This window comes from Lagenorhynchus albirostris, chromosome 9 (assembly GCF_949774975.1).
Source record: "Lagenorhynchus albirostris chromosome 9, mLagAlb1.1, whole genome shotgun sequence".
Classification (NCBI taxonomy): Eukaryota; Metazoa; Chordata; class Mammalia; order Artiodactyla; family Delphinidae; genus Lagenorhynchus; species Lagenorhynchus albirostris.
The window spans coordinates 30,201,953-30,490,310 of record NC_083103.1 but is presented as its reverse complement, the minus strand read 5'-3'; the positions used below and the strand labels follow the sequence as shown (position 1 = coordinate 30,490,310).

General features: G+C 39.9%; 4 protein-coding genes and 1 long non-coding RNA gene across 5 annotated transcripts; 2 read left to right on the top strand and 3 right to left on the bottom strand.

The window, feature by feature from the left end:
* The first annotated feature begins 12,176 nt into the window (after positions 1-12,176).
* Positions 12,177-37,551, top strand: LOC132526475 (xaa-Pro aminopeptidase 3-like). Its single transcript, XM_060160831.1, is given in 8 exon segments — positions 12,177-12,594; positions 12,597-12,807; positions 12,809-12,910; positions 13,265-14,077; positions 25,603-25,750; positions 33,911-34,043; positions 35,966-36,064; positions 37,544-37,551. Coding segments are annotated over 8 exon segments (1,932 nt in total).
* A 53,661-nt stretch (positions 37,552-91,212) lies between these two features.
* CCDC34 (coiled-coil domain containing 34) lies at positions 91,213-139,486 on the bottom strand. The gene is made up of 6 exons (XM_060157744.1): positions 139,032-139,486; positions 134,147-134,282; positions 114,033-114,140; positions 93,687-93,845; positions 92,990-93,131; positions 91,213-91,576 (listed from the first exon to the last, which is right to left on the bottom strand). The coding sequence occupies exons 1-6, from the start codon at positions 139,484-139,486 to the stop codon at positions 91,362-91,364; spliced, it is 1,215 nt and encodes a 404-aa protein (XP_060013727.1). The 3' UTR covers positions 91,213-91,361.
* LOC132525207 (uncharacterized) lies at positions 111,119-114,042 on the top strand. Its single transcript, XR_009542200.1, has 3 exons — positions 111,119-111,281; positions 113,120-113,256; positions 113,727-114,042. It is a non-coding gene; the product is annotated as an uncharacterized LOC132525207 (long non-coding RNA).
* Positions 139,487-142,853: 3,367 nt separating the features above from the next.
* On the bottom strand, positions 142,854-239,440 carry LGR4 (leucine rich repeat containing G protein-coupled receptor 4). Its single transcript, XM_060159494.1, has 18 exons — positions 239,241-239,440; positions 188,385-188,456; positions 170,175-170,246; positions 168,855-168,926; positions 160,489-160,704; positions 159,573-159,644; positions 157,618-157,686; positions 156,642-156,713; positions 156,388-156,459; positions 155,985-156,053; positions 153,937-154,008; positions 152,868-152,933; positions 152,090-152,161; positions 150,337-150,408; positions 149,957-150,082; positions 149,016-149,131; positions 148,677-148,760; positions 142,854-145,917 (listed from the first exon to the last, which is right to left on the bottom strand). Exons 1-18 carry the CDS (start codon positions 239,423-239,425, stop codon positions 144,641-144,643), a joined length of 2,856 nt encoding a protein of 951 aa, XP_060015477.1. The 5' UTR covers positions 239,426-239,440; the 3' UTR covers positions 142,854-144,640.
* A 16,130-nt stretch (positions 239,441-255,570) lies between these two features.
* LIN7C (lin-7 homolog C, crumbs cell polarity complex component) lies at positions 255,571-263,787 on the bottom strand. The gene is made up of 5 exons (XM_060159492.1): positions 263,736-263,787; positions 260,100-260,218; positions 259,769-259,840; positions 257,849-258,058; positions 255,571-257,252 (listed from the first exon to the last, which is right to left on the bottom strand). Exons 1-5 carry the CDS (start codon positions 263,770-263,772, stop codon positions 257,097-257,099), a joined length of 594 nt encoding a protein of 197 aa, XP_060015475.1. The 5' UTR covers positions 263,773-263,787; the 3' UTR covers positions 255,571-257,096.
* Between the last annotated feature and the right edge of the window lie 24,571 nt (positions 263,788-288,358).

The following is a 288,358-nucleotide window of genomic DNA, read 5'->3' as shown; positions in this document are numbered from 1 at the left end:
AGATGTTTCTAGAGAGCTTGATCATTTTCCCTCAAAGAACCTGTTTCCTTTGTTGTCCAGATTTCATCACACCACTGGAGGTCACTGCTTCCAGCTAGGGCAGATCAACCTCTTGCAATCATTAAGCATTTCCTTCTGAGAAATATACCCATGACATAAATGACAATTTCAGCATTATAGGAGTTATCTGTTGTTCACCATACATGAAACAGTTTGCCACCATTAATCACATTCCCTGCGATAATCCAGTGAATAATGAGAGAGGCTGTATGGTTTGAAGGGCTAGACAAAGAATGAAAGGAAGAGATTTTAATTTTGTCTTTGGAAGGGTCCAGCAACAAACATTGATTGATACCGTTCAGTGTACTCAGACATGTACTGGGCAACCTAGATTGTGACAATAGAGGAGAAATACAATAAAAACTTCAATATACCAAAATATAACTAGAAGGCATCTTATCTTATTGGTATTACATACCAAAACCAATAATAACAACTATTACAAGGATTACTGCTACTTTTGTTACTATTTTACTTTATAAAAATCACTGTTTTCTGTGATTTTTACATGCATTTGTTCATTTAATCCTCACAGCAATCCTATAAGAACGGTACTAACATTCCCATTTTACAGATCAGAAAACTTGGGCTTAGAGAGGTTAAATAGCTTTCCAATGTCGCTCAAGAAATTAGAGACAAAGAAAGGGTTCAAATGTGTGTACTAATTTATCCAGCCACCATTTACTGGACGCTTTCTATATGCCAAACTGAATCTCTATTCTATATTATCACCCATTCCATGTTCAACAGTAGCTTCTCAATCATATGCCCAGAGGAGTTCAAAAGAGAATGAATGAATAGATGTTGGGGGAAAAAAAACCTACAGTGAAATGAGTTTCTGCCCTTAGTCAAGAGCTGAGTCTCTGGGACGCAGCACCACAATGCAGCACCCCACCCCACATGCATGAAAGGTTGCATGTGACTTACACTCTTCCTTGGAAGCTCATTGCATCTACCTCCCTGATCTGGGGCTGCTGCCTTCCTAACCCTCCTGGACAGGAGTAGGTCCTGCATGACTTTGAGATGCTGTTGCTCTACTGACATCATCTCTCATCGTCATTTTCATCATCGACTTGGACATGTTAAGTGCTGTTGATGACTAAAGGTCAAGTCTTGGGGATAAAGAATAAGAGAAATGATGCAAACTTGGATCCTATCAAATTCAACTGTCAAATTTAGGCAATAAGAACCTTTTCCAGAAGGCTGAAACTGCAAGTACTTTAAAAATATGGAAAATTTCGTGATATTTTTTAGTCTTTATTATGAAGGCATGAAAGAAGAATGTTATCTTGGTACATTCTGGGGGTGTGGGGGGGAATTTCAGTTTGTTTTGAGTGTACATTTACAGTAAAAGGCACCAGCCCTACGGCCTCAAGGATTTGGATTAAATGAGATTTTCCTGGGCAAGGCACAGATTTGGCCCTTGGAGTCATGTCTGGATGAAAAGCCGGTCTTCTTTACAAGAAACAACTCAAAGAAAATGTAAGGCTGGAAAAAGGCAATCAAAAGAGACAATAAAGTATAGTAGGAATCCAGAGAAGACTTAGACTAGCTGGGTGGCCTGTCCCGAATAAACATCGTTGGGAGTTGGAGAGCTGCCTCGGAGTGGGAAGTGAAGACTGAGATGCGTAATTGAATGAACAAATAGGGGAAGAGTATTAAGTTGCATCTTCCCCACATGGGGTCTTGAGGAGAAGGGATGTACTTCCAAGAAGACGGAGTAAGTGGCTGCCTTTCTAGTTTCATCTGAAGAAGGCTAACAGCCTTTCTTCCTAAGAAAATGCTCTGGCCGCCCTATTACAGTGAGTAGAGTGACCACCAATATCAGGAATTTAAAGACCACTATTGATTTGGAATGAGAAAGAGTTACCACAGGGGAAAGAGAGACTAAGTCATTACCATCCATAAACTCCTTAAACCAAATGATTTCTGATGTGTGTGTGTGTGTGTGTGTGTGTGTGTGTGTGTGTGTGTGTGTATTTTTTAATAGAGGGACGCTTTCTGGTGATTGAGAAACGAATGATGTTTTCCTTCTTTATATTTTTCTGAACCTTATAGATTTTTATAATGATGAATAATCTTTTGGCATTGAGGAAATATGCATAATGAGACAGAGATAGATGCTATGAGGAAAGGGCACTCAGGACAGGTAAGCTTTGGTACAGGTCAGGAGAAGGAAGAGGAGGTCTGCAAATGAAATCAGTGGCTCTGGTAGGGACAGTGTGATGTCATTACTGGAGGCCAGAGAAAAGGTCAAAGGAAAAGGGGAATTAAAAAAAAAACTTTACCTGTTTCACATCTTTTTCCTAAAAATAAGCTGCATAGAAAAACAGTGTCAGAACCATTCAAAAGAAAGAAACCACAGACTTAGAAAACTAGACACAAACATATTTTTAAGCCCTCTGAGTGATAAGATAGAAGGGGTTTGATTCTCCCAGTTGTATGTACAGAACATCTCCTAATCCCTATTTCTGTGAGAAAGCCAGGTTCTTTAATATAAAGCACTGAATTTTATGACAGGAATGTAAGTAAAGCCTTTGTATAAATGTATGTTTTTCATTATAAATGAGAAGGCCACATATTTCAAGATAGAGAAGAAAATTTGCTCATAACATAATTTTGCATTGTGTTCTTGCCATTTACCATATATCACATAGCAGAATCATTCTTCTATGTTGAGACATAGTCTGCAAAACCACCATTTAAATGACCACCTACTATTGTGTATCATAATTTATAACTTTCCTTTCAAATATGTTCAGTGTGTGAAGTAGCCAATGCGTCCAATTGCAAATGTTACCTAGACAGCTATAGACAGATTTTGTTTCTTAGTTGAAGCATTTAACTCTTGGCTTTCTATTTAATGGAAAGGTCTCTAATTTTTTCCATGGGCTCATTAAGTTATTAATGCCTGAAGAAAGGACTCTCCCTAAGGACAGTCAACATACTTTCTGAGCTAGCATATTTATCAAGTGTGTGAATGGCCCAGGAGGTGGGAAGCATAGCCACTATGGTAGATGACAGGTTCTGAATCCAAAAAGAATTTGATAGGCTGAAAGAACAATAAGGTGCATCAAAGAAGATAGCACATTATAGGGTAAGAGTTGAAAGAACTAAGGATTTATTTTTTTTTATGGTAGTGTGTGTGCATCTGTTAATCCCTTATCCTCAATTTATCCCTCCCCACCTTCCCCTTTGGTAACCATAAGTTTGTTTTCTATGTCTGTGAGTCTATTTCTGTTTTGTAAATAAGTTCATTTGTACTTTTTTTTAGATTCCACATATAAGTGATATAATTGTCTTTGTATGACTTACTTCACTTAGTATGATAATCTCTAGGTCCATCCATGTTGCTGCAAATGGCATTATTTCATTCTTTTTTATGGCTGAGTAATATGGCATTGAATATATGTACCACATCTTCTTTATCCATTCATCTTTTGATGAACGCTTAGGTTACTTCCATGTCTTGGCTATTGTGAATAGTGGTGCTGTGAACATTGGGGTGCCTGTATCTTTTTGAATTAGACCTTTTGTCTTTTTCCAGATATATGCCCAGGAGTGGGATTGCTGGATCGTATGGTAACTTCAGATCTTGGGATTTTCTGAAGAGAGAAAAGAAACCTTAGAATGGACAAGGTAATGGTCTTCAAATATGGGGGCAGGAAGGGGCTTCATTATGAAAAGGGAATTCTAAAGAGAACTGTAATCACAGATAACGATGAATATAAGGTTCTAATAAGAAATCACTTCATTTTTTATAAATTTATTTATTTATTTATTTTTGGCTGTGTTGGGTCTTCGTTTCTGTGCGAGGGCTTTCTCTAGTTGTGGCAAGCGGGGGCCTCTCATTTTCCTCTCCCGTTGCGGAGCACAGGCTCCAGACGCGCAGGCTCAGCGGCCATGGCTCACGGACCCAGCCGCTCCGCGACATGTGGGATCTTCCCGGACCGGGGCACGAACCTGTGTCCCCTGCATTGGCAGGCGGACTCTCAACCACTGCGCCACCAGGGAAGCCCGGGGGCCACTCTTCATCGCGGTGCGTGGGCCTCTCACTATCGTGGCCTCTCTTGTTGTGGAGCACAGGCTCCAGACGCTCAGGCTCAGTAGTTGTGGCTCACGGGCCCAGTTGCTCCGCGGCATGTGGGATCTTCCCAGACCAGGGCTCGAACCCGTATCCCCTGCATTGGCAGGCAGACTCTCAACCACTGCGCCACCAGGGAAGCCCTACTTCATTTTTTAAAAAGAAAAGTTACTTCATAGCACATGGAGCTGTTAAACAAAAAGTAATCCACTGTCATTTGTTCATTTATTCCACAAATATTTGTTGAGCACACCTACTACATGCTAGCGCTGTGCTGGGTACTGAGGATACAGCTGTGAGCAAGACAGTCATGGTCCCTGCCCTCAGAGACAGACTGAAGCAAAACAAACAATGAAACTAACAAAAAATTACAAGTTTGTATGTCATAAACAATAAAAGGACAAAGGTGAGTAAGAGGAATGCGCCACAAGCAAACAGTCAGGACAAACCTTTCCATGTAGGTGCCGTTTCGTGGAGGCCTAAGGAATGAGGCGCCAGTTTCATAGTCATGGAAAGAGTGTTCCAGGCAACAGCTCTGGGGCAAAGAAACGAGTTTGTGTGTCTGAAAAAACGAAAGAAGGCATTGGGGCTGGAACACAGCGTGTGAGGGGGATAACAATGAGAGAGAAGTTTGGAGACATAGGTAGAAAGCAGAGCTTTGTGGGGAGAATAAGAAGAGTAGATTTTAATCAGAAGGCAATGAGAAGCTGTTAAGAGGCTTAAACAGGGACCAACCTGACTGAGTTTTGTTTTTAAAAGAGCCCTCTGGCCACGGTGTGGAGAATAGATAGGAGAGAGGCTGCAGCAGAAGCAGGGAGACCAGTAGAGGCCACTGCAGTGGTCCAGGTGAGAGAAGATGGTGGCTCAGGCTGGAAGGGTGGAAATGGAGAGAGAGAGGGGAGTGAGCAAAGCCAGGACAGCATCCTAGGAGGGGACACGCTCCAGGTCCCCAGAAGAGCTCAGTCAGAGCTGGGACGACCACTCCCTAGTGGGCCTAGGAAGGAATTCATATCTCTTAAATCCCCCTTTAATTCTGCCATTCTACAAAAGACAGAGAAGACCATTCTCTAGTAGGAGGGGGAAGGGTAAGCTGTGATAAAGCGAGAGAGAGGCATGGACATATATACATTACCAAACGTAAGGTAGATAGCTAGTGGGAAGCAGCCGCATAGCACAGGGAGATCAGCTCGGTGCTTTGTGACCGCCTGGAGGGGTGGGATAGGGAGGGTGGGAGGGAGGGAGATGCAAGAGGGAAGAGACATGGGAACATATGTATATGTATAACTGATTCACTTTGTTATAAATCAGAAACTAACACACCATTGTAAAGCAATTATACTCTAAAAAAAAAAAAGAAGAAAAGAAAAGATCAAGTCTAGTGCAGGAAAAAAAAAAAAAACAGAGAAGAAATTCAAGAAGAGACGTCGGCATGTGAATAAAGCCCCTTGTGGGTTCAAGACATTGTTCCCATTGATTTACATGCACAGGCCCCATTTTTCTGAAACTTTTAGCCATGAAAGACACTAGGTTGGACCAAATTCCTCCAAAGAGTTAATTACTGGCCTGACCCCAGGAGGGTCAGAATAAAACAGGAGCATGTGGAAGGCATCAAGCTTACAACGTGAACATGAGCAGCTCTAATGGAAGCACTCCATTGCCAGGCACCGTCCCCATCATTCTACAAATTAGGCGGAGCCTCTGGAATCCCAGCTGTGCAGCTGCTGCACAGATGTGTGCTGAGCACTGGGATGAGAGCAGAGAAGGGAGGTTGGAGCATAAAGATTTATCCAAATCAAACTAGGGCTCTTGGTAATTAAGGAAATGACCACCAGTGCTGTCCTGACCGTGTAACCTGGAAGATCTTTTCGAAATGCGATCCTGCCCTCATTCTCATCCCCAAACTTAAACTCAGTTTAACACTGCTTTTGAGATGAAGACCAAAATCCCTAGCACGGTCTTTAAGTAAGAGGAGCATATGTCCTGGTTTGCTCATAATGGTTGGAATTTATGCCTATTCGGGTCATTATCAATAGCCCTTCATCTTACGTTCACAGGTGTTTTGGTCTAGACAAGAAATCCTGGGGTCCCCATACCTATAAGGTCCCATGTGGTCTCTCCACTGCTGGTGTCTCCATCCTCATGTCCTGCCATGCTCTGAGCAGACACCACACTGTACTTCTTTCGGTTCTTCCAATGCTCCATCATCTCTCCTGCTGTAGGAGGTTTACATAAGCTGTCCTCTACCTGGAAAGCGCCTACACTCCCCTCCCCTTCACCAAATCCCTGCCCCTCCTCCTTCAGATCCTTCCTGTCCAGGCACGTTCTCCTTTAGACTATCTTTAGCTCCATGTATGTTCCTCTCCTCCACAGCACTTATCACAGTGGGTCTTATTTTATTTACATTTATTGGGGTGATTCTTTAATTAATGTTCAACTATCTCTCCTATTGCAATCAGGTCAGTGACCATGTCTTTTTGTGCTATTGAAAGTCAAATGCCAAGCAGATTTTGACTGACTGACTGAATCAATGAATAAATAATAAATGAGTTAATGAACAAATTACTGATTACATTCTGGCTACTCTTGCCCAAACAAAACCAAACAAGATAAATAACAAAAAATTGTATGTTAATACACTAGGGTAATGGTAAGAGGTGACATGATTAAGATCTCTGTAATATATCTATTGGTCTGTGAGTGTGTATGTGTGTGTGTGTGTGTGTGTGTGTGTGTGTGTGTGTGTGTGTGTGTGTGTGTTTTCCAAATAAGTATTGACTTCCACACTGGTCATCTCTTAAAGCTGGACCCTTGTCCCAGAGACATAGCTTAAAATTCAGTGAATTTCTAAAACTCCCCTTTGGAACTTGCCTGAAAAGTCTTAGTAATACTCTATTAAATCTCCTCAATAATGGCAAGACTCCAACCTATGGAGGGAAGTTTTGATTTCTGGAAAAGCCAACTGACATCTCGTACCAAGTCTGATGAATGAGCGTGGAGACCAAGCCAGACAGGGGTGTTTAGGTCAAAAATGAGGTAAAACTTAATGGGAACCAAATCTCTCGTGTGTCTCCAAAACTGGCTCTAAAGGTAATTCCAAATACTCTCTGAGCCCTTGCACTTGCAGCAAATGTTGAGAAAGGAGACAAGCCTCCAATGGGACTGTTTTGAAAGATAAGTTTAGTTTGGTTATTCAAAAACATTTGTGGAAAATCAACGTCCACAAACAAATTCCTCAGAATGACAATCCCACCTCCCAACAAGGTGGTGCTTTTGAGTTTGTAAAGGGCTTCCCTCTAATTGATCAAGAGACGTCCCTTTCAACAAGTGCCCACTCTAAGAGATTCTGCTATTTTCATTTTGAAGAGCAAGGCAAATGGGGTTGAGGAGGTGGGGAAATGAAATCCAAGCTCTCCTGGGGTCATGAGTCATGAAGGCTTTAATGAAATCTAACACCTCCCAGCACTAAGCATGACTGGAAAAATAAATACCAACTCCCCGAGACAGCATCACAATGTGTTCCAGCCAAGAGTAGACATCCCTCAGAGCCCACCTGTTTGTGCTTCCTCATCTCAGATCTGCCAGGGCCTGTCCCAGGATTGAGAAACAAAACTCAGCTCTGAAGTTCCATTAGTACCACCAGAATGTTCGCCTAGTGGCTTCTGGGTGGGACAGGAAGGGAAAAAGTATTTTCTGAGCCCCACCTTAACTAGGCAGGAGCCAAGTGCAAGGAGGAGCTTCAGAGCCTAGAGCACTGGATCATGCGATCTGCTTTATGGCCCTTCAAATGCATCAGGAAGAATCGAAAATGAATATGCTGGGAAGTCCTGGGAAGATTGTGTCTTGAGGGCTCTCCATCTTACCGCTCATAACCATCTGGTGTCAAATCTAGTTTCGGCTTCAGAATTTCAGTGCCATAAATTGGTCTAAACGTGTTGTGCCTCCTTGCTAGCACTTATAAATTAGCTTCTGATTCCCAATCTAGAGTATAAAGCATTTCAGCTCTTTGGCGCACTCTCTCATCTATTGTAAGTGTGAATCAGGAGACGCAAAGACCAAAGAAGCCATCTAAGATTCACAGAAATGCGTTCTTCCCTGTGGTGGCAACAGAAGTTCAAGGGAGCCAAAAACATGGCCTCGTCCTAGGTGGAGGCAACCGAGCCAGAAAGACAACCCAACCTGGAGAAGCCAGAAGGTAGACCAAGATGATAAGGCAAAATCTTAGAAGTAGCATTAATCTGGGAATTGCTCAAAACACTCCAGCTAACCAAAACACCCTCAAATATCTACTATCAGTGCCATTGACTGAAGGGAAATCTTTTTTCTGGCATTGGGCCTTGGCAACCAATAGAATCAGGGGTGTTTCTCTCTCCCATTTGTTAGATTCATTTTTACCCTGTCCCTTAGAGAGGTCTGCTTCCTTCTGGAATCTATTATAACTGGTGTGACCACAATTTATGGGAGACACATTTGAACATAAAAGTGGCCACTATTAATAATTTTTTTCTGGGAAGTGGGTGTCAACCTGGGACTGTCCCAAGAAATCAAGGACTTGCCACCCTCCTTGTAACAGATGCATCCTCAGTGGATGACCTCCAAGTTGTTCCATGTTTCCCAGGGAAGGAAAACAAGTAGAATGATACCCCTTTCCGAGCCAAATGAAACCAACCACCATGTGCTCAAGCTGGTGTCTAACATACAACAGGTCGTGAAATCACAAACCACATCACCCATCATGCCTTGACAAACAAGAGAAGACTTGATATTTATCAAGACAGCCAGACGTTTGCCTCCATAAGTAAACATCCTTTGTCCAGAGGCCCAGGGAAAGCCACCACCTCCCCTATGTAGACATCCAAACCCCCATTTCTCCACACCTGCCCCACCCCTAAACCCATCTATTTTCCAAGGAGTGGAACACCTTCTGTGACCATGATGATGGGAAGCATCTGTGGATAAGTGGGTTTAAGGATTTGATGACAGATTTTTCTGATGTTCCTTTAGTTTAAGAAGGTGGTCAGTGCTATAGCAGTGTTTCTCATACTTGACTGTTCATAAGACTCACAGTGTTTTGTGAAAATGCAGATTCTACTGCAGGAAGTCTGAGGCAGGACCTGAGCTACCGCCTTCTAACAGGCTCCCAGGTGATGCTGAGGCAGCTGGCCAATGGCCCACACTGAGTAGAAAAGGTCTGCAGCATTTATTGTAAAGGCTTAACTATATCTTAGATGTCTTTAGTGCTGACGTGAGGGAAAGCATGTCAATGAAATCTGTACCCACAAGGCAACACGGTGGAACGAAAGGGGGAGAACAGAGGAGAAATAGAGGGGGAAAGAAAGAAGGAAGAGAGGGAAGAGGGAAACAGAAGAGAGAAAAAAGAAGAGAATAAAAATATACAAAATTAAATTAGGCTAGAGAAGAAGAAATAACTGAGGGTTAAGTGGGTTGCTTTGGCATAAGTGGGAAGAAGCAGCTCGATCCTCATAGCCTATGGCACCAGCAGGCCACAGCTATAAAAATCTCAGCATCTTTTATTTCCACAATTGTTGGCCAATTACTTACACACCTATAGGATAGTGTCCTCTAGTCCAGTGACTTCCAAACTTTCTGATCACAGCTCCCCTGAGAAATACACTTTACGCTGTGACTCACCACACACACACACACACACACACACACACACACACACACTCTCATTCTACAAATACCTTACAGAATAATACTTACCATTAATATTAGCAAAAGGATATTTCCTATCCAATTCAATGTCATACTCTAACCTATTCATCTTTCAGTTGATCAAACTGCAGTCTGATAGAGGGAGACACTTGCCTAAGGTCATAGGGTTGGTTGTGAGCAAGGTGGAGACTAGGACCCAGGCTCCAACCTCACTTTCCATCTATTTCACAGCCACTGTGCCTTGACTGGGTGCACTTGACAACACAAACTCCAGAAATGGATTTCAAGGCAAGTTAGCAAGCTGAGATTTAGGCTATGTGTTAGGATAAGATCTTTTTATATTAACAGTTTCTCTTTTTATTTTATGCTTCATTATCCCCAGGCCTCACCACCTAAGTAATGGTAATCTCCATAATCATTGTCTTCTAGAAGGGATGAGATAGTGCAGAAAAGTAGAAATCGTCTTTAGGTCTCTTCTTGGCTTTAGTATCTAAAAATTTAAGCCAATAAGAGAAGATTTAGAGTTTAGCCAGAAAGGATAACTGTATTTGAAGAGAGATCTCCCAGCCCCCAGCCACAAGTCATGAAAAAGATATCCCAGGTGAGGGTGAGGTAGAGGGATGAGATACAAGAAAGGGTTAATGATATAGGAAGTGTCAGTGGAAGGGTCTGTCTCATCTTTCCTGTGTAGGGTCTCAAGGAGGCATCCAAACTCTAGACACTTTGGAAGGAGACAGGAATATCCCACGACAGAATGACAACAAGACGTGTGCAGGCAGGAGGACCCCTTCCAGCCTTGCCTGTGGCCCAGAGAAGTGTGCAAAAGGTGGAAAATAGCACTGACCCAAAAGGGCAAGGCAGATAGGAAAAAGAATGTCTCAACGATAGTCAACGTGCGTGGAAAACCAGCCAAAAGGCACCAGATGATGTAGGTCCCAGTGCCTTGGTACTTTGTAAGCTCACTCAGAATTTAAGTACAATGTTGAAGAAAGTGGCAGGTCCCCACATTGGCTGAGATTTTGTTTCTACTCCCTATGCTAAGTGATGGCCCAGAAAAAGTTCAATTAGTGAGCAGAAACTAAGAAAGTCTTATTTCTTGAATGCATGAGTTGATGAACCAAGTCTTTTCTTTTTTTCTATTTCTATGATGGCATGTGGATACAGTTTTTTCAAGAAAGAAACACAATAAACAAGTTACTTCTGAGAAGAGGCTTTGACTTTCACTGAATAAATTTTTATATCATTTGCATTTTCTAAATATGCATAGATCTTAGCTTTGTAGTTTATAAGTTCTTCTGGAGTTAACATAAGCAATAGAAATTATGTATTAAAATTGGAATTTAAAACAAGGATAATATTTATGGAGTATATATAGTCTCAAGAATGCATGAAAAATTCCTAGAAGAATGCATGAGAAACTGTTAGTACCTGTTGAGCCAACAGGTTGGTGGTAGGAAAGAGACACTATTAATGTACGATTTGAATGTGTTTTACATGTTATATATATTTTGTAACATCTTTATAAGAGTATAATTGCTTTACAATGGTGTGTTAGTTTCTGCTCTATAACAAAGTGAATCAGCTATACATATATCCCTATTATATTTATTACTTTTCCAAATTAAAATTATATATACATATATCCCAAAAAATCTAGAAACAATAAATGCTGGAGAGGTTGTGGAGAAAAGGGAACCCTCATACACTGTTAGTGGAAATGTAAATTGATACAGCCACTATGGAGAACAGCATGGAGGTTCCTTGAAAAATGAAAAATAGAACTACCATACGACCCAGCAATCCCACTCCTGGGCATATACCCTGAGAAAACCATAATTATTTATTACTTTTAGTGGAAAAGTAATAAATATAATAGGGATATTATATTTATTTATTATTTATTACTTTTCCAAATTAAAAACAATGTGCTCCAACATTGACTTCTTCTTTTGCTGATCTCCCATCATACCACATCTGCACTACACAGATGGGTACTTGTGGTCTTTCATCACTTCAGAGAGCACAAGCTTCTCCAGTTGGATGGTAACAATGTTGAGGATGAATGTCATCTAAGCCCTCTTGGTAGTTCCCACAGCACCAAGCACAAGGATGAGTATACAGTAAGCATTTAATAGCTACTCACTGATGGACTTTTCATCATGGCTTTTATATATGTATTTGTGAAACTATTTGCTTAATGATTTGCCCCCCTCACTGAACAAATTGGGGAATTAATGACCATTTTGCTTACCATTGGATCCCTGGCACTTACCTCAGGACCTGGTATATGGTAGGTGCTCAATAAATATTTCCTGAGTTTTCCGTGTTTCCTTCCTGAAGCGCAAGCATGGCAGTAATGCCTTGACTACTCTCAGCAACTAAGCTTGTTCCCGCAGTAGCAAGCGTCCGCAGCCTCTCCAGATGCATGTCATGTTCACAGCGAAGGTACTCCCTGCAGCCCATCCGAGAGAGGAGGATTCCAAACTGATACTTAGGCCAGCCCAGGCCCTTTACACACCCACACCTCCTCAGACCAGGGGAGGTGACGCCAGGACTATTCCAGGTGGAATATGCACTTCGTAGACACAAACTAATAGCTCTGATCTACAAGGAAGCACAAGGGCAGAGTGGTACAGACCACACAGTGGTACTGCTGTCCAACCCTACATACTATATGAGCAATGATATCCCCTATACTTTCCACCAAGACAACGATTTCCTGTACCTGTGTGAATTCCAAGAGTCTGATAGCATTCTGGTCCTTCAAAGCCTCCCCGTCATCAGTTACCAGCACACAAGGCCATGCTGTTTGTGCCTCAGAGAGATCGCAGCCAAGAACTTTGGGATGGCCCCCGATCTGGTACCGATGGAGAAACAGCTCTAACTGGAGGGGACGAAGCCTATACGCTGGAAGAATTTCAACATGTTGGACCGAAACTGAAAGCTGAGACACGTACACTGTGGTATGACTGGATGAGGCCGGCTCACACAGCTCCACTGTGACTACATGAAGCAGTTGGCAGAGGTCAAAGCCAGGAGCAAGAACAAGGTTCGGGCTGTGCAGCAGCTGGTACAGCGTCTCAGGCTGATCAAACCTCCTGCAGAGACGTAGAGCATGGACTTGAGGACACGGCGACGGGGAGAGGTAAGCTGGGACGAAGTGAGAGAGCGGCATGGACATATATACACTACCAAATGTAAAATAGATAGCTAGTGGGAAGCAGCCGCATAGCACAGGGAGATCAGCTCGGTGCTTTGTGACCACCTAGAGGGGTGGATAGGGAGGGTGGGAGGGAGGGAGACACAAGAGGGAGGAGATATGGGGACATATGTTTATGTATAGCTGATTCACTTTGTTATACAGCAGAAACTAACACGCCATTGTAAAGCAATTATACTCCAATAAAGATGTTAAATATATATATATATGAATGCCCCCCCCAAAAAATCTCCTGCAGAAATTGAACAAATGCAGATTACTGGGAAGCTGACCTCACAGGCTTTCATAGAGATCATGTTTGCCAGTAAAGCCCCTGTAGAGGAAGGCTTCCTTTATGCTAAGTTTGAATTTGAATGCCGGGCCCGTGGTGCAGACGTCTTAGCCTACCCACCTGTGGTTGCTGGAGGTAATGGGTCAAACACTCTGCACTATGCGAAGAACAATCAACACATCGAGGATGGGGAAATGGTGCTGCTGGATGGAGGTTGTGAGTCTTCTTGCTACGTGAGTGACATCACTCGTACCTGGCCTGTCAATGGCAGGTTCACGGCACCTCAGGCAGAACTCTATGAAGCTGTTGCAGAAGTCCAGAGAGATTTTCTGACTCTCTGCTCCCCTGGAACAAGCTTGGATAACGTCTACAGCATGATGCTAACACTGATAGGACAGAAGCTTAAAGAGTTGGGGATCATGAAGAACATTAAGGAAAATAATGCCTTCAAGGCTGCTCGAAAATACTGCCTGCATCATGTTGGCCATTACCTCGGGATGGAGGTCCACAGCAGCCCAGACATGCCCTGCTCCCTCCCTCTGCAGTCTGGTATGGTAATCACAGTGGAGGCAGGTATTTGTATTCTGGAGGATGACAAAGATGACCCTGAGAAGTTTCATGGTCTTGGTGTATGGATTGAGGATGATGTAGTGGTAACTGAGGACTTACCTCTCTTCCTTTCTGCAGATTGTCCCAAAGAGATGAATGACATCGAACAGATATGCAGTAGGGCCTTGACCTTCATTGCGACCCACACGCATATCAGGTTCAGGAGGGGTGGACGTTGGCCTCTGTGCACGTGTGCTTTCTGGGGGTCTCTGTGTGGACATTTATATACGTGTTCCACTGGGGAGTGCAGCGCTATATGAGTGTATGAAATTGTGTATGTGGTCTTTTTTGTTTTATGTAGCTAGAAATCTGGGAAAATGAATTTTTGGATTGTGTATTACTACAACTTTAGTAACATTAATTCTGTAGAATTAATGACTCAGACAAGTTTAGTTTTAAGATGTAAAGAAAGATCTTGGTTACATATGTCCATGCATTCCACTTAACACATGGATAAATTCTCTCCAGGTCCTTCCCCTTCTGCACTTTTCCTGAGATCCACCTAATATCATAAGATTTTTGGGTAATGCTTATATATTTTGAGCCAATCACCAAGGTCTTTGCCTACACTGAAAACCACGCATCAGTGATTGTGGGTGGCCAGTACGTACCTTCTATGACACCTGCCTACCTATCCAGGAGCCCACATATCTACTGGAGCCATGTGAGCCTTCAGGGCATTGGTGTCCTACAGTCACACCATTCAGCCACAGTCCAGATTCCAGCAACACTAGCTATTGAACAAAACAGTTTTGAGCCTTTCTTAGTATTTGGTTGCCTGGGACCTGGAAGGTGTTTAGATTCTTGATAAGGAAGGAAATGAAAGAAAGAAAAGTATATCTGTGTCTGCTATAGATACAGACCTCCATCCATCTGTTCTCAATCTAAAGATGATTCCTTTCCCAGACATCGATGCTTTCTTTATAGATTCTTAATACATTGACCCTCAGAGCACACCCTTGAAGCTGCTTCCCTGGCCAAGGGCAGATCCTCTACTTACCCTATTAAAGTCAGAGGAATGGCAGCCCGTATTCAGACAGACACCCCGGTTATCATTCTGTGATTTCCTTTAGTGCCGATAAAAACAAAATATGCAACCCACCCAGTACCTGTAAACACCCTGTGATCCTTTCCTTCCTTGGACGTTAGCACTGGAAGGACAATGGTAAAGACTCATGTTTCCCTCAACACAGCACTGGATGCAATTATATAAAACTCACTTTGCAAAGTGAACAGGGCGAGACTACTGCAACTAGGTTATTTGGGAGCTTCTGTCATAAGGGGAAGCCCTAAATTCGAAAATGTTTAAGAAAATATTTGCTTTAGGGAAGAACGGGCTAGGAGATTAACACTCCTTGCAGTGCTAGAGGTTTGCCCGTCTTGTCGGAGAAACCCAAGGTACAGAGTCCGAAGCAGACAGGCAGTGACTTCATCGGGAGACAAAGATGATGTTAGCAACCAAAGTGATACAAATTGTGTCCTGACAGTGCTCACGCACCAATGCTTGGCTTGCTCAGCAGCTGTGGGAATGCATGGCTGCACAGCTGGAGTCATCATCCCTGCGCCTGCCCTCCTCACCCACCTCCAACTTTTCCGTCCTGTGCTTGTTACTTTCTAAGAGGGGACTGAAAAGAAACCCACAACTCTGGCTTCTCACTCCCTCGGCCTCTGTGGCCTCAACAACCTGTTTCTGGAATTGGGTTTCCTTTGTTCACTTACAATCCTGGAATAAGGAATTTCCTTTTCTTCCTATAAATCATTTTCTGTAGTCTTCAACTTTCTAGCTGAAAGCTTAGGTGGCTCTTATGAATAGCAGCCTACTTGGACATGAAACAGACTTCTGGCTGGATTCCTGGCGAGTGCTACAGGTGTTGCAAGTCACACGTAGAATGACCGTTGTGGAATTTTTCTGGTGATTTATAGTCCCTGACCCAGGCATATTGTCCTTTGAGTCCCCGATTAACCACAGCAGCTAACATTTGCATCAGACCATCAGGACCTTCAAGAAATGACACAGTGGGCTTCCCTGGTGGCGCAGTGGTTGAGAGTCCGCCTGCCGATGCAGGGGACACGGGTTCGTGCCCTGGTCAGGGAAGATCCCACATGCCGTGGAGTGGCTGGGCCCTTGAGCCACGGCCGCTGAACCTGCGCGTCCGGAGCCTGTGCTCCGCAATGGGAGAGGCCACCCAGTGAGAGGCCCGCGTACCGGGAAAAAAAAAAAAAAAGAAGAAATGACACAGAGAGCATCTCAGAGCAGTGGTTTAGGGACTGTCTGATCTATTCAGGATTGGTTGAGCAGATAATTGTGCACAGTGCTGGAATCTTGTTCATTCTTAGCCTTACCACAGACATGCTGCACATTTCCCTCCATGTTTCAGTATAATAAATACTTCATATATACACCAAGCTCTTCTAATGAAAACCTTAATTTTTAAAAAAATGCTTCAAATGTTACATTGGAATTTTTCTCCCTGAATTGAAGAGATACAGCTGAAATATTAACAATAATATTAACAATAATCTAAAGGAAAGAAGTATATCTAGATGGCCTCTGCCACATAGTTTTATGGTTTTACTTCAGGAATTGTTATTTTTCTCTATAATTAAACAGGGACTGGGTTTTTTATTTGAAACACAGCAGTAGAAATAGAATAATAACTCTCCTCTTCTCATAGTCATACCCAAGTTAGGAAGGTACTTCTCATGGTGACTTAAAGTTCTCTTTGTGTGTCTTCTTTCAAAATATTGTTATCTTTTTAATTAATTTTTGTAAGATCAGAAAAGGAAAACTCCTACTATAGACATTATATCTTAATTGGGTTTAAGATCCATAAAATAAGTTAAATCCCCAGATAAAGACATTGCAACTCATTAAAATAGAAAAATTGGGCTTTGTTATGTTTTTCAAAACATACATAACCAACATCCTCCTTAGTTTTCTTAATAATAGAAAGATTGCAAATATGATGTATGAGTGCCTCTCCCTGTCCTGTGTCCATGTCACATAAGTACAGCATAGTGGCTGTCCCACCAGTTCCAGCTGTGACCTCAGAGTCCTTTGTAACACAGGTTTCCAGTAACCGCTGTCCATAAAACAGGAGTTGGGATTTGAGTGAGACTCTGTCTACCATCCCTCAACTGGCATATGATCAATGATAAGGTAACTTCTTTGTGTGTGTATGTTAGAAACTAAGTGAGGGCCCAGGATGGTGGCCCAAGAGGTTTCCAAGCAACCTCTTGCTTGGAAGAGGTTTTTACGGTGTGTTTTTTGTTTAGTTTTTTTTTTTTTTTTTTAATTTTAGTTTCCTGAAGTGGGATCTGTATCCCAAAACTTAAGCTGATAGGGTTAAGTTTTAAGCCTGGACAAATATACTTCCAGCTGAATTGTTTACTAATCCTAATATGAGAAGGTGAATACATCATTAAACCCTAATTGTAGGGCAGAATTCCACTGTCCCAAAGCACATGTGTCTTCCTGGCTCCTCTCACCTCTGCCTATGTGTCACTGGGGAACTTGGGGTTAGCATCAGTATTATGCAGATCAGGGGTCCCCACTGAAACCAAGGCCTCTTGGGGTGTGCTTCATGAGAAGCTGAGAGAACTGCAGTCTTTGTGAGCATTTCTTAATGCTTTGTATGACTTTTGTGCAATTATGTAAGTTCAATTTGGACAAAATGCTGTTACTTTTTAAGTCCCTATTGACTGAAAGTAGATATGTCATTCCCCAGCAAGGGAAGGCCATTTGTTACTGTCATTTTAAAAGTAAACTATAAAACAATGTAAAAAAATAAATAAAATAAATATTTCCTGAAGAATAAAATAATAAATGAAGGAAAAAATAGACCATAACACACCAGAGATTCATACCACTTCCCTGAGTGTCTCCAAGTACATTTAACTCTTTCCATTTGGACTGTGTAGACAAGTAATTACCCAGTGAATTTAGTTTCTTGTAAGCACTGAAAACATAACCTCATCTGCCCCTTGAGTCACAGGCCAGGAATTCTGTCACAGGGATGAATGTCCAGGATTTCCCTGAAGACTTAGCCCTGGTGGAAACAGTAAGCTGTTTTTCCAAAACAAATAATTCCCAACAGCAACATTTATTTCATTTATTTTTATTTGAAATTTTACAGAAGGAAGCCAGAGTTACCGGTAGAGGATCATGTTAGATTTTTTCTGTCCAAGATCTTGAGTTGAATAAATCCTCTCCAAAAAGGTTGCCAGATTGGTATGTTTTAGGATAGTTGGGGAAAAATTGTTCTGGCAATTCTGTAAAAAACAAAGAACAAACAATGCTAAAGGGGACTACAATAAATAAAGGGAGTGGTTATGTCTATGTGGTAGTATTCAAGTGATTTTTATTATCTATTAATTATAAAATTAATATATAATATTAGGATAATCATGAAAAACATTTATTTCCTCCTGCCCCTCCTCCTAGTCTTCCCAGTTTGGTGGGCAGGACCATGGGCCACACACTCTCTTTTTTTCTTTTTTTTTAAATTTTTTTTTAACATTTTTATTGGAGTATAATTGCTTTACAATGGTGTGTTAGTTTCTGCTTTATAACAAAGTGAATCAGTTATTCGTATACATATGTCCTCATATCTCTTCCCTCTTGCATATCCCTCCCTCCTACCCTCCCTATCCCACCCCTCTAGGTGGTCACAAAGCACCGAGTTGATCTCCCTGTGCTATGCGGCTGCTTCCCACTAGCTATTTTACATTTGGTAGTGTATATATGTCCATGCCACTCTCTCACTTCATCCCAGCTTACCCTTCCCCCTCCCTGTGTCCTCAAGTCCATTCTCTAGTAGGTCTGTGTCTTTATTCCCGTCTTGCCCCTAGGTCCTTCATGATCATTTTTTTTTTTTTTAGATCCCATATATATGTGTTAGCATACGGTATTTGTTTTTCTCTTTCAGACTTACTTCACTCTGTATGACAGACTCTAGGTCCATCCACCTCACTACAAATAACTCAATTTCGTTTCTTTTCATGGCTGAGTAATATTCCATCATATATATGTGCCACGTCTTCTTTATCCACTCATCTGTCAATGGACACTTAAATTGCTTCCATGTCCTGGTTATTGTAAATAGAGCTGCAATGAACATTTTGGTACATGACTCTTTTTTAATTATGGTTTTCTCAGGGTATATGCCCAGGAGTGGGATTGCTGGGTCGTATGGTAGTTCTATTTTTCATTTTTCAAGGAACCTCCATGCTGTTCTCCATAGTGGCTGTATCAATTTACATTTCCACTAACAGTGTATGAGGGTTCCCTTTTCTCCACAACCTCTCCAGCATTTATTGTTTCTAGATTTTTTGATGATGGCCATTCTGACTGGTGTGAGGTGATATTGCATTGTAGTTTTGATTTGCATTTCTCTAATGATTAATGATGTTGAGCATTCTTTTATGTGTTCGTTGGCAATCTGTATATCTTCTTTGGAGAAATGTCTATTTAGGTCTTCTGCCCATTTTTGGAATGGGTTATTTGTTTTTTTTGATATTGAGCTGCATGGGCTGCTTGTAAATTTTGGAGATTATGCCTTGGTCAGTTGCTTCATTTGCAAATATTTTCTCCCATTCTGAGGGTTGTCTTTTCGTCTTGTTTATGGTTTCCTTTGCTGTGCAAAAGCTTTTAAGTTTCATTAGGTCCCATTTGTTTATTTTTGGTTTTATTTCCGTTTCTCTAGGAGGTGGGTCAAAAAGGATCTTGCTGTGATTTATGTCATAGAGAGTTCTGCCCATGTTTTCCTCTAAGAGTTTGATAGTGTCTGGCCTTACATTTAGGTCTTTAATCCATTTTGAGTTTATTTTTGTGTATGGTGTTAGGGAGTGTTCTAATTTCATTCTTTTACATGTAGCTGTCCAGTTTTCCCAGCACCACTTATTGAACAGGCTGTCTTTTCTCCATTGTATATTCTTGCCTCCTTTATCAAAGATAAGGTGACTGTATGTGCGTGGGTTTATCTCTGGGCTTTCTATCCTGTTCCATTAATCTGTATTTCTGTTTTTGTGCCAGGACCATACTGTCTTGATTACTGTAGCTTTGTAGTATAGTCTGAAGTCCAGGTGCCTGATTCCTCCAGCTCCATTTTTCATTCTCAAGATTGCTTTGGCTATTTGGGGTCTTTTGTGTTTCCATACAAATTGTGAAATTTTTTGCAAGGATTCTTCAATAAACGCAAATCAATCAATGTGATACACCATATTAACAAATTGAAGGAGAAAAACCATATGATCATCTCAATAGATGCAGAGAAAGCTTTTGACAAAATTCAACACCCATTTATGATAAAAACCCTCCAGAAAGTAGGCATACAGGGAACTTACCTCAACATAATAAAGGCCATATATGACAAACCTACAGCAAACATTGTCCTCAGTGGTGAAAAACTGAAACCATTTCCACTAAGATCAGGAACAAGACAAGGTTGCCCACTCTCACCACTCTTATTCAACATAGTTTTGGAAGTTTTAGCCACGGCAATCAGAGAAGAAAAAGAAATAAACAGAATCCAAATCAGAAAAGAAGTAAAGCTGTCACTGTTTGCAGATGACATGATACTATACATAGAGAATCCTAAAGATGCTACCAGAAACTAGTAGAGCTAATCAATGAATTTGGTAATGTAGCAGGATACAAAATTAATGCACAGAAATCTCTTGCATTCCTATACACTAATGATGAAAAATCTGAAAGTGAAATTAAGAAAACACTCCTATTTACCATTGCAACAAAAAGAATAAAATACCTGGGAATAAACCTACCTAAGGAGACAAAAGACCTGTATGCAGAAAATTATAAAACACTGATGAAAGAAATTAAAGATGATAAAAACAGATGGAGAGATATGCCATATTCTTGGATTGGAGGAATCAACATTGTGAAAATGACTCTACTACCCAAAGCAATCTACAGATTCAATGCAATCCCCATCAAACTACCACTGGCATTTTCACAGAACTAGCACACACTCTCTTAAGACCAAAACATTGGATGATCTTAGCTTCTTCACTTTGTCTCATCTTCCACAGCCAATGGAGCACTGCTTACTGATCTTATTGGTATTTGCCTTAATCAGCTTGGGCTGCTATAACAAAGTACTGTAGGCTAGATGTTAAAGCAGACATTTATTTCTCAAAATTCTGGAGGCTGGGAAGGCCAAGATCAAGGTATCAGCAAATTCAGTTTCTGGTGAGAACCTACCTTCCGGCTTGTGCAGCCACCTTCTGGTTGTGTCTTCACATGGCAGAGAGAGAGAAGGAGCTCTACTCTCTCTTCCTCTCCTTTTTTTTATTAATTGAAACATAGTTGATTTACAATGTTGTGTTAATTTCTGCTGTACAGCAAAGTGATTCAGATTATATATGTATATATTTTTTAATATTTTTTTCCATTATGGCTTATCACAGGATATTGAATATAGTTCCCTGTGCTGTACAGTAAGACCTTGTTGTTTCTCTTCTCCTTCTGATGAGAACACCAGTTCCTTCATGGGGACCACACCTTCATGACCTCATCTCAACCTAATTATAGCTCAAAGGCCCCACCTCCTAATACCATCATATTGGAGGTTAGGGCTTCAACATATGAATCTGGGCAGGGGTGGACATTCAGTCCCTAATACTACTTAACAAATCATTCCAAAACTTAGTGCCTCAAAGCAGTTATTATGAATTCTCTTGGTTCTCTGGGTTAACAGGGATCAGTTGAGTAGTCCACATTGGGTGTCTCTCATGCAGTTGTAGTCATGTGTCAACTGGATGTCCAAGATGTCTGGACGTTCACATGTTGACAGCTAATGACAGCTACCAGCTGGGAGCTCAGCTGGGGCTGTCAACCAAAGTGACTATGAGTAGATTTTCCATGTGACTGGAGCTTCTCGACGCATGGCAGCTGGATTCCAAGACAGACTGACCCAAGAGTAAGCATTCCAAAAGGCCCAGGTGACAGTTATATGACCTCTGTATTACCTGTACCTTGGTAATTAGATACAGAATCTTGATGAAATTCAGCTCCTGTCTTTTGGTAAGAATATTTCTTGGGTGGTGCTGTGTACTTCCAGTAGAAAGGATATAATTCCTGGTTGGTTGTCTTTTTATAATAACAGTCATTGATGATCAAATATCTAGATAAAGTAATTCATCAGGAGTTCAAATCTGCACTTTTCAAAGATCATTCTGGCTATAGCATAAGTTATCTTAAAAAAGGAATAAATGTCACAGTTATGTACAGCTTCATGAGAATGGCAATCAAAATCAAGTCATAATTATATGAAGATTTGCTAGGTACTTCATGCTGGTTTGATCATTTTAATAGTCTAAAAATAAGTTCAAAGGGGAGTGGGAAAAAAAGGAATAAATTGTTTTGGCATACTCTTTCACTGATACTGATCAGTTATTTAAATAAAGATCCTCATTTTTTTTTAATTTTCTAATTAAAACATCAGCCCTTAAAGTTTAACAAACAATGTATTCACTCCCACAGCCAGGATGGATAACTGTAGCCTGAAACATTGGGTTTCCTCAAATGCATACTTTTTCCTTCCGTTCTCCTCTTTTTTTCTCCTCTCTTTTCTTTCTCTAATCCCACCTCTCTCCTCCACCCCACCTTGATTTCTCACTTTTTTTCTCAGGCAAGGAAATATCTTGAGCTTTTTTCTTTTTTTTAAAAAAAAAAAGACAGCCAATCACAAATGTAACAAAATTATAAACACTGTGGTAAAAGCTGCTTTCATCCAGGAGTTTCCCGAACTGAGGAGTATGTACTGCACTGTAGTAGCCATGGTCAGATGTTTTCCTGGAAGGTCCAAAGGCATTTCAGCAAGAAACCAAACCCTATCTGCATCCCTTGAGAGGAAGCAGAGCAGAGGAGAGGATAGAACACAGGCTTTGGAGCCCGATAAACCTTGACTGCATGGATTCCCAGCTCCACCACAAAGCGCGTCATCGCTGTTACAGTTCCAAGAGGAGATATGCTTCTCAAGCTTTAATGAGCCTTCCAAACACCTGTGAATTTTGTTAGACTGCAGAATCCGAGGCAGTAGTCTTGGAGTCAGGCCTGAGATTCTGCGTTTCTGACAAGCTCACAAGTGACACCTATACTCCTAGACTGTGCACCACAGGAGCCAGTGTTTCTGCCCTGAAAGAAAGTCGGTCCTGCGTGTTCGCTCTGTGGAACAGGATTCTCCCCACTGGGTCCCGATCACATCAAGTGACATTGTCACGGCCTTTGTGACCCACACTAGTGGGAAGTGTCTCTCACATAACTTTGTAATAAGCGGTAACACTTACCCCTTGACCACAGGGTATGGATGGCAACTTACTGCAAGTAATGCTGTGTGTTAAGAAGACTGGGCACTGCCCTTCACAAAGAGAAGACAGCAGGAGGGTTTGGGAGCCCACCAAGAAGCAATACTCTTGTCTCTGTCCAAGAGAAGCCAAGATTTTACCACAGGGCTGAAGTCTGGGTGGCCCTTTGGGTTTCCAGTCTGCACACAAAAAGACGACATTATGATAATTAGTCTCCACAACATGCTTTCAAGGGAGGCATTATTAGACCCATGTTATAGGTGGAGAAACTACAGACATGGGGAAGTTATTTTTCCCACCCAAGGCCACCCAAAGTGTCAGGGATGAAAATGAGGTCAAGAACCAAAAACCATGGGCAAACTGTCCTCAGCGTAAGCCATGAGACATTTTCTGCAAGGAATGTTTAGGCCCTCGTTAAAAGGTCTATATTAAAAGTGAGGGGTAGAAAAGCACAAAAGAGCTGTAGATAAAATATTTTGTTATTTGTTATAATCTGTTATGATTTTGAACGTATTCATCGCCACAAATGTTTCTCACAATCACCATTTCTCGAATGTCTTTTATTATTATGTCTGTGTGACTTTGGACATGTTATTTAATCTCTCTGTGCCTCCATTTCCTCCCCTGTGAAAAACTGGGATCTCGCCAAGAATGAAATGAGAGCACGCGTGTAAGGAACTTTAGCAGAGTCTGGCTTGTGGTAGGTATCATATAAGTATTAGTTATTCCTACCCAAATAGTGCGACACATCTCCTCAACAATAACACAAGTTTGCCTGTGGTGGGAGCCATGGGATTCACTGTTCTCTGTTCTCCATGATGCTGGAGTGGTAGTGAACTTGGAGTAGGATTTAAAAAGTAATTTTCTGTCTGAATCCCAAAGGACAAGTTTTCTCTATGTGACTCAATTCCCTTCCCAAGTTTCATATTGTGCAGACATACCCCTCTAACTTTCCCAGAATAAATATTTGTCATTATATACATGAGATGCCCAGTTTCTAAGAATGTTTTTGTTATCATGATTTCCTCATATTTTATAACCTTCAAAGTGATTTCACAAACGTCATCTCACTGAAAACTTATAGCAATTCTATGAAGAAGGCAAAATCTTAATGTGTCCATTTTACGGATGGGGAAACTGAGACACTCTGAAGTAAAGTAATTCCCTCCAGGTCATATTGATTAATAGTAATAATACTAGTTACTAATACTAACATTTCTGAAAACTCAATATTAGGTTAAACACATGAAAATGCTGATATTCTACCTCTTTAAAGCTACAAAATAGTAATTTCATATTGTCCTACGTAAATGCTAAGTGTATCTGTCATTAATCCTCATATCAACTCTATAAGGTAAGAACAAATCCCCATCTTATCAACAAGGGGAGTAAAGATTTAGGGATAAAAACATTCGTCCAGGAATTCCCCGGCAGTCCAGTGGTTAAGACTCCACACTGTCAACCCACAGGGCATGGGTTCAATCCCTGGTCTGGGGACTAAGATCCCACATACCCTGCGGTGCAGCCAAAAGATAAATTAAAAAACAAAAAAAGACATTTGCCCAAGGTCAAACAGTGGAGCCAGAATTCAAACCCAGGCCAGTATGACTCAAAGCCCAAACTATTAACAACTCCACCATAAGGCCTAGGAAACGGCACAGTTCGATGACTCTACTGATGCAACATTTTTAGGATTAAAAACATAACATGTTTATACTCACTCTCCATGACAGCCACATAAGGGAGAAAAGATCACCCCCATATTGAAAATGAGAAAGCTGAGATTCAGAAGGTTTTATGGCTTGGTCAAAGTCACATCGCCCTTAAATGTTGGCGTTGGGACACAAACCAGGGCTGTGCAACTTCAAAATTTGAGATCTTCGCCACCTGAGGCCCTTTTAAAATTGCCAGAGTCCAGATGCCTCTGCAGACCAATTGAATCACAACCTCTTGAGGTGGAACACAGGTATGGATAGTTTTTGAAACTCCCCAGGTGACCCCCCTGTGCAGACAAGCTTGGGAACCACTGTACTATGCTCCAACCCTTCCCAGCCCGCCTACTTCCTCTTCTACTCCATGGCACCTACAGGCAGATAAAATCTGGCCCTGAGGGTTCCGCTGTTAGTTTAACCCCACGGCGGTGATCTTAACTGTGTTTTATACAGCGCGATTGCCTATTTCCCAGACACACATTCTGCAGAGAGCTCCCAGCAGCAGCTAAACCAAGCCACAGCAATGGGCCAATCTGAGTATCTTCCCGCTGACAACAGTCAGCTGTCACTGAGGCTAAAATGGACAACGGTTCATCGAGGGAGGCCCTCCACTCTGCTGAGTGTTTAGCTTTGGCCTCAATAGGTACCCTGAATGGAGACAGCTGAGCATCACTGGAGTCTGGCTGGGGAGCAAGGATGAGGCTCTGGCCAGCCCTGCAGAGCGGGGCAGCCCTCCACCTTCTCCATCACTTGCATTCACCATATGCAGGGTCAGGGCCACGCTACTGGATGTAAGTGGCGGACGCATGTATTGCCTCCCACTGGGTCCAGTCACCACCAGTTCAGAATACTTCATCTGTCTGGACTTCGCTTATTGTCAAAAATATGCTTCTTTGATTCCTGCAAGCCAAACCCATGGAAAAATAACAGAAACCAAATGCCAGGGAAATGGTGCCAAGGCAAACACATGTGAGCCCTGAAATAACAGGAGATACTGTGGTCACGTCTGACCTTCTGAACTGTGCTATGGGTTGAAGCAAAAACAGCTCTTGCCGCTGCTTACGGGGTGCGTGGTAATACTAGTTTATTTGTAGTGCGAAAGAACTTGGATTTAGAGAGATTGCCTTTTGAAACTTGGACTCGGCCAAGGGGCCAGAAATAATATCATTTTGAGGAATGACTTTTATTTTTAAAAGAAGACCACTTCACCTCTGTAATCAACATAAGCCCAGAATCTCCTGATTTTTATCTGTCAAATGATTAATATCTAAGACTCCTAGAGCTTCTACAAATGTTTCTCTTCTGATTATAGCAATATTTTGGTGCAGGCTAACGTAGAAGCAGGAATGCAAGTTCACTTGTTGATTTCAGCAGCCTGCAAGAGATAAATGTGGAAGCGCCCAGATGGAAAAGTAAAATGATGACTCAGGGTCAAAAGTGAATACACAGAAGGCTCCTGGATTCCACACTAACCAGTTCGGGCCCCAGTAGTAAGTCCTGCTAGGGGGCTGCCAATACTTACATTCCCAGTAGCTGTAATCTGGGCACACAAAACAAGTTACTGGGAGGAATTTGCTGGACATTAACATTACCAAGAAAAGACCACAAGTTACAGAGTTCACGCAAATAAAGACTGGTTCCCATGGAAGAGATTAAAACAATCGGCAAGGGCTTCCCTGGTGGCGCAGTGGTTGCGAGTCCGCCTGCCGATGCAGTGGACTCGGGTTCATGCCGCGGAGCGGCTGGTCCCGTGAGCCGTGGCCGCTGAGCCTGCGCGTCTGGAGCCTGTGTTCCGCAGCGGGAGGGGCCGCGACGGTGAGAGGCCCGCGTACCGCAAAAAACAAACAAAAAATAATAACAATCGCCAAGCTTGCCTAAGAATGAAATACACATTCTCATATAGTTTTTTGGGTAATATTCTCTTCCTTTAGTTACATCATTTGCTGCATATCCAGAAGATGTGTGTCTTAAAGAGAAAGAAAAATACATGGTAAAACTAGCTTTATTCTAATTATTGTGAGGGGAAATACCCTATAAAACAAGTAATACTACAAATAATTTGCAGTGCTTACTATGTGTTCAGGTACACGGTAAAACTTAACTACTTTTCTTATTAATATATTTAATCCTCACAAACAGTGATTGCCAGAAGTTCTATTTTTATTTTAATGGAGTTATATTTATCAATCTTATCATCTATTCTTTCTCTTGTTTTAGGGATCAAAAAGTCAAAACATTGTTTAAGAATAAAAAAATCCCTTAAATCATAAAAATATTTATCCTGTATTTTCTTCTACAAAGTTCCAATATTCAATTGTCATATTTAGGTTTATAATTTATTGGGATTTTTAAATTTTATTTATTTTTGGCTGCATTGGGTCTTCGTTGCTGCGGCAGGTTTTCTCTAGTTGCAGTGAGTGGAGGCTACTCTTGGTTGCGGTGTGTGGGCTCCTCATTGTGGTGGCTTCTCTTGTTGCAGAGCACAGCCTCTAGGTGCACAGGCTTCAGTAGTTGTGGCACACTGACTCAGTAGTTGTGGCGCACAGGCTTAGTTGCTCCGTGGCATGTGGGATCTTCCCGGACCAGGGCTCGAACCCATGTACCCTGCATTGGCAGGTGGATTCTTAACCACCATGCCACCATGGAAGTCCCCTATCAGGAATTTATTTTGGATGAAGATGTGCGGTAGGAATCAAATATATTTTCTTCCAAATGGATAAACCAATTTTCCTAGTATCACTTATTCCCAGTACCACCATCCTTTCCACATCAGTAATGTCACATTCCTCTTATGTCAAGTTTACATATCTTGTGTGGGTTGGCTTCTGGGCTTCGTTCTGTCTATTCCTGTCATGACACCACACAATCTTAATTACTACAGCTTTATAGTAAGTTTATATCTGGCAGAAGAATTCCAACACCCTCCCCACCCATTTGTCTATTCTTTTTTGATATTGAACTTTGCCCTTTTCTTTCAATTTTAGGAACACTTGATTAAGTTTCAGGAAAAACTCTGTTGAGGTTTTTGCTGTAATTTGCAAGTTAATTTGGGAGAATTGGTATCTTCTTGATACTGTCCTTCCATCAATGAACATGGTATGTTTCTCAATTCTGTTGCCTTTTTTTTTTTCTATTGACAGAGAGTCTTTGTCTTATCCCTGATTTTAAAGAAAAAGATTTTAACATGTCATCCTTAAAAATATTTGCTGTAGGTTTTTAGTAGATGCCCTCATTAATTGAGCAAGTTTCCTTCTATTCCTATTTTACTAATAGTTGGCTGACCATTTTTAATCATGAATAGGTATTGAATTTTATCAAACTCTGTTGAGACAATCACATGTTTTTCTCCTTTCATCTTTTCAATGTCAACTCATCTTTGCATTCCTATGATAAATCCAACTTTATTTTAATATGTCCATTAATATTCTAGTATTTTGCTTACTTAGGCACATGTATTTATAAATGTGGCTGGTTTATAATCTTCCTTTCTTATACTCTCTTAATCTGAGTTGGAAAATGTTCCCTTCCCTTCTATTCTTTGATAAAATTGTCATCAGCATGCAGTTAGCTGTTCCTTGAGTGATTAACCAAACTCACCTGGTCCTACGGAGGGTTAGGGGGTTAACTTTTAACAACTGATTCCGTTTCTCTAGTGGTGAAGTTCATACTCTTGTTTCCGTTTCTTCTTGAGAGAGTGTTGATGTTATATTTTTTTAAGATGGTGATCATTTCTGTCTTTTCAAATTTATGGGCCTAATATCTTCTTTTTATCTTTATGATGTTTGTAGTTATGACTCCTTTTTCATTTCTAATATTGTTTGTGAATGCTGTCTTTCTTTTTTTAAAGTTTTGATAAATTAGTTTTATTTCAAAGCATCAGTTGGAGTGGACACTGTGCTCCACCCAGATTCGCTAGGGTCCTGTCACTTCTCTTCCAGATTCAGAGTGGTTTTACTTCCGATGGCTAGCTTAAAACTCTTTTTCAGAGGACTGTCCTCAGGATACTGGAGCTACTTTGCCCACCTATGCAGAACGACAAAAATGTCTGGGAATTCACATCCACTTCAATTAACCCTTAGCCAATAACTGACAGCTGTGGGGATATGGAACCCCTCCTCCTACAACCAAGAGGAACAGCTCTGAAGTATAATACATACTTCAGAAGCACACTGTGGGATCAGGCTGAAGCTCTTTTCTGTGGGACCTGGCCTAAGATTGTACCTTGCTTAGCTTCTTTTCCCCAACTGGCCTTCACTACCGCCTCATATGCTTCTCTAATTGCATTTCTGTAGTAGATCAAGGACACACTCTTCTTCATCTCCCAGTTTGCTTTGGAGGCACACAATAAGACAGCAGTTTTATTTTTTTCAATTCTCTATATTGTGTTTTGTTTTCTGTGACTTTCATTAATGCATTTCATCTTTACTATTTTCTTTTTTCTGTTATTTTTGGTATAACTTATTTTCTTGAATGGATGGTTAACTCCTTCATTGTTAGTCTTCTTTTTCTAATATTATCATTTAAGGCTATAAATTTTATGCTAAGTACTGCTTTAGCTACCTCCCACAAGTTTTCATACGTTGCATTTTCATTATTTTTTAGGTGTAAATGTTTTCTCATTTTCATGCTTATTTCCTCTTTGTGATAATCATTAGTGCTGGTCACTGACACATCCAGTTCTCCTCTTTTGGTCAGGTCCCCATCCCAAAGTCAGCCATAGCAATAGATATGCTTTGGTCAACATAAGATGAGTGGAAGCGATGTGTGTAATTTGGGGGCAGAAAACTTTAAAAGCCACATACTCTTCCCTCCACCACTGCAACTAGTTGCCAAGTTGCAGAAGCTGCATCAGCTTGGGTCTCAGAGGGAGGAAAACCGGGAATGGAGCTCCCAACTGGCTTACACTAGAAGTGCACCATATATGGGAAATAAACCTCCATTGCTTTAAGATCTTGAGATATTCTAGGTCTGTGCACTATTGCAGCATAATTTACACTAATCTGACTGTTGCATCTACCATAGTCTGTAGAAATGCTTTTCCTTCTCTATTTCTAATCTTCAACTGTATAGAGTAGTTCCAGGTATTGTTTTCAAGTTTATATTTTATTGGAGAATGGTCAGAGAATATATCCTATATATTACTAAGTCTTTAGTATTTGATGAGATTTCCTTTGTGGGCTAGCAAGCAGTTATTGAGTCATACATGTGTAGACTAGATTAAGCTAATTAATTGGGTTTTCAAACCTTCAATCTCTTCACTAATTTTTGACTCTTTCATCTATCAATCGCAAAAGATGTTTTTAAAAACCTACTAAATACAGATTTTCAAATGTTTCTTTATAAGTCAACTGATTTGTGCATTAAATATATTTGAGGCCGTATTATTAAGTACCTACAAGGGGTGAACTGTTTTTGTTTGATTATGAAATGAACTTCTTTATCTCTCATAATGCATTTTGTCTTAAAATCTACTTGTCAGAATGGCTGCTTCTGCCAAGGGCTCTGAAGTTATCCCTACCTGGGATATCATTGGGTTGAGGGCACTTTTTGTAATGATTTCTAAGCTGGGCAGGTGTGGCAGGCTATTCTAGGATCACACACATTGATAAATTCAAGTTCTAACCCCATGTGAGATAGGCCTCTCTTCCTTGTCATCTTGCTGTACTGAGGGTAGATGTTTTTCTAGTCTCCCGTTAGTGATGGTATAACTCTCCAACAGTTCCATCTTTAGGAAGGGGGATAAGTTCTACCTCTTCAGCTCAGGCAGGCCCACCACAGCCCTATCTCCCATCCCTATATGTAGCCGCAGCATCAGTCCATAATCCTTCTCCTTTGGTTTTCACAGCCCCCCCCCCTTTTTTTTTTTTTTGCCCCTGGGGACTTTATTTACTGCAACTAGCACTTTTAAAAGGAGTTTTCCATTAGGAGGATTTTAGGTTATCTAGTACCAGCAGCACTAGATGTTGTCTTAATTATATTTTATAACTGTGTGTCACTAACACTTTTGCCTATCTAAGGTCAGTGGGCTGAAAGCAAGATTTGTGATAGGATGGAGAAAAGAGCATAATGTTCCTGTTCTTTGGAGGATTTTTTATTTTACCAACTCTGAACAAGAGGATGATAATCACCCTCACACCCTAATTTTTTTCTCTTTGTTTTATGTTTTCCTGTCCCTGTATTTTTCCCTGGAGGCAATATCAGGAATAGGAGATTCAGGGAGCTTAGAAGGGTAATCAGTGAAAGAACACCACTGATGATAATAACAGAATTAATAATGAATTGACATTTATTAACATTTAAATAAGCCAGACCTGAGCAAATGCTTTACACATGTTCTCTCATTGAAACCTGGAAACCCTATGAGCAACTGGACCTTAGGATGCTAAGCAATTTGCTCAGGTCCCCACACCTAGGAAGTGGTTGAGATCCTAACCTTAGTCATCCGAAGCTAGAGCCTGCAAAGGCCTGCACTCTCCCTCCAACATTCCAATTTGAATGTTGAAATTGCTATCCTTTACTTAACACCCCTTCATCTTCTTCCCCCAACACAACATCTACTTAGCCTTTTCATCCCTTCTCATGTTAGAATGGCAAAGGAATATTATTCAAATATAGATTTCTGGAGGATAACTCCTGACTGTGCAGCTCAGGTGATGCCTCCCCCAGGAGGTGTCTGTGGTCGCCTGCAGGGTAGTTCAGTGACCCTCCCAGGGTTCCTGTAAGCAGGCTGAACCACAGTTATTTCATTCTATGAGTCTCTCCTACTGGTCTCTGAGCTTCCTGATTGTCAAGACAGTCTCCTGTTCCTTTCTGTATCTCAAGCACGTAGCACAGGTCCTGGCATGTAGGAGACACTTGGTAAACATTTGATGAGTGAATGAATGAATGAATGAATGACTGGAAAGTGTTTTTCATGGAGATCAGGACCTCAGCTAAATATATTTCCAAGGATGTAGATGTCTTTTTATTATTCTTAAAAAATTTCTTCTCCTCATGTCCTGAAAACATGCAACAATTTCTCTAGAGATGCATATTTTTCTGATTTATATGTTAAGTCTGTTTCAAAATCGCTAAGGTATCACAGAACAAGTATGGACGCATCTAGGGTCTATGACCTTACTCAGCGCAGTGTTGTGCTGGGCCTGGGGAGGTCTGCTGCCTCCTGGCTTCAGTCTAACTACGAGTCTTCTGTCCAGTTCTGAGGAACGTTCTGTTTTGCCCTGTGCCCAAGCATTGCTCTCCCCTGTTGTGACAGCATGACAACCAGATGGTGCTTCCTCTGTGGGTGGCCACTCTCGGAAACCCTGGGAGTTTTTGCAGACTGATGCACTTATCCTGAAACCAGCATTTTGGCATCTTTTTATTCTCTTTGTTCCAAAATGCGACTTTCACGTGGATGCCCTTCTTTAACAAATGTAACAAACCCAGGCACAGGGATAAATTCAACTGCCCATGGCTGACCCCGTAGGCAACTTCATTTCCCACTCATTAAAGGTGATGTACCATCTTGCTTTCTCAGAAATAGCATTAGATGTCTCAGTCACCCGACTCCTATTAAACCATGCCAAGCTTCATGTGCCAAAGCTTGACTGGAACTGTTCCTCGTCTGAAAAAAGAAAAACCACATATACTCAGGAACACAGTTCTTTTTAATTGGCCCCAGATGGGATGTGTTAGTATCCCTCCTTTCGTTCCATAATAAATCCTTGTAATTAAATATCAAATACTTATTACTCTTGTGCACGCAGGAGCCAGAAGAAGCTTTTCTCAGCATAGGAAAGTGAGGGGTGAGAGCCGAGAAGATAGAGATGAGCAAAGTGGTAGTTTTTTCGCACTTAGGTGAAGTAGAAAGGCTACAGTCGAGGTGAGCACAGCAGGGCTTGTCTGAGGAAACTCACTGATCTTAGGCTTCTTCTCCATTGGTTGATCAGAAAAAAGGAAGCTGCTTGGTTAAGAGCATGGGCCTCAGTCAGACAGACCTCGGTTTGAACCCTATCTCTGCCATGCTGTAGCTGTGTGATGCTAGGCAAATTGCCTAGCCCCTCTGAACTTCAGTTTGCTCATCAATAGAATGAAAATAATTCTACCTACATCACAAGGTTGTTATGAACATTAAATGAGAAATCTGTTAAACTGTAGGCACAGTGCCTGGAACATAGTAAGTAACTATAATTAGTCATCCCATGCAATAAGAGCTATTGTTATTATTATTTATGGAAAACAGAGCTAGTCCCACATAGTGAGGTGATGGATGATGTGAAGTTGTGCTAGGGAGTCCACAGACCAAACCAATTTCTCATCCATGATCTTATCATGATTCCTGTCCCTCCCCACTAAAAAGCCACCACCTAAGGGCCTTTTGGAGACATGTCTTTGCCTGCATTAAGAAATTATGATACCAAGGCAGGCAGAGAAAGCAAGAGCTATCTTACACATTATCAAGGATTTGTTAAGGGGACCAAAACCCGTTAAACGGCCAGGGTTGCACTGGAGAAAACCAGCTGCTGAGAGACCCAGACAGAGGACAGGTAAGGTTCCATGAGGGAAAAGGGCCAGAAAAAAGTAATCAATGTCCCGAGGCCTAGAACAATACTGCAAAGGGGAAACTTGGGGATCAGGTCACCCATGGAGCATAAAATTAAAAGGGTAGAATGGTGCTGAAAGGGGGGAATGGGAGAGAAGACTGGAGTCCATCTTTGCCAGTTTAAAAACTTTGCTTTAGGTGAGAACTACAGAAAAGATAAATATTTTGGAAATCAGAGCCATTTCTAAGATTCCTGTTGAATGATCTGATTGTGTAAAAATTCATGAGTAATCATGAAGCCTCATCCTGCGTTTCATTTCAGGCTTAAGTCAGGCTGCATTTAAAAAAGAAATGCAGGAAATCTTAAGCCCCTGTAATGAAGTGGGCTAAAGTCCTCATAAGCAGTGACTGCCCTGCTTTACCACAGCCCATCCGATCTCTGGCGGTGCAGCTCTGGACCTCGCCCCAAGTTTACTCCTCAAGTCAGGAGTTGGAGGCTACTCTTATGCAGGAAGAACTACTGAAGGCACAGAGAGCCCCCAAGTCCCAGGCCTTAACAAGTCAGTTGCCCAACAATATGTATTGTGTTCATATTCTATTCAAGACAAAGAAATTATCCACAATGAGTAAAACTGGGCTAGAGGGCAAAAGCCACTGTGAGATGACTTGACCCAATATCAGGAAAGGCATCCTAACGGTCAGCAATGTTCTAAGGATAGACATAAAGTAGCAAGATCCCCATCATCAAATGTGTTTCAAGCAGAGGCTGGCTTGTAGAAATTCAGGGACTCAATGAATTTAAAGTTCCCTTCCAATTTCCCAGCCCTATAAAATAGAAGGTATGGTCTCCAATTATAACAAACTTACAGTTTAACCAAGAAGACAGAAACTGTGGAAATTATAACAGAGCCAAAGCAATACGCAATAAGCCAAACTGAAGGTCTAAAAACTCAGGACAGTAACTCCTAAAAGCAGCTCTCCTGAGAACATTTAAGACACACCTGAAATTCCTTCACACCTGAAGAAAAGTCATCTCTTTGCATAAGCAATAATTAGACTGGGCTTCTGCTAGTGAGGATAAAGATGAAGTACACATATGATTTAGAGCCAGAGAAATTAGTTCACAAACTCTTAGGCAGTGCCCACCAGATTCCTATGTAAATGAAGTACAGAGCATAATGCTTGCCAATAAAAAAAACAATAACCTCAAATAAACAGTTGCTTTACCATCTCATGGGAAAAATCAGATCGCTTCGATTCTGTTTTCTGTGTTTGTGCACACTACGGGTCTATTCTCAATATTTTGCTTTGCAAGAAATTAGAATTCAAAGTCATGGCTTTCCAAACAATTGTTAATTCAGAAGATGGAATCTGTGACCTCACGATTTCCCTTGGGCTTTGAAATCATTACTTATTCATTCTTTATTTCTGACAGTGTCTGAGGAGTAGAAAAAGCATCCTTCAACAGCGTGAAACAGGAGCTAGAGATAAAAATTAACTAGGGCCTTGTTACTCAGCGTGGTCCTCAGACCAGCAGCCTTGGTATCGTCAGCTTCTCCTCCCCTCACCCCAACCTCCAGATCTGCTGAATCAGAATCTGCCTTGTAACACGGTCCAGGTGATTTGTATTGCCCTGAAAATTTGAGAAGCCCTCAACTAGGGAACAGTGATTCTGTTGCCAACCTTCTGACCTTCACCATCTGAAAGCTTGAAGAAGAAAAAACAGCCTCTGGAAAACAAAAAGGGGAGAAAATTACTCCGATTGTAATCATTAATGGAATCACTGATCAAGCCGTTTGCATTGTTTCAGCAAATTTCCTATCACTAACGGGATACCGTCATGCTTAAAGTGGAATGGCAGAGACACTGGCTTGTTCTGACCCAAATCAGCTGATTAGTCTTGGTTAGTGATTAGACTGCAGTGGAAAGGAGAGAAAAGCCTTCCACAAGGGCCTTGACAAGGAAATGCAGCTGTTTCTCATAAAGTACAATGAATGAGCCTATAATAAGGCTTCGCCCTTTATAACCTGCAGTCTCTTGCCTGTCTGTCATCAGAGAGGCAACCCCTTCCCGCGGGGTTACTTCTGAGGTGCCAAGAGTTGCAAGGAGAGCGCAGATGTGCCACCGGGGGGGAGCTTTTTGAGCTTCCAGGTAAGAGAAATAGACAAAACCAAAAAAGGATGTCCTAGACTCCTTCCTCAATTCTAAAAGGCCACTGATTGCAGAAACGCCTTAGGCCTAACAGGAGCTTTTCAGGAGGGATTATCAAGACTTGCCTGTATAAGTCACAGACGTCCCCATTTTTAAAATGTGAAATTGAGGAAGGCAGCATTGTGGGGACACATGTTAGAGTCCAGAGAACTTGGCAGACCAGTGCTTGACAGCTTCATTGCCCGGGTTTGCTGACGGATGTTAGCAGTTCAGTCTCTACATGGGTCCCTGAAAATGTATATGAAAATACAATGTTCACTGTTTTCTGCAGGCATCTATTTTGCTGTGGAACTGAAATACAACCCAAAGAACTGCAAGGGAGAGAAATATCAAGACTCCTTTCTCCGAAGAAATTTGGATGGAAAATCAGGTAAGTCTCAGTTTTGTGCTCCTGCAAAACTTTGCCTTTCCTGACCTGGGGCCTGAGTCTGGTCACCTAATGATCCATTCTTGATGAAGAAAGACCATCCAGCCATGGGTGTGTATGTGTGGTGCTGGGGGGATGGTCAGAAGCAGAGAGAGAAACTGCGGTCCTAAAAGGGGACAAAAATTGTCCCGCAAATACATAGTGAGTCCATGACATTCTGATTCCCTAACATGCAAAGTCAGTGTCTTTCACTCTATCGTACCTCATCCTTCAAATTATCCTAGGTTTTCTGGTGTAACCGTCAAGCCTCTTTAAATGAGTAAGAGTCCTCTCTCTCTAGCCCTAGCCTGAGAAATGCACACCAATTAAAAACAGCAGGGGGGCGGGGGGGCTTCCCTGGTGGCGCAGTGGTTGAGATGCAGGGGACAAGGGTTTGTGCCCCGGTCTGAGAAGATCCCACATGCCGCGGAGCGGCTGGGTCCGTGAGCCATGGCCGCTGAGCCTGCGCGTCCGGAGCCTGTGCTCCGCGACGGGAGAGGCCACAGCAGTGAGAGGCCCGCGTACCGCAAAAAAAAACCAAAACAGCAGGGGGCTTCCCTGGTGGCGCAGTGGTTGGGAGTCCGCCTGCCGATGCAGCGGCCACGGGTTCGTGCCCCGGTCCGGGAAGATCCCACATGCCTCAGAGCGGCTGGGCCCGTGAGCCATGGCCGCTGAGCCTGCGCGTCCGGAGCCTGTGCTCCGCAACGGCAGAGGCCACAACAGTGAGAGGCCCCCGTACTGCAAAAAAAAAAAAAAAAAAAAAAAAAACAACCAAAAAACAGCAGGGAATGCCAGCAGAAAATCCAAAGTCAGAGGTCTTAATGCGCGCCAAAGTTAGACAATGCATTTCCCTATCCTGCTCACCATTGCCACATGTCACGGAATGAGCAATGAATCATCTTTCGCTAAGGGAAGAGCACTTTCTTCCTATGGCCCTCTCGAAAGTTGTTTTCTGCCTTTTTTTTTCCACTTTTAAATTGATTGTGAAAACTCTTATGTTTATGTAGAAACTAAATTTACCAGAGAAAAAGTCAGAAGGAAGAATCCTAAATGTTAAGAGTAGAAAAATCTGTGTCACCAGAAAACGAGGTCATGTTTGCTTTCATAGGCATTTATCTGAATTTTAAAAAAGAAAAGAAAGAAGGAAAAATCTAAGTGGCTATTTATAAAAGGCAAAAGCTTTCTGAAGAATTCCTCATAGAGGCCTCAAGGCTTTCCAGGAGTTACATCACTGGCTCTTCTTTCCCCTGAATCCTAAAGCTCCCTCTAGTGACCAACAATATAACACTGCCTACAGGTGCAGAGAGTAAACATTTTCCAAAGCCTCTTACTCTTAGATATAGTACCTGGAGGTTTCTACAGCATTATTCACATACGTCTGATCATTTGCCACAAAAACTGTAGGAAGTAAGAAGTAAACGTGTTCTTTTCCCCATTTAACAGATAAGTAAACTGAGGCTCAAATGGGGCCGAGAGTTGTGCAAGGTCACATGGCTGGTAATAAGGGGACCTGGCCTCCAATTCCACTTCCCTGGGGTTCTGCACTCCTCACATTCTGGAACAATTGTGTGAACTTAAAATCCATGAATATTCTCATAGAAAGCACTCATGGAAGTATTTTCAAAGGATTTATAGAAGTATTCTTGACTTTCCGGGGTCCCTTTGAGAATCTTAGGAGAGCTATGGGCCCAAACCTACATTTTTCCATACAACATCAGGAGATCTTTGGACCACCCGGAAGGGTATCCCCTGACCCTCTAGGACGCCAAGGATCCCATTAAAAAGCCATCGCCATATCTTGGATATAATCTTGAGATATCAAGAACTCAAGGCATATGAACTTTGAAGTTCTTGTCTCTTTCCCTTCATTATGATGTTTTCCATGCTCATCCAGTTATCTCTTCAGCATTGTTCAGAGTATTTAAAAGTGTTGAAAAAAATTAGTATATATTTGCTAACATTTAAGGAAAAGCCTGTGGATGTTGCCATCAACGCATTCTAGCATTCCCACAGGTGTGCCTGGGATTAGTGGCAAACTGAGATGTTTCTAGGAAAGTAGCAATTTGAAAGCACTTTTTCAAATGTAAGAGCATACCACAGTCTCACCGGCTGGCTCTGGGGAGAGCCTAAAGAAGCAACACAGTAAATACACAAAGAGTTTCTTCTGTGAACACAAACCAGTAGTGCCTCCAAATTTTCACTCTTTTCATCCTGGCATTTCCAGTGGCTTCGCTAGTTCACCTAAGTCTCTTCCAGTTAAGCTCCATAAGGGCGGGGACCATTCTCTTCTCTGAGAATCCGTCATGTTCTCAGCATACAACATGGTCCCCAGTTCTAGTATACCCTCAACAAATAGTTAATGAATATGTGAGTGGTCCTCATTGAGTCACAGCCCCTCTGGGAAACTGCTCATTTCCCTCCCTAATGAATCAGTTTCCTGATTTCCAGGCCTCTGGTTTTCTGGGACACTCACTAGAACACTCCACACAGGCAACCTCAGATTCCAGATACTTGGCTGCTCTTATGAAAAGTTCTGTTCTCTCTTCTGGGACCCACACCCACGGGCTAGATTGGGCTACGAACAAGCCTAAGCAATGATAACAGCTTCCTGCCTTTGCCCTCCTAGAAAGGGTATCACAGTTTTGAAGGGATGTATTAAAATTTGAGTGAAAATGCAGTGCTCTAGTGGCTAGAAGAAAATTCAGCCATCGAGGCTACTAAGAGTTCATCTGAATTAGGAAGGCCTTTTGGATCATCTCATACATACCCCACTCCTCTGAGCTTTTATCATGTAACTTCCCTCAGCTTCTGGTCCACCCTGCCCACCTGGTGAAATGTCACCTCAGAAGTGTCTTCTCCAATGAACTTATGGCTACTGGGGGTTGCGGGGGGAAGGGTGGAGGGAAGGGATAGTTAGGGAGTTTGGGATTGACATGTACACACTGATATATTTAAAAAAGATAACAAACAAGACGTACTGTATAGCACAAGGAACTCTGCTCAGTGTTATGCGGCAGCGTGGATGGGAGGGGAGTCTGGGGGAGAATGGATACATGTATATGTATGGCTGAGTTGCTTTGCTGTGCACCTGAAACTATCACAGCATTGTTAATCGGCTATACTCCAATATAAAATAAAATTTTAAAAATGTAATAAAAAAAAAGGTGTCTTCCCCACCTCTCCTGGTTAGCAACTCTCACCTGTTTCCATAGCAAATTTCCTACCTTTACGACGGTGCTGTGATCATAATTACGTATATCCCCTCCTCTCTCATAGGCATTAAGCCCAACAAGAGGGGCAGGAGTTGCTGAATTCAAGAATGGACTAGGGTTGGGAATTCCCTGGCAGTTCAGTGATTAGGACTCTGCATTTCCACTGTTGGGGGCCCGGGTTTCATCCCTGGTCAGGGAACTAAGATCCCGCAAGCCATGCGATGCAGCAAAAAAAAAAAAAAAAAAAAAAAAAAAAAATGGAGTAGGGGAATAAGGAGGCAAGAGAGAGTCAGAGAAATGGCAACAGAAGGACTCAGCTGGCGTTGCTGGCTTTGAAGATGGAAGGGGCCACGGGCCAAGAAATGCAGGTGACCTCTAGAAGCTGAAAAGGCGAAGAAATAGATCCTCCCCTAGAGTTTTCAGAAAAGGTTTGCCCTGCCAACACCTTGATTTTAGCTCAGTGAGATCCATGTCAGACTTCTGGTGACCTCCAGAATTGTAAAATAATAAGTCTGTGTTTTAAACTGAAAAAAAAACCCAAAAGAATGGACTGTTTTACTCTCCAGTTTGTTTCTTATCTTGATTCTGGCAAATCCTATTTTTTCAGCGGTTACTGGTAACAACCCCATGAAAGCATAGGGGCTTCTCAGTGAAGAATTATGGTCTGAGCCACAGCTAAAAGCTGGGATTTCAGGTGGCTGGGGTCTTAGTACCACTCACCAGTCTTTTTACCCACAGTGCTCTTCTTTTCCCGGGTGCCCTATTAGCTATCTTATTTAAATCAAAGTTTCCCAAATTTTTGAGCACCACCTTCAGGGTTTTTGCCATATCAAAGTTAACACCTAAGCTAATATTTACTGAATCCCTTCCTTCCAATTAACTGAATTTTTAAGCAGCACTTTTGCTTTATAAGTAATATCCATAAAGTATTAGGTTTGTTTTTTATTAATATGCATTAAAACAAAAGCAAAACTATTAAAATTTTTAAAAACCTTTGCATTAAAATAAACTCATAACTACTACAATCTTAAAAATGACTTTGCCTACGTCCCCACAGGCGTACCCAAAATCGCCTTCGAGTATCATCAGTGGCGTAGGTGCTCCACTTTGTGAAATACTTTCCGAAGCCTTCACTACCCTCCCCAGGCCTTCTATCCAGACCTACCGCTTCACTCCCAGGAGGCTCCCCCACCTCCTACATTCTTAAAAAGAGTCCATCAGATCTGAATTCCATCAAGTATCTCCCCATACCTTCCCACTCCATACACACCCCTGAAATCACACCTGCATGCGCTCTCACCCATCCTTCCTGCTTTGCTCCCAGATGAGGAGCTGCCCTTCTTTCTATTTAAGAAATGTCTGCTCACTTGTGTGCTGAAGCCCATCCCGATGCGATGCATTGCCTCAGGATCTTACCCCAACAATTAACTTCTCTTTTGCTATATCTAAATTATTTTAATTTGGAAATATATCATGCATACAAAAGCAATAAGTATATCTGTTCAGATTAAATAGTAATAAAAATACAAGCGTGTGTGTGCCCATCACTCAGGTTAATAGAGCACTATTATTAGTACCTTCAAACATGCTCTGTATCTCTATCATATCTCCTACTCAGGAATAAGCTCTGGCCTTTCTTTATGGTTTTAATGCCTATGCATGCAGACTTAAACAACATATTTAGTTTTGCTTAGTTTTAAGTCTTATGTAATACAATCATACTGACATATTCTGTGACTCACTTCTTGTATTCAATATTATGTTTTGAGATTTACCCATTTTTGTGTGCATAGCGCTAGCTCTTTATTTTTATTTCTGTTGTGTATTTCATTTCATGACTAACCTGCAAGCTTCCTTCATTTTGTTTTATTTCTGTAGAATATTCCATTACATGACTAATCCACAATTTATTTATCATGTTACTGTTGTTGGATATCTGAGCTGTTTTCAGCTTTTTGTTATTATAAGCGATACTATTTAGACATTCTTGCAATTGTGTCCTATTGCATATTAAGGATTTATTTTTAGGGCAGTGGTTTTCAAACCATTTAATACAACTCATACATCTTACATGTAAAATAGATAGCTAGTGGGAAGCAGCCACGTAGCACAGGGAGATCAGCTCAGGGCTTTGTGACCACCTAGAGGGGTGGAATAGGGAGGATGGGAGGGAGACGCAAGAGGGAGGAGATATGGGGATATACGTATATGTATAGCTGATTCACTTTGTTATAAAGCAGAAACTAACACACCATTGTAAAGAAATTATATGCCAACAAAGATGTTAAAAAAAAAAAAAAGAAATACCTTTTATAACACAACCCAAAATGATTAACAGAATGCAAAACCTTACTATTAGCAATCCAAAAAAAATTAAACAATCCATAATCTTACTATCAGCAATGAATTCTGATTATTTCTATTCTGTTCTGTTTAAGTCTATCATATTCTGCAGTGTGTTTGTTTTAAAAAAGACTGGTTCACATCAAATCCTCTGGGATTGAGAGACATAGTTTTTCGAGGCAGAAGCCTGGTGTGTCCCCCTTTGCCTGGCAAAGCAATAAAGCTATGCTCTTCTACTTCACCCCCCCCCCAAAAAATAAATACTCATTCACCCACCAATGTGGTCTGACCTCGATCAAGAAAAATTAAACTGCCTTATGACACATGCCTTGGAGTAACATTGCTGGGTTGCAAAGCACATACATGTTTTAACTTTCCTACATAATGATAAACCACTCTCTCTCAATTTATAGACCAATAGGACATGTAAGTTACAGTGCTCCCTGGCCTTGCTAACTTGGTGACAAATGAACTTTTAAAATGCTTTCTAATTTGTTGACATTCCATGGTAGCTCACTGTGGTTTTAATTTGCATTTCCAAGGTTACTAATGAGCATATTCCCTATACTAATGGACAATTTGTGTTTCCTCTCCCATGAAATGCCTGTTTATATATTTGGCCATTTTTCTATTAGGATACCTACACCTTATATATTGATAAAAGTCCTTTTTATTTTTGAGGTGCTGATCATTTGTTGGAAATGAGTTACAAATATCATCTCCCACTCCATAGCTTGTCTTTTGACTTTCTTTAATGTGTTTTTTGATGAACCGAAGTTATGTAATATAGTTGAATTGATCAATCTTTTCCTCTATGATTTGCATTTTATTGTTTAATGTCTTAAGATCTCCTGTATCAGGAAATTGTATTAAACTACATAGTCTTCTAAAAGTTTTATGCTTTCACAATTTGTCTTTCATCCGCTAAAAGCTGACTTTCAGTATGGTACAAGGTAGGGAACACACTGTATTTTTTTAATCTACATGATCATGCCAGCAGCATGTACTGAATGGTTGATCTTCTCTTCAGTGGTCTGCAATGACTCCATCATGAATCAAGCTTGCATGCGTGATTGGTTTGTTTCTACACTCTCTATTCGGATCCACAGATCTATTTATACAATGTCTTGATCATCATAGCTTTAGTCCTAAATCTGAGTAAAGCAAACCTCGCCACATCTTGTTCTTCCTAAGTTTCTGGTCTATTTGGGGACTTGTTTCTCTTCCACATCATTTTAGAGTCACCTTTTCAAGTTTCTCCTAAAACCTGTTTGGATTTTGATTGGAATTACATTGAATCTATCAATAAATCTGGAGATAACCTGGCATCTTTACTGCACTGAGTTTTTCTATTCAAGATTGTGGTATATCTCTCCCTTCATTTAAGCTGTCTTTAATGGTGTTCAGTAATGTTTTATCATTTCCTCCACGAAAGGGTTTACATTCCTTAGAAATTTATACTTTATGTCGACGTTATAAAAAGGCAACTAACTGATCACTGCTAGTAAGTAGAAATGCATCTGACTTTCCTACATTGATACCGTATTCAACCACTTTGCCTAACTCTCTCATTAAGTAAAATGATTTATCTGTAGAAACTTTTAGAATTATTTAAAATCAGTAATGATCTTTTTTCTTTCTAGTCTTTATCATTTTTATTTCTTTTTCTTATTTTACTCTACTGGCCTAAATATGCAGTGGTTTCAGGTGCTAGCCAACCTCTCTGTTTTCTTCCTAATCTTAAAGGAAATACTTTTAACATTTCATCATAAGATGTATTTGCTTTATGTTTTTGTAGTTGCCTTCATCAAATTAAGTTTATTTTTATAGTAAGAGTTATTTCAGCTGTCATTTCTCATAATTCTTACTTGTAGTTCACTTTTTCCTTGTGTGTTTTTTTTAATGTAAGACACTATTGAAGTATAGTGAGATCCTATAAACTGTACATATTTAAGATGTACAATTTGATAACTTTTGACATATGTACAGTTGACCCTTGAACAACACAGGGGTTTGGGTGCTGACCTTCCACTCAGTTTTCCACTCAGAAAAACACCTATAACTTGCAGTCAACTCTCCGTGTCCACTGTTCCACATCTGCAGATGTAACCAGTTGTGCATCCATGTAGTACTGTAGTATTAACAGTATTTATTGGAAAAAATCCCCCTATAAGTGGACCCATGCAGGTTCAAACCCCGTGTTGTTCCAGGGTCCACTGTACACATCTGTGAAACATCACCACAATCAAGATAGTGGACACATCCATTACCTCCTCAAATTTTCTCTCGGATATTTATGAATCCTCCCTCAAAACTTCCCTGCCAATCCTGACACCCCTGTCTCCAAGCAACCACTGCTTTTTGTCAGTAATGATTAGCTTGCATTTCCTAGAAGTTTACATAAACAAAACGGTACAGCGTGTATCCTTTTTGGTCTGGCTCCTTTAACTCAGTATAATTATGTTGTGATTCATCCATGGTGTATGTCTAGAGTACGTTCTTTTTTTATTACTGAGTAATGTTCCATCGTATGATAGACCACATATATTTATTATACAGTGACGGACATTGAGTTGTTTCCAGGTCTTGGCTACTAAATAACCTTTAGCCTTCTTCTGGGGTGCAATTAAGTTACTTGAGAACTATTTGATTCTGTTGGTCTTGCTCTTAAGCTTTGCTATGTGAGACTACAGAAGCATTCATTCTTGGACTAATTGCATCTCACTACTGAGGCAAAACTCTTCTGAGTACTCTCCCGGATGACTAGGCTTATGAGGCTTGAACTCTGTCTGGTGGAAGCAGGAAATATTACCGGCACTGCATGAGCCTTGGGGATTGTATCCTCTAATCACTGTAGATAGCTTTTTCCCCAGCATCAGATAGTTTCCTCACAGGTATGCACTGATCAGTACTTAGCTGACAACTTTAGGAGGACTCTCTGCACATCTCCAGAGTCCTCTTTCTGTGCAGCTCTCCCCTCTAGTACGCTGTCCTGCGTTGTCCATAATGATGGCTCCAGCATCCATCTTGGAACAAGAGGTGACTTTGAGGTTGGAAGCTATGCAGTAAGAGAATAGAGCAGAAAGATAGGTGCATAGGTCCCTACTGACCCATGGAGCCCTATCAGCCTAAACCATCCATCTCTCGACTCCTTTTATGAGAGAGAAGTAAATCTCTGTGTTCAATCCTCCATTATTCTGGAGGACAGGGGGAGTGTTACAAACAGCATATCTAGGCCTAAGTAATACATCTGCCAACTCTGAAAGCTCAGTTATCCGAAATTCTTTTCTTGCCTTTCACATCAAACAAATTCTGCTGATTTTGACCCAAATCTTCCCTCACCTTTCATTTTATACTACCCAAGTCTAACTTCAAGGCCTCAATGTTTTTTGCTTAGATAAACACAGTGACTATTGAAGTAAGTTTTCTAAAACATAAGCCCATCTTGTCTCTGAACGATTTTAAAACCTACACAAATTCATTATCTATGGAATAAACTCTAAACCCCTTAGCATTTCTTCCTTGGCCCTTCACAGTCAGATACCTACCTTCTTTTCCTTCTCTTCCACTTCAAATTTTACTGCTGACATATATGATGGATTCTTATATATTAAACATACCGAGTGGTTCCATGACTTTATGCCTTTGTTCACATTATACACGTAGGATGCTTTTCCCCTTTTCCTCATCTATTTCTTTTTGTCCTTTATTTCCCAGTTGGTATATAAGCTCATTCAGCCCCTCTTGTTTGATGTCCTGCATCCCTCTTCCACATTTCCTCCTGCCATCTCTGTATCTTGCACATATCTCCGTCACTGTATTTATTATGCAATAATATTTTGTTTACGTTTTTACCTTCCCTCCTATGCAATGAGTTCTGAAGATGGGGAAAATGCCCTACTGACATCTGTATGCCCAGCAAACAGTATAGTGAAATTTCTAGCTCGTAACATTGGTAAAAAACTATGTACTGAAGTAATGAAAGTATTTTATGAAAATTAGAAGAAATTAATAAGCAAAACATAATAATTATGATAACTCTCAAGAAAAGATGTTTTCTCTAAAAACTAAAGAGGTGGGTCATGGTGTTTTAATGAATTTGATACAAACAAAAATCTCCAGTAGGATGAGTATAGTAAAAGCATCTACCTAGAAGTGGCGTTGAACGAATTCGGTCAGCTCTGTTCATAAAGGACTTAGCATCGTGCTTGGAACACAGTAAGCTCCCACTAGCTTGAGCTATCATGATTGTGATTATTATTAACGTGTAATTCTGTCATAGAGCACCAAAAAATATTATGAATGTTAGAGAAATCTTCATAGGGTAGGAAGATATCTAAGACACCTTTATGACTCTGTTGGGAAATTAGTGTCACAGATGTCAAAAATAGGGGCTTTCCTTCCTCCAGAGAGTATACTACATAGCTTCTTGAAGTAGTAGTTATTGCTTGGGAATAGAAAGTAACCATCTATTTGCATGAGACCATTTGGTTGTTGAAATTGAAGCCCTAAAACTAGTTATGTGATCGCCTTTGTTTTTCAATCTGCAAGAGGAGCCAGAACTCTGAATCGACTTTAAGAACTCAAACCATACTTCCAAGAAGTTGAGCTTGGGTGTTTGCTTGCGCTTTATATAAATGTACGTATAAACAAAGCAATGCTTTAGCAGGATATGGGAGGAGTGTGAGAGGGAATTTAAACAGCGGACACATTGTCTAGGTTTTCTCTGGTATGAGAGATTAAAGAAATGATCATAGCTTCACACATACTGCATGTTTGTGCAGTAATTATGCTTTACAATTGGTTCTGGTTTCTCCATTAATGCCAAAGGTTCTTTTTTTGAACGTGATAAACCTTTTTGGCTCCAGCATACCAGTTCCTAACATTCCTTGGCCTTTTTATGCTTAATGATGGAGTTTTAAAAGCTATATTTTGTATAACTCTGGTGTGTGTGTGTGTGTGTGTGTGTGTGTGTGTGTGTGTGTGTGTGTGTTAGAGCCACAGATAGGGCTGAGGAGACAGAAGAGGAAAAGAGAAAATGGGGCTTGGAGGGCTGACTATATTTTAAAAGTCAACTCATACGGCAGTCATTCATAGTCAAAAAAAAAAGATTAAAAAACGTGTGAAAGAGGGACTTCCCTGGCAGTCCAGTGGTTAAGACTCCATGCTCCCAATGCAGGGAGCTTGGGTTCAATCCCTGGTCGGGGAAGAAAGATCCCACATGCTGCACCGTGCAGCCAAAAGAAGAAAAAAAAAAGTGCAAAAGAAAAACAGTCGCAGAACATAATTTTAAGATTCGTACTGACTAAATTTATTTAGGTGACAACAAAACCTGATTACACACAAACATGTGGATACAGGTCTAGGTCTGATTGTCTGTTCTCCATACTTTGCCTAGGTACATCCATTTGATTGGCCCCAATAAGGAAAAAGTAGCAACAATTGTTTTGATGTACCGTATGCAACAGAGTTAAAATAGAATTTGCTCAAAATTAGTTTACTCCTATTTTATTTCACTTTGCTGCTTAGGTTCAGGTTACCCTAAATCGGCCCCATGAACCTGGCATTTTTTAACTCTTGTCCTTCTCCAACATTTATTAGTAAAGGCGTCATGATAAATGGGAAACATTACTGATATTCTCATTTACTGCCAACATTTCCCTTTCTCTAGGTACCAATATCCTAATATTATCAATGCCTATTTTATATCAGGTGTTATGCTAGGTATTTTGAAACCCAGTTCACCTATTAACTAGTAAGTTAGCTTCTCTACACTAATGTTTTCTTGAGCATAAAATTGGAGATAATGAAAGTACCTACATAATGGAGTTGTAAAAATTAACATAAAGTGCTTAGAAAAATGCCTGGTACATGGTAAACACTCAATACATGTTCATCACTATTATTATTTACTATTATTTAAATTAATCGTCAAAACCACCTTTTGAAGCAGAAATTATAATCCCATTTTACAGATAAGGACATTGTGACTCAGAAGCTAACAAATGTGCTCAAAGTTTCTCAGCTAATAAGCCTCAGAGCTGGAATGTGAACCCATTTCTGCATGCTTTTGAAGCCCATGCTCCACATTATGCTACCTTGCCTCCTCAATCTAACTTTTTATTCGTCCCTTGGGTATATGGTCTTAACCCCTCTGTGCCTCCGTTTCCTCATCTGTAAAATGGGGGATATAATGGTACCTACTTCCCACGGTTGTTAAAGTAAGCCCTCGATAAACATTGTTATACCAGTGTTTGTCCTAGTGATGACATTCCTTTCTAAAACCTAGGGCTACCTTGAGACTTTCTACACAAGTTAAGGAAAAACACATAACTGGTTACATAGTAAAGCAGTGGCCAATTTTAACCCCATCTTTCACTCAGTGACATGATCATTACTAAAGGTCCCTTTAATCTGCTTAACATTTTATTCCTAAATTTCTCTTTGAACCTCTCTTGGAAGAACCCTAACATCTTTATGTAAGAATAACAGACTCAAACCACCTGAAATAACAAAAGAAGGGATTTTTTTAAAGGGGATCTGTTTGTTCTGGAATACCATGAAAGAAGTCCACTAATTCAGCAGATTACTAGCTTCAAAGCACTTCATCCTGACCAACTTGGAAGCCCAAACACTCCTCATGGTCCGCATACAAATGTGAATTTAACGACTGGCCTGACAAGTGCATTATAAAAGTTGTATGAAAGAGAAAAGAGTGAAGTGGGTGACCAAGGAAAGTGAGGGTTTCGTTCTGAAAGGAGTCTAGTTTATGATTACTAACTTGTTATTTCAACAGCCATAGTTAACACTTTCTGCTGTCTAGTCTGGCTTAAGTTGTTACTTTGGTTGGATTTTTTTTGTTTTTCCCCTGAAGCATAACGTGGTCTTCCTTTTTCTTAAATGGCTAAAAGTAATTCAAATGACATTCTAAAACCCAGGGGACCGAACAGGGCATTTTTCAAAAAATAGGCTAGTCAGAACTAAAACTTGTAAAAACAAAAACTAAACTCCTATGAGAAATTAAGTATCAAATTTTTCACCAAAGAATTGCTTATCATATGTGGCATCATCAGCTCTTGATTATACATGTTAGTGGTGGGGACCAGTGACCCAGATAATCCAAAAATCCAAAAATCATTTATCTGGTTTTGGAATGTGGTGGTGGTTTTTTTTGGTTTGGTTTTGTTTTTTCTTTTTTCTTTTGGTATTTACATTTGATCTTGGGTATATCTGGAGTTCTTGGGATTAGAAATAGAAAGAAAATAAGGAGGTCACACTGTTTGACTCAGAGAACCAGGAAAAGCCATCCAGATTCTTGACCTTGAACTTGTTCCCAGCTCTGCTTTCAGTTCTACCAGGAGTTAAGACTTCTTTGACAGACTACTGACTTTCTCTTTTTCAGCCTGCGATATTTGTGGCTTATATCTTTCATTAAGTGAAAGAGAAAATAGTGTTTGGAAGTAGAAAAGCCTACTTTCTAGTGCCAAGAGGAGGACCACATGATGCATGAAATAAGAAAAAAACAGGTACTGGATGATCTTAAATGGGTTACTGCACTCTGTACCCTCATTTTCCTTCCTGCACAAGCTAATTCTAATGAGGGTTAAAAGCAATGCTGGGACAAAGCCCTCAGCCTTGTCCTTGGTACATATTTAGTTCTGTATAAATGACAGCTCCGTTTTATTAGCTTCAGGTTGAGGTAGCTTTACTGCTGCCAAATCACATGGTGAATTATCAATCTGTAAGAGAAGAATTAAATACAATCCTACAGGAAAAATATATTGTAAACATCTTTGCAGAATAAATGAAAAACAGCATTGCTCCACTACCCAAGTGAAACATTTAAAAGTGATACATTTAAAAAGTGCAAATGTTAAAAGGTCAAGAGGGAAGAAAACATTGTAATGCAGAGAAAAAACACAGCCAGAAAACTCCTGATTTTTCTAACAAAAAGCCCTCTCTCAGTTGCTTGCAATTATTCCCTTTTATTACCCAAAATATAACAAACTTGTTTCATTTTAATTACTTGCTACCGGCAAGGCAAGCAATGTACTGTGTCACTTTTGTTTGGTGAGCGTTTCATTATACTGCTGGATTACTTATTAATGGTTTGTTTATTTAACTCCCAGGACACAAATGTCTGCATTATCTGAATACAATACCTCTGCCCAAGCCATCCTAGAACTTCTTCACAATAGCAATAAATGATGCAGGGTTTTTAAAATATCCATAAACACTAACTATAAATTGGAGGGTGTCATGCAGTAATTGTTCAACTGCATATTCTGCTTTTGGAAGAGAAATTTGCATTTCATTATCTAATTATGTCCTAGGAGTAATGTAAGTGTTAATCATAGTGGTGTTTTTCCATGATTTTATTCTGTTTCACCTCAGTAATTCTCAGGTTAGTTGGGATTTGTTACACTTCAAGGATTTTCATTCCATACTATTAAAACTATACAACATCTGTAATACTCATTTGTAGACTCATGCCAAAAAAATTCACTTCCCAAATATTAAAATTGAAATGATCATTCATTAATGATGTGATTTCACTGTGTATTGTCCCTGTGTTCAACTTAGGTTGAACTTCCAAATCAACTTGAATTATTCCAAATGAAGGTATTAGCTTCTTCTCAAACAATCCCAGTAGTTCTCAAAATTTGGAGTACATAACACTCCAGGAGGGTTTTTTAAAATGCGGATTCCTGGGCTCATCCATCAGACTGTATTAGTATATAAATTCCGGGGTGGGGATCAAGGGTCTCTGTTTTTAACCAACACCATAGTCAATTCTCATTCAGACGATTTGCAACACACATTTTTAGAATCACCAACTTATACTAATACATTGATTAAATGTGCAAAGGAATTTAGTTGCCATAACTATACCACAAAACTTTTTTGACTTGTCTATTAATCCTAAGGATAAGTATTATACTGAAAAATGAACTTAAACACGTTTAAACTTGTTCAACTTAATAATAGAAGTTAGCTATACTTAAAGGGGCATTTGTGTGTGTGTGTGTAAGTCACTACTTCAAATATTTACTGCACGCTTATTTCATACGCTCTGCACTGAAGCATATAAAAAATAAACAAAACTAGATTCCATTCAGCAGGGCTTTAAAATCTAGTTAGGGAGGCAAGATACAACCATAAAGAAGTTAAGTTACTTAAAGTGAATGATTAAACGGCAAATAAGGGGAAATCAGGGGCACTGATAGGGATTGAAGTGAAAAAAAGGCCTTCCCATGAGTGCAGGGGCAGAGAGAGGGAGGTAACACAGACCTTGAGGTTAAAGAAAAGTCAGAGGGGGACTTCCCTAGCAGTCCAGTGGTTGAGATTCCCCCTTCCAATGCAGGGGGTGCAGGTTCGATCCCCGGTCAGGGAGCTAAGATCCCCCATGCCTCGCAACCAAAAACTCAAAACATAAAACAGAAGCAATATTGTAACAAATTCAATAAAGAATTTAAAAATGGTCCACATCAAAAAAAAAATCTTAAAAAAAAAAGTCAGAGGAGTGACTATACATTGGAGTAATTATACTCTTGCACTGCCAGAAACACATGACATCTCAGCAGTACGTATTTTGCTTCAGAGTTCAGAGATGCCAACCATAATTAAACCCAGATGCGTATATCAAGTCACTGTTTACTGTAAAAGGGGCAAAGCTCTAGCCCCAATTTTAAATTTTCTCCAACTGTCCAATTTTTTAATGTCAAAAATTGAAGAAAATAAAAACAACCCTCATCCATGATCAATATTTATCAGAGAATGAACAAAATTGAGGAAGAAAAGGCCAGGAAGTCTAGTGTAGAGGCACATTTTTAAGAAAAATGAAGAGAGGTTTTTATTCAAGTATCATGCTGGAACAGAGGGCAAAAATGGAGGGGAGACAGATATGCCCACCCCCAGGGCATAGACCAGAAAAGATAAATACAAAAGTCATTGGGGGCAGTGTGAGAAAGCAAATGCGTGAAGCAGGCCAGGGTGGGAGGCAACAGGCAGTGTTAAGACCTGTGACTGAAATGACACTAATGTCCATAGAAAATATCAAAAATATAATATTCAAAAAAACCCTGTACACAAAGGTTCATGGCAGCACTATTCATAATAGCCAAAAGGTTAGAAATAGGCAAATGTCCACAACAACCTATGAATGGATAAACAAAATGTGGTATGCCCATACAATGGAATATTATTCAGCCAGAAAAAGGAAAGAAGCACTGATGCATGCTACAACATTGAGGAACCTTGAAAACTTATGCAACATGAAAGAAGCCAGACATAAAAGGCCATATATCATATGATTCCATTTATAGGAAATATCCAGAATAGGTAAACCCAAGGAGACAGAAGGCAGATTGGCAGATGCTGGGGGCTGAGGGAAGGGGAGAATGGAGAGTGACTGCTTAACTGGAACAGTTTTACTTTGGGGTGATGATGTTTTCTGGAAACAGAGGTGGTGGTTGCACACCATTATGAATTTGGCACATTGCGAATGTATTAAATGCCACTGACTTGTTCACTTTGAAATGGTTCATTCTGTCATGTGAATTTCATCTCAATTTTTAAAGGTTTGTATACAACCATGACAACCAGCTAGGTACTGTGGCCTACCTCACAATAGGCATCTACCTTCCAGTCCTTGCCAAGAGCTGCCGTGCCTCCCCAAGGTCTGCTTGGTGCTGTCACACCTTACTGTTTGAAAGAGAATGGAAACTCAGATTTTTATATAAAAACTCACTATTTTAAATATTGGCAGCTAATTCAAAAAATGTAAACTGTGCCGGCCAATGAAAACATACCCCAGGGCTAAATGCAGTCCATGGACCATCAATTTGTAGATTCTGGCATGCCCACCCCAATTTAAATCAGGATATTTTTAGTAGTGTATAAACTCACTGTATTGTTTCATGATTTAAATTATTAGAGATGGATTAATTTAAAAAACAATTTGGTTTCCTGAATACATATATAAATATACATGGACTTTTTTGAAAGAAGACACTATGACATAAAGGCTGTTTTTTTCCCCATGACACCATGAGATGACAGTTCCCTTTCATGTATTTAATCTGAAATTATGCATTTTTTTCCCTCTGTGGATGATATTCTGTTGGAATTATTCCAAACACAAGTTCTTCTCTGCTCAGCAAAAGCATTATGTTGAATGAAATGCAACCATCCATGTGCACTCTTAAACTAACTTCCTTAGCCTTGATCATTATTCAATTTGATCTTAGTTCTGTTTAAGACCTACAAATAAAGTGGAGTAAAGCCCTTATATTAAATAAATTCCAGATACTTATAACTATGTTTAAATCCTCTCCTACCAAATGACAAGTTGTCATGTTAAAATAGAAGAATAGCAAATCATGCAATATTTATAAGAATAAACCAAAAAACTCAAATCTCTGAATTTATAAGTATGAATTTGGGGGCAGCATATATTTTAACTTTTTATGTTAAAACAATTTCAGGTTGACAAAAGAGTTGAAAACATAGCATTGAGCATTTCCGTATACCCTTCACCCATCTTTTCCTTAAATATAATCATGGTATATTTATCCAACCATTTAAAACATTTATATAGCCATGGTACATTTACCAAAACTAAAATATTAACATTGGTACAATACCATGAACTCAACTATAGATTTTATTCAGATTTCTGTTCCAGGAACCAATCCATGATACTGCATTGCATTTAGTTTTTTCCTTAGTCTCCTCAGTCTGTGATGGTTTCTCTGTCTTTCCTTGTCTTTTATAACTTTGACTGTTTTGAGAAGTGGTCAGGTTTTTGTACCATGTCCCTCCATGAAGGTTTGTCTGACGTTTTATCATGAATAGACTGCAGTTATGGGTTGGGGGGAGAATCCCACAGAGGTGAAGTGCCCTCCCAGTCGCATCATACCAGGGAGTCCATGTTGTCAAACCGTGTTATTACTGGTGATATTAACCTTGATCACTTGGTTAAGGTGCTATCTGTCAGATGTCTTTATATTCTCTTCCTCAAAAGTAAGACACTAAGTCCAGCCCACACTGAATGGGAGAGGAATTAAGCTCCACTTCCTGGAGGGAAGAGTATCAAAACATTTATAACTATGTGAAACCACTACAGTAATGAATAACGGTTTGGGAGGAGATAGTGTGAAACTATGCAAATATCCTGTTCCTCCTTAAAGTTTCATCTGCTGACATTAGAACTCAGCAGTAGATCTTGCCTGCAGCAATTACTACTGTGGTGTTCTAAGGGGGATTTTCTGTTTCCCTCATTCCTTCTACATTTATTAACTGGCATTCTTTTTTCTTTTACTAGCACTTTTTTTTTTAACTGAAGTGTATTTGACACATAAATATTATATGTTATAGGTGTGCAATATAGTGATCACAATTTTTAAAGGTTATACTCCATTTATAGTTATTATAAAAGATTTGCTATATTCCCTGTGTTGTCCCCATGTTTTATCCTTGTAGCTTATTTTATACCTAACAGTTTGTACCTCTTAATCCTCTACCCTTATATTGCTCTCCCAGTTTCCCTCTCCCCACTAGGAACCACTAGTTTGTTCTCTATATCTGTGAGTCTGCTTCTTTTTTGTTATATTCACTAATTTGTTGTATTTTTTAGATTCCACATATAAGTGATATCATACAGTATTTGTCTTTGTCTGACTTATTTCACTTAGCATAATGCTCTCCAAATCTATCCATGGACACTTAGGTTGCTTCCATATCTTGGCAATTATAAATAATGCTGCTGTGAACATTGGGGAGCATATATATTTTCAAATTAGTGTTTTTGTTTTTTTCTGATATATACACAGGAGTGGAATATCTGGGTCATATGGTAGTCCTATTTTTAGTTTTTTGAGAAACCTCCATACTGTTTTCCACAGCGGCTGCACTAATTTACATTCCCACAAACAGTGTATGAGGGTTCCCTTTTCTCCATATCCTCACCAACGTTTGTTAGTTGTATTCTTTTGAGGATGGCTATTCAGACAGGTGTGAGTTGATATCTCATTGTGGTTTTGATTTGCATTTCCCTGATGATGAGTGATGTTGAGCATTTTTTCATCTACATAAATGTTTATTGAGTTCTTCTGCCCATTTTTAAATCAGGTTGTTTGTTTTTGATGTTGAGTTGTATGAGCTGTTTACATGTGTTGGATATTAACCCCTTATTGGTCATAACTTTGCAAATATTTTCTCCCATTTAGTAGGTTGTCTTTTCATTTTGTCGATGGTTTTCTTTGCCGTGCAAAAGCTTTGAAATTTACCTAGGTCCCATTTGTTTATTTTTGCTTTTGTTTCATTTGTTTTAGGAGATGGACCCAAAAAAATATTGCTACAGCTTATGTCAAAGTGTGTTCTTCCTATGTTTTCCTCTAAGAGTTTTATGGTTTCCAGTCTTACACTTAGGTCTTTAATCCATTTGAGTTTATTTTTGTAAGTAGTGTTAAAGAACGTTCTAATTTCATTCTTCTACATGTAGCTGTCCAGTTTTCCCAGCACCACTTATTGAAGAGACTGTGTTTTCTCCATTGTATATTCTTGCCTCCTTTGTCATAGATTAATTTACCGTAAGTGTGTGGATTTATTTCTGAGCTCTCTATTCTGTTCCATTGATCTATGTGTCTGTTTTTGTGCCAGTACCATACCGTTTTGGCTTACTGTAGCTTTGTAGTACAGTCTGAAGTCAGGGAACTTATTCCTCCAGCTCTGTTCTTCTTTCTCAAGACTGGTTTGACTATTTGGGGCCTTTGTGTTTCCATACAAATTTTAAAATTGTTTGTTCTAGTTCTGTGGAAAATGCCATTGTTATTTTGATAGGGATTGCACTGAATCTGTAGATTGCCATGGGTAGTATGGTTATTTTAACAATATTAATTCTTCTAATCCAAGAACATGGTATAGCTTTCCATATGTCTGTGTCATCTTCAATTTCTTCCAGCAGCATCTTATAGTTTTCTGGGCACAGGACTTTTACCTCCTTAGGTAGGCTTGTTCCTAGGTATTTTATTCTTTTTGATGTGATGGTAAATGGGATTATTTCCTTACTTTCTATTTCTGATAGTTTGTTGTTAGTGTATAGAAATACGACAGATTTCTGTATATTAATTTTTTATCCTGCAAACTTTACTGAATTCATTGATGAGCTCTAGTAGTTTTTCTGGTGGCCTCTTTAAGATTTTCTAGGTATAGTATCACGCCACCTACAAAGAATGACAATTTTGCTTCTTCCTTTCCAGTTTGGATTCCTCATTTCTTTCTCTTGTCTGATTGCTGTGACTAGGACTTCCAAAACTATGTTGAATTAAAGTGGCAAGAGTGGGCATCTTTGTCTTGTTCCTGATCTTAGAGGGAATGCTTTCAGCTTTTCACCATTGAGAATGATGTTTGCTGTGAGTTTGTTGTATATGGCCTTTATTATGTTGAGGTGTGTTCCCTCCATGCCCACTTTCTGGAGTTTTTGTCATAAATGGATGTTGAATTTTGTCAAAAGCTTTTTCTGCATCTATTGAGATGATCATATGGTTTTTATTCTTCAATTTGTTAATGTGGTGTGTCACATTGATTGATTTGCAGACATTGAAAAATCCTTGGATCCCTGGGATAAATCCCACTTGATCATGGTGTATGATCCTCCTAATGTATTGTTGGATTTGATTTGCTAATATTTTGTTAAGGATTTCAGCATTTGTGTTTATCAGATATATTGGCCTGTAATTTTCTCCCTCTTTTTTTTTTTGATATCTTTGACTGGTTTTGCTATCAGTGTGATACAGGCCTCATAGAATATTCTCAGAAGTGTTTCTTTCTCTGCAGTTTTTGGAATAGTTTGAGAAGGATAGGTTTTAACTCTTCTCTAAATGTTTTGTAGAATTCACCTGTGAAGCCATCTGGTCCTGGACTTTTGTTTGTTGGGAGTCTTTAAAGTACTGATTCAATTTCATTACTGGTAATTTGTCTGTTCATATTTCCTATTTCTTCCTGGTACAGTCTTAGAATATTGTACCTTTCTAAGAATTTGTCCATTTCTTCTGGGTTATCCAGTTTATTGGCTTATAGTTGTTCATAGTAGTCTCTTGTAATCCTTTGTATTTCTGAGGTGGTTGTAACTTCTCCTTTTTCATTTCTGATTTTATTGATTTGGGCCCTCTCCCATTTTTTCGTGATGATTATGGCTAAAGGTTTATCAATTTTCTTTATCTTTTCAAAGAACTGGCTTTTAGTTTCATTGGTGTCTTCTGTTTTTTTTTTTTTTTTAACCTCTTTCATTTATTTCTGCTCTGATCTTTATGGTTTCTTTCCTTTACTAACTTTGGGTTTTGTTTGTTCTTCTTTCTCTAGTTCCTTCAGGTGTAGGTTTAGGTTGTTTATTTGAGATTTTCTTGTTTCCTGAGCTAAGCTTTTATTGCTATAATCTTCCCTCTTAGAACTGCTTTTGCTGCATCCCATAGGTTTTGGATCATTGTGTTTTTGTTTTCATTTGTCCTTAGGTATTTTTTTTACTTCCCCTTTGATTTCTTCAGTGATCCATTTGTTGTTTAGTAACATATTGTTTAGCCTCCATGTGTTGGTGTCTTCTTGAAGTTATTTTCTTGTAGTTTATATCTCGTCTCATAGCAATTGTGGTTGGAAATGATGCTTGATATGGTTTCAATTTTCTTAAATTTACAGAGGCTTGTTTTATGGCCTAGCATGTGACCTCTCCTGGAGAATGTTCCATGTGTACTGGAAAGGAATGTGTATTCTGCTGCTCTTGTATAGAACGCTCTATTATATATCAATTAAGTCTGTCTGACCTAACGTGTCATTTAAGGCCAGTGTTTCCTTATTGATTTTCTGTCTGGATGATCAGTCCATTGGTGTAAGTGGGGTGTTAAAGTCCCCTACTATTACTGTGTTACTTTCAATTTCTCCTTTATGTCTGTTAATACTTATTTGTAACTGAAATTCTTTTATAAGGAAGATTTGTCCCTCCCCACCCTGCACATTTATTTATTTACTTAGTAATTTAATCTGTTATGTATATGAATCCATGGATATTTATTTCATTCTTTAGATTATAATCCAATGTAATTTTTATTTATTTTGTCATTCACATTGTTCCAGTCTTGGCTATCAGCAGCTCTTTTAGGTTGGCCCCTGTGTCCTTTTGATATGCGCTCATCTCCTCCTCACTTCCTTACTTTCTGATAGTGTATGGTGTTCCAGGCTTATCTTGTATTTTTCCTGCCCCAACCCTTGAATCAAACAGCCATTTCTCCAAGGAATTCTGGCTCCTTTTATTGTTAAATGGCATTTAGAAACCAAGATCTTGGGTGTGTTCATCACTACTAGGTGCCAGTGCTTCTCAGTCCTCTCAAGGAACAGCGCTGGAAATTACATGTATCATACTAACCATTGTAAACACACCTATCTACATTTATATCTGTACCTACCTGTTTGTATAGTAAACCCTAATTCCCACCTTCATTCCACTTATTTGTCACTTCTTTCTCTGATGGTGAAAAATGTGGCACCTGGCTCCCATTATCTACAATATATTTACTTATTGGTCCAACCCTGGCAAGTATGTAAAGTGTCAGAATTGCTAAACTGTACCCCTTGAGAGAAAAAAATTTTACTAGTGTTTTTGTACAGTTCTTTTTGTCTTTATCCTTACAGGATCTAGGCAAAACACTGTTTTCCATAATTATTTAGGTAAACTCCTTTCTTTCCCCTCCCCTTCAGAGAGACTCTGCCCTGTATTTGTAATATAGTTAGATTCATTTGTCACAGTCTGCATTAAATCCTGGATTCCCCTGGCATCCTGAGTTTTTTGTTTTGGGGTTTTTTTTGTTTGTTTGTTTTTTGGTTTTTTGCATGCAGTAAAAGTTATTCTTGTGGTGTATGAGTTTTGAGTTCAAAACTATGAGTTTTGAAAAATTCACAGAATTATATAACCCAACACCATAGTACCATACAGACCAGGCCCATCATCCTAAAAATCCTGTTGTGCTGTGGGGACAGCATTTTGAATTCTTTATTCAGACTCATACATGTTTAAAAATCAAATATGCAATTGACTAAAATAGTCATTTCTAGACTAATATTATTTCACACTATTTTTTTTTTTACTTTTTTTTCAAAGTTCATGTTATACTTTAAGAAATCTCCATTATTTATCAAACTCTAAAATTCTCTCTTGAAGAGATATCAAGTCTCAATTACTAATGACATGTATGGATCAATCAAAGCACATTCTGTAGCCCAAGTCCATTTCCCAATATGCCTGGTCCATTCTCCATACAGTCATAGCAAAAACATTTCCACAGTAAGCCAAAGAAAATCAGAAAAATAAGTACAAAAGTAACTTTATAAATTACAAATACAGTATTTCTTTTTTAATTCTCCAATGCTTTGAATTTGAAGTTTCCATGTTGCTGTTCTTCTTTTGGGCTGAGATTGGCAAAAGTTGACTATAACTTTGCTCCCTTTTCCCATAAAAATTTAACAACCATTTTTCCATTTCTGAAAGTCAGAATATTTTCATTGCTTTCCTAAATTCTTTAATTTGAAAAAGGAATAAATGAGGGTGAGTCATGTAACAGAAGTAGAAGTCAGAAGCCAGACAGGTGGAAATGAGGCTAAGTCATGGTTCCTGGTTAAAATTCTGAAGGAGGCCTCTTCAGAAGCCAAGGCACAGAGAAACAGAGTGGCTAGCAGGCCTAAATTAGTGACTTGGTTAGTCAACAGACAGGGATCCAGAAAACATTCAATTTTTTAGACTGGGCAAATTGAAAGCACCAAGGAATACCTCTACTCAGCCTATTGCTCCTTTTTTTTTTTTTTTTTTTAAATTTTTTTTGCCTTACCACACAGCAGGCGGGATCTTAGTTCCCCAGCCAGGGATCAAACCCGTGCCCCCTGCAGTGGAAGCTGGGAGTCTTAATCACTGGACTGTCAGGGAAGTCCCAGCCTATTGTTCCTTAGAAGGGTAAAATAAAGTAGAAGATTTCTACTACAAATCTTAAACCAGCTAAGATTTGAGCAGGGGGAAGAGCTCTTAATCCTCAAGTATATCACCTGTCCTTGTCACCCAAGCCAGCTTAGGTACCTGACAGTGGAACTATGCATGCTAATCTGGGGGTTCATGTAGAGGCTTGAATGGGGATGGGTGTGGGAGGTGGTAGAGTGAACTAGGAGAAATTGTATGTAAAATTGTATGTGCCTGTGTGCCTATGCACATTTTTCTGAGGACAGAATCAATAGATTTCAACAGATTATCAAAAGTTTCTGAGTTGTATAAAAAGATCAAGAACTACATGGATTTAGGTTCTGGCTGGAGGGGTCAGCGTCTCCATAAATGTGTCCAATCTGATTCCTCCTGGGTTGCTGCTTCCCAGGAGCAGGTGTCCCACCTGGGAGGAACATCACAGGACCACTGCTGTTTGAGCCTCCCTGGAGTACTGGCCCCACGGTCACTCCCTGCTTCTTAAAACACTTCTGGCTCTGATTTTTATAACACTCCTTCTACAAACGTTTTGTCTCCTGAATTGGCACATCTTAATCACCTCATGTTTCCTGAAGGCTTATGTTGTCTAGTGATGTGTTGTCTGTCCTTTGTTTTCTTTCTACACTCTTTCCCTTGGAGGCTTTATCTATCCTTTTCTGTCAAATTCTCCAGCACGTGCTATCATTTTGCATTTCCAAAACATGCTGGGATGTTTCCATTTAGATACATCACACCTTTCTCAAATTCACTAAATGTAAAAATACAAAAAAATCTTTTGTGATTGAATAAAATTACCTTTAAAAGTCTCTCCCAATATTGATATTTTATGATCCTAGCTTCTGGTAATCATAATGCCCTACTCCAAATGACTTGGGTTCAACATCTGAGCGAATGACATCAAAGTATTATAAGAATTTGAAATCTAGAACACGTAGAGAACAGTGAATCGAGACCCCTTAAAACACCTAGTGACAGCACAGCATTGCGAGATTAATGAGACAAGTACACAGGGTCCTTGATGATGAAAGAAGGGTCCCAACCCGGCCAGAATAGGGGGTCAGAGGAGGCTTTGCTGATGTAGAGTTGAGACTTAATGGCTGCTTTCAAAACTTCAAGTTAGTTTAAGGGACAGCATTGCAGGAGAAACTAAAAGGTGAGGCATTCTAGAAAAAGGGGACAGAAATACGCAAAGGCATAAAAGATGGGAATAATATGGTTTACACTGGGAACTTTCAAAAGTTGGGAGTATAAGGAGTAAAAGTAAGAAGGTGAAAGATGAGATTAGGGATATGGGGCCAGATGAAAAGGCGGTCCCGTATTCTGTATTAAGGGTTAAGCCCCTTGGTTAGAGAGCACACATCAGAATGGGGGAAGTGGGCAGAGAGAAAAAGCAGTGGTGGGGAGAAAGTATTTTTCAAATTGCCCAGGCTGAGTCCTTTTCCAATATCCTGACACTCTTCTCGCAGGAGGAACACGTCCAAATAGGTTGACGATCACCACGTATAATGCTCACTGAAGGACATGTGTCATGCTGGTGAACACTGTGGAGGTGGTGGGGGGAAGGGGTGAGAAGCAATGCTGGAGGTGTGGGGACCATGGGAGGGCTGGAAGCAGAGTGGTGACATGGTCAGATTTGCATTTCTGGGAGGTCAACGGTCACTGTGGACAGGATAAACAGGAGGGGATAAGATTAGAAGCACCATGACTAGGTAGGGAGCTGGTGGGTGCAGTCATCCAAGTGAGAAGTGACTGGGGCCATGGGAATAGGGATGGAGAGAAGTCAGATTTGAAAAATATTTAAGACAGTGGTTTCCAAACTTGTCTGCACATTGGAATCACTGGGGGAGCTTCAAAAAGAGCTTGTGATTCCATTGATTTGGGATGTGGCCTGGCCTTTGAAATTTTTAAAAGATCCCCAGATGATTCTAATGTGCAGACACGTGGAGAGAATCACTGATTTAGGGAATAAAATCAGCGGCAATCAGTGACTGATTAGATGGAGTTGAGAATGTGGGAGAGGCATGTGAAGGATGGCTAAGCCCAGGTTTCTAGCCCTGGACACTTGGCAGAGCTGATAGAACAGGACAGAGGCCTGATCCCTACCCTAGCCTTTTAGAATATTGTCAAGTGTGTCTCAATGCAGCAATCTCTGTTCCTTTTCAAATATGTTGTGACACTGATACTTGAGGAAAACCACCGCCGAGGCCACTCTTCCCACATGCTGGCCGCTACTGACTGAGCACGGCGGGGGCTCTACAGCAGATCAGTTACTGCAGATGTGGATTCCTCTGGTGGGCAGCTTGGAGCGAGGGACTCACTAGCCTCGCTGAAATTTTCTTAGAACTGCACTGCAACCTAAGTTTCTTCCTCCCCAACTTCCTTCCTTCCCTCTCTCCTCCACAGGGGTCAGACCTACATCATGGGCTGATGGGCCTCCTGGCCTCCTCTGGCTCCCTCCCTGTTTTCCCTCATAGGCTATTACTCAAATAATCTCTTGCATGACTAATTATGTCTTGGTGTCTGTTTCTCAGAGAATCCAAACTAACATAAGGTTTTAACTTTCTTAAATTTTAATCTTTCTCTTTGATTCTTATGAATTATGAGAAACAACTCTCCATCATTTCGGCCAAAGACAACTTAAATGAGTTTCCAAGGTGCACACTGACAAAGCTTCAAATTTAATTAGGCAAACCAACCTAGCCAGAGAAAAGCCAAAATATGCCAGGATTTTCCCTCATCAAATTCACATGGACATTTCTGCAAAGTCTTAACAAAGAAACCAATTACATTAAAGGCTCTACATCTTGAAAAGACTGACATCGCATAAAGCATTAAGGTATCAAAAGTGCCTCTGTAACTTTCAACGACCAAATGTTTCATAAAACAGTCACAAAAAAATGACACCACAATGCAGAAAACATCACAGTGGCAACCATGAGGAATTCCCCTTAATTATACAACTTGTTGGGAAATTTGTAGCCTCATACAATCTACTGCCAGGAAGTATAATGTTACTTGCATCAATAAATAAATATACAAAATAATACATGAAGCACCTTCCATGGGTCAAACATTGTATGAGGTACTTTACATGGTATACTAATTTTGCAACCATCTTATGGAGAAAAGATTATTAAGTCCATTTTTTAGAAGAATAAACTGAGGCTTAGAGAGGTGGTGATGTGTCTAGTTCCCACAGCCTAGGTAGCAGAGTACATATTCAAACTCAGGTGAATTTCTACTGCTCCCCTGAGGCAGGCTGCCTTCTGGCAAAACTGGGCATAGCCCATCAGAAGGCTTCCTGAAGTCAGATGTTTTTATGTCACACTCTAAGAGGAAGGGGACATTGCCCTCACTATCCTTACTAGGGAATAAGCAGTGACCTAAGTCCACATCCTAAAAATACAAAAATGAACCACACAGAATAATAGAAGCTTAGAGCAGAAAGGAGCCTTCAAGATATCTAACATTGCACAGCTAAAGAATTTGGTGAGAATTTCTTCTAGTTTATTGAGAGACAGACACCTTTTAGATTTACCTATGTGGGTACTTTGCATCTCGGCCTACACCCAGAGAGGAAAGCCCTTGGCCGAGGGAGCAGGAGTTAAAAAGAGGTAGGCGCTGGGTGGTTGTTTTGGTAAATTTATTCAAACTAAGAAAACATTCCGCTCCCACGCTACCCTGTGCAGTGGCCACCAAAGAGAAACAAAGATTGCTCCCATTTCCCTCTGGCCCTCAGATGGTTCCCAGGACCCTGAAGTTGGTGGCAAGGGACCAGCTCCTCCTTTTTGCCAGGTTCCTATGCTAGTTCTATCAGCTTAGAGAATAGGAGTCAGAAAGGCAAGGGAAGTGGCTCTGTGGTTCTGGGAAAGAAAAGGACTGTGTTCCTTCCCAACTTTATTGTCCTGTAAGGTATAGCCTTCTCCCTACTGACAGATAATTGAATATTTTCCCTTCTCCAGTGTTCCTAACCCCTTCCATTTTTAAGAGGAAATTCAAGATACCACTTCCCTTTCTGAAAAATTTTCTCTCTCAGGCAGGCTGCCATTATCAACAGTAGTATGTAAATATTCACTATAAAGCTACTTTGTACATTTTATTTTTTTCTCAAGCCAACATATGAATTTAATTTACAATATTAATGGACACAGTAAATACTTGAATATTATTTACTGTGTTTTCTTTTTTGGATAAAGAAAAAAATTTTAGTTTAAATCATAAAGTATAATTTGTGAGCATAAACTACTCAAAGTTTTGTTATCCACCTGGGCCATGGGTAGCATAAGAAGAAAGTCTGAAAGTCCAGCCTTTGAATTGCTAATGAGATTGCCAGCAATTTATTCTTTAAATAAATAGCCCCATCTGTATTACTTCAGATGCTGAGGCCACAGATGGTCTATTTTTATCATCAAACTTCAAGGTGTACTTTCCCATGGAAGTCTAAAGATTTTCTTTAGAAATGACTACGATTTTAGAAATTTCCCTTGTAACTTCGTAGCAGTGTGTCCATGTATACCAGCAATCTGAAAGTCACGTTGATGTTCAAGAGCTGTCATATTACCTATCCTTGGTCTTGGAAAGAAAGGTGGCACATGGAATCAGCACTGTTCTAAGCCCCTTCTTTACTCTTCAGCCACCAAAATAATTACATGCTAAGCTTTGTTTATTTGGGTCATTTATTTGAGGCTGCAGGTCAAAACTGAGTCTCAGCTTAATCACTTCCTCCTGGAAGCTTTTTCTGACCCCAACAAAGGTTAGCTTCCTCCTAAGGTGGTCTCATAACTTGTGCTTCGGTGTAAGGACTGGTTTAATGGTCATCTCCTCTAGAATGTAAGCTCTAACAAGTTCAAGATTAGGTCAGTGTTGTTGACCACTGCACCCCCAGAATATAGCATAGTGCTAGAAATGCAATAAGTATCAGTGGAATAAGCAAATAGAAGGCTTCCCTCATTCTATACGAAACTTTATACAACATTTGATATTATAGAACCATCAACTCCCCCTTCAAACTTCCCTGTCTCACAGCGAGAGCACCTCTTGCACCCTCTTCCCACCTTCCACATTGCTTTTCCAGTAGCTTCTCTCCCTCTTTATATCCTTATCCATACATTTTTAAATTGAAGTATAGTTGAGGCATAATGTTATTTAAATTACAGGTGTACAGTACAGTGATTCATAATTTTTAAAGGTTATATTCCATTTATAGTTATTATAAAATATATTCCCCATGCTGTACAATTTATCCTTGTAGCTTATTTTATACCTGTTGTACCTCTTGCTCCCCTCCCCCTAAGTTGTCCTTGCCCCCTTCCCTCTTCCTACTGGTAACCACTAATTTGTTCTCTATATCTGAGTCTGCTTCTTTTTTGTTATAGTCACTATTTTGTTGTATATTTTAGATTCCACATATAAGTGATATCATACAGTATGTGTCTTTCTTTGTCTGACTTATTTCACTTAGCATAATGCCCCCTAATTCCATCCATGTTGCTACAAATGGCAAAATTTCATTCATTTTTTATGGTTAAGTACTATTCCATTGTACATATATACCACGACTTTACCCATTCATTGCTTGCTGGGCACTTAGGTTGCTTCCATATCTTGGCAATTGGAAATAATGCTGTTAATGAACATTGAGGTGCATGTATCTCTTCGAATTAGTGGAGTTTTTTAAAAAATATATACCCAGGAGTAGAATTTCTGGCTCATATAGTAGTTCTATTTTTAGTTTTTTGAGAAACCTCCATACTGTCTTCCACAGTGGCTGCACCAATTTACATTCCCACAAACAGTGTACTAGGGTTTCCTTTTCTCCACATCCTTGCCAATGTTTGTTATTTGTGTTCTTTTTGATAATAGCCATTCTGATTGATGAGAGGTGATATTTCATTGTGGTTTTGATCTGCATTTCCCTGATGATGAATGATGTTGAGCATCTTTTCTTGTGCATGATAGCTGTCCACATTTCCTCTTGGGAAAAATGTCTATTCCATTCTTCTGTCCATTTTTTTTTTACACTGAATGCATATTTCATTTTTTAATTTAATTTTTATTTTATATTGGAGTATAGTTGATTTACAATATTGTGTTAGTTTCAGGTGTACAGTAAAGAGATTCAGTTATACATATACATATATTCATTCTTTTTCAGATTCTTTTCCCATATAGGTTATTACAGAATACTGAATAGAGTTCCCTGTGCTATACAGTAGGTCCTTGTTGATTATCTATATTATATACAGTAGTGTGTATATATTAATCCCAAGCTCCTGACTTATCCTTCCCCCTCCCCCAGATTTCACCTTTGGTAACCATAAGTTTGTTTTCATTATCTGTAAGTCTGTTTCTGTTTTGTAAATAAGTTCATTTGTATTATTTTTTTAAATTTTATTCCACATAGGAATGATATCATATGATATATGTGTTTCTCTCTGTGACTTACTTCACTTAGTATGACAATCTCTAGGTCCATCCATGTTGCTGCACATGGCATTATTTTGTTCTTTTTTATGGCTCAGTAATATTCCATTATATATAGGAACCACATCTTATTCCTCTGTTGATGGACATTTACGTTGCTTCCATGTCTTTAGTATTGTAAATAGTGCTGCAATGAACATTGTGGTGCATATATCTTTTCAAATTATGCTTTTCTCCAAGTATATGCCTAGGAGTAGGATTGCTGGGTCATGTGGTATTTCTATTTTTAGTTTTCTAAGGAACCTCCATAATGTTCTCCATAGTGGTTTTACCAATTTACATTCCCACCAACAGTGTAGGAGGGTTCCCTTTTCTCCACACCCTCTCCACCATTTGTTGTTTGTAGACTTTTTCATGAAGACCATTTGCATTTCTCTGATAATTTGTGACATTGAACATCTTTTCATGTGCTTTTTGGACAACTGTATGTCTTCTTTGAAGAAATGTATATTTAGTTCTTCTGCCCATTTTTTGTCTTTTAATTTTTGAATTTTATTTAATTTTTTTTTAGACAGGTTCTTATTAGTCATCAATTTTATACACATCAGTGTATACATGTCAATCCCAATTGCCCAATTCATCACACCACCACCACCACCCCCGCTTTCCCCCTTTGGTTGGTGTCCATACGTTTGTTCTCTACATCTGTGTCTCAATTTCTGCCCTGCAAACTGGTTCATCTGTACCATTTTTCTAGGTTCCACATACGTGCATTAATATGATATTTGTTTTTCTCTTCCTGACTTACTTCACTCTGAATGACAGTCTCTAGATCCATCCATGTCTCAACAAATGACCCAATTTCATTCCGTTTTATGGCTCAGTAATATTCCATTGTATATATGTACCACATCTTCTTTATCCATTCATCTGTCGATGGGCATTTAGGTTGCTTCCATGACCTGGCTATTGTAAACAGTGCTGCAATGAACAATGGGGTGCATGTGTCTTTTTGAATTATGTTTTTTTCTGGGTATATGCCCAGTAGTTGGATTGCTAGATCATATGGTAATTCTATTTTTAGTTTTTTAAGGAACCTCCATACCATTCTCCATAGTGGCTGTATCAATTTACATTCCCACCAACAGTGCAAGAGGGTTCCCTTTTCTCCATAGCCTCTCCAGTATTTGTTGTCTGTAGATTTTCTGATGATGACCATTCTAACTGGTATGAGGTGATACCTCATTGTAGTTTGGATTTGCATTTCTCTAATAATTAGTGATGTTGAGCAGCTTTTCATGTGCTTCCTGGCCATCTGTATGTGTTCTTTGGAGAAATGTCTATTTATGTTTTGTGCCCATTTTTTGATTGCATTGTTTGTTTTTTTAATATTGAGCTGCATGAGCTGTTTATATATTTTGGAGATTGATCCTTTGTCTGTTGATTCGTTTGCAAATATTTTCTCCCATTCTGAGGGTTGTCTTTTCTTCTTGTTTATGGTTTCCTTTGCTGTACAAAACCTTTTAAGTTTCATTAGGTCCCATTTGTTTATTTTTGTTATTTCCATTACTCTAGGAGGTGGATCAAAGATCTTGCTGTGATTTATGTCAAAGAGTGTTCTTCCTATGTTTTCCTCTAAGTTTTATAGTGTCTGCCATTATGATTAGGTCTCTAATCCATTTTGAGTTTATTTTTGTGTATGCTGCTGAGGAGTGTTCTAATTTCATTCTTTTACATGTAGCTGTACAGTTTTCACAGCACCACTTATTGAAGAGACTGTCTTTTCTCCATTGTATATCCTTGCCTCCTTTGTCATAGATTAGTTGACCATAGGTGCATGGGTTTACCTCTGGGCTTTCTATTTTGTTCCATTGATCTGTGTTTCTGAGTTTGTGCCAGTACCATATTGTCTTGATTACTGTAGCTTTGTAGTATAGTCTGAAGTCAGGGAGTCTGATTCCTCCAGCTCCATTTTTTTCCCTCAAGACTGCTTTGACTATTCAGGGTCTTTTGTGTCTCCATAGAAATTTTAGGATTTTTTGTTCGAGTTCCATAAAAAAATGCCATTGGTAATTTGATAGGGATTGTATTGAATCTGTAGATTGCTTTGGGTAGTATAGTCATTTTCACAATATTGATTCTTCCAATGCAAGAACATGGTATATCTCTCCATCTGTTGGTATCATCTTTATTTCTTTCATCAGTGTCTTATAGTTTTCTGCATACAGGTCTTTGGTCTCCCTAGGTAGGCTTATTCCTACGTGTTTTATTCTTTTTGTTGCAATGGTAAGTGGGAGTGTTTCCTTAATTTCTCTTTCAGATTTTTCATCATTAGTGTATAGGAATGCAAGAGATTTCTATGCATTAATTTTGTATCCTACAACTTTACCAAATTCATTGATTAGTTCTAGTATTTTTCTGGTAGCATCTTTAGCATTCTCTATGTATAGTATCATGTCATCTGCAAACAGTGACAGTTTTACTTCTTCTTTTCCAGTTTGTATTCCTTTTATTTCTTTTTCCTCTCTGATTGCTGTGGCTAGGACTTCCAAAACTATGTTGAATAATAGTGGAGAGAGTGGGCATCCTTGTCTTGCTCCTGATCTTATAGGAAATGCTTTCAGTTTTTCACCATTGAGAATGATGTTTGCTGTGGGTTTGTCATATATGGCCTTTATTATGTTGAGGTAGGTTCCCTGTATGCCCACAATCTGGAGAGTTTTTATCATAAATGGGTGTTGAATTTTGTCAAAAGCTTTTTCTGCATCTATTGAGATGATCATATGGTTTTTATTCTTCAGTTTGTTAATATGGTGTATCACATTGATTGATTTGCATATATTGAAGAATGCTTGCATCCCTGAGCTAAATCCCACTTGATCATGGTGTATGATCCTTTTAATGTGTTGTTGGATTCTGTTTGCTAGTATGTTGTTGAGGATTTTTGCATCTATATTCATCAGTGATACTGGTCTATAACTCTTTTTTTGTAGTATCTTTGTCTGGTTTTGGTATCAGGGTGATTGTGGCCTCATGGAACAAGTTTGGGAGTGTTCCATCCTCTGCAATTTTTTGGAAGAGTTTGAGAAGGATGGGGGTTAGCTCTTTCTTAATGTTTCATAGAATTCACCTGTGAAGCCATCTGGTCCTGGACTTTTGTTTGTTGGAGGATTTTTAATCACAGTTTCAATTTCATTACTTGTGATTGGTCTGTTCATATTTTCTATTTCTTCCTGGTTCAGTCTTGGAAGGTTATACCTTTTAAGAATTTGTCCATTTCTTCCAGGTTGTCCATTTTATTGGCATAGAGTTGCTTGTAGAAGTCTCTTAGGATGCTTTGTATTTCCGCAGTGTCTGTTGTAACTTCTCCTTTTTCATTTCTAATTTTATTGATTTGAGTCCTCTCCCTCTTTTTCTTGACAAGTCTGGCTAATGGTTTATCAATTTTGTTTATCTTCTCAAGGAACCAGCTTTTAGTTTTATTGATCTTTGTTATTGTTTTCTTTGTTTCTATTTCATTTATTTCTGTTCTGATCTTTATGATTTCCATCCTTCTGCACACCTTGGGTTTTGTTTCTTCTTCTTTCTCTTGTTCCTTTAGGTGTAAGATTAGATTGTTTGAGATTTTTCCTGTTTCTTGAGGTAGGCTTGTAGAGCTATAAACTTCCTTCTTAGAACTGCTTTTGCTGCAACCCATAGGTTTTGGATCGTTGTGTTTTCATTGTGATTTTTCTCTAGGTATTTTTTTAATTTCCTCTTTGATTTCTTCAGTGATCTCTTGGTTATTTATTAACGTATTGTTTAGCCTCCATTTGTTTGTGTTTTTTACGTTTTTTTCCCCAGTAATTCATTTCTACTCTCATAGTGTTGTGGTCAGAAAAGATGCTTGATATGATTTCAGTTTTCTTAAATTTACTGAGGCTTGATTTGTGACCCAAGATGTGATCTATCCTGGAGAATGTTCCATGTGCACTTGAGAAGAAAGTGTAATCTGCTGTTCTTGGATGGAATGTCCTATAAATATCAACTAAATCTATCTGGTCTATTGTGTCATTTAAAGCTTCTGTTTCCTTATTTATTTTCATTTTTGATGATCTGTCCATTGGTGTAAGTGAGGTGTTAAAGTCCCCCACTATTATTGTGTTACTGTCGATTTCCTCTTTTATAGCTGGTAGCAGTTGCCTTATGTATTGAGCTGCTCCTATGTTGGGTGCATATATATTTATAACTGTTATATCTTCTTCTTGGATTGATCCCTTGATCATTACGTAGTGTCCTTCTTTGTCTCTTGTAACATACTTTATTTTAAAATCTATTTTATCTGATATGAGTATTGCTACTCCAGCTTTCTTTTGATTTCCATTTGCATGGAGTATCTTTTTCCACCCCCTCACTTTCAGTCTGTATGCATCCCTAGGTCTGAAGTGGGTCTCTTTTAGACAGCATATATATGGGTCTTGTTTTTGTATCCATTCAGCAAGCCCATGTCTTTTGGTTGGAGTGTTTAATCCATTCACGTTTAAGGTAATTATCGATAGGTATGTTCCATGACCATTTTCTTATATTGTTTTGGGTTTGTTTTTGTAGGTCCTTTTCTTCTCTTGTGTTTCCCACTTAGAGAAGTTCCTTTAGCATTTGTTGTAGAGCTGGTTTTGTGGTGCTGAATTCTCTTAGCTTTTGCTTGTCTGTAAAGCTTTTGATTTCTCCATCGAATCTGAATGAGATCCTTGCCAGGTAGAGTAATCTTGGTTGTAGGTTCTTCCCTTTCATCACTTTAAGTATATCATGCCACTCCCTTCTGGCTTGGAGAGTTTCTGTTGAGAAATCAGCTGTTAACCTCATGGGAGTTCCCTTGTATGTTATTTGTCATTTTTCCCTTGTTGCTTTCAATAATTTTTCTTTGTCTATAAATCTTGTCAATTTGATTACTGTGTGTCTTGATGTGTTTCTCCTTGGGTTTATCCTGCTTGGGACTCTCTTTGCTTTCTGCAGTTGGGTGGCTATTTCCTTTCCCACGTTAGGGAAGTATTCAACTATAATCTCTTGAAATATTTTCTCATGTCCTTTTTCTACCTCTTCTCCTTCTGGGACCCCTATAATGTGAATGTTGTTGCGTTTAATGTCACAGAGGTCTCTTAGGCTGTCTTCATTTCTTTCCATTGTTTTTTCTTTATTCTGTTCCGCAGCAGTGAGCTCCACCATTCCGTCTCCCAGGTCACTTATCCATTCTTCTGCCTCAGTTATTCTGCTATTGATTCCTTCTAGTGTATTTTTCATTTCAGTTATTGTATTGTTCATCTCTGTTTGTTCTTTAATTCTTTTAGGTCTTTGTTAAACATTTCTTGCATCTTCTCAATCTTTGCCTCCATTATTTTTCCGAAGTCCTGGATCATCTTCACTATAATTATTCTGAATTCTTTTTCTGGAAGGTTACCTGTCTCTGCTTCACTGAGTTGTTTTTCTAGGGTTTTTATCTTGTTCCTTTATCTGGTACATAGCCCTCTGCCTTTTCATCTTGTCTTTCTGTGAATATGGTTTTTGTTCCACAAGCTGCAGGATTGTAGTTCTTCTTGCTTCTGCTGTCTGCCCTCTGGTGGATGCGGATATCTAAATGGCTTGTGCAAGTTTCCTGAGGGGAGGGACTGGTGGTGGGTAGAGCTGATTGTTGCTCTGATGGGCAGGGCTCAGTTAAACATTAATCCGCTTAACTGCTGATGGGTTGGGCTGGGTTCCCTCCCTGTTGGTTGTTTGGCCTGAGGCAACCCAACACTGGAGCTTACCTGGGCTCTTTGGTGGGGCTAATGGCAGACTCTGGGAGGGCTCACGCCAAGGAGTACTTCCCAGAACTTCTGCTGCCAGTGTCCTTGTCCCCATGGTGAGACACAGCCGCCCCCCACCTCTGCAGGAGACCCTCCAACACTAGCAGGTAGGTCTGGTTCAGTCTCCCCTGGGGTCACTGCTCCTTCCCCTGGGTCCTGATGCACACACTACTTTGTGTGTGTCCTCCAAGAGTGGAGTATCTCTTTCCCCCTGTCCTGTCAAAGTCCTGCAATCAAATCCCACTAGCCTTCAAAGTCTGATTCTCTAGGAATTCCTCCTCCCATTGCCTGACCCCCAGGTTGTGAAGCCTGATGTGGTGCTCAGAACCTTCACTCCAGTGGGTGGACTTCTGTGGTATAAGTGTTTTCCAGTCTGTGAGTCACCCACCTAGCAGTTATGGGATTTGATTTTACTGTGATTGTACCCCTCCTACTATCTCATTGTGGTTTCTCCTTTGTCTTTGGATGTGGGGTATCTTTTTTGGTGAGTTCCAGTGTCTTCCTGTCAATGCTGTCCAGCAGCTAGTTGTGATTCTGGTGTTCTCACAAGGGGGAGTGAGAGCACGTCCTTCTACTCTGCCATCTTGGACCCCCACCCTGCCCATTTTTTGATTGGGGTTCTGTTTTTTGGGTTTTTTTTCAAACAGAGCTGCATGACCTGTTTGTATATTTTGGAGATTTATCCCTTTTTGGTCGTTTCATTTGCAAATATGTTCTCCCATTCTGTGGGTTGTCTTTTAGTTTTTTTACGGTTTCCTTTGCTGTGCAAAAGCTTTTATGTTTAATTGGGTCCCATTTGTTTATTTTTTTTTTTATTTCATTACTGTAGAAGGCATATCCTAAAAGATACCACTGCCGATTTATGTCAAATTGTGGTCTGCCTATGTTTTCCTCTGAGATTTATAGTATTTGGTATTACATTTAGGTCTTTAATCCATTTTGAGTTTATTTTTGTGTATGGTGTTAGGGAGTGCTCTAATTTCATTCTTTTACATGTAGCTCTCCAATTTTCCCAGCACCATTTATTGAAGAGATGGCCTTTACTCCATTGTATATCCTTGCCTCCTTTGTCATAGATAAGTTGACCATAGGTGTGTGGGTTTATCTCTGGGCTTTCTATCTTGTTCCATTGATCTATATGTCTGTTTTTGTGCCAGTACCATATTGTCTTGATTACTGTAGCTTTGCAGTATAGTCTGAAGTCAAGGAGCCTGATTCCTCCAGCTCCGTTTTTTTTTTCCCTCAAGACTACTTTGGCTATTCAGGGTCTTTTGTGTCTCCATACAAATTTTAAGATTTTTTGTTCAAGGTCCGTAAAAAATGCCATTGGTAATTTGATAGGGATTGCATTGAATCTGTAGATTGCATTGGGTAGTATAGCCATCTTCTCATGATTGATTTTTCCAATCCAAGAACATGGTATATCTCTCCATCTGTGTTATCTTTGATTTCTTTCATCAGTGTCTTATAGTTTTCAGAGTACAGGTCTTTTACCTCCTTAGGTAGGTTTATTCCTAGATATTTTATTCTTTTTGTTGCAGTGGTGAATGGGACTGTTTCCTTAATTTCTCTTTCTGATGTTTGTTGTTAGTGTATTGGAATGCAAGAGATTTCTGTGCATTAATTTTGTATCCTGCAATTTTACCAACTTCATTGATGAGCTCTAGTAGTTTTCTGGTGGCATGTTTAGGATTCTCTATGTATAGTATCATGTCATCTGCAAATAGTGACAGTTTTACTTCTTCTATTCCAATTTGTATTCCTTTTATTTCTTCTCTGATTGCCATGCAAGGAATTCGAAAACTATGTTAAATAATAGTGGCAAGAGTGGACATCCTTGTCTTGCTCCTGATCTTAGAGGAAATGCTTTCAGTTTTTCACCATTGAGAATGATGTTTGCTGTGGGTTTGTCATATATGGCCTTTATTATGTTGAGGCAGGTTCCCTGTATCCCCTTTTTCTGGAGAGTTTTTATAATAAATTGGTGTTAAATTTTGTCAAAAGCCTTTTCTACATCTATTGAGATGATCTTATGGTTTTTATTCTTCCATTTGTTAATATGGTATATCACATTGATTGTTTTGCGTATATTGAAGATTCCCTGCATCCCTGGGATAAATCCCACTTGATCATGATGTATAATTCTTTTAATGTGTTGTTGGATTCTGTTTGCTAGTTTGTTGTTGAAGATTTTTGCATCTATATTCACCAGTGATATTGCTGTGTAACTTTTTTTTTTGTAGTATCTTTGTCTGGTTTTGGTATCAGGGTGATGGTGGCCTCGTAGAATGAGTTTGGGAGTGTTCTTTCCTCTGAAATTTTTTGGAAGAGTTTGAGAAGGATGGGTGTTAGCTCTTCTCTAAATGTTTGATAGAATTAGCCTGTGAAGCCATCTGGTCCGGGGCTTTTGCTTGTTGGAAGATTGTTCATCACAGTTTCAATTTCCTTACTTGTGATTGGTCTGTGCCTATTTTCTATTCTTCCTAGTCAGTCTTGGAACGTTATACCTTTCTAAGAATTTATCCATTTCTTCCAGGTTGTCCATTTTATTAGCATAGAGTTGCTTGTAGTAGTCTCTTATGATGTTTTGTATTTCTGAGGTGTCCATTGTAACTTCTCCTTTTTCATTTCTAATTTTATTGATTTGAGTCCTCTCCCTCTTTTTCTTGATGAGTCCGGCTAAGGGTTTCTCAATTTTGTTTATCTTCTCAAAGAACCAGCTTTTAGTTTTATTGATCTTTGCTATTGTTTCCTTTTTTTCTATGTCATTTATTTCTGCTCTGATCTTTATGATTTCTTTCCTTCTACTAACTTTGGTTTTTGTTTGTTCTTCTTTCTCTAGTTCCTTTCAGTGTAAGGTTAAATTGTCTATTTGAGTTTTTTCTTGTTTCTTGACGTAGGATTGTATTGCTATAAACTTCCCTCTTAGAACTGCTTTTGCTGCCTCCCATAGGTTTTGGATCATTGTGTTTTCATTGTCATTTGTCTCTAGGTATGTTTTGATTTCCTCAGTGATCTCTTGGTTATTTAGTAACGTATTGTTTAGCCTCCATGTGTTTGTATTTCTTACGTTTTTATCCCTGTAACTGATTTCTAATCTCATAGCATTGTGGTCGGAAAAGATGCTTGATATGATTTCAATTTTCTTAAATTTACTGAAGCTTTATTTGTGACCCAAGATGTGATCTATCCTGGAGAATGTTCCATGTGCACTTGCAAGGAAAGTGTAATTTGCTGTTTTCAGATGGAATGTCCTATAAATATCAATTAAATCTATCTGGTCTGTTGTGTCATTTAAAGCTTCTGTTTCCTTATTAATTTTCTGTCTGGATGATCTGTCCATTGGTGTAAGTGAGGTGTTAAAGTCCCCCACTATTATTGTGTTACTGTCGATTTCCTCTTTTATAGCTGGTAGCAGTTGCCTTATCTATTGAGGTGCTCCTATGTTGGGTGCATATATATTTATAATTGTTATATCTTCTTCTTGAATTGATCCCTTGATCATTATATTCCTTGTCTCTTGTAACATTCTTTATTTTACAATCTATTTTATCTGATATGAGTATTGCTACTCCTGCTTTCTTTTGGTTTCCATTTGCATGAACTATCATTTTCCATCCCCTCACTTTCAAATTGTATGTGCCCCTAGGTCTGAAGTGGGTCTCTTTTAAACAGCATATATATAGGTCCTGGTTTTTTTTTTTTTCTCACTGTTGTGGCCTCTCCCATTGTGGAGCACTGGCTCCAGACATGCAGACATGCAGGCCCAGCGGCCATGGCTCAAGGGCCCAGACGCTCTGTGGCATGCTGGATCTTCCCGGATGGGGGCACAAACCTGTATCCCCTGCATCAGCAGGCGGACTCTCCACCACTGCGCCATCAGGGAAGCCCCCTGGGTCTTGTTTTTGTATCCATTCAGCCAGTGTTTGTCTTTTGGTTGTAGCATTTAATGCATTCACTTTTAAGGTATTTATCGATATGTATGTTCCTATTACTATTTTCGTAATTGTTTTGGGTTTTTTTTTTGTGTGTGTCCTTTTCTTCTCTTATGTTTCCTTTAGCATTTGTTGTAGAGCTGGTTTGGTGGTGCTGAATTCTCTTAGCTTTTGCTTGTCTGTGAACTTTTGATTTCTCTGTCGAATCTGAATGTGATCCTTGGTGGGCAGAGTAATCTTGGTTGTAGGTTCTTCATCACTTTAAATATATCGTGGCACTCCTTTCTGCTGAGAAATCAGCTGTTAACCTTATTGGAGTTCCCTTGTATGTTATTTGTCATTTTTCCCTTGTTGCTTCCAATAATTTTTCTTTGTCTATAAATCTTGTCAATTTGATTACTGTGTCTTGACATGTTTCTCCTTGGGTTTATCCTGCTTCGGACTCTCTGTGCTTTCTGCACTTGGGTGGCCATTTCATTTCCCACGTTAGGGAAGTATTCAACTATAATCTCTTGAAATATTTTGTGTCCTTTTTCTACCTCTTCTTCTGGGACCCCTATAATGTGAATGTTGTTGCGTTTAATGTCATAGAGGTCTCTTAGGTTGTCTTCATTTATTTTCATTCTTTTTTCTTTATTTTGCTCTGCAGCATTGAATTCCACCATTCTGTCTTCCAGGTCACTTATCCATTCTTCTGCCTCAGTTATTTTGCTATTGATTCCTTCTAGTGTATTTTTCATTTCAGTTTTTGTATTTATCATCTCTGTTTGTTTGTTCTTTAATTCTTCTATGTGTTTGTTCTGTATTTCTTCTAGGTCTTTGTTAACATTTCTTGCATCTTCTTGAGTTTGCTTCTGTCCTTTTTCCGAGGTCCTGGATCATCTTCACTATCATTATTCTGAATTATTTTTCAGGAATGTTGCCTACCTCCACTTCATTTAGTTGTTTTTCTGGGGTTTTATCTTGTTCCTTCATTTGGTACATAGTCCTCTGCCTTCTCACTTTGTCTATCTGTGAATGTGGTTTTCGTTCTACAGGATGCAGGATTGTAGTTCTTGCTTCTGCTGTCTGCCCTCTGGTGGATGAGGCTATGTAAGCGGCCTGTGCAAGCATCCTGATGGGGGGGCTGTAGTGTCCTTGTCTCTTGTAACAGTCTTTATTTGAAAGTCTATTTTGTCTGATACGTGTATTACTACTCCATCTTTTTTTTTTTTTTTTGCGGTATGCGGGCCTCTCACTGTTGTGGCCTCTCCTGCTGTGGAGCACAGGCTCTGGACGCACAGGCTTAGCAGCCATGGCTCACAGGCCTAGCCGCTCCGCGGCATGTGGGATCTTCCAAGACTGGGGCACAAACCCACGTCCCCTGTATCGGCAGGCGGACTCTCAACCACTGCGCCACCAGGGAAGCCCTCCATCTTAATTTCCATTCTCATGGAATACATTTTTCCATCCCCTCTCTTTCAGTCTGTGGCTCTAGATCTGAAGTGCGTGTCTTGTAGACAGCATATATACGGGTCTTGTTTTTGTACGCATTCAGCCAGTCTATATCTTTTGGTTGGAGCATTTAATCCATTTACATTTAAGGTAATTATTGATATGTCTATTCTTATTGTCACTTTGTTAATTGTTTTGGCTTTTTTTCTGTTGGTCTTTTCATTCCCTTCTTTTGTTCTATTCTCTTGTGATTTGATGACTATCTTTAGTGTTGTGTTTGGATTGTTTTCTCTTTTTTGTGTGTGTATCTATTGTAGATTTTTGTTTGCAGTTACCATGAGGTATGTGTATTCCATTGAATATATATACCACATCTTTATCTATTCATCGCTTGATATACACTTAGGTTTCCTCCATATCTTGCCACTTGTAAATAACACTGCTATGAACATTGGCGTGCATGTATCTTTTCCAATTAATTTTTTTAATATACATATATACACAGGAGTGTAATTGCTGGTCTCATTGTAGTTCTATTTTAGTGTTTTGAGAAACCTCCATACTGTTTTCCACAGTGGCTGCACCAGTTTACATTCCACAAACAATGTACAAGGGTTCTTTTTTCTCCAATGTTTGTTATTTGCAATTCTTTTTGTTAATAACCATTCTGACAGATGTGAGGTGATATTTCATTTTGGTTTTGATCTACATTTCTCTGATGATGAATGAGGTTAAGCATCTTTTCATGTGCTTTCTGGCCATCTATATGTCTTCTTTGGAGAAATGTCTATTTAGTGCTTCTGCCCATTTTTTAATCGGGTTGCTTGTTTTTTTTGATGTGAAGTTTTTGAGCTGTTTCTATATGTTGGATATTAACCCCTTATTGTTCATATTGTTTGCAAATATTTTCTCCCATTCAGTACATTTTCTTTTCGTCTTGTTGATGGTTTCCTTAGCTGTGTGAAAGCTTTTAGTTTTAATTAGATCTCATTTGTCTATTTTTGTTTTTATTTCCTTCCTTTTAAGTGATAGCATAAAAAAATATTGCTGTGGTTTATGTCAAAGAGTGTTCTATTTTTTAATGGGATTGTTTCCTTTTTCTGATAGTTCATTGTTAGTATAGAGAAATGGAACAGATTTCTGTATATTAATTTTGTATCCTGCAACTTCACTGAATTCATTGATAAGCTCTCGTAATTTTCTGGTGGCCTCTTTAGGATTTTCTGTATATCATGCCATCTATAAACAGTGACAATTTTACTTCTTCTTTTCCAATTTGTATTCCTTTTATTTCTTTTTCTTCTCTGATTGCTGTGGCTATGACTTCCAAAACTATGTTGAATAAAAGTGGCGAGAGTGGGCATCTTTGTCTTGTTCCTCATCTCAGAGGAAATGCTTTCAGCTTTTCTCCATTGAGTATGATGTTAGCAGTGGGTTTGTCATATATGGCCTTTATTACGTTGAGGTATTTTCCCTCTATGCCCACTTTCTGGGGACTTTTTAGTGTAAATGGATGTTGAATTTTATCAAAAGCTTTTTTCTGTATCTATTGAGATGTTCATATGGTTTTTCTTTTTCAATTTGTTAATGTGGTGTATCACTTTGATTTGTGGACACTGAAAAACCCTTGGATCTTTGGAATAAATCCCACATGATCATGGTGTATGATCCTTTTAATATATTGTTGGATTTGGTTTGGTAATATTTTGTTGAGGATTTTAGCATTTATGTTAATCAGTTATATTGGGCTCTAATTTCTCTCTCTCTCTGTCTTTTTTTTTTTGATGTCTTTGTCTGGTTTTGGTATCAGGTTGATGCTAACCTCGGAGAATGAGTCCAGAAGTGTTCCTTCCTCTGAAGTTAATTGCAGAAATTTGAGAAGGATAGGTATTAACTCGTATCTAAATGTTTGGCAGAATTCACCTGTGAAGCCATCTGGTCCTGGGCTTTTGTTGGAAGTTTTTAAAGTACTGATTAATTTCATTACTGGAAATTGGTCTGTTCATATTTTCTATTTCCTCCTAGTACAGTCTTTTGATATTGTACCTCTCTAAGAATTTGTCCATTTCTTCTAGGTTGTCCATTTTATTGGTGTATAGTTTTTCATTGCAGTCTCTTATGATCCTTTGTATTTCTGTGATGTTGGTTGTAACTTCTCCTTTTTCATTTCTAATTTTATTGATTTGGTTCCTCTCCAATTTTTCCTTGGCAAATCTGGCTAAGGGTTTATCAGTTTTGTTTATCTTTCCAAAGAACCAGCTTTTAGTTACATTGCTCTCTTCTGTTTTTTTGTTTTTGTGTCTATTTCATTAATTTCTGCTCTGATCTTTATGATATCTTGCCATCTACTAACTTTGGCTTTTGTTTGTTCTTTCTCTAATTTCTTTAAGTGTAAGATTAGGTTGTTTGAGATTTTTCTTATTTCCTGAAGTAAGCTTGTATTGCTATAAAGTTCCCTCTTAGAACTTCTTTTGCTGCATCCCATGGGTTTTGTATCATTATCTTTTTGTTTTCATTTCCTCTAGGAATGTTTTAATTTCCTCTTTGATTTCTTCAGCGATCCATCTGTTGATTAGTAGCATATGGTTTAGCCTCCACGTGTTTGTGATTTTTGCACTTTTTTTTCTTGTGGTTGATATCTAGTCTCATGGCATTCTGGTAGGAAAAGATGCTTGATATGATTTCAGTTTTCTTAAATTTACCAAGGCTGGTTTTGCGGCCTAGCATGTTATCTATCCTGGAGAATGTTCCATGTGCACTTGAAATGAATGTGAATTTGCTGCTTTGGGATGGAATGCTACCAATTAAGTGCATCTGGTCTAATGTGTTATTTATGGTCCATGTTTATTGATTTTCTGTCTGAATGATTGGTCCCTTGGTGTAAGTAAGGTTTTAAAGTCCCCTACTATTATTGTGTTACTGTCAATTTCTCCTTTTATTTCTGTTAATATCTGCCTTATACATTATGCTGCTCCTACGTTGGGTGCATATCTATGTACATATACACAATTGTTATATATATATCTTATTTCTTGGATTGTGTCCTTAACCATGATGTAGTATCATTCTTTGTCTCTTGTAACAGCCATATTTTAAAGTCTGTTTTTTCAGATATAAGTATTGCTACTCTGGATTTTTTTTTAATTTCAATTTGAATGGAATAGCATTTTCCATCCCCTCACTTTCAGTATCTGTGTGGCAGTAGATCTGATGTGAGTCTCTTGTAGGCAGCATATATACAGGTCGTTTTTTTAATCCATTCAGCCACTCTGTCTTTTGATTAGAGCATTTAGTCCATTTACATTTAAGGTAGTATTTGATACGTCTGTTCTTACTGCCACTTTGTTGTTTTGTTTTTGCTTTTGTAGGTCTTTTTTTCTCTTCTCTTCTTTTGTGATTTGATGACTATCTTTAGTGTTTTGTTTGGGTTCCTTTTTCTTTCTTGTGTGTATATCTATTGTGGATTTTTGATTTGCAGTTACCCTGAGGTTTTTGTATAACAGTATATATATATATACATACACACATATATACATATATAATATATATTATTTAATATATATTAATTATATATTGTTTAATATAAATTATATATTTAATATATATTAATTATACATATGATTGTTGTATGTTGCTAATCTCTTAATTTCAAATACATTTTAAAAACCCTGCATTTGTACTTTCCTCCCCTCACTATTACTGTTTTTGACATTATATTTCACATCTGTTTTGTTATCCCTTAACTGCTTATTGTGTATACAGATGATTTTAGTAGTTTTGTCTTTTAACCACCCTACTACTTTTGTGTGTGGATGATTTACTACCTTTACTGTATGTTTGTCTTTACCGGTGAGATTTTTCATTTCATAACTTTCTTGTTTCCAGTTGTGGCCTTTTGCACCTAGAGAAATTCCTTTAACATGTGTTGTGAAGCTGGTTTGTTGGTGCTTAACTCTTTTAGCTTTTGCTTGTCTGAAAAGCTTTTGATTTCTCCATCAAATCTGAATGAAAGCCTCAATGGATATAATATTATTGTTTGTAGGTTTTTCCCTTCCATCACTTTAAATATACTGTGTCACTCCCTTCTGGTCTGCAGAGTTTCTGCTGAAAACTCAGCTGATAGCCTTATGGGAGTTCCCTTGTATGTTATTTGCTGCTTTTCCCTTGCTGCTTTTAATATTCTCTCTTTATCTGTAATGTCTGTCATTTTGATTACAATGTGTCCTGATGTGTTCCTCTTTGGGTTCATCCTGTATGGGACTCTCTGTACTTCCTGGCCTTAGGTGACTTTTTCCTTTCCCAGGTCAGGGAAGTTTTCAGCTCTTATGTCTTCAAATATTTTCTCAGACCCTTTCTCTCTGTTCTCCTTTTGGGACCCCTATAATGTGAATATTAGTGCGCTTGATGTTGTTGCAGATGTCTCTTGAACTGTCCTCATTTCTTCTCATTCTTTTTTCTGTTCAGTGGCAATGATTTCCACTACTTTGTCTTCCAGCTCACTGATCCGTTCTTCTGCCTCATTTAGTCTACTATTGATTCCTACTAGTGTATTTTTCATTTCAGTTATTGTATTGTTCATCTCTCTTTGCTTGTTCTTTGTATTTTCAAACTCTTTGTTAAAAACTTCTAACTTCTCCTCCCAAGTTCTTTCATCATCTTTATGATCATTACTCTGAACTTTTTCTCTGGTAGAGTGCCTGTCTCCACTTCACTTAGTTCTTCTTGGGTTTTATCTTGTTCCTCTTTTTTTTTTTTTGCCTAGGCTGCACGGTTTTTGGGATCTTAGTTCCCCGACCAGGGATTGAACCCACACCCTCGGTAGTAAAAGCACAGAGTCCAAACCACCAGGGAATTCCCACTGTTCCTTCTTCTTGAACATGCTCCTCTGCTGCTTAATTTTGTCTAAGTTGGTATCTGTACTTTTATGGATGTGGTAGATTAATTACGTTTCTCAACCTTGGAGATGTGGCCTTCTGTAGGAGACGTCCTATGCATCCCAGCAAGCACACTCCCATTTTGTCACCCAAGCTATATGCTCTAAGTGTTTCCCCTAAGAGGACTGCATGTTTCCTTCTATTGTGTCAGGCTATGTGGGCAGTCTGGTAGGCTTGGTTGGTCCCTAGCCTGGTTAGTTTCCAGGTCCTGCCTTGTGCAGATGCTGCTGGCTGCTGGTTAGTGGGGCCTGGCCACAAGGCAGCTACCTGCAGAACCCCAGTGGGCCCCAGGTCTAGGGCTGGCTCTCTGTTGGGCAGAGTCAGGGTCTAGAAGACTCCGAGGGTGTTGCCCCTTAACTGGTGGGTGAAGCCAGATCCTGGAGTTAGTACCAGACTTTTAGCAGGCATAGCCAGGTCCTGGAGTGTGGCTGCAGGGCCCAGGGTTCCCAGAGCTGGTCAGATAACTGGTGGAGGGGGGACTGGTTCCTGACACAGTTGGATATGAGGCCTAGAGTGTCCTGAAACTTGTTTTGACCTGCTGATCAGCAAGACAAGGGCCCAACTCTTCCCAGGATAGGGTCTGGCTTGCTGTGGGTGGGCTGGGTCTGCAGGCTAAGGATTGTGGTTTTCTTAAGTCTTGTGTCTGCCCCATGGTGGGTGAGGCTGGTCTAGAGGCTTGTGCAGGCTTCCTGGAGGCCACTGGCGGTGCCTGCCCATTGGTGGGTGGAGCTGGGTCTTGGCCCTCTGGTGGGCAGAGGTGTGTCTAGGACTGTGTCTAGAGGTGACTGTTGGCTTGGGAGGTCTTTAGGCAGCCTGTCTGCTGATGGGTGAGGCTGTGTCCCTGCCCAGTTAGTTGTTTGGCCTGACGTGTCCCAGCACTGGTGCTTGCAGGCTGTTGGGTGGGGCCAGATCTTGGTGCTAATGAGCTAGAGGGAGGATCCCACAATAGCAGCCACCAGCAGATGTACCCATGTGGTAGAAAGCTCCCAAATATGGCTGGCACCAGTGTTTATGTCCCAAGGGCGAGTTGCAGGGGCCCCCTGCCCCCACCTCTCCAAGAGACTCTCCAAGACCAGTAGGTAGGTCTGGTCCAGGCTCCTATCAAATTACTGCTTTTGCCCTGCGTCCCAGTGTACATGAGATTTTGTGTGCACCCTTTAAGAGTGAAGTCTCTATTTCCCAGTCCTGTGGGACTCCCAAAATAAGCCCTGCTGGGCTTCAAAGCCAAATGCTCTAGGGGCTCATCTTCCTGGTACAGGACCCCCAGGCTGGGGAGCCTGATGTGGTGCTCAGAACTCTCACTCCTGTGGGAAAACCTCTGCAATATAATTATTCTCCAGTTTGTGGGTCACCCACCCAAAGGTATAGGACTTGATATCACAAGTCCATCATTCTTGCCCATCTTGTTGTGGTTCCTTCTTTGTCTTCAGTTTTAGAAAATCTTTTCTGTTAGATTCTGGTCTGTTTCACAGATAGCTGTTCTGCAGACAGTTGTGATTTTGGTGTGCTCATGAGGGGAGATGTGCTCAAGGTCTTTCTACTCCAGTATCTTGGCCCCTCTCTCCCTATCCCTATGTTCTTTATGTCCTTTCTCTATATTCCAGCCTAGTCCATCTTCTCCCTGTCAGCACACGGTAGGCATTTGATAAATATGTGTTGAATGAATGAATGAATATCATGCTTCAAACTTCTCCTGGGAAATGTGATCCATCCCCATAGCTTCAATAATTAAGTCAAACTGATGAGGTCTAAATATCTATCCCGAAACTATATTTCTCACCTGGGCAATAAACTTGCATCTCCACAAGTACCCCATGTCAATATGTTTACAACTAAAGATTTCCAATTAAATACAACAGAATAATCATATACAATTATCTCTTTTCCTTCCCCAATCTCTGCTAAAAGGATGGCAAAGGAATTTCTTTAAGAAAGAAAGGGGGAAAAATGTACAAATCCACAAGGGTAAAGAGGACAGAAGAGAACAGTTAACTAAAGATTTCAACAAATTTCTGGAAGGTGGAAAATGGACAGAGGTGAAAATAACTGAGTTAGGAGAGTAGCGGGGATTAGGACAGTAGGGATGTGGTGTTTTATCTCATCACTAAGAATATTAATAAGTTACAATTTTTTTCTGCTTTTTAAATCGGCTCTGTTTCCTCCAGGTGCCTTTTCCCCCCTTCCGTTTCTCTTTTCCTTTTAAAGGTTTCTAAATGATAAAACAGATACTGGGTGAGGGCAGGGTGTGAAGGGGGGAAACAAAGCTGATTCAGCCTACAGAACCCTGGAAGGGCTCACCATATGGAGACCCCAGGTACCACGGAGAACAGAGCTTATGCACTATCTGAACTGAAACATAGGTAAAGTGACAGTGTTTCATAATGAAATGTGATATACAGAGCCACCTTCTCAGATGCTACTCAGGAAAACTGCAGCTGGTTTATATTCACCAGGAAGATGAGAAGAATGTTCTCTGAGAAATTAAATAGCCTAAGGGGAAGGCTTCCAGGTATTTGGAGGTTCCCTCAACAACAAAATCCACTATCAACAAGCCCTGCTTATGCCAACATAGCTTCCATTCAGCTTTTTAATGCCCCATTATTAAGTATGAACAGACAGAAATTCACATTGTGAACATAAATGTCAGACGGGGATTAACAAACATTTGAGAACTGAAAAAGAGAAAATGAAGGGGGAGAAAAGGCACCCGGAAGAAACAGAGCCAGTTAAGTACGAAGAAAAAAAATGGCAATTGATGTACTTAGAGATGAGAAAAGATATTACAACAAAAAAAGTACAGGATGTTATGAAAAAGGGAATAAACAGAAAAAACAAAGAGTGCTTGGGATTTAAAATAAGATAGCCATAAAAAATTATTCAAAAATTAGAAGATAACATCAAAGAAACCTCACAAAAAGTAGTCCCTCTTACCAGGGAAAAGAAACAAGAAAGGTAAGATTAGAGGGGAAAAAACACTTTAAAAAAATAATTAGAGAATTGATTCAGGAAGACAATAATTGCCTAAACAAATCGCAGAAAAAGACAACAGAGAATTCTGTGGGGAGGAAATTATCAAAGAAGTAATACAAGTAAATATCCCCCTGGAAGCAGGACTGTGAGGTAGCGAGAAGTGAGGCAAAGCTTTTATTACTTTTTTATTTTTACACTGTGTGCATTTACTACCATGACAAACAATTTATAAGAAAACAAACAAAAAAACCCCTCAGTTTCTTACCCCCAAATCTGTCCTTTTCTGTATTCCCTTTCTCTGCTAATGTTATCATCACCAGTCAGCTCTAAAACAAGTTCTACTCTGGACAGATTTTTCACACATCTCTTCTCTATCTCTACTGTCCTCACCTGATCCTGTCACCTCTCCCTGGAATAGTTCCACAATATCATTACTGCTAGCTCTGTTTTTGGCCTCTACCTCCCTGCACTGCCCCCATCCTGCTATTGAAATGCTTTCTTTCGGCTACACGGCATGTGGGATCTTAGTTCCCTGACCAGGGATTGAACCCACACCCCTTACATTGGAAGTGTGGAGACTTAACCACTGGACCACCAGGGAAGTCCCCCCCCTTTTTTTTTTGAAATACTTTTAAAAGTTTTTCTTGCCTGCAATGGACTGCTGACAATGTTCTTCTTTTGCAGTCCCCTACCTCTGGGATACATAAACCTTGAGGCTTAGAGTTGGTAGGTAGGTACTGTCCCTACCTACCTTATTCACCAAGGCCACTCCTAAACCTCCCTACCTTCTTCAAAACTCCAAGTTCTTCTGAAGAATATTTCATCTGACCATACTAGCCAATATTGCTCTTTTTGACTGTTACCTGGCTAATAAGTTACATTGGTTCACTGAAATTCTAGCACCCGGCTCACCAACTTTCTTTCTACCACTACTTCTATCATAATCCTTGACAATTTCAACATCCATATTTTAAAAAAAAAAATCCTTCCAATACTCTGGCCTCTTACTTTTTAAATTTCCTCAACTTCATTGATATACTCCATTTGGGTCACCACTGCTGTGGTCATACTCTGGATCTTGCTGTCACCACCTTCTAACTACAAGCTCCTTCCTCTCCAGTTTCCCTCAAGCATCCCTGACCCAACATTCTCCAATAGCACTGGAAACGCTCATCAACTGAAAATTCTTCCTCACCACCCATCACTCAGCCCTTGTTAAATACCATGTTTTCAGTGCTATGATCACCCCCTTGAAATCATTTTGCTCCTTTCTCTCTCCATCCTACTTGCCCTGCTTGTCCAACCCTAATTAAGCCTTACTCTGCTCCTAAACCCAAGTAGCTAAACTTTCCTCCAGAAATGGAGAAAAACATGACAGAATCCTGCTAATTGGTCCCTTTTTGGACCAAAATCATCAAACGGCAAATAACATTGCCCATCGGTCAGTCCCACTGATTTCCCTGGTAAATTTGTCCTCCACTCTCCAAAATGCTCACTTCTCTGTAACCTTTTCCCCTTCCTACTTGCAACAACACATGCCATCCCTTGGCTGACAGCCTTGCCTCCCTTTCAGGCCTCATTGAAAAACCAGAAGCTATCAGACAAGAACTGCCCGTATCCTCCTCCTACCATCAATGCTATTAACTCAAGCTACACCTGAGCCTATGTACTATGCATTCTCTCCTGAAAAAATGGAAGAAATTTCCTTGCTCCCACATAAGCCATCATTTATTTTTTTTGCTATTTAAGAACTGCACTGCTAAAACCGTCCTTGATCTCTCCTAAATCTTCAAGTACCCTCCTTCACCTAGATCATCAACATCAGCAGGGACACCTGTTTATTATCACCTATTGTAAGCAAAACAAACAGAAAATGTCCTTGACCTATGCCCTCTTCCAGCTCCCACCTCACTTATCTTCTCGTCACTCTAAAACTTCTCCCAAGAGTTGTCTTCAGATATGGTCTCCACTTTGTTACCTCCCATTCTCTCAACTTACTTTGCACTTTCATACTAGTTTTTCATATCATATATATATATATTACACAGGAGGGACATAGAACATGGTTGTTAAGCTTGGACTTTGAACTTAGTTCTTATCCCTATTCTGTGACTCACTTTTTTGTATAAAAGCAGCATAGCTTCTCAGTGCCTCAGTTTCAACTATAAGATGGGGATAATAAAAGTATCTCATAGGGTTGTTGTGAGGCTAAATGAGTTAGCACATATAAAAGCACACAGAATACTGCCAGGCATATAGAAAATATTCAATACGTGTTTGCTATCTTACCATATGCAACAAGGAAGGCTCTTTCCTGCTTTTCCTCGTCTGTCAGGTAGCACTGGACAGACTGCACAATTCCCTGCTTCTAACACTTCTACTCATGGCTTCTGTGACATCATACTCTACTGGGTCTCCTTCTACTTCATGGCTGCTCCTTCTCAGCATCCTTGCTAGCTGCTCAATTTCTAAATATCTGAATACTCAGCCTTCTTTTTACTATCTAAACTCTTCCTAGGTAACCTGATCCAGTCCCGTGCTTTTAAATACCACCTACATACTAATGTTGCTTAAATTCGTATCTCCAATCCTGGCTCTCCCCTGAGCATCAGACAAGTATCTAACTGCCATTTCTACCCGGATATTAAGTTGTACCACAAATCTAACAGACCTAGAACAGAATTCTGAAGGACTCCCCTCTTTCCATTCTCAGCCTATACATCTGCTCCTATCACTTTCTAATTCTGTGATAGTTATCATCATTCACCCAGTGGATCAGGCCTAAAAACTAGAAGTCATATCTGATTTTTCCTCCTTCCCTCAACCAGACACCCAAATGTTAGCAGTCCTGTTTGCCTCACCTCCAAAATACATCCCAAATCCACCTCTATTTCTTATCATGTTGCTGCTGCCACGTTAATACAGACTATCACAACTTCTTTCCTGGACACTGCAAATCCTCCCAATGAGTCTCCCTGCTTTGATTCTTGGTCCCCAGCAAGCCAGTTTCCTCACACAGCCAGAGTAATCTCAAAGTATAAAACAGATCACATCAATTCCCTGCTTAAAAACTTTCAAGGGCTTCCCAATACAATTATGATAAAATCTGAACTACTGAACTCAGGATTATATATGATCTGGCGCTGCCTGACTCTCCAACCTTCACTCCTACTATTTTCCCCATTGCTTTCTCCACTCCAGCCACACCAACCTTTCTTCAAACACATCAGATTCATTTCTGCATTGGGGCCTGTGCACTGGCTGTTTCCTCTGACTGGATATCTCTTTCTGCAGATTTTAGCAAGGCAAGGCTAGCTCAGCAGCATGTTACCACTTCAGAGATGCCCATCCACCTAAAAGAGTGGACCCACTCCTCCACCCAGTCACTATTTATCCCAATAGTGCCCTGTTTTATTTTCTTTATAGCACCTAGAGCCACATAAATTATTTGTTTATATGTTTAGTATCTGTTTCCTATCACTGTCATGTAAGATCCCATGTGGGCAGCAGGGACCCTCTCTTATTCACAGATGAATCTCCAGCATCTAGAATACTCATTCGCACATAGTAGATATTCAGTAAACATTGATTCAACTTGAAGAAAATGAAGACAACAGTATTCACTTTTTGCCCTTAGCACAGGGGTAAATGAAGATCCACTCCAAGTACTGACAAGTTAATTTTGATATATCACCAGTCAAGATTGGTATGTTAAACAAAGTCAGTTATTATGTAAATCAATTATCACTAAAGAAAGAATATTGGTACATCTTATCAGAATTATCATCATACAAAAAAGAAACAAACTTGCATTTTTTGGTACTTCCATGTATTATTTTACATCCCCACAATAAGTTTCTAAATTAGATAAGGTATTGAACATTGAAAAAAATGAGGCACCTTCCAGAAAAGCAGATGTAAAACTAGGTCTATAATACCTGTGTTCTTTCTTTCAGATCATGAATTTGTTGACATTATAGGTTGCCTAGATATTTTAGAGCAGTTCCAATCAAGTAGCAGTAGAGTCAAAAAGATATTTTAAAAACCTCAATAGAAATTTCAAACAGTTAATATAGTTTACAATGCCTAGAATACCAAGTATCTTGACTTTAAGAAAAATTGATTCAGGTTAAAAACACTAATCTCCTAGTAACAGGTGTATTGATTGGTTTGAAGAAGTCTTTGATGAACAAAAATGGAATTTTAGTAATAAATGTTTGGTGGTCAAAATCTTTTAAAAAATGCACCATTGGGGTAGTAAAACAGGGTATCACAGGCCCACAGGATCAAGTCCAAATTCTGTAGTATACAGAACCTTTTTACTCCGACCCCTGCTTCTCTCCCAGCTACTTCTCACCACATGTTCATGATGGTTAAGGTCAGCCTCATAACCATCTAGAAAATTCCTGCTTATCTTTCACCAACTCAAATGTCACCTCCTCTTTGTAACCTTTCTTAATTCCTTCTCAGGCTGAGCTATCTCTTATCTATGTTCTCAGATGAACTCTGAGCATGATTTTAAGTATAATGTATTACAGCATTTATTCTATGTTTTCCTGGCTAGGCTGTAAATGTTTACTGAATTAAAGAAATATATCATTCAAATTCCTAAATCAATAAGCAAAACATCTCTTACAGAGCAAATGTTCAACTAACATTGGTCAAACTAATTAATTACTGATTGAATGAAAAGTTTTATTAGGATTATGGTTACAGCTAAAAGTTGCCTAAATGACTTAACCTGTGTAAAACTGAAGATTTTTTAGATATAACAACTATATCTAAAACGCCCAGGAGCACAAGCCTATATATGCTGTTTTTTACACACAAGTTTATTGCTACCCTGGCAAATTCTACATTCTCTCACATAGGAGAATCTGCTCGTGTAGAATGATCACCTGTTAGGTTTCACTGCATCTAACAGGTTCCAAGAAGGATGGTCAGGCCACAAAATCTCACCAATATTTTGACCCAACAAACTCTGACTCCTCCCAAACTGTTCTCTGCTTAGAAGTGAAAAAATAAAATAAAACCAAATGAAGATGCCTGAATTGAGTCCTCAGTCCTTATGGGGCTCACAGACCCCCAGGAGCAGGAAAAAAAAAAAAAAGAATTTTTCTAGATTTCTGACAATATGAATACTCTTCAAAGATCCCATTGCTGTTTCCTGCAGTTGATCAACACCATTGCAGGTTAATCACTAGAAACTTGACAACTGACTAACCTAGCAGAAACATGAAATACAGTCTAAATAGGAATCACTTTTAAATGAATTTACTGAACTTTATATTGCCCCAACAGATTTTCATTTCTTGATAGCCCACTAAGAAAAGATACAGACTTTTAAAACTTAATAAAAAGCGTTGAGTGCTACTTTAGTAATCCGTTGATATACTATCCTTAACGTGTATTTATTAAGATTTTTGATTTCACTTCAGTAAAATATCACTCAACATTTAACATTAAAAAATAATGCATTGATATTTCTAATTTTAAAATTAACAACGTAACTAATTATAACTATTTGTACGAAGTATAGCAAAGTATAGCAAAATATTAGTGTCTCAAGATTACTACATACCAATCTAAGACTGAGTCCAAAACAGTGTTTTTAAATTTTCCTTTCAAAACCCAAACTTCATTTCTCTGTTACCAAACATGACTTCAGTTAGCGATTTACAAATATTTACACAGGGAAAAATATACCAAAAGCCATCAACAAAGACTGTTTTTGATTACTCTGGGATTCTAACCCATTTAGATTCTTCTAAGAATTATCTTGAGCATGCAGTTTAGAAATGCTTGTTTGAACAACTTAATCTTACATTGTTCATAAACATAAACACACAACATATAGTATGAAAGAACACATGAAAAATTGTTGCTTTTACTGGTATTAGAGGGTAGTTTTAATACAAGCTAAATACAAACACAATTGTTAGATTCAGTCACGTATCCTGCAAAACAATATGCCAAGATCAACCTTGAAGCATTTATAAAAATGAAAATGTATAAAATATCTTCCTCAATTAACTCTAAGGACTCTGTATACAAATGCAAGAATTTGAACTTATCAATAATACATCAAATGTTGAGCAACTAATTGAGCAGTAAAAAAACAATTTCTGATTTTAAAATTAAATAGCTCCAGGTAAAAGCATGTAATTTCCCACATCTACTATCTTTGTATTCTGCACAGAGTTCCAAGGCAAAGACTGCTTCTGGATTTATGCATTACCAGAGAGGATGACCTGTTTGGCTGGCTTATCACAGGCCTTTTAGTCTTCTTTCCTGATAGATCCTTTGCTCCTTTGGGAGGAGGCACAGGAGCTGGTTTCCATGGAATTGGGTTATAAAAGGCTGGCTCTGGATAAGAATTTCCACTGTAAAAACCTAAAATTATGAAAAAATCAGAACAAAACAAGAAGAAAACTTTTTGAGATCAAAGAAACTACATATTTTAAAATTCACAGAAAAATGTTAAAAGGGCAAAAATATTATTGATAAACCAATTTGACTCATTTAAAACTTGAACTCAAATATTTTCAAACACAGTAAGTATTGAAGTAAAAATTAAAAATCTAAGCATTCAAAGAACATTAATGTTCACATCTATATATATAGAAACTCATAAAAGTTCTCCTAAGAAATTAATTTTAGAACCCTTAAAAAGAACAAAATCTTCATTTTAACTCAGTCTGGGAAACCGCTGATTGTGTACATGTTTCCCCTAGTTGGACACTAAAGTTTGCAGAAAAATGTATGTTGCATATGTAGCTAAAGTGAATCAAGATTCTTGTTTAGAACCACTTAAATTCTAAATCACTGTCAATCAGATTTCATAATATCACTGTAATTTTGATAATTAAGAGCAGTAGAGCATTTGCAAAGATATTTATTAGAATAAAACTTATTTAAATGCAAAAAATAAAATAATCCATTATTTCACCAATTAACTTCTAGTCAATATGTATATTCCACCTAAGTTTTAACGTTACTATCCAATCATTTGGTTAAAACCACTGCTTATTACTCTTATTTCAAATAAGAGAACAAAAAAACAGAGCAGACCCTGCTCGGTAGCTGTAATGGATGACCTCTGTGACATGCAGGAGAGGCCTAAATCCTGACAGCAGGAATGTGTCATTCAGACATTGGCAACCCACTTTGACTGCATAGATATGTCAACACACACTTCACCACGATGGTCAAAACAAAGTCTGGAATATGTCCTATTGTGTGAACAAAACAGAATGGGAGTATTTTTAATAATAAATCACTTAAACAAGTGAAGGCAGCTGTCAGCAAGGCATGAGCTTCCAACATGAAGTACAAAGAAAAACATGCATTGCCATTTATAATCAGACCAAGCCTAAAGGCTAACCAGGTCTGTGTCTGGTTCATGTGCTGTCTAGTATTCCACCCTGCAAAAAGAATGTGCCAAAGACACTGGAAGCTCTGCCTCAGAGAGGGTTAGAAAAGGGGAAGAAAATGACCCCTTCAATATATCCTGATTAAGGCTTTAAAATCCAAGGAATGTAAGAAAATTTTACTTGTTTCTTAACCTTAGAAATCATTACTTTGCAGTTTTACCACTATTGCCTTTAAAATGTATCTGGTTTTAGAGAATGACAACAAATTTGTAGTATCTCCACAGGAATACAGTATGTTATAATCTTCCAGAAAATAGTAATTTGAAAGAAAAAAGATTTTTACACATTTCTATTTCTGTCAAAAGGAAACATAATATATAATATTCACTCCTGCAAGCCATATTTATGTAACCCACATAACATAAAAACCAACCTGTGAGTTTTCCATTGGCATAACCATAGCTCTTTGCAGCTGGACGAGGTTTATTTTTTGCATTTTCCAACCATTCCTTAAACTTTTTTTCTGCTATTTCCTTTTTTTCCTGTAATTCAGCCTGCCGTTGTTTTTCTTTTTCCTTAAAATGACAAGACCGAAGAATCTCCAGGGATATTCTGTAACTAAAAATTCTATTCAAATTCTACTGACTCTTTTCCCCAGTAGCTCCCCATCCCAATGGCTTTCTGATCAGAAATACTGAATCATAATTCTATAGAGAGCAAAATTTAACATGATCAGGGATGTGATATGAAGGTGGCTGCCTCTAAACAATGACATTAAACCTAAGAAGAAAAAAGCAATTTGCTGTTTTAAAATAGAATAGTAATTTATAATAATGTAATAAAACTTTCCATAAAAGTGCATTGAATAATATTTAAAAGCATAAACAACAATAAAAAGTTTGAACCTGACTGCAGAAATATCAATAGGCTTATTAATACTTCTCAACCTAAGAAAACCACAAATGCATATTCATTTCTGAAGCTTATAGTATAACAAGTAGGGGTAGCTACATGTATTTATATTATGATAAGATAGTGCCAATTTTCTATTAGAAACTCTTTATACAATATAGCTGGCACATGTAAACACGAAAGTCATGTATTCTAACTGATCACTTTAGTGAAAATACCTTTTCTTTCTTCTTCTTCTCACATTCTTCAGCATTTTTTTTCTTTAACCATTCTTCATATTTTTCTTTTGCTTTTTCTTGTAAATGTTCTTTCTCCAGCTCCTTTGCTGCTTTTTCCTCCTTTTCTTTATTAATTTTTTGTTCCCTTTCTTTTCTTTTCTTAAATAAAAATGAAGGAATTTTAATTGGAGTATCTGTAATCATCCTCATACAAGGGAGAAGTGTTATATGCAGCAATTCTCTAAACATCAGTTATTTCTTAAAATAGGTGGTAAAATAGTCGTTGACACAGTGTGGCTTATGAAAATATATAACATACCTGCACTTACCTGATCAATTTTAGTCTACCAGCTTGAGTATACGTTTCATGATGGCCATAACAAAGGTCTTGCTTGACAAAGTACACTCAGAGACTGGAACAGTGTTAAGTAAATAGTAGGTGTTCTATAAAGATTTGCTGAGTAAATTAGTGGACAGAAATTATGACCTATTAGACTGTCCTGAATCTTAGTGTTTTTTGATGGATGTTTACCCCCACTCTAAAACAGGAGCCACATGTGTACACATTCCCCAGACAATTTGCCAATACAAATGCTTGGATAAATTTTCACCATCAAAGAGTTACAGAGCACAAACTTTGGGCCATTAAGTACTGCTATAAGGGCACATACAGACAAATCTCTGGCTATGTAATTCTTATACGCCTTACACAGACCAAGAATTGGCAAACTATGGCCTGCAGGCCAAATATGGTCCATCAACCACCTGTATTTGTAAACAAAGTTTTACTGAAATGTGGCCACACATTTATTTACATATTTCTTGTCTATGCTGCTTTTGCACCACAACAGCAAAGTTAAATAGTTGCAACAGAGATTGCATGGTCCACAAAGCCTAAAATTTTATCTAGCCCCTTGAAGAAAAAACTTGACACAGACTATAAGTCAATGTTTCTTCCTTTTCTCACTCAAAAGATAATCTACCAACACAGCTAAATTCTAAATAACCAATGACATGGCTAGCTCTCTTTATCAAAGGTTTAGAAAATAATCTGCAAACATGAAGTATATGCAATACAAATGCCATATACATCACCCTTCATCGAGCAAAGAAATATGAGCCAAGAAATTCTTCCCTTAAAAGCATCTTGTAGAATACTTTAATACAAGCAATTCAAGTAAGACCCAAGTAACGAACATCAGTTACATACAACATGTGTCCAGTGCTGTACAGGAAAGGCGGGTCTTAAAAATCAAAGCACGGGAATTCCCTGGTGGTCCAATGGTTAGGACTTCGTGCTTTAACTGCTGAGGGCACAGGTTCAATCCCTCCTCAGGGAACTAAGATCCCACAAGCCTCGAGGAGAGGCCAAAGAATAAAAAAATTAAAGCCCCTGTCATTCCCCAGGTTACTATATTTCCTTATTGTTGGTCTGCCAATAGCTGCAAAAGGAAATCCTTTCTTGCTGAGAACTCAATATCCATTGAAATAATGCTGGAATTTAACTATTGGGTTAAATTCAACAAAGAAGTTAAGTAATCTGCCCAAGGTCACACAGATGGTAAATGACAGATCACTACATATCTCTTATATACATATGAGAGAACGCTGAAAACAATTTTTTGCCAATAAATTCAATTTAAATAAGATGTCAAAATTCCTTAAAAATACATCACTTTCTAAAACCGATTCAAGAAGAAACAGAGTAACTGAATGAACCTCTACTTGTAAAACAATTCAGAATTTAAAACTTTCCCACAAAGAAAACTCTAGCCTCCAGTTGCTTCACTGGTAGAGTCTATCACACGTCTAAGGAAGCAACAGTACCAATTACTACACAAATTGTTTTAAAAAACAGAAAAAGGGAACACTTCCAAGCTCATTTTAGGAGCCCACTATTTCTCTAAAGTCCAAACCAAATATGAAAATTACAAGATAATATTAGGAATAAGTCAAGATAACTGCTCTCATCAGAAACATGAAATACTTAGGGGTACATTTTAAAAACACGTATAATACCCCTGTACACTGCAAACAAAAAAAAAAGAAGAAAAAAACAGATAAATATGGCTTAAATAAATAGAAAAAAAATCATGTTTATAGATTTATAATTTGATATTATTAAGATAGCAATTTTCTCCTGAATGATCTATATATTTAATGCAATCCCAATAGTATCAGGCACTATTCAAGCAAGCATGAAATTGCTGGAAATTGATAAGCTAATTCTAAACGGAAAGGGTGCAGAGCAGCTAAAACAATTCTGAAATAGAAGAAAAACGATGGAAGACTTACACTATTTGATTAGAAGAATTTTAAATTCAAGAATTACTATATAAAGCTATAGTAAGCAGATAGTGTAGTACTGGCATAGGAAATGGGTCAATTGAACAGAATACAGTCCAGAAATAGACCCAGACGTATTTGGTCAATAGATTTGAAATAAAAATGTCAGGGTAACTGAGTAGGGAAAATATTATCTTTCAACATAGTGTTGGAACAACTGTATATCCATATTCCAAAAAAATGAACCTTGACCCTTGTCACATGCCAACATTAAAATTAACTCAAAATGCAAATAGGTAAAAGCTGAAGTTATAAAACTTCTAGAAGAAAACAATGGAGAATATTTTATAACCGTGGCATAGGCAAACGTTTCTTTAATAGAACACAAAACCCACAGACTATAAAAGAAAAAACAGAAATATGGAACTTAACCAAAATTTAAAATTTCTGCTCTTTAAACATATAAAAAAATTAAAAGGAGGAAATATTTATAATACATGTTACAGGACTTAAAGGAATATAAGAAGAATTCTTACAACTTACTATTAAGACACACAAAATGGGAAAAACTTAAACACTAAACTAAACAAACAAAAAACAAGAGATGTAGAAATGGTCAATAGTGCTATGGATTGAATTCTGTCCCACCAAAATTCATATATTGAATCCTCAATGTAACTTTTTTTTCTTTTTTTTAAATTGGAGTATAGGTGGTTTACAATGTTGTGTTTAGTTTCAGGCGTACAGCAAAGTGATTCAGTTATACACAGACACATTCATTACTTTTCAGATTCTTTTCTCATATAGGTTATCACAGAATATTGAATAGAGTTCCCTGTGCTATACAGTAGGTCCTTGTTGTATACAGTAGTGTGCGTATGTTAATCACGAGGCTCCTGATTTATCACCCCCCCCATGTTTCACCTTTGGTAACCATAACTTTGTTTTCAATATGTGTAAGTCTCTTTCTGCTTTGTAAATAAGTTCATTTGTATCATTTTTTAAAAATTTGATACCACATATGAATGACATCATATGATATTTCTCTTCCTCTGACTTACTTCCCTAAGTATGATAATCTCTTGGTCCATCCATGTTGCTGCAAATGGCATTTTGTTCTTTTTTATGGCTGAGTAATATTCCATTGTAAGTATGTACCAACTCTTCTTTATTCCTCTGTCAATGGACACTAGATTGCTTCCATGTCTTGTCTACTGTAAATAGTGCTGCAATGAACACTGGGGTACACCTATCTTTTTGAATTATGGTTTCCTCCAAATATATGCCCAGGAGTGGGATTGCTGAATCATATGGTAGTTCTAGTTTTAGTTTTTTAAGGAACCTCTATAATGTTCTCCATACTGGTTGTACCAATTTACATTCCCACCAACAGTGTAGGAGAGTTCCCTTTTATCCACACCCTCTCCAGCATTTTATGCTTTGTAGACTTTTTGATGATGGCCATTCTGACCGGTGTTAGGTGATACCTCATTGTAGTTTTGATTTGCCTTTCTATGGTAATTGGTTATGTTGAGCATCTGTCCATGTGCTTTTTGGCCATCTGTATGTCTTCTTGGGAGAAATGTTTACTTAGATCTGCCTACGTTTTCAAAAAATTTTATTTTATTTACTTTTTTATACAGTAGGTTCTTATTAGTCATCAATTTTATACACATCAGCATATACATTGCAATCCCAATCGTCCAATTCATCACACCACCATACCCACACCCCCGTGGCTTTCCACCCTTGGTGTCCATAAGTTTATTCTCTACATCTGTGTCTCAACTTCTGCCCTGCAAACCAGTTCATCTATACCATTTTTCTAGGTTCCACATACATGCATTAATATACGATATTTGTTTCTGTCTTTCTGACTTACTTCACTCTGTATGACAGTCTCTAGATCCATCCATGTCTCAACAAATGACCCAATTTCATTCCTTTTATGGCTCAGTAATATTCCATTGCATTTATGTACCACATCTTCTTTATCCATTTGTCTGTTGATGGGCATTTAGGTTGCTTCCATGACCTGGCTATTGTAAATAGTGCTGTAAAGAACACTGGGGTGCATGTGTCTTTTTGAATTATGGTTTTCTCTGGGTATATGCCCAGTAGTGGGATTGCTGGATCATATGGTAATTCTATTTTTAGTTTTTTAAGGACCCTCCATAATGTTCTCTATAGTGGCTGTATCAATTTACATTCCCACCAAAGGTGCAAGAGGGTTTCCTTTTCTCCACACCCTCTCCAGCATTTGTTGTTTGTAGACATTTTGATGATGCCCATTCTAACCACTGTGAGGTGATACCTCATTGTAGTTTTGATTTGAATTTCTCTAATAATTAGTGATGTTGAGCAGCTTTTCATCTGCTTCTTGACCATCTGTATGCCTTCTTTGGAGAAATGTCTATTTAGGTCTTCTGCCCATTTTTGGACTGGGTTGTTTGTTTCTTTAATATTGAGCTGCATGAGCTGTTTATATATTTTGGAGATTGATCCTTTGTCCGTTGATTCGTTTGCAAATATTTTCTCCCATTCTGAGGGTTGTCTTTTCTTCTTGTTTATGGTTTCCTTTGCTGTGCAAAAGCTTTGAAGTTTCATTAGGTCCCATTTGTTTATTTTTGTGTTTATTTCCATTACTCTAGGAGGTGGATCAAAAAAGATCTTGCTGTGATTTATGTCAAAGAGTGTTCTTCCTACATTTTCCTCTAAGTGTTATAGTGTCCAGTCTTACATTTAGGTCACTAATCCATTTTGAGTTTATTTTTGTGTTTGGTGTTAGGGAGTGTTCTAATTTCACTCTTTTACATGTAGCTGTCCAGTTTTCACAGCACCACTTATTGAAGAGACTGTCTTTTCTCCATTGTATATCCTTGCCTCCTTTGTCATAGATTAGTTGACCACAGGTGCATGGGTTTATCTCTGGGCTTTCTATCCTGTTCCATTGATCTATGTTTCTGTTTTTGTGCCAGTACCATATTGTCTTCATTACTGTGCCTTTGTAGTATAGTCTGAAGTCAGGGAGCCTGATTCCTCCAGTTCCGTTTTCTTCCCCTCAAACTGCTTTGGCTATTTGGGGTCTTTTGAGTCTCCATACAAATTTTAAGATTTTTTGTTCTAGTTCCTTAAAAAATGCCATCGCTAATTTGATAGGGATTGCATTGCATCTGTAGATTGCTTTGGGTAGTATAGTCATTTTCACAATATTGATTCTTTCAATCCAAGAACATGGTGTATCTCTCCATCTGTTGGTATCATCTTTGATTTCTTTCATCAGTGTCTTATACTTTTCTGCATACAGGTCTTTGGTCTCCCTAGGTAGGTTTATTCCTAGGTATTTTATTCTTTTTGTTGCAATGGTAAATGGAAGTGTTTCCTTAATTTCTCTTTCAGATTTTTCTGAAAATCATTAGTGTATAGGAATGCAAGAGATTTCTGTGCATTAATTTTGTATCCTGCAACTTTACCAAATTGATTAGCTCTAGTAGTTTTCCGGTGGCATCTTTAGGATTCTCTAAGTATAGTATCATGTCATCTGCAAACAGTGACAGTTTTACTTCTACACTTCCAATTTGTATTCTTTATATTTCATTTTCTTCTCTGATTGCCGTGGCTAGGACTTCCAAAACTATGTTGAATAACAGTGGTGAGAGTGGACATCCTTGTCTTGTTCCTGATCTTAGAGGAAATTCTTTCAATTTTTCACCATTGAGAATGATGTTTGCTGTGGGTTTGTCATATATGGCCTTTATTATTTTGAGGTAGGTTCCCTCTATGCCCACTTTCTGGAGAGTTTTTATCATAAATGGGTGTTGAATTTTGTCAAAAGCTTTTTCTGCATCTATTGAGATGATCATATGGTTTTTATTCTTCAATTTGTTAATATGCTGTATCACATTGATTGATTTGTGTACATTGAAGAATCCCTGCATCCCTGGGATAAATCCCACTTGATCATGATGTATGATCCTTTTAATGTGTTGCTGGATTCTGTTTGCTAGTTTGTTGTTCAAGATTTTTGCATCTATATTCATCAGTGATATTGGTCTGTAACTTTCTTTTTTGTAGTATCTTTGTCTGGTTTTGGCATCAGGGTGATGATGGCCTCATAGAATGAGTTTGGGAGTGTTCTTTCCTCTGAAATTTTTTGGAAGAGTTTGAGAAGGATGGGGGTTAGCTCTTCTCTAAACGTTTCAAAGAATTCACCTGGGAAGCCATCTGGTCCTGGACTTTTGTTTGTTGGAAGATTTTTAATCACCATTTCAATTTCATTACTTGTGACTGGTCTGTTCATATTTTCTGTTACTTCCTGGTTCAGTCTTGGAAGGTTATACCTTTCTAAGAATTTGTCCATTTCTTCCAGGTTGTCCATTTTATTGGCATAGAGTTGCTTGTAGTAGTCTCTTAGGATGCTTTGTTTCTCTGCGGTGTCTGTTGTAACTTCTCCTTTTTCATTTCTAATCTTATTGATTTGAGTCCTCTCCCTCTTTTTCCTGACAAGTCTGGCTAATGGTTTATCAATTTTGTTTATCTTCTCAAAGAACTAGCTTTTAGTTTTATTGATCTTTGCTATTGTTTTCTTTGTTTCTATTTCATTTATTTCTGCTCTGATCTTTATGATATCTTTCATTCTGCTCACTTTGCATTTTGTTTGTTCTTCTTTCTCTAGTTCCTTTAGGTGTAAGGTTATATTGTTTGAGAATTTTCTTGTTTCTTGAGGTAGGCTTGTAGAGCTATAAACTTCCCTCTTAGAACTGCCTTTGCTGCATCCCATAGGTTTTGGATCATCGTGTTTTCATTGTCATTTGTCTCTAGGTATTTTTTAATTTCCTGTTTCATTTCTTCAGTGATCTCTTGGTTATTTAGTAACGCATTGTTTAGCCTCCATGTGTTTGTGTTTTTTACGTGTTTTCCCCCTGTGATTCATTTCTAATCTCATAGTGTTGTGGTCAGAAAAGATGCTTGATATGGTTTCAATTTTCTTAAATTTACTGAGGCTTGATTTGTGACCCAAGATGTGATCTATCCTGGAGAATGTTCCATGCACACTTGAGAAGAAAGTGTAATCTGCTGTTTTTGGATGGAATGTCCTATAAATATCAACTAAATCTATCTGGTCTATTGTGTCATTTAAAGCTTCTGTTTCTTTATTTATTTTCATTTTGGATGATCTGTCCATTGGTGTAAGTGAGTTGTTAAAGTCCCCCACTATTATTGTGTTACTGTCGATTTCCTTTTTTATAGCAGTTAGCAGTTGCCTTATGTATTAAGGTGCTCCTATGTTGTGTGCATATATATTTATAACTGTTATATCTTCTTCTTGGGTTGATCCCTTGATCATTATGTAGTGTCCTTCGTTGTCCCTTGTAAGATTCTTTATTTTAAAGTATATTTTATCTGATATGAGTACTGCTACTCCAGCTTTCTTTTGATTTCCATTTGCATGGAATATCTTTTTCCAACCCCTCACTTTCAGTCTATATGTGTCCCTAGGTCTGAAGTGGGTCTCTTTTAGACAGCATATATATGGGTCTTGGTTTTGTATCCATTTGGAAAGCCTGTGTCTTTTGCTTGGAGCACTTAATCCATTCACGATTAAGGTAATTATCGATAGGTATGTTCCATGACCATTTTCTTATATTGTTTTGGGTTTGTTTTTGTAGGTCCTTTTCTTCTCTTGTGTTTCCCACTTAGAGAAGTTCCTTTAGCATTTGTTGTAGAGCTGGTTTTGTGGTGCTGAATTCTCTTAGCTTTTGCTTGTCTGTAAAGCTTTTGATTTCTCCATCGAATCTGAATGAGATCCTTGCCAGGTAGAGTAATCTTGGTTGTAGGTTCTTCCCTTTCATCACTTTAAGTATATCATGCCACTCCCTTCTGGCTTGGAGAGTTTCTGTTGAGAAATCAGCTGTTAACCTCATGGGAGTTCCCTTGTATGTTATTTGTCGTTTTTCCCTTGCTGCTTTCAATAATTTTTCTTTGTCTTTAATTTTGGCCAATTTGATTAGTATGTGTCTCGGTGTGTTTCTCCTTGGGTTTATCCTGTATGGGACTCACTGTGCTTCCTGGACTTGGGTGGCTATTTCCTTTCCCATGTTAGGGAAGTTTTCAAATATAATCTCCTCAAATATTTCCTCTGGTCCTTTCTCACTTCTTCTGGGACCCCTATTATGCGAATGTTGCTGCGTTTAATGTTGTCCCAGAGGTCTCTTAGGCTGTCTTCATTTCTTTTCATTCTTTTTTTTTTTATTCTGTTCCACAGCAGTGAATTCCACCATTTTGTCTTCTAGGTCACTTATCCGTTCTTCTGCCTCAGTTATTCTGCTATTGATTCCTTCTAGTGTAGTTTTCATTTCCGTTATTGTACTGTTCATCTCTGTTTGTTTGTTCTGTAATTCTTTTAGGTCTTTGTTAAACATTTCTTGCATCTTCTCGATCTTTGCCTCCATTCTTTTTCCGAGGTCCTGGATCATCTTCACTATTATTATTCTGAATTCTTTTTCTGGAAGGTTGCCTATCTCCACTTCATTTAGTTGTTTTTCTGAGGTTTTATCTTGTTCCTTCATCTGGTACATAGCCCTCTGCCTTTTCATCTTGTCTATGTTTCTGTGAATGTGGTTTTTGTTCCACAGGCTGCAGGATTGTAGTTCTTCTTGCTTCTCAACTTAATCTCTTTAAGGCTAAATGCGCATATGCCAACATTAGCAGCCTGAATCTTACAATACCTGCTAGTGTTGAAGGGTCTCCTGCAGAGGCAAGGTGTGGCTGTGGCTCACTGTGGGGACAAGGACACTGGAAGCAGAAGTTCTGGCAAGTACTCCTTGGTGTGAGCCCTCCCAGAGTCTGCCTTCTACCTACTTTTTGATTGGGTTGTTTATTTGATATAGAGCTGCATGAGTTGTTTGTATATTTTGGAGATTAATCCCGTTTCAGTTGCTTCGTTTGCAAATATTTTCTCCCATTCTGTGGGTTGTCTTTTTATTTTGTTTATGGTTTCCTTTGCTGTGTAGACGCTTTTAAGTTTCATTAGGTCCTATTTGCTTATATTTGTTTTTATTTTCCTTAGTCTAGGAGGTGTATCAAAAAATATCTTGCTGCGATTTACATCAAGGAGTATTGTGCCTATGTTTTCCTCTAAGAGTTTTATAGTGTGTAGCCTTACATTTAGGTCTTTGATCCATTTTGAGTTTATTTTTATGTATAGTGTTTATGAAATGTCTAATTTCATTCTTTTACATGTAGCTATCCAGTTTTCTCAGCACCACTTTTTGAAGAGACTGTCTTTTCTCCTTTGTATATTCTTGCCTGCTTTGTCATAGATTAATTGACCATAGGTGGGTGGGTTTATTTCTGGGCTTTCTCTCCTGTTCCATTGATCTGTATATCTGTTTTTGTGCAAGTACCATACTGTTTTGATTACTGTAGCTTTACAGTATAGTCTGAAGTCAGGTAACCTGATTCCTCCAGATCCATTATTCTTTCTCAGAATTGCTTTCGCTATTCAGAGTCTTTTGTGCTTCCATATAAATTTTAAAAATCTTTGTTCTGCTTCTGTGAAAAATGTCATTGGTAATTTGACAGGGACTCCACTGAGTCTGTAGTTGCCTCGCGTAGCATAGTCATTTTGACAATATTGATTCTTCCAATCCAAAACAATACCTTTCCACGTCATCTTTGTGTCACCTTTGATTTCCTTCACCACGTCTTATAGTTTTCAGAATACGGGTCTTTTGTCTCCCCAGGTAGGTTTACTCCTATGTATTTTATCCTTTTTGATGCGATGGTAAATGGGATTGTTTCCTTGATTTCTCTTTCTGATCTTTAGTTGTTAGTGTATAGGAATGCAAGATTTTGGTGTATTAATTTTGCATCCTGTGCATTTACTGAATTCACTGATGAGCTCTAGTAGTTTTCTGGTAGCATCTTTTCTATGTATAATATCATGTTGCTGCAAACAGTGACAGTTTTACTTCTTTTTCAATTTGCATTCCCCTTATTTCTTTTCTTCTCTGATTGCTGTGGCTAGGACTTCCAAAACTATGCTGAATAAAAGTGGTGACAGTGGACATCCTTGTCTTGTTCCTATCTCAGAGAGAATGCTTTCAGCTCTTTACTGTTGAGAATGTTAGCTGTGGACTTGTCATATAAGGCCTTTACTATGTAGAGGTAAGTTCCCTTTATGCCTACTTCTGGAGAATTTTTATTATAAATGGGTGTTGAATTTTGTCAAAAGCTTTTTCTGCATCTATTGACATGATCATATGGTTTTTAGTCTTCAGTTTGTTAACATGGTGTGTAACACTGATTGATTTGTGGATGTTGTAGAATCCTTGCATCCCTGGGATAAATCCCACTTGATCATGGTGTATGGGATTCAGGTTGCCAGTATTTCGTTGAGGATTTTTCCATCTATGTTCATCAGTGATACTGGCCGGTAATTTTCTTTTTTTGTGGTATCTTTGTCTGGTTTTGGTATCAGGGTCATGGTGGCCACATAGAAAGTTTGGGAGTGTTCCTTCCTCTACAATTTTTGGAATAGTTTCAGAAGGATAGGTGTTAACTCTTTTCCACATGTTTGATAGAATTCGCCTGTGAAGCTATCTGGTCCTGCATTTTTGTTAGTTGGAAGCTTTTTAATCAGTTTCAATTTCAGTACTTGTGATAGGTCTATTCATATCTTCTATTTCTTCCTGGTTCAGTCTTGGAAGCTTGTACCTTTCTAAGAATTAGTCTATTTTTCCAGGTTGTCCATTTTATTGGCATATAGTTTTTTGTAGTAGTCTCTTATGGTCCTTTGTATTTCTGTGGTGTCAGTTGTAACTTCTCATTTTCATTTCTAATTTTATTGATTTGAGTCCTCATTTTTCTTGATGAATCTGGCTAATGGTTTATCAATTTTGTTTATCTTCTCAAAGAATCAGCTTTTAGTTTCATTGATCTTTACTACTGTTTTCTTCATCTCTATTTCATTTATTTCTGCTCTGATCTTTATGATTTCTTTCCTTCTACTAACTTTGGGTTTTGTTTGTTCTTCTCTAGTTCCTTTACATGTAAGGTTAGGTTGTTTTTTTGAGATTTTCTTGTTTCCTGAGTTAAGACTGTATTGCTATGAACTTCCCTCATAGAACTGCTTTTGCTGCACCCCATAGGTTTTGGATCATCGTGTTTTCATTGTCATTTGTCTCTAGGTATTTTTTATTTATTTATTTATTTATTTATTTATTTATTTATTTATTTATTTATTGTCTCTAGGTATTTTTTAATTTCCTCTTTGATTTCTTCAGTGATCCATGGTTGTTTTGTAACATATTATTTAGCCTCCATGTGTTTGTGTTTTTTACGGTTTTTATTTCCTGTAATTGATTTCTAATCTCATAGTGTTGTGGTTAGAAAATATTCTTGATATGATTTCAATTTTCTTAAATTTACTGAGGGTTGATTTGTGGCCCAAGATGTGATCTATCCTGGAGAATGTTCCATATGCACTTGAGAACAATCAAAGGAATGTTGTAATAAATACCAATTAAGTCCATAGGGTCTAGTATGTCATTCAAGACCTGTGTTTCCTTGTTGATTTTCTGTCTGGATGATCTGTCCAGTGATGGGACTGGGGTGTTAAAGTCCCCCACTATTATTGTGTTAGTGTCAATTTCTTTTTTTATGGCTGTTAGCATTTGCCTTGTATATTGAGGTGCTCCTATGTTGGGTGCACATATATTTGTAATTGTTATATCTTCTTCGTGGATTGATCCCGTGATCGTTATGTAGTGTCCTTCTTTGTCTCTTGTAACAGTCTTTATTTTAAAGTCTATTTTGTGTGATGTGAGTTTTGATACTCCAGCTTTCTTTTGATTTCCATTTGCATGGGATACCTTTTTCCGTCCCCTCACATTCCCTCTGTATGTGTCCCTAGGGCTAAAGCGGGTCTCTTGTAGACAGCATATATATGGGTCTTGTTTTTGTATACATTCAGCCTGTCTGTGTCTTTTGGTTGGAGCATTTAATCCATTTACATTTAAGGTAATTATCGGTATGTCTGTTCTTACTGCCAATTTGTTAACTAGGATTTGTTTTTGTAGGCCTTTTTTTCTTCCCTTCCTCTTCTCTTGTGATTTTTTCCCCCTTTGCGGTACACGGGCCTCTCACTACCGTGGCCTCTCCCACCGCAGAGCACAGGCTCTGGACGTGCAGGCTCAGCGGCCGTGACCCACGGGCCCAGCCGCTCCCCGGCATGTGGGATCCTCCCGGACGGGGGCACGAACCCGTGTACCCTGCATCGGCAGGCGGACTCCCAACCACTGTGCCACCAGGGAAGCCCTTCTCTTGTGATTTGATGTCTATCTTTTAGCGTTGTGATTGGGTTGCTGCTTCTTTTTCGTGTGTGTATCTATTGTAGAATTTTGGTTTGTGGTTCCCAAAAGGTTTTGACCTAGCAGTCTATATATGTACAAGACTGTTTTAACTTGCTGGTCTCTTAATTTCCAATGCATTATCAATATCCTGCATTTGTACTCTCTTCTCACGACTGCTGGTTTTACTATCATATTTGTGTGTGGAGATTTCCTACCTTTGCTTTATGTTTGTCTTAACTGGTGAGCTTTCCCATTCATAATTTTCTTGATTCTAGTTGTGGTCTTTTCTGCCTAGAGAAATTCCTTTAGCACTTGTTTCAAAGTTGGTTTGGTGGTGCTGAATTCTCTTAGGTTTTGTTTGTCCATAAAGCTTTTGATTTCTCCGTCAAATCTGAATGCCAGTCTGCTGGGTAGAGTATTCTTGGTAGTAGGTTTGTCCCTTTTGTCACTTTAAATATATCATCCACTCCCTTCTGGCCTGCAGATTTTCTGCTGAAAAATCAGCAGATACCTTATGGGGATTCCCTTGTATGTTATTTGTTTCTCTTCCCTGTTGTTTTTAATTGTTTCTATTTAATTTTCATCAGTTTGATTAGTATGTGTCTCATCTTGTTCCTCCTTAGGTTTATCTTGTATGGGACTCTCTGTGCTTCCCAGACTTGAGTGTTTCCTTTCTAATGTTAAGGACGTTTTCAGCTATAATCTCTTCAAATATTTTCTCAGGCTTTTTCTCTCTTCTCCTTCTGGGACCCCTACAGTGCTAATATTGGTGCATTTAATGTTGTCACAGGGGTCTCCAAGACTGTCCTCATTTCTTTTCATTCTTTTTTCTTCATTCTGTTCTGCAGCAGTGATTTCCAACATTCTGTCTTCCAGCTCACTTATTCTTTCTTCTGCCTCAATTCTTCTGCTATTGCTTCCTCCTAGTGTATTTTTCATTCCAGTTATTGTATTGTTCATCTGTTTGTTTATTCTTTAGATCTTCTCTTTGTTAAAAATCATTTGTATCTTCTCAATCTGTGCCTCCATTCTTTTCAGAAATTTTGGATCATCTTTACTATCATTACTCTAAATTCTTTTTCAGGTAGTTTGCCTATCTCCACTTGATTCAGTTGTTCTTGTGGGTTTTTATCTTGTTCTTTTGTCTGGAACATATTTCTCTGCCATCTCATTTTGTCTAGCTTTCTGTGTTTGTGGTCTTCTTTCCACTGGCTGCAGGATCATAGCTCTTGCTTCTGGTGTCTGCCCTCTGGTAGGTGAGTTTGGTCCTGAGGCTTGTGCAGGCTTCCTGGTGGGACTGGTCCCTACCCACTGGTGTGTGGAGCTGGGTCTTGTCCCTCTGGCGGGCAGACCATGTCAAAGGGTGTGTTTAGAGGTGGCTGTAAGCTCAGTACGGCTTTAGGCAGCCTGTCTGCTGATGGGTGGGGCTGTGTTCCTATCTTGCTGGTTGTTTGGCCTAAGGCATTCATGCACTGGAGCCTCTAGGCTGCTGGGTAGGGCCAGGTCTTGATGCCAAAATGGCAACCTCTGGGAGAGCTCAAGCCAATCAATATTCTCTGGGGCCTCTGCCACCAGTGTCCTTGCCCCCCCCCATAGTGATCCAGAGCCAATCTCAACCTCCCCAGGAGACCCTCCAAGACTCATAGGTAGGTCCAGCCCAAGCTCCTATGGAATTACTTCTTTGTGCTGGGTCCCAGTGTACATGAAACCTTGTGTGTGCCCTCCAAGAGTGGAGTCTCTGTTTCCCCCAGTCCTGTGGACCTCCTGCACTCAAGCCCCACTGGTCTTCAAAGCCAAGTGCTCTGGGATTCCTCTTCCTGATGCCAGACCCTCAGCCTGGGGAGGCTGAAGTGGGACTCAGGACTTTCACTCTTGTGGGAGAACCTCTGTGATATAATTATTTTCCAGTCTGTGGGTCGCCCACCTGGCGGGTATGGGATTTGATTATGTTGTGAAAGCGCCCTCCTACCATCTCATTGTGGCTTCTTCTTTGTCTTTGAATGTAAACTATCTTTTTTGGTAGGTTCCAGTCTTCTTTGTTGATAGTTGTTCAGCAGTTTGTTGTGATTATAGTATTTTCATGAGAGGAGGTGAGCTCAAGGCCTTCTACTCCACCATCTTTTCCAGAATCAAGGGGCTGCTTTTAGTTTGGATGCTTGCTGTCTCTTTCCTCAGCATGGGCTGGCTGTTATCCCCTTGATATGGGGTGTGCAGGTGCAGCAGCCCTTGTGCACTCCCCGGACAGTGTGGGCAGCACTTGGCAACTTCTTGTGGATCTCGTAGTGGTGGCCCGTGCCTGCCTATGGAGCCCATGATTGCAGTGGTGACTTGAGCCCACACCCAGAGCTTCTGTAGGCAGTGTCCCGTTGCCTGGGAGCACTTACAGGGAAAGAAGCTCTTATGGTGGTCCTGTCCCTCTCCTCATGTGCCCCTAATAGTGGCACCTTACTTTTCTGGCAGGCACCAGCTTCTCCTGAGTACACCCTCAGTTGCCACAAGCTAGCCTCTGCAGACTGTCTCTGAACAACCAACCCTGGTCCCTTCCCTGGGTCTGACCTCTGAGGCCTGAGCTTCAGCACCCAGTCCCCACCCGCATCAACAGAGGAGCATCTCAGGCTGGAGAACGCAAGGTGGTGGTGCCGACCTTCTGTGCAGGTTACTCTCCATTTTGCCTTCTGCAAACCGGTTGCTGTGCTCTCCTCCTAGGCTCTGAAGCTCCGCCTCCATCCAGGCTGATCCCCCACCAGTGAAGGGACTCCCAGGGTGCGGGAACCTTTTCTCCTTCACAGCTCCCTCCCTGTGGTGCAGGCCCGTCCCCATTCCTTTCTATTTCCTTTTGTCCTACCCAGTTACTTGGAGGTTTTCTTGTCCTTTCAGAAGTTTGAGGTCTTCTGCTGGCGTTCATTAGATATTCTATGTGAATCGTTCCACTTGCAGATGTGTTTTGAATGTTTTTGTGGGAGTAGGTGAGCTCCCTGTCCTATTCCTCCACCATCTTGATTCCCCAGCCTGTAACTGTGTTTTGAGACAGGACTTTAAAGAGGTAATCAAGTTCATAAAGGTGGGGCCCTAATCCAAAAGGACTGGTGTCCTTACAAGAGGAAGAGGAGACATCAGGGATGGGCATGTACACAGAAAAGGCCATGTGAGGGTATGGAGAGAAGGCAGTCATCTGCAATCCAAAGAGAGAGGCTGCAAGAGAAACCAAACCTTCCAGATACCTTCATTTTGGACTGTCAGCCTACAGAACTGTAAGAAAATAAATTTCTGTTGTTTAAGCCACTCAATCTGTGGTATTCAATATTTTGTCACGACAGCCCTAGCAGACAAAGAGAATAAGCTTATGAAAAGATGGTAAATACCATTAGATCTCAGGAAAATGGAAATTAAAACAACGATGATAAACTACTACACACTTAATAGAATGACAACGTTAAAAAGACTGAGAATCTGGCAAGGATGTGGTGCACTTGGAACTCTCAGACAATAGTGGTAGGAATGTAGAAGCATTATAAGCACTTTATAAGAAATTGCTGAACTATTTTTTAAAGTTAAACACACACTTACCATACAACCCAGGAATTCAGTTCCTAGGCATTTACCCAAGAGCAATGAAAACAAGTATCCACAAAAAGACTTGTACGTAAGTGGTCACAGAATTTTATTCATAATATCCCAAAACTGGAAACAACCCAATTATCCATCAACTAGTGAATGGTTAGACAACTTGTGGTATTCCACAGAATAGAATATCACTCAGCAATAAAAAAGAACAATCTTAATACCTGAAATATCGGCAATTTTTAAAAACAGAAGAAGCTTGACACAAAGGAATATATATTGAATGATTCTACCTATAGGAAATACTAGAAAAGGCAAATCTGATCTACAGGAACAGAAAGCAGACTTATCCTTCCTTGGAGCTGGGGTTAGTTGGTGGGAAGCAGGGGCTGAATGCAAGGGAGCACAAGGGAACTATCTGGAGTGAAGGAAATGTTCTCTACCTTGACTGTAATGCCGGTTTCACAGGTACATAAGCTTGTCAAACCTCATCAAACTTAAAATGGGTGTGTTTTATTGTTATGTAAATTATTGCTCAATGAAGTTGATTTTAAAACATCAGACAGACAGGCCCTCTGCAGCATTTAAACTACAGAAGAGAGGATAGAATGCCTTTAGTTAGCAAAACGAGACCAGAGCAGACATTCAGAGAGAAGTACTGAGAGAGAGCAGCCAGCCACTAAGTGGCTTCAGATTTTCTGGCACTGCAGTGCTGTACCACACAGAGAATAACAATAAATCTTTTTTTTTTTTAAGATGGTGCCCTGAGAGAACCTTTGTTTCTTCAAACTAAAGGAAACTAACAAACCAACTGACTACTCAAAGTTTCTGAATTTCTATTTTGGTTTCTTCAACAGTATCTGGCACATAATAAACGTGTTGAATGCATGAATGATGCACTGATGACAGTGTTATCAATCATACACTTTGCTGATTGGAATTAATTTTTTACATTAAAAAAGCAGTTCCATGGTTTAAAAAAACTGTTTAAAAATAAATTTATTTTTAATTCTCAAACAATGAAGGCAAATGTCCTTTTGCAAGATATGTGGTAATACACTGTAAAAAAACAAATCTAAAAAATGAATTCGCATGGCAACACAAATGTCAGAGTACCAGATGAGATAAGCCATTTATTTGAAAAGGATTTAACGATTTATAGCACAATATAAGAAATTAGCTTTGCTAATGGATACATAAATTCTTTTTGTCTGATTTTTTGATAGAACACGGTGAAAATGACTTAGAGAAAATAATGCCACAGATATATCTAAAATGTGAATGAAGCTGGAAGCAGCAGAGGACCACACACCATGAAATGTAAACAGAGGAGAAAAAAGCTAGATGCCAGACAGGAAGAGAAGAACCAGAAGAGCAGTCTTTACAAATAGAGGTAAGTATAACCAAGACTGAAATAAGAAATCTGATAGTTCTTAAGGCACAAAACAACAAAAAAAAAACAAGAGTGATCAATTATTCCTTAGTATGCACAGGAATTCTGCAGAATAAGTAAATTTTTCAAGGTTCATTTTTAAACTCTTCTCAACCTTATGGAATCTTGCTTTCGATAATTAGTGATTTATGTCAGGGCAAGCCACTTCCCTTCAAAAGAAAGAAATAATTTTTCTCAAATAATTGGATTAGATCTACTGCCACTAATTAAAACAGAGAATATATCATCTCTGCATTCTTAGACAAACAACAACTATGTTTGATTAGCATGGTAAAATGAGCTTAATGGAGTCAGAAGATAAGAGAAGCTTTTAGAGGAGAGAGCATACTATTCAGTACATGCAAAACTTTTATTTTCTAGCTATATATTTCAAAAAAGTATCACTCAAAGCTTGGTTGTAGTTACACAGGCTTATTTTGATTTTGGCATTTATTCACAAAGAATTCTTTCTTGTATTATGGGATGTAGCAAACTTAAAAAAAAATAATGTACTTCTGAAGTAAAGAACAAATATATTTATGGTTATAGCATACACACGCCTAGCCAATTTCCTTCTTATAATACTTGGATGAAGAAAGCTATGTCATCTTCAATTTACTGGAATTATTTACTAGGTACTATTATTAATACCACTAGGCATTGCATTCAATAATAGTTAGGACCCAAAAGTTAGAAATAATTTAAAATTTTTGTCTTACAACTTAAACATTTGACTGAATTCATAAAATTGGATATTAATAATAAAAGCAGTACCATTCTAAATGTGTAAAAAAAATCACAACAGAAAACAAAGTGACAAGATATTTTTTACATTTCTAATTTGAGATCTAATACAAGACTGTATTAAAACTGAAAGGAAAATGATACGTTTATTCATTCACTCATTTATTCCAAAAACAAATGCTTACTATATTACAAAGCATTATGTTAGTTAGATCTTGTAATGGATAGAAAATAACTTAAAAAAAACAAAAAAATCAAAAAGCTCCTATCCTTAAGAGTCTTAAAATTACAAGGGGGGCTTCCCTGGTGGTGCAGTGGTTGAGAATCCACCTGCCAATGCAGGGGACATGGGTTTGAGCCCTGGTCCGGGAAGATCCCATATGCCACGGAGCGACTAAGCCCGTGGGCCACAACCACTGAGCCTGCGCTCTAGATTCCGTGAGCCGCAACTACTGAAGCCCGCACGCCTAGAGCCTGTGCTCCACAACAAGAGAAGCCACTGCAATGAGAAGCCTGTGCACCACAACAAAGAGTAGCCCCTGTGAGCCACAACTAAAGAAAAGCCTGCACGCAGCAACGAAGACCCAACGCAGCCAAAAATAAATTTATTAAAAAAAGAAAAAACTTACTTACAAGGGAAGTAAAGACATGTGCATAATACAACTAGCAACAAAGTATATCATATACTGCATTGTATTTTGTATAAAGTGATATAAATTAAACAAGGACTCAGAAGAAAAGAATTTCCAGCATGTGATCAGCAAATGATTCATGTAGGAAATACTTTGAGTTGGATAATGAAAGGTAGGGTGAAAAATGTGATGAGATCCCATACTGAAGAGATACCATATTAAAAAAAAGGAAATGAGACACAGAAGTGTTCTCAAAACTTCTCATGAACATATATTCCTAGGGGCAGGGGAGCACAGTCCAAAGCCCAAGATTTCTTTGAAATCTACTGTGTATTTTAAAAATAATATAAAGTTTATGTTCTACTCTATTAAATATCTATGCTTGCTTTAACATAAAACATTTTTCCTTTCAAAATTTTCCAGCAACACTAATACTCCAAGAAGATGGGCCATGCTTATCCTGAGTGTGCTCCCCAAAGATGCCAGTCAGAAGCTGACAGTATGGAATGAAGGCCAGCACAGTTGGAAGGAGATGTGGCTCGGAGAGCAGAGAGTAGAAGGTATTTAACCAGCCAGGCTAGAACAGTTCAAATGTTATTCAGAGGACAGTGGGGAATCATGAAAGATATATTTTGAACTGAGGGATGACACTTGACTTTTTGGCAAGATTAGTCTGGCAAGGACACAGAGGATGAAGTCATATTTTGGGGCATTTTTAAGCATCAGGTACTGATCTAGCTGCAGGATAACTGAACAAGAGGCAGAAATCCCTGCCCTTATGGGGCTTACATTTCAGTATGGGGAAATAAACAATAAATAAGTTGAAAAATGTGATGAGACCTGACAGGAAGAGATCACAAACAGGAGAGTAGTGACTGTAAAGGAAAGGCGAGGATGATTAGAAACAAAAGAATTCTGATTATGCCTAGGTGATTGAGATGATAGTAGTACTAATATCAGAAATCAAGGAGTCAGAATGATGGTTCTATGAGAGGAGAATGGATAAAAATGGGTTGTTTTATATTTGCAGGTCCAGAGGTCCCTACCAACCTAACAGATGAAAATCCAAGGCTCTGGGAGGTCAGGTCTGGAGATACAAACTTCATGACTACCTGCAGTCAGATACGAGTGGAAGCCACATGAGGGAGAAGGGAGAGAAGCAGAGAGCAAAGGGCAAAAGATCTGATAAATGTCCCTGAGGGGAGAAAAAAAAAAATCGGGTTAGAGAAGAAAGAATCTAAGAGAAAATGAGAAAACATAGGTAATGACAAGGAGTAACAGGAAGAAGACTTTGCAAAGGAGACATCAGTATGTGTGCACACTTTTTTCTCCTTACCTGTTCATTCTTTTTCTGAACCCATTCCTTGTGCTTTTCTTCAGCAATTATCTTTCTCTTTTCACGTTCTTCCACTTCTTTCTTTTTCTCTAGCTGTTCATTTAATTCCTGTGGATTTTATTCAAGCAAAAGGCAACATTTAATAGAAGTACTCAACCTCACATATTTTTTTTAATGTCTGAGGTTAACCAAATTAAACAAGAATATAGTTTCCTTTATAGAAAATATACCATTAGTGACAATAACTAACTTAAGCAACTAGTCTATGATGAAAGGAAGGCATTGGTAAAAAGTGTAAGTCATTTTCTAGAAATGCAAATAATTGCTTGGCAGCAAAACACTAGTTTCTTAGACTAAACTTCAGCTAAATTACCCTCATTGAAATCAACTTTCCCACACATAAATTTTGGCATCACTGTACACTACTGGCAGAAGCTCAAGAAAATTGCAACTTTTTTACAGTTATAAAAAGCTTCTAGATTCTTGATGAAGATAAAGGGTAGGAATTAAATAATCCCTAAATTAAACTTTTAATTCAGAGTTACAGCAAAGAAGAAATGTAGGGAAAAAAAGGATCCAGATTTTTCTTTGCTGATTTTATAGCTGCTGGAGTGTAAAACAAAACCACATTCATATCCTAGATTATTTAACTGCCTTGCTGTCACTCGAATCTACACGTTTGGGCATTTCCTCAGGAGAAAGAATGTGGAAAGTATGGCCAAATAAAACTACAAGCTGAATGCCACCACTCTGTCACTCATCAGTTACATTACTGCATTAGTTGAGAATGCTGTTCAAACTAGACTCCTAGGACTCTACTACCATAATTACTGGTTATTCTTCTCTCTCCTTAGATACCAGAAATTGGATACTTTTATATGTCTTCCACTGGACCTCATCCCCATGCCTCCCTTTCCCAAGGACCTACCTACCTCAGCATGGGTGGCAGTGAGAAAGACAATTTTTCAACTCTCAGACAATTCCAGTGTGTTAAATGAAATGAAGATAAAACTTGACACCAAGAACATATCTTGTATACTTGAGAACAACTGGTCTAAGGATACCTGTCTTCCATGATCTCTCATCCTAGAATTCTGCTGCATCGGAAATAGCTTCCCTCACTCATTCAGAGTCTTCCAACTTTTAAACACTATACTCCCCCCATCCCCCCAAAGTAAAATATCCATTTTGGTTTTAAAAGGACTCTTCATTACCTCTGCAGCTGCTATCCCTTGATTACTCACTTAATACTTTTTTTTTTTTTAATGGAGCACTTACTATAAAGATAGCAAGAACTGAGATGCAGGGATGAAATTCCAGAAGTCTCTGATGTAATCTAATTCCGTATACACAAAATAATGAAGTGCTGCATTGTGAGATACTGTGTAGAATAAGAGCTCAGAAAAGGGAAGGGAAGATGAGAGGAGAAAGAGTATGGTTCAGGGTAGTAAAAAACGAGCACCATGAGAGGAACAGTGAGGAGATGGCTTGACTAGAACAGGGAGGGGAGGTGACTAGAAAGTCAGACTGTGGTACTAACTAGATGGAAAAAAGTCTTTTGAGACAGGCAGAGTAAATTAAACACTATGAAGCAGGAATACATGGCAAAAGATTTAAAACTCTTAATGATGAAAACTGCATTTGAAGGGATCAGAACTATCATGAGGGAGACTGACTAGGAGGTTGCCACTGTACGAGTTGGAAGGGGACAAAAGTCTGGACTACTGTCACGAAACAAGGGGGAATATGTGCATGTGCATGACAGACTAGATATAGACTTGACAACCACATTTTCCAAAATAGTCCTAAATTTGATCGTCAAGAAAGTTATTTAAATATACAACTAAAGATAGGACTGGTTACATTTATGTACCCTTTAAAATTCTTCATATAATTAAACTCAAAAGTCAGAAAAAAAATCAGACATTGTATTCCTATTTTATGGTTCACAAATTTTAGTTAATGCTGACATAAGAGTTAAAGATGAAGGAAGGGTCAAAAGTACCTAGAAAATGCTACCACTGACCCAAACAGTGCTTTAATCTCAGGATGTCTGTTCAAGTGATTTGCAACCTCAGAATATACATCACATTCTGAGAAACAACCCTCCCTTCCAAGGCTGGCTCCCCTCAGAATTTCCCACCTTAAATGCCTCCATCTTTTTGCCACTAAGGCCAGCCTCTTCCAGACACAGCTGGAGTCTTCTCTCACAAGGCCCCTATGTCATCTTCTGGTACACCACTGAATTTCAACAGAATTATATATCTTCCCACAGCGTAAACACTTGATTATAGAAAACCAAAATCCAAAGAGGATCCTAAACATGCATTTTTAATTTCAATAGCTTTTGCTGACTTTCAAAGAAAGTTTTACCACTAAAGGTAACAATTAGAAAAACTCAATATCTGAGTTCCACCAACTCTATATCCTGCCCTATTCCTTCATTAAGGGCTGATGAATGAATCAAAGGCCAAAGCATGATGGTGGAAAAAAAAAAAGCACCTGAATTATTCGCAAATTAGATAATTTTTATAATTTAAAATAGACGATACTAAAATGTTAAAGCAAATGTTAAAAATTAAAATTAGCCAAAGGCCATAGCGAATTTAAGGTAGTCTGCTAAAGAATTTTTTTAAATAATAAAAATTTAAGTAAAATTTACATGCCCTACAAAACCAATATGGTAGCTTTTCACAATACTAATGTTCAATATTTACCACATTTTATCACCTCAACATAGTTACAAATTAAAAAAAAAATTGTAAGCCTAATTTTGATGAGTTAAAATAATTTTTAACTCAATCTTACAGGAATATCTGAAACAAATCTAAATGTTGCTGAAATCAAATTTATGATGGGGGATGATCTTTTTAATGACCCAATTACCTTTAAATTTTCCTTCAAGATTTCAAGGAAGAATATAAGAAAGCCAGGGTAAATTTAAAATTAAATACTAAGTCTGACCCCTTTATTTCTAAAATGCATCTTGGTATTGTAGAAAAAAACACTTATTAAATTGGAAGTCAAAAAAACTAGGATCCAGTCCCAGCTTTGCCACTAACTGAAAAAACCTTGGCAAAGCTACTCTCTGGCTCTCACGTTTTAATAGGGATCTGAGATGAACTGTTCCTTGTGGTTAAAAATCTGTGCTTTTAATGATATGATTTATAAATAAGTTAGAGAATACAGTAAATAAGGACAGAAAATAAGGAAAACATGACTTAGAAAATAAAACAAACGGAAAGGCATGAAAAAAATGTGAATACCGCAAGAGCTCAAAATAAGTTTATACCAAAGTAAGTAGTTTACCCATATGTTATGATATCCCTGGCATAACTGATATGGTTAAGACTCATGCTAAAATATTTTAACTGCTTCAGAGTTGAGTAATGACATAGATATAAGAAATGTCCAACTCCTAAATATGTGAAAAGGTTTAAATCATTCAATTATACGCTGCTACCTGCTTAATCATTGAGGTAGGAACTTTATATTCATTATTTTAATCTGTTCTCAAAATAAATCTTTAGTAGTTACTATCATCTCCTTTAACACGTAACAACAACTAACTTTTACTAAGTGCTTCCTATATATTAGGCCACATCCTGCTGTTCACTTAGTCCCCAAAACACTATGAGGTGAATGTTATTCTCCGCTTTCACTGATAATCCAGGCAGAGAGGTTAAAGATCCAAGGTCTCAGTTTTGAATCCAGGATGTACGACTCAAGAATTTATGCTTTTAACCTCTCTACTATTGCCTCTAACATGTGGCTTATAGATGAAGAGACTGAGGCTCAGAGAAGTTAAGTAACTTTTCCAAGATCACAGATTTAGAACAGCAAGACTAGAATTTGAGCCTAGTTCCATGTTACTCCAAAGCCCAGGGTTCCTTATAATTTAGTGTAATTTAATTAATTTTATGGTAATGATGACTCTAAAAATGACTTGAAGTGACCCTCCTTTTCTTAGTGTAACAAGTGACTTCTAGTGAGGCTAGAGATGAAGCTAAGTACCATAAAGTGAGCTCCACAATACCACTGATTCACTAGATCAGTGTTTTCCAAACTGTGAGTCTAAAACCAATGTCTGGGTTATGACTAGCCTTTAAAAAAAGAAAGAAAAGAAAAAATAGAATAGAATAGAATATTACCAGGTTCTGCACAAAATTAAGATATTTCTGATACATATGTAAGCAGGCATTACATATATGTATGCATTTGTGTGTGACATGAAGCAAAGTAGATTTCTCACTGTGAACAAATATTTTGAAGTTACTAAATAATGGAATTAGTAATGTTAAAACTTGAGGTTGAAGTAAGAGAAGTAAGAGTCTGGGGTCTCAACAACACACTAATTCTGAAAATGTGAAGACTATGACCAAAGAGAGTGGCCAAGACAATGGAGGAGAGAGACCCTGAGCTCACCTCCTCTCACAAGCACAATAAAAAAATCACAACTATCTACAGAATAACAATCAATGAAAAAGACTGGAACCTACCAGAAAAGATCTTCTACCACTAAAGACATAAAGAAGGAACCACAATGACAGGTAGGAGGGACAGACTCACATTACCCCCAAGGGTGGGCAACCCACAAAGTAGAGAATAAATACACTGCAAAGGCTCTCCCACAGGAATGAGAGTTCTGAGCCCCAGGTAAGGCTCCCCAGCCCTGGGGTCCAGCACTGGGAATACGAGTCCCCAGAGCATTTGGCTTTGAAGGTCAGCGGGTCTTAACTGCAGGAGCCCCACAGAATTAGGGGAAAAGAGATTTCAAACTTAAAGGGTGCATACAAAATATTATGCATACTGGGACCCAGGGCAAAAGCAGTAATTTGATAGGAGCCTGGGTCAGACCTACCTACTGGTCTTGGAGAGTCTCCTAGGGATGCATGAGGTGGCTGCGACTCACCCTGGGGACATGGACACTGGTGACAGACACATTTGAGGGCATTCAGCTGTGTGAGCTGATGGAGGCTGCCATCTTGGCTCACTATCACCGAGACCTGGACCCACCCAAAACCCTGTAGGGTGCCAGTGCTGGGATGCCTCCAGCCAAACTAACTGAACAGAGACACAGACTCACCTACCGACAGACAGGCTGCCTAAAGACTTCCTGAACAAACAGCCACCTCCAGACAAGGCCCTAAACACAGCTTTCCCCATCAGAGGGCCAAGACCCAGCTCTACCCACGAGTGGGCAGGCACAGGCCCTTCCCACCAGGAAGCCTGCACAAGCCTCTGGACCACCTCATCCACCAGGGGGCAGACCAGAAGCAAGAAAAATACAATACCACAGGTCGCACACAGAGTCCAGCAACAGCAGGCCAGACAGACCCTACCCTGGGACCGCCTGGGCCCTGGCCCTGCCCACTAGCAGGCTAACGTAACCTTTGGGACACCCTGGACCCCATACCCAACTGTGTCGGGAACCAGCCCCCCAACACCAGATTTAAAACAAGCTCTGGTATCCCTGGGCCCTGAAGCCAGGCTCCAGGACCCAGCTCTGTCTGCCAGTAGTCCTGCACTAACCCCAGGATCTGGCTTCACCTGCCAGTAGGGGGGCAACACTCCAAAGTCTTCAGGATCCTGACTCCAGCCACCAGTGAGCCAGCTCTACCCCCAGGACCCCCTAAGGTTCTGCAAAAGCTGCCTCACGACCAGGCCCCACTGAACAACAGCCAGCAGTATCCACACAACGCAGTGCCTGGCAACCAAATAGACTGGTGGCCAACCAAGCCTACTAGACCATCCACACAGTCAGCCTGCCATAACAGAAGGACCCGTGCAGGCATATAGCTTGGGTGACGAGACAGGAGTGCACTGCTGGAACACATAGGACATCTCCTATAGAAGACTACTTCTGCAAGGTCGAGAAAGGTAACTACCCTGCCACATACATAAAAATACAAATACCAACACAGACAGTAAATGAATATGTTCCAGATGAAGGAACAAGATAAAACCCCAAAAGAACTAAGTGAAGTGGAGATAGGCAATCTACCCAAGAAAGAGTTAAGAGTAATGATCATAAAGATGAGGAAAGAACTTGAGAGGAGAATGGATGCCAGAGCGAGAACTTAGAAGTTTTTAACAAAGAGTTAGAAAATATAAAGAACAGCCAAACAGAGATGAATACGATAACTGAAATGAAAAATACCCTAGAAGGAATCAACAGTAGACTAAATGAGGCAGAAGAACAGATCAGTGAGCTGGAAGACAGAGTAGTAGAAATCACTGCCACTGAAGAAAAAACAGAATGAAAAGAAATGAGGACAGTATAAGAGACATCTGGGACAACATCAAGCATATAAATACTTGCATTGTAGGGGTGACAGAAGGATAAGAGAGAGAGAAAGGGCCAGAGAAAATATTTAAAGACATAATAGCTGAAAACTTCCCTAACCTGGGAAAGGAAAATGTTACCCAAGGCCAGGAAGCACAGTGTCCCATACAGGATGAACCTAAAGAGGAACATACCAAGACACACTGTAACCAAAATGACAAAAATTAAAGATAAAGAGAGAATATTAAAAGCAGCAAGGGAAAAGCAACAAATAACACCAAGGGAACTCCCTTAAGGCTATCCACTGAGTTTTCAGCAGAAATTCTGCAGGCCAGAAGGGAGTGGCATGATATGTTTAAAGTTATGAAAGGGAAAAACCTACAACCAAGAATGCTCTACCCAGCAAGGCTCTCATTCAGATTAAATGGAGAAATCAGAAACTTTTCAGACAAGCAAAAGCTAAAAGAATTCAGCACCACCAAACCAGTGTTACAACAAATGTAAAAGAAACTTCTCTGGGCGAAAAAAAAAGGCCACAACTAGAAAGAAGAAAATTACAAAATGAAAAAGCTCCCTGGTAAAGGCAAACATACAGTAAAGATAGGAAAATATCCACACACAAACATGATCTTAAAACCAGCAATCGTGAGAAGAAATTACAAATGCAAGATATTGGAAATGCATTTGAAATTAAGAGACCAGCAACTTAAACCTTGTGTATACATACAGAATGCTATATCAAAGCCTCATGGGAAGCACTAACAAAAAATCTACAATAGATACACACGCAAAATAGAAAAAGTAACCAAACACACCTGAAAAGATAGTCATCAAATCAGGAGAAGAGAACAAAAGAGAAAGGGAAGAAAAAAACCTACAAAAACAAATCCTAAACAATTAACAAGATGACAAGAAGAATATACATATCGACAATTACATTAAATGTAGATGAACTAAATGCTCCAACCAAAAGATACAGACTGGCTGAACGCATACAAAAACAACACCCATATATGTGCTGTCTACAAGAGACCCACTTCAGATCTAGGGACACATACTAAAAGTGAGGGGATCGAAAAAGGTATTCCATGCAAACGGAAATCAAAAGAAAGCTGTAGTAGCAAAACTCATATCAGACAAAATAGACTTTAAGATAAAGACTGTTACAAGAGACAAGGACACTACATAATGATCAAGGGATCAATCCACGAAGAAGATATAACAATGGTAAATATATATGCACCCAACACAGGAGCACCACAATATATAAGGCAACAGGCATAAAAGGAGAAATCAACAGTAACACAATAGTGGGGGACTTCAAAATCCCACTTACATCACTGAACAGATCATCCAGACAGAAAATCAGTAAGGAAACACAGGCCTTAAATGACACTTTAGACCAGAGAGACTTAATTGATATTTATAGAACATTCCATCGAGAGCAGCAGTCTACATATTCTTCTCAAGTGCACATGGAACATTCTCCAGGACAGATCACATGCTGGGCCACAAAGCAAACCTTGGTAAATTTAAGAAAGCTGAAAACATACCAATCATCTTTTCTGACCACAATGCTATGAGATGAGAAATCAACTGCAAGAAAAAAAGTGTAAAAAACACAAACATGTCGAGGCTAAGCAATATGTTACTAAACATAGATCACTGAAAAAATTAAAGAGGAAATAAAAAAAAAACTTAGAGACAAATGAAAACGAAAACATAATGATCCAAACGCTTTGAGATGTAACAAACGCAGTTCTAAGAGGAAAGTTTAGGTCAATACGAATTTACATCAGGAAACAAGAAAATCTCAAATAAACAACCTAACCTTACACCTAAAGCAACTAGAGAAAGAACAAACAAAACCCAAAGTTAGTAGAAGGAAAGAAATCATAAAGACCAGAGTAGAGATAAATGAAATAGACACAAAGAAAATAGAAAAGATCAATGAAAGTAAAAACTGGTTCTTTGAAAAGATAAACAAAATTGATAAACCATTAGCCAGACTCATCAAGAAAAATAGGGAGGGGCTGAAATTAATAAAATTAGAAATGAAAATGAGAAGTTACAACTGACACTACAGAAATACAAAGGACCATAAGAGACTACTATAAGCAACTATATGTCAATAAATGGACAACCTAGAAGAAATGGACAAACTCTTAGAAAGGTACAATTTTCCAGGACTGAACCAGAAGAAATAGAAAATACGAACACACCAATCACAAGTACTGAAACTGAAACTGTGATTTAAAAATTCCCGAATCTTGAGAGATCAGGAAAATGGCAGAAGAGTACAACGCGGAGATCACCTTCCTCCCCACAGATACACCAGAAATACATCTACACATGCAACAACTCCTACAGAACACCTACTGAACGCTGGCAGAAGACCTCAGACCTCCCAAAAGGCAAGAAACTCCGCACATACCTGGGTAGGGCAAAAGAAAAAAGAATAAACACAGACAAAAGAATAGGGATGGGACCTGTACCAGTGGGAGGGAGCTGTGAAGGAGGAAAAGTTTCCACACACTAGGAAGCCCCTTCACGGGCGTAGACTGCGGGTGGCGGAGGGGGAGGCTTCGGAGCCGCGGAGGAGAGCACAGCAACAGGGGTGCGGGGGGCAAAGCGGAGAGATTCCCACACAGAGGATCATTGCCGAACGGCTCTCACCAGCCCGAGAGGCTTGTCTGCTCACCCGCCAGGGCAGGCGGGGCTGGGAGCTGAGGCTCGGGCTTCGGAGGTCGGATCCCAGGGAGAGGACTGGGGTTGGCGGCGTGAACACAGCCTGCAGGGGGTCAGTGCACCATGGCTAGCCGGGAGGGAGTCCGGGGAAAAGTCTGGACTTGCCGAAGAGGCAAGAGACTTTTTCTTCCCTCTGTTTCCTGGTGCACGAGAAGAGGGGATTAAGAGCGCTGCTTAAAGGAGCTCCAGAGATGGGCGCGAGCCACGGCTAACAGCGTGGACAACAGAGAATGGCATGAGACGCTAAGGCTGCTGCTGCTGCCACCAGGAAGCCTGTGTGTGAGCACAGGTCACTATCCACACCTCCCCTCCAGGGAGCCTGTGCAGCCCGCCACTGCCAGGGTCCCGGGATCCAGGGACAACTTCCCCGGGAAAATGCATGGCGTGCCTCAGGCTGGTGCAACGTCCTGCCGGCCTGTGCCGCCGCAGGCTCACACTGCATCCGCATCCCTCCCTACCCCCGGCCTGAGTGAGCCAGAGTCCCCGAAGCAGCTGCTCCTTTAACCCCGTCCTGTCTGAGTGAAGAACAAATGCCCTCCCGCGACCTACACACAGAGGTGGGGCCAAATCCAAAGCTGAGCCCCAGGAGCTATGAGAACAAAGAAGAGAAAGGGAAATCTCTCCCAGCAGCCTCAGAAGCACCGGATTAAAGCTCCACAATCAACTTGATATACCCTGCATCTTGGAATACATGAATAGACAACGAATCATCCCAAATTGAGGAGGTGAACTTTGAGAGCAAGATTTACTATTTTTTCCCCTTTTCCTCTTTTTGTGTGTATGTGTATGATTCTATGTGAGAGTTTGTCTATATAGCTTTGCTGTCACCATTTGTCCTAGGGTTCTATCCATCCATTTTTCTTTCTCTTAAAAAAATTTTTTTTCTTAATAATATTTATTTTAATAACTTTATTTTATCTTACTTTATTTTATTTTATCCTCTCTCCTCTTTCTTTCTTTCTTTTTTTTCTTTCTTCCCTCCTTCCCTCCCTCCCTTCTTCCTTCCTCCCTTCCTCCCTTCCTTCCTTTCTTTCTACTTTTTCTCCCTTTTATTCTGAGCCGAGTGGATGAAAGGCTCTTGGTGCTGCAGCCAGGAGTCAGTGCTGTGCCTCTGAGGTGGGAGAGCCAACTTCAGGACACTGGTCCACAAGACAACTCCCAGCTCCACATAATATCAAACGGCGAAAATCTCCCAGAGATCTCCATCTCAACACCAGCATCCAGCTTCACTCAACGACCAGCAAGCTACAGTGCTGTACACCCTATGCCAAACTAGCAAGACAGGAACACAACCCCACCCATTAGCAGAGAGGCTGTCTAAAATCATAATAAGTCCACAGACACCCCGAAACACACCACCAGACGTGTACCTGCCCACCAGAAAGACAAGATCCAGCCTCATCCACCAGAACACAGGCACTAGTCCCCTCCACCAGGAAGCCTACATAACCCACTGAACCAACTTTAGCCACTGGGGACAGACATCAAAAACAACGGGAAGTATGAAACTGCAACCTGCAAAAAGGAGACCCCAAACACAGTAAGATAAGCAAAATGAGAAGACAGAAAAACACACAGCAGATGAAGGAGCAAGATTAAAACCCATCAGACCTAACAAATGAAGAGGAAATAGGCAGTATACCTGAAAAAGAATTCAGAATAATGATAGTAAAGATGATCCAAAATCTCGGAAATAGAATAGACAAAATGCAAGAAACAGTTAACAAGGACCTAGAAGAACTAAAGATGAAACAAGCAATGATGAACAACACAATAAATGAAATTAAAAATACTCTAGATGGGATCAATAGTGGAATAACTGAGGTAGAAGAACGGATAAATGACTTGGAAGAAAAAATAGTGGAAATAACTACTACAGAGCAGAATAAAGAAAAAAGAATGAAAAGAACTGAGGACAGTCTCAGAGACCGCTGGGACAACACTAAACGCACCAACATTCGAATTATTGGGGTTCCAGAAGAAGAAGAGAAAAAGAAAGGGACTGAGAAAATATTTGAAGAGATTATAGTTGAGAACTTCCCTAATATGGGAAAGGAAATAGTTAATCAGGTCCAGGAAGCACAGAGAGTCCCATACAGGATAAATCCAAGGAGAAACACACCAAGACACATACTAATCAAACTGTCAAAAATTAAATACAAAGAAAACATATTAAAAGCAGCAAGGGAAAAACAACAAATAACACACAAGGGAATCCCCATAAGGTTAATAGCTGATCTTTCAGCAGAAACTCTGCAAGCCAGAAGGGACTGGCAGGACATATTTAAAGTGACGAAGGAGAAAAATCTACAACGAAGATTACTCTACCCAGCGGGGATCTCATTCAGATTTGATGGAGAAATTAAAACCTTTACAGACAAGCAAAAGCTGAGAGAGTTCAGCACCACCAAACCAGCTTTACAACAAATGCTAAAGGATCTTCTCTAGGCAAGAAACACAAGAGAAGGAAAAGACCTACAATAACAAACCCAAAACAATTAAGAAAATGGGAATAGGAACACACATATTGATAATTACCTTAAATGTAAATGGATTAAATGCTCCCAACAAAAGACACAGACTGGCTGAATGGATACAAAATCAAGACCCATATACATGCTGTCTACAAGAGACCCACTTCAGACCTCGAGACACATACAGACTGAAAGTGAGGGGATGGAAAAAGATATTCCATGCAAATGGAAACCAAAAGAAAGCTGGAGTAGCAATTCTCATATCAGACAAAATAGACTTTAAAATAAAGACTATTAGAAGAGACAAAGAAGGACACTACATAATGATCAAGGGATCGATGCAAGAAGAAGATATAACAATTGTAAATATTTATGCACCCAACACAGGAGCACCTCAATACATAAGGCAAATACTAACAGCCATAAAAGGGGAAATCGACAGTAACACATTCATTCACTTTCACCCCGGACAGATCATCCAAAATGAAAATAAATAAGGAAACACAAGCTTTAAATGATACATTAAACAAGATGGACTTGATATTTATAGGACATTCCATCCAAAAACAACAGAATACACATTTTTCTCAAGTGCTCATGGAACATTCTCCAGGATAGATCATCTCTTGGGTCACAAATTAAGCCTTGGTAAACTTAAGAAAACTGAAATTGTATCAAGTATCTTTTCTGACCACAATGCTATGAGACTCGATATCAATTACAGGAGAAGATCTGTAAAAAATACAAACACATGGAGGCTAAACAATACACTACTTAATAACGAAGTGATCACTGAAGAAATCAAAGAGGAAATCAAAAAATACCTAGAAACAAATGACAATGGAGACACGACGACTCAAAATCTATGGGATGCAGCAAAAGCAGTTCTAAGAGGGAAGTTTATAGCAATACAAGCCTACCTTAAGAAACAGGAAACATCTCGAATAAACAACCTAACCTTGCACCTAAAGCAATTAGAGAAAGAAGAACAAAAAAACCCCAAAGTTAGCAGAAGGAAAGAAATCATAAAAATCAGATCAGAAATAAATGAAAAAGAAATGAAGGAAACGATAGCAAAGATCAATAAAACTAAAAGCTGGTTCTTTGAAAGGATAAACAAAATTGGTAAACCATTAGCCAGACTCATCAAGAAAAAAAGGGAGAAGACTCAAATCAATAGAATTAGAAATGAAAAAGGAGAAGTAACAACTGACACTGCAGAAATACAAAAGATCATGAGAGATTACTACAAGCAACTCTATGCCAATAAAATGGACAACCTGGAAGAAATGGACAAATTCTTAGAAAGGCACAACCTGCCAAGACTGAATCAGGAAGAAATAGAAAATATGAACAGACCAATCACAAGCACTGAAATTGAAACTGTGATTAAAAATCTTCCAACAAGCAAAAGCCCAGGACCAGATGGCTTCACAGGCGAATTCTATCAAACATTTAGAGAAGAGCTATCACCTATCCTTCTCAGACTCTTCCAAAATATAGCAGAGGGAGGAACACTCCCCAACTCATTCTACGAGGCCACCATCACCCTGATACCAAAACCAGACAAGGATGTCACAAAGGAAGAAAACTATAGGCCCATACCACTGATGAACATAGATGCAAAAATCCTCAACAAAATACTAGCAAACAGAATCCAACAGCACATAAAAAGGATCATACACCATGATAAAGTGGGGTTTATTCCAGGAATGCAAGGATTCTTCAATATACGCAAATCAATCAACGTGATACACCATATTAACAAACTGAAGGAGAAAAACCATGTGATCATCTCCATAGATGCAGAAAAGCTTTCGACAATATTCAACACCCATTTATGATAAAAACCCTGCAGAAAGCAGGCATAGAGGGAACTTTCCTCAGCATAATAAAGGCCATATATGACAAACCCACAGCCAACATCGTCCTCAATGGTGAAAAACTGAAAGCATTTCCACTAAGATCGGGAACAAGACAAGGTTGCCCACTCTCACCACTCTTATTCAACATAGTTTTGGAAGTTTTAGTCACAGCAATCAGAGAAGAAAAGGAATCCAAATCTGAAAAGAAGAAGTAAAGCTGTCACTGTTTGCAGATGACATGATACTATACATACAGAATCCTAAACATGCCACCAGAAAACTACTAGAGCTAATCAATGAATTTGGTAAAGTAGCAGGATACAAAATTAATGCACAGAAATCTCTGGCATTCCTATACAATAATGATGAAAAACCTGAAAGTGAAATCAAGAAAACACTCCCATTTACCATTGCAACAAAAAGAATAAAATATCTAGGAATAAACCTACCTAAGGAGACAAAAGACCTGTATGCAGAAAATTATAAGACACTGATGAAAGAAATTAAAGATGATACAAATAGATGGAGAGATATACCATGTTCTTGGATTGGAAGAATCAACATTGTGAAAATGACTCTACTACCCAAAGCAATCTACAGATTCAATGCAATCTCTATCAAATTACCACTGGCATTTTTCACAGAACTAGAACAAAAAATTTCACAATTTGTATGGAAATACAAAAGACCCCGAATAGCCAAAGCAATCTTGAGAATGAAAAACGGAGCTGGAGGAATCAGGCTCCTGGACTTCAGACTATACTACAAAGCCACAGTAATCAAGACAGTATGGTACTGGCACAAAAACAGAAATATAGATTAATGTAACAGGATAGAAAGCCCAGAGATAAACCCACTCACATATGGTCACCTTATCTTTGATAAAGGAGGCAGGAATGTACAGTGGAGAAAGGACAGCCTCTTCAATAAGTGGTGCTGGGAAAACTGGACAGGTACATGTAAAAGTATGAGATTAGATCACTCCCTAATACCATACACAAAAACAAGCTCAAAATGGATTAAAGACTTAAATGTAAGGCCAGACACTATCAAACTCTTAGAGGAAAACATAGGCAGAACACTCTATGACATAAATCACAGCAAGATCTTTTTTGACCCACCTCACAGAGAAATGGAAATAAAAACAAAAATAAACAAATGGGACCTAATGAAACTTCAAAGCTTTTGCACAGCAAAGGAAACCATAAACAAGTCCAACAGACAACCCTCAGAATGGGAGAAAATATTTGCAAATGAAGCAACTGACAAAGGATTAATCTTCAAAATTTATAAGCAGCTCATGCAGCTCAATAACAAAAAAACAAACAACCCAATCCAAAAATGGGCAGAAGACCTAAATAGACATTTCTCCAAAGAAGATATACAGACTGCCAACAAACACATGAAAGAATGCTCAACATCATTAATCATTAGAGAATGCAAATCAAAACTACAATGAGGTATCATCTCACACTGGTCAGAATGACCATCATCAAAAAATCTAGAAAGAATAAATGCTGGAGAGGGTGGGGAGAAAAGGGAACACTCTTGCACTGCTGGTGGGAATGTGAATTGGTACAGCCACTATGGAGAACAGTATGGAAGTTCCTTAAAAAACTACAAATAGAACTACTGTATGACCCAGCAATCCCACTACTGGGCATATACCCTGAGAAAACCATAATTCAAAAAGAGTCATATACCAAAATGTTCATTGCAGCTCTATTTACAATAGCTAGGAGATGGAAAGAACCTAAGTGTCCATCATCGGATGAATGGATAAAGAAGATGTGGCACATATATACAACAGAATATTACTCAGCCATAAAAAGAAAAGAAATTGAGCTATTTGTAATGAGGTGGATGGACCCAGAGTCTGTCATATAGAGTGAAGTAAGTCAGAAAGAGAAAGACAAATACCGTATGCTAACATATATATACGGAATTTAAGAAAAAAAATGTCATGAAGAACCTAGGGCTAAGACAGGAATAAAGACACAGACCTACTAGAGAATGGACTTGAGGATATGGGGAGGGGGAACGGTAAGCTGTGACAAAGCGAAGAGAGTAGCATGGACATATATACACTACCAAACGTAAAATAGATAGCTAGTGGGAAGCAGCTGCATAGCACAGGGAGATCAGCTCGGTGCTTTGTGACCACCTAGAGGGGTGGGATAGGGAGGGTGGGAGGGAGGGATATGCAAGAAGGAAGAGATATGGGAACATATGTATATGTATACCTGATTCACTTTGTTATAAAGCAGAAACTAGCACACCATTGTAAAGCAATTATACTCTAAAAAAGATGTAAAAAAAAAAAACTCTTCAGAAAGTGGGCTTAGAGGGAACCTACCTCAAGAAACTAAAGGCCATATATGATAAACCCACAGGTAACATCATACTCAATGGTGAAAAGCTGAAAGCATTTCTTCTAGGATTTAGGAACAAGACAAGGATGTCCACGTTGCCACTTTTATTCAGCATAGTTCTGGAAGTCCCAGCCACAGCAATCAGAGAAGAAAAAGAAATAAGAGGAATCCAAATTGGAAAAGAAGAAGTAATCCTGTTACTGTTTGCAGATGACATAATACTACACATAGAAAATCCTAATGATGCTACCAGAAAACTACTAGAGCTCATCAATGAATTCAGTAAATTACAGGATACAAAATTAATACACAGAAATCTGCTGCATGTCTATACACTAACAATGAAAGAGCAGAAAGAGAAATTAAGGAAACAATTCCATTTACCATCACATCAAAAAGAATAAAATACCTAGGAATAAACCTACCTAAGGAGCCAAAAGACCTGTACTCAGAAAACTATAAGACCCTGATGAAAGAAACCAAACATGAAACACACATGTGGAAAGATATACCATGTTCCTGGGTTGGAAGAATCAATATTGTCTAAATGACTACACTATCGAAGGCAATCTACAGATTCAATGTAATCCCTACCAAATTACCAATGGTATTTTTCATAGAACTAGAACAAAAGAATCTTAAAATTTGTAAGGAAATATAAAAGACCCCAAAAAGCCAAAAGACCCCAATAGCAGTCCTGAGAAAGAAAAACAGTGCAAGAGGAAATCTGGCTCCCTGACTTCAGGCTATACTAGAAAGCTACAGTAATCAAAACAGTATAGTATTGGTGCAAAAAACCAGAAATATAGTTCAATGGAACAGGATAGAAAGCCCAGAAATAAACCCACGCACCTATGGTCAATTAAGCTTTGACAAAACAAGCAAGAATATACAATGGAGAAAAGACAGTCTCTTCAATAAGTGGTGCCGGGAAAACTGGATAGCTACATGTAAATGAATAATATTAGACCATTCTCTAACACCATACACAAAAATAAACTCAAAAAGGATTAAAACCCGAAATGTAAAGCCAGATACTATAAAACTCTTAGAGGAAAACATAGGCAGAACACTCTTTGACATAAACTGCAGCAATACTTTTTTAGATCTGTCTTTTATAGTAATGGAAATAAAAGCAAAAACAAATAAATGGGATCTAATTAAACTTAAAAGCTTATATACACAGCAAAGGAAACCATAAACAAAATGAAAAGACAACCTACGGAATGGGAGAAAATATTTGCAAATGATACAACGAACAAGGGATTAATTTCCAAAATATACAAAAAGCTCATACAGCTTATTATCAAAAAAAAGAAACAACAGACTCAAAAAGTAGGCAGAAAACGTAAATAGACATTTCTCCAAAGACATACAGATGACCCACAGGCACACGAAAAGATGCTCAACATAGCTAGTTACAGAGAAATGCAAATCAAAACTACAATAAAGTATCATCTCATGCTGGTCAGAATGGCCATCATCAAAAAATCTACAAATAATAAATGCTGGAGAGGGTGAGGAGGAAAGGGAACCCTCCTACACTGTTGGTAGGAATGTAAATTGGTATACCCATTAGGGAGAACAGTATGGAGGTTCCTTAAAAAATTAAAAATTGAGTTACCGTATGATCCAACAATTCCACTCCTGGGTATATATTCAGAACAGATGAAAACTCTAATTTGAAAAGATACATGCATCCCAATGTTCACAGCACCACTATTTCAAATAGCCAAGACATGGAAGCAACCATGAACAACCATGCTCAACATGCTCAACAGATGAATGGATAAAAAAGATGTGGGATATATATATATGTACATACATACACACACACACACACGTGTATACACACATACACACACACAATGGAATATTACTCAGCCATAAAAATGAATGAAATAATGCCATTTGTAGCAACATGGATGGACCTAGAAATTATCACACTAAGTGAAGTCAGACTGAGAAAGACAAATATCATATGATATCACTTATATGTGGAATCTAAAAAAATGATACAAATGAATGTATTTACAAAGCAGAAACAGACTCACAGACATAGAAAACAAACTTATAGTTACCAAAGGGGAAAGATGGGGGAGGGAAAAATTAGGAGTTGGGGATTAACAGATACACACTACTGTATATAAAATACATAAGCAACAAGGATTTACTCTATAGCACAGGTAACTATATTCAATATCTTGTAATAACCTATAATGGAAAAGAATCTGAAAATGTGTATATGTATGTGTGCATATGTATATATAAAACTGAATCAGCTTGCTATACATCTGAAACTAATACAACATTGTAAATCAACCACAATTCAATAAAAGGGAAAGAAAAAGACTGTGACTAGCAATGATATCAATAACAATACCAATAAAAACACCAGCCATCTTTATAATTTGTCTCATTTAATCCTCTAAAACAGGGGTCCCCCAACCCCCAGGCTGTGGACTAGTACTGGTCTGCAGCCTGCTAGGAACTGGGCCGCACAGCAGGAGGTGAGTGGTGGGCAAGTGAGCAAAGCTTCATCCGCCGCTCCCCATCGCTCGCATTACCACCTGAACCATCCCCCCCCCCCAAATCCGTGGAAAAACTGTCTTCCATGAAACTGGTCCCTGGTGCCAAAAAGGCTGGGGACCGCTGCTCTAAAAAACCCTGTGACCAGATAGCATTATTTTATCCTTACTGTAGAGATGAGGAAATGGAAGTGTAAAAGTTTAAATAAGCCTGCCTGACATCAAACCATAAGGTCCTTCTCAAGTCCTGTGCCCTTCTAAGCAGAAACAAATACTACTGTGTACTTTTCCAGGAATAAATTTGTACTTAGAATACAAAGTATACTGCAATAGGGAAATTGCAGAATGTACTGGCTTCTACAATCATTTGAATCATGCCAAGACTGCCTACCTGGCTAGAAGGCCATCACAGAAAGAACAACTAGTTTCAAAACTGAAATGGAAAATTTACTCCAAGAAGATCATGGAGGGCGAAGTTTCAATTCCAAGGATTTTACAGTAACAGGGAGAGTAATAAATTAGAATAAACTTAAATATGCAACAATAGTGAACTGGTTAACTATATTCTATTATATATTCAATACATTCTAAATATATTTTAATAATCTTAGCCATTTTTAAATGATGCTATAAAAATATTTAATGATACAGAAATATTAATAATGCAATAAGCAGAAAAAAGCAGGTTACAAAAGAGTGATCCTATTTATTAAAAACAAGACATATTCCTCCCCACTCAAATCTACCTGGTTTCTGTGTCTGGATAGAGAGAATTCAGTTGGTCTAGATACTGGAGGATGCCAAACTATCCAAATCTATTTGGCTGCTAGGTTCTAAACAGCAAATGATAAGAGTTCAAAGAATGACGGATTCATGTGAAAATGTATCTCAAACTATTTTTTGAGTTTGGACAGAGTTCAGAGAGAATTACGAATACAAAAATGTCCACAAGTGAGGCAGGGAGGCAAAGAGAAACTGAAAAAACCTGAAAGCCCAGAAGATTCCCATCTCCCAGCACAAACTCACTCTGGGGCACATGCTCTGAGTGATATGGGGATAGATTTCCAGCCTCTACTTCAATTTTTATTTCTCTTAAAAATTTTACCAAGTATATGCAGCTGACTTTAGTTAAATGTACATATGGTGACACTATATGAATATACATTTGCACATGTTTTTTTAAAATTTACATAGAAGAAAATGTGGAAGGCTATATGCCATAATATTAACAATAGTTATGGGGAATTCCCTGGTGGCACAGTGGTTGGGAGTCTGCCTGCCAATGCAGGGGACACAGGTTCGAGCCCTGGTCCGGAAAGATCCCACATGCCGTGGAGCAACTAAGCCCGTGTGCCGCAACTACTGAGCCTGCGCTCTAGAGCCTGCGTGCCACAACTACTGAAGCCCGCGCGCCTAGAACCCATGCTCCATCTGCAACAAGAGAAGCCACTGCAATGAGAAGCCCGCGCACCACAACAAAGAGTAGCCCCCGCTTACCACGACTAGAAAAAGCCCAAGTGCAGCAACCAAGACTCATTGCAGCCAAAAATAAATAAATAAATAAATTTTTTAAAAAACCACAAAAACAAACAATAGTTATCTCCAGGGGACAAGATTAGAGATTTTCATTTTCCTAATTATGCTTAGCTGTATCTTCCAGATGTTCTTATAATGAACATGTATTATTTCTCCAGTAAGTTATTAATATCAATATAGCAAACTGATACAAGAAAATGCAAAAAGTCTGTTGTGAGGGATAATAACAATAACATTTTAATTTTGACAGCAGCTCTACTTTGTGAGCTCATGGACTAAATAGAAAGAATACTGTCTAGTTTTACCTCTAGAGCCTTCCGTTGCAGACGGTCACGTTCTACTTTTTCTTTGCCAACAAACCACACTTCCCACGGTGTCAGGCTGCTTTCTGGTAACTGCACCTGTTTCTGTTCTTCTTGGTTATCTTCGGATCCAACCACACTATTGCAAAAGAGAGGATACTACAGCACTTGTACTCAAAACTCTTTGGCTTAGCAGTCAAAGTCACTTAGCTGTACAATGGAAGCAGAATTCCACAACATATTTATAATACTGTGATTTTTATATATAAATATGCTGAATTAATCATATATAAATATACACTTGAAAAACCATGATCAGAAAGTCCAATGTTTGAATTAGTTTACCCTTCAGACTGCCTTTGAATTCTCTCATGTTCTAAAATCATACCCAGTCCATTTGCCTCAATTACAACAATTTTTTTTATTCTTAAAAATCTTATATCTGGACTACTAATTACAACACATGTTTCTAGCAAGATCCTGGAGCAGACTTTTCCCTTTTCCGCCTTTAAATACTTCACAAAGGGAAGAATACATACCTACACAGCAAGGATGGTAAAGCTAATGTGGTAACAATTAAGGTTTTGGTGTGAAGGGCAGACAGAGTTCTTTACACTCTCAACTTTTCTGTAAGTTTGAAATTGTTTTGAAATAAAAAGGTATCAAAAATATATGGTCCTTGTATTCTTTCATGTTTTGGTGGACTCCCTTTTGCCAGTTCTCAGATAGGGTGTCCACAGCTCCCCAGAGTTGGGTTACCTCCTACCATAGTCTCCACCACGAACCTCTGTCAGTCTGTCTCTTCTGGGTATGTGGAAAAGTAAGCACTCACTCAAGCTCAAAAGAAGAGGGGAGGAGAAGTACTGTGAGAACATACATACATAAAGAACACAGGGCCTTGCCCAGATACACAAGCCCCATAAAGCAGGAACAGCTGAACCATGAGCACGCATGGAAAGAAAGCTTGTTCAGGACCCGAGGCAGCTCAAAACACTACATTATTATAGACTCAGCCCCTCTTTGTCTGTAACATTCCTGCTTCAGGCAACCAACTGCCTCATCCACTGCTATGCTCAGCTTTTTCTGCCTTGTAGCTTCCATTTACTTGTTTTTTTCTGCTGTTTCTTCATTCATCCATGTCATTATGGAATTTGTATTCTAGTGGGAAAGGGACACTGTTGATGTGTCATTTATTTCCTATATCTTTCCTTGTCAGTCTTGCAGAGCACCACCTTACCCTCCCGGAGCTTCCACTGTCACTAGGTGCTGATGAGGCCTGGATCGGGCATTCCAGGCTAAACCTTGCCCTTCAGCTCCAAACTTTCATTTTCAACCATCCAATAGACAGCTCCACTTAAATACCAAACTCAACCAGTCTAAAACAAGTCGAATCATCTACCACCCACTCACTACCCTCCCCAACAAGAAGAATCTTACTCCTCCTCTTATAATCCTACCTCGGGGAAGAGTACCAACACCCACCCAGTTAGCCAAGCCAGAAGCCAGATCTTTGACTCCTGCTTCCTGTCCACATTTGGTACCTCTAGGTCCCACACCCATATAATCACCCCATCCTGTCTATTTTACTTCTTTCAGTTTTCTCAAGCCATTCTTCTCTTCTACAACCTCACAACTGCTGTCTGGTCATAACCGGCCTTTCTCCCTCCATTTCAAACTATTCTCCACCGTTGCCAGATTCATCCTTCAAATGCATCCTTCCGACATGTCACTCCCCATCTCAAAATTCTTCAGTGCTCCTCTGCCCATAGGATGAAATCCACACTCCATAGCCTGACACCCATGAATCGGCCCTGCTTATCTTCCAGCCTCTTCTTCCACCAATAGCTGATCTGGACTCTACGTTTCAGTCTTATTGAACTTAGGCACATTGATGAATATGCCACGCCCTTGTGCTCTGCAGCTTTGCTTAAAATTCTGAAATTCTTTTCCTCCACCTCCACACACGGCCAAAGTAAGAGTTTAGATTTGGGAGTAAAACATTTGGGTGAATCTCTACCTGCTGCTTCCTAGCTATGTACATTTTTTAACCTCTTTAAGCCTCCGTTTCTCATCTGTTAAGTGGAGAACATAGTAGTGGCTACCTCACAGGTACTGTGGCATGAATGATCCACACTACAGCACTTACCTCAGTTCCGGGCACTCAGTAAGCATTTGGAACGTGTCAGTTAGTACTACTAGGAGGAGTATAGCTAATTCCTACTCTCCCTTTAAGATTTAGCTCAGGTTTTAACCTTTATTGCCTCATTCTGCAAAAAATCTGGACTAAGTGCCTTAGGCTTTCTGTCACTTGTCCATCTCTGCCAGAAACCATGAATTCCTAAGAGACGGAAAACATGTCTTAACTCATTTTTTATTTCAAGAGTCTAGCTTAGAGCCTAGAATATAGTAGGCTTCTAAGAAATGTTTGTTGAAAGAAGAAATCAGTGAGATCAGTGTTTTCTTTTTAAAATGACACTTTAAATATTACATTTCTTGCCTCATCAGTTTTAACAAATATATTCAAAATGTGTGGCATATATACTACAGCTCTACTCATAATCAAGAGAGGCTTGATAAGCAGCTGTTTATGACCAAGACGTTTATTAAGGCACGGGTTTCCTAATGGGTTTCCAGGATAAAGCTGAACAAACAGCAGGCCCAATGCATATTGTAAAAGACTCCAGGAAAATATTTCTCATTATCTTGTCTGAAGTCACCTGTGAGCTTTATTTACCGCAGTGCTATCCAACACACCTGAAGGTCAGTGCGTCCTCTAAGCACAGCTCTATACACCGAAAATACCTGCAGCTCAACCCCATCATGTGCAGCTGATGCCTGAGTCTATCCCAAGAAAGCCTCACCCTATTAGTTTTGCCACAGTCGGATCCCTGTGGCAGGTGAAGGATGGAAAAAAAAAAAGGCATAAAATTCCACACTCTGGTCCACAAGAGGATGCTCACCGCTACAGCTCAGGCACCTGCCCTCTTCATCCCATCACCCCCAAACTGTCAGGGCACCAACTAAAGGTGAGAGGTAGGGAGGAGGAACAAGGAAATGTTCTAAACACTTCTCTTTCCTGAAAAGAAGTGCTGGGTTTTCTGAAGCATTTGAAAACAATCACCACAATTATCTGTTCTCTAGGAAGTGGGAAATAGGCATTCCTTCAGCATATGTTTATTGAACACCTAATAAGCATCTGACACTTGCCACACACAGGCCTGACAATTCCTGCATTCTCTCCAGACCACATCTTACCTATTGCCTTGATTCAGAGGAGATGAACTGTGATAGGAAGGCAGCTATGGCCCTGGGCTGTTACCAGCTCATTCACGCTTTGGTTAAGGTTTGACATAAATACGACTGGCTCCTCCTGTAATGAGCTCTATTCGGCCAGGGCTTTGGCTCTTGGAAGCTAATGCAAGGTCTCAGTAGCTGAGCTGTAGTTTTCATGGCCATCATTCCTTGGGTTGCTAAACTGTCTACATTGCTTAGTCCTGCTGATTAGGCTTAGAAGGTACTTTATTTTTAAATTATTTTTAAAATCATTTATTTTAAAAATCACTGAGACCAACTCGATCCTGAAGAATCTGTACAAAGGCCCACATGAAAACGGACTCCTGAAACTTTCTTGTTGTTACAACCAGTCTGGACAAGTGGCTTGCTTGGTCACTCTTACTGATCTCCATTCCTACCAAAGTACTAATGTTTACTTCTCATTCTTAAGAGACTCACTGTTGTAACTGTGTATGTGAGTCACTTCATACGGTTCCATATTCCATTTACTCACTCTGTGTATGCATGTCTTATAGCAAAGGGGTTTAACTGGTTGCTTACACATAAAGCATGGGTTCTTTGGTCTGTATGTCTTAGATCTCCTGTATTGTGCCTTGTGCAGCTTGACAATCAGAAACTTGTAAATGCTTCCTTTAGATGACATAATGAGTCTACCTCTGAATGGACCTGCATCACTAAGTCTGTCCCAGGAAAAGATATTCCTGCAGGGATAGGCCCTTTGCTCCTATTTCTTTATGCCCAACAACAGGCACGTAGCATAGGGAAGAGAAAACATGAGCAATATACCTTGGGACTAGGCCCAGCTTTGCTAATAACTAGGTGTATGCCTTTGAATTAGACTTTTTATTTGTATCCTGAGCCAGTTTTGTTATCTGTAAAATGAGTGGCTAGATGTAGGCTTTAATTCCATGAGAGTAAAGACAATGCCTATCTTGTTTATGGGCCCCATATGGCACAAACTGTTTGCCGAATGAACTGCAGAAATAAATAAAGATGGCTTTAATAATCCCTTTGATTCTAACATTCTCTGATTCAATGACTTCTTTTCTACTGTTAAGTGCTCAGAGCAGACCCAACATTGTCTCTGGATGCTGAAGTTGACATTGCTAGCCTCCAAGCTTCAGCTCTTAATCTATGACATAAAAAGTATACTGCTTACTACAACATACTTCACTGACAATCAGACTGTTTTCAAAATAGCTCCAGGTATCACTAAGGTGCAGTCAACTACATTTTGGTGTTAAGGGTTTGGACAAGAGTTCTAGTGGCCCCAGTCTGTTTTCTAAGTTTTCATAAAACTCCTGAAATTGCAGCAAAATTTTATGTTTAAGACTAGGTGCGTTTCTCTGGGGAGCGAGACTGTAGGAATCATCACATTCTCAGGAAAAAGGATTAAGAACGATGATAAATCTGTGGTCATGTGTAAGAACCGGCCCAGACTCTATGCGCCAAAAGCAGCAGCACCTGTGGATGCAGGTGCCCGTGCAGCCTTTGAGAGGGAAGACAAGAGGGTGTTTGGCCGCCAGAAGAAAGTACTTAGAAAGGTCTAAGAAATCTTGAGAGGGGCTGTATCGGCCGGCGGCCTCGGGTTTACCTGGAGCACCCCTGTAACTCCATTCCTCTCAGGCTCTCCACCTTGGCCTCTGAGTCATGAGCATCTTCGTTCACATCTACCTCCTCCTCCCCGTCACCGTCGTCGTCGTCAAACGGAAAGCTCTTGTGGCCGAGGGGAGACAACAGCGACATGGTGGAATAGCCGCAGCTCAGCGGCGGCGACAGCGAGCACACCTCCACCGCCTCTAGCCCCTGACCCCGGGCGCCCGCCATGAGGACGGAGAAGGAGCCCGAGGAGGGCCGAGGCCTGGACCTGCAGTCGGCCAAGAACCGGGAGTCGGGAAGGGGCAAAACAACCCCCCACCGCCCCACAGCCCTCATGGAGCCCGCCAAGTTCAAACCGGCAGGGCTGCGGCGGCGGGGACGTGCTCTCCCAGCAGGCCCCGCGCGCGGCGGCGCGGCCAATCCGGGCGGGCGCTGACTTTGCGTTGCCATGGCGACGCATGGAGGCCGCCTGGGCTTTGTCCAGCCCTGTAGAAGGTGGCTTCCGGCGCCCTGCAGGCTCTTGGCAGCCCTCCCTCCTCCCTGGCCTGGACCTGCGCTGCTTCTTCTGACTTAAACCCGCGCTCCGCTCACGGATAAGGTCCCGCTCCCGGCTGACAGCTTGGAGGGCCCGTCCCTTGTTTGCTGTGGTTCATTCGGTACAGGAAATGTGCTATCACTGAGTAAGGCAGATATTTTGAGGGGGAAAAGCAGGAGCGAAAACTAACCCCGTATCATTACAAGGTCAGGGTTACAAGGATCAGCCGTGATTTCTCTCAGCACACGGCCACACACGGCCGTATTTTAGGGGGTGGGGGGCGAACATTATCCAAGTTTAGAGGTGTATCTGAAAATGCACTTTTGGTACAATCTTTCATTGTTTTTGGTAGCCCTTCGTCTGCCTAGCCTCTTACAGGAACTCGTTTGTTTAGTGCATGTGAACATCGGGGCCTTTCTGAAGGCTCTAGTGTACTACGGTCTGTGCTAAGCACTGGAGATATATAAAATACAAGACTTGCCGTTACAAGCCGTTACAAGCTCCTCATTCTTTTGTGGTGAAGAGTCATACCGTTAAAATATTCTGTTATATGCATTTTGTGAGGAATGAAAACATTTTGTGGGACTTCAGAAGGAGTACTCTCCTCAGGGATTGGGGATGGGGATGAAGGTGGTAAGGAAGAGGTGATAGATACTAAAGCTGGTTCCTTTATTCATGCTGACAGAACTGTGTACACTTCTAAGTAAATGGGCTTTATCCAGCTCATAATGCATATTGCTGTAGAAATATCACACAATGAAAACTGACAATGGCTAAAACAGCACACAGGATTTGTCATTGACCAAAGAGTGATATGAAATCTTCAATGAAATTTAGATCTGCAAAATTTGACACCAAAGAATTACAGTAGAAATAATAGTAACTAAGGGCAATCCAGAAGACAGAAGCTATGGTTAATAAAATATGACATGGTTAAAACTATTTAAATGGAATGTAAGTTTTGTTAAAATTTTCAGTAAAAACAATGAAAATGGAAGAAAACTAGAGCAATTTAAATGAGTGATAGAATTGATGGAGGAATAAAATGGCTTGAGTTTTCATTCTGTATCCCAATTACTTAATATTGGTGTATCTGGTTAAAACCTTTTTAGGAGAGCATCTCTCGAATCAGTAACAACAGCATCACCCTGGGCCGCTTTAGGGCTTCATAAGGGGGTAAACTTGAGAAGCTATTCCCAACAAACATCACCCCACATTACTGAAGCATAGTAGGGAAAAAAAACACCAAGTTTTAGTATGTAAGAGACCTGTATTTGAATCCGTGGTTTTCCTCTTATTTGCTAGTTTTCCCTAAACAAGCTGTTTTGCCTTTCCAAGTTCTGACTCACTCCTCTGTAAAATAGGGAAATAATCTATCTCCCAGTCATATTTTATTCTCAAAGCTTCTAGCACAGGACCAAACAAGAGAAAATGGTAAATGGTAACTTGTATCATTTAAACTCCAAAACTGTTCCACTGTAACCTCTTGCTATGGGATCTAAAATGTTTTAAACAAATTATGCCCTTGATGCCTCAGAATCATCATCATGACCAACTACTGCATTATGCTGTAACAATCCTGGAGCTAAGAGGCTAAGAGCTGCTGGTGCTGGTGCTTGAACATAATCAAGTCCTGTGGTCTCCTTTCTTACAGCGCCTTTTCATTACTGGGACAGAAACCATAATCAAGTTTGGTTGCATTATATAAAATGTATAAATAAGCTCGAAAGAGGGCCTCTCCCCTTAAGTTTCAGGGTATTAACTTAGTAACTTCTCTTCTTACTACTCATTTATTTTCACTTTCACGCTATATTTGAGATAATTCCTATTTTTTGCTGGCTTTGTAAACTTGTGTAAGTGAAGAGTGACCCTTGCTTGAAAATCTCTGTTTCAAAAATAACATCATTATCAGTGAGTCCTATTGCAATATATGACACAATTTAAAAAAATGTATCCCTGGACATATTGAAATATTTTCAGATGAAACAATTAGTTTTAGGTTTGCTTCAAAATAATCCAAGGAGCAGAGGGATTAGAGAAGGTGAGTGAATGGGATGAAGGGGAAACAAGATTTACCATGTGCTGTTGACAGCTGCCAAAGCTGGATGTTGGGTATGGGCAGTAAGGGCCTAGGGCATGGGAGGAGGGGTAATTATAGTATTCTACTTTTGGTTATGGGAATTCCAAACATATACTGAAGTTTAAAACAAACAAAAACAAAAAACATCTCAAATTAAGGGGAACTGGGTGCTGGTTTGGGTTCTAATTTGCTGTATGTGTCAGGTATTCACTTAAATTTCATTAGGCCCTCTATTTTCCCATCTGTAAAATGAAGTCTTGATGACTGTGAATACTGAATTATTTCTAAGCACAACAGACCCTTCTTATCCACAGGGGATATGTCCCAAGACCCTCAGTGGACGCCTGAAACTGTAGATAGTACCAAACCCTATGTATACTATGTTTTTTTCCCCATACAGTTTAATTTATAAATTAGGCATAGTATGAGAATATCTGAATTGCCAGCATCACTATTCTCATGCTTTGGGGCCATTATTAAGTAAAATAAGGGTTCCTTGAACACAAGCACTGAGATAGTCAGAGACAGCTACTAAGTGACTAACAGGCAGGATATACTGCACAAAGGGATGATTCGTTTCAGAGTAGAACAGCGCAAGATTTCATCACACTACTCAGAAGGGTGTGCAATTTAAAACTTATGAATTTTTTATATCTAGAATTTTCCATTTAATATTTTTGGACTGCGGTTGACTACAGGCAACTAAAACTATGGAAAGTGAAACCTCAGATAAGGGAAGAAAGGGAGGACCACTGCATTTGAGCAATTGGCTACAACTGGAATCATGCAGTTTTTAAAATAATTTGCTTTTAAATAAGATCCAATTGATGGTATCCTCTTAAATTTCACAGTTTGTTTTCCGTGAGTATGGTTCAGACTTAAGATAGAATAAAACCTCACTTCTAAATTTCAGCAAAGTGTTCTCTCAACATTTCTTCTAATACTCTTAAAAATATTTTACTTCAATTTGCTTAGTTTAACACTAAGCAAATTCATTAATATATCAGTATAAATTAAGGCAAAATAGATTGCTTTCCAGAAACTTTAATAATTAAACACACTGCATACAATATTGTATTTCCTGCCATATGTATAGCACAGTTTACCACCATATTTTAGATATCTGCTATTCTATTTTTTAAATGAATGCAATGAAAGTACTCAGTAACATGACTTTTGAAAAGAAAAAACTTTTAGCTAGATGTTTTTACCAAGTTATGATTTAATATTTATCAGATGTGTAAATATACAAACATGATAGCAATTTTAAAAACTTGTGAATAGTTGGCCTTACAAAATTACAACACACTGTAAATAAATCCCTCCCACATTTTATACAAACTACATGATTTTGATATACAAAGATTCTGTTTTTATTACACTGACAATATACAACCAAGACTATTTACAATGCAAAAAGTATATAAACCACAATTTAACATTCTGCTACTGGCAGCCACTATAGTTTAGGAGGTAGCTTTAATTAAATGAAATGAACAGAAGCCACATTTCCCAACTTGTGTTCTAAAAATAATTTACATAAGATAAAAATTCATTATATGCACATTATATACAGTTTAATTTTTAAACTGCAATCTAGCTTAATGTCTTTTAGTATCTCCTGAACAACTAATATGGCAGTGGGTTTGCTACTGATTTAGCATATTGTTCAAAAAACGTATTGAACCTTTATAACTTTAAGACTCCACATAGTGAACATGTCAGAAGTCCACAGGTGAGCATCAAGTAAAATTTTTGATTTTTAAAGATATACGCCTAAGCTTTATGCCTTTTATTTTCTCCTTAGTGACATATTTGGCTTGTCAGGCCTAAGCTTTATGCCTTTTTTTTTTCCTTGGTGACATATTTGGCTTGTCTCACAAGAACACCGTTCCTGAGCTGTTGCACAGGCTCTTGTAAATCAAAGTAAGGGGGAAAATGTATGGCAGCTTCCATATAATAGTATAGGTTCAGGAGAATCCAGCTCACTAATAAATGTAAGTGCTTTGTGTCATAATTACTCCCAATTTCTTCCAACTAAATGAAATCACTTGCCACAGTTTACTTTCTGTATAATTTAAACTATAGGTAGATCACAGACCAACAAAACTGGAAAATACTGATAGCTCCAAGGATATTAGGACGTGTTTTATCAATGAGAACATTACACGGAGCTATCGAATCCCTCAGATACTATTAAAGTCCCATGTAAGTAGTTTAGCCAAATCTACTAATTCACACAGCAATGAGCCCTTTACTTTTTCCTAACAGTGTGATCACAAAACACTGAAGAAAAAATTGCTGTGATTGAAACAAAGCAGTGTATAATGACTGAAAACAAATGTGTTCGGTTATTCTTTTAAAATCTAACAGTTGTTAATATTGTTTTAAAAACATCTTCAGGTTTTAGATTTAAATCTCTTAAACAATCTCTATTATGTCAGAGATGGATTAGACAATGCCAGACGATGATGCCTACATGCACTCTCAGAGTCCTATCTGGGAAACAATCCCTTTTTTTGGCCCTGCAGTAAGTTGTCCTGAGATTAATGATGAAACATTAGGTAAAATTAGCAAGACTTTTTCTTCAATTATACAAAATCACCATTTAAAATATTCTTAAAAAAATATTAACAGCTGTTCTTTATCTTGTGCTTAATTCAGAAATAGGTATAAATTTGCTTCTTATGGATCAGAAAAACCTAACGCTATATTGCTATGATATACATAGAATCTTTTTCAAGTTATACATTTGTTTCAAATAGACTACACATTGCTTGGACACTGCATTTTTTCATCCATTGATAGTTTAGGCACTTGTTCTTTGCAAAGGTCTGGTTTAAGAAATAAACTGCCGCCTTTCTCCTTCTTCTAAGTGACACCAGGCAGTGATCACAGAAGTGCTTCCCAGATGAGAGATCAGACTAGGGTTCATTCTATAAACACTGTGATTTGGGTTGATGGGGGAAACAGTCACAAACACACTGATTCAGTCTTTAACTCTTGGGAGATTGTAAGCATAGCGCACCAAAGGGAATCCTCGACTCTGATAGAAGCAGGCTCGTCCACAGGCCTGCACCTGGTCAGAACTGTCCGAGACAAAGGAATCTTCTTCATCTGCGTAGTCAGAATGGGCAGACTGCGTGCCACAGTCGGACCAATAGCCGTCCGGTCTTTGGCAAGAACCCACTGCCAAGGCAGGACAGCTGTGTGATTTTATTAAGTGTTTGCAGGACACTGGCTTGGTCAACAGAAAGGATTCACAGCAGTCACACACAGTCAGGTTACCCTGCAAGTGTGAGTACATGCCGCAGTCATAGTAGAAATCCTGTTCCACACAACCAGCTTGGCTGCTGACGGAAACCGACATGGATCCGTTTTTCTTGGTAATATGTCGCTTCAGTAACTTCCAGTCTTCTTTAAACTTTGGGTTGAAGAAGACATACAGGACTGGATTCAGGCAAGCAGGCAATGGGAAAAATATCAGAGTAACAGACTTCATTATTTCGGGGCTGATAGAGATGGCAGTGATCAATGGCGCAAACGAGAAAAAGGCTACGGGGCAGAAAAAGATGCAGTTGGTGAAGATGAGCCAGGCAACATGCTTAATCATGCTAGAATGTGAGTTCTCTGAAAGGTCTTCTTTTTCCAAGTTGCAGTAGAGTTTAGTGTAAATGATGGCCATTAATAAAAATGCTAGTGAGTTTAACAGCACTAAGGTTACGGTAAATCCCAATGATGGGGTCTCTCCTGTGGGAAATGGCAAGCACAGAGGTGATGCAGAATATTCCCCTCTGTGGAAAAGGGGAAAACAGCCTGCTACTGCCGCACCCAGAAGAGCAAACAGGGCAGCAATCCGGAACTGTCTGAGATGATTGCTTTTCCCATTTTTCATTATATCTTTTGCAGATAAGCTTCTTTCGACGGCTGCTAACATTAATAAAAATATGGCACTCTCTGAGGAGAAAACGGCAAGAAACCCAGCTATTTTGCAGCCACTGCCAATCTCCCACCAAATGCCAAATTCGGCAAATCGGCCCCAGGACACAGCATCCAGGAAAGTTAAGATGCCGGTATAGGCTCCCATGAATAAGTTAGATACAGAAATCAAGCCTATGAACAGTTTGGAGGAAGGCAGTGATGTACAAGATGCAAATGTTGTTAAAATGACAAGCAGGTTGAAAAGCAATGCAACCAAGAAAATGAACCACACAGTAAGACGGATCATCCAGCTTCCCAGTAAATGTTCACAGGGCTTAAAAGCACCTAAAATGAGAGAGAGAAAAGACAACTTATAAAAGACCATATTCCATATGATATGGCTTGAGAGAGAAACTAGAATAATTAATCTACTACAAATTGAACTGATCCCAATTGAAAAGATTACCGTTTCTTTGATATTTTAGTCATTGGACTGGGCTATTTAAAAATTTAATGTTATTTTAATATATATTTATTTCATTTCTTTTATTAACTATTGGGCAAACCATACAATGATATTTAAAAGAAAATTTTCACTTTTTCTTATACCTAAGTTAATATACATAGCACAGTGTCTAGTACCTGAAAGGTACTTCATAAACTGAGGGCTTGCAATCAGATATACTGGAGTTTGAGTTTGGGGTTCATAACTTGCTGCTCTTACTTGAGAGGGCAACTTAAACCTCTAAGAATTTCATTTTCTCACTTGTGGATAATAACACCTATTTCACAGCGTTGTGTAGCTTAAGTAAAATTACATACACAAGGTACTTAAGCGAGCTACTGGGTACATAGTTGTACTTCAGTAAATGTCAGGTCCTTTCCTTCTTCCTTCCTAGTTCCTAATATACTTTATACTAATTGTATATTATATGTATGTGTAATACATATATTTTTTACACATTTCTTATAGCTTTCAAAAGCAATCTGATGAAGCAGGTTAAGATAGGTATAATTATCCCCATTTTTCATCCAGAGAAACTGAGATTTCAAAGTGTTTGGTTGACCTGACAGAGGTCATTCAGACAGTATGAGAGCCAAATCAATGTTACACTAGTTAACACCAATGTTAACTAGTAATGTAAAACTATGTCCAATAAAACCCTACATAACAAACTAGGATTTCAAGAACTAATTTAGTAGCTGAGCTGTATGTTCTAGCAACTGACTGGCATGCTAGTTATGTCCCAAATGACAACTGTTTTATTTAAAAGTTAGAGAAAACAGGGAGATCAGCTCGGTGCTTTGTGTCCACCTAGAGGGGTGGGATAGGGAGGGTGGGAGGGAGACGCAAGAGGGAGGAGATATGGGGATATATGTTTATGTATAGCTGATTCACTTTGTTATACAGCAGAAACTAACACAACATTGTAAAGCAATTATACTCCAATACAGATGTTAAAAAAAAATAATATTTAAAAAATAAAAGTTAGTGAAGAAAAACAGAATTTTGTCTACAGAGCATAAGAAAACTATGTACTGCAACTGCCCAAAAGACACGTTCTAATTTATGTTTCTGGATTGTCCTGAAGTTTGATACATCCCATAAAGCAACTTAATCACTGAGATATTCACAGACCTAACAAACCAGCTCTGCACCATTTATATGGATCTCACTCAAGAAACTGCAAAAAAAAATTTTTTTTTCTAATTAATTTTTTTATTCCCCCGTCAGGGAAGTGTTAAGAGGAACCTTTCACCTTTATCTCTATATCTGAACTCTTCCTTCTGCAAGGAACAAGGAGTAGCTAATCTGACCTGGGAGAACAGGACACCCTTTGGAAAGTGTCTGATTAGTGGGTGGAATTACTTTCCCTCAAAAGCCTGGGAAGCTGGCTCCACCCAGTCTGTCTTTGGAAACCTGCTGCTTCCTCAAGTTTTAAAAGAAGGTTCCTGCTCTCCACTTCCTGCTTCTGTGTCAGCACATGGCTGTCTCTGTGTTACTACAAGTGAGTGGAGTGGAGGAAGCAGACCTGCACTTCACTCCTATTGCCACATGGGGAGATAAGCTCAGACCAACTTTCCTTCTGGTTGACCCCCAAGGTTTAAAATCAGTGTGGAAGAAATGGAATCTCTGCATATTCAGTTTACACTCCTCTTTAATAAAGACGTTCCCTTCCTTATGTACATTCTCCAACACAAGAACCCCAGCAGGGCAAGTGACCCCTTAATTTCTACCAGTCAATACAGAAACTAAATAACTGCATAGACATAAATGATTCTTGTTAATCCCATTCACTCAGCTGATCACTTTAAGATTATTCTCTATACCAGGCACTGTGCTAAGTATTAAAAGAACACATACACAGCCTCTGAGGAAGCTCACAATTCAGTAGTAATCATTAAAGAATCCATAATATTTACGATTCTGAGTTATAAAATTAATGTCCAGATCATCCTGTGATCATATTAAAGAGGAATCTACTTCATAGCACACAATTTAGCCATTATTTAAATTTTTCTTTAACAGTAAAATTCTAAATCCATCTTCTCTGATAGATTAGGCAGAATACAGTCATGACCAATACGTGGTGTCAATTTAATAACTTTCCCAAGTCTACTGAAGTTCAGTGAAATAAAACAGAAAGAAACGTAATGGCAACCTGCTTGTTGCAACTAGACAAAGCCTGTGCACGGCAACGAAGACCCAATGCAGGCAAAATAAACAAACAAATAAATAAATTTTTTAAAAGTAATGGCAAGGTTTCATGAAAAAAAAAAAAGGATAACACTAAAAATCCTTACAGACCAGTAAGAACTGGACCTAGGGTTAAAGTTGCATGAAGAAAGAGCCTCTCCATCCTCAACGTGCACAACTCTCGTCTGGGGAGCTTGTTAAAGATTCTGAGTCACTGGGTCTGGGCCTGAGATTCTGCAAGAGATGGCTAAGCTCCTTGTATACAGACCACACATTGAGTCAGGCCTTATGAAACCATCTAGTCGCACTCCTGTTACAGAAATCACATCTATCCCTGGAAGTTTTAGGTATATTTGCCTAGTGTTTGTTTAAAGCGAGAAACTGCAGTCAAATGTGTTAGGCTTACCTGTCGAGGGTGTACAGTGGATAATGATTTGACTGTGCTCCTCCTTTTCAGCACTGCTGGTGACAACTGCTAGGTCAGTGGGACCTGAATATATAACACAAACTGTTTAATTCAAGGTTCAGGCACTTCAAAAGACCCATCTTTTCCTGCAGTCTTCTCTCTTGTACATGATGTAAGTTCAGCTTGCACCAGGCTTAATAACATATTAAAGATGTCAGGAACACAGTACACAAAAGCCATTTTTCTCCACAGATTTCACATTGATCCTTTGCAAACTGATTACAATAACAGAGACTTTGATTAATGCTGTGTTCTATTTTCAAAAGTTCATGCACTTGCCTTTATCCTTTGCCACACTGTGATCTTGGAGGCTGTTATCTTCTATGCTTGAATGTGCATAAGAGTCACAACCCCAAAATGCACAACACTGATAAGCATATGGTACAGATAAAGACCTGAAAAAAATGGCAAAATCTATACTGAAATACCAACTTCACAGACATGCTTTTGTTCTGTAAAAAGTAAATACTTTAAGCTGGTCATTATCCGCTCTGGACTTAGTTTCCTCATCTGTTAAAAAGCTCTGGTATCAGATGACACCATGAGTTTCTCCATTTATATAAGGTATGCTTTTAAAAACAATTTGAATCAAGACATCTTTAAAATTTAATAGCAATACTGCAATTTAAAGTAAAATCTTATCAGACTCCTTTTATAAATGAATTAACCACACCCAATTTATCATATGAAACTGGTAGTTTCATTTAAAATTAATGTCCCAGGTCATCTGTGACTTTACACCATTAAATGAATTCACTTTGTTCATATAAGTATAATGAAAATATTTATTCTCTTCTCCCATAATAATATTCCCAAACCCTCTCTCTACTATATCTAGTAAGGTCCCCTCTCTAACTCTAATATCTCTGTAAAGTATTATCACATTGTGTCAACTTTCTGTAGGTTCACATGTGCTTTCTGCAATCTTGTTGCAAATGACAAATCCCACTATATACAAAACCATTCTGATGAAGGGCTAGATTATCTCTTTGACAGCAACATGGTCTGCAATTCACGTCCTCAACAACTATGGACTAATGCTCATGTTCTATTTTTTTCCAAGTTTGTGAGGACTGAGGTTGAAAATACTCTTAAATGATAGCCTCCCAGAAAATCTGGGAACCACAGCAAAAAAAAAAAAAAAAAAAAAACCCAGGACACTCTATAATCTGGAGGTTTACCAAAACTTCCACAAAAAAGAAAAATAAGCAAAAACACACCTGAGATTAACAAAGTCTTTTGCTGCTAAGGCTTCTTTCAGCTTGAAGTTGCCCACAAGTTTCAGCTGATTTAGTCCATTTAGGCCTTCCGTTGGAAATGAAGTTAATTCATTGAAACTTATATCTCTAAAATGTGAATAAGACTTCAAATTAACTCCTAAGACACAAATCTGTACATGCATTAACATCACAAGTCTCAGAGTTCTAAGAGGAAGTTTAGGTGTGCGAAAACCATTTCAGAAGCTGCCACTACATCATAGCAGGTTAGCATTTATACAAGGGAACACTAAAAAGAGAAAATGATTTGGGTAGGACAATGCTAAAACACAAGTTTCTGCAGACTATTCACTACTTTCATGATATTGCTGCATGAAACTTACAGGTTAGTTATTGACCCAAGCTTGGCAAAAGCTCTGTCGTGAATTTCATGGATCAGGTTTCTACTCAGATCTCTGCAATTATAAAAATAAAGTGTTACTCTTTTGAAATAAATTCCAAATGCAGACTACACTTTAGAATCTGCTGTAGTCACAATATCCCTGATAAGATAACAAAGATCTTTAATCTTGTTCAACAACATTTTTAATGTTTATGTTAAAGTCCTTCCCTTCACAGCCAAATATTTCTTGGAATGTGTTCCAGGGAGCAGTAATTCTAACTGGCATCTGTTTCAAACAGTTGTGAATTTTCTCCACCTTATCATTCTGATACTAGTTCAGAAATATAAATGATATGCTATAACTTCTGGTACTATTAACTAGGTGAGGAAAAGCACAGCTCCTGACAAAGCTGAAAATAAAAACAGGCTTCAGGTTATTTGCCTTCTCAAAGGTTAGTGATAAGGCCGTGAGGGAAGACAAATAATCAATATGCAAACAAGAGCATTCCAGAAGGGCTTCAGATATCATTCTTTCCCCAAGCAGGAAATAAAAACCATATCAACACCAGAGCCATATACTATATTCAGGAACACACCCTGAGGAATTCTGACATTACAGAATTAATAAAACAGAGACATAATCTGCAACCACACTTACATGGAGACTTAATGGAAATTTAAACATAGGTTAAATTCATTCCATGACACATCTCCTGGATAACAGAAAAATTCGACAGACTTGGTTCCAAATCATGAAAAGGCCAGCTAGCTTTTCATTGTTGTCACTTATCAGCGCTCTAGAAGTGATGGCAGCTGGGAGCCAGTCCCCTTCCCCACTACTGCCCAGACCCACAGGAAGCCTGTTAGCAACAAGGAAAGGTCCAGCAACCCAACTACCAATAAAGTATTTCTCTAGTAGACGCATGTTTAATTTCTTAATGGGGATCTACTGGAAAACATGATTTTAATATATGTAATTTCACTTCACTGTCAAGGTTTCAAATTCTTTTCTGTATAAAAAAAATTGTTCCCTATTTAGTGTATTGCGTCTTCCGCATTGCATGAAGGCCGTGACATGGTTTGTCTTAGTCATCTCTGTATTCCCAAGTGCTTAATAGAGTACCAGGCACAAATATGCACTCAAATACAAATCACTTTTTAAATGAGTGCTTCTACTGCATATTAGCTGTGTTTGCCATGATAGGTACCCCAGTGCAGGGGTCAGCAAACTTTTTCTGTAGAGGGCCAGATAGTAAATATCCTTCACCTCTGGGGGTCACACGGTCTCTACTGCAACTATTTGACTATCCCATAGTATGGTGAAAGCAGCTTTAGGCAATTCTTAAACAAAAAGTCAGGGCTGTGTTCTAATAAAACTTAATTTACAGAAACAGGAGGCACGCTGGATCTGACCCACAGGCTATAGTTTGCCCACTCAGCCCCTAACAAACTGACAAACTTCATTATTATGACTTGAAAACACACAAGGTGCGTTTCTCAAGCTATACACGTTATACTTTTTCACTCACAAATGGGCAATCTCATAACTTAGCAATCTCATAAATTAGCTAAGGTGAAAAAATGCTGAAAGGAAATTATTTATGAAGTACCATGTGGTAAAGTTTGAAAAACAATATTTATGCATAATAAATCCTATATTTAAGTATATCTACTAACATGGGAATTATAATGATACATTAATTTACAGTTTAACAAAAATTTTATTTGTCTCTAATAATCACAGAGGAACTTACAGAATCCTTAGGGATGTCAGGCCTTGAAAAGTATCTTCCTTTATTTGGTGGATCTGATTACGTTGCAAAGAACTAAAAAAAGAATAAGAATTAAAGATAAAAGAAAGAGAAAAAAAGCAAGAAAATATTTTCTATTTTGAAAAATAACATTTCTTAATTAAACTTTTTCTAAGTTTAAACATTCATTCATGAGTAACATTAATTGATCTTGTTGAAAGTAAAAGGAACTGTTGTTTCCTTGTCTAGAAGATGAAAGGGTTAGACTAATTGGTATTTCACCCAAAATTACACTGAGAGTTAAGGTACACTATCTAAATTCCTCACCAACTCCACATAGTAGTGACAGCAGGAAGACAACATAGTGAGAAAGGACCCAAGACGCAACCATACCAAGTACCACAGAAGGAAGGTCAGAGGAAGGAGGAGATAACATGGGAGTATAAGTTCCTCCCTTTCCTGACCTCTCAGTCAACTCCCACCAGAGCTGTCCTGTATAGCTACACTGTAGATATCCACATCTGGACCAGTTTTTTGTTTGGTTGGTTTTTCATATACACCACCCTCCTCCCATACCATCTCATAGAATGCCTGATAGACAGGTGCCCGATAAATGCTGGTCACATGAACACACCTGGTACCATTGGACATTTATTCATAGGAACACCTGATTATGTGAATTTCTAAGATCTTAATATGAAAGGCATTTATTTACAATAGGAAAGGCTCAATGAATTAACAATAGACCATAGAAAAAAGAGTAAGTCAAAGACCAACTTACATTTCTTCCAGAGCATGGCAACCATTAAAGCTGGGAAGGTCTTTTATATTGTTGTAAGATAAGTCCCTTAAAATAACGGAAATTAACAAATTAATTTTATCTTATCAGAATACTACATTATGAGAGCTGTACTCAGAAGCACTGAAAGCAGTGCTAAGATCTGTAATAAAGAGATACGGCTGAACAACAAAAGCAACTTTTTTTTTACCCAAGACACATAAGCTTTCTAGAGCACCTACCTCAGTGACAGAACAGGCTTAAGACTGGCAAACTTCAAGTACATAATGTTGAGTATAGACAATATAAAATATATTTTAAAACATTAAGAATATACAATAAATATGAAAAATACAGTGCAGAAAATATATAAAAATTATGTCCAAATGGTAGAGTTACGAGTTTTTTAATTCATATTTTTATAATATTGTTTATACCATAAATAATTTCTATGTTGTTATTGAATTTAAAAGCTGTAAGAGGAGTGTTATATGTACTCACATTTTAAAAAATATTTATAGTAAATAAAAAATTGGGACTAGTTAACTCTTAATCCCATGCAGTGTTTCCTCAGTGTTATCATTGTGTTTGATACTCCATGACACCATTTAACTACTTGCTTGATCAGTCAGTCATTTATTTTGTTACTATCTCTTGCCACTGAATACTTGTTAACAACTTAGTAACTTAATTGTTTGTTCTTGTGACAACTTTACATCCTTTATTTACTTTTAATTTCCAGGGCAGCTTAGAGATTTTGGAAAGCTCCATGCTTAATTGGTTCCTGATCCAAGAAAGACTGGGGCTCTTACTTGGGTTATGGATGAAAGAGCAGCATACAGACAGCTAACTCCCCTGGGGCAACTAGAATAAGGATGAGGAGTCAGGATAAAAAAAGAAATCAAGGAAGCGGGATACTAAAATTCCTGCTCATTTCCATGAAGGGAACCAATAAGAAATAATTATACCTTAATGTCACCTAATGAAAAGAGTTCATTAAAAATAAAACTCAACATGTGTGAAGTACATAAAACAAAGAAAGGCAGGAGAAGGGAAGAAGAATCCAACTTACAAAGTCCTAAGCATCTTCTGTTCTTGGCACAAATTACTGGATATGCTGCTTATCTTTGTACCGGTCAAGGTTCTATGGAAAAACATGGTCTAAGAAATGATTCAAGTTGAGATGGTAAACAAAATTCTATTCTCATATAGAAACATACATGCTCACATACTTGCATATGGACTAGAGTCTATGTGTCCCACTGCCTAACTACTCCCTAAAGTAAGGCACGTGGGAAGAAGAATGAACCCTTAATACCCATATTATTTTCATAGTAATGCAGAAGGGCTTGTGACACGAGAAGTTAATATTGTCCAGATGATAAGCTTGAGTTCTCATGTGGACCAACAGAAAAAAATGAATCCGTAGTCACAGCCTGACCACAAGTTCTGCAAGTTCTGTCACCCCCTCATACCCAAAACATTTGAAACCAGGATAGCATCCTGCCCCGCAAACCATGTTTCTATCTTTTCTTTCAATCAACGTGACTCAATGTTCTGAAACTTTCTTCCAATCCCTGTATGATCAGGCCACTCAAGATGGCTGTTCTCTTGCTCTCTGTATAGCCCCTGCCTGACCAGGGCCTGCTTTACCTACACCCTACTCACATGACTGACCTTCCTGCATACTTGCCCCAGACCCCAGCTAGTGATAGTTCTTATCAAAGGGTGGTGAGAGGCATGCCCCTCTGCTGGTTTCCCTGGTAACTAATTAGCCAACCTGATGTCAATTCCTATAACTGGCCATCTCCCCTTCCCCCCACCCCGGGAGCGAAGACTGCTGCCATGTCCTGCCTTCCGTGTACCAGCGGGGTGTCGCTCCAGGACCGTGCTTCAGACTTGTAAGCTCCCCCATCCATCAAACCACTGCTGTCTCTGTTGCTGACTCTGGGCTCTTTCTTCGGTCATGAAGCTGGACAAGTGCAGGTCTTATAGACCTGAGGGGTGCAGCCCAGCAATCCCCTCCCTTTCTACCTCCCCATCTGCAGTCAGTCACCAGTTCCTGTTCTTCCGTCTTCTGTAGGTCTCAGCATCTGACCCTCTCCATTTTTTCTGCTACTATGCAGATCAAGGGTGAAATGATGCAGAGAGGGGTAGAGGAATCTCAGGCCACATGGAGGAACTCCAGTGATGGATCGAAGACACAGAACTCTCATGGTTAAATGTGTTCATTTAGCCAAGTGGAGTATTCCCATGGCCCCCTCACCATTCTACCTCTAGTCTCTCTTCTTACCCTCCTCACGCCTCCTCCTCCAACATTTTCAACACCTCCAAACTGCCGTAAGAGTAGACTTTAAACTCCTTAGCTCAATGCTTCCCAACTTTTCTTACATCTTGGCACACACGAATGTTGTAACTTCTGCGGCACACTGTGGTAAGGCTCCTTGTGGCAGAGATCCTAACCACGGTCAGGCCCCACGTGGCTTCTGGAGGGCTGAGGTCATCAAGATCTTAGATGCACCTGCAGCCCATTCACAGGCCGCCCACTGAGAAGCTTTACCATAACCAAATGTTCAGTACTCAAGGTCTGTCACTTTAAAATTACAAGCCCAACAATTTTCCAGATTTCTCCATATCATTCCCCATTTGATTATAAACATGCAATTTTAGCTATATTTGATCATCTGTATGCCATACCTGAGTATATTTTCAGTATTCCCGGTTTTACTAAATCCTGCCTTTCTAAATAAAAGACCAGGTCTGGGAGACCTGACAGTATCCAATTTTGAAACATTTCACCTCTTCCATAAAGCCTTTTCTGATCGTCTACATCGATTGCTCCACTTCTGAACTCCTAAATCACTGCTTCTAATTTGGTACTTACTTACTGCCTTATAGTTTCAGTGACCTTTTCAGAACTTACCTCTCACATACTAGGCTATATACTCTACCTGAGTTGACTGACTCCAAACCCTATCCATCTCTATGCATGATATTCACAAACCAAGATTGTAGAAATCAACATTAACTCATCATCATCACCAAAAAGCACTGGCAACCTACTAGCAGGCCAGCGTGGTGTTATCTTTACACAGCCCTTCTTCAAAAGGCCACACTTACAGACTCTCCAGATGGGCAGTTCCAGTCAGATTGGGAAACCGCTGTACCATGCTTGCACCACGAATGACTCTTTAAGAAATTGGGAGATAAAAAGTAATTTAAAATAAAAATTTTCATAGATAATATTTTCATTTTATTTTTTAAACAGCTTACAATTACAGTACCACTATACCTAAAAAGATTAGTTTCATCTCTTGATTGGACCTGAAAGTGTGATAATTTTGACCAAGTGTTCACATAAATAAGAATCATCATAAATTTTCAAAATTGTCTTTTGGATTTCCACCCAAGAAAAAGAAAATAAAAGATTCTGCTGTCTGGAGCTACAATGATAAATTCTAGTTTTCCATTAAAGCAACTGTGTAAATATTCAGGTTTGTTTTTAAATTTCTATAATACTTACAAGGAATGCAGATCAGATAAATTGTGAAATGCTGAGTTCCCCACAAAAGATAGAGGATTATCATACAAATGTCTGTAAAAATAGCCAAAAAAGCAAAGTTTTCATATGTTCACAAGCACTCCAACACTAAATCTATGTTCACAAAGCTCATATATCTAAAAGCCTGAATTTCCACTCTTTATCCAGATGTTTGGCATTGTACAGACATTGCTTTACATGATTACATATTAAAAGAAAATTTCAAAACTACTTACATAGTTCTTAAGAGTGGATTACCATCAAATGCTCCATCAGGAATAACAGAAATAGAATTACTGTGAAATAACCTACAAAGATAGAAGAAAAATATTTTGAAATGTTTATCCCCTTGTGAAATAAGTTAAAACCTGAATATCTATTACTCTTCAGTAGGATGTAAAATATAACTGATAACAACTACATGAAAATTTCAAAAATGTGGGGAAATTGAATTTTTAATTCCATCTCATCTTTTTCAGGACCATACCTAATTCTTTTTAAACCCACTGCTTAACCTACTACCACTGCCAGGTTCCTTATATACATTTAGCTTGCTTCATCCTCAAAGAACTTTTGACTGCATGCATCACAGGTATTCTAACCCCAAAATCTCTCTCATTGTCACCTGCATTTAGTTTTTAAGAAATGCATCTCAGAATATTTGCTATCAACTCATGACACACGATCTCTGTTATGCCATGTGCATTCGTATCTCTGACCTTGACAAATCCAATATCTAAAATGCTCCCTCATCTCTTTGATTTATCTAAATATTTCCATTCTTTCAAGTCCAGTCAAATTCCTTCTCTTTGGTGATGTTTTTTTCCAATGACCCCAAGCCTCAGTGAGGTCTTTTTCTGGAATGATTTATTTATCCTATTCACTCAGCACTTATTTCCACCTAGAAACTGCTCTCTGTCTGTCGTATATGGTCAGCCTCCCCAGTGGGACTAAGACCACAGCTCCTATAAAGCAGAGACCATACCTTATGGCTTGCTTCACCAGAATCCAGCCCTATACAGTAATCTATGCTCAGAATTGTCCGTGCTAGCCAATATAATCCAATCTGTATGATTGTGTGTGCATGTGTGTGTGTGTGTGTGTACTATGATACATATAATGGAACAAAGATGTTCTAAAATCTCATTGTTGGAACATTAAATGGTGAGTTCTAGGGATATTAAGGCACAGATAGATCAAAGCAATACTCACAGCTCTTTTAGGCTGGGAAGGGCTTTAATTGCCTGAGGAAATTCCCCCAAATTATTATAGTTCAAGTCCCTAGAAAAAAATTGGAAAAATACATAAGAACATTGAAGGATGGTCACAATTTATAAGGTATTTTGGTACAAATTTTTTTTTTTTTTTAAATCACATCCTCTGGATGGTAATCTTTCTTTGACAACCAATCGCCAGTCCATTTAATTAAATGTACACCTTTTCTTAGATTACTGAATAGAAAAAAGAATCTTAATGCTTCTATGATGTTTTAAGTCAACAACTTTAAAAGTGCAAACAACTCTCAGAATCACATATTACGGGTGCATTAAATAAGCCAATCACCTCAATGGCAGTTCTCCATAAAATGGAATTTATTGACTATCATCTGTAAATGACAATAGCCTGAGACTGAGGTTTCTATTTTAGGTTTAGAGTAGCTTCCTGAACTTCTGGTATGAGGGTGGCTGACCTCGGCCCTAACATCAGCAGGATGACCTAAGTATGAATAAGGAGAAGGACCAGGACGGTTTCATACAACCACAGTCCTCAAGTGGGTTACAAATTGTTGAAAAAGTTCCATTAATTAGGAGAGGGAAAAGCCGTAGTGATCTGTACTTCTAAAAGTCTTAATTCTGAGTGTATTTTATTTTATTTATTTACTTTTTGGCCATGCCACAAGGCACGTGGGATCTTAGTTCCCCAACCAGGTATTGAACACTCATCCCTTGCACTGGAAGCGTGGAGTCTTAACCACTGGACAGTCAGGGAAGTCCCTCTGAGTGTATTTAAACTTTAATTTCTTTTAACCTAAAGAGAATGTAAGCATATGATCAGCGATTGATTTCAGAATGAGAGTAAATAAAATCAAAAGGCCAGCACCTTAGAGACCAATGTTGTTTTCCTTTTCTACATAGAAAAAAAATGGTAAATAAAAATTTAACTGGGAAGAAGAGGTTTAATTTTAATATAATTAGAATAATATATTGGAATAATACAAGGTTTAGGATCAGAAGACCCGCCCAGTCTTTTGTTCCACTGGTATTTACATACTTAGAATAGAACTGGGTTCGGCAGTATCTTCTTCAAGAGCTTCAACTTTCAAATATCCACTGATACTTACTATCTTTTAGTGGTTTAAACAGGAAAGTGAATTAATAGAGTACTAAAAGATTTTAAGTCTTCTCATTGACTGACAGTTAACCCAAAAATTCAATTAAACAAAATATTACAAACCCTAAGCATTCCAATCAGATGTTACGCACCCATCTAACTGGGACATTCTCTGAATCATTTACTATACCACGATGGCTAATATTATATGTCTCTGAATAAAGGCAACTAGTACAAACCAAAACAACAAAAATAAAGATCCTACTCTTGATTACACACAGCTGCACTATGTCTTTTGCTCATATCATGGTACAATGGACAGTTTTGAAACAGCCAGAATTCTCTAACACTTTAACAATAGAAACAACAACAAAAGTATCCTAAGCAAAATGGAAACCTTCATCACATTTAGCATATAAAAGCAGAGATGGTATTAAAACCCACTGTTAACAATTAGCAAGGCAACTGAGATGAGGGAGAAAACAAAGAAACAAAACAACTTTTCCAGTATTAATTTTATAAGGTTCAAAGTTCCAAAACTGCCTATCATACGAACAAAACCAAAGTTTTTGAAAAGGTGTACAGCTTGGCAGACTGAGCTGGTTTTACCACGTCCTTTTGTAAGAAATATCAATCTGGTGCGCCATTTTTAACCAGAAACCTAGATTCGTTTTCATGACTGTGTTATCTGAAGGCAAGACTTTAGTCATGTATTAAAGCAAATTAATAATGAGCTGAACTTAAGACCATTACTTTTTTTCCTTTTTCTGCAATGAAATGCAAATTTGCACTGTCAACTTCCCAAGTGTGATCATCCAAAATACGAATAAACTTACAAGGTCTCCAGGTTATCGAGTCCCTCGAAACAGTGTTGACCCAGGCTTTTAATTTTATTGTTATGAAGATGCCTATGGAAAAAAGCACCAAAATGACTTTTGCCTCACCCAGAAGTAACTATTATAATGTTTTACATGTCTAAATTGGTAGAGCTTAAAGGAATGGTGCAGCTAAACACTGCAACACTTGACTAATGGAAAACAAATAGCATTGGGTAGATATCTCTTGATAAATACTGCACAGACTCGGATTCACTGAACATAGGAGGCCAGCGGAAAAGGAACATATCTCTAGTGGAAGAGGAGTGCACACATGGAAGATTCTTAATTATTTACCCATATCCAAACAAAAGTTTTGGTGAGCTTTTAATTATACGAAGCAAAACTTTGATGAGTTCTCCTATGGGGAGGCAGGGGAAATGTCAGCTTACATCAGTGAGAATCAGTAACAGATTTTACAAGAAATGCCACTTTATTATGTCCAAGTTTTTGAAACAACAGAAAATCACATACTCTTTGAATAGACAGTAAAAACATGAAATATCACTGAAACTCATTTTCTATGGGCATCTCCAAAAGGATTTCCGCCTCTTTTAACACTGAATGCATTGCTGGGATACAAGTAAAAGCTGTACCAGTGTTTGCTGAATGACCCACTTTCTTCTCCTGACTACAAATGGCCATTTATTTTTGAGACATTCAACTGTTATCATCGAACGTTAATTTTTATAAAATTATCTTGTTTTGTATTTTTAAAAGTCAGCACATGTAACTTTGTAAAAAAGGCAGATCCCCCAAACACCAGCTCTCCAAGAAAATACTCCGTGAGGTACTTTCATACCAATTTGTCACAAGAACTCTGCTTTTGCCCCCAAATTAACACAAATATATAGTATTAAAAGGGGTGGATACTTACAGAACCACCAGGCTGGACAGGTTAGTAAATGCAAAATCCGGGATGCTGGAGATTTTGTTGAGAGCCAAGGTCAGCGCCTGCAGGGTCGGCAGATTGCTGAGGGGATGCACTGGCACCTCTGTCAAACTGTTGTCATCCAGCCACAGATGCCGTAACTGAGTGAGCCCCTCAAAACTGTCCTCAGGCACTGCGGTGATATGGTTGGCATCTAGACGCCTGACAGAGAAAAACAACCACCTTCAATAATGGATTCTAGTGGAATGAGTCAAGGCAAGTCACACAACTCTCAGGGTTCAAAAAAAAAAAATGGAGTTCTAAAAATGACCAAAGCCACAGCATCCCTTATTTCTTTAATTTCACTAGAAGTTTTCCTAAAATCTAACAATGTTTCCAAGACCAGCATATGGAACTCAGGTGTCTCCCTTCCTTCATAACAAAGGGATGCATACAAATCTGAATCCTTGGCTAAGCACAACTGTATGGCAGAATGATATATTAAAGAAAGAAAGAAACCCTCCGAGCTCAAGCGCGAATTTTACGTTGCAGAATGTACTTATCAAAAATATAGAAAAACAACAAGAAAAAACTAAGCTGACCAAATAATCTATTTTACTTACAGTTTTATAACTAATATTTGATATTAAATTTAATTGCTATTCTGACTTGGTACCAAAGGGGAAAGAGTAAGAACATACTTACAATTTTTTTCTACAGCAACAAACCATTTCAATAGATTCTCAACAATCCTTATTACCACCAGGCAATTTAAAATATAAGTGTCGGGCTTCCCCGGTGGCACAGTGGTTGAGAGTCCGCCTGCCGATGCAGGGGACACGGGTTCATGCCCCAGTCCAGGAAGATCCCACATGCCACGGAGCGGCTGGGCCCGGGAGCCATGGCCACTGAGCCTGCGCATCCGGAGCCTGTGCTCCGCAACAGGAGAGACCACAGCAGTGAGCGGCCCGCGTACCGCAAAAAAAAAAAAAAAAAAAAAAATATATATATATATATATATGTATGTGTGTGTGTCACGTACTGGCAAAGCAACCCTCTCCTCTTCTCTTAGGCCTAAGTACATCTGAAAAATTAACAGATATTAAGAAAAGGGCAAACTGTCCCTAGGAAAAAAATTAAACAGCTCCTCTGATCAACATTATTGTGGCTTTAGAGTTTCTTCGATTTTCCCCAAAATTTTGGAATTAAGGACACCTTACTAATAGGATTACCCATACTTAAAAATTAAATCCCCATCTGAAAATCTGAGAAACCAAGTCCGAAATGTTAGTTTTGACACAACCAGGCGCAATTGTTGGAATAACTGCTTTTCGCCAAAATGACAAGTTAGTATTAATATGGTGAGGAACCGTATGCACCAGGCAAATCACAACTTTCTTCGCAAATACCTTGTTGATATAACTTCACTATTTAAATCCATATCTCACAGGCTTGGATCTCTTGGTGAAAATTAGGGAACACTAGAAAACAGGTGCAAGGTCAAAACGGCAGCCTTTTTTTTTTTTTTTTTTTTTTTTTTTTTTAGCGGTACTTAGGCCTCTCACTGTTGTGGCCTCTCCCATTGCGGAGCACAGGCTCCGGACGCGCAGGCTCAGCGGCCATGGCTCACGGGCCCAGCCGCGGTGGGATCTTCCCGGGCCGGGATGCGAACCCGTGTCCCCTGCATCGGCAGGCGGACTCTCAACCACTGTGCCACCAGGGAAGCCCAGCAGCCCATTTTTTAAAGAAATCAACTTTGGCAGCCTTCAAGTTCAGGAAATTCTGACTTCAGAGTGCTTTTCGTGCCTCCTGTTTCCCTGTGCTGCTCCAGCTTCGGATCCTGCCATAAGTGTCTCTTTTCCCTTCATGCAAGTGCTGAGCCCCCGCTCCCAACTAACTGCCCCAGCCCCAAATGCAGTCTCCTTTCCAGAGGCAGATTGGCCGAGGTCAAAGACCCTTGGTTCCGGTAAGGATCTGATGGAAGCTTTCTGTTTGATAGTCAGGATAACTTGAAGAGCACTAAAAAGTGGAGAGCTTCAGAAACTGAGCAGCTGCCTTAAGAATCCACTTAGAAACAAACAGTTTTAGGTTTGTTTATTCCTTGTACTTTCTAGAACCTACCTAACCCTGAGAAGAGACAGGCATCCTTTATATAACAGACTGGCAAAGGACTGGCTACAGAGCTGCTTAGCAGATTTTCTTTAATGAGTAGATGGCAGTGTGTTCAAGCACACACACACATACACACGCACACGCTTCACAGCCTCAAGGAACTTCTACTTAGGAAGAGAGAGACATTTTGTTGAGGCGGAGGGAGTTAAGGACATTTATTTCACATTCACACATCTGGACATTTTCTATAAATAATGTGGAGCTGAAATATAATCATACAATTAACCATATAATGTAACTAAATCATGCAATTAAATTCTACACGTAGCTAATCTATCAGCAATTCATTCAACTCGTGTAAACTGAGAATCTTGTTAGGTACAAAAGGTAAAAATGGTGAACACGACAGTAATGAGGAGACTGACCCACAATATAACTAACAGACTGAAAAATGACTGCAGAGTGCTTAAAAAGTGCTATGAAGTAAATAAACAGGATACTGAGATCAGGATTAGCAGGGGCTGAGGGGGAGGGTAGCTTCTTACAATGTATTGGTCAGGAAAAGCATCTCTAAGAAGGTGCCATTAAACTGAGATCCAGAGCAGGTGGCAAAGGAAGCTGGGCGAGGAGTGTTTGAGGCAACGGAAACAGTGAGGGCAGAGACTCAGTAGCAGAAACCAACTGGGTGTGGTCCCAGCAACTCCCAGAAGGTCTGAGTGACTAGAACACAGGAGGAAGAGAGTGGAGGGTCCAGGGAGACACAGATGTGGATGCAAATGGGGACCAGATGACACAGAGCCCCATTAGATCAGGTGAGGATTTAGATTGTATTTTAAGCACAAATTGAAATCCCTCCCCAGTTTCTCTGTGTCACAACAGTTTAAAAGTTTAAATTGCTCATGTTATAAGAGTGAGGATAATGTTCATTCACACTGTAGAAAATATTGAGCAGTGCTCCCCACACATACACACACACAACACTCCACTGACATTAAGTCCTCTCTATATGTGTTTCATTAAGATGTACATCCAGTATAAGGTAAATAAGTACTAGGGATGTAATGCACAACATGATAGATATGATTAACACTGCTGAATGTTATATATAAATGCTGTTAAGAGAATAAATCCTGAGCTCTCATCAAAAGGAAAAAAAAAATTTTTTTTTCTATTTCTTTAAGTATCTGTATGAGATGATGTATTTTCACTAAATTTATTGTGGTAATTATTTCATGATGTACATAAGTCAAAAAATTATGCTGTACACCTTAAACTTATACAGTACGATATGTCAATCATTTCAAAACAGGAAGAAAAAAAGATGTGGCAAAAAACTATAATAAGAAAAGTTGTCTAGACTTTATTTATTTACTTATCTATCCATCTATCTTGGTTGTGTTGGGTCTTCGTTGCTGCACACAGGCTTTCTCTAGTTGCAGCGAGCAGGGTCTACTCTGCGTTGTGGTGCACAGGCTTCTCATTGCAGTGGTTTCTCTTGCTGCAGAGCCCGGGCTCTAGGTGCACGGCCTTCAGTAGTTGTGGCACGTGGGCTCAGAAGTTGTGGCTCACGGGCTCTAGAGCACAGGCTCAGTAGTTGTGGCGCACGGGCTCAGCTGCCCTACGGCATGTGGGATCCTCCCGGACCAGGGATCGAACCCATGTCCCCTGTGTTGGCAGGCGGACTTTTAACCACTGTGCCACCAGGGAAGTCCCTTCTAGACCTTTTTTAACATAAATCCAGTATTATATACACCATTTAGGCTCCTGCAGAATTCTGTGCTACACCCCACCAAAGAAAAGGGGTGGTCTTAACTTAGCAAGATAACCAGGTGAGTTCTGAGCTAAGATAGTAATGAAACTACCTTCTATGCAAAATAATAATACAACAAAAAGTGCACAGACACAATTTCCTCTTTTAAAAATTTCCCCAAATTGTAAAGTCAGCCATACGTAAGAGATCAAAAGGAAGAAATCTCGGGAAATGGAACCCTTAAATAAAAAGTTAATGAGAAAAAGGATTTGTGGTGACTCAAATGGTTAATCCTTACACCTCAATCCACATGTGGGTGTTGGTGGCACACCCATAAATGTAATGAGTTTGCACTTACACTGAGATCAATGTTTCACAGAGAAATGGTCTTAGAAGGCATGGCTTTGTACCAATGACCTACACTATTAAAATTCATCCTAACTAACAGACCAAAAAACAAAATCCTGTAACTGATTCTTTCAATAGGGGCAGTAAATGGCATTAGATATCTCACAAAGTGAAGAGATTATGTGGCTTAAGTTATTTTACCATTTCAACTTCGTTTGGCAAGAGATAACTATTACTTTATTTAAGTGCACTTGAGTTGTTAAACAGTTAACAATGTATTAACTAAATTCCCTTACTATTTTCGTCTTTAAAATGTGCTTCTTTTCCCTATTCTCAAAAGCCTGTTTTATATCTTACTGAGACTCACATACTTTTTTCTCTTGACGTAAGTGAAATTACAGTAACAATTTTAAATGCAGCTATTTACTGATGAATGTCTATGTTATCATAAACACTTGTTCTGTGTAATCAAAAGCTCACCCTTTTTCTCTCTACTCCTCACTTACCAATAATGTAGACATTATAGTATTATATTCTGTTACCAGTTTCAAGTTCAAAATACTTAGATTCTGTTACAGTAGAAAACCTAGGAAATTTAGTCTTTGAAATCCTTTAATAGTCAATATAAGTGTGAACAACTATAAAGAAAAAAATTCTAGTGGATCAAATTCTGACATGTCATTTTAATATCCTGCTCAGGTAACGCTTTAGCCATTTTCAAGGCTTCGTGGAAGGTTGTTAGGTTAGCTTTTTATTAATATATACAATTCACTTTCAGATTTTATAGCCATCATCACCCATTTGCATCAAACCACTTCTGATCAATTTCAAGCCCTAATGAACTTTGCTCCTTCTGAGTACTATTTCAAAACCACAAGGAAATCTTTCATGTAATTCAGGTCTGAAGATCAGATTTGCAAACTGACTCAAGTGTTGATAACACTGTTTTACACCAGGACAGAATTTCAATTGTATCCAACTTGACCACTGCACCCACTATGCTAACAAACCCATGAACATTTCCTTCTTAAATAAAACAGGCCTGGCACATAGCTCCTTATATTTCTGATACATATAAAAAAATCCCAGTGCCTTTATTAAAAAAGTAGTTTGACTCCTCTCCTTACCCCTACCTCCCTCCCATCCCAATCTGGGAGATAATTTAAACAATGCACTGTACTCAGTGAGTGATGAGCACAGTACGCTTGTTTAAAACATTATTTTAGAGGAAGATACCTATGATTTTTGTGAAAATACTTTATTTTTTTTTAACTTTTTATTTTATATGGGAGTACAGTTGATTAACACTGTTGTGTTAGTTTCAGGTATACAGCAAAGTGATCCAGTTATACATATACATGTATCTATTCTTTTTCAAATTTTTTTCCCATCTAAATGATCAAAAATACCATGTGTACTTTAGAGTACTTATGGACCACAAGTTAGAAAAAAACCTATTTGTATGTTTTCTTGGTAATTTTTCTAATGTTCAAAGATTTTAGCCTTCTCTTTTTCAGCCTTCCAACAAGACAAAATGATTGAATATTTTGATCATTAAGTCTTGGGAAAGAAGAACAATTCTGTATGAAGGTTTTGAAGGAAAACAAATTCTGAAGAAGCAAAAGAAAAAGAGAACTATTTAAAGTATCTAATGACTTCAGATCCAAGGGAGGTAAGATGGCTCCTTCTGTGTACATCCGTCCAAGGTTAGAAATGGTGCAGAGGCAGCGAAATCACCTTTCTTTAAAGGAACTCATTCCAATCTATTCCCTGAAATAGTCTCTGTGGAATCCCATTCAATTAGTGATGGCAGATAATGAATCCTTATGTTCCATAACTCGGCAGTTGGTGAAATGAGCTACTTAACAAGTATCTACCTTAAAATAAACTTACATTGAAACCAGAACTTAAATGGCCAATACCCCAGATACTCCTTTTTATGATAGTAGATACATTTTAAAGTTTAACCTTTACAGCATATGCTATGCTTTATTAGTACATATTTTCATTTTCATATTACTGCCCATTAACTACCAGATTATCTAATCTAAAATCAAAGGTAATCCATAATTTACAATTTCCAGTGATGTGCTTTTGGTGCAGTTATAAATGGTTTTATATCAGCGAGTGGAAGGGACAAGCCGGTCAGTCACTTTCACCTATGTCTTCTCTAGCTCATGTGCATCTCTACAAATGCTTACCTTTACAGTTATTTCCAAGGGCAATAAAAAAAAATTTATGGGACAGATTAGTACACAAATATGTGATGTGGTTATACCCTAATTTTATAATTAAAATTATAAACACCTAAGTGTGATAACTATTACAGTTTTTCATTCAGTGATTCTCAGAACTTCTGTATCCATGAGGATGATCTGGGGAAATTTTTTAAACTACAGCTTCTTGGACCCTACCTTTAAAGAGAGAGTATCATGACTCCTAGGATGTGGCCTAAGAATCTGCATTCTAACAATATCCCCCTAGTGATTTTGTTGAGGGCGGGCCAAGTGCCATACTTTGAGAAACTAGGCCCTAGTCCCACTGTATTTAGTGTTAGGACATGAACTGAGGCAATGCACATTTGTGTTCATCACTGTAGTAGAATAAGAAACTAATGAAATTGCTTGTTTTAAAGAATACTTTTTTATTACTTTCAGACTTTCATTACTTTCATTACTTTCATTACTTTGCCTAGTTAGGCAAATTGGGTAATCTAATAATCAAAAGAAAGAACAGATAAAACAGTCATCATTATTAATATTAATAAACAAATGTTTATTGAGCACTTACTACATGTCAGATACCATTAAAAGTGCTTTTCATGAATTAAAGTACATGGTAGGTAATAAGCAAACTACTGCACAGAGAATTTTAAATAACGTGCCCCAAACCAGCTAACAGATAACAAGTGGCAGAGTGGGGATGCAAAACCAGACAGGCCTGTTTCAGAATTCTAATTAATCTGAATTTATCTGAACTTCTTTTGAGAGCAATGTAAACATTCTGACAGATAAATATGCAAAGGGCTTCTCTTAATCTTGGCGAAAGATTACAATAACCACATGCTTCAGTTCAGTGCTTCTCAACCTTTTCTAAAACCGAGCCCCTGAAGACAGAGAAGCTGGATCTTCTAACCCAGGGATGGGGAGCCCTGACAACACTAGTCCACAACACGCAGTCTAGTCATGAACAAATATCTGTTTATTTAACATAAAAATGGTTGTTTCTTTAGAATCTTCTGTGGGTTTGCATGGTTCCTGTGATACTACTGCTGCTTACCTGATCCCCCCACTCTAGGGGGAAGTGGGGTGTGCATAGCTAAACCATGGAGGCAATGACCCCCATTCTCCAGGTTCATATACATATTAATACATACATACGTTTATATGGGAAAGAATTCAAACAAGAATAAAGTGAAGTGCTATGCGAAAAAGCTTTTGAAAATAGTGGCTAAACATGGTAAAAACCAAGAGCTGACATCTTTTTTGTAATTTAAGTATACTTGATTTACAATGTTGTGTTAGTTTCTGGTGTACAACAAAGTGATTCAGTTTTACATATGTGTGTGTGTGTGTGTGTGTGTGTGTGTGTTTGTGTGTGTGTATATATATATATATATCATATTCTTTTCCATTATAGTTATTATAGGATACTGAACATTGTTCCCTGTGCTATACAGTAGGACCTTGCTGTTCAAGAGCTAAAATTTTGAACATTCCACATCAAACCAAACTTTCCTCAAAAAAAAACCTGAGAAAAAGACAGCACAGGCGATTAAGTCACCATCCCTGATGACTGCTCAACATCCACAGATGAGGGTCCATAACTAATTTGCTCTGATGATCATTACCACCTGAAACAGCAACCTCTCTGGCTGTTTCTTGAGCGTCATGGCACAAGACTCTGGAACTCCTGTACACACATAACTCTGATTCCAAAGAGGGTGTAATCGCCTGCTACATGCAAGCTTGTAGCTTTCTCCCAGCCTTGGAGACAGAATATTCCAATGGACATTTCAGTAACAGCAGCTAGCCATCCCCATTTTTATCCCAGATGAGAGGATACATGTCTTCTTTCCCTAGGATTCCAGTTCTTTACCTATGTAGTAGCCAGAGTGTTCTCCTAATGATTCAAGAATGCAGCAAACCAAAAAGCTACTTACAAAGACTGCAGAGCACTCAGTCCTCGAATGGCTTCACTGGGTACTGTTTTCAACTGGTTGTTCTGGAGAGTTCTGGAAGGAAATTTTGGGTTAGTGAATAAGAAGCAATTATGACCATTTTTTCTTAGAAGAATTTAGAACAATTTCTTTCCAAAAACATCTTTCCGATAGCAAAAAAAAGGATCAGGAGTCGAGGTGGAAAGCACCCAAGATAAGAGAGTTGCCAGAGAGCAAGAGGCATTTGTCGTAAAGCCAGAAATGAAACCTAGGCCACTGTCCCAAGCCATCTCCTAACACAGACCTGCTGGGTCATCCAGGATTGTTTCATTCTCAGGAATTAAGGCACCCTAATTAATATTCATCACCCAAGGTACCATTAGTGTTAACTGGGAGGCATAACAAGTTAACTGGGAGGTATAGCAAGCAAACCCACTAGAATCCCTAATGCCTTTTCAAATTGAAATAAGGCACAGCCCAGAAACGTGCACATTAGAGAAAGACAATTTTATCAAGAGGACAGCAGACCCTGAGCTCTTTCAGTGGCCATGTCCCCAGTGAATGCAGGGCCAGGGCAGAAATAAAGCTTTAATTATCTAATCGTCTCTGACCTGGAGAATGGAGGTACAGATCAGTAATGAACATGAAGTCTTTACTAGTTTTTGCCTAATGTCCTTCCTGGTCATATTAATAAAATGACTGCCTGACAAGAATCATCACCACAGAATGGAATGGAAAAGGGCCCGTCTAACTCACTGAACCAGAGAGGTCTAGTGACTTACAGATGGTCACCCAGCGAGGCAGTGGCAAGGTGGGGCCGGCAGTCAGTTTACCGGCTCCCCAATCTGCCAGTTCCTGACCACTGCCAGGAATTTATTTCTTGATCTCTCGCAGGCTATGTAAATGATAGGCATCTCAATTCCCTTTAGCTCTAAAATGATTTTATATCTGGAGCTCTTGTAAGCCTTTTTCCCTTTAGGGTCAGTTCATGCAAAGTTCTTATATATAAAAGAAGTAGAAACAAAACCTTACCAGTGAAGCTTAAATATGATTTTGATTCAATGCATTAGCCACACAAAAAGCCTAACATTCAACTGTAATGCACCAGAGGTCAGAGCGCCTGTTATTTCGACTTTAACTTTTGTTATCTAGACCCAAGGTTGCCTAAATCAGCCTCTAGCCTCCCACACTACCCATTGGCCACTCCTTAAATCTTTTAATCCTGAACTAAAAGAAACTGTGCTTAACCTAGCTCCGAGCATGTTGACTACGCAGAAAGAAAATACACAGCCAGCTGTGAAACTCTAAAATTCCATTACTTACAGAACTTTGAGTTCTTTCAACCCCGACAAGGCCTTTGGGTGGATAAAAGAAAGGTCGTTGCCAGCCAGTCGTCTAGGAGAAAAAAAAAAAGTAGCAAGAGAAAAATAGTAATTCAGACTCTTAAAATTCATAACTCACAATGACCCAATCTGCTATTGAAGCTCTACATTAAACATCTCTCTAGTCTATCCGACATTAAACATGGACTTAAACCTCTGCTAAAGCAATCCCAAAGTTCTTCCAATGAGATAAATGCCTCTAGAATTTTTTTTTAACTTCAATACAATAATTTAAACAGGCACATTTTTATTCTGGTGAGGTCAAGCAAGCCAAAACATATTGGACCAAATTAAGTTTGCTATTCATGGTCACTCTCTGCTGCTTGCGGTGTTTTCCAAGTGCCTCATAAATACAGAGCACTGGGCAGCAGGCAGGAGTTTTATACAGATCAGAGCACACCAGTCTGTCAAGGAGGAATGAATGCCTTCGGGAGACAAGGAGAGCCTGTTATCTCTCCATAACCAAGGGCAGCATATTCCGTGCAAAAGAGAGGCAAAAAGTGAAAGTCACTGTAAGCATAACTTCCCAAACAAAGGCATGTGTTTTTTTAAAGATAAATGTTTTCCTAAAGAAATTTCAAAGTGACAAATTTAAGTGCGAGTAAGAGTGGAGTAAGAAAAGGATAAGAAGTCCTTGGGCCCTTTTGTAAGAAAGGAGCACGCAATTCATCCTGAGCCCCACTTTTTCTCCCATTTTCCCAAACACTCAGACATGGGAGGAAAAGTTGGACAGAGGACTTTAGGGAGAAGAAGCAGGAAGCAGGACAGCAACTCGTATGAGTGACTTGTAAACAGGTGAACTGGAGGCAGGTTTTCAAGTACAGTTGACCCTTGAATAACAGCGGGTTTCAGCGGCACGGGTTCACATCCACGCAGATCTTTTCCAATAGTAAATACTACTGTGCCACACAGTCCAAGGTTGGCGGAATCCGTAGATGTGGAAGAACCTTGGATAAGGGGCGGGAGTGGGGGTGATGATAAATTATCAGTGGATTAACCCCCATGTTATTCAAGGGTCAACTGTATTGACTTAAAAATGATAGTTGCGTGCCCCGATGATTAAACATAGGACTGTTCCAGCTTCCTGGTTCCATCAGGGGAACTCTCCCAAGCAATGAGATTCTGTATGCGTGATTTCTTTTTAAATGCTTTCTCCCCATCATGTCTTAGGATCATAGTCATCAAGTCATATTAATTCCTCCTCGAAAGAGTCTAATTTCCATTGTCCTTTCTCTTCTTCCTGTAAGCACCCTGCCCTCCTGAGCCTTATTCAGCAATCTCTTCTTTCTGTAAGCACCCTGCCCTCCTGAGCCTTATTCAGCAATTCATTCATTCACTAAAAAGTTTCATTCACTGATTAACAACATGAGCACCTATTCAGCTCCAGGCAGAGGAACATCCTCTCCTTAGGCTTCAAGTCCCCCCACTTCAATCTGTTCTTCTTAGACACCCTGATTTTAGGGACATAAGGAGGGCTCCTTTACCCTTCCTAAAACTTGAAGTCACAGAGATCTGAAACTCTATTTTTTAGATGCATTATTTTCTCTTGAAGTTTTTGTCCCAGTTAAAATGCAAATAGCCCTGGAAAGGATAATACTTGATCCTTACTAACTAAGCATTAACACAGAAATGTGTACTGAAGATGTGTGTGTGTGTTGCAGGGAATGGGAAAGTGAAAGAGGACTCAGAAACCAAGAGTGAGTGTGTAGAATTATTTCTTCAATTGCAAGGACAACCAGGATTCTCAGGCAACACTACAGGTTTAACACAGGGTTCATACCCCTAAACTAAATTCTCCCTAGAAAGCCCTCTCACCGTGCACGACTTTGTTTCTCACAAGGCACCCTAGCACCTGAGCTCTAAACTGCGTGCCCTTCATGGGCATCCCTCAACCCAGGCTCACAACAGCTTACTCTACACCATCAGCCTCACGGCCTTTCACCTCACGGGATCCACCATATGTAAAATGAGGGACCGCAGAAGATGGTGTTAAGACTTTTCAACACTTCTATTTAAAACTATTCCTCCTCGGCAAATCCTCTGGGCTCTAGACTAGCCAGCTTGACCACTATGTCTTTAAATGCTTCACCTCACAACCTCATCTTCACCCCTTAAATCCCTGACTCCAGTGTGACTTCCCTAGAAAATGTCAGTTCTTACCAACATGCCTTACGTGTGGATTCTTGGAAGGCATAACTAAACAGGCTACCTTCTACTGGCTGTTTCTAGCACATTAGTTTTATAGGCCAAGTACAAAAGCTTCCAAGAACAGAGTGTGCATCTCACAATTCTGTCACCACCTACCAGTGTGTCAACCCATTAGTCAGAAACTGCATTCTCAGCATTTCCTCCTTGAAAACAGATAGCATCCTATAGTCTACCTTAGTGCAGGCTTAGTACAAGCCCTCTCAAGGGGCTTTCTACACCCCAGACTCACTAATTACATTCAACTGATAATGCTCATAGCTGTAATGCAGTGTTTAAAAGGTCACATGTTAGGGCTTCCCTGGTGGCGCGGTGGTTGCGAGTCCGCCTGCCGATGCAGGGGACACGGGTTCATGCCCCGGTCTGGGAAGATCCCACATGCCACGGAGCGGCTGGGCCCGTGAGCCATGGCCGCTGAGCCTGTGCGTCCGGAGCCTGTGCTCCGCAACGGGAGAGGCCACAACAGTGAGAGGCCCGTGTACCGCAAAAAAACAAAACAAAAAAGGTCACATTTTATAAGATCAAATTGGACCATAAGGACTAGAAGGAACAATAGCCTCCTTCCCCCCAGGGCAGCAAGTAGTCACGTGACTCTGTTATCTGAAAGACCAGCCTTAAGAAGCTCAAGTCCACCAAAAAATGAACACTGTAAACAGACCAAGGGTGTCACAGGATTCTTGTGCTTTCCTCTCTTACTTTTGAATGTTCCCCTATCTATGGGCTTTCCTGAGGAGTTCAGTCTATTGTACTAGGGCTCATGAAAAGAGGATTTTACAAGGTGACAAAGGAAGTGGCACAGCACAGAACACCTGATTACCTTTACTTGTCAACAGAAAACAGTGTTGAGCCACATGAGCCAAAACATTTACTCCCTTTTCCCAATGATCTGCCTCTTGATAAGCCTGGGAAAACTAAAGGAGCCTAACTTCCAAAAGCATCCTTTCTTTCTACACTACTTACAGTTCAGAGAAATGACCAAATGGGCTGGGCACGTGACTTATCCTGCACTCCAGGCCTGCTCTCTGGAGAAGCCTACAGGGCTAGGATTCGGGCGGGGGGGGGGGAGCGGTGATAATGCTGAGTGAGGTGGGGCTACACCACTCTGATTACTTCGTTCCTTAGGAGAGTAAACAGATCAGGTGGAGCCTTCAGGAATGCATCTACCCATGTTTACCTAGCTCCTGGGTTAATGAATAATAAACACGGCAGCCCCGTAAAGCCTCTGCAGCTTCAGCAACTGCACCCTCCCAAGCCTCTTTACATTTTGCTGATTTTATGACCCAGTACTTCTTATGGTAGACCCTGGGGATGCTGCATGTCCAAAAACTCAGATCCAGGAGAGAGCAAAGTGAATAAAGAACAGGGTTAGGGACAAAGTCCCAAAATCTCTGGGAGAAAAAACCTACCATGTCATGTGCCCAGAGCAGTTGCAGGCGCTGAGCTAGGTGGTTTACATTCTTTCCTTTTAATCATCTCCTGACAGAGTCCCTGAGAGGTTAGGTGACTTGGCAGAAGTCACACAGCAGGTAAGCGGGGGAGCCAGCATTCCAGTTCTCGCCTGACTGGCTCCAGTGATTATCCGCGTCCTTCGGCAACTCGATGCCTCTGGTGTGTCACCAAGAGGTTGGGAAATAATTCCCAGAAGGTGAAACAAAGGGGACCTGGGCAAGTTAATAGCCTGGTTTGAGGAGCAACAGCTCTCACCCAGCAGACCAGCGCTCACAGCAGGGACTACGGCATTAGGAGCGCCGAACTGCAATTATGGAGGAATTTCCCCACAGCCAAAGATGACCAGCGGGAAACGGGGGAAGATGGGATCCCTGGGTGGCTAAGCGTGGTGGGTGGCATGCCCTAAACTCACTCTGACTCTATTTAGGGTACAGAACAGTCTCCACTGTGCTTTTTTAGCAACTCCCAAAGAAAAAGAGATGGCTGATCCCGAGGAAGAACTTGTCCCCCATGGCCCTCAACTAGCAAAGGGCAGCTCCTCCCCCGTCTAGGCCTGCCATTTGTATGCGCTACACCCAAGTTTTCTCAGCGTCTCACTTCATGAAGGCCTACTGGCTGGCTCCAGAAAACTCTTTTAATGTGGTAAATAATGATATTTATATCTTTTACTATTCTTCCAATGACTGTGAAGCCCTAAAGAAAAAACTCATCAGGGTGAGAACAGAAGAGTGAAAAGTGGTACCATGTTCTGCCTGCTGAAGGTGGGTGGTCCCCCACATCACTGCCTACCCTTCTGCGTCCCGTAGCTCTTCAGTCTCCAAAGCCCACAGGCAACCTCATGCAAAGTCTCCATCCATCCACTCTTTTATTCCTCCTCCTGCCACCTGAGTCTAGACCCTCATTTTCTTCTTCTTGGATTCTTGCCATGAACCTCCACAAGACTCCTGCCTCAAACCACTTCATTATAATACTGTGAGATCTAAATCTTAAAACGCACAACTCTGAGCATTTTCCCAAAGGCTTTTTTTCCCACTGAATTAGCTAGACCTTCAGGATGATCCTCTCTTCCCTTTTCACCTTATTCCCGAATGTTCCTTGTGTCCTACGTTTTAGGACACCCTGCTTTCCCACCTCGGACTCTTTGCTCACTCATGGCACTGCCTTCGTCAGAAATACCTCCACTCCAGTCTCTGCCAGCTGAAACCTTATTCATCATTATTGCAAGCTGGATGCTACCAACAGTGTGGAACTATTAGGATATACCCTTTCTTGGATTCCACAGGTTATCTTAGACGCAGCTCTCTTGTCGGGTGCATCTTATTTTGCCTCTGGTTACTATGAACTTGTTGCAACTCCTTCAACTGTATTACAGGTGCCTTATGGGCAGTGACTAGGTCATATTCATTTTGGATCCTCTTGTGTGGGACCTTAGATGAAACAGACACTCAGTATTTGCTGTAATGCCTCAACTAAACCCCAGTATAAGACTCTGGATTCAAAAAAGGTAACACTGCTATTTAAGGTGTGGGGAAAGCTGACTTCGCTTTTCTGCATGTTTTCTCCTCTTGTTTCATTGCTACTCCCCCACTCCCCTCTGCTCTCCTAACGGGACAGAACTACTTGGGCTTGCTTGATTTGAAAGTGCAATGGCAACAATTTTCTCTCTTAACCTGTTCTGGTAGTATATTTTCTTAAGGAAGTGGGATGGACCTTGAACATGAGAACACCAGTCTCCCGGGTCAACAGTGTTATCTCAACACACGCTTGGTCGTGCACACAATCACACAGAATCAAAACAAGTCTAGCAGGACTTCAAATGGGGACACAGTCTATCTCAAGGCAACTCCTATTTATTCTGCTTGTTAAAACAGTCCCAGAAGCAGAGATGGAGAGGGTAGAGACAGAGAAAGGGTGGAGGAAAGGGAAACTGATCCATTAGCCTCACGCTCCCTTTGGATTTGGAACCATTCCAGGAAACAGGATACAAGTGGCTCAGCGTATAATGTCTTTATGAGTCTGTTTTGTGTGCATTTTTATTCATAAGGACCATGGATTCACATTAGGGGCTCCTTTTAGGGGAAGCTAGAGTTTTCAATTATATCCTCGATTCTTAGTGCATATGCTACATGATATTTTCTATCTGCCATGCCTCCCAGAAGAAGGAAAGCAGGAACAGCGCTGGTTAAATGGACACTGGTCCATGGTCACCTGTGCCAGAGGGTTCATACCTTCGTGAGATGCGCTGAATAGACTGGGATTTCTTCATCTGGGAAGCAATTTAAAGCAACAAGGGAGGCGAGTGTGAAACAGAGAGTATGCCAATTGGTGTTATGTCTCTGAGAAGTGCCTGGATTTAGGTTTCTTCTGGTCTATGACAGAAATGTCCCCGTAGCCCTTTGGCTGGAATTCCAGCCAAGAATCAGTGGGGTAAGGACTATACTGTCCACACTGACTAGACACACGGGCTGGCTGAGGGGAGGGCGGAGGAGGGGTCAGAAGCTTCCAGCAGCTGTCGTGAGGAGTGAGCAGAGGGAGGCAAAGCAACTGCAGCAGGAAGGCCCAGACCCCAGCACGCACTGCACGCCAACAACAGAGAGATGTGCTTGTGGCAATCTCTCTGTCCCCTGGTGGAGTGGACCTGGACCCTAGGTGACAGAGCCACAGCCTCCCAGCCGCTCACATGCCCACCGCCACTTTGCAGAGGTGGTTACCAGGTGGCCTGGCCTTGTGGCAAGTCCTGCCAGAAGAACGGCTGTGAGCACCACCCTTCCCTTCTGGGCCCCGTATATCTACCCCTTGGCCACGGCTTCTCATCTCCCTCACCATTTCTTTCCACACCTATGTGTCCCCACCCCCATTCAACGCCACGCATACGACCTCTCACAGATGGGACCCACACATATCCGGGCCGCCCCTCCTGCGATGCCGTTAAATTCTCTCGAGGGGGTGCACCAGCACGGTGCCACGCTCTGTGCCAAGTTCCACAGATGCAACCACGAGCCCTGACTCTGCCTTCAGAGATGGCGCGTCCAGTTCAAACCTGATCTGGGCCAGGAAGGCCACGCACGGGAAAGCATCCAACAGGAGGTGACACTCTCCTATTAAATATAATCTGACATCAGCAGGACCCAAAATGTTTGCAACAGTTTTAAAAGTAAAATTTAAAAAAACTTATAATGTGTACCTCTAATAAGTCCTTAATTATCTATTTATATCTTCTTTTTTTTTTTTTTTAGATGCTGGGGGTAGGAGTTTATTAATTTAATTTTGGCTGTGTTGGGTCTTCGTTTCTGTGCGAGGGCTTTCTCTAGTTGTGGCAAGCGGGGACCACTCTTCATCGCCATGCGCGGGCCTCTCACTATCGCGGCCTCGCGGCCTCTCTTGTTGCGGAGCACAGGGTCCAGACGCGCAGGCTCAGTAACTGTGGCTCATGGGCCTAGTTGCCTCGCGGCATGTGGGACCTTCCCAGACCAGGGCTCGAACCCATGTCTCCTGCATTGGCAGGCAGATTCTCAACCACTGTGCCACCAGGGAAGCCCCTACTTATTTATATCTTAAGGCCCTACTAGGGGCTCAGAACTCTGCTGGATCCTGTGAAAAATTAAGAATTCAAGAAGTATACTGTTCCCATTTAGGGATATTTGGTATCAGTACATCTTAACAAAAACTAACATTTGGGTAACAGTTTTCATTGTCGTTACCCCACCATGTTGCAGTGGGCCTGCTCCTGTTATTTTTTTTTTAAACAGATGAGGAAAGTGAGCCTCTGTTTCCTCTGTGCCTTGTCTAAGATCCTACAGCATAGCTAAAGAATGTAAATTTTAGAAGTAAAATAAGGTAATCAAAACAAAATAATGGAAACTCTAGAGACAAAACCACGTTGTTTTGTGACTGACTTTCAAAGGACCAAAGGATGTGGCTGTTTTCTTGGTAATACGGAGGGCCAACAACTGACTAGCATCCTTGACAGGTCTCCTTGGACATTCTTCCTACCAAGGTTAAATAAACTTCATCTGCCACAGTGGAGCAGAGAGTCCTGAATCAACTAACAATGTTTTACCCTATTTCTTCACATACCAGGGAAGAGTTTTATACTTTCATATAACTTTCATGGAAGAATATGTAAAAATTAAATATATTTTTTGAACATGCATGTATTAAGAACCCTTATTATTCCCAAGGTTTTTTAATGTAGTCTTCCTTCACAGAGAAGGGGAAAATTATTTCATATATATATCATATTACATAGTTCTGTCTAAATGCACAAAAATGAAAGCAGTAATGCTTAACAAAAAATAAGCTTGTCTGGGCTTCCCTGGTGGCGCAGTGGTTGAGAGTCCGCCTGCCGGTGCAGGGGACGCGGGTTCGTGCCCCGGTCCGGGGGGATCCCACGTGCTGCGGAGCAGCTGGGCCCATGGGCCATGGCCGCTGAGCCTGCACGTCCGGAGCCTGTGCTCCGCAACGGGAGAGGCCACAGCGGTGAGAGGCCCATGTACCACAAAAAATAAAAAAATAAAAAAATAAAAATAAGCTTGTCCTTGCTAAAACTCAGTCTACAGGCCATCTAGAACTAGTCCACATACTAAAAGAGCTTTATTCAATTCAAAGAAACTTAAGTTCCACCGGCACCCGACTGCCCTTTTGTGTCTCTCACTTCCTCTTATAGTAAGTAACCCACAGAAGACTTTAATTTATAGGCAAATCAATAAAAACCCTGGCAATAGTTACATTTCCTGAGCAAAGTTTATCCTGACAACCTAGTCATTTATCTTCTGGCACTAAACACATGTAATATCTAGCTATATGAGGAAATATGTTACAGCTGAAAAAAAAATTACAGCTAACATCAACCAACAAATATTGACCTTCTACTACAAGTCAAACACCATAGGTATGGCAAAGTTAAGTACTGAGTTTTCCCAAGACATTTCTCCTTTCTTTTCTTTTAAATAAGGATAATTCATTAAACATAAGACGTCAATGGAATTTAGTTTTTATATAGGATGATAATAAACTCAAAATAAGAAGAGATCCTTTGTCTTAACCCTTCCCTCAATTTCAAATTAAAAAATGTGGTCACTGTCACCAAAGGTCATGCAGGAGGTGTGTGACAATAAGTGCTGCGCTTAGAGGAAAGTCCATGGAGTTGAATAGACAGGTGCGCACTGATACGCTTAGAGCACAAAATAACAAGATACTCAATCCAGCACTAAATGGTGAGGGGCAGAGAAAGTGCAAGAAGAATTTGGATAAGGACCAGGGAAGGCTTCTTATGGCAGAAAGGGCTCAAAACAGACTGAATAAAAATGGGTAAGATGTGAATTGGATAGAGAGGAACTATGGTACATACTGTTGCTTGCCTACCACATACCCACTCAAGCCTTCCTGGCACAGCCTGGGTTTATTCAAATGTGACTTATCTCCATGAGTAAATTCTGATTGGTCTTAACCAATCATGCTGAGAAAAGAAATTACATACATATACTAAGAGAAAAGTCGGGAAGTATAAACAACAAAATATTAACCGTGGGTATTGCTCAGTGTAAGATAATAGGTGATTATTTTTCCTCCCTTCTCCTTATCTTTCTATGCATCTAGACTTTAAAAATTGAGTATGCATTGATTTTAGGATCATTTCCTTACAAAGGCAAGAGCATCAATGAAACAAATATTTCTAGCAGCTCTAACATAATCTTTGATGTACACATAAATTCCAGTAGGGGAAAATGATGAACAAATTCTGAGTTAAAATTCTACGAAAGCATAAAAAAATTGTGTTAAATAAGCATGACTTGACTAAGAGTGGACAATACATGAAAGAAATGACTTAGCCTATTTCCTTACTGGAAAATTCAATCATGCCAGTAGAATATTAAAGACATTTTCACTTGTAGTCAGTACTACCTTTAGTCAAAGAACAAATAATTAGCTTTGATTAAAATAGGTAAATGAGCCAGCAAACTGTGGTTTCATTAGCCTCGCTACACTTTCTGAATCCCAGGTGAAACACTTTAACAACGAACTGTTGATTCTCCTGTTTGATTTCCCCTAGTTGCTTATGAAACACTAACTTATCAAACCCCAATTCTGAGTATATCACATGTTTCACTGCCTCTACTTCTAAGCTGCTAAGCACTATAGGACAAAGTTACAGAGCCTGTTGGTTCCACTGTAAATTTATATTATCTAGGCTTTAACCTTCCTATTCTTCAGTCATCCTTTGTTCATTTCAGGTTGACCCAAGTAAACAAACATTTCTTACAGCTGTCTACTCACTAGGTTCCAGTGAGCCGTGATAACTATAGTTTCTTTCTCTCAGGCGTGTCTTCCTTCCCCCTTCTGCTTCGTTTGGGGGACTTCTTCTCTACTCCAGGCGGTCCTAGTGAGGATGAGCCCAGGACCCAGGATGGACCATACCAACCCAAATAGAAGAGAGTGACTGGTTCAAGGACAGGCACATGAAGCCAACCTGGCCAATGAAAGTTCTCCTAGGACTTTTCTGCTGAAAGCAGCGAGGAAGACTTTAGATATTCATCTTGGATCTCAATATGCAAAGATGTACGTGGGGGCTGCTGAAGGTTATTTCTCCCACTACAGAATAAAGAACAAAGCCAAAACACAAAAGTAGAGACAACTGAAGCTGAAGCATGAGAAAACTCTCACAACTGTGAAACCTCAAGATCCAGGACCATCTGAAGCCAACTCCACCTCTAGACTTCCTAGATCTACATGAAACAATAAATCCTCTATTATACCTCAGCTGGGTTTTTGTCTCTTACACCCTGTGGACTCCTGTCAGATACAGGACATATTCCAAACTTTACCTTCTCTCCCCAAACCAGAAACTACCTACTAGCAGTCCCCAAATGCCTGCTTCATGATGAACTTCTTTATCCCAAAGTTACTCTCACAACCCTCAGTAGAAATGACTCTTAAGGAAAAAACACAACTTAGGGCTTCCCTGGTGGCGCAGTGGTTGAGAGTCCACCTGCCGATGCAGGGGACGTGGGTTCGTGCCCCGGTCCGGGAAGATCCCACATGCCACGGAGTGGCTGGGCCCGTGAGCCGTGGCCGCTGAGCCTGCGCGTCTGGAGCCTGTGCTCCACAACGGGAGAGGCCACAACAGTGAGGCCCGCGTACCGCAAAAAAAAAAAAAAAAACACAACTTAAATTCAAGGCCTTTTCTCATAATCTGGCTGTGGGCACCTTTCTCTAGCATGTCAATGTTGATCCTTCATTTCTTGTGAAAAACCTCCCCTCCTGCGGCTCCCCGGGCACAGCTCTGCCCTAGTTCTCCTGCTTCTCTGGCACTTGGTCTTCTTCCCACACCCTGATTCAAGTGTTTCCCAACAAGTTGTCTTTGGCCTCCTTCCTTTTCCTTCTACCCTCTCTCCCTTGGCAAGCTCTTTCAACCTAATGTTTCCAGTAATCCCCTCAAAATAAAAGACTCTAAAATCTATACCCATGAAACTCCATTCTATAATCCACACCCATAAATCTCTAGTCTCAACTCCACACCTATATTTCCAGACACCCCTACCCACCTCTCACCTAAATTCAAGATGTATGTTCAAAAACTGCATATGCTGTCTTCTCTTCTGAAAGTTTCTCTTTCTGCGTGGTCTTTCACTTTGTCAAAGCACCACCAGACTCCTGGTAATCTAAAAATGAAGTGTTATCGACGACACCCCCTGTCACCCCAGCTGAGATGTCCTCTTGCTTCTATTCCCATAACATCTTTGGCTGAGTTCCCTCCTCCCTCTCGCTGCCTCTCATCTACCCTAGTTCAGAGTCTCACAAGTCTCAACTGGACTATTGCCATTATCATCTTCATCGGTCTCCTACACTCTCTTAATCCCAAGCATCCTAACCTCTGCTATGAGATTATACTCATGGAAGGTCACATCTGATCAAGTCACTTCCTAGCTCAGAAAACTTCCATAGCCACTCAAAACTTGACACTCCTCCATGAGTCTGCCAAGAAAGGTCCTCCGCCTGGCCCTGAACTCCTTTCAAGGTTTCTTTCCCATAATTTCCTTTCAGGAATTCAGCCCTAAACTCAAACCAAATACCACAGCATTCCTCTCCCTATCCCAGTCTGTCGCCATATCTTTGCTCATCCTCCTTTTTCCACATCTCCTCATGAATAACTCCTACTATCCCTCGAGGCTCTCCAGAAATGCCAGCTCTTTGATGAAGCCTTCCCTAATCTTTTTGCTTGAAGTTATTTCCCTTCTCCTTTGAACTCCCGTAACTCTACAACACCATTCACTCATCTCTCTCGAAGGCAAGAATCCCGGTTTAATTCAATACTGCACATAACGCTTTACCTAACACAAGTTTGGTGAATCAATGGACTGTCTAATAAGTCTTTCCTCATCCTTTCCACGTCTACCAGGCCCATCGCTAATATGCTGTGTGACCTTGGGAAAGTTACTCAACCTCTCTGAGGAAAAACTCAGCCTCCTCATCAGCAAAATGGGAATAAATATAGCTTACAGAGTTTTATGAGTTGAAACAAAACAATGGTTGTTCTAGGAGGGCCTATCTGGTACACAGTAGGGCCAATTAGTACAAGGTCCCTCCATTTCTCTTTTCATCCTTATAATCTAATCTGAGAGCTCTCCACATGACACACAGGGAATGGTATGAATCAGAGTATTGATACTCCTCTGTGAGATGATCATGTACTTTCCAACAGCAAGTGTAGGGATCATCGCTACCAAGGCATCCTATCAGAGCACTAAAAAGTGGGACAAGAGAATGCTTCAAAGAATGTAATATTTTTAACAATCAAATACCACTGGAGCGACTGAGGAACTCTTCTGCCTTTTGGGGGGAAATTATTGCAGTTGATAAAACTTATCTGAGAAGCCTTCATCAAGGGAGTAAATGTTAAGCAAGTCAAACGTTAGTTTGGAAGCAAAGGAAATTCCTTGTAAGTACTTGAAGAGAACAATCGTCAGCTATTTTCTAGAACTCTAAACAACCCAGTAAGACTATTTGAGACTACTTATGCATCTCAGAGATATGAAAGGCGACAGGATATAGTGGACATGGCTCTGAACTAGGTAGGTCTAATTCCAGCTCAGATACATACTCACTGCTGAGCCTTGATATTCTCATCTATAAGATGGTGTGGCTAGACCAGAAAACCTCATTCTAGGAAGACCTCCTTGTTAACAAGTGTTTTGTTCAATGAACTTATTACTATGGGAAATGGTGGGCAGCCAACCACCTTTGATGGTTAGCTGTGGACAAAGAATTGCAGACGATAGTAAATAGATGTCCTCTTAAGCTTCCTTCCAATCCTGTGCCTCTTGAGGCCGTATCATAGCTTAGAAATTAAGAGGAGGGGCTTCCCTGGTGGCGCAGTGGTTGAGAGTCCGCCTGCCGATGCAGGGGACACGGGTTCATGCCCCGGTCCGGGAAGATCCCACATGCCGCGGAGCGGCTGGGCCTGTGAGCCATGGCCGCTGAGCCTGCGCGTCTGGAGCCTGTGCTCCGCAACGGGAGAGGCCACAACAGTGAGAGGCCCGCGTACCACCAAAAAAAAAAAAAAAAAAAAGAATATCAGTGGAACAGCTATCAAATCTGAACAAGAATTACAGACCAGATAATACATATCAATGCTAGTTTTCTGAGTTTGACAAGAGTACTGCAATTATTTAAGCAAAAGTCCTTGTGTTTTGGGAATAAACAATGCACTATTTAGAGACAAAGGAAAATTATGATTACAACTTACTTTCAAAAGGCTCAGAAAAAAATGTACACACATTGAATATTGTGTGCATGTATGTGTGTGTATACAGTTTTATATGTAAGTATTGGCTAAATTAAAGTATTTAAAATTTTTAGTTTTGACCCACTCTGTATCTCCCTGTTCAAATTACTTACTAGTCCTCTTTTGTAAAGTAATGCCTCTACTTAGAATTAATTGTCCTACGCACCAAAAAAACGAGTACTCAGAGACCTAATTTTCACTTTAGCATTGCAAAGAGTTCCAAAGTCAAAGTATATTTTGAAATGGATAGAACTAGCCCAGTCTTATAGTATGTATTAAACAATAACTGTGCAAGTGCCAAAGCTGGCAACGGTTTCCACTGCTGTTGCAACATCTAAGCTCAAAGTAACATCCATGGATTTCTCAGTGGGAGGCTACAGAAAAGTAGTTGGATATTCCTTCTGCTGTTTCTAATTAAATCAATTTCACAACTCCACATTTCAGCCATTCCCTAAATGGCTACCAATGCCCTGACAGGTCCCAAGGAGAGCCAAAAATAGTTGCGGCAGCCTCACATAAGATAACCAATCCTGTGGATGCTAAATTAATATTTCCCAAAAATTCTGCCTTTCCTTTCACGTCGCTAACAGAAACCTATATCGGCCCACTCCAACTCCCATCTCCAGGCAAAACAACCTCTCCCGCAAATACTTCAAGAAAGACTGCAATGTTTAAGGGGATTAGTGAAATTTACATTACTCAGGTCAATGTAGCACTTCATGGTCACAAAGCACTTTTATGTAAATAATCCCCTCTTCCCTTTACAATACTACAGTGAAGAGTCCCATTTTAAAGAGTAGGAAACTGAGGAAACAAGAGACTGTCCCAAGATTTTAGACATTTTATGTATTGAATTTAGGGCCAGACCCTATGTTTTAAGATACCCAGAGAAAGAAGGGGGAAAAAATATCAGTGAATGGCATCTAGTCATTCAGGACAAAGAATCCTCGTCGCCTCCCTATCGCTCACCCTCATACCCAATTCAACTCCTTCAGGATAAAGTCTGGAATCCTTAGCTTAAAAAGTCCCCTGATGGGGGCTTCCCTGGTGGCGCAGTGGTTGAGAGTCCGCCTGCCGATGCAGGGGACACGGGTTTGTGCCCCGGTCCGGGAAGATCCCACATGCCGCGGAGCAGCCGGGCCCGTGAGCCGTGACCGCTGAGCCTGCGCGTCCAGAGCCTGCGCTCCGCAACGGGAGAGGCCACAACAGTGAGAGGCCCGCGTACCACACACACAAAAAAATAGGCCCCTGATGATCTGGCCACATCTCCTAACATTTCTCTACCTTTCAGTATTTCACATTTCTCTGTATTTCAACTGGAATAACTAACAACTTCCTAACACTTCCTAAGTGCCCTAACACTTCTGAAATGTCTACCTCCATGCTTTGCACATGCTATAAGGGTCTTCCTGGAGCGCCCGTACTACTCATCCTCACCTGGCTAATTCCCACGTGTCCTTCAAGACTCAGCTGAAGCTATTCTGGAAAGCTTTTCCCAAATCCTCCAGTCTCAAGTAAACAGGTTCAGGCTTCTGCTGACCCAGCATTCACTTGTTGGACCGTCTTTACCACGTCGCACCAAGTGTTGGTTCCACCTCTTCCTCTGGACCCATGTTATCCAACTGAACTTTCTGCAATGATGGAAAATTTCTATATCCACACGGTCCATCACAATAGCCACTAGGCACAGGTGGTTACTGAGCACATGAAAGATGGCTAATTCAACTAAAGAACTGGGTGTTTTGTTTGTTTGTTTGTTTTTGCGGTACGCGGGCCTCTCACCGCTGTGGCCTCTCCCGTTGCGGAGCACAGGCTCCGGACGCACAGGCTCAGCGGCCATGGCTCACGGGCCCGGCCGCTCCGCGGCATGTGGGATCTTCCCGGACCGGGGCACGAACCTGTGTCCCCTGCATCGGCAGGCGGACTCCCAACCACTGCGCCACCAGGGAAGCCCAAGAACTGGGTTTTTCATTTAATTTTAATTTTTGTAAATCTAGATTTAAATAACCACCTGTGGCTACAGCACAGCTCTAGACAAACTGTCAGCTCCAAGGACAAACACCATACTTACTTGTCTCGGTGTCCCTGACACCGACCACAGGACCTGGCACACAGCCGGATTCAGTGTTTGTCGAAAGAATAAGTGAATGTGTTCGTGTCTATAAACACTTATTAAACTGGGAAGTGATTCCACCCAATATTCCCAGCATTCTGGGTTATCATATAAAATTCGGCCAAACCAGTCACCTCTTGTAAAGCGCACCTTATTAACTATCATGGGGAAAAAAAAAATCCTCAGTAAATCTCTCATTTCTGCTCAGGGCACTTTAGCTTCACAATCACACTTAAATGACTTCCAGATGACTTCTGGACAAAGGGTGACGCTGTTTATGAAATATTACAATACTCATGCAGCATCATTTTGGAATGTCGAACCCAACTGCAGTGTTTTATAAAGAAAAAACATGGGCTTTTTACCCTGATTCTATTAACATAGAAAAGAAATTTCTATGTTATTTCTATTAACATAGAAAAGAAATTTCTATGTTAGAAATTTCTTGAATGCCTTAAGTATTCCCAGCATATTAAAGACTATTTTGAAGAATTCTGTAAAATTAACCATCAACTCTCCTGACTGAATTCATGTTTGAAATCCCATACAGTATTTGGAGAAGCTGTACAGACTTGATTTGATGGGCTTCCTCACTGCCATGAGCAGAATGCAGAGAGAACATGACCTCCTACAAAGGACTAGCAGTCAAATCCAATTTGGTTCCAATTAAAACTCTCGGTTGACGGAATTCATGAGCTTGACATATGCTCGGTCATTTGAGATTTTAAGAAATCCAAGATGCGAACTTCACAAAGCAGAGATTAACCAGGGCGGACTCCGCATCCAGGCACCCACTACCAAATCCCTCCGAGCTCACTGGCTGGCAACAAACTGGTCGGCACACACCGCCCACCCAGAGCAAGGAGGGCTTCTCCGTTTCCCACCCGGTGCGTCTCACATCCCTGGTGGTGATACAACGGCTGAACAACTGCTCATTAATGGCCTTTCGCTGTATAATTACTTCTGTAAAGGGAGACTAATCCTAAAGTCTAAAACTGTATGTGAAATAAAAAGAAATAGGTAAAGCATCCTAGAGCTTGATTGGGTGGGTGGGAAGTGAGGGATTCAAATACATAGTTCACTGCTTTTTCATTGAATTTAAATGTTTAATTAAAACTGAAGAGCTATTTCTTACAAAAGAATTAATGTTCACTCAAGAAAAAAAAAGGCAAAAATAAAGTAAAACATACATTTAAACCTTGTACCAAGGGCAACAGTTGGTATATAGGCTGCAGCTTTGTTTCCCCTTTAGGCACTTTTAAAATAGTGAAATAAATACCAGCCAGCATTTACATAACATTCACTCTGCTTCATGCACTGTCCTAAGTATTTAACATCTATTTAATTCATTCTGTCTTATCTGCACCTTAAAGACAAAGAAACTGAACAGAGGGAGGTTAAGTAACTTGACCCAGTTCACAAGCTTGGAAGTGGCACATAATCTCTGTCCAATTTTTTCTGTGGGAACATTATGTTCAACTAAGCAGTGTGGGAAGAAAAACTTCTCCTTAACTTCACTAAATCCTTAACTGCTGTTTCAATACTCTGTCAGAAGCAGCGAGCACAACCTGCTTGGCTTATATTTGATTCCTGTTCCCCATGTGCGGGGAGGGGCCGAGTTAAGATAGGAGACAGTCACTGACTTGGATCTAATACTCAACAGCTGGCTGCAGGGCACAATCCGTAATATGAATTTAGATTCCTTCAGGGCCATAGCTCTTTGATGTTCTTACCATCAAACTGTCACCTTCTTGCCTCTACATATTACATAACCCACTGGCTTAGCCGTTTTTAAAAGCCTCCATTTAACGTGAGTCAACTCTGCTTTTATTTTTTTAACCTGGATTCTTAAAATCTACCGTTCCCAATTCCTATAAAATCTAAAAATGCTTATTTGGATGATGAACTTCAAATAAGTGTGGAGAGCAAAACAAAATGGAGGTTATAACAGGTGGAAAGAAATTTTCCCCCATGTAAACTGTTAAATTGGAAATTTTAAACTGTTAAATTTCCGATTTCAGAAACTGTTAAATTGGCAGTGAGACGCCACCGCCAAGCTCGGAAACAGCCTTAATGTTAAAGATGTTCTCAGAGACCCGTAAGATGCGCTGTGTCCTCAGCCCAACCCCCAAGACCACCTGCCAATGTCCAAGGAGACAGTTTTCTGCTCGTTCACGTAGAGGTTGTCTGCTGCATCATGACCCTGAAATACTTTGGATTATTCTTTATGGCTCTGTTATCCACACAGCAACTCCTGTGGCAACCATGGTAATTACACTGCAGCCTTGTTATCTTGGGATAACACTGTAATTAACCTGTGTCACTGCAGCATTCATGGTCATAATAATTGCGGCAAAAAAAGTCCTATGGAAGTAGCACTTTTCGTTCTGGCTTTCAAAAATAACTTCAGCAATCATACTTCTTAAAAACTCAAATTTGTTTTGCCCCAAGACATATGATTTCCTCTGTACAAAGGCCACTGAACCAAGCTCTCTGAGTGCCCCCTGAGAAACAGCAGACTATCTCTGTCATAAGAGCTCCCAAAGAGAATAGGAGAAACAAACAAATAAACAAAAAACATTTCTCGAAAGAATACTTACAGCTCCTCTAGAAAAGGGAAGTTCTTAAATGCATCTTCTGGTAACTGAGTAATGTTGTTCATGCTGATATCCCTGGAAAACAAAGTTAAGAAAATTGTTAACTAAGTGATATTAGACTTAAAGCACTTAAGTCAACAGAAAAATAATTAGGTGCTGAAATTTTGTAAAGAAGCAAGAAAAATGAGACAGACATAGGAATAGTCATAATTCAGCTTCAGAATGCAATGCTCAGAAAACAGAAAAGCTAAATCTTTTATTATAAATTACGTCCCATCATTTATAACATACCCAGATGCTGGGTTTTCACCCTTTAAGTATTCTTGGAAAAAAATGTCTCCAAAGACCTACAATGAGTGAGCCGGTGTGGCTTTTCATTGCTCTGGTGTTCAAAGTGCTGTACCTGATAAAAATAAACAAATGAACACCCAGAACTTGATAAAAGAGATCTGCAGGTATGGGTGGCTTCTTAAGCCACTGTCAGGGATAATAAAACAGGTCCTAACTGTACCCCAGTCGTATTTTCTGCAAAACCTATAAAAGTCCTCCAGGTAATAGCTGTAAGTAGATTTCATTTTTAGCCTATGAACAGATGCAGGCTGCAAACAAGTGCATACATGATAGGTATGCGGTCCATTTCCAGTTTTTCCTTAAAGAGACAGCAGCAAGGAGGGTACTCACTCGACGATATCACTTGACAATTAACTAGTTCAAGCAGCTGAAAAAAATTCTTTATTAACCATTTCCTTCTTCCCTGGCAGCTGCCTTTTGAACTGGCTTTCTCCTTCCACACTCTACTTAATCTGGACACTGTAAAAGGCAGCTGAAGGCAGCCTCACCAGGGACAGCCCCCGCAGGCTCTGGGTTGCCTGCCTTACCCAGATGCCTCTGCCTCTTATTTGCTGTTAAATTCTCTGGCTCAGCCCACAGGTCTCTCCTTTCTAGAAACCACCATGAAAATTCACATGTGTGACTTTCCCACAACTGGATTAGACATAATAGTCTAAGGAGGTGGGAGAGACATCAAGCACACAAAAACCAGCCGACAATACCACTGTTCTTTTCACTACTTTGGTCAGGTAAAAATCTCCTTTAAAGGACACCTTGAGTATCAAGGTAGGTGAGTCCCTTCTCCCCATCTTTCCTCTCACGAACATTTCGAAACGGTACTTGCATCTCTTCTTACTAGCCTTTCCCAAGGCAGGTTTGGAAAACTTCTTGGCTTGGGAATAATAAGAATGGCAGTTGCAAAACAGCAGTAGCAGCTAACATGTTGAGAATACTGATCATGGGATAAGACTGCATATCAAATCTCACTTTACGATTGGGGAAACCAAGGCTTACTGGGGCAAAGTAACCTCCCTGAGGCCACCAACGAGTGGTGTAACAGGACATGTGAGCTCCGCAGTCCAAGATCTTAACTCCAAACTCTGAATCTTCTAAAATATCATTTGAATCCTGCTACTTTGCTCCAGTAAGCAGTTAAGACATAAAGCAAACCCTGAGTCCCACCAAGGTTAAAAAGAGGGAGGGATACTGCCTCCAAGACCTTGGCACAATCATCAATGAATCTCAGGAAGAGCGCTTCTGATTGATGATTTAAAAAAAGAACTACAGGGCTTCCCTGGTGGCGCAGTGGTTGAGAGTCCGCCTGCCGATGCAGGGGACGTGGGTTTGTGCCCCGGTCCGGGAAGATCCCACATGCCGCGGAGCGTCTGGGCCCATGAGCCATGGCCGCTGAGCCTGCGCGTCCGGAGCCTGTGCTCCGCAACGGGAGAGGCCACAACAGTGAGAGGCCCGCGTACCGCAAAAAAAATAAAAAAATAAAAGAACTATAAATAGCTTTAGCCATTGAAGAAACAAAGTTCTGAAAATTCTCTGGAGACAAATCCCAAGACCATACGGATTCACATGCATTCCAAAATTGTCTATCATTAAAAACAACTCAAATTCTACTAAAGATAACTTACAAGAAAAACAAAATTAATATACTTTTCAAGGAATTATTATTTTTAAATGTAGGCCCTGATACTAATTTAATCAGCTATCATTATCCCTGGAGAAGGGGGAGGGGGAACCCTTCAGTTTTCATAAACACTGGAGCAATGTGCGAGAGAAATAGCACCCAAATAGGGGTCAGATGGAATATTGTTTCATCCTGAGCCTCAGTTTGCTCATCTGTAAAATGGGGGAGTTGAACTGATTGATTGGGGGTTTTCCTGGCCTGACATTATATACTTCTGTGATTCACTTTTTTTTTTTTTTTGGTAGTTTTCATGGAGGGGCTCATCCTCCCTGATGAAGATATATGAGGTTCAATTGATGGAAAAGGCATGTTTCTGAAAAATTTACCATAACGCAAAATTTAAAGACTACTAGTTTGCCATTATAAAACTACTGAGTCACTCCCACTGGAGCACATTTGCCCTTAACGAATAAATTCACTCTTAAGAATACAACAAAACTTTTACTCACGTTGAAAAGTAAAATAATAATGAGTAAGCAGTGATTCTGTAAAACATCACACAATTTTGGTGTTCTTTAGTCATTCCAATAAAAGGAGAATGGACAACTATAATTTATTACTTTACAAAAGGAGGCACTCCATACTGTTTCCTCTTAAGTTTGGCACACCTGAATTCAGGTGAGTATCACGGCAACAGAAAAACTGACTGACTGCCTCACCAGAAAAGACACATAATTATGAGAATTTATACCACACTCTTCCCTGCATTCCAGTTTTTAAAAATGCGTACATCTATATAACTGTCTCATTTTTCCCCCCTCAGAGTAACAAGACATAACAGGTAGCTTTGCTGTGAGCTATAAATGCAATTAGTGGGACTCCATATTTACAAACTAATAAGTGTTAAACACGTGGTGAGGTTTTGTTTCAAAACTTCAGGTTCAGAAACAACACTTGTTTCCAAATTGATCTGAATTTCACAGACTCAGAGTTCTATCTTTCTAGGTATTTTCCATCATATTTTCTAGGCCTCAGTTACAAAGCATTTGTGAATAAGGAAGAGAAAAAAGTAAATAAATAAAAAAGAAAGGGAGGGGGGACCTGGAAGATGTTATCTCCAGAGAAGCTCTGGAAACATGTAGTTACAGAGTATAAGGTGGGTGGGCACTCATTTAAAATAATGAGGACTAATGGTGATAAACAACCTACAGACAGCCTTAAGAGTATATTCCAGACCTGACATCACCAATACTGGCAAGAGAGCTTGAGGCTGGAAAGGATGCTGGGGGTGATGAGTTAACTGTAACCATTTACAAATGGAAGTCCTAAGCCAATAATTACAAATATATTGGGCTCATCTGCCTATAAATTACTAAAATACATAAGTAAAAAAGTGGTATATATAGAAAATTTTCAGCTAGAAGGTAACACCTCTAGGTCAGTGCCTTGACATTCATTATGAGCAACACAATCTTGCCAGGAATATCTGTAATTAAACCCAGAGATCTACCATCCTGCGTTCCTACAACGAAAATAAGTGTACCATGGAAAACAAAATAATCTTACAAGGTCAGAGCACCACCAACTCATAAACACCTCTGAAGAGTAATTTCAAGAGAACTGACGGCTTTACTTGAAGCCAGCCCAGCATGGATGGAAGGGTGCAGGCTTGGGAGACCAAGGCTTACCTATCTATTCACCAGCACTAGCTCTGTGATCTTGGGCAAGCTGTTCACCTTTTCTGATTCCTAGCTTCTTCATTTGGATAAATGGAGGAAGTAGTAACTAAACCTTGTACAATGCTGTGAAGAGCAGATCAGATTAATCACATAAGAAGCTAAATAAATAACAGGTGTTATCTCATCATCCTCCGTGTTCTGGCTGCTCCTGGAAGCTGTGTGAATCTGGTGGACAGAGAGCCAGCAGGCCAAGAATCTCACCGCCTTTGGTGGCCTTCCTTCCCAGAAAAGAAACCACTTTTACACAAGGGAAACACTAAATGGTGCAGAAGGTCTAGAACCTGGAGTCGTTCCTAACTACAAAACTGGATTCTAAACTCCAGAACTCCAGGAGTCGAAGCTGTTAAAATAGAAGAGCTCTTTGAGATCAAGTACTTTGTTTTAAAAGAAAAAAGTTGAAGCCCAGTTGTTAACGGAGAAGGGAGGGAGGGAGGAAATTACATTCTTATAGGAAATTGTTAGAAGGACAGGAAAGACAAGAGCCATTTTCAGAAAGATCAGGAGGACGTCCAGCAGGGTAAGTGTTGAAGCAGGGCACAGAACCTAGAGCTTTTGCTTAGTAGGGGGGAAATGTATCTTGAATGTATCCTGAATGTATCTTTTCTATACATACTGGTTCCCTAACAGATTTCTTTATAGTTGGGCCTTTCAAGGTACACCAACTGGTACAGGGCACACGCCTGCATATCACACCCAATGCAATATTCCCCAATTTTTACAACAAAGATCAAAAATGCAAAAGCACATCACCCCATGAGGAAAATAAAGGTGAATGCTCCAACACCAGCAGTCATTGATTTCAAAATTAACAGTGAAATGGCACAACTGTTTAATTCAAACTGCTAAATCTCCCCAGTGCTTACACTCTCATCTTTTTTTTCCCTCATAAAATTCATTAATATTAAAGTATCTACAGAGTAGAGAGGAACATCATGTTTCAACAAGGTACCTTGTAAAATGCTCCCAAAGCGAGCCTAACCTGTTTGCTGATGGCCCAGCGTGTACCACCGTGGACTCTGCCACCACATGCTTGCTGGTCTGGGCCTTTTGCCATGGAATTATTTAATTTTAATATACTGTTATTGACCCACTTTATCTAACTTTGAATAAGCCTTCCTATTTGTGTTAGATAAAACTACACTGCTGCTGCCATAATGTTAATAGTAAGTCAAATATTACCCAGCAGTCTGAGAAGTTGATAAATTATGTTTAATAAATTACGAACAGGTTCTAGAGAAAACATCATTCTCTAATATATTCTCCAGAAAGTGGTGGTGATGTCCTTAGACTCAACAGACACATGCTGATAATGATTAAGAACTAATACTATTCCAATGACTTTTCTAGGGTCTTGTCATCCACCAAAAATTTTCAGGCCGCTCTCCAATTAACAGATGTCTACTGTCTGAACAAAAACAAAAAACTAAAACTAAATTTGAAAAATAGCCTGGGTAGAACACATTGGAAGGGAATGTCTCTCTCACGCACAAGTAGTATAGATAACACATACACCACCAAAGTTCTAGACAAAGCTTATATAGAGTTTAATTTCTTTTCTGACAGGATTCCATATCTTTGGGCAAGTGATCTCTTTTGCTCCCTACTTTTATAATAACAAAGCAACCTACGTTCACTGTTTTTAAAGAATTGAAATACAGGGAAAAGCATCCACAATATCAATACCCAGAAATAACCACTGTCCTATTTCATGGGTGTCATTCCAGGTTCTTTTTCTCTGGATGGTATGTATTTTTGCCAACATGAAATGCTATCGTTCTGAACGTATGTATCTCTTGATGCCTAAGATTCTTCATTTGCAAAATGGAAAAAAAATTCTCTGAAAATATATTTTAATGAAAGCATAAGTACTTAATATATCTCAATGCTATTTTGGGCAGGCCATACATCATGGGAGGGGAACTTCACACCTGGAAATCACCGTGCCAAAAGGAAAAGAGGTTAGTTAAGTCTCTTTTCCAGAGACAAGGAGATATACTGTCACCCATTTAACAAATATGTACAAAGCACCCAATTATCCACATGGGTGCAAGGCACTGTGCTAGGATGGTGAAGTTTTTATATCAAAAGATATATTCACAGTTCTCTTTTTTACTCTTTTAATTAAAATCCATCACTCCACTCTATTCTTAACTTATTACTGCTTGAGACATTGTTGCAATATGTAATTAAGTTTAACCTTTCTAAAATGCATTCTTGCATTGTGGAAGCAATAAGAACAGCCACATATGTGTAAAGATACTGCTCTTTAGTTACACTGCAGAAATGGGGCCAAAATGGTGTGGATGCCATTTTAGTCAGCTTTTGCTCTAGAGATATTTTTCTGACCTTAACGTGTTTTTGCACTGCTAGAATCCAACTAGATGGCATGATGGACACCCTTCTGATGCCATGTGAAATATCTCTACTCTTATTTTAGGCAGCAGGATAAATTGGCTCCGTACTATCTGGCATCTTCCCTGGTGTTTCAAGCACAAAGGCTCAGTGCTTCCCAGCGGACAGATCTAACACTTGATTCTCCAAGCCTTGCAATCCTTAAGAGGAGAACCGCTACAACAACCATACTGTCACTTAACAGATAAATGTTAATCACTGCCAAGAAAAGTTACCACCTTGTAAAGTCATTATCTGTTTAAGGTATTTGAATGTTCTAGTATATAGTCTTCAAATCTTAAAAAATAATAAAAATACAGTAAAAAGTTTTGGCTACAGGAGATATAGAGAAGAATGTTTAATTCATTTTATGATCTTCTACTTTCATGGATTAAAACCCCTGTTTTAGAACCTTTTAGCATTCTTCCACTAAAGACTTCCAAAGCTCTATTGACACTGTTATGAAAATGAAAAAATACAAAACAAACTGGAAAAAAACATTCACAAAACACTATGGGATAAAAGATTTGTATCTATAACACAGAAAGGACACTCAAAACTCAGTAAGAAAATAAACCTGATTTTTAAATGGACAAAAATATTTGAATAGGCGCTTCACCCAAGAAGATCACACAAATGGCAAAAAGCACATAAAAAGATGTTCAACATTAGTCATTAGGGAAATGCAAATCAAATCACAAGGAGATAGCACTCAGCTATCACAATGGCTAAAAAAAAAAACCTGACAATAACAAGTGCTAGTGAGGATACAGAAGAACGGGAACTCTCATACACTGCTAGCGGTACAACCATTCTGGAAAACAGTCTGGCAGTTTCTTATAAAATTAAACATATACTTATGACTATGACCCAGCAATGCTAAGTATAAATGGATGGGTTAGGAGAAAGGTCGGCTACAAAGGGAAAGTTTGGCCCACAGGAAATGCTCTGTATATCTTGATTTTGACTGGTGGTTACATGATTGTATACCTTTATCAAAACTCTTAGAACTGTATACTAAAAGTATGTATTTTACTGTACATATCAATAAGTTAAACATCAATTCTTGTGTTGGCCTTTTATAAATAAGTATATATATGATACTACCTCTTCACATTTCTCCCACAGGAAAAAATAATTCATCCTGTGGCTAGAAATCCTCTTTTCCAGGACTTGCCCAAAACCAAATAACGTGATGCACAGCACTGGCTTGGCTTCAGAGTCAGGAAACCTGCAGGTTTTTTGCGTTTTGTTTTGTTGCCTTTTTTGTTGTTTTTTGCTCGTTTTTCCAGCCTCTGCTATCCACTTGCAGGACACTGGGCCAAGCCTCTTCGTTCTCTCTTTACTGAGCACCTATTAGGTTTGCAACTGACTGTATGCTCGGTCCCAGGTAGATAAAGACAAAGAAGACAGAGTGTTTATCCTAAGGGCGCTCTGCAATAACAAAGCAGTAAGTACTGTGATCCGCGTGGCAGAGTGAGGGAAGATGGTCAACCTAACGTGGGACCAGAGAGAGACTTCCAAAGGCAGGGCGGTGGTACCAAGTTGGAAAGGGCAGATATTACTTTATAGAGAGCTGCTATTTCCATCTCTGGTCTCACTCGTTATGTCGGCACTATTTCCCAACAGAGATGCAATTGGCTTTTGTGCAGGACAGTTCTTCGTTATGCAAGACAGTCTTGTCTTGCCTAGCTCACTATTGGGTGCTTGGTATCCCTGGTGCCCTGGTGCACTAGTTAGTGCAACCAAAAACATTCCCCAAACGCTTCCAACCTTCCCGCAGGAAGCTGGCAGCACAGAGAGGGATGTGAAATCTATTCAGTGGGTGACAAACGGCATCTTATAAAAAGAAATATAAGGAATGGTTAATATCAAAGTTAAGCACATCACACAGAAAAAGAATAAATATTGTTTCATGACAATTATTTACATTTCATATATATATATTGGGTCATGATGTAAAACATAGTCATCACTGGATTCATAGGAAAAAAAAAAATTGAAAGCCTCTGAATCAGATAACTTGTTTGTTTGGGTAGAGGGTGCCTTCCAGGCAGTGGGAATATCATGTTAAATGAGATAAAACCAGAGTGGTCAAGGAGATAAAACTACACAGGAATTGGAGTATTCTAAGCACAATGGATATAACTGGCAAGAGAAGCTACCAAGGCAAGCAGAAAGTATGTCCCCAAAGGCCTTTGTGTATGACCTCTAGAAATCATAACTTTATTCTAAAAGCATGGAAAGCTGCCAGAGGAAGTTTAAGCATGTCACGTTTGCTGCAGAAAGATCATTTTAGCAGCCATCTACTGCCATGGGATGAAAGGAAAGGAAGTTATTAGGAAGAACAAATCCCAGCTCCTCCGGAACTCAACCTCCTCTACTGAAAAATATTCTGAACTTGCTAACTTCGAAGGTCCTTCCCAAATCTATCACTATGACTCCTACTTTGGCATTCCTGCTCCTGCATATTTCGTGCATAATTAGTAGAAAATAAGAAACCCTGCGATTCACTTTTTTCCTATACGTGCAGGCACATTTGCTTGTGTTAGCAAGTGTGTGAGTGAGGACTTAAACATACCCCCTTCAGAATTACAAGGGTTCAGCAATTAAGAAAGATGCATGACTTCATTTCCAAAGGTAATATTTTATGCTGTAATCGTTTATGGTCTCAGTGAAGCAATACAGCCTAGGAGACACTGAAGGTTGTGTTCTTCAAGGAGATGTTAACCCAACAAGGTAGAAAAGAGAGAGAGCAAAACACCAATGTGTAAACCTCACACCCCCACGAAAGGCAGGTGACACTTAAATTACACATCCTCAAAAGGGTAACTTAAAAAATAAAGCTAGGGCTTCCCTGGTGGCGCAGTGGTTGAGAGTCCGCCTGCCGATGCAGGGGACACGGGTTTGTGCCCTGGCCTGGGAAGGTCCCACATGCCGTGGAGCGGCTGGGCCCATGAGCCACGGCCGCTGAGCCTGCGCGTCCGGAGCCTGTGCTCCACAATGGGAGAGGCCACAACAGTGAGAGGCCCGCGTACTGCAAAAAATAAAAAAATAAATAAATAAATAAAGCTAGTTAGGCTAATTCAATAGTATTTTCTAATACTGAAAGAAGTTCCACTTGTTTTCGGGGCTTTTTTGTTTTTTGTCTTTTTAAACAGAGCCTGTTTTCAAGTGTGAGATGTGTTCTAAAGAGGAAAATATAAAATACTCTAAATCCGGAGCACTGTTTACTAAATGGCAAAGAACAATGAATACCAAAGACAAAAAGAACATTCCTTTCTATAGTTTGATCGAGGACCCCTAGCATCTGGCATCACATGGAACAGACAAGGGTTAAATGATAATATTCCTTGTTTTCTCGCTACTGAACGGGTGTTCTCAGGCATTCTTTGGGTGTTAACAGCTGTTCTGGTAACCCTAACGATGACAAAACAGTGCTCATTACCAGCCAAGACACACAGACAGAATGCAATTTCAATAGTCCATTTAACATCAACAAGAAGGATTGTAAGGATTGTCGTCTGGGCTGATTGGAAACACTCAGTTACTTCATCCTAGCAGACAAAATGCACTATTCAACAAAGAAATCAATCCCACAGCATTTATTATGGTAAATATTCTAATTAACTAAACGGTTGATGTTTTATTATAGCTACACTTATTAACACCACTGATAGGAAAACATTACTTCATGGTCTTTGCCTTCAAACATGCACACCCACCCACAAAAACTGCTGTTCAGACGCTCATTTTTTTAAACTTCAGCTCACAACCAATTAATGGGCAGTGAAATCATTTTAATGGGTCATAGCCAACTTTTTTTTTCAATTGAAATAAGAAGGAACAGAGAATAAAATAGAAAAATATCAGAATACATCAAATGTAATAAAGGTAAGTATTGTCTCACGAAATTTTGTTCCTGCACTCGTGGGCTTCTGTCTTCCTGATGGCAAAGTCGCAAGTTCATATATATCGTGTAGTTTTAAGTTCATATATATTGTCTGTGTAATATAGCAAGATCCATGAGTTCAAGGACTTGGGTATTCAAGCCAAATCTTTTTATTCCTCCTGCCAAATGGATTCAAAACTCCAGCTGCTTCCCCAGCACCACCAGGTTGGCAGAATGGATTTAGTAACCTTTAAAGTACTTCCTTCAAGCACACCCCAGTACTTTCATATTTTAGTGACATTGGTTTTCTAAAACTGACAGTAGCAATATGAGAGAATGTCACAGTGAGCTACCCTGAACTTTCTTTATTAAAAAGAGAGAGAGAGAGGGAGGGAGGGAGGGAGAGGAAGAGACATACAGGCACACATTTAAAAGACTTTATTACAGTATTACTTTTCAACTGTTTCAACAGAACTGTGGATAAATCAGCTGAGTTAGCTAAATTTCTACTTGGCTACCCTGGGCTCTATCGAGATTTCTAGAAATATATGATAACAGCATGACAAATTTCCACTTACATAAAATGCATAAAATGTTTATAAATAACCTGACAAAACCATCCTTCAATAATGTAGTGATTTGAAGGTTAAAAACAAAAAAGACCCCCCCCACCAAAAAATCTACACTCCAGTAAATCCTTTCTAATGCCCCAAATCCAAAAGAGGCCTCCCAATAAACACTGTTTGCACATCCAATAATCATCCCAGGCAAGAGGAGCTTCAATTTCCAAGACACTGAGGCACTGACCTCATTATGATGAGGCAGTCTATACCCTGAAGACCAGCTGCCAACCGTCAAGGCCTGAACCCAGGGGCAGACTCTGGGGTTTCACCATTCCTGTAATGCAGGCTTTGTGGGGCGATTGCTTCCCTTCAAGCCAGGCGGCATGCAATACACACACACCACACACACCTTCCCCCTTCTCCGCTCTGGTGGCCATTTTTTAAAAGGCTTGTAAAGTGTATTCTATCCATAGATGAATGACTCAAAATTGTAACTGGGATGACAATCATTTCTGTTGACCATTAGACAACAGACATTGATAATGCCAGTTGATAAAAAGTCATTCAAGATATTCCCTTGGGAATGACTTACAACTCATTAAAGTCAATATAGAAGCAGCTAGGCAATCAAATCTGAGTTGATCCTGGATCTTTGGGAGCAAAGATTCTCAAGTCTGGTTTTCTCATACTTCTGGACAGCTCTATTTGTGATAAGTCTTCACGTTCTAAGAAGTTCAGGTCACAAAGCACTTCACTTTCCTTTTAACTTTTGCAATCATTATGGGTCATATGGTCCTTTGTTTTTTACCCTGGACAGAAAACAATAGGCTACCCTGAAATCTGTTTAATAAAAAGAAAGAGAGAGACACACATACACACTAGGAACTCCAAAACACAATACTCTGTAATGACCTATATGGGAAAATGACTATATGGGAAAAGAATCTAAAAAAGAGTAGATACATGTATACATATAGCTGATTCAGTTTGTTGTACACCTGAAACTCACACAACATTGTAAATCAACTATACTCCAATAAAAAATTAAAAAATAAAGGCACAATGGATAGTTAAAAAAAAAAAAAGTTATTGCTTTAGAATGTCCATCCAGGAAAACCTCTCAATTCCTCAGCTGACTTGATGTTTTGTTGAAGCAGTTTTGTTATTAAATTGGAAACCAAGAAGAAATAATGTCTTAGAAAATAAATTCCTATAAGGAGGAGGATCTTTAATCCCCCCAACCTCCAGTGAAACCAGGTACACACTTCCGATCCATTTGTGCATGGGTGCATGCACGCACACACACACGCACGCACACACACACACACACACACACACACACACACACACTCTCCCTCTCTCCCCCCCACCCGCCCCCATAAAGAGCTTAACCACAATTAAAGAATGTTGCAGATTAGGAGGCCAATTCAGATACCAATAAGGAGGATGACAACTCACTCCAGTCTGCCTTGGACAATCCCAGTTTACATCTATTGTCTCAGCATAATTATTATTATTATTATTTTGTGTGTGTGTGTGTGTGTGTGTGTGTGTGGCCTCTCCCATTGCGGAGCACAGGCTCCGGACGCGCAGGCTCAGCGGCCATGGCTCACGGGCCCAGCCGCTCCGCGGCACGTGGGATCCTCCCGGACCGGGGCACGAACCCGCGCCCCCCGCATCGGCAGGCGGACTCTCAACCACTGCGCCACCAGGGAAGCCCTCAACATAATTATTAATAGTCCTCCTTTTCACTTTCAAAGAGGTGGTCATTTGGATGATAAATTAAATCATCATCCCACTAACAGCTATAGATATGACTGAATAGTGTTGAAGGAGTTATGATGGGAAGAAGTGGAAATCTTGGTTTGGATTACCTTGGGGAGGGCTTAAATAAAAGGCTAATTCCTCATCCGTATAATATTATGATGATAATAATAATATGGAAAACATGAGCATCTGTAGTGTTTGTAAATATCACTTTGATCAATTTCCTGCTCCTCCACCTAGACCTTCTGTTCCATTAGGGCAGGGTCTGTGTTTTGCTCACGAATGTACCCCAAGCCTCTAGCTCAATGTGTGGCCACAGTTTAATGAATGACATGCCAGACACTACATTAAATGCTTTAACAGTCATGTAACAAGTACTTACTTAGCATTTCCCAAAAAAGAGAAATGTTTAAAAAGGCTTAATTTCCCAACCATCTAAAGATAGTCAAAGGCCTGGCTGCAGGAGAAAAGAAAGGAGAGGCATATAAAATATCTTCATCTTGACAACTGACACCTGATCTGCGTCTGGGACAGACATCAAGAACACATTGTTTATGGACAGCAAAGGGCATTAATGACAGATTTCCTCCCAAAGTCTACTGCTATAACAGAGTAATAACCTTACATGCAAACACATTTGGGAAAAAGCAAGAAAGAGAGCAAAGCTTTCATTTCAATACAAGTTCCTGGATTTAAAAATAGCTTGGGAGGAATGATGTAAAATTGGATTTCAGTAAAACTAATTTTTCTTCCTCAAAAATTCAAACTACAGCCTTTGTCCTATAAATAGCATCTCAAAGAACCACTGAACTAGAAAGCAGAGTGATTAAAAGTTTCTCCCAGAAGCCTGACCAAGAGCCCTGGGTTTGAACACAGCTCTGCTCGCTCACTGGCTGTATAACCCTGTTATAATCATCCTGTTATAACCCTGTATAACCCTTAATTTCTCTGTGCCTCAGTTTCTTCAAGTGTAAATGGGGATAACACTTCTGACTTCAGAACATCGCTGTGAGGATTAGAGGATGTAACCTCCAGCCAGTGCCCAGCACAGTTACCTAGCCCACAGCAAACACTCAAAGTCAACTATTATTATTTTTATTATTATCATCATCCCCCATCACCATCTAATCTAATCATCTCATTTTAATAATGAGGCAAGAGGCCCAGAGGGGTTAAATATTTAATTAATCAAAGAACCAAGATCAGAATCAAAACGATAAATCCCAGTTCAGGGTTCTTTCTACTACCTTAAACTAGAGCACGTGGCAGTAATATTTTAGCAGTATGCTTTGGGACTGGGGAAAATAACTTCCCCAGAAATAACGTGTTCAATGGTGCTTAGATTCTGAAGTTAATGGGTAAGAGCTGGCTGAGCCCCTCAACCGTAGCTCAGCTAATGAACAAGTACTACAACCAAAACACGGAAAGAAACAAACCAATGCTACCTGTGCTTAACTCAGTAAATGCATGAAAAGTCTCTTTTTACTCATTAAGGATATTGGTCCTTGAAGAAGTCTTATGTTTAAAATGAGGCCAAACCGTAAAATGGAATTCTGGACACCTTTAAAAGGTGTTGATGGGGCTTCCCTGGTGGCGCAGTGGTTAAGAGTCCGCCTGCCGATGCAGGGGACGTGGGTTTGTGCCCCGGTCCGGGAAGATCCCACATGCCGCGGAGCGTCTGGGCCCATGAGCCATGGCCGCTGAGCCTGCGCGTCCGGAGCCTGTGCTCCGCAACGGGAGAGGCCACGACAGTGAGAGGCCCGCGTACAGCAAAAAAAAAAAAAAAGGTGTTGATGTTTTGATGGATTAATATGTTCAGTTTTATGTAAAGAACTCACAGCTTTTTTTGTTGTTCAACATATCTTTATTGGCTTGATGATTAAAACATTCCCTCTGATCTTAGGGGGCGGGAAGAAAGGAGCTGTATGCAAACCAGGTAAAAAGGTAGAAGGCAGGGCCTCTGATGCTAAAGGAACAGCATGTGTGAAGGACAGCAAGTAGGCTGGTCTGGCTGGGATGTGGAGTTCACAGGTCAGGGGCAAACCCAGAAGGATAACATAGGCTCAGATTACAGAGCACACTGAATGTCCGTATAATAAAGAACTCGAGGACAGAAACCAGGAGCTATGGAAAATTCTTTAAGGAACATAAAGAAGGCTGCTTTACAAAGAAATTCTAGTGGATGGGCACGACGTTTACCTTCTCTACACCTTTACGACTACCTTGATTGAAATGACACACTGGCACTCTGCTACTGGCCCACGCTGAATGAGGTCAGAAGCAGCAGCGCCACGAAATGGATTGCTATGGATACTGTAAGAATGAGATGAGGTTATGATTCATGAAGCCACACAGTGTTCCCTTCAGCAGAGCCCTTGGGAAAAACTTCTCTCTGACCTCAGTTCCAAGAAGAGCTGTGTTTCTCCTGCACAGTGTGTCCTTTTTATCTTATAGACAATGTGGAATCACAGAAGTGGATTCTCTCTCCCTCTTCCCATCAGCTACTAAGATTTTCTGAGCCAAAATTGTAACCCCCTCTTTCACAAATGTATATACATTAGATGGGCAGCTTCAGGAATTCCTGTCTTCAGTTGATCTTCTCTGGTCCTAATCTGGGGGTAGGGGATAATCCCAGTCTTCTAGCCAGTTATTTTGTATTTTATCTTAAGCATTTTGGTAAAAGCTATCTTGAATTCTTTTCTGAATAAGGAGGATCAGACCAGTCCTTTTTGAGCACTCTCTATGTGCCTGGCGCTCAGAAGCCAACAAATGCACAAGCCCATTTGGGTGGTTTTATAAAAGGGTGATCCTGGAAGCGAGAAGGTTGAGAGGGAGAGATACAACAGCACAACGGCCAGAGAGGAAAAGGAAGAAAAGAGCCCCCTCAGAGGCAGAACCAGCAGAACGTAGTGATTAGAGGCTGGGGAAAAGGTAAAGTTGAACCTCGAAGATGACACCGTGGTTTTTTGCCCACAGATCTGGGAGGGGGATGCTGCCATCAGTTAGGGACATGACAGGAGGGCAGAGTGTGTTGGCTCTGTCAGGTCATGAGTTGTTACGTGTTGGATGGTAAAAAATGCCAGCCCAGAATTGAGGCACAATGTCAGGGAGGGGTAAAGTCACGGGAGAATGAAAACTCCAGAGTGGGTGGCATCGCCCAGAGAGGACATGCAGAAATAGAAAGAAAATGGCTGAGAAACAAAGGTTTAGAAATAACTCAATTGGAGGAACAGAAAGAGGAAGGGAATGATCAGGAAAGGGAGGGAAGAATCTGAAGGAAAAGCTTCTAAGAGATCAAGTAAATACACTGTCCAATGCCACCACGTAATCAGGAAATAGATTAGCCACAGGATTTGGTAATTAGATCACTTGTCAATAGGCTTATCAGAGCATGAATCTCATAAACACTAACCAGGACTAGAATTTTTTCTTTCTTATTTTGGCTCTGGGAATAGAACAAAGAAAGGGAGAGGATTTCCTGAGGTAACTGGGCAAGATTTAAAAGAGAAAAGGAAAAGAAACACAAGGTTTAAAGAGGATGTGTGTAAACATGTGAGAAAGAGACCGCCTGAGGTGGAACTGACTGGGCTAGGATGCTGATAGATGAGGAAAGGGCACCTACAATGTGACTATTCCCCCTGCTGGGAAGGAAGGGGCGGGAGGGTGGGCTCCCTCAAGAGCAGGTGGGGCTCCTGGCTGACCATACCTCCCAAGGGTGCGGCGGTGCAGACAGAACCCCAGGTGTCTGTGACTACTTGGCGTCCATTCCTTCATTCTCTAAGTCCAGGAGCACTGATTCCAGCCTCACTCTCACACTGAATGTATTCCTTTCACTCCTACAGCACATCACAACTACATTTTTTTTTCCCTAATGTGTTTTCCCAGCTCTTTCTCAGCTACAGTAATTAATTCAAATACACCACCACTTAAGTGCCAATCAAAGCTCCACTGAGATCTAAGAAGAACAATGGTGTGCTTATATGCAGTCTATTAATTTAAATTACCAGCTGAGTCACTACATGCCAACAATTAAGCAATGACACACACACAGATTATACTCTCCATGAATATACTAAACCAGAGATTTCAGAGAATGAGTTGCCTGGATGGCCAAATTTTCCAGATAACTGAGTGAAGGTTTGCCCCTGGGGGCAGCGGGCCGGGCGGGGGTGGGGTGGGGTGGGGCGGGGAAGGGTACCAGCATCCAAATAACTTTTTTTTTAACTTATTTATTTATTTATTATCTCCTTAGAACTCTATTCACTCTCCAACAAGGCCCTACCTGACCTGTGCCTGGGTTCCTCCCCAACCTCATCCCAAACCATTCATTCCCCTACCCCCAGCTCACCCAAGCTCCTTTCTGTTTACCACTCTGAGGTGTTTCCCCAGCTCCCCTCAGGGCAGGTTCACGCTCACCTTCTGGTTTCATCTCAAATGTCAACCCTTAGCCCCATGACAGTGGCTTCCAGTTTACTCCCTCACCATCCAGTTTATTTCCTCTTTCTAGCTCTCATCATTCAAATTATCTTATTTGTTACCTTTTCATTTTTTTAACTAATTAATTTTTGTTTTTAAATTTTTGGCTGCATTGGGTCTTCGTTCTAGCATCATCCGGGAATCTGATAGAGAGGTACAGTCTTGGGTTCTACTCCAGACCTACTAATCAGACACCCTAGGGGTGTTAACAAGCTCTCTGGATGATTTTGATGCACGTGCAAATGTGAGAGCCACTGCAGTACCTTATATTATGCTGCTTCCTTAAGTATTCATGGTCTTCCCCACCAGAAAAGAACATTTACAAGGGCAAAGATCTAGTCTGTCCTGTTCACCACCAATCTTCTAACTCCTAGTCCACGACCTAACACACTGTAGTTACTTTAGGAGACGAGGCATCTCATCCCATAATGAAACTGCGGGCTACTGAACTAAAACTACTCAAATGTTTTGAATGTTTAAACGCCTATCGTTATTCAATACCCCGAAGACACCGCTAAACTCAGGTACCTTTTTCTTCTGCTTTTCTTCTTGACACTTAGGTCACTATATTTCCCCCCATATTTCTTAGCACTCAGGATAGAATGATTATCTCTTTGTAGAGCTGACAAAACCACGGCAAGGTGACCAATCCTTAGAGCACTCCGGCCACACTGTAGAATCACATCTGTCTCAGGAGGTCAAACACAATTGCTGAACACTGCCTTTGCAGTAAGGCTGCCTGGGTTCAAATCCAGACTCCACCACGTATTAGCTGTATGAACTTCAACAAATTGGTCAACTTCTGTGCTTCAGCTTCCTCATCTAAAAAATAATGAATAGGGACTTCCCTGGTGGTGCAGTGGTTAAGAATCCACCTGCCAATGCAGGGGACATGGGTTCGAGCCCTGGTATGGGAAGATCCCACATGCCGCGGAGCAACTAAGCTCGTGCGCCACAACTACTGAGCCTGAGCTCTAGTGCCCTCGAGCCACAACTACTGAGCCCGAGCGCCACAACTACTGAGCCCACGTGCCACAACTACTGAAGCCCGAGTGCCTAGAGCCCGTGCTCCACAGCAAGAGAAGCCACAGCAATGAGAAGCTGCACACTGCAACGAAGACCCAACACAGCCCAAAATAAATAATAAACAAATAAATTTATATAAAAAAATAATGAATAACGGCACCTACCTCAGAAGGTTGCTGGGAGAAGTAAATAAGGTAACACATGTAAATTGCTGAGATCACTCCCGTCACACAGGAAGTACTCCATACACACTGGCTATTAGACATCACACCCTGCTGGTTACTAGCCCTCAGACTTCGGGTAAATTCTTGGCCATGGTAGTTCAGGACCAAAATAGGGGTCTCTATAGCAGAGCACTGCCACTCTCTAGTAGGCAAACAATTAAAAAAAACATTCCACATACCAGGAGCACCGATCCTACTTCAGATGGGCTACTTTTACAGTTCCCTGAATACCTCTCCCACACAGACTCTTCCTCCATACTCTCTCTCCCCAACCCCCATTTTTGACCTTGTGTTCAAAGTGCTCAGAAACAAAACAAGTACAGCCATCCCCTGGTACCCTCCGGGATTGGTTCCAGGACCTGTGGTGGATACCTAAATCCTCGGATGCTCAAGTCCCAGAGTCAGGCCCCTCTGCATCCGCAGATTCAACCAACTGCAATCGTAAACATGGTACATGGTCTGTGGTTGGCTGAATCCATGGATATGGGACCTGTGGATACGGAGGGCCAACTGTATTTGCTTTAAAAATCAGAAATCTTCTGGAAGACAACTGCAATTGACTGCAACTGCACAGAGGTGGTAAAGCAACAGGCGGGGGAGTGCGGGAAACTGGCTGATCTACTCTAGACAAAAGTGTCCCCCGGTGAAGGTCCAAAAGCAAAATTCAAGAAGAAGGGTCCTGCAAAAGCAGCCCATTTCTGCTCTTCGGATGATATAAACAGAGAAAAATGAAGAAAACCAGAAATCATGGAAGAGTAACTGGCATGCATCAAAGTAGTTTCAGGGGCTTCCCTGGTGGCGCAGTGGTTGAGAGTCCGCCTGCCGATGCAGGGGACACGGGTTCGCACCCCGGCCCGGAAAGATCCCACATGCCGCGGAGCGGCTGGGCCCGTGAGCCATGGCCGCTGAGCCTGAGCGTCCGGAGCCTGTGCTCCGCAATGGGAGAGGCCACAACAGTGAGAGGCCCGCGTACGGAAAAAAAAAAAAAAAAAAAAGTAGTTTCAGATACCTACAGAGCTTACAAAGGCAGCAAGTGTCTTAGTCACTGGGAATATCCAAGAGCATCATTCAGTGGAGCACTGACAAGCCAGCATTCTTGCTTAAGAACTTGCAGAGGCTCCCTGTTGCTCATGGTGCCAACTTTAAACTCCCCTCTCCCCGCTCAAGGCTGGGATTCTCTATCAGCTACCACCACCTTCACCTTCTTTTTCTTTCCACGCTTCACCTACACGCACCTGCTCTGACTATGTCTTCCTCCCTCAGACCCCCGCGCCCCATCCCCTCCCCGCCACTGAGGACTAAGCCTTCTCACTTTTGTTCACGTGAGACAGTGTTCCTCAAAACGTGGGGATAGTGTGTAGTCTGTCAGCAAGACACATTGAGACCACAGAGATATTCAAAGTTCACCTTGGAGCAACTTGACAAAGTAATTTTATGCCTTAAGTCAAATAATAAAAACTTTATAGGTTTGTATCTTGCCATTTTACTTTTTTTCATTTTATTTTTCTAAAAATTAATCATTATTATATTTTACAAAAGTATCGAGCCACACTGGATTGGAAATTTAAAAGAACAAAGCTGGCCCATCACCACAGATGCTTTAAGAAACACTGCACTAGGCCCCTCACACTTCTATTCTCTCCTCCCACAACCTAATCTAATTTTTTTCAAGGTTGCCTATGAAATATCCTCCCTGAACAATACCACTCAACGTGAACCTTCTTTTCAAAGTTTGTACCCATCATCATTTCAGCTGCTGGAAATTGTTTAAGGAACTGAACAGAAAGGTAAAACTAACCATTTGCAAATTGCTTGCTCTAAGGAGCCCTGTTTTATTTGCTTTACGCTTCTCTGCACCCACTGCAGAGCAGAGGCAGCACGGTGTAGTGGTTCAACTTCTGGGCCAAAACCAGACTCCAAAATGGAACCCAATGCCCAAGGGCCATCAACAAACGCTGGCCATGTGGCCTAAGACAAGTCCCTTAACTCTTCTCTATTTCCGGTTTCTCTTCTGGGATGTGAGGCTGGCATGGTATGCAAAGCCTTCCCAACTCACAAATTAAATGATGTCTGTTTGTTCTTAGAAAGGCTCTCAGGTTCCTCATGGGCAAATGGGAAAGCATCTGCCTGCCACAGGGCTGGGGAGGTAGGAAAGCATTTTGAAAACTATAGAGGCCTCTGTGAACTTGAGGATTACTATTATTATGCTGCATATACTAGGTGCCCAAGCAGAATGCATGAACTAAATAAGGAGACTTCATGTAGCCTGCCTGCAAAACTGAAGGCTGGGATGGTGGCAGGTCTCGAAACTCTGACTAGGGGGGCCACAGAAAATACAGGCTACCTGGTCTAGAGAAGATGAGCTGAAAAGGAGGAAGAGAAGAGCTCTTGTGGAGATCAGAGAAAATGTAGATGAGCAAAGTAGGTACAGTGAACAGATGCTATAGATGGGAGAGGAAGAAGGAGAGAAACGATTTCCAACTGTCTTATATAGGCTTAGTGTTTACACTTGTGTCCCCTTGTAATATTCATAACAACTCTGGCCTTACATACCCAAAGTAAGATAAAATTTGGAGTAGAAGCCTTCGGTCTTTCCATTATACTGAAACTGCAAGGCAGAATATATCACAAAATATAACATAAAAGGACATTCTTAATGCTTTAGAGATGTTCAGTAAGAGAAGCCGCTGCCTTGTCGCCGGAGATCTTGGGCACTGGCTAGAAGACCATTTGTCAAAGACACAAGAGAGGATGCCTACTATGAATTCAACTCCCAGAATTCTGGTACCTGAAATCAGTAGAGCTTCCAACCCTACCCCCTAAATCCCACACGACGGGGGAGACCAAAGCAGGGTTGCCATTTTTTTTTTTTTTTGACACGTGAGAACATCTATAAAACATCTATTTTAAGGGTGTGGGGGGCATTTAATATCAAAATAAGCCATAAGGACATAATCTTAGAATAAAAGATGGTCTTTTCAGATGACTAAAAGACTTATTTAAAAATCACAACATTACCCCTAGTCTTCATTTTTCACCCTGCAATTCGTCACACAGGCAGGTGGGAACCAACACCGTTATATCAGACGACCTTTCTGACTACTTACAATTTTTAAGTGGTTTTTAAAGGATCAATTTTTAAAGGATCAAATTCTAACAACAGTATTATCTTTTCTAGATAACATTTTTTTGACCAAATACCACTTCCACTAAACAACACTACTTTCAATGACAAAAAGAGCTGGCACCTAGTGCCAGGCGCTGTAACAAATGATCCACATGCCTTATTCTCACAACAATCCATTGCTATTCCCATTTTCCAGAACTGGCAGTGGAACTGCCCAAAAGTAAGAAGCCAGGATTCGAGCTCCCAGACGGCTTGTCTCCAAAACCCTGTCTCCATAATCACTGTACCATAAGCCTTAAAACACATGCACACCAGGAAACTAACACAATATTGTAAATCAATTATACTTCAGTTAAAAAAAAATTTTAAAAACACACACACACAACTGTCAGGCACTACCAAATTATTTTAAGAAATATTCTGAAACCATTTACTTTTCCAGGAAATTTATCCTATAAGAATAGGAGTGTCCTTTGGTTTGGTGGAAAGTGAAGCCACTTATATAATTAAAACATTGACTGTGTAGTTTTTCCACCATAGTTTTCCATCATATAGGTGGAGAGAAAAAAAAAAAAAAGAAGAAGAAAAATCTCAGGAAAATAAATCATGAGAGCAGTAAAGATGTTTCCTAAGAGCCCTACAATTTTCGTAATTATAGTTTACAACAATGGTAGTGAAAATCGCTAGTGGAGTTTTTGCCCTTGTCACAGGTGTTAACTTAATATTGTTTGTTCATAATGTTATCATGCAAATCATATTCCTATAAGTAACTCCAGGCCTACATATCATGTGTTTGCAAATCCTGTATCTGTATGATGGGCCTCCTGCTTGGTTGGGCACTGCAACCAGAAAAATGGGTGGGGTGGGGTGTTGAAAGGAGGTTGACGGGGGTGAAATATGGGTGACACTAAAAAACCTGGCACACATCACGTCTGTTTGGTTTGGTTACTAACTAGTTTTAATTTCAAATAATCCCCCCCAACACTTTATTTTGGTTCTTCTGTTGTTTCCACCCAATATTTAGACAGCAACATGAGCCATAGAAAGTTGGGATGGGTCTAAAATTTGGGGGATGGCAAGGCCGAAACGCTTGGCCCAGAGTGCAAACTGCCACTTACGTGGCTGAGCCAGGACAACCAATGTAAACATGTAAGTTAGTCCAAATATACACACTCTCATTTTTATTTTAAAACTGATTTTGCATCTTAGTAATTTCTTCCTTAAAAATAACCAAAGAACCTTATTGTCTCGGCCAATTTTTTTTAATAAGTTGCTATTTTGAAAAGAAATCATAATTAGCCATACACAATGGATAGACCCACGACACGCTGCTAGTTTCTAGTGTTGAAGAAAGTTTCAAAGTGGTACCTCGTAGCACTCATTCAAACCAATGTATCTCCATAATGTGCACTTTTTACAAAGTGCTTTACAAACAGTGAGTTAAAATTCGAAAAGAGTCGTTATTTTTACTGAATACCACCTGGTCAGATATTTCCTATAAGAATAGGGACTAAATCTGTCCTTCTAATCCTTGTCATGCCAGGCATGGAAAGAAGATGGTTCTATTTCTAAAGTATTTATAGTTTTACCTGAATCTCATTTAAAGGACTAGAGTCGTGTGTGTGTGTGTGTGTGTGTGTGTGTGTGTGTGTGTGTGTTTATGCTAAAACAAGCCACAGAGATGATCTAGTCAAAGCTGCCTCCAACCCCAATCCCATCCCTAGAACTTGTATTGATGAACAAATCTAAGCCCCAACATGGGACATTTTCTTTTTTCAAAGCTACATAACCAAAATCAAGACCAGGACCTTTTCCTATATTTCTCCCAAATTAGTAATTAATGTGCATTACGTACAAATATCAAAATCTAAAAACACACAAGAAGATAGCAAAACAAATGCCAAGTCTAGAAAGAATATCTATTTTCCTTACCTAAGATCTGAAGAATGTACAGCAATGGTTCTCAACCAGGCTTGATTTTTGTCTCCAGTAGACATTTAGCAATGAGTGGAGATAGTTTTAGTTGTCACAAACGGAGAAACGGGGGTTCATCTAGGGAATAGAGGCTAAGGATGCTGTTAAACCTCCAACAATGCATAGGATAGGCTCTGAGATGTTTTTATTTTGTTGTTTTTTTTTTTTGCGGTATGCGGGCCTCTCATTGTTGTGGCCTCTCCCGTTGCGGAGCACAGGCTCCGGACGCGCAGGCTCAGCGGCCATAGCTCACGGGCCCAGCCGCTCCACGGCATGAGGGATCTTCCCGGACCGGGGCACGACGCCGTGTCCCCTGCATCGGCAGGCGGACTCTCAACCACTGCGCCACCAGGGAAGCCCTGAGATGGTTAATTTTATGTGTCCACTTGACTGGGCCACAGGGTGACCAGATATTTGGATAAACATTATTCTGGATGTGTCTGTCGGGGTATTTCTGGATGAGATTAACATCTGAATCAGTAGAGTGAGTAAAGCAGATTGCCCTCCCCAAGGTGGGTGGGCCTCACTGTATCTGTTGAAGGCCTGAATAGGATAAAAAGGTAGAATGAGGGGGAATTCACTCTCCCTGCCTGTCTTCAAGCAGAGACATCAGTCTTCTCCTGCCTCAGACTCAGACTTGGACTGAAACTACACTACTGCTCTCTTGGGTCTCAGGCCTTCAAACCATCAGCTCTCCTGATTGTCAGGCCTCTGGATTCACATTGTCTCCCCTGGGTCTCTAGCTCACCAACTGCAGATCTTGGGACCTCTCAACTTCCATAAACGCATGAGCCAATTCCTTATCATAAATCTCATATATATATCCTACAGAGTTCCATTTCTCAGAAGAACCCAGCCCCACAGCAAAGAATTACCCAGCGTAAAATGTCAATGCTGAGATTGAAAAACCATGATGGACAAGAATACTGACATTGTCTAATGGAGATATTATTTATATATAACAGAAAATTTACCATTTTAACCATTTTTAAGTGTACAGTTCAGTGGCACTAAGTATATTCATACTGTCATGCAGTGTCCATCAACCACCATCAAACCACAGAACTTTTTTCATCTTGCAAAACTGAAACTCTGTACCCATTAAATCATAAATCCCCATTCCTCACTCCCGCCAGACCCTGGCAGCCATCATTCTACATTCTGTCTCTATGAATCTTACTACTCTAAGTACCTCAAATAGAATGGAATCATACAGTATTTATCCTTTTGCGACTGGCTCCTTTCACTTAGTATAATGCCTTTAAAAGTTTATTCATGATGTAGCATGTGTCAGAATTCCCTTCTTTTGCAAGGCTGAATGATATTCCATTGTACCCATATACCACATTTTGCTTATCCATTCGTCGACCAGTAGACACTGGGGTGATTTCTACTTTTTGACTATTGTGAATAATGTAAGTGTATGTGTTCAAATATCTCTTCAAGAGCCTGCTTCAAGTCTTTTGGGTATATAACTAGGAGTGGAATTGCTGGATCATATGGTAATTGAAATTTTGAGGAACTGTCATACTGTTTTCCACAGTGGTTGCACCATTTTACATTCCTTCAGGTGCGCTTTGAATTGACAAGGGTCTCAACATCTGCAGTTTTCGTGTGTCCACCTCTCTCTGCTCTACTTCCCTCCCCATATCCTGGCCCTTTCACGAAGCAGGTAGTGAGCCAATACATTAAAAACTGGAGCACCCTGAAAGAAATCCTAGGGAATGATGTTTTAATATGAATAATCATTCTCTAATGTTCCTTGAGGTACAATTTCTATCATGCATCTTAACCAGTGTGAGGGGGCGTGCAGAGGCATGGAGAACGTGGGAAGGAATACAATTGCATGCCTAGGAGATCCTTCTCCAAACCCATTCTGAAAGCCACCTCTGTCTCCAGTCTGTGAAACCTGATAGCAATAATTCCCACATCATCTTGAGTTTTCTATGTGGCACCTTCTTTGAGAAAAAGGGTCTTCCTGTTTTTGACACCCCTTATTTACAGACACCTTATGGAAAAAGATTTTGGTGTTACACAGTACAGTACTATTAAGGAGTCTTTTGATCCAAGATCAGTCATTTCCATGAGTTAATTCCTGGAGAAATATAGTTTTACATAGTTAAGCACAAGACAAGAGTAGGTCCAAGATGCTCAGGAAGTCTGAATTCCAATTATTTTGTAACTTTGTTCCCACAAAGACCCTTAGGCTTGTCCTGATTTCTGACTAAAATGTATGGTCAACAGGCCTACATGGAACAGTTCGGAAGGATAAGAAAGTGATATCTCACATGTCTAGAGTGCCTGAAAGCAGTGGTTCTCCAAGTGTGCTCTCGGGACCAGCAGCAGTAGCATCACCTGGGGATGTACTAGAAATTCAAATTATTGGGCTCCACCCCAGGTCCGCTGAATCAAAAACTCTGGGGGTGGAGCCCAGCTATCTGAGTTTTACTTACCCTCTTGGCGATTCAAATACACATTGAAGTGGCACATTTGAGAACCACCGCCTAGATCTTACTTTTACATTCCTGATATTATTTGAACTTCACAACAACCTTGTGAGGCAGACAAAGCTGGGATACTGTCACTTTTTAAAAATGGGGAAACTGAGGCCCAGAGCAGTCACCTGACTTACCTCAAGTGATATAGCTAAGGAAATGGAGGGTTAGAACAAATTAGTTTTTTATCAAGTCATGAATTACATTACAGGTAATGTAATTATTGATAGTATCATACATGTGAAGGGCTAGAGAAAAACTGGGGGTCACATAGCCAAGCAGTCTCATTATACAGATGAGGCAACTAGAACCCAGAGCAGGTTTTACATCTGAATAAGACCACACAGCATCACAAGGGAAAGCTCCTTCTCCATCAAGCCGTTCTGAGCAGTGAGCCTCTAACAGTTAACTAGCTCCTCAAATCATGAGTCACTTTTTATTCCCCTGAGGTTCATGTGATAAGTATTTAGTTTGGGACCTACTAGGTATTTCACAGAGAAAAGCAGCACTGATGACCAAATAGACTGTTCTCATCATTAAACAAAAAGTCACCTCTGATAAGACAACAGGATAAGAAGGTTAAGGATATAGGGTGAGAGACACTGAAGGAATTGTCAGTGGACCTTTATCGGACCAGGGAAAGAAACAAATAAATGATGGAGAGAAAGTAAAAGGGTCCAGGGACTTGAGGACATGATGAGGTTGAAAAATCTGAGTAGTGACAGTCATGGAGAAACTGAGCTAAATATTTTCATAATAATAGGTTATGGTCAAGAGGTATTTAGCAGCTTGGGGTGTTGGCAAGGTCCAGGCTGCAGCCATGGCAGGAAATGGCTGCAGTGGAGGTGATCAGGGCTCACCGGTGTGATGAAGAGAAATGAAATGAGAGGCAAGGGTGTTGGAAGACATACCCATCTGGGATAAATAAATGACAGGACTTACAGTAGTGCAGAGCTGGCAGAAATGAGAAGACCATGAGCTTAGCACCTAATTCTTCAGAGGGAGCCAAGAGAGAAGTCAGCCGATGACAGTACTAGGGAGGGATCAGAACTGAAGGTCATGCACCACGGAAGGAGCAGAGGTCGTAATGACCTCCGGGCAGAATTGGGGCCAGGCAGGAACATCAATGCTACTCTCTAAATGGTGTGGGAAGATGGGCAGCACCTAACCAAAAGGCTGCAGGGAAGCAGTGTCCTCAGGAGAGAACCAGCAAAGAGGCTGAGAATGCAGGAAAGTGTTTCAACCTGAGAAGGAGAGTTAGAAAGAACATGGGGCAAAGATTTAAGATGGAAAGGAGGAATGGGGAACCAAGTTAGGGGAGAAGAGATATACAACCCACCTCCAACACCACGTCTTGTGGGAAGTCTACAATCATAGCAAAATTACTCTCCCGTGGGGATGAAAATGCTATCCCAAGACCCCAGTGAGCCCCAAACCGAACTTCAATATAAAAAAGCTTGTCCAGGGGCTTCCCTGGTGGCACAGTGGTTGAGAGTCCGTCTGCCGATGCAGGGGACGCAGGTTCGTGCCCAGGTCCGGGAGGATCCCACATGCCACGGAGCGGCTGGGCCCGTGAGCCATGGGGAGAGGCCACAATAGTGAGAGGCCCGCGTACCGCAAAAAAAAAAAGCTTGTCCAAATAAAACAATCCCATGTAGCTACACAACTAGGTTACCCACCTTGCCATAAAATTGTATTTCATTTTGTGGTACAACTTGGGGGACCTCGCCCTTCCATTTTCATGTACTGAAATGATATCTACAGAGTTCTTTAAAACCACCTATGAGGTAATCATCTTCAAAACAGATCTGCAAAGTGGGAAGTGAGCTAAGTGTTATTACCACTATGTTGCCAATAAAGCCCAGAAGTTAAGTGACTTTCCCTGGGTTACAGAGCAAGACAGAGCCAGGCCTGAGATGACTCTTAAATGAATTATGACAACAGTTCTCAAAGAACAAGTCCATATTCCAGGATGTTCCCAGATGGTCTACAAAGCAGGGAAGAGTCACACTGGTTCTGTCCTAGGCCAAGGATTAAGAGAGCACAGCAGAGGGAAGCCATTTATTCTCATTAAATTATCCCTTACAACTCAACCCTCTGCTACTAGAAAACCTGCTAGGAAAAAAAACAAATTGGGTAAGAAGTTACTGAACTCTTGCCCCCTGGCTTCAGATTTAGGTATGAGGTGACTCCTCAAGCCTAAAAAGGGAAAGGGAATTAGCAGATCAAACATTTATTACTGAACCAAACTTGGGTCTACTGGCCTGCCATGCAGCAAAGCCAATCTACTGACACCAGGTTGTGATGAAGGAAAATACAGCATTTATTGCAGGGTGCCATGCCAGGAGAACAGGCATCTCGGGCTCAAAAGACTTGAACTCCCCATTGGCTTCTGGAGGAGGGTGTTTAAAGGCAACATTTGGGGTGAGGGTTGCAGCTTGTGAACTTTCTTCTGATTGGTTGGTGGTGAGGTCACAGGGTGATGTTTTGGGAATCTTAACCATCAACCTTCTGGTTCCAACCAGTCTGGGGTCTAAGTGCTGGTGGCCAGCACATAGTCACCATCCTCCACCTGAGTGGGGGTCTAGTTTCTGCAGAACAACTCAAAAATACGTGTCAGATTGTTATGTATATCCCCTGAGGAGGAACTAGGACTCTGTTTTATTGCGGAACTATTGTTCAAGCTGTCATTACTTTTCTTGTTTAATCTCTTTTCCTTTGCTTCTGCACTCCCTCACTTCCCTGATTAGTAACTGCTTGAGTTTGCTCTTTAGAACTCAGGGAAGGCCTAGGAGACTAAAGCCTTTTTCTACAAACAAGAAACAGGGGACAAGGAGGGGCTTTTGTATCTAGGAAGGCCCTGCAGGGTCCTGCTCAGTTTCAATCCTCCCTTTTCTTTGATACTCCTCAATTCTTAGGGGAACAAGGCCAGGACAAGAAAGCCCACGAAGTTTTGGACATAGAAGTTAATCATAAACTCAGCAGGGGGACTTAGTTTTAGGGGGACTCAGTTTCACATTTCCTATGGGCCAGGCACTGGGCTAGACACATAACAGGCTCAGTTCATTTAATTCTCACAACTACTCTGAGAGACAGGTATTATTAACTCCAACTAGAGGAATAAACTGAGGCTCAGCAAGGTTAAGAAACTTGCCCAAGTAGACTGGACACGGTGCCTTGTCCACTGCACCAGGATCCTCAACAGATTAAAAATGAAGACCTAAAGTCTTACTGAAGGAAAGCACAGCTGACCCTGTGCCCCAAGCCGCACCTCCTGCCCCATCATCTAAGAGTGTATGTATCAGAGGAGGGTGGATCCTGAGAGCTGATCTCTGTGCCTCTCCCCCAGCTCCACCCCATTATTACATGTTAGTTTAATATCAAGGCTCATGGGAGATTCCTCCCAAGTTACAGTCCTATTACAGAAAGCTTGAGTGGCCGGAAGTCTGAACTAATGAGTAGGTGGTCTCTGAGACTCATTTGTCCCACCTAAGTAGCCTATGTATCAAAATAGCTTGAGATCCAGGCAACACCACTCCATCTTCCACTAATTACTCTGCAACTTTAACAAGGGGGGGGGCAGAGGTGAGAAGTTACTAAAATTAAAATAGGGAAAAGTTGAAGCAGCTTACAAATATACATATTCACAAATATCTTATATAACTTTAATGTTGGAATCTCATACCTAAAAAGCTGTTTAAAAATGAGTATATATATGTATCACACACACACACACACACACACACACACACACACACATAGATGTGATTTTTAAAAAAAGAACGGTGGAACAGCTAGAACATGAAAATCACCCTTTCATGATAAATTCCAGGGCATATTCATAACAGGAGTCAGACAGATTTTGTTTTCCACCACATAGTTCTATAAAAATAAACTGTCATCACAACATCCTTGTGGTAGTAAAAGGCCATATTTGCCTGCAGTTAAATCTAACAGCAGCTGCTCTATGGAAAAAGACGGCCCAATAATTGGCTTCTTTCACCTCTGTTAATCACGAACAAAAGTGTCATTCAGTTTCAAAATGGACAAAATGCTCCAATGGATGGTCAGCTAGCTGAGCCAATGGGGTGGAATAACAATAACCCTGTAGCATTTTCCTTTTTCCTTTTGTTTGGTCTTTCAAAGCCCTTAATTAAGACCTGCACAAAGCACCCCTACAGGCCTTTTTCAATGAGGCATTACACGCCTGTTTTCTTGTATTTAAAGAAAAAAAATAGCAGGGATTTTCTGAGACACATTAAACAGAATACACAATTTCCATTTATTTGCAACTGAAATACTGTTAAAATTTTAGAGCTTAAATATTATCATCAGTAACAAAGCAAGTTCTTTGCATGCAGGCTTGGGGAGTGGAGGCTGAAGGAGGGGTTGTTTAGAAGGGGGTGGGTGGAAAGCAGGATCAGAAGTGCTGTGCAACCATTTCTCCAGAAATACAACTGTTAGCAGACCTCATTTAGAAAGATCTAGACTGGGCTCCTAAACCTTTCATTAGCTTCACATATACACACTGAAAGAAACAGCCAAACTCAAGAGGTATTCTTAAAGCGAACAGCTAGACAAGAGACAAAAAACTGGAATTGAAACTGCTTCTTACAAACTCCTTAAAAATCACAGAGAAAAAGATAAAACATTTTTACAGTTAAGCAATCTCTATAAGAACTTTGTGCAGTTCTATAATTCATGTCTGCCCTTTTTTTTCCCCCCATCTTGGCTTTAAACAAAGCTTCACATATTATAGTGGATAAGAATCAGAATGTCTAGCTTTTTAAAATCTCCATAGCCTAATTAACTTTTCATTATTCAATTTTCTTTTTGCACAACCTAAAAAAGGCTGTTGTGTTCGTTTTTAAACGCTCTGAAATATAATCTTTCCGGGTTGGAGACTGTTCTGAAAATACCTAGTCCTGCCCATAATTTGTTCCTCCCTCCCCCTCTCACAAATATCCTGAGTGACAGCTTAATGTGACAGCTTTCTTGCCACAATTCACTGAAGGGGAGTGGCAGGTAGGGTTCTTGGAGAACAAATACCTAACAAAGCCATCATTCTGGGGAGTTACTTCCAAACTGTCAATCCAATCCATCAAGTAGAATGTGCTCCACTATTCTCTTGTAAATGTGCTTATTTCAAACAGGGCAGAACTCAGGCAGCTGCCCCACAGAAGACTAAATGACCCAGCTCAAATGTCACCTCTGCTGCGAAGCCTTCCAGCTCCCCAAGGCAGAGCAAGTTCCCTTCCTCTCTGCTCCCACAGCCCTTTGTTCATCCCTCCTGATGGCACTCCCACGCTGTATTTTATTTGTGTTTATGTCTGTCTTCTCCACCAAACCAGATCGCCCGTGGACACTTGTGAGCCAGCGTGGTAGAGTGGAGGAGGGCACAAGCTCTGGAGTAATACTGCTGGGTTCAAATCCTGGTTAGAGATTATTAACATACGACCTTGAACATGTTACTTAAGCATTCTGTGCCTCAGTGTTCTGAGCTTAAAATGGGGAAAAGAATACCTTTCTTATACATTTCCTGTGATGATCAAGTGAACTTGCAGATGTGAAGCCCTCCACACAATGCCTGGCACACGAAGGAGCTTGATCAATGTTAAAACAGGAAACATCATCCTTATCTTCCCTCCTCCCCCCATGAAGACAGTAGCATGGCTGGAACAAGAGGCACACACTCGATGTTCGTGGAATAAACTTTTGCTAAGCATATTAATTTACTAATAAAATGTCAATTTCCAAAGGCAATTTTTCCAGGTCTTTCAGTGTATTCAACATTTACGAGTGTGTTACGTGCAAGGCACAAATATAGGCAAGGGAAGAGCTAAAGCGATGCTAAGCGAGACTGGATTCCTGCCCTCGTGGAGCTTATAAGCAATTCTGAGCATGAGGCATCTGGAAATATATGTCTGTAGTATTAATGGCTGAAGTTATGCTGAAGTTATGCCTGATACGAGTTTTCTCAACAGTGCATATATTACATCGTAAAGTATTTCAGAGACTTATGTACAACAACGTGTCTCATTTTGCTAAAGAAACAGCAAGTAAGAGAGTTTAAGGATGTTATATTTCAGATACTTCAGTGAAGTCTGTTCTTACGAATCCTCATGCTAATACTAATATAGCACGTGCACTGGCTCCAGGGCCACAGCTTGTCCTATGACAAGAGTCATTGCTCTCTGGAGCCCTGGAAGAGTCAAAACTACTTAGGAATGAAATTTAAAGATTTGGGTCATGAACAAATGTGTACCAAATTATTGTTTCCATTAAGCTCTTTTCAAAGACTTTACTGTTAAATATAGAATCACTTGTTTAAATGTTGCAATTCTAGGAAGAGCTACTTTAATGAAATCATTGCTAATTAAAAACCATTGTTAAATTAAAATAAATCATGCAGTGTTTTAGTTGTTCTCTAGTTGAAAAGAAGGTTATGGAAACAAAATGATTTTGCTACACATTTGCCCACGATACAGTTTCTTTTGTCATAAAACACTAACTTCATGAGAGTGAATAAATTCGTGAAAGCTACCAATAAATATTTGCCTTTGACAATGTCAGGCAGATTTACTGCATCCCATTCTCCTTAGAGAATAGTAATATCTGAGGAATAGAAATTAACTCCATAAACCAGCCATTGGAGCAAGCCCCCTGCAGGCAGGCAGGGGCACTGCCTCTTCCCTCTTCTGTCACCAGGTTAGACCACCAGCGAACATCTCTCACTCTCTCATGGATATTGCAAATTCAAACAAAACAAAACACCATGATAAATTTTGGTGCTTTTCTTATTTTTCCATAGAGGTATGCAAATGGAGGGGGAAAACTCACCTAGTTGACAATATCTGACGATCAGTTACCTAAACTCTAATAATAAATCAAACTGTCAAGTCTTATTTTCTTCATCTAAGAGCAAGTGGTGTCCAGCATCTTAACACTGCCCAGATATTTACTGTCTGTCTGTCTGTCAATGCCTATTTAAATATAATGAATCCTTAAAGCATCCCTGAGAGTTTAAAATGAATAGTATTGAATTTATTATATTATCAGGATAATTAAAGTTTAGTAAAAATCTATCTTAATCATTGTATGAAATTTTGAAAATATTTATGAGCAAAATTCTGTTACTTGAGATGCTATTTACAGAAATCAAATGGCAAATGTCTATACTATTTTAAACTCTCAAAGTATTTTAGAACACATATTGCAAGAGAGCTTCAATTTTCTGCCATGCTTCCTGACCAATTCTTTAACAATTGTAATGGCTTTATTAGCTATTCAGTAAGTATTCCTTCGATTTACTCCTTATGTTAGCAAAATGAGCTGGTTCTCCTAACAACAGATCATTTAAGGCAAAAATGTCTCGTAAGCATGAAAATTGAAATTGTTTATGGATACAAAAAACACCTCCGTTAAAAACATCTTTAGGGCTTCCCTGGTGGCGCAGTGGTTGAGAGTCCGCCTGCCGATGCAGGGGACGCGGGTTCGTGCCCCGGTGCGGGAAGATCCCACATGCCGCGGAACGGCTGGGCCCGTGAGCCATGGCCCCAGAGCCTACGCGTCCGGAGCCTGTGCTCCGCAACGGGAGAGGCCACAGCAGTGACAGGCCCGCGTACCGCCAAAAAAAACACATGTTTAACTAATGAGATAAATGTTATATTCTATTTTCTAAGAGTGTACCCTGACCCAAAACAGCCTGGCCTACAAGCTACAAGCATTTTTATTGTAGAATAGCCAATGACCCTATGAAGCCACTGTTATTCTAGACCTTTTCTGAGAGAAATGGAGCAGCTAATATTGTTTAAGGAAATGGGAAGGGATAGAATTTTGAAGCTGGGTGACAGGGGCCTGGGGAGGAAAGTTCTGAAACTATGCTGCCCCCACCAAAATGACACTGAGCAGTTTAGGTCTTATAAAGCGTCTATAGGAGGCATGGGCATATTACTCTACTTGAAACAAAGCCCTGGGTAGAATTAATACTTTCAATTTCTCCTGGTGGAATATTTTCAATTCCTCGGAGCAACGAGACACTTTCAATTCCACAAACTTCCACCTGGGAAATGAAACAGAACTTCCTGCAATGTTGTGGCTGTGAAATTTAAAAAAAAAAAACAATACTCTCATGGAAAAGTTTTCTCGCATCTCCATGCCATGCTTTAGGGCTCTAGATGCAACTAAACTTATCTTAAAAACTAAACAAACTGAAACAAAGACATCTCTTTGCCAACCCCTCATAAGCCTCTCAGTTGCATCCCGCAGGTCTGAGCCTCATCTTGACAATGATCCGTTACATAATGATCTCTATACTTTGACTATGACAACATGTGACTGCCTTACAAAAACACTTCTTAAAAGTACTCAAGTAAAAGTACTTGCTTTTAAGAGTCTAATCTTATTTTTGAAGTTGGCATAATTGTTCACTTAAAATAAGGAGATATTAACTTGAAAAGAGAGACTATACAGAGAATTATTTAGTACCATTTAGTCATGAACTTCTCTGCCTACAACTTCAGACAAATGCATCGCACCACTGCTCTGATGAAGAGCATCCACTGGGCACATCACGCAAGAACTGAGGCCTAAGTCACTATGTCAAAGGTATAAATTATGGTCCAAAGACAGCTCCGGGCACTGCTGAGCTTGGAATTGCTTGCTGAGCAGCCATGTTGTTCCAAACAAACTCAATGCTTAAGAGGCTAAAGGGCAGTGGAGGCAATTATTGGAAGGAAATTTCTCACTAGGCCAGAAAGGAATAATTAAGCCTTTGCATGCTAAATCACATCACTGGGGTTAACAATGAAGTAATCAAGTGTAAATGGTGGCAAAGCCTATCTATAGGACTCATGAAAGGAAATTAAGGTTGTGGGTACTCTAAACTATTGTTGCTTAAATACCACAAAAATTAGTCCTGAAAACTTCATTCACTTATCCTCTCTTTATACAAATGTGTGTGCTTTTGGTGGGAGGCAAGAAATTGGTTAATCCAGCAATTAAGGCAAATATACTGAATCATCCGAAGTAAAACACCACTCAGCTACTAATTCACAGGCAGAGATCCAACACAATTCCCCACACTACTTAGACTGGACCAAGTGCTCAGTAATGAAGAAGACGCACATGGGATTTATTCAAATATATGGCTAAAAACATTTAAGTGATAAACCTAATGCACACTTTATATATTACACTTTCTGTGCCACAGGGTGTAGAAGAGAATTCACACACACACACACACACACACACAGCTAGGTGGGATGTGGGGAGACAAATTCGGGGAGGAACATGGAGGACACACACATCATCTCCAACAACTGCTCAGTAGCAGTTAAAACTGGTTTAGGAATTCCCCGGCGGTCCAGTGGTTAGGACTCTGTGCTTCCACTGCAGGGGGCACAGGCTCAATCCCTGGTTAGGGAACTAAGATCCGGCATGCTGTGCAGCGTGGCCAAAAAAAATTAAAAAATAAAAATAAAACTGGTTAAGCTCTAAAGGGAGCAAAATAATGTGGGCCTGACAGTTAAAAGGTCTAGATTCGACTTGGGCTTTGCAACCTCAGGTTATTATCTCACCTCAGAAACAGAGTTTCCTCGTCATATTTCAGGAGTGAGACCAAGAGTAAGATTTCTACTAAGATTTCTCAAGACTCTAAACTGATCTGGTGTAGTAGTTGTTGTTGTTGGAAATAATTTAAGACTCAGCAAAAGTTGCAAAAATGGTGCAGAGTTCCTATGCATCCTTCACCCAGCTTTCCCAATGGCAACATCTGACATGACCAGAATACATTAGCTAAACCAGGAAACTTACTTTCGTACAACATTATTATCTTAAACTACAGACCCTACTCAGATTCCACAACTTTTTATATGCACTCCTTTTTTTTTAAACCACACGTACGAATTCATATGATCACCACTGCAGTCAGGATAAGGAACTGCTCCCTCACCACAAAAAAAACAAAAACATGGGCATATTACTCTACTTGAAACAAAGCCCTGGATAGAATGAATACTTTCAATTCCTCCTGGCAGAGTATTTTCAATTCCTTGCAGAAAATAGACACTTTCAATTCCACAAACTTGGAAAATGAAATAGAACCTCCCATAATGTTGTGTTTGTGAAATAAAAAAATACTCTCAAGGAAAACTCTGCTCTCACCTCTATTCCTCGCTTTAGGGCGCTAGGTGTAACTACAACTTTGTCAAAAACTAAACGAAATAAAACAGACTTTTCTTTGCCATCACTGCCCCATCACTCCCTCCTGCTACCTCTTTAGAGTCTCCCTGTCCTCCTGTCTCTAACCCTAGCAACCACTAACCTGTTCTCCATCACTATAATTTTGTCATGTCTAGAGTGTTTTAATGGAATCACCAGCGTATGTAACCTCTTGAGATTGGCTTTTTCACCCAGCGTAATACCCTTGAGAGTTATCCATGCTGCTGCATGTATCAATAGTTGGTTATCTTACTGCTGTGTAGCAGGCCACTGTACTGATATAGTTTATTATGGCATGTGGGTTTTCAACTTTTTATGTTTTAACTAAATTATAATTATGGGATGGGGAGGAACCTTTAAAACCTTGCTTTGCCATTGCTTAAGATGGGTTCATACTCCAAGAGATACTGATTCTCTTAGTTGATTACCTTAATCACTCCAAGATTCAAGGCTTCCCTGACAACCCTACTTAAATAGTGAGCCCCCTTCATCCTGCTTTATTTTTCTCGACAGTACTTAGTATTACCTGATCTTATATGTTTATTGTATTTATTATTTTACTGTCTACCACCACCTCTACTGCACCCATGCCAGGTAAGTTACATGAGGGCAGGGACGCTGCCAGCTATCATCAGATGGGACTTCCCTGGCTGTACAGTCGTTAAGAATCTGCCTGTCAAAGTAGGGAACAGGGGTTTGATCCGTGGTCCGGGAAGATCCCACATTCCTTGGAGCAACTAAGCCCGTTCACCACAACTACTGAGCCTGCACTCTAGAGCCTGCGAGCCACAACTACTGAGCCCGTGTGCCACAACAACTGAAAGCCCACACCCTAGAGCCCGTGCTCCGCAACAAGAGAAGCTACCGCAATGAGAAGGCTGTGCACCACAACGAAGAGTAGCCCCCGCTTGCCACAACTAGAGAGAAAAGCCCGCACACAGCAACAAAGACCCAACACAGCCTCAAAAATTAATTAATTTAATTATTTTTAAAAAAGATATCATCAGTTATCTGTGTCCCCCCAGCACCAAGAACAGTTCTTAATACTTAATAAATGTGTTGAACAAATTAACTTTTAAAATAATGACTTATTATCTCAATAAGTATTACTTTAGAGTTGAAAGATTACCGAGTCCATGAACCATTATACCAATATTAGTAGCTCTCAGAAAATAGCTTGAACTGATAAAATTATTTGCACAAAACCTTTTTATTCACCTCTACAAATTAACTACCTCCTATTATACAATTTCAGTAAAGTACTGGGTCCTGAAAGACTGGACAATAGACAAGGAAGAAGTATAGGAAATCTTACCATCTGACAAGCATAAGCCATAAGCAACACGAGTCAAAAGTCTCATTAAATATTAAAGGTTTACGTAATCAAAGAAAGGACCATCTACTCTGATAATGTGCTTCCTCCTGCTTTGTTTTGTCAACGTACTCTGGAGGGCTACCAATGGTGCTGGGCAACTCATACAACTAAATGTAACTGGATTTCTTCCATGTTAAATGGAGAATGTGAGCCAGATCAACTGTCTTCTACCAGTTCTTAAAAGAAGTGAACGTTTAAGAAAGGAAAGCAAGTCACAAAAATATTAAGCAAAATTTTGGTTATGATTTATGTAGTTGAAATGCTGAACAAATAATAAATAGATATCAGGTCTCTAAACATGTACCTGTAAATGTATGTATGTATATTTAAATATACATATGTATGTATTTATATATTTATTGGGGACATATGTATGTAAATATAGCCTCTTTGGTGCATGGTCCATACCACACACAAAACTTTTGGTACCACTGCACCAGAGACCTTTAAGATTTAGAAGGGTCCAAATCTACATTCTAAGGAGCTGAGAACACTTCAAGCAGAGCACAGACAGATTTAACCTCTCCAAAACTAATTCCTCATCTATAAAACAAGCAGTTCATGATATCCACCATACACAAGATAGATAAACACCTGAATCTAGGAAGAGCACTAAAGGACACTGTCATACAACCCACTCAACCAAGGAACCCTGGTCTGAAAAAACAAGATCCAACACCCCATCCACAAAACCTCATTTATTACCTGTGTGCCCTCACACCCTGGGGTTTCTCCGTCTCTAAAATGGAGAATAAAAGCATGTGCTTTAGAGGGCTGATGGGAGTATTACATAGATAATGCATGCAAAGGCACTTCACCTAGTACCTGGTACTCAGTGACATTTATGATTTTTAGCATCTATGTTCATAACAAGATGAGGATGATGTTTTATCTGAACGGCAAGACAGACCATGAAGAGGCTCTTCCTGACAAAGAATGCAACTTAAGTGAAATAAAACAGCAAAATGCTTCCAGAAGAAGACAACCTGTAGGGTTACCAGGTAAATGACTCTCCATGAGGGACTGGCACATTCCAAATCAAAACTGTGGTCACAGATTCAGTCATGAACAGCCCTGCTGCTAAAGGAAAGAGCACATAGATTGAAACAGGAACCCATCCAGTCTGTAAAATATTAACAGCTTAATAAACATCAGCTCACCATCCAAAAACACAGTATTCAAGTCAACTGAAGAGTACCAGCTAAATTAATACCAAGTTGACTCCATGAAATGCCTTGGGGGGAAAAAAAGGCTCATGGGTGATTCACTTTTATGCTGACTTCCCTATAAAAACATCTTCAACAAGAGAGGCAGGAAATTCCAGTGAGTGAAAGGGGGCAACTATATGGAAACCATCATACTGCACACTTTGCTTTTTAATTTACTTCAGTGTTTTGGTTTAAAGAAGCACATTCAGAAATTTGCTCCTTAAGAAACAAAAAGTGAGTATGCTAACGGATCTGATCCTCATATACCATCCAACCGAATTCCAGAAAAGAAAAAGCAAGCCAAAAGGCACACAACTGCTATTTACTTTCCTGACACAGAAAAACACTATTAACGTAGAAAATGATGTGAAAGCTTTCAAGGAGATCAAGTCATAGAAACCTTTTAAAAAATTCTGCTAGAAATAAAAGATAACGTAATTTTACCCAGGAAATTGATTTTTGAACGTAAGTTACTCCTAAATCAAGGCACAGTACCCCACTGTATGTACACATATATTGATACATGTGTATGCTTTTTCGGGATGCTTTATTTTCAGTTCTGATTTTTTTCCCTGTAGTAACCTGTCGCTTCTCACCATTTCATTTGTCACTTTAACCTTATCCTCTTCTGAAACTGTCAGCTCTCCATGCTAACTACAGAATGGACAAATACCGGACACCAACTACCACCCACTAACTGGGATGTCATCACAAGTTACCTAACCCTTTCCAATCTTTGTTTGCTTAGCTGTAAAATGGAAACCATGCCATGTGTAACATGCCAAACACACAAGTAGGCCTAGCAATTCCTCACCAAATTTCCATTTTTTTGAATCAGACTTTCCAAACACAAACACACTAACAATTCAAAGCTTTTTCACTGTCAGCAAAATGCTCCACATTGGTATCACTTCTACACGAGTCCTTCAGGCATCATGGTTAACTGCCAGGTATCAAAAAGAAGGCTGGGGCTTCCCTGGTGGCGCAGTAGTTGAGAGTCCGCCTGCCGATGCAGGGAACACGGGTTCGTGTCCCGGTCCGGGAGGATCCCACATGCCGCGGAGCGGCTGGGCCCGTGAGCCATGGCCGCTGAGCCTGCGCTTCCGGAGCCTGTGCTCCGCAACGGGAGAGGCCACAGCAGTGAGCGGCCAGCGTACCGAAAAAAAAAAAAAGAAATATTACATACTGGCCTACACAACAACATGGTAGAATCTCAAAAGCATTATGATAAGTAAAAGAAGCTAGGCACAAGACTACAGTCTGTTACTTTCCATTTATGTGACATTCTGGTAAATGGAAAACAATATAAGAGACCCAAGGTAGAACACAGATCATCAGTTGCCAGGGACCAAGGGTGGGGAGAGAGGATGACTACAAAGGGCACAGGGGGGAGTGATGGAAATGTTCTAGATCTCGACAATGGTGGTGGTTAAACTCCTATACACATTTCAAAACTGTACACTTAAAAGGGTGAATTTTTAAGATTGAGAGGTTTAAGGGAGTTCTCCCTATGAATCAGTAGTTATAAAGGTCGGTTAAGTAGTCAAAGAAGGAAGATGGAGCATTGGAGATTATACGAGTTATTTTAGAAAACACATATGGAGTCACTAACAGAAAGTGAGGGGCTCAAATAGGCTCATTCGTGAACAACTGTATAACCAAAACTTTTTAAAATGTAACCGTACAAATTTAAAGGAAATCTACCTATAATCAAGAACTACAAAAGGAGTTACTCTTATAAGAAAACGTGAGAGGCAGTAATGTCTATTAGCATGTTGTTTTACAGCTAATGTTCAGTAATGATACCAAGAACCATCAGAAATACCTTCTAGATGAGATGCATATACACATTTAAATATTTGGCTATATCTGGGACAAAACAGGAGCTCACCTCCTTTTCAAGCAATCATCTACTCCTGTCAAAACCAGCCCGCATGTCTAAGAAACAACAGAACTAGAAATTCAGGCTAGGGTAACTTAAGGGTTGGAAAGGACCCTGATGAAATGTATGTCATTATTTCCTCCGCCAAAGTCATGAATCTTCTTATCTTTGGTGTCATAGGGTTGTTTTTTTTTTCCTTCTCCTTCTGGAATGCCACCTCAGCCAGGGTGGTGCCAAGGGCAAATTCCTTTAATGCAGAAAAAGACCTGAAGAAAAACAGCAGTTGATTTACCCCTCTGTTCCACGTTCTTGGCCCTCTCCTGCCACACCTGCTGACAAGCCTCCACACTGTGGATTCAGATGCCACAAAGCAAAGCCGTTAATGCTAGCTGAACTGAAACCAAGTCCCCAGTAGAAGCTGGTGCTACGCAACAGAAGCCTTAAAGGTCAGTGTGGCAGGGCTTGGCTAGCATGAGAATGATCAACTGACCTCCTTCTGCAGACTGAAAGGAAGATAAACATAAAGGCAGACAGTCCTAAAGGTACGTTTTATCGGGAATCAAGCATCCTTGTCCCCAACTTGTGTATCCATCAAACACATGCCACATATCAAACTTGGGAGCACAGCCTCGAAACGTCCTGCATACACACACACACACACACACACGCACACACACACACACACACACACACACACAAATTCCCTTTGGTGAAATAACTGATCAAGCAGGAAACCCCACCATGGAAGCAGGTCATACAAACTTAATTCAAATTGATATTAGAAACTGGCTTATCCAAAACACGAGATTTCCTTTCCACAGAATGTAATAGGGCTTTGGAAAACACAGTCTGATTGCTAACAGCAGGGCCTGTGGTTAGCACACAAACTTGCCAACCTACCATGAAGGATGAAGCCTTCTGCTGCATGCCCTCACAACCCCAGACTGTTTGCAAAGGGCAGGAATGAAATATTCCATATGTTTTCTTTGTCAGTGACATGGCTATTGAAAGCAAGGCCATGGTAGTCTCCCTGCTGAGGGACTGGGTCAAGCTATTCATGTGTAACCAGGCAGATGTCAAGATGGTAATGGGAAAAACATCTCAAACATTTTTTTTTTTTTTTTTTAAGAAAGAGACCCAGGGTAGAAAATGCACAACTGTATCTGAAACACTCAACCAATCTAAATAGGTCCTGAGCACTCTTGCATGTTAGCTGCTACTCTGAATTTACAATTCATTTTCAAATCAGAGCTGAATCAAAACCCAGAAAAGTTTTCAAGCGTTCTGAGAAAGATTTAACTGTGCTTACCAAGAATGTCATATAACTTTTGAGAAATATGAAAGATTTTAAAGAAAGGATTTTAGTTCTAAAGTTACTTCAAGGATAATAAGCTTTTCTTTATCCACAAAACACAAGCATTGGTCTCAAATGTAAAGAAAATACACAGGTATCCAATAACCAGTATAATATCATTTTCAAAGTACTTGAAACAAAAAGTTCTCCCATAATCTGCATATTGCTAGAAACAAGGTGATATGAAGAAACAAGAACTCAGCTAAATTGTCAAACCTGAGCTAATCTTATCCATCCCCAACATGGAAAGTGATGAGAAACCGTTGGGCACTCACTGGCATGAGGCTTCTTAAAGAGTTAAGCGTTGTCTCATGAAAATCCTCAGTGTTCCAAAGTCTGGAAGTAGAAAATTATTATCTAAAGATCACACTGACACTGTCTAAGGTCACGTGCCCGTTTGCTGTGAGGAGAAACAATGCGTTCCCCTATTAGAGGAGCGTCCTTCAACTTGACCAGCCATCTCAGGGAAGCAATGCCCAGTCAGAGACCAAGGCAAGAAAGCATGATTTCCTCCAAGCTCTCTTCTCTAGAGAAACTGTAACTCCCCACCACTAGGCTTTCTTGTTAGAAAGGGAGTAGCACCACCTGTAAGAAGGAATCTTGATAAAAACATATGCATTACTCTTTCTCCACCAGGATCTTTATGGTTTTCTGAATGAAAAGTCTACCAGATGAAGAGCCTTTTTTCCATTAGCACAAGGGCTCACTGTGAAATCTCCAACAGGCTATAAACCTGATATACATTCAAAGAACCAGAGAAATAGAGTTTAGAATTTTAAATCTAAGTGACTTAAAGGGATAACACACATAGACAATTGCTTAGTCACTCCCCAAAGAAATGAAAACATAATGTAATGGGTCCTTGCCACCACTCAAACAGGTCATGCTAAAGTTTCCTACATGTGACCCTTAAAGATAAAGTCAAGTGACCTCTTCTTGCAGATGGAAAAGACAATGTCCAAAGGGATTAAGTGATACCTTCAAGCGCACAGATTTAGGACCTCAGGGGTCTTGATTCCTTGGGCCACACTCTCAAAAATAAAACAACTTCTGAAGTCCTGTTCATAAAAATAGGTGCATAAAAAGAAGACTGGAGAGTAGATAGTGACATAAAAAGCTGGATTATGCGACCACGGACTCAAAATGACCTTGGAGAGAACAGAAGGCCAACAAGAAAAAATTTTCTTTCTTACAAAGTTAAGAAAACATTAAGATTTTAAGACAAACCCCACTAATCAAATGAGATGAACTAGCAGTAGCACAGAATGGATGAAAACTGGGATTATGATAAACTGCTAAGTATCAGTTAGTAAATCCATGTGTAATCTTTTAAAACATGATACTAAAATGTTAAATGCATTGAATACTCCTCTCTTAACTCTGATCAAATTGTATGAGAATTCTGTACATGCTTGATGTGAGATAAGGAGATCCTGAAGAGGACCCAAGGGGCAATGATCAGATTCGGAAAATGCAAAAGCTGGATTTAGCGCCTAAAACAGAGAAGCGTGTGAACAGTCTTCAAGAACATTAAGGAACCTAAAGGTTAATCAACAGTATTTGCCTTCTCTCCCCTCACCTCCATAGGAGTTGCTAGACTTCGGGATAGAGTTCTTATGGTGTCAGTAAGGTATTCAAGACAGAGAATAGTGCCGATTCTCTGGAGATTCTCAGGCAAAAAAAGAAGCACCCTGAGATGGCTTCCACACACGGGAAGGGTGACAACGTAGATCGCAGTGGTGGCAACCACAGGTCTCCTCTCTCCTGAGAAAATCTAGTCTGCCAAGCCCTTCTTGTATTATCCATACTAGTCGTATATTTTCTCTAAGGGCCTCTTAGCATGAAGCTTACCCTGTAGGGAAATGGGAAAAAGCAGAAGTTAAACAGCATCATAGCCCAGTCCCCAGAGTTTTAGAGAGAAGACTGCCAACTCGGAAGCATACCTCCTACCCTGCACTTCCCAACAAGAAAACGTGAATAAGAGTGAGATTTCTAACGGCCATCTATCTACCTCCCTAGGAAAACAGCTCTAATCAAGCTCTTCAGGGGAGCCTGGAGGTCACCACTTGCATTCAGTTATGCTGCGGCTTATACTGAGAGCTCCACATGGGCAGTCAGAGCCCGGGCGGAGTGGGCAAGTGGGATCCCAAGCAATCCTAGGTGCATTCCTCAGCCATGCTTCCCACAGAGCCAAGGGAAAGGCGCCATCTCCCTGCCAAAGTTAGGTCACTCTACTCGGGAGGGGAAATTCCCCCAGAGAAAACTTTCAAAATGTACAGGGAACAGGGAAAATCTAACTCATGATTTTTCTGGATACCACGCTCTGAAATCTGATTCAAAGAGCAAAAATATTCTGTTGCCAGTGTGTACTGAGATTTTCATTCTTTTAATGGTCAATTTTATATTTAAAACTTTGTTTAAAAAAAGGGGGGGGCTGCATTCTCCTAGTGTAAAAATAGAGGGGGGAAAAAACTAGCTCAAGGGGCTTACATAACTTTTTACTTATCTTGACTCGGAATACTTAAATACAAATGAAATATGAAGGATAAAGGGTCATTAGATATCCCGTAATATATTAAATATGCTTTCCCCACACATGTTTTCTCACTAGCACAGAAAACAGACCAGCCCGGGATCTAAACGTATACCCAGTTTTGGCCCAGCTGCCTCCCAAAATATCTATGGTTTACATTTCCTTACAAGGATGTTCTTATATTCTTAATGGGCCAACGTGTTGCCACAGAGGCTTGGTTCAGTGCTTTTCCCATAAGATCTTTCATTACAGAAAAGCTAAGAGAACTACCAAAATATGTATTTTTTAAATGTTCATTTCTGAAGCCTACACTCTTAGATGGGCATTCCTGAACCCCAATCACTTGCATCTAAAATAAGAGATGCAAAATGCAAAATGACAATTCTTGCTGTAGACTTACTGCAGGGGCAGAGGGGGACCTGGCTGGCATGCTTTTTTGACTATTAAAATATGTAACAGTATCAAAACGTGCTTTAGAGACTAAAAACAACCACCCATTCAGAGTTTTAACTGCCTGTACATGACACAGAATATTTCTATATTTCTACAAATATATATATATTTGTATATTTCTATACAAAGTTTAATAACAAATATTTGTCTATGGGTGGGTGAATCCAGAGTATACTACTACATAATTACATCTTGCCATTTAAAGGGGGTATTTGAGTAGTAACTTGCTCAAGTCTTTAGAAAGTTGAGATGTTACTAAATGTATATGAACTATAAAATCATTTCTAAACTCAATTTTGTACTCACCCAATTTCAGACAATAGAGCCGATACCCGGCCTACAGTTTGTTCACCAAGTGCTGAGACACAAAAGAAATGTCTAGAAAGGCAGACAAATTAGTCATTGTGTAAGAGTACTGATTTGCTAAATGCCCTAGTTTTTTTTCTTCACTGACAGAATTTAAAACTAAAGCATTTTATTATCCTCAACGAATCTTTCGAAAAACTACACTTCACTGAACAAAATTGGGGACAAAGTTATCCGTGTCCTTGTATATACAGGAAAACAAGCTTTGGGCATTGCCCAAAACTTGAAGGCTTCAGGAGGCAATTAAAGAGCAATCTAGATAATACATTTCTAAAGACAAAACCATGAACTCTCATTTAAAAATAATTAAAAGCAAAGCTGTCTGATCAAGTTACATTAGTTACGTTTCTCAGAGTTTAAGGCACATTGGGCAGGGTTTAACCTGTAACCCAGGTATACTGATAAATATTGTGCTTTTATGGAAACTTCTATCTTTTTTATAGAGAAAAAGTGGGAAACGGTCTTAGAAAAATTTCAATGAGTCACTAAAGGATTCTTACAACTTCACTTGCTTGATAGTCTACACAGATTCAGAGAGATTCAAAGCAATGAGAGCCATTAGTCACCAATATGCATTATTTCCTGACAAGAAAAATGGAAATAAAAGGATAAGCACAACCAAGGAGACCAAAAACCAAAATCCAAACTTGCAGGCTGTCAGTGCTTTCCGCCATTATAAAGATGACTAAAATAAGAATTTGAGAGATAACCTGACAGAGGCCAAGAAAACGCCCAAACTTGCCTGGATCCACCTACTAGTACAGAACTTTGATCTTCCCTAAGAGATTAAGTTGTCAAATGTTACCTTACGATTCACGTAAGAGCCAAGTGCCTGGACATTAAATGCTTGTGATACCATAACTGTCATTAGCATTTAGCTGGACTGAAAATCATAAAATATTAGTGGTTACCACAAGCCTTCAGGAGCCTCGAATGAGAATCACTGGTTTAAATCCTGGGTAGAGCTCAGACCACACCCAGCACATTGTTGCCTTCTGAGGCAGGTTCCCCATGCATACATTCCAGTAGAGGTGGACAACTGGGGAAGTTTCCTGGGTCAGGGAGGGATTTCAGGATTGAGACACCTACACTATACTTAACACAACACAGAGGATGGGACAAACGTATGGGGAAAAAAATCGAATTAAACAGGAAGAAAACTTTTGGCAATAAGACTTGTTTACTTCCTTGTTCTCAGGTGAAGAAGCCAAGGCCCTGAAGGGTTAAGTGTGTCACCACCTCAAGGTCACTCGTGTGATTTATTGACAGATCTGGAAACCAGCTCTCCATATTCCCAGCAGAATGCTCTTTCTTCTCTTGTTTAAAGAGAACCCAGCAGTTCACTAGTTTGTAAAATAAACGACCTGTACCTAAAGATGTTCATATATTGGCCTTGTTTAGAACAAAGTTCCCTGGTATATAACACAAATACTTCTCTAGAAAGACACACCGCAGAAAATAAGCTAACAGTGAAATTTACAGACAGTAACTTACAGACATCAAAATATCAAAACTCGACCATCAAAAAAGGTATAAACATTTAGCCACTGATTACTGACCTGCCAGGGAATACAACTGACACTGGAGGAAATAAGAAAATACTTTCAAATAATACTATTAAAAGAAAGGTGCTTGGAGTCGTGAAAAAAAGTATACCTTAGGGAAGAATCTGAGATGATGCTTCCCAAAGAAGAAAAAGCAACAGATTATTTTTTAAAATCCTTCAAAGCCCCTCAGGTAACCATCAGTTCTATATAGAAAGCTTGCTAACCTGCCCGTGTACAAGATACACACACCGTGAAGGCTGCAGAGATTATGACTAATTATATGGAAGTGAGGACGTTGAGTAACTTTTTGCACAGTATCCAAATTACTGAAACAGAGTGATTTTAGTTTCCAAGTGTGAAGCCATACCAACAGGAAACAAGCGGGGCTATTCTACCCCAGCAAAGCGCCTTAGCTAGTCATGCATTCTGTAACAAGTCTCCATGGCAAATTTCCTAACACACACTTCTAAACACAAAGAACTCCTCCTCCAAGTGAGTGGCAATAAATAGGCTTGTGCAACTTCAACTAGATGGATATTCAGATACTTCTGGGATCTTTTCACGAGAGTAGTCAATCACTATCGTCACCTTGCCATCCTAAAATTGTGTAAGAATTATAAATCATAGAATGTCTGGAAGCTACAAGCAGCCTTACATAGAATCTAGTGAATCCAATGACTTCATTTTCCAAATGAAGAAACTGTCACCAAAAAAACAAACAAAAAAAAAAGGTAGAATGACTCGCCCAAGGCCACACAATTACTCAGGGGCATGGTGAGGGCTCAGACCTACCACCCTCTCCACAAAGCCACAGAAACAGCCTTTATAATCCTAAAACTATGCACCAGACATAACCTAGCATGCGGAAATTTGTAACCCCCGTCTACAAGTCTCAAATTTTGTGACAGTAACACACAAACCAGAGGACACACGTTCACTATCCCCTCCCCACCACCACCATGACTTCACCCCTTTCTCTCTCAATCAAGAATCTTGGAATGCAGGTGATTAAGAGGGACCTTATTGGCTCTAATGGGGAATAAACTTGAACCCTTCTGATTAAAAATACACTTCAGAATTTTAATACTAGTCGGAGTACTTCCTTTAAAACACCTCAGGGTGAAATGTGACAAGCCAGTGCACTGTGACACAGGATCAGGAACTGCCGCTGCAAAATATAAATAAGCACTACAGGTGCAGCAAACTCTGTGAACACGGGAATCCCATCAACAACACTGAGGATTACATCTGACTCTGCCCCCAGACTCAGATAAAGCAGCTTTCAGCAGGAAATAGACACTGTTAGGTTGAACAAGTTTAAACGAGCCTAAAGGAGAAAAAGCAGGTATCCTCTCTCTGGGTTCTCAGATCTGGACAAAAAGCTAAATGCTGAGAATGCGGAGTTTGGCAATCCCGCGTGGGAATGAGGGCTGAATTCCAAGCCCCAATCCTGCCCCTCAGTGTGGCCTTAAGTCCTTATTTATTCACTGAAGCATTAAGCGCTTCCTTTGTACCGGACTCTGGACTCCAAGTTGAGTAAAATAAAATCCCTGCTCTGTCAACGAGGAGTCCCAATGTGGGATGTGTACACACCTGAGTGAGGTGAAGGTAAGACACCATTGAGGAATGACAAGAAAATAACTTCGATTAATAATTAGTCTCATCTTTTTGACTTCTATTTTTGTGATTATCATTTTATGTATAACTAAACAGGCCTTGGTGCCCATGCTCCAGAAATTAGAAATCAGTGGATCAAAGTTTGGGAACCATGGATCTAGTTCCTTGGTGTGTACCTGTGTTCCACCAAATCTGTGATGGGACAGCAAATCAGAAGTACTAGCAAAGAGACCTTGGGTGATTCCAAGGTGTCTTATAAGATCAACTGGAGTGGGCAGATCACAACACCCGCCCCTCTTCAACATCGCTTTTGAGATCACTGGTTTCCCAAAATGCAAATACACTGCCCTTGAAAGGCCCTTTACAAGGGCTCGTCATTATAACATATACTTTTATTTATTTATTTATTTATTTGCGGTACGCGGGCCTGTCACTGCTGTAGCCTCTCCCGTTGCGGAGCACAGGCTCCGGACATGCAGGCTCAGCGGCCATAGCTCACGGGCCCAGCCGCTCCGCGGCATGTGGGATCTTCCCGGACCAGGGCACGAACCCGTGTCCCCTGCATCGGCAGGCGGACTCTCAACCACTGCGCCACCAGGGAAGCCCTATAACATATACTTTTAAGGGTGAAATGAAGAGTGTTCAAGTGAAATAAGGAGTTATCAGGAGGTACAACTACTCTACAGGTCACGAAGGGAAAAAGAAAATATAACACATTTGCCCACCACCACAGCTCAGAAAGTGCTAGGATGATGCTAGTTTAGGCAATCTGATCTGGACTGGTGCCAATTATTTATCTGTTTCCCAAGCCACAAACAGTCACTTATGTAAGGCTCAAGATTGAGAATATAGCATTTCACTACCTTTGGTGAATTCTAAAGAAAGATGCCTGATGCTCTATAGCAAGGAGCGTGCTCTCATAAAAATAAAAATTTATTTGTGGTTTTTAGGTAGTAATGTAAAACAGCCCTCTTCCTTATAGGGCAAGTCTACACATTAAAACTCAAGGAATCTGCTAAACAAGGTCTTTTCAACTGGTCAAAATAGTAAAAGTATGCTTTTCTCTCTTGGACCTGAAAGAGATTTCAGGGAAAGCCACCTCTCCTGAATGAATTCCCTAAAAGTATGAAGAGGTCTTGGGGAAAAAAAACAGCCCCTTCCCCTCTACCCAGTCTTCCTTCCCTTACTTCTCCCTACTCCCACACAAACTTTCCCACCTAGGGTACCTTTGTGGGCAAATTGCTCGTCACTGCAAAGTTAACTTTTTTTTACTGAAAAGTTATATTTCACCATATTGAAGGAAAATGACTTCAAATGTGTAACTAAAACCTGAGACAAGGGGAAAAAAAAAAGAGAAGGGGGCTGGCGGCCAAAGAATGAGACAGGTTCCAAGTGGCCACAAGACTCAAAAAAACCCCACTGGCAGAGGGCAAGTAGAACACCTCCCACCAGCCACCTGGAAACAGCACCGCTCTGGCCTGCACAGAAAGGATCTCTTCACGGGGTCTGTTATTCCTTTCACACTGTCTATTTCTAAGAGGTCCCTCTCAGCAGCTGTAAGGTAAAAGGAAATTCCCTTTACCCAAGGCCTCTCAGAATCCCTTCCTCTCTCAAACAGTTCTTTCACTGCCCTTGATTTAATCTGGCCGCACAGCACAGCAAGGCAGGACAGGAGCATACACCAAACCCTGCACGCAGTTACCCTATTCTTTCTCTACTGGTGCCATCTGCCAACACCACAGCCAACACCTATTTCAGAGTCTTCGTTTCTAAAGCGAATGTCTAAAGCTCTCCGTCCCCGTTTGTGGAGGGGGGTTTTGGAAGTCAGAACCATCTGAGTGACTTTCCCAACCTCAGGCAGCTCAAAAGAAAAGTTCTACTGGTTAAGGAACAGCAGAAAACTGCTCCCTTTTGGGACAGGCAGAGCTTATGCTCTGGAACTTTCATTTTCCTCCAATATCCTGTACTTCAGGTCAGCATTCCTTCTTTAAAAGGCCTTGCTGGGTAAAAGTATTTCACCCAGAGAAACCTGCAATTTCCCCCCCTCCCTTCTCCGTTGTTTTCGCCCGGTTTCCCTGCGAGCTCCAGAACCCCAGGCGTTTGCTGGTGAGTCCGGAGTGGAACTGGACTGAGGTGCCAGGTCGCTCCCACCCCTGCCCCCCGCCCCGGACAGGGCCAAATGGGAAGGCCATTCGCCCCGACTGCGGTACAGGTGTTTTCTTCTCCCCACATGCTGGAACCCAGAAGGCTCCAGGTGCTTCCCCACGAAAATTGCCTCGGTCTCAGACTCAGGCCAAGTTCTAGCCGCCCTCACCCCTGCCGCCTGCAAAACTCTTGCCAGCTGAGCAGGGGCCCGCGGGAGAAGAGAAAGTCGCGTGAAAAGGCTGCCAGGGGCAAGTGTTTCCAGATTCCTCCTTCCTCCTCGGCCCCACATGCACTTGGGAGTTGGGGGAGGGTGATGGTGATCGTGCCCGAAAAGTCTGGGAAAAAGAGCTACACGGGTCTCGGACCCGGACTGGCAAAGCTTGTGAAGCTCGCGGCGCTGGAGCGGGTGCCAAGGAGGTGACGGCGCCCCCCTCCTCGGGACACTGGGGATGGAGTGGGATCTGCCACTGGCTCCGCCCCCCGGAACCCCCTCCGGCGCCCCCTCCGCCCGCACTCACAGCGCTTGGGTGAAGGCGCTGAGCCCCTCGGGCACGGCCGTCAGCCCCTTCCCGGAGCAGTCCACCCGACGGTCGCCGTCGCAGCTGCAGGGCGCCGCGCAGAGAGGCGGCGCCGCGCCGCTGGGCTCGGCCGAGCCGCGCAGCCCCAGGGCGAGGAAGCAGAGCAGCCCCAGCGGGCCCGGCATTGCTGCGGCCGCCTCCAGCGCCGGCCTCTCCCGCGGCGCCGCGCCTTCGGCGCGCCTCTGGCGCCCTCCGACGCCCCCCGCCGCCCTGGGCGGCAGGCCTGCGGGCTGGGCCGGGGGCTCTCCTCTCTCTGCAGTCGCGGGGACTCGGCCCCTTCAACAGTCCGCGGCAGCAGCAGCGCAGGGACGCGGCGCTCCGGAGTTTCGCCCTACCCGCTGCTCCATGGAAGCGCAGAAGCAGCCCCGTTCCTCCAGCGGCTCAGGCCAGCCGGCCGGGCCGGGCGCAGCTGCAGGGGCCGCGCTCTGCCATCGCACCCGCCTCCCGGTCCCCGGCCTCCCGCCGCAGCCGCTCTTCAAGGTTGAGGAGCGCAGCCTTCAGCCATGCCGGCCCCTCGCCACAGTCCCCCGCCCGGCTCTCGCACAAACACCCGGGCTCTTTCTCGCTCTCTCGCAGCCACAGCTCAATCTCCTCCCGTCCTTTTCCCTTCTAGGGTTGCATGCTCGGGTTCCCAAGCCCCCAGCCGCTGGGTTATGCAAATCACTTAGGTACATGCAAAACTAACCCGTCTCCTGGAGCGCCATTGGCCGGGGGAGGTCTCGAGCTCATTACTATGCAAAGAGAGGAGCCGCCATTGGCCGAGAGTGGGACCAGAGGGGCGTGGTAATCGGGCGTGAGTGACAAGGTGGTGGTGATGGTGGTGGTTCGCGGCAAAAATCCCTGCCTTGGCTCGATTTGCGTGGCAGGTTGTGGATCGAAGGTGGAAGCATCCGAAGACTTAGAATCTGGGTTTTCCCTCCCCCACTCGTCGTCTTCTCTCTGCAGAAATTGGATCTCCTAAATTGGATGACCTGAAAAGTAGAACTTGCCTCCAGCATTCAGTTAAGTTTCAAATGACTCTCCACTGTTCCAAATGGCGAGGACTTTGGGAGCTGTGCAAATGGAAGAAAGATTTTGAAGAGGAGAGAAAAGATTTCTCTTAATCTGACATAAATATTTGAGTTTTAGCTATATACTAAATTAAAACTCTGTACCCCCCATCCCCCAAGCGCCTCTCACTTCAACTGACATCTTTATATCTACCTTGATATGCACTTGATAGCTAAGTCTTAGCAATTAGCCATCCACCATACAGAGTTTTGGTGACCGCAACTCAGATCGCTTTCTCATCTACTTTAAAATCCTAGAACACAGGAATCTTGTTAGGGTCAAAGGAGGTGATGTTTCTGAACACTGGGCAATTTCTCCAGACAGCTTTTGCTGTCATTTGAGTTCTAGGTAACTACCCTTGAGAAGCCAGCAGCAACTTTAGTGTTAGGTAATTATCAGCATTCCTTCCTCTTCTGGACTTTTGTGGCTTAATAGACCCCACGTTATTGTTATCATTGTTTGTACCAAATACTGCTTTATGGGCACCTCCTTTCTTGCTTTCCACTGTGCCTTTGGGTTATTTTACTCTATTTTGAAGACATTGCCACGAATACTTTAAATTAAGGCAGGCTGGGTTAAAAATGTCACTGTCATCAAGTTGATTACTCATGTCATGTAAGTAAAATTAAAGAAAATGGAAATAAGTTGATGCAGACCCAAGGAGTTTAAAATGAAAATTTTCCATCATATTTACATTCAGGAGTTTATTTTAAAAATAATGCCCAGTTGGGCACATGACTAACATACAATAAATTTATCCACACGCTTGAGAGTCAAATAAATACAGATATGCCTTGACTTTAAGTTTTAGGAATGACCTATTTGCTCTAATTGTAGGTTCGAAAGAGAAATTAAAGGTAGGTGGACAACCCTACCCTTTATAGATAAGAAATCTGAAGCTTGCAGATGCTGTGCTCTGCCCAAGATCATCACAGAACAGCTCCTGGGCTCCTGGTTCCTTGTATGTTGCCCTTGGAGGCTTCCCTAAATTGGTTTCCATTGTCTAAATCATTTCCATTATTTTCTAGCAACTCTCATGAGCAAGTGAAGAGAAAATTGTTAATTTCATTTCTTTATTTGATTCCTTTAATGTCTCTCTTTCATAACAACACTGGAAGATGACAGAATTTCTCTTGCCAAGGTATCACTATCTTCTGCTGTTTTTTTTATAACAATTATATATTATACTGATTGACTTTAATTTGTCCAAATAATTCATTTCCTTTCTTTTAAAGTAGTGGTTTTTAAACTTTAGTTAGCATAAGAATCACATGCAAAGCTTGATTAAAACTGCAAAGTGTCTTAAAAGCCTTAGAGCCTCGAAATCAGCATTTTGATACATGTCAAGTGAAAGTGAGACAGGTGGTCCTTGAACCACACTTCGAGAACTTTATTCTTTGCTTCCAAGGAATAAGATCTTAGGGCTGGCAACTTAGATGAAAGGAGAGATTTGGATTGTGGAAAAAGGAGAGATGTAGATTTTATTGCAGAATAAATTCCTATTATCCAGGAGATGAAGAAGGTAAGAAAGGAGGATTCAAATTTGCAGCTTGTCCAAGATGACAAAATATCAGGAACAAAGGACTTGGGCAGAGAAAAAAAGAGGTAAGATATGCTAAAGTTTTAGTATTTCTGGTAGTTGCTACATTATATATGTTTTGCTTTAAAGAAAAACTAGCCAATTAGTCTTCACTTCTTGGATAAGATGCCCCAAGAGAGGGAAAAAAACGCTGATTTTTAAGATACTATCCCAGACAACTAGAGAAAAATGATCAGCTCTTACATAACCCTTAAGGACCTAGAAAGATATCTGGATGAACCAAAATTTGATGGCAAACAAGTAATAAACTTAGTAGAGACTCTGCCTCCAGACTGGTTCCTCCTTCTACTTTTTCATGGCCATGGATGAGTAAATGGATAGCATCCACAGGCTGGATAAGAGGAAGCGGAGCCTAGCTACAGTGCCTCTGCATTGCAGGGTACTTTTGGGCAACAAAGGAGGCACACCCTTCGAGTGATGTTCACCTTGGGGCTTTTGTGCAAAGGGCACAGGGCATGTTGACTCAGGGACAAGCTGGATTTTGTCCAACTCACACCCTCACCCAGACATTCTTATAAATATAGAGCCTACACAAGTGTATGAAGAAGCCATACCTGCAAGCTGCTCCATTAAGGAAACAAAACCTGGGAGATCGTGAAGTTTCTTCAGTAGTGCTGTAATAACTGGATTATAAGTCCTCGAATGTACAGCATTTCACCTTTTATAAAGTAACTCCAATTTACAATAGAACAAAAATCTGAGTTCACGGCAATCAGCTTAAGAAATAGAATGTTACAAATGTAGTTGACGTTCCCTTTGTACCTCTCCCCAATCATATTCCTTTCCTTCTTTCTCTCTTTGGGAAGTAAGACCTTTCCTAAACTCCATAATTAATGCCCGTGCATATTTTCATGCTTTTTGTATGGGTGCATCCCTAAACAATATATATTATTGTTTTGCATATATAAAGAATATCAATCTGTATTCTTTTGCAACTTGGTTTCTTCATTCAGCCTGTGAGCTTTATCCATGTTCATGAAATATGTGCTATTATTAATTCATTTTCCTTACTACATAGTATTCTGTTTAAAGAATATACTCAGTATTTATCCATTCTATGAATATGAAACTTATTTGTATTTTTTCTAATAACGCTATCATGAATATTCTTGTACATGTCTCCCTTATATATGCCAAGAGATTCTCTAAAAGGTATTTCCTTTATACACGTGTGTGTGTATGTCTAGGAGTGGAATGGCCAGGTCATAGACTATGTGCACTCACTGCTATTGGATGTCAAATTGCTTTCAAAAGCGACTGTACTTATTTGTGCTTCCTTCAGCAGAAAATAAGAAACCCCATTACCCTACATCCTACCAATACCAATATTGTGAGACTTAAATATTTGTGAATCTGATGCACCTGGAATGAAATCAAAGTGTAGTTGAAATTTGAATTTCCCTGATTACAACTGCATATTCTCATGTATTTACTGGGCATTTAGTGTGCTCTTCTATGCATTACCTATTCATTTCCTCTGCCTGTTTGTTTTCTGTTGGGTTGTTTATATTTGTTTTTCTTGTTTAGGGCCAGATAGTAAAATTTGGAGTTTTGTGGACCACATGGTCTCTGTCATAACTATTCAACTCTGCCATTGTAGCAAGAAATAAATGATACATAAACAAATAGATGTGGCTGTGTTCCAATAAAACTTTTTTGGCAAAAACACATGTTGGACTAGTTCTGGCCCGTGGGCCATATAGTTTCCCACCCATTTTATAGGTGCTAATCCTTTATTGAAATCTAATTATTCTTTGAAAACCATTTGTAGGATTATGTAAAATTCAGAAAGACATGCCTCAAAGGTAACCATCTTTCCTTGCATGTTGACATCAAGCACTTTTAAACTTCTGGTCTCCATGGTGAGCTCATGCTGAAGATTATACTGCAGAATAAGCCCCAAAGAATCTGTTGCAAGCTTAAACACGCCTCTCTTTCTAGAATGAATGGTGTCGAAGTTATCCTGGGCACTTAGGGTTTATCATACCTCCCATCCAAAAGACACCCCAAATATTTGACCTGATGCAATCACACAACCGGTGAATAATAGCTATTGAGTTTATGAAAGCATCCATGCCAAACCCGCCACCTCAAGTTAGAAGCCATATACATATATTAAAAATACGTATGTATCTATATATATACATACATATATATGGGTATTTGTATGTACATATACATACATAAACATTTCAAAACATAATAGGTTCAGGAAATAAAGAAAGAATATCAAGTCTATTCCCTATCCATCAGACATCTGATATGTATCTACTCTAGCAACTGAGTCCTCAAGATAAATGCTCTTGTTTCTGTGCTCTGATGCCTCCACATTTGCATCTGGGGCTTTGGGCTGGAGGAGCTCCCACACTGGGCCCAGAGGCTTGCAGTTAGTGTTTCACTCACTTGTCCTTTCCTTCTGACTCTCAGTGTCTGTACAGTGGTCCTATTTTGCACAGGAGATAGCATCTATTTTTTAGGGATAATTTAACATAACAATGATTATTTTGAAGCACACAAAAAAATAACAATATGAAGTTGTTGAAAAACTAAAAATATCTTTTTAAGCTACACAAGTGGTCAAGTTTGGGCTTCTGGGCCCTCTTTCCTCTGCCATCTGTGTAGAACTGATGGACCTTTGGGATGTGAGGACTGACAGTGAGGCTTCTGGTGTGACTGACTGAAGGCCATTCTTTTTTTTTTTTTTTTTCTCTTTCTCTTTCTTCTTTTTTCTCTTTTCTGAAGGCCATTCTTAAAGCCAGACCTTTTCAAAACATGATCCAAAATTTCTTAGTTTCCTGACCTGGTCAAATATCCTGTGGTCAGATGTCCTTTTCAGTACTTCTGAAGACCCATATTGACCCCAAACTTCAAAACATTAGGACAAATACCAGAAATATTCTCCTACACATAATATTCCTAATACATATTCCTAATCCTTTCTAAATCTGATTTTATTTTCCCAATCTTTCCATTTCAAATCTAACCCAAGAAGAGAATGAGACTCAAAGGAACAATTTCTGAATTACAGAACCGCACATGGATCCCAAGGTCTGAGTGCATAAACTACTGGTGAGAAACAGAATGAGGCAAAAAATTAAATGAGCGTTAAAGTAACCAGGTGTTGTAATAGAAAAGTAAAGGGAGAAAAATCAGAATAGAAAACTGGGAAGATTATCACCTAGTCATGCTGAGAATTTGTTAGGGCCAAAGTATTAACACAGAGTTCAGTCATAGAATTTGGTTCCTTTTCAATCCCTCAGAATTCCAAATAGAACTTTAAACATTTTGGAAAGACCTTAGCATGAGACAATTATTCCAAAGAACTACAGGCAAAGTCTGGGCATCCCATAAAAGACGTGTATAGAAAACCAACACTTGGGGTGGGAGTCTGCAGTGGGGTTGAGGGTAGTTCTGCTGCTGAAGTGTCCTGGAAAGCTCTCTTTGTCTACAAGAATATATGTGGAAAGAAATCTAGAAAAGCAGGCAATAAGAGATTTTAGACTCAAGGAGAAACTGTGGGAGGATGTGGAGAGAATACTTTACATTCTGTAGGTTGTCTTTCTTTTCCTGACCTGGACACCTAATGCTGTCTCAAAAAAGACCTCTTGGGTAAACACCTCTTAGGTGATTCTCTTTCTTTCTGTCTAATGACAGCTGCTATGACTCTTCGAAATAAGAGGAGTGGCAATCAGAATGAAAAATTTAAAAATCCCAAGGTTTTTGAAAATGTCTTTAAAATCATTTCAAACATAAAAAATTCTGAGGCAATGCTCTAAAAATTCAGGCAATCTACCAACGATCTGTAATTTTCAAGATTACCTTGGAGAAGGGCAAAGCAAGGAAAGGTCTGGAGACTGGATCAATGGCACTGGATGTTAAGGTGATGCCAAAAATGCTTTCTTGGGGTCTGGTTGACAAAATCTGGTACTATTTATTAAACTCTTTTTTTTTTTTTTTTTTGCCTCAGGTTAGTGTTAAAATATATGAATTCAGTTTATAGAACATTATGAGGAAAGTTTAAAAAAAATTCAATATGAAAGAGAAAATAGAGGACCTTGAGATATTAGGGAAACACATTATAGTAACTTTGCCAGTTTCTCCTTTTATTCCAAAATAACACAAACTTGTCAAGCTTTTCAACATTTTTTGGGGGGGATTTTTTTTTCAAGGAATAGTTACCATGCACCTAGGCCTCACAACTTACTCTGCTGGGGACTGAACAGTTTAGATTTATGCAGGTCAGTCCACAGGTAAATCACTTGGAAAAGATTTTTTTTTTTAATATTTATTTATTTATTTGGCTGTGCCAGGTCTTAGCTGTGGCATACTGGATCTTCCTTTAGTTGTGGCACACAGGCTCTTAGTTGCGGCATGTGGGATCTAGTTCCCTGACCAGGGAGCAAACCCGGGCTCCCTGCATTGGAAGCAAGGAGTCTCAACTGCTGGACCACGAGGGAAGTCATTGGAGAAGATTTTAAACATAGAAATTCCACCTCCATTGATTCTGATACAGTAGGTCTGAGATGGGGCCTGGGATTCTCCATATTTAAAAAGTTCCTGATTCTGATGTAATCAGCAGGATCGTTGGTCAGTTAATCTCCCTGCAGTCAGAGATCTGAGAGGTGCATTTTGTTGTCAGTCTCTGACTATAAGGTATGATTTGGAGTCTCTCCTGTCAGGCAGCTTACAATTCAATTTAACTTACAGAATTAAGAAATTTAGGCTTAAAAAGGACCTTAAGGCTTGTTCAATCACCTGCCTAAGGCTTAAGAATGTTCAACAGCATCTCTGCTTCTTTTGGATACAGCTACCGTCAGCTCATTCACACTCCCATTGGTAGTGGCAGTTCCAGCTGTTAGAAAGTTCTGTCTTATGCTGTGCCAAACTTTCTTCTTGATACTTTTGAAATCCTCAGAAACAGAAGGAACTTTGGAGATCATAGGTTAAATCTCATTTACCAGAGAGAAATCAGACCCACAGAGGATAACTAAATTACCAAAGGCAACATACTGAGTCACTGGCAGAACTGGAGCTAATGTCTAGGTCAGTTGCTCTTTCCACTCTATACTTGGTTTAATATGTATTTTTAATTTTCATGGAAAAGAGAACATTTAAAAAAAAAAACAAATTTAGTGTCATAGAAAGCCAGTTAATCCCAGTACCTCAGTTTTTGATTTATTTAAAGGAACTTACCGTGTCCCCTCTGAAACGACTTTTCTCTTGATCAAACATCCAGTTTGAATTTGGGTGAAGATAACTGAAAGATGTAAAGACAAAAATAATTTCCAGTCAACTTAAGTTGTTCATACTTAGTAGAAGGGCCAAAATAATACTAAATCAGTTATCCTCCCCTCCCTCCCCAAAACCTATATACTGAATGGTAGATATTCTTGTAATTTGGTAATTTATATAGGTTTGTTTTGTTTTCTTTTAGAATGTGTTTGGAAATTTTTCTTTCCACTTTTACAAAGGTTTGAACTTCATAAAATACATTGAAATATTACTTTGGGGCTTTAAAGAAAAGATTGGGTACATTTTAAAACTTAGGCCTGATCTTTAATTAGCAAGAACTACTAGGAAATTCTAAAGTAGAATCAACAGCACTTTGGTGCCACCTGGTGGTAAAATATAAAAAGGTAGAAGAAAAAGGTTATACACAGTTTAAGAAATCTGTGAGGTTCTAGTTAAAGAAGAAGGTGGGGATAAAAGGGGGTGTGTGCATGTTATTGACTCCTTCCTTAATCAGTTTTAAAAGAAAAATGTTCATATTATAAAATGACACATTTAGATTAAAAAATTCCAATTCTGTCAATATTTGCAAATTTTAAGAATTTTTAAGTGTTTTAAAAATTTGTGTTGTTTCCAGCCACTGTTTACAAAATTATTTACATGTTTACATTTTTATTGGGCTACAAGGACACCACAATTTCTAGGTTTTAACTTCCATCTCAGTTGCTACTCCTAACTGCTTCCCCCCTTAGAAGCGCTCACACCATGGGAGATCGGTAAATCTGGGAAGAAGGAAGAGGCATTTTTGTCTCACCTCTGCCCTTCTAGGGATGGGGTCTAGGGAGTGAGCAAGCTCTGCCCCTGAGGAATGGAGATGATGAGAACTCAGTCATGGTCCAGATGAAGAGGGTCAATATGGCTAATTTGAGGAAGGACGTTTTCTTCTTAAGCCTAAGGTATGTATGCCTGACCCATCTTTAACAGAAAGTGAGCTCCAGGGGGCAAGGGCTTCCATTCTGTTCTCTCCTGCACCCCTACCCTCTAAAACGTGACTGGCACAGAGTAGATAATCAATAAATACTAGGAGTATGAATGAATAAATAATAAAGGTGGTATTTTGGTCCCCATCTGCCAACTCATTTATTTCCTGCCATATTCAGAAACATAGTGGGGAAGAGAAACTATTTATTGGGCCCTGTCCATACCCCAACTCCCCAGATAGTCACATAGATGACTTCTTCAATTCATACCATTCAGGTTTCTGTTCAAATGTCATCTCCTCAGAGAGGCCTTTCCTGTCCTCACTCTCTAAAATAGCATCATTGTGTTCTTTCATATCGTTCTCTCAACAAGTATGGATCGTCTGCCATGTGCCAGGCACTGTTCTCAGCTCTGGGTACATGGCAGGAAACAAAACAGAGGCCTGCCTGTCCTCAAGAAGTTTATGATCTTGGAGGGGGAGTGGGCTGACAAAATAGACAAATACCTATCAGCAGAGGGCGAAGGAGATTTCAGTCTGAGGGAACAGCAAGTGTAAAGGCCTGTCATGTTGGAGAAAGGGGACGAGTGGGACTAGAGAGGGGAAATAGTGTGAGGAAGGCTGCAGAGGCTGGCCATACAGGGCTGGGGGGTCATGGTGAGGTGCTTAGATTAGTATTCCAGCTGGGGTGGGGAGCCAGTGGAAATAAATGGTAAGGACAACTAATAGAAAGGGATCATGAGCACAGAGTAAATCCTTAAAAGATAGTGCTAGGGGCTTCCCTGGTGGCGCAGTGGTTGAGAGTCCGCCTGCCGATGCAGGGGACACGGGTTCGTCCCTGGTCCGGGAAGGTCCCACATGCCGCGGAGCGGCTGGGCCCGTGAGCCATGGCCGCTGAGCCTGCGCGTCTGGAGCCTGTGCTCCACAACGGGAGAGGCCACAACAGTGAGAGGCCCGCGTACAGCAAAAGAAAAAAAAAAAAAAAAAAAAAATAGTACTGTCACTGCAAGCATTATGGGACGTGCAGTTGGTGCTGTATGGAGGCTCCAAAGAAAATCACAAAGCTAGCTGCTCAGATATGGTAGGCCCGTGTCCCTGAGCCCATCTCAGCCCAGAATGTGAAGGGACTGTGGCATCACAGGTTGTGCACCTTGACAAGTGATTTAATGTCCCTGAGACATCTAATGTCTTAGGGACATTTAATGTCCCTAAGAGTCTTATTTTCTCTTTGGCTCTCAGCCTTCTTACCCTGCTGGACTTCCTAACACTCATCACCACCTAAAAGTACATTAAGTTTTCTTGTTCCTCTGACTCTCCTGCTTTTGTGCATGTGTGACACAGGACTCTAGCTCAAAAAAGAAAACATCTAAACCAAAAACACCTAGACTTCCCTGGTGGTCCAGTGGTTAAGACTTCCAATGCAGGGGGTCGGGGTTCGATCCCTGGTCAGGGGACTAGATTCCATATGCCGCAACTAAAAAAAAGATGCTGCGTGCTACAACTAAAGATCCCGCATGCCACAACTAAAGATCCCACATGCCACAACTAAAACCCAGAGCAGCCAAATAAACAAACAAAAACCCACCCAAATCACTGAGAAAGCTAAGAAATGAGGAAAAAAAGATATGTATGTATGTATAACTGAATCATCTTGCTGTACACCTGAAACTAACACAACATTGTACTTCAACTATACTTCAATTAAAAAACGAAAAAAAAACTATTGGGAATTCCCTGGTGGTCCAGCGGTTGTGACTCAGCATTTTCACTGCCGTGGTCCTGGGTTCAATCCCTGGTTGGGGAACTAAGATCTTGCAAGTTGCGTGGCGCGGCCAGAAAAACCAAACCAAAGCAAAACAAAAAAACTATTATATATAGCATGGATAAACAACAAGATCTACTGTATAGCACAGGGAACTCCACATATCCTGTGATAAACCATAATGGAAAAGAATATGAAGAACAATGTGTAGAAATGAATCACTTTGCTGTACAGCAGAAATGAACATTGTACAATAAATCAACTATACTTCAGTAAGTTTTTTAAAAAATGAATGAGAGGAGGGGACTTCCCTGGTGGTGCAGTGGTTAAGACTCCATGCTTCCACTGCAGGGGGCACAGGTTCAATCCCTGGTTGGGGAACTAAGATGCCGCATGTCACATGGCATGGCCAGAAAAAAAAAAAAAGAGGAAAATACTAGTTAAAAGTGCAGTGTGGCACTGGTGGAAAAGTATGGGTTTTGAAAACAAATTTGAGATTTAATCTTGGCTGTGTTAATCACTAACAGTGTGATTCTGGAAAAACTATTTGGTTTCTCTGATTCTGTGAAAGTTATGTGCCCCTATCTTGGTGTACACCATCGTTATTGTTTTTATATGGTTCCAGTGTAAGTTCTTGATCTACCTGTGGAATTATGAAAAGTAAGCCAATTCAACAAGGTATATATAACAAGTCACCATACTGTGCTAGGCGATGGGGGAACAAATGTGAACAGAACAGTTGGGATCCTTCTTGCTGTGATTAGAACTTAAAAATTCTAATGGGAAGGCACAATTAAGCACGTAACATAAACAAGGAAACAAGGTGTTGCCATATTAATAGAGGAACCTACCTTTAGATGGAACAGATGGAGGCTTAACAGAGGTGGTGACTCCAGCTTACACCTGAATGAGCAGCCACCCAGGGGAAGAACCAGAGGGCAAGCCTTCCAGTGAGGGGGATTTGGAGTGGAGTAGAGCAAATGGGGCACTAGGATGAGACGAGGCTTGAGCGGAAGTAGGGAATGGATTATGCAGAACATTTTCAATTATGGCAAGGGATCTGGATTTTATCCTAAGCACAAGGGGAAGTTTTGAGGGAACAGCACAATCTGCTGTGGCTGAATTACTGCTTTGCATCAGGCACGCACAAGGAGCCAGCACAAACCTTTACAGGGTGAAATGGCCAGAGACAAACGCTCATGTTCCCATCAGAGCAAGGGCTGCTGCAGAAACGCCTCTCCTCAGTGCTGAATATTCTGCCACTGCCAACTCCTGGAAAGTCCTTGAGTTGAGAACGATACAGCTAATTTAGTAACTGGCAGCCTAAAAAGAAAAAGCTAAGTTCTGAGGGGCTGATAAGCCCAGGAAGCCACTGGAGGCACAGCTCAATTACACAGATGCATGGGTGTTATAAGCATTTCAACCACAGCAAAGAACCCCTCCCCTCATCCCCAGAGGCCAGGACTCCATCGTTTCTTAACCAAAACCATTTCTACTGAGACCCTTTTATTGCACAGAGGAGGAGCCACATTTAATTTTGCTTCAGCACCCATTTTCAATAGTGATGCCACCAGAACATGGATTCTTATGCATTTGTTTTCTAGGGCTGCCATAGTGAAGTACCACAAACTGGGTGGCTTGAAGAAATTTAACGTTCCAGTTTTGGAGGCTCGAAGTCCCAGATCAAGGTGTCCATAGGCCTGGTTCCTTCTGAGGGCTGAGGGAGAGAATCTGTTCATGCCTCTCCTTGTTTCTGGTGGTTTGCTGTTAATCTTTGACATTTCTTGGCTTGTAGAACTATCACCCCAATCTCTGCCTTCATCTTCCCATGGTGTTCTCCCTGTGCATATGTGTCCAAATTTACCTTTTTTTTTAATAAGGACGGCAGCCATACTAGAGTAGGCACACCCTAATCATCTCACTTTATCATCTCTAAAGACCCTATCTCCAAATGAAGTCACATTCTGAGGGGTTAAGACTCCAACATATCTTTTGGGGGTGGGGGAGACAACACACAATTCAACCCACAATACCTTAAAACACAAAGTCAAAAGTTAGCACCTAAACTCTGGGTTCAATGTACGTCAAGTAAGAGATACCAGAAATAAAAATTTTCCCTTGGCTATTTCATGCTTTCAGATTGCACTTCTTTGCCAAATAAAAAACAAAATTAAACGTTTGGGTTTTTGTTACTCTCTGATGAAATGCAGTAACTGCCATGTAAAGGGACCTTATCTGCAGCCAACGGCTAAAGTTTTTAATCCAATTGTTTAGAACAACTCTGGAGAGACTAACAAATTAGAATTTTTCCAAGCTTTCTCTCCTAAAGAAAACTTTTTAAAAGGACCAAATCTTGACTGTGTCCAAAATATGCTTCTGTAGCTGATGAGAATTAGGAGAGCTCTTACACATAACTTGCTGTTGGTGTGAAGTGCTTGTCCTTTTTTTTTTTTAAAAGAAGTTTAAATCAAAATAAAGTTGACAAATGGGCTCTGCATGAATTTACTTTTGCTCTGTATATAAAGTGAGTCCTAAAGATTTCACGCAGGCTTTCTGCCACCAAAGAAATAAATGTACAAAAAACTGCCACTGAAGAAATACATGTACAAAACTTTTCATCATATTAAAACCAGAATAATCAATGATAATGAATATAACAAAACTAGAATTTAAAGATTTAGAGAATGGGTATTCTGGTTTACTGAAATTTTGAAGAAACTGAGGGCTAACAATAAATATATTTCGTTGTACCCCTGGTTGCTTGTATAATTTTATGCCTTTAAAAAATTCACTATGGTGAATTATGCCTTGTATTGTCTGAAGCCCATTCCAGCAATCCACTGTCTCTAGGACATATCCTCCCCACAAATTGCTTTTCTGATTGAACAAGTCCCTTATTGGGACTTATTTTCTTATGATTTTCATTCTGAATGCGACCTCAACCCTACATCCCTCAAACTCCACTACTTTTAGAATTCCAGGAGTTTCTTTGATCAGAGTGAAATCTGAAAATTCCTATGAATCTTATTTATTTTCAAGCATAATTTAAAGGTTGCTTATCTGTTTTCTAGGCATCAAAAATAAGAACTTGCTAATTTTAATTATTTGGCCACAATGCCTTCCTTTAGTTAATAAGGTCCTGAAGCTATTATACTCGAAAATAACAGCAAACACAAACAAACAGCACTTACTATGCAGGCACCTTTCTAAGGGATTTACAGATCATATGACACGTATAGGCATCCTTACTACACACGACAGATGAAGGAACTAAGGCACAGAGAGGTAACTTGTGTAAGATTACACAGTCATAGTGAATCTAGGATTACAAATCAGGACAGTCAGGCTCCAGATTCTGTGCTCTCAATCACATGCCAGACAGCCTCTCTTAAAATAATACAAGAGAATCTTTTCTGTAGTTTACGTTTTACGAAAGGCAAAGCAAAATATGGGAATTTGAAGTTTCATTCCAGTAACCACCAGAGTATGCTTTTACCTCATTTAAAAGTTATTTTATACATTTCTTTCAGAGGCACATTGTGTAGTTGCATCAAAATTTTTCAAATCCAAAGAACAAGAATATAACTAATACAAATTTATTTTAAATAAGCCTTTGAAGCAGAATTAAATTGATAAATGAAGCCATCCACTGAAAAAGCGTTAAATCCATTTTGGCTATTATATTCCTTTACTTCAAACTTAAAGTAGAAGCATACTGTTTACTAACGTTTTTAAAAACTATGTCCAGATACAAATTAGTTTGGAAGTTCTTGAAAGTTAATGTGGAAGCAATTTGGGCTTTTCCACTATTTCATCATTATAGAACTACAACCACCTTTGAAGAAACACTGTTAGTAACATTTTGGACAATAAAAACTATAAACCAGATTGTCAGTAGAGGAACAACAAAAATATATGTTAGAAAATTCATAAACATACATTTATTCAGGAAATACAATTACTAGAGTCCTTAATATTTCAATGATCATTCCACATAATAAAATACTCACAACATATATTCTTTTAAGTCTACATCAAGTCATGCTGACATTCTTTTCAGATAATCCGTAGCCATCTCTTCTATTAAATGCTATAATATCCATTTGTATTGTAAACAAAGTATTGAGCCAAAGTACTTGAGCAAAGTAACTTTCAAAAATTCAGAAGAGGAAGACAATGTTTTGTTTTTTAAAAAACACATCTGAATTATCAAACCCCAAAGAATTAGGCCACTACAACCTAGTGTTATACTAATGGATAAAGTGGCCATATGAAGGTAGCACATAATTATCAATGAAAATATTTCTCATCTGTAACTTTTAAATATGCTTCTCAAATAATAAACATTTATTTTTGAAAGTTTTAAAGGGAAAGGGGGCAGAAAGATGACAGGCATTAAAAATTTACATTTAAACTACTGATATTTTACTTAAAAAAAAAGAAAAAGGGAGGCTGTAGTTACTTCCCAAATAAGGAATGCCAAGTACCTTTATTTCCTAAAGAAATTACTAAGAAATTGTACCAATCATTACATTTGCAGCTATTTAGTAGTAGCTGTAAACTGAATTATTCTGATACTTCCAAAAGTGTATTTAGAGCATTTTATAAAGGGGAAAACAAGTGGTTCTCAACCCTCGGTGTCCTTTAGAACCAGCTGGAAAGCTCTGAAAAACTAAGCATCTGGCCCCACCTCAGAGATTCTGATTGAGTTGGTATCAGATGGGACTCAAGTGTCATTATTTTTTAAAGGCCTGCAGGGTATTCTAATGTGCAGCTAAGGCTGAGAATCACTGAGTCAACTCATTTTGAAATACCAAGAAAATAAATGGAAATTGGGAAGGGAAGATAATTTATAATTTACAAATCAAACACCTACTATATACTTACTATGTACCTAGTTATGTTCATGAATCATACATTTATAAGATGAAAATTGCCTTCATTTCCTCACTATACTAGACCACTATCATACATCTCTGCCACTGAATGACTGCATTTTTCTATGGTCAGGATTTAAAATTCTGGGATACGCTATGAAAACTGCATTAAAGAAAATAAACTACTGCTACTCATGCTCAACGGGAGCAAGCAAAACTACTGTATTTGGCTCTTTTAAGCTATCCATATTTTAAGAATTACAAATAAGTGCCAACCCACACAAAGAACAGATTGTGGATTACTCTAGAAGAAACAAAAAATAGCTTACTCAACTTACTAAGTTTCAACACCAAGAAAGGTTTAACTTGGCTGAAAGTTCTGAAACAGCTGAGATACTGAACCAGGAAGCTATAATTTATAATGAAATGTTGACACACCCTTAAAAGCTACTGCAGCTGTAGTAATACTAAGATTTCTTCAGGGTTTAGTTACCATGTAATGCAAGAATACAAGCATAACAATAATATTACTGTTTTTATATGCACCGATACCGCTCTTTAATATATAAAGCTCTACAACAAATACCTCTAATTATTTTACAATTAAATTAAGTCTGTAACTCTTCTACACTACTTTGGTCTCAACATTTTTAAAACATCAATTAATTTGGAAATATACAATTTAATAACATGATCCTATCAATAACAAGCACATTTTGTAGTGGACTAAAGACACATTCAACCATGCAATCCAGTGTTCAATACCTAAAAGATAAATAACAATGCTGACTTTTATTCTGAAAATCATTGGAAACTGGAATAATCTTTTAAGACTCACAGTGCTCACAAACATGCAGAAAAAGATACACATTTCTATTCTTCCTGAAGGAATGTCACAAAATGCCCACTCTTTACACAGGGTTGATAATTATTGTAAATTCCTTATGTATTTCAATCCATTATTTTCTTTCTAGCACCTGTCACTTAAAATTTTTAAAAGCCTGACAAATGTTCCTGTAAGTTGTGTCTGAAAATGAACCTTACCTCTTTAATTTCTGCCTTTAAAAAGACCTCAGTCACCGTCATCCATTAATAGCTGCCTTTCAGTAAAACAGTGACATCCAGTGGACAAATCAAAGTATCTCAGAATTCCCATCATCATAACTGAATCATAAAGATCACATCTCTAAATCCAACTAGTGAATGAGTTCTTACTCATTTTGACAAAGCGTCTGCAGATTCTTATGAATGTATCACCTCATGATTTCTATATATCTTAAATATACCCTTCTATCTTTTTCCTATTTAATATCAAGTCTTTAAATTGAGCTACTTAAGTGTGTGTAACTCTTTAGCCTAGTGAGGTTAAAGGTATTACTTTTTCTTCTTTGCTATTTCCCACCACTGGCTTATTAACTGGCTCATCTCTAGAAATGGAACGATGAAAATATAAGAAATATATTTAAATAAAAATGAATAGCATTAAAAAAATTTGCAAAAGATGAAACCTAAACCTCTTTTTGCATTTGTAATTTATGATATATTGTTGACTATAAATAGAAAGATGTTATCAGTATTGCTAACAATCAAATTACATTCTCTTGCCTCACTACTCAAATATTATGAAAGAATACATATTTTAGCAATGATTGTATCAGTGTTTAAAAACTTTTATAAATCAGTATAAATGAATATTCATTATATATTATGTTTAAATAAAAGTAAAAAACTTCCACTGTGCTGAGTTATAATTTACCATTGATAATATATATTATGTGTGTGTTCCAAATACAAAACGCATCAATGTTAACATTGATAGTGTAATAAACTGCTGTAGCTGAGACTGTTATGTTTAATTTCTTGGAAAACCATAAAGAAATGTTACAGGTGAAAAAAAAAGCAAAGAAAAGAATGGAGAACTGTTATTTTTAAATAAGCAGCCAAATAAAGAAAACTTTTTTTCCCTAAAAAAAGGTTAAGAATGTAAAAGTACATTTTAATATTAAAAAAGCATTTTTAAAAATCTATAACAACTTTATGACAAAATCTGCATTTGTTGAAAAAGGCCTGTAAAAACAGCAGGACGGAATTGCCCTCATCACCTTTTTACTTTTTCTTGTCAGAAAAAAGTGTATGCATCTCTGGAACCATAAATGATGTTAAAATAGGCATTTATAAAATGGCAAGGAGGATTTCACGGGAAGTGTTTTTGTTTTTTTTTTACAATCATTGGCATTGCGGCCATCAGTAGGTCACAAGTAAAACTTCTCTATCTAAAAGCAAAATGGAGTGTAAAGTTTTAGGTCTGTTGCCTGCGTTTTGCTGATCTCATTTTTTCAAAGCGTGACTCCATTTCTTCCAAGACCTTGGGTGTGTACCGTACTACTAATTTAACCTTTCCTTGAGCTGCTTTCAGCAGTTCTACAGCTTTTTCATGATGTTCTCCTTCAACGCTCTAGGAAAAGAAAAACCACACAGACACAAACACAATTAATATCTAGGTTTTGTAAGTAACTCAAAATGAAAAATGTTTAAAATATACACAAGTAAAAAATTTTTAATGTTATATTTCAAACTATAAACCTATGAAATAATCCTGCTTTATCATTTTAATCAGTGTAAAATCCTCTGCTAAATCATATTCTGTTTGTAGTTTAGGAACTGGTTCTTTAGGTTCCAAATAATTAGCATATCAATCTACATGCCCTATTATTTCACTAGGTCAGAAGTAAATCAGGCAATTGCCATTCTATAAGACTAAATTGAGGATAGACTTTTAATTTAATGTATTGCCTTAACTACTAAGGAGCTTAGTTACTTCATAAAAATCACACTAAGCATTGTTAATTTACATTGGAAAGAAGCAAAACACACCCAAAGTGCTTCAAAAAGTATCACTCTACTAAACAGTAGTGCCTAAGATTCCCCCAAGGGATTTCTAAACTACAAAGCTTCTTTGGTTTTTCCCTACATCTTCTGTTTCTATAACTCAAGTACACCCCCAAGTGGTCACAACACATTGCTACAAGTAGAAATAAAATGCATCCCTACCACTCCATTAACAGAAAGGAGTTGATCTCCTCGCTTGAGACCCCCGTGTCTATCAGCAATTCCACCTGGAATTATTCGGGATATATAGATTGGAGAGTTTTGTTCTTTGCCTCCCATAATATTGAATCCAAGGCCTTCTTCTGTTTTTGGGAGCTCAACAACTCGAGGATGAGAATGTCCTTCACTGGCAGCAAATGCAGCAACAGTAGCCTGAAAGAAAATTTTACGTACTTAAAAAAACAGGACATTTGTTCACTTCATTCTTTTTTTTTTTTTGCGGTATCCGGACGCGCAGGCTCAGCGGCCATGGCTCACGGGCCCAGCTGCTCCGCGGCATGTGGGATCTTCCCGGACCCGGGTACGAACCCGTGTCCCCTGCATCGGCAGGCGGACTCTCAACCACTGCGCCACCAGTGAAGTCCCTGTTCACTTCATTCTTTTGTCCCTTTTTAAAAAACACTTTTGAAGTAAATATTTTTGACGTCTGAATGCCCACAAATGCACTGACAGTGAAGGTAAGCTAAGCAGATGGTGTTTTAAGGAGGATGAGTGAAAAGCCTACCCTGGGATTATGCAGGAGTGTTAAGGTCGTTCAGGCCACTCCTAGGCCTTCCAGTGCCCAGAACTTCTGTGCAGTGCTTGGCAAGCAGGCTTGCTAGGAAGATGAACAATGTGCACACTAAAGAGGAGAACCCCTCCCCTCACATGCCAGCAGCCCTGAGCTCTGGGGGCTGGGAAGCCTGGCCCCTCCAGGGGCTTCTGGGCAGGGCGCAGCCCACCTACGCAACCTGTACAGAGGCAGCTGTCCTTGTAATGCAGTCATTCTGGCAGCTGTACTATTTGCACTGTATACTAACTCATCAAGAAATAACTCAATATTGAAAAAAAGAGGGGTACACAGAGTCAATGTGAATTGTGAAACAGAGCCACATCTTTAAAACTTTCAAATTTAGACTAATCTAGACTAATTCTAACAGAGTTGAGATTCTGGGTTTCATTTTGCTTTTAAAGATAATTAAGTAATCTGGTACTCTTTTTTTTGTGTTGGATCAGGGTACGTGAGCAAACATGGGAAGGAAGAGAGAAAGAAAATCAAGATTTGTTGAATACCACCACATTCTAAGCTCTGAAAGAGGCCTCATTTTACAGATAATGGAACTGAGGCTCAGAAATTCAGGCAGCTGTGAAAGTCAGCAATTAAACCCAAGTTTTAATCGTTTTTTCCTACTCTGTCAAATAATACCCACATGTTTAAGTGTTTGTACTCAACAGAGAATCCAATACTGCCTTTTGTGAACCAGTAACTATCAATGAAAAACTACCTGTTAATGACTAGTTCTAGTTTAAGTCACCTACTGCCGATATTAACTTATTCTAACCACATATGATGGACACTGAGGTCAATGCCTGAATTATCTGAGGAAAATACTGGCAGAGAAAAGCACATAAAACCTACCACCTGCAGCTCTGAAGAGGTAACCTCCTATTTGCAGAGTTAACGTTAAGGAGAAAGTGAAGCGCAACTTGGAGGGAGTACCCCAGATCTACCATTAACTATTTGTGTGGTTTGAGGTAAGTAACCTAATCTGATGCTTCCCCACCAATAAAGTGAGGCTAATAATTCATACCTCAGAATTCTGATGAATATTTAAATAATGATATATACATTACATATAGCAACTATGTGTATATGTATTATTTGTGTGCAAGTATATTTTTAATGCATCATCTAAACTGCATAAAATATCTTTTGTAAAACCAATTAAAAAAGTCCTATTTCTCAGGAATCGAGAAGTTTAGTGTACCCTGAAAGATACTGTTAGTTTTCAAAATAAGCCTATCGTGAATCTAATAATTGCACATTTTAAACCTTTAATTTATGAAGAATCCTCTCCCTTTTAATAAATGAAAAAAATGTACCTTTGCAGTCGCATTAGCTCTCACTTCAGGACTGCTACTGATGTCCACAGTCTCGTAAACATGTTCATATACCTGCAAAACCCGAAGTTATTATTGCGATTTTAAATCTCAGAATATACCATGTTTGAGCTCTTTGTGAAGTTACTGAATGTGTTAAAATTTTAGACAAAGTTATGCATCTTTGTAAAATGTTTTTCTATTAGAAATTCCAAAAACAAGAGAGGCAGGTTCTAAAGTTCACTTTTTTAAGAAACTCTGAACCCAAATTTCAGAATATTACCTTACCCTAATTAACTCAAATTTTTAGTAAATTTTAATACCATTTACTCACCTCTCTTACAGCATTGCAGAATTCACTTTGAAGAACTCTTTGTAAAGCCTGCAGTTTCTGTGGCGGTACCTCTCCACTCCTTTGCAGTTTTTCCAACAATTCAATTGCTCTACAAATATCTATAGTTAAACAAACACACACTGATAGATAATTTTCTCAGAATATTCTCTAATATTTATTTCTTTTTTGGCCATGCCACGCGACATGCAGGCTCTCAGTTCCCCATCTAGGAACTGAACCTGTGCCCCCTGCAGTGGAAGCATGGAGTCTTAACCACTGGACTGCCAGGGAAGTCCCAGAATACTCTCTAAATGCTTGTGTAACAGCGCAGCATTTAGGATTCATTCCTTAACGACTAACAAGAAATACGTATAACACAGAGAGAAAAAGCATGAGTATGAACTTGTGTGTGGTGTGTTTGTGTGTGTGTTCATGTATGGAGGATGGGAATGTAAAGTCTGAGAAGAATGTTAAATTTTACTGTGGGTTAGGAATACTGATGTTGCACCAGCATAAAATCTGGAAAACAGCGCCTTTGAGAGACACAGGAAAATCAAATATAAAGTACTAAATGTCACAGGAAAGGACTGGAGCTCAAATGTCATAGACACATGAACACTGTACTGCTTCAGAAAAGCTGACAGTATTACCAGAAGCTATTTAGTCAATAAAAATTTACCTACCATCATTAGTAACCAAAGCACTGAACAGTATAAAACAGTGTGCTAGTGAAATCACTGTTTATTTCCCAAAAGGAAACGTAATATGTATGTAGATAGGAAAACTCTTCAATAATAGGTGCAGTTACTCGCAGGAACACATTTAAAACAATGATAGAAGTGAGTAAAATTAACTGGTCTGTTTTCAACTTAGGATCATTAACACAGTGTATTTGGGATACACAGTGTATGGGATTCTACACATCTATACAGATACATTAAGCATGTTAGGCAATTCTCATTGGGAAGTGTGAGGCTAAGTATTTTAGGAATTAAGAAATTTTATAAGATTCAGTCAAGTTCCAACACTGTCTAACTCTCGTTGGAGTTTTGTTTTTAACTTTTTTGTACCGCAGGGGGCTATAGTACCTATTATTCTAAATTGTTTTGTATTTTCTAAACATGTATTTGACTGAGCTTGTCTTTATTAAAACACTGTGAATCTGGTCTCAGTAACAGCTGTGTGATCTTGGGCAAGTTACTTAACCTCCCTGTGTCTGTTTTCCACTGTAAAATGGAAATAGCAGTATCTCCTTTATAAGAATTACTTGAAGACTAAAACAAAAATACACGGTAAGGGTCTGGCATATAGCGAGCATAAATGTTATGTTACATCAGGACCAATTAATCATAAGAAACAAGGGATTCTACACATCTATACAAATACATTAAGCATGTTAGGTAGGTCTCATTGGGAAGTGTGAGGGTAAGTATTTTATGAATTAAGAAATTTTACAAGATTCAGTCATGTTCCAACACTGACTATCTCCCTTGGATTTTTGTTTTTAACTTTTTTTGTACCACAAGGGGCTAGAGTACCTATTATTCTAAATTCCTTGCCTCCTTTTGTCTTAAATGGAAGAAGTTCTGAATTTTATATTATACTGAAGGACTGGAACTTTTTTCTTTATAGAATTCGTATGTGTTTGCATCTGGAAACCTAGGAATAAATTGTAGTGAAGAAAGAAGTAGATTCTTCAATTTCAGGTAATAAAAGCTTAAACTGTTGTTAATCCAATGCAATGGAAAAAGACTTTCCCCATTCTGATCTCCCACCACCAGAATGGCTGGTGAATGAGGAGTGCTGGTTCATCAAATATTCTAACTTACAAAATTACAATATGTAAGCTCTATAAAAATTTCCAATTAACAAAAAACTGAAAAAGTAAAATACTCTTTACTGAACGTACACTGTACCCAGTATGTGCTCAAAGGGGTTCCACTGAATCTTGTTTTGACGACTTTGAAGGCATTCAGGATCTTGATCATATGCACTATTTTTATATTGTAGGATTGCTGGAAGAGTTTCTTAATAAAGTCTGTTAAACATAATGCTAAGTATTAAGAATCAGAGTTGGTGTAATCTGACTTTCTTATTCTGCTAAATGGCATCCACTGGCAGTTCATCCTACTAAGGTTGAGCTGTGGAACTACTGTGGAACTAAAATGAACTCTTAAATAGGAGAAAACAAAGCCATGACTACCAAAACTAAATGCCAGAGGTAAAGTTTCATATTTTGTACTGCACTTAAAAATACAAAAGACCGCCAACATGTTAGAATCCTACACCTGGCTTTCAAAGAAAAACACCTACTCCTGTTAACACCAAACAAATTTGTTCCCATCTACAAAGCACAGTGTCATTGTGTTCAGGGAGAAGATGTCACAGTCTTAGGCCTAACTTAGCAAGTCTTCCCAGAGTAGCTACTCCTCTGTCAAAAATGATACTTTAACTAATGGTCTGGTGGGCTGGAGAAAAACAACATCACTTGTAAAGAGACTTACAAATAGTGAACACCATAAGGGATAAACAATGTTAAGCGTGCACTAGTTTGTGTGAAGGCATGAGGAAAGACTCCACATACAATTCTAAAAATGTATTCCTTTCTTAGAGCAGAAGTTAATATTCAGAGTGTAAATGCAAATGCTAATATTTTCAAGATATTTTCAATCTCCATCCTATACTTTGTTTACTACTAGAACTCCAAATGTTTAGTTTGTACTTTTTGACTCTTACCGATGACTTCTAATACTGGTGTGTCAAAAGTATGCTTGAAATTATTTGAAATAAAGCATTTGGGGAAGAGTGGAATGCTGAAAATCTGCAACAGGACCCTTTAAGGCTCATAGCCTTGTACCTCCACTGGCTTTTCCGTTTCTAATTACTCAGCAGAACGGGTTTTATTTTCCTTGACAGCCTGCTCTAAAAAGCAAGCCACCAGCCAGTTAGCAATCGTAGGATTTGTAAAGAAGGAATAAGGCTGCACTTTCAAGTATTTTACAATCTATCACGATTCCGCCTAGTTATGTAACCTTCTTCCCAAGACCAGCTCAGTAGGAGTGTTTTTAAAGCACCTTCTCCGTACCCGGGAGGGGCCCCACAGCCAGGAAATACCCCCAATACGAATACAAGTGAGGTTGTGGTGGAAGTAATGATGCGTTTTGTGCACAAATAAGGGGACGCGGGAACGTTCTGTGGGAACGCGCTGTGTGTCCGGGCTGTGTGGGTGAAGGCGGGGACACTGGGTTGTGCACGCACCAACACCGGGCAGTGTGTGTAGCCTGTCCGAACTGGGCGTGTGTTGTTTGCTCAGCTTGACACATCTCTGAACGCTGCGTCTGCCGTGCCCACCCAGGGAGAGCGTGTGCAGCGTTGTGTCCGCGAATGCAGACAGGTGGTGGTGAACTGTGCTGTGCTCCCGAACGGTTCGTGTGAACACAGGACGGGTCTGAGAATCAGTCAGGAACAGCAAGCGGCCTCCCCGGGGCCGGGCGCAGCAACGTCGGCGGCCACCAGCGCCAGCGCGAGGGACAACCTGGTTCCGGGTCCCGGAGCTTGGCTGCCCCACGCCCCCCGGGGATAAGGCACTCCCCAACCCCCTCCGCCCACGTCGGTCCCTGCCTCGGCCCCACTCACCCCTCTCCAGTCGCACAGGTTCCCCCAGCGCCGCCATCTTCTCCCTTTGCTTGTAGACCCACAGGAAATGACGACACAGGGGCTGAGGTGGAGGGGAGGGGCCTAGCGGGAGCCAGGAGCCCGGAACTGGGGCCGGCCAGTATCGCGAGAACGGGAGCGGTGTTTCCGAGCGTCGTGGCCGTCTCTAGAGTACGGGGTACCTATGTGCCGGGCTTCCGAGGTCGGTCTTGTGCTGCAGCTGCAGCGGTCGTAAGGTTCTCAAATCCCCCGGCCAACTACGATTGAAAAGAGCCCCTTTCCCGACTCGTGCCCCCTGCGTGGGGATTCAAGCCTTATCCCACTCTCTTGGGAACTCTTGGCTCCACGTGGGAGAGTCTGGATTCTTGTTCCACCTTGACCATTCGTGGCTCTGTGAGCCTGGACTGCTCACTTATCCTCTTTCGGCCTCAGTTTCCCCCTCTGTCCGACAAAGAGTCCTGTCTCCGAGTTCTTTACATTCTTAAACAATGAGATTCGATGACAGGTGTGTAAATGAAATATTACGTCTCCATTTGTGGCTGCATTGCTTTAATTGATTTAACAATCCAAGGCATGAATTTTCCTTAGAAATCTGTTTGTGAATAAGGATGGAAAGTGCAAAAAGCATGAAACATACCTGGGTGAGCGAGAAAATAAGGCACTTTGGTGCACCCCAAAGCAACAATTTAAAAAAGCTGATCCAAAATCTTATGTAAATGAAATATTGGGAAGCAAATAATATTCTTAACACATTATAGATTCTTAGGGCCACTTTTGAAATTCATGAACCAAGAAAAGTTTTAGACCTTAGTTTAAGTGAAATATTAATTTGCCCAGTATTCAGATTCCACTAACATTTATTTGAGCGCTAGTCTATGCTGACAAACAACTTTTCAACACTTCATGACAGGATTGTTTTAACCTCCTGGTTGCCCCAGATCCACCCTTTCCATTCAACTATAATGTTTTCTTCTAATCCACCATTATACTCTCTTTTTCCCCTTGAACCCTGATCCCATCATCAAAGGTTTCTGTACAAAAACTTTCAATGGCTTCTCCTCTTGTTTCCTCTTTCTAAAGCCTTGCATACTCTGAGCCTAACTCATCTATCTAACCTCATTTCTCATTATCCCTCCAATGCAATAACCACTCCAATAGAGGCAGAATATTCAAAACCATGTTTCTTCTTGCTTCCAAGTCTTCATTTATGTCGTTTTTATGTGGAATGCCCTTCCGCATTTCCTCTGGTTCTCCAAGCTGTATACATCCTCAAACTGAACCCATCTTCCAGGGCTGCAGAAGACATGCCACTTCTACTAAGCTTCCCTTTCTCCATCCTCTTCCCCTTCTTTGGCCCCTAATGGCCCTTATATCCTGCAAAAGCATTCATGTACTTATCTCTTATTCATTGTTGTCATTTGTTGCCACAGATATTCAAGAAATGTTTATTAAACACTTAATGTCTTCCAGGCACCTTGCTAGGCACTGAGAATAATACCACGTGGAGAAAGACAAACGCAGACGTTGCAGCTGTTTCTTCAAGTATTTTCTTTTCCTCCATCCTCCAGCTCCTCTCCTTTGATAACTCCACTTACACATATATTCCTCTGCCTGACATCGTCTATAGCTCACTGATGCTCTGTTCGTTTTGGTTTTTCAAGCTTTTCTCTGTTTCATTTTTGCAACATCTAATATTCTCTTAATCCCATCTAGTTCATTTTTCATCTCAGATATTGTCATTTTTATCTCTAGCAGTTTGATTTAGGGGTGTGTATGGGGGTGTTTCTACATTTTCCATGTTCTCACTTAACATGCTCAATCTTTCCTCTAGCTTCCTGGACATATAGAATAAGATTATAATGACAATTTTAATGTCTTTGTCTACTAAGTCTATCATCTGTGCTATTTCTGACACTGCTTCTATTGATTGATTTTTCTCTTCATTGTGGCTCATAGTTTCCTGCTTCTTGCATGATTGGTAACTAACTAACTAAATAAGGCTAAGCATTGTGAAATTTACTTTTTTGGGTGCTGGATATTTTTGTACTCCTATAAATATTTTTTGAGATTTGTTTTGAAATGCAGACAGAACACTTGAAAATAATTTTGTTTTTTGAGGCTTGATTTTAAGCTCTGTTAAGTGGAACCAGTTGAGTCTTTTGTGAAGGGCTAATTGTGTCCCACCACTGAGGAAATACCCTTCTAAGTTCTTTACCTCATGCCCCATGAATTACGTGGTTCTACTCTGATTGGCAGGAATAGGAACTATTCTTATGAACTGGGATTGTGGACTGTTTGCTTTGTTCCTTTTGAATGATTCTTTCCCTATCCTTGGTAATTTTTTAATACACATAATAATCATGAAACTTCACAATTCCAGGGATAATTAGAAGATCCTCAAAGTTTGCAGGGGAATAAAAAGAATGAAAAGTCACATTCTAAGGATTGGGACTCAGAACATGACAAATCATTAATTATTTGAAGCATAGGTAAGGAAGAAAAAGTATTAGGAGCTACTTCTGAGCAGGGAAAATATGATTCAATTAATTAAGAACCCATTTATATTCAACGTACAAAGTAAATGAAAGAATCAGTTAATTTGTAAGGAGAGATCTCCTAAAATGTCCCTTCCTAATTCATGTATCTTTGAGAATTAGAGTTAGGAGAGATCTAGAGAGTTCCAACTCCTTCACTTTATGGGAAGAGAAGACTGATCGCTGTCCCGCATCTCAAAGGAGGCAATTGTGAGCACAAATGAGGCAGACCTGCTTTTGCTTGTATGCCTCTGCCAGGTTATTAAATCACTCAGCTTCTTAATTGAGAATTGCTCTTCCTGTGGAAAAACTCCTCTTCACCTGTTGCTTCCTCGCATTACTTCCTGCTTCGGAGATGGAGAGGAACACTCAGAATAGGAAGCCTGAGTCTAGACAAATCCCAGTGAAAGCTAAATTATGCAAATGTCATCTTTGTATAAGAAATGAAAGTCCTAAGTAGGATGCAGGTATGAAAACTTTCTTCACTCAAGACATTGCAAATAGAATGTACTAAGACAGCATCAATTAAGAGAAAACTGGAGTGGGTGGGGAAAATTGGGGGTAGAATGCTGTCTAGGGAAGCTAGGAAAGTGGAAAGTAATGTGAGGAAGTCAGACACTCCAGGTGGAATGTTTTACTATTTCATTGCCTGTTGAACCATATACAAATAGGCACTACTATATAGAATAGATATTTAAAAGAGTTATATCTTATTACAGAGTAAAACATTACTTTTACGCAAAAGGACCTATTCAGGCTTCTATTAGTACAATTAAAGTCTCAGTTTTCTTTCTTTTTCCAACCGAGTTTCTATAATATACTCCTCAGAAAAGTAAAATTTTTGATAAATGGCTTTCTTTATTTGAAGTGAATGATCTTGTCAAAGTGAAGTAGCCTGCATTTTAAATAAATTAAACAATATGTGAAAACACTTGGTCTAATCAACTAAACACCACAATATGGGGAAATCTCTACAAGAACACCTATTGAGGGGAATTTTTCTTGGTCACAGATCTCAGCTCAGAATACAAAACCCCATCTCAGAATACCAGAAATTTAAGGTAAACCCTACTTGTTAAAATGAGTTGCAGGTTATGTTAAAGTGTAAGGGTTTACTTTTTTAATGTCAATTGTTTCATCATCACTCTACACTACATGTAAAAGCACAGATTGATGTATTTTTCTGGCATCTTCCTGACGCACCCTTCCCCTAAATAAATCTGTTTGCCAGGATCTTGTCGCTTAAATTAGCCATCTCAAACTCTTGGTCCTGCCAACACAGGCAATTGTGCCAATGTTCTCAGCATTTACTGGCACACGAGCTGTTGCCTTTTCTTTGGCTTTCTATGTGTACCTAAGGCCATCATCCCTCCTTCACAAGACAGCAGTCTGGCTTATGTGTCACTGAGACAGACTTCAGAATTGTTTGGACTCACTCTGGTTCTCTCCAGGGTGTTCATCCTGCACGATGTATTTTCAGCCATACAATATATTGTTCAGAATTTGTCGTGCACATACTTGCAGATTGGCAGAGCCACCTGCCAAAGATGAGAACCTTTTAAGTTGTTGTCAAACGTCATAAAATGTGTTCCGTGATTAATTCTGTGGGCACAGATTGGTTTTTGCACAGAGTCCAAAATTTGGGATATGTCACAGTGACTAAATGGCACTGGCATGCTGAATGAATTTGGAATTTGTTTTGTCAAGTGTGGGAGCAAGCACACAGATGGGCTTTGATCCAGTGGTGCTGCTTGGAATTCTCATTATAGCAATGATGTCACTTGTCACGTGGAGTGGGTGATAATGCTGCCAAATCATGGGCAAAGCAAGGCAAATAAAGTACAGAGGCCAGGGGAGAGGGCTTATGGTAGCACAGGAAGCTTTCACTATTAGCTGACCTCTGCTTAAATGACATAAACATTGTGTCAGGGCTGCCAAAAACACACTTAGTTGAAATACAAGCAGAGAAGTAAAATTCCAACTGAAAGGGCTTTTTAAAAAGGGCCCATATAACCTAAGTCTTCACTTCCCAGAAAAGACCAAGTAAAACAAACATGCCCTTGCTTTTTAGATAAGGCTGTGAAAAAAATCTTTGAGCCGCAAGCAAATTCAACCAAACCAAACCCAAGGCACTTTGCTTTATAAGAAAAGCTTTGTGGATTCAAAAGGTCAGCAACCATGCTGGGAAATGGAAAACAAACAAACAAAAATCTATGGTGGCAAAGAAATACAGCATATTCTCACCAAGTATGCACATCAGAATTCTCTTCAGGGCTTAAAAAAAATACATTTATTGTGCAGCTAAAGCAGTACATAGAGGGAAATTTATAGCTATAAAAGCCTATGTTAAAAAAGAGGAAAGACTTGAAATCAATAATCTAAACTTTTATCTTAAGAAGCTCAAGAAACAAGAGCAAACTAAAGCCAAAATAAGTAGAAGGAAAGAAAAAGTAAAGATTAGACAAGGAGTAGAATATATATAGTAGTATATATAAGTAGTATATATATACATAAGTAGGATATATATATATATATATTTCTAATATATACATACATGAAAAAAAATCAATGAAATCAAAATTTGGTTCCTTGCAAAGATCAACAAAGTTGACAGACCTTTAGCTAGACTGATCAGGAAAAAATGACAGAAGATTCAAATTACTAAAATCAGGAATAAAAGAGGGGACATTACTACCAACCTTACAGAAATAAAAAGGAGTATAAGGGAATACTATGAAAAACTATACAAATACATATAAACTCACTATATATTATATATAACTAATATATATATTCATGCCATCTAATTTATCTAATTTGTTGATACATATAACAGTATGTATGAGTATGCACATGTGTATATATATATATATATATATATATACACATATTTTTTTCATGCTAGAGGCCCATCATATAAATTTTGATTCAGAAAGTCTCAAGTATGACAGGAACATTTGTATTTTTGGAAAACTATGATGGTCTTTGTAATGTGCTCTCTTTGCTGAGACCTACTGACCTAGTGCATAGCACTTATTCAAAAATATTGTTGAATTACAATTAACTATTTATGTATTAGTTAATATTAGGTGCAGATGCATATAAACACAAAACTTCAAAATATCCATGCATTTAAAGTAAGTAAAAGAAATTCAGAGATAGGTAATTTGGGGCAAGTATTTTATTTTGAATGACAAAGGGCCCAGTTACAAAATCTCAACTCTGTCCCTTGGGAAAAGAGGAAAAAGAATGCTGGGATAAGCCTCTAGAATATTTGCCATACCATACCACAACTTCTAAAACTTAACTCTAAACTTTGTTCCTGGAGCATTCTAGGTCAATAGATTTATTTTCTCCCATTAGAAAGTTTCAATCAATTAATTCAAAAGAATTTACTTAGCAAGTGCTATGGGAAAGAGGAGAAATGCCAGATGTGTTCCTCCCCTCAAGGAACTTTCAAGCAATTTGGACAATGAAATCTATACAAATGAACGAATCCAGAATGCTTTCTACCAGCACTTACCAAAGTGCTATGTTTTACAGTTTGGCCCACTACTGTATATTTACATTTAAACTTTGAAAAAGCATTCAGTCTGCAAATGGACTCAAACTAAAATATTCATTGAAATGAAACACATTACTATGTTAAGGTAAATTGAGTCTGAAAAATTAACATTTATTCAACCACAAACCATTCCAAAATATGAAGATTTAAAAAAAACACCCCAAACTCTCCAGAATCCATTGTTCTTCATGCTTCTTATAACTTACCAGGCATGGACAGAACTTTGCAAAACAGCATTAGAAAATTAGCTTCTTAATCTTTCAACTGATGTGGTCATCAAATGGCTAGTCAGGAAACAGAGACTATAGCCTTATCACATCAATTCTGCAAATATGTCCCGATTACCCACTATAGTAAATCACTATGCTGGGTCCTAGAGATACCCGGAAGATAGCTTACTCTCAAAGAACTCACAAATCCAGTGGAAGGGGATAAGGGGATAGACATCTAAGCAACCCCAGAAACAAAAGAGGGATGTGCTAAATGTTATTACTTCTGTTTTTACTGCTTTTGTTGCAGGGGTTTTAATTGAGTAGTGTTGTGTAGTAAAGAGTGGGGTGAAGTGCTTTCTCATGGCGGGTAACTAGAGAAAATTTTAAAGAGCAGGGGTTCTCAGTCAGGGGCGATTTTGGAGCCCAGAGAATGTTTGACAGTGTCTGGAGATATTTTTAATTGTCACGACTGCAGATGGTGGGATGGGGGTGAGGATTGCTACTGGCATCTAGTGGGTAGAGGCCGGGATGCTGCTTTAGCATCTTACAATGTGCAGGACAGCCCCCTCAATAAAGAATTATCCAGCACAAAATGTGAATGGTGTGAGATTGAGAAACTCAGCTTTAGCAAGAAGGAAACATTTGTTCAGGAATGATGAGAATGTTGACAAGTGGGTAAGTGGGGAATGGGAATGCCAGAGAGAGGGCTTTATGAGCAAAGCCATGCAGGAAAAAAAAAAATGTATGCCCTGTTTAGGAAATGAGGAGGTCTTCCGTGGGGTGTAGGTGCCTGCCTGGGATTGGGGAGTATGTGGAAGAAAATGAGGGCTAACATTTAGGCTGAGATGGGGACTTCCCTGGTGGTCCAGTGGTTAGGACTTCACGCTTCCACTGCAGGGGGCACAGGTTTTGTTTGTTTGTTTGTTTTGTGATACGCGGGCCTCTCACTGTTGTGGCCTCTCTCATTGCGGAGCACAGGCTCCAGACGCGCAGGCTCAGCAGCCACGGCTCACGGGCCCAGCCGCTCCGCGGCATGTGGGATCTTCCCGGACCTGGGCACGAACCCGCCTCGCCTGCATTGGCAGGCGGACTCTCAACCACTGCGCCACCAGGGAAGCCCGGGGCACAGGTTTGATCCCTGGTCGGGGAACTTAGACCCCACAAGCCATGCGGCCAAAAAAAAAAAGAAAAGAAAATTTAGGCTGAGGTGGATTGTAGAGGCTCCTGAATGCTTGGGTTTATTCTTTGGGCCAGAGTGAGCCATCAGAGGATTTTAAAAGCTGAAGAACTACAATTAGAACTGTTATTTTAGATGTATAATCAGAGGGAGAAGCTTAGACTCTCATAGCAGATAGTAAGAAAATTCCTTTGAGAGAGTTACCTTTGTTTGAGCGTTGTCTGTTGTTAAGCTCTGATTCTTAGAAAGTGCCAAAACTTCAAGAAGAAAGGAGAGATTCTGCGTAATTAGACCAGGGTGAGATGGTGTGAGGTGATATGGGATGACTCGTGAGATGAGGAGGGGCAAAAGGATAAGGGAGAGGTGCACTGCTGAATTTTACTCTGTGAGATCCTTCCTCGTGGCCTCTAACGCTGAGTAATACAAAAATCACAACATGCTTGTTGTATTTGGATTTCCCATGGAAGGTGACTATATTTGGATTGAATGGGGGTTGGAAGAGCAGGATGGTGAGAATGGGGCAATGGTGGCTAGAAATGGGGCAAAGGGTTTGGATGCTTCCGTAATAAGCAATTTCATCTCCCATCTCCCGCAGAATGGGCCACTCATCCCATACCCTCGACCTTGTCCTTATCAGTAACTCCTACCTCCCACATCTTAATCTTAATCTCAAGCATTCCACTCTAGGACCCCCACCTCATATCCTTCCAGTTCTCTGTCCCTTCCACCCTGACTTGAAAATACTTTGACCAGATAATTCATATGTCCTACCATCTTTTCACTGTCCCCATTTCCCACATGTCCTAACTTACCTCCTCATCCAATCTATCTATAGATAGATTTTATATTCTATCCTAATAATCACTCACATTACACACCTAAGTCCCTGGCACCTCTCTTTTCTTTGTCCTTCTTTGGCAAAACTCCAATCTGGTCATTTACAACTCTCTTCCTACTCTGCACTTGTTTTCTGGTTGCTGAACTTGGATGGAGGAAAACACCCAATCTTACCCATGGTCTCACTTTAAACTCATGAACCACTAAACTCAAGTGGGCCCTGCAATTCTAATTCATTTCCCTAGTCTATTCACTCTTACTTCATAAACAAGATTTCAAACCTCTCTTCAAACTTTCAACACTTTCTCTTTCTTCATCATTCTAAGCTAACAACCATAATTTCTTTTTCACTGAGAAAGTGGAAGCAATCAGAAATGACCTTCCATAGGCTGCTTCCAGCACTTCTACAAACCTACTTGCATCTATGCCTATGTTCCATCTTCCATTCGGTTACCCTGAGCAACTGTCCATGTTCCGAGTTAAGGCACGCCCCTCCCTTTGTACACCAAGTCCCAGGACCCCACATCTACTCAAGGAGATTACTCTGGTAATTTTTCTCTAGAAATTTTGGAGAGGCTCTCTCTTCTTCATTATCAATTTATTTCCATCAGTATATAAACATGCTGTATTTCTCATATGAAAATAGTATCCCTTGATCCCATGTTTCCCTCCAGCCACCTGCCCATTTCTCTTATCCCCTCTATAGCAAAACTCCTTCAAAGAATTGCCCATACTTGCAGTCTCCATTTCTGTTTCCCTCACTTTCTCTCTTTTTTAAAATAAATTTATTTATTTATTTTTAATTTTGGCTGAGTCTTCTCTGACCTCATTGGACACCTTTCAGTCATCTTTAATGGTTCGTCTTTATCTCCCTGGACTCTTAATTTTGCGGGGTCCCCAGAATTCCATCCTTAGACTTTTTCTGTTCTTTGTCTACTCTCACTGCCTAGATGATCTCATACAGGCTTATAACTACATACTAACCATACCAGCACTGTCCAATAGAAATAGAATGTGAGCTACAAATGAGTTTTAGATGTAATTTTGAATTTTCTATAGCCTAATTTAAAAAAGAAACAGGTTAGTTTTTTTGTTGTTTTTTGTTTTTTGTTTTTTGTTTTTTTTTGCGGTACGTGGGCCTCTCCTGTTGTGGAGCACAGGCTCTGGACGCGCAGGTTCAGCGGCCATGGCTCACGGGCCCAGCCGCTCCGCGGCATGTGGGATCTTCCCAGACCGGGGCACGAACCCGTGTCCCCTGCATCAGCAGGCGGACTCTCAACCACCGCGCCACCAGGGAAGCCCTAGATTATTTTTAATAATATATTTTATTTAGCTAAATATAGCCAATATTTTAACATATCAATATGTAATCAATCTTAAATTATTAATGAGATGTTTTCCAATCTTATTTTCATACTAAGCCTTTGAAATCCAGTGTGCCTTCTACAGTTAGAGCACATCTCAATTTGGACGAGCCACATTTTTTTACGGACTTAGTTTTTTTTTTTTTTTTAATTGAAATACGGTTAATTTACAATGTTGTGTTAGTTTCAAGTATACAGCAAAGTGATTCAGTTATATATATGTGTCTGAGTGTGTGTGCGCACGTGTGTGTGTTCTTTTTCAGATTCTTTTCCATTATAGGTTGTTACAAGGTATTGACATTGTTTTTTACCTGTTTTATATACAGTAGTGTGTATATGTTGATCCCAAATTCCTAAGTTATCTCTCCCCACATTGCTATCCCCTAGACGAGCCACATTTTAAGGGCTCAGTAGCCACCATGGCTACTGTATTGGACAACATGGCTCTAGATGCTGAATATTGGCTTTTACTGAGGAAGATGAGGAGTTACTGGAAAGCTTGGAGGAGGGAAATAACTTCTTTTTAGAAGATCACTCTGGCTGCTGTGTTAAAAATAGACTAAGCGGGAGCCAGGAGGAAACAGAGAGACCAGGTAAGAGGCTAATGCAGGTGAAAAAGAGGGAGACACTAGGGGAGTTATATTATAGGAAATATAAAAAGTGGTTATATTGAAGGTAGAACAAATAGGACTTCTGGATGGATGGTACAGAAAGAAAGAAAGGAGTTTACGGTGATTCCGGGGTTTTTGATATGAGCCACTGGAAGAATTGGAAGAACAGAGATGCCTTTTTATTTTTATTTATTTATTTTAAAATGAAAGCTTCTTTCTTTATTTTTGGATGCGTTGGGTCTTCGTTTCTGTGTGAGGGCTTTCTCTCGTTGCAGCGAGCGGGGGCCACTCTTCATCGCAGTGCGCGGGCCTCTCACTGTCGCGGCCTCTCTTGTTGCGGAGCACAGGCTCCAGACACACAGGCTCAGTAGTTGTGGCTCACGGGCCTAGTTACTCCGCGGCATTTGGGATCTTCCCAGACCAGGGCTCGAACCCGTGTCCCCTGCATTGGCAGGCAGATTCTCAACCACTGCTCCACCTGGGAAGCCCGATGCCTTTTTAATTAATTTTTTTTGTTTGTTTATTTGTGGCTGCATTGGGTCTTTGCTGCTGTGCGCAGGCTTTCTCTATTTGCAGCAAGTGGAGGCTACCCTTTGTTGCGGTGCACAGGCTTCTCATTGTGGTGGTTTCTCTTGTTGCAGAGCACGGGCTCTAGGCATGCAGGCTCAGTAGTTGTGGCACGTGGACTCAGTAGTTGTGGCTCACGGGCTCTAGAGCACGGGCTCAGCAGTTGTGGCACACGGGCTTACTTGCTCCATGGCATGTGGGATCCTCCCGGACCAGGGCTCGAACCCATATCCCCTGCATTGGAAGGTGGATTCTTAACCACTGCGCCACCAGGGAAGCCCCAGAGATGCCTTTAAGCAAGGTGGGGAAAACTGACGATGAGCAGGTTTGGAGAAGGCAGATTGGTAGCTCAATGTTGGTTTTGCTAAGTGTGGGTTTTCTATCAGACAAATAAAAAAAAAGAAGAAGATAGTTTCAGATAGTAATGTATGTCATGAAGAAAAGAGAATAACTGTTGAGTGACTCTGGGGGTCCTCCTTAGATGGGCTTATCAGTGAGAGCATCTCTGAATAAGGGGCATTTGAACTGAGTCTGGAACGATGAAGTGAGGCCAGCCAAGCAAAAATCTGGAGGAAAAGGATTTCAGGCAGAGGGCACTACGAAAACAAAAGTCCTGAGGCAGGAATGTCTGAGAAAGAGAAAAATAGCCAATGTGTCTGAAGTGAGTACAATGGAAGGGTGGGGGTGGGCAGCCATCCAGCACCTTTTCAGTTGTGGTGAAGGAGCTGGGATTCTGTTTTATGTGCACTGGGAAGCTTCTGGGAGGTTTTAAGCTAGAAGTGGCATGATCTGATTTACATTTTACCATGAAAACTCTGGCTCCTAAGTGGTGAATGGATTTATATTATATTACATTAGTTATTATTGTTATTCTTATTTTAGGGGACAAAGTAGAAGCAGGGAGAGCAGTTAGAAGCTTTTCCAGTAACTGGCCAAGACTTTATGGCTCTTCCCATGGCATTGCTCTACGTGTCGTGCTAAGTCTTGTCACTTTTTTTGTGCTAAGTCTTTTCGTGAGTTCAAGGGATTTCTCACGGTAGAAAACGCATATTCCTCACCTCTCTATCCTTGGTTATGCCCAGCGCCATGTCCTACCCACAGTAGGAGGCTCAATGCATGTTGTTGAGTGAATTATAAGGCTCTACTCATCAAGGTTCAAGAGCAAGTTTTTCACATCTTTATCTTTCTTATATATGGCATTTTGTCTGTCCCTTAATGGAAGCTCAGTAAATGTTGTCACGGTGGAGCAATGCCTTCTTTCAGATAACTGATTTACTGAGAAGGATCCTTGGAGAGCCAGAGGCAGTAGGGAGGGTTTGGGCCTTGCTGGGGTGCAAGGCAGGGAGAAGGCAGGGAAGGGGAGCATGTTGAAAGAAGGGAGGTGGGTAGAGACACTGACTTTGAGCATGCCAAGGACAGATCTGGCCTCATCTTTAATTTGGCCTAGGGCTGGCCTGCTTCCCTGGATGGTGATGTGATCCCTCTTGTATGGGAATGGCTGAAATGGTTTGATCACCCCGGAACCATAATCCATCATCCAAATCATTCATTAAGGAGGGCTTTCTGTTTGGCCTTGTTCAAAATCAAGCCTAGAGGAATTTGCCATCCAGCATCAAAATTTTCTCTGTTGGTACTGATGCTGCAAGTCCCAGCAAACGCAAGACGACAGGCTGAATTCAAGCTTTCTGGCACTCCTCCTTTCCTGGCTGGGACAGATGTCCTCAGGCCTAATATCAGCCTGGCAGAGGGTTGAGTGCTGGACTGAGTCTCTGCTTTGCTGAATGTAATGGGCTTGAGTTTGATTCTGTCCCATAGATGTCTGCAGACAGGAGGATGACATTTGGCACCGAGATAGAAACCCAGGTGTCTGGCTGGTTACAGTCTCAAAAGCCTTGTTCTTTTCCTTTAAGTCTCTGCAGCTATTTGGACTCCATCTCTCATCACCCAGAAGTTTCAGTGCCTTTAGATTAGGGATCTATACCCACAACTGATGATCCACTGGACTCCCATCCTTGGCATCTGAACAGAGCCAACAGGGCTGGTTCCAAATTCATTGTTAATTACTGTGTGTAATCACATTAGATCTAGGTTTGGAGACACCCTACTTTGTTATTGTTTCGGATCTGAAATGTGTATAAAATTCTTTTTAAAAGCGTGTCATTTTTGTTTTCTAATTAGGATATTGGGGTTTGGAGTGGCACCATTGAGCTGTTATTTAATCACGCTTTTTCTGGGGAGGGAGGAAGGAAAAGATTTTCCTTTTTCTCTCAACAATTACTCTCATTTCTGCATTAAGAGGGTGGAAACTTGGTTCCTCCCTCATCCCCTTAAGGCAAAGAGTCGATGGCTCAGATCCACAAAGGTTGTTGATTTTGACTTTGGGTTGCCCTACTCTGTTTTTCCCCTTCTCTCATGCTACCTAGCACAATAGGTAAGTTCTTCTAGCCAACACTCCGTAAGGGTGGGGTAAGAAAGGCAGTCCATTTAAGGTTTTTTTAAGCTTTGGGTAATCTGCCTTTATATTCACTAAAACCAGCCGGGTTGGTGGCATATTCTCCTTTGTCTTTACATCTGAGCTGAACTTAAAGTTTAAATGGTGCCTGAATGAATCACATTGCTTGCATTCTTGTAAGTAACTGCAAAACATCCCAGACTCGCAGGAACCCGTGGAGGATGGCCTACACGAGGATGTCACTGCTGCCATATTAGCCACTCCCTGCTTTGCTAAAAACTTGCATTTCTTATATACTGCCCCAACCCCATAGAGAACTGATGTCATTCTAATATCATTCTTGCTCATCACCTCCCTCCTTTGAGAGGGAGTCAACATTTCCCCTTTCCCACTGCACCCCATTCACACTTTCTTGCTTTACAACCTGAGCCTCAGTTTCCTCATAAGTATAATGGGGATAATAAGAAATAACTGCCTTGCCACATGCCACAGAGTTATTGAGGATCAAATGAGATAATGGCTACGAAAGTGCTTTATTTCTACAAATGTATTATTGTTTGCTTACTGTTCTTTGTTAGCTAGTGTTGGGGAGGAAGACATTTTCCCCTACCCTTCTAGGTTCTTCTGGCTGGTCTAAGAATTACACTGACATGAGACAGATTAACAGGAGAAAATCAGATAAAAGTTTAATAACATATATACATGGGGAGAGACCCAGGAGAACTGAGTAACTCACCAAAATGGCTGAAGCTCTCACCTTAAATACCATATTCAGCTAAAGACAAAGGAGGATGTTGAGGTTAGTGGTTTGGGACATCAAAGGGGAGGAAGGCAATTGACATGGAGATGGAAAAGCAAATGTTTGGTAAGCAAATGTTTGCTGGGACAGGCAGAGATGATGGGACGCCGAGAGGGATTTTAACAAGCAGACTTTGCTGGGTTCCTTTCTGTCTATATATCTAGTACATATTATACTGATCTATGGTGACAGCTCCCTGCCTGGGACAGGTCCTCTATCTAGGCACTTAGGGGAAAAGCCAAAGTTTCTTCCTGAGCCTTTTGGGTCTTGATTGTTTTCAGTTTGAAATAATCCACATGCCAAAGAGACATCTTTTTTTAAAGTTTTTTCTTTTTATACATTTATTTATTTATATATGGCTACATTGGGTCTTCGTTGCTGCGTGTGGGCTTCCTCTAGTTGCGGCGAGCAAGCGGGGGCTACTCTTCCTTGCGGTGCACAGGTTTCTCATTGCAGTGGCTTCTCTTCTTGGGGAGCACAGGCTCTAGGTGCATGGCCTTCAGTTTGTGGCACGCGGCCTCAGTAGCTGTGGCTCGTGGGCTGTAGAGCGCAGGCTCAGTAGCTGTGGCGCATGGGCTTAGTTGTTCCACGGCATGTGGGATCATCCTGGACCAGGGATCGTACCCATGTCCGCTGCACCGGCAGGTGATCCCTAATCACTGTGCAATCAGGGAAGTCCCCAAAGAGACATGCTGAGATGGCAAATGTTGCTTGCGTACACTAGCTACATGGTGTAGCCTGCCTTGTGTTTCAAAGTTGAAGTTCTGTTGGTCCTGGTAAGTTGAGGACCATTTCAAAGCCCCAAGAAAAGGACTGGAAGAGAAAGCATATAAGAAAAATGTCTTCTTGAATAGTTCATTCATTTCCTATGCATGTTATTTATATTCTTTTCACTGGGGCATAGGTTGAATGTGGCTGCCAGGGCTGTGAAATAAAAGGCGGCATCACAGGTCCTTTGGGAGTCAATCAACCACTCAGAATTGGATTTCCCCTTGATTTTCAATAAATGGAGAACAACAGAATGTGATTTGTTCTAATTATATAACAACAGGAGTCTAAGCATTGCTTTACAAATAGCTGCTTTTATGTCATAATAATGAGCTTTGAGGGGAAGCATTCTGAGCCCTTGTAGCATATTCTTTGTTTTCTCTATTTTATCCCCTTGAGGAAGACGATAAACTGAGGCACGAAGATGAGTGTAAACTCTCCAAAGACGTGGAACTGTTGTCTGAGCTGTGACAGCTCCTCACCTGCTTTTTTTTTCATTTATACATTTTAAATGTTTTCTACAAGCTTTACAAAAAATAACTGAATAAGTCTATGTTTACAATTTTCACACTGCCTTTTAATTTATTTTTGGTTAGCGTTCACTCTAGGTTTCTGAGGGCTTAAAGCTATCTGCTAAAAGCTGCTTTCTCTGTCCCCAAAGAATATTTAACCCACTCTGCCAAATAAGATCTGCTAGGTGAAGCCCATCTTGACACAGGAAAAAGCAAAATGAAGTAATATTTATCAGTGTCTACTCCACGTGGGGTCTCACGCTAGGTCCTTTACACAGGTCATTTTATTTAATCCTCACATCAACTCCACAAATTATATAAAATTATTTTCATTTTATTGACAAGTACACCGAGGCTAGTAAGTTGCATCATCAGGATTTATCCACCTATGAAATATTTCAGTCCCTAGATGTTCTGGTCTGCAGCATTTACATTTTTGAAACATTTATAATCTTTCCAAAATTATAGTCACATCTCCCCACCTTGAGAGACCTAACTGTCTTTGATTTTAAAAGAAAGTATCCCCTCCATCTACAAAGTAGTAGAGAGTTAGTTATAGTCTAAAAGTTAAATATAAATCTGCAAAAATGCCCATACAAATAATTTACTAATAATTTTTCATCAAATATAAAGATGAAATATTAGTGGTCCTGCCTGTATCATTTTATGAAGATTTAGCCATTTTAATTATGACTTACATCAAATACCTCAGACTGCATTATATACTTTTCATAGAGTACGCAAATGTACTTATCATTGTTCTTTGACTTAAAAGAGTCTCTGGGTACAAAGATTTCCTGGTGGCTGGGAAACTGCCAGAATGCACACTGATGAAAGTGCACTGAGGAAGCACAGAGACCGTCCTGCAGTCTGCAGCTTTCATCACTGGAGCTCCGTCGGTGCATGTGTCTGCCTCTTCACAGGTGGCAAGGTTATATCATCTTTGCCCAAGGTAAGCCCTTAGAGTTAATGTTACCTTTTTCAGCCAAATCTGAGCCACTTAAAATAATCACTTGGAGCACAGTATGATCACCCCCTAGTGGGAACTTGCAAATGGTATCAGCACCAGGAAGCTAAAGGGCAGAAGAGCAGATGGACTGCCACCTTTTCAATTGTTGTTGTTTTTCCTATTGTTTTCCTTAAGAAAACTGTAATTTGTTGCACAAATACTATGTGCCTGGCTTTCCAAATGACATTATCTGATTTATATCTCATAACAACTCTGCAAGGAAGATATAATTATCCCCAGTTTTTCGACAAGAAGTGGTTAAGTATCTCACTCAAAGTCATGTAGAGACCCAGATTCAAACTTAGGTCAGTAGTATTTTCCTGCTATATCAATAGTTCCTCCTTGGGGAACAATTCCCAGGATTTTCTTCATAGGAGAGTTGTCAAATACAATAGAACAAGTACCTTAAAAAATAATATAAAACAACAAGGACCTACTGTATAGCACAGGGAACTGTACTCAAAATCTTGTAATAATCTATAATGCAAAAGAATCTGAAAAAGAATATATGTGTGTGTGTGTGTGTGTGTGTGTGTATAGACATACACATGTATGAATCACTTTGCTGTACACCTGAAACATTGTAAATCAACTATACTTCAATTTAAAAAATAGTAATAGGAAAATAAAAAATGTTTATAGAAACCATTTCTAGTACACTGTTGGGCTTTTTAAAGTTCTGGGTTAGTATTAGATAGGCCTTTTACTAATTCATTTTATTTACTCCTGTCTGCCACCAGCTGTAGCTACCGTATAAAAGCCAGTCACTTAGAGTTCGAGGTACAACTCTGGAATATGGTGCTAGACAGCCTTTTTCCTCAAACAGCTTGGGATAATCTCTGGAAAGCTACAGATTGAGAAATGCAGTGTCATAGAGGGTTAAGTAGTTGGACTTAGTAGTTATGTGATTTTGGGTAGATTATGTTGACTTTCACCCCCAGGTTTTTTAAAATTAATTTTTATTGGTGTATAGTTGATTTACAATGTTGTGTTAGTTTCTGCTGTACAGCAAAGTGAATCAGTTATACATACACATATATCTACTCTTTTTTAGATTCTATTCCCATATAGGTCATTACAGAGTATTGAGTAGCGTTCCCTGTGCTATACACTAGGCTCTTATCAGTTATCTGTTTTATATATATAGTAATGTGTATATGTCAATCCCAATCTCCCGGTTTATCCCTCTACCCCCTTTTTCCCCTTGGTAATCATAAATTTGTTTTCTACATCTGTGACTCTATTTTTGTTTTGTAAATAGGTTCATTTGTACCATTTATTTTCTAGATTCCACATATCAGCATTATCTTATATTTGTCTTTCTCTGTCTGGCTTACTTCACTCAGTATGATTATCTCTAGGTCTATCCATGTCGCTGCAAATGGCATTATTTTGTTCTTTTTTTATGGCTGAGTAATATTCTATTGTATATATGTACCACATCTTCTTTACCCATTCCTCTGTTGATGGACATTTAGGTTGCTTCCATGTCCTGGCTATTGTAAATAGTGCTGAAATGAACATTGGAGTACATGTATCTTTTTGAATTATGGTTTTCTCTGGATACATGCCCAGGAGTGGGATTGCTGGATCATATGGTGTTCTATTTTTAGTTTTTTAAGGCACCTCTATACTGTTCTCCATACTGGCCGTACCAATTTACATTCCCACCAATAGTGTAGGAGGGTTCTCTTTTCTCTGCACCCTCTTCATCATTTATTGTTTGTAGATTTTTTGATGATGGCCATTCTGACTGGTGTGAGATGATACCTCGTTGTAGTTTTGATTTTCATTTCTCTGATAATTAGTGATGTTGAGCACCTCTTGGCCATCTGTATGTCTTCTTTGGAGAAATGTCTATTTAGATCTTCGGCCCATTTTTTGATTGGGTTGTTTGTTCTTTTGATATTGAGCTGCATGAGCTTTTTGTATTTTGGATATTAACCCCTTGTCAGTCACACCCCCAGTTTTGCTAGTTGTAGAATGGAGATAAGAGTACCAATCTTGTGGGGATCATTATAGTGAGAATTAAATGTTAAGTCCTTAGTACAGAGGCCATCACATAATATATACTCCAAATATGATCACTAATATCACTCATAGTTATTATTAATTTTTTAATCAGTACCATAGCCCAAGGAATCGCCAATTCATTGGAATTACAATTCATATTATTACCCATCATTGTATACTCACACATCACCTAGCAGATGAGAAGTGCTACTTGACTCTCCATTACTTGGTATATGATTTTGTGGTGGTTTGGATGTTGTATAGTTAAGGAATTATCATACTGATGAGCTTGAAAATGGCCAGAGCATTCTCTGTCGTAGGGATTAGGATCGCATCTGAACAGTGAGCTCATTTGTTATGTCAATCACTCAGTAAGGCTGGTATTCCAGTGAATGACAGAAAGGAACAAAATGAAAAGTTTCTCCTGGATGAAATGTACTAGCTCAACAGGAGATAGCTTCATTATGATGAGCAGTAAGATAGCACACACACATGGAGGCATTGTGCTTAGAGATCAAAGGACGCTGCTAAAGGTATATTTGAGGTGGGTTGCATCCTTTTGGGCAAGAACAGAGTTTCCCAGTATGCATTCTGCAGCCTTCTTGTCTTATGTGGGTTAAGTTTCCATGGTCAAGTAAGAATGGGAAATATACCATGTTATATTCCTTTCCCACATTAGGAAGTCACAATGCATATGAGACATTTAAGGCTCTAAAAATACTGTAGGAATCAATCCTTCTTCTATTTATGCCTGATCATGAGTGATTTCCTCATTTTCCCCATGAAAATGTTTTTAAAAAGATTTGGGGGAGCATACATATGTAAAATTTGGAGATGAGTAAAACAATAACATGTCTATTTATAATATTTAATTTATAAATTTAGATGACATAGGTATTCATAACAACATATTACAGAAAAATACTTATTCAGAAATATTGCTTTTGTGAACTCAAATTTTATGAGTTTTTTTTTCTTCCCACACAGAAGAACCCCCAAGGGAAAGTAAGGGCCTGGGGATACAGACTTGGCCCCTCTTATTCTGTCAACTCTCTCTCCTTGAGGTCTCAGCACTGACTACCCACTGCAATCTCCCTGGAGGCTTAAAACCTACATGATGCCACCTGAAAACATTTAAGTCAGAATCTCTGGGACTGGATCCCAGGCATTAGTGATTTTCAGTCTTCCTTAGTGATTTGCAGTCTTCCTTTTAGGGTTAAAACCTCTAAAAGGTCATCCCCTTATGTCATCCTTCTGAAAATTTGAAGAGTAGTGACCTATTGGAAGGAGTTGCGTCTGAACGGAGAAAGAATCTGTATAATGTGCAATGTTTCTTTAAGTACCTCCTCCCCACCGCCAGGTCACTCCTAATATCCCTATTACAGACTTAGACACACAAAGCCCTGGCATAGCCCCAGTGAAGAAGCTGCATGCTTCCGATTGGATGGGATATTATTGGTAATGGGCAGTCTCATTTCTGAATTGAATTTGAGTGCTGGGAAATCATATCGGCTAACATTTCAGTCCTTTGTTTGTATTTGTATATTTAACAACAAATGCTTGCTCTTGGGGCTACACAGTTCTCATCTCTTTCCATTTCCCCTCACCAGGGCAAGGTTCCTCTATGTATTATTTCCTCTGATGGGAAAGAGAATCTGCAGTGACCCTTCTTCTTAGCCATAGGCTGCCTCCTCGTGAATTGTAAAGACAGCAAAAGAGAGAGTAGGAAGTAAAGCCTAGAATCCTTCTCCTATGGAGGTGGCCTGTTCAGAAGGCAGTCCATCTTAGAGATAAAAACCGAGAATACCCAGTGGGGAGCAATAATAATAATACCTTACAAATGTAGGATGTGTCATAACTTTTAAAACACTTGGGCATTCATCACTTTTCCTTTGAACATTTCAAAGAGATTGATGGAACAAATACCAGTAGCCTCATTTTAGGACGAAGAAACAACAGAGACACTGTGAAGATGAATCAGTTCCCCATGAGAACAAGAACAAGAACAGAGGTAGGACTAGTACCTGGATCTTCAGGTAGTACTCACCTTGAGCAGCTTCAACGATCGTATGGTAAACCAGTGGTCCTCAGATCTGGCTACTCAGTAGAACAGCCTGGGAAGATTATAAAATAATACAATTACCCCGACTCACCAATGGGACTCTAACTCAAAAGACCTGGAGCTCAGGGAATCTGTAATTTAAAATAATTTCCCTGTAGTTATTCTCAATTCTGAATAAACTTTAGAATTACCTGGAGGTCTTAAAAAAGAAAAAATCTCCTTGTCCAGATTGTACCCCAGATCAATTAAATGAGAATTTCTAGTGTTGGCACCCAGGCATCAGGGTTTGTAAACATCCCCAGGTGATTTCAATGTGCAGCCAAGCCTGGGAAACAGTACTCTGGACCAGAATTCTACAAGCTCTTTTTTCCTGAATTTCATCACAGCAAGTAGGGAAAGATGAGTGTAGAATTGAGAGTGAAAAGATCAGCCTTCAAGTCCTGTGTCTGCCTTTTGGAAAGGTCATTTCATTCCTCTTAGTCTCAGTTTTCTATTTTATCAAATGAGGAAAATGATAGTACTTACCTCACAGAGATACTATGAGAGTAGATGAGACAATGCATATGAAATCACAAAGTACCATCCACTTATTGGCTATTCCTACCATTTTCCAAAGAGCTCTCTTAAAGAAGATGTGGTTTTTTTCCCCCAGATATTCCCTTTGTGTCTGAAGGTCCCACCCTCGACCTTACCTCTAGGGCATGGAGCAGTACTCCAAAAGTTTCCACTAATAAAAGAAGGTTTGGAAATTGGAGGGATGTCCTCAAGGCTTCTTTTCACCGTGCCATTGGCATGTTCAGCCCTCTGCCCACAGGAGTTATGAATTTGCCAGTTTGCCACGTGTTTACTCAGAAGGACAATTTTGTTTTCATAATACAGGAACACTGAAGCTATTACTAGTCACCTTCTGCATTCCTCCATCTAACTCTTTGAGTTCCCTTGAATGTGCCTCCAAACACCTCTTGTTTAGTCCCATTCAGCAAATTAGGGAAGGTTCTAGTATGTGTTTATTATCCAGTAAATGCTGAGTTCACTGTAACCCTGGCCCACTGGAGAACAAATCGACCCATCCTACAAACACCCACTCCCTGGCCTAACATATTGTACTGGTTAGAACAGAATCTTCTAATATTAGGAATGGTAGCATGAGGATCATTTCATAATCGCAAACACAGGCAAAAGCAATCATGAAATTATGGATGACTCATTGTCAAAGGAACTCTTGAACCATCTTGGTCAACCCCCTAGGTTCATCAGATGGGGAAACTTCTGCACCAAATTCACACTGTGCTATTAGTCTTCTCTCTAATTGATTGTTATTACCAGCTTTATCTTGACCACGTCAAATGTATTTTTAAACCTCCCACAATTCCCTCCTCAGTAGGTAAAATATTTTGTGTGTGTGAGTACCTTTCTCTTATTTCTTACATATTTGCTCGCTTTTTTCTCAAACTAGACAGTGAGTTGAAGTCACAGGTTATTTCTTATTTCTCTTAAATAAAGTAGTACCTGACACACTGTAGGGTGCTAGTACACATATGTTAAATGTAGGATTAATTCTATATTCTTTCCCATTGAAGGGGGGTTGTTTTCTAACAAGCCAAGGAAACTTAAGATTTGCTTTGTATATCACTTTCTCTAACATTCCACGAGTACAGAAATTTTGCCATGATATGTCTACATATATATTTTAGAGAGAAAGGGGAAGAGAGGAGGGGGACAGGAGGTAAAGGGAGGGAAGAGGAGAGAAGAGTAGACGAGGAGAGGAGAAATCACAAGAGGAGAGCAGATGAGAGGGGGAGAGAGAACACTATTCTAGGTTTGGGGATATAATGATGAACAAAACAGCCAAAAATACTTGCTTTCATGGAGCTCCCATTTGTGTGTGTGTGTGTTTTGGGGGAAGAGACAATAATAACAAAAAAGTAAATAAGCACAATATAACACTGTTAGACGGTGATAAATGTTATAGAGAAAAACGAGGTAGGCTAAGGGAGCAGAGAGCACTGGGTGGAAAGTCTGTTGAAATTTTAAATGAGTGAACAAGGAAGGTTTTGGTAAGAAGATGATGTTTGAGCAGACTTAAAGGAGCTGAGGTAGGGAGGCTTCAGGCTATGTGGGTGAAGAACTTTCCAAGTGGAAGGAATAGAAATTATAAGGTCCCTCAGGTGGGAGAGAACCTGAAATGTTCCCAGAATGGCATGGAGGCTAGCGGGCTGGGTATGGTACAGGTGCAGATGAGAACATAGGAGGAGGGAATATATGGGTGGCTGAGTGGGGTAAGATGGGTGGTAGGGGTAGGTGAGCTTTGGAGGGACCTTTAATGCCATTGGAAAGACCATCGTTTCCTCTGACTGACATGGGAAGTCACTGGGGAATTGGATCTGACTGATGTTTAAAAGTGTCATTCTGGCTGCCGTGATGAGAATAGTGGATGGGAAGGTAAGTGTGGAAGTGAGAAAACCAGTTAGGAAGTTATGACAATGGGACAGGTGGCTCAGAGCAGGGTGATGGAGGAGGGCGTAGTAGAGGAGGACGAAGTCTAGATAAATTTTGAAGGTTGAGCTAATGGGATTTGCTCTCAGATTGATTATGTCATGAGGAGAATTAAAAATTACTCCAAGTTGTTTGATCTGAACAGCTGAGAGGATGGATTGGTGGAGTTGCCAGTTATTGAGAGGAAGGCACCTAAAGGAGAGGATTTATGATGAAGGGGAAGATGATATGTCTGTCTGTCTGTATCTATCTATCTGTCTATCTATCTATCTATCTATCTAATAAGCTCAATATTATATATGAGATCAAAACAGAGAGGATAAATAATATGCTGAAGGTCTCATAGCTAATATGCAGTACTTTGGGATTTAAAGTATTTTCGACTTCAAAACCCCTATTCTGGGCTTCCCTGGTGGCGCAGTGGTTGAGAGTCCGCCTGCCGACGCAGGGGACACGGGTTTGTGCCCCGGTCCGGGAAGATCCCACGTGCTGCGGAGTGGCTGGGCCCGTGAGCCATGGCCACTGAGGCTGTGCGTCCGGAGCCTGTGCTCCGCAACGGGAGAGGCCACAACAGTGAGAGGCCCGCGTACCACATGCACACAAAAAAAACCCCTATTCTCCCTACCCAACTAGGACATTTTCATATATGTGTTATCACTTTTAATCCTCACAACAATTTTATCCCCATTTGTCAGTTAGAAAAACTGAAGTTCAGAGAGTTCAAATAACTGGCTTAAGTCATGTTAAGTGAGAGAGCAGAGATTCAAACTTGGTTTCTTTTTTCTTTCTTTTTCTTTATTTATGTTTGGTATTTTTTTAAATTGAAGTCTAGTTGATTTACAATGCTGTGCCAATCTCTGCTGTACAACAGTGACTCATTTATACGCATAGAGACATTCTTTTTCATATTCTTTTCCATGATGGTTTATCCCAGGAGATTGGATACAGTTCCCTGTGCTATACAGTAGGACCTTGTTGTTTATGCATTCTAAATGTAATAGTTTGCATCTACCAACCCCAAACTCCCAGTCCATCCCTCTCCCTCCTCCCCTCCCCCTTGGCAACCACAAGTCTGTCAAACTTGGTTTCTAACTCTCACACCTATATTTTTTCTATGACACTACCCTCCTGATTACGTATACCTTACAGGACGGTGGTAGAAATTAAATGTAGGTACCCAGCACATACAATGTCTGACACATAGTATGTTTTAAATAAATGACAACTATTACTGCTTAATGATTTCATTTGTATATGTTGTGTTTCCCGCCTAAGGGAACTGCTTTATGTTTATCAAAATATGAGGCTTAAAGTAAATCTTTTGTAGCCTCAAACACATCGGAAATATTTATTAATATTTACTGAGTGAATCACAAAAGGAGCAATTGAGTATATTACAAACAACATACCATGGACACTTCCACAATGCATATTGGTGTTTCCTAGTAGAAGAGACATAAAGGTAGGAGCATGTATGACTGAAGAAAATACATGGGGTTATCAGAGTTTCTTTTAGTAAAAAAGATCAAGAGCCTTGCAGAAGAGGCCCCCACCCTGCTGCAGAGATAGCTTTGTCTGTTCGTTGCTCAACAACTCTTGCCTATTATAACTCTGTGATTAACTCTGC

Bases quoted from the DNA above. Each gene is read 5' to 3' on its own strand.
- CCDC34 (XM_060157744.1), bottom strand. From the start codon at position 139,486: ATGGCAACGCAAAGTCAGCGCCCGCCCGGATTGGCCGCGCCGCCGCGC. The intron at 134,283-139,031 runs GTAAACCCGAGG...CTTTTGCAATAG, and splicing joins GAGTTACAGGGGTGCTCCAG to TGTGGTTGGATCCGAAGATA. The intron at 93,132-93,686 runs GTATTTTCACTA...TGTCATTTTAAG, and splicing joins AGAAGAAGAAGAAAGAAAAG to GAAAAAGAAAAACAACGGCA.
- LIN7C (XM_060159492.1), bottom strand. From the start codon at position 263,772: ATGGCGGCGCTGGGGGAACCTGTGCGACTGGAGAGGG. The intron at 259,841-260,099 runs GTGAGTAAATGG...CGGGTTTTGCAG, and splicing joins TCTGCAATGCTGTAAGAGAG to GTATATGAACATGTTTACGA. The intron at 258,059-259,768 runs GTACATTTTTTT...ATTTTCTTTCAG, and splicing joins GAGCTAATGCGACTGCAAAG to GCTACTGTTGCTGCATTTGC.
- LGR4 (XM_060159494.1), bottom strand. From the start codon at position 239,425: ATGCCGGGCCCGCTGGGGCTGCTCTGCTTCCTCGCCCTGGGGCTGCGC. The intron at 160,705-168,854 runs GTAAGTAGCTTT...TTTCTCTGTCAG, and splicing joins CTGAGTGCTCTGCAGTCTTT to GCGTCTAGATGCCAACCATA. The intron at 150,083-150,336 runs GTAAGTTTCATG...TTCACATTTTAG, and splicing joins CTTGGGTCAATAACTAACCT to AGATATAAGTTTCAATGAAT.